Raw genomic sequence first — 288,358 nt, 5'->3', positions numbered from 1 at the left:
GAAACAGAATACAATATGCAGCTGCTATTTTGTGCATGTTTAGCACACACAGCAGAGGATGAATGTATATATATATCTACCGTTTTCATTAAGTCATCAACTTAGTTAAACAAAGGGTTCATTCCTCTGTTACAATAGCAAAAAAAAAGTTTCAGGAAAATGCAATAAATGTTTAAATCTTTGTATTCCACAAAGTCATTCCTGTATTCAAAGACTTCCTGAAATTTTACCAGAGGGAACAGAGGGAATAAGTATAGAATTCAAATTTATCATTTTATGTCAAAGTTATCAGCTGTGAAATAATTTTCTTCTTTTAACATAGGAACATGCACATTCTGCATTGTCCATCACAATGCAAAACTTTTGTAAATTGTATAATCATAAAGTAAAAGAACACTATCTAGATTACATGCTTCCATGTTCTCCTAATAATTTTAGGACTATACTTACTGAACCATGCTGGTTAAGAGACAGAATTAGGGCTGTAGACTCTGGCAAGGAGAAGGTTAATAATCCTCCAGCGCCTTGCCTAGGATGTGAAATTTGATGCAGTTAACACCACCAGGTGGGACTGTACAAGAGGCCCAACTCTGGGGCCCTTGCATTACTGTTGTGTGGGATGTTAACAGTAACTCCAACCTATCCCTGGAGAGATGGTGAGAAACCCACTGTGCGCAGATGGCTATGATTCGTTACATCACCAGCACAATTAGTAAAGAACTGAAATGTGTAATTTGATCCAATCAGTCTGTAGTCTGACAGTAAACACTGAAATTTTCTACTGAAGTTTACTTCCTGGCTATTTGCAGAATGTACGATACCTCCACAGAACCCCTCCAACACTCTGGCTAGGCTTGAACAACTGAGCGATGCCATCGTGCCATCTATAGTCTCAATAATAATCTTTGCTTTTAGTCATATTGATAGTTTGAAATTATCTTTTGATTTTTGAGCAAGCTTCTTAGTGCTAAAGTGTTTAATTTGCCAATAATTGCCTTGTAACAATGCAAATGACTTTTAGTTAACTAACCTGACCCAGGGTTCTGCTGCTGATCCTTATTCAGTGAAACCCAAAGGATGTTAATGTGTGAACACTGAGTGAGGTCAGGATATGGTGAGGACACTTGGCCCAGAGTATTCGTGTCTAGAGTTCTTAAAGAATGTTTGCTTGGCTAAGGAAAGAGAAGGCTGCTGTCAATCACAAAATAGTGTATCATTATGAACCATTACTTTCTGAAAAAAAGAAGGCCATTACAAAAGAAAATGTACAAGCATGTTAACAGATGTGATCCAAAAGAACAGATATCGCTTATTCGTGGAAGTCTAAATGGTCTTTCAGAATTTAAGGTGTTGCGTACTGGGAACTATGATCTTGCTCTTCAGCATACGAGATATTGTCTAACAGAAAAAAGGATTCCAAATGGCCATATAAAAGGAATGACAAAAGTATAGTGGGACTTAATATTGCCATGAATTCGTAACTTGATTTATTCTTAATACAGTTAATAAGTTGACTTGCATTGGCAGTTGCTGTGGTTCGTTAAGGAACCATGGCATTCAGCTGTTCTCGGATAAGTCCCACATTTACACGGACACACTGTAACTGTAGGTCATGCTGAATGACAGATGCCAGCACATGTGTGACTTTGCTCTGCCAAGGGACCCCTTATAGAGTCCAATAATGGAACCAGATCAGCGTAATTCCTCAACATGATGCTGAGGAATCCAGGCTCAGCATTGAATTGGAATTTCCATTCATTTGAATGGGGAATCCTACCCTGATTAGATATTTAGTTTTATGTTAAATGTTTTTCATTATTACATAGTAATATATGTTTTCATTTTTGATAAACATTTAATTATTTTTTTTGAATTACTTAAAGTGTAGCGGTTGCTACCGCGGAATAAAACAAGACTCTACTCGGAGGATTGCCAAACAGAACTGGTTTATTTTCCTGCCTTGTGCGGGCCCTTTAAGGGAGAAAAACTCCCGCCCAAAAAAACCGGCAATGACGTAAGTCCTACGTCATCAGGACTTTCCCGCGCGCGGGTTCTCCCTGTCGCTCGGAAAGACGAGGCCCGCCGCCATCTTGGGCCTCGTCGCTCCGACGCCGCGCGACCCGACTGCCGAGCCAGTTCGCCCGACTAGACGGTGAGTCGCCACACAACCCCCCCCAGAACCGGCGAGACAGTCCCCAAGGTCCGTGGGCTGTGCCAGCTGCCGCTTAGGGGGGCGGCCTCTGCGTCGTGGCGTGGCAACCTCGACAGGCTGTTGCAGATCCAAATGGGCCGGTTTGAGGCGGTCCGCCGTGAAAACCTGTTCCCTGCCTCCAATGTCCAAAATAAAAGTGGATCCGTTATTCCGTATGACTCGGAACGGTCCCTCATATGGTCGTTGCAATGGCGCCTGAGGTGTGCCCCTGCGAACGAAAACAAACTTACAGTCCCGTAGTTCCTTGGGCTGGCAGGATGGGGCTTGACCGTGCCATGAGGTGGGAATCGGGGCCAAGGCGCCGAGCTTCTCGCGCAGTCTTTGTAGAACTGCTGGGGGTTGTTCCCCTTGGTCCTGAAGGGCAGGTATGAAATCCCCGGGGACAACTAGTGGCGCCCCGTATACAAGCTCAGCTGACGAAGTGCGGAGGTCTTCTTTGGGGGCAGTGCGTATGCCGAGCAGGACCCAAGGCAGCTCGTCAACCCAGTTAGGACCCTTCAGGCGGGCCATCAAGGCCGATTTTAGATGGCGGTGAAAACGTTCCACCAACCCGTTTGATTGAGGATGGTAGGCCGTGGTGGTGATGTGGTGTCGTACCCCATGTGTGGGCCGAGAATTTGTAAACGAAGGTGCCAAAATTGATGGGAATTCGGCTAGGAGCTTGGCGAAATCGTCGCCAGAAAGGGTAATGGAGTCCAGGCGCGGGGCTGGTGGGCTGATTTCTCCCAGGGGATAGGTCCGGAGAGTGCTAGATTGGACTAACCGCTTCCTTCGCAGGTCGACTAACAGGTTGTGGGCCCGAAGGAAATCGGCGCCTAGGAGTGGTCGGGCGACGGTGGCAAGGGTAAAGGTCCAGGTAAAACGGCTGCCGCCAAAGTGTAATTGAAGCGTACGGGTGCCGAAAGACCGTATCGTTGTACCGTTGGCGGCATTGAGTAGAGGACCTGGTGGCCTGTCACGAGTGTCGCGGCCTGTCGGGGGCAAAATACTGACCTCCGCTCCAGTATCAACGAGGAAATGCCGTCCAGATTTCTTGTCCTGAACGAAGAGGAGGCTCTGTCGGCGGCCAGCCACCGTAGCCATCAGCGGCGGCTGGCCCTGGCGTTTCCCTGAAACTTGCAGGGTGGGCGGCATCGACGGGCCTCCGCACCCCACCTCTGATGGTAGAAGCACAGCTGGTCACCCGTGTCGTCGTCTGCGTTCCTGGGGCGTGGCTGCTCGGTTGCTGGGGCCGGGCGAGGCAGGCGTTGGGCTCGCGGCCTGGTGATTTGACTGACGGACGAACCGCTCTCGCGCTTGGCCCTCCACAGGACATCTGCCCGGGCGGCCACCTCACAGGGGTTGCTGAAGTCGGCATCAGCTAACAACAAGTGGATGTCATCGGGGAGCTGTTCGAGGAAGGCCTGTTCGAACATCAGGCATGGCTTGTGTCCCTCGGCCAATGCCAGCATCTCATTCATTAGGGCGGATGGGGATCTGTCCCCCAGGCCATCCAGATGAAGCAGGCGGGCGGCGCGCTCACGACGGGAGAGGCCGAAGGTCCGGATCAAAAGATCTTTGAAAGCCGGGTACTTATCTTCCTCCGGAGGCAACTGGATGAAGTCTCCAACCTGGGCGGCTGTCTCCATTTCGCGGGTCCAAAAGCCGTTTGGACCGTCGGGGTCACCAATGTAGCGGTTGCTACCGCGGAATAAAACAAGACTCTACTCGGAGGATTGCCAAACAGAACTGGTTTATTTTCCCGCCTTGTGCGGGCCCTTTAAGGGAGAAAAACTCCCGCCCAAAAAAACCGGCAATGACGTAAGTCCTACGTCATCAGGACTTTCCCGCGCGCGGGTTCTCCCCGTCGCTCGGAAAGACGAGGCCCGCCGCCATCTTGGGCCTCGTCGCTCCGACGCCGCGCGACCCAACTGCCGAGCCGGTTCGCCCGACTAGACGGTGAGTCGCCACAAAAGCAATTTTAATAACTTTTACATGTTTCTGCTCATCTGAGAAATCTAAGAGTTGTTACAAACCCATTTCAGTTTTGTTAGATTTAACTCCACCCTGCCTCAAACTTGTCTCCTGTCAAAGGTAGGCAAGGCATGCCCAGGAACAGGGCTTCGGTAGTACACTCACAGGGGTTAACTTACCACTGAGAAAACCACACCTTTTAGGTGTGGAGGGTCATCTAATTCAACCCCAAGCATCTAAGCCAGGTAAGTATAAATAAACAGAACCCTAGACAAGTCCATCCAGAGGACTAAATCCAACGTAATTTGCTTTACTTAACACGATACTCTCAGGTAGAAATTAACCCTCAGTCAGTAGTATGAAATGCACAATATAGTGGCAACTGTGTATTGTAATTCATTTCTCAAATTTAGCTACATTAACCAGTGGAACCAAATTTCATAAGTAGCTGTTACAATACTGATCATTTAGCAATACAGCTAGAATGAATTTCAAGGTGAAACTTGCTTATATTTGTGCTGTTTGTAATTTATTTAGTCATAGTAAATCATTTTTGACAATCTAAGGTTAATTCCATTTTATGAGATTGATTCATGAAAAGAGATCTAAATATTTCTCATACATTTTAGGTTAGATATATGGAGGAAAATGAGCAGGAACATATGTTATACATTAAAGTCATATTAAGCTATGAGTTGCCTCATCCTGATTGACAATTCTGTTTATCCAAAGAAAGTGACTAAAACGTTGGTACTTTTACTGTTTTAGTTGGAATTCTGCTCTTTTATTTTCAATGGAATCAATTCAATTTCAGTCTGGAGATTTAATTCTGGAGAGACATGACAGTAATCAGCACATTCTCCACAAACCATTATAAGTCATGTAGGATATTGCTCAGTTTCAAGGGATCTCATGGAAAATACTGGTGCTATTTCAACAAACCACTTACAGGTTATAAACTTCTATTGTTCCTTACAGGACACATCAAACCAGGTTTATGAACATACAAAGCCTTTAATGGGAAGAACTGTACAGAATGTATTATACACGTACACTCGCCTGATGTGTGGAAAGATCAATATATTTTACCGGGAAATGGCAGAAGAATATTGCAAACGAAGAAAAAGGTGACAATAACCAGATTCCTGCATGTGGGTGCACTTTGTGGAGTTCAGCACTGAAATTTTGACTATTGTGTGCAATTCAAGAGAAAGAAAATGCAAGTTCTAAATTTAGGACAAGTTATCAAATGCATGTTGCAATGCCAACAAATTCAGAGGTCTCACTTGGATGCACAAGGATGTGGCTACGGTACAAAACATGGAGAATATGTTACCCAATTTACTTTGGCAGTCTTCATTTTTATAGTTTGTAGCCCTAATAACTTGTTACTGTATTTTGTTACAAAAATAAGTGAACTTGCTTCAACCTCAACCATAATAACAGTATTGCAATTTATCAATCAGAGTAATCTTTGTTGCATCAGATTGAGCATTATATTATACATAAAGCATTATTAATGAATGGTAGAAAGAACTGTTGGGTTATTAATGATATACATACAACTTATGAACACAATGATGTTTGACAAGTGTTGTAATGGAATCAATGCACATTTTATAAAACAAAGTACACTAAGATATAGGATTTCAAACTGATCGCATTCAATAAAAGTGGTGATAATTGGTTAGAAAGTGGATGGAAACCATCACAGCTGATTTATGTACTTTTAGCCCCCATTCAAATTTTTAGTCAAATTATCATTTCACGACCCAAAGCACATTTTACAAATTGAGAACACTAAAATATGAATTTTCAAACTTATTAACGGGGATAACTGATGAAAGCTGTCCACCTGAAATGTTAACTCTGTTTCTCCTTCACAGATGTTGTCTAACTGGCTGAGTATTTCCAGCATTTTCTGCTTTTTGCTTCAGATTTTCAGCATTCATAGTATCAGCTTCTGACTTCAAGGGTGTGCTTTTTTTTCTTGTATCACTTCTATTTTGGTCAATCATGGTAAAGAGGCCTTGTGCCATGTGTTCTGGAACATAATTATTTTGGTAGATCCATAGTATTCAGTTTGCCTTTACAAATGTTTTTGGTGAAAGTAAAGGAAAAGCAATAGAGAGACCTAGGTAGGTCAGGTTGCACCAGAGAAGACTGCATTCAGCTGGCAACCTCCCTCCAACTAGCCTTTGGCATACAGAGGCATATCATCTAGAATCTGTGGAGAGACAAATAGAATTAACATTTCAGGTCAATGGCCTTTCATCAGAATTGATAATAGTTGGAAATAAACAGATTTTTTAGATGCAAAGAATTGGGGAGGAGAGAACAAAAGGCAAGGTTTATGATAAAGTGGAAAACAGAAGTATCAAAAGGGTGAGAGTGCAAGATAATAAAAACCTAAAAGAGGTGCAAATGTGAAACATTCATCCAAAGTCATCAAGGGAATTTGGAAGAAATGCCATTTCTATTCAAGTTTTTCAACATCTGTAGTAATTTTTTTATATGCTGCATTTGGCTGACATTTTTATTACAGACCTTAAAAAGGCTCCAAACTGTTAGGAATATGAGCAGTCTTTGCAAAATGTATCATCATTATTATTATTCCTTAACCAGGCACATTACTTCAAATTTATCCATCTTTTTAAAGAATTTTGTGTCTTTCTCATCAGCTTCCATTCATTGCCTGTCCCAGAATAGGCTGGGGGATCACTCCAAATGCAAACAAAGCCAAGGCTTCAAAATTACATACACCCCCAATGGATGGACAATCAGAAGCTGTATCAAAAACTGGGTGAATGGGCACATAGTTAGAATTGTCCTGGAGATTTGCTCACAAACAAGTCTGGTTCCTCCTACAATCTTTGTTTTGATCTCTTCTTCTGACTAAATAGGATGATATTTACTGAAACCATTTGAGGTGTTACATAACTATGAAGGTTGAACTACGATGACATCATTGGGAGCCCAAATTGTATTCTGACCTGTGGTGTGACAGGAAACCATTGAGGCTTTTCCATCAAGTAAAGCAAGCACGAAATGGAAATGGAGTGACAAGAGGCCCAAAGTGGTCAATTTTTAAAAGCTTTTTAAAAAATTTCCTCGTGGGCCTAGAACGACAGGAGTGCCCTCCATGCCCCGCAAGGAAAATTTACTATGCCTCTGGCTTCAGGCTCCTCCTCTCTATCATTTTATAGTGTCAAAGACCATTCCTTAAGTTCCCATGAAGAGCGTTCTGTTGCCTGCCATTACACTCCAGCCCATGGTCAGCTGCCGCCTGCTACTTTTGGGCAGGCAACTGACTGGGCCAAGCAAATTAACCCTTAGGTTAAAATCACACAAGCGTTATATGGAAGAGCTCAGGGTGGTTTATTGTTCATCTCAAGCCTCACTTATCTGATACCCATCCCGAGTTAAAATCAGAAGTAAAGTGCTTCTTCTCAGTCTCCTGGTGGGAAGAGATAAGATGACTTCCAGACAGAAACAATTGTCTCAAATTCAGTGCTCAGTCTCAACAATTTTTATTTGAATGTAACATTAATCAATATGTAAAATAAAAAGATGTTAAAGTTAAGAATAAGACTATGTTTTTAAATATAGGGTGCACTGTTTTGAAATAAACCATATTTGTTGTAAATTGGGCACAAGTACTCAGGAAGGAAACTGACTCCTACTGTTCACCCAGAATTCTGGCAATCATAATACTTATGTGGGTAACAGTACTCTCCTCGTTCCTAGGTTTTTTAAAATCTCGCACAGTCCTATGGGACAAAAGCAGTGAGATCCAACATTTCTGTGGTCTTTTAGTCCCTTTGCTGTGCTCAAATGAGAAAATAATCTTCCATTGAAGTGCATGCTTTTTTTTAAAAGAGTAAATCCATCCAGAAAAGAGTTACTATTGAAACTCAATCCTGCCAGTTCCTATGGAAAGTTTAATTTACATCCAGCAAAATTATGTTTCAGTTTCATATATCTTCAACTAATTATGCAGTTGAAATCTTTAATTTCCATGTCTTTGATACAACATTATTCCTTTTGCACTGCAAATACCTTGAAGGTAAAAACTGAGTTATGAACAACACAAATTATTTCAAGTGCACAGCAGTGGAAAATAAGCAATTCATTAAATGAAATGTATTACACAGTCCTTTTTTAAAGATTGTTAAATAAAATTCTAAGAAAATATGCTTATAATTATGTTGTTTATGGGAAATTAAGATTGAGCCATCCCCATTGCTTCCAGCTACTAGAACTGTGTCACAGAGCAAAGCACAAAGAGACAGTCTTGAAAGAACCCACATGGAATTTATACTTTATAGTGTAATAAAATGCAAACCTCTTTCACCATTGTTCTGTTCTGCATCTTATCTCAACAGTCTACAAATTGAATCTGCTACTGTGGAGCAAAATAATGCTAGAAATGCTGAGATGTAACAATTAGTTTTGCTAATTGGACCTGCTCTAATGTCCCTTTTCAGAACTCCCCAGAGACTTTACAGCCACTGACATACTTCTGAAACCTAGTCACTGTTGGAGATATGGCAGCTACAGCATGATTCTGCAAACTACAATACGACAATGACCAGATAATTGCTTAGAAATCAGTAGTGCCAGTAAATATGCTATATATGCTATGAATGGTCAGCATGCAGAGGCTCAACCAATCTTTTTTTCTTTGAGGGCCCACTGCTGCAAAATTTAACAATAAAATGGTCTAAGGCGATGCATTCTCCTGAACATGGCTTACCCTAGGAAAAGCAATCCAGAGCTCAGGAGGAAGATAACGGGGCTGTAAGAGATCAATGACCAGGGCCAGGAAGGGTGTTGGCAGTTGGGGACAGAATCTGAGGTAAGTCTGGGAGGATGGTGGGGAAGGTCACTGGTCTGTAATTGGTAGTCAGCTGTAGGCGGAGCAGGAAGAAGAGGGGCAGAATGGCGTGGTTGATATATTGGCACTCAGAAGAGACAGTCAACTTATCAGTGGTTATGACAGGGCTGTTAGATTGTTAGTGGCATATCAATTGGAAGGGGCAAGGGTAATAACCAATATTGATCAAGTCACCTCGGATAAATTTCGTACTTTCTTTCAAAGAAACTTGGTGTGATGATGGAAACTTTTTCCCCTACCTGAGCAAGTGCATAAGGATTCAGATTTACATCATGTCCAAAAGACAGTACCCCAGCTATGCAGAATTACCTTAGATTTTTTACGCTCAACTCTGCAGAACATGGCCTTAAATCCAGAACTTTGTAATTCAGTGCTAGGATGAGTCACAATGAATGCATGTTGCCAGAAATAATGCACCAAAATATTTTTCAGCCAAATTAATGGTATCCATTAGTGGTGAGATATACAAGCTCTGTGCTCCAATGAATCTCAAGCACAATGGACATAATCAGGATTATTCATAATATTCATTCTTAAAATTTAACTATTTACAGTTTTTCAATGCAATTGTTCTTGGTAAATGATCCAACCTAATATAGATTTTATAAGCACGAAATAGCAATTTTGGTACATTGTGCTAAGCCAGCAAACTCAATTAAAATTTTACCATAGAAAATATGACAATAGTCAGTTGCTTCATCAAGCCTTTGATAGATTTAGGATCTTTATACATTTTATCTCTCAAGCAGCATCACCAAAACAAAGATTACCTGATCATTATCACATTGTTTTTTTGTGGGAGCTCACTGTGCATCAGCTGACCACTGCAACTGTAATATTACATCAGTGATCTCACTTCAGAAATACTACATTGGCTGTAAAATGCTCTGGGAAGTCCTGAAAGATAGTCACACGATCTCCTCTAAATGCAAGCCTTACTTTCTTGCTTCCTTTTCCAGCTGCTCTATAAATAAGGTGGTCAGCAATTTAAAAATGCACTCGCACTCACCCGTACGGCATTCATCACCACCAGAGTAACAACTGTGATTCTGTGATTTGCATAATAGATCGCAGTGGACTAAACCAATTACAAACAGAGTTTCTACCCTTTCCTTGACATTGGCCTTCAGCATGACATTGAAAAATGAAAGGAATCAGAGAGGGTTGTAAGGAGTCAGAAGATAATGAAAGGCTCAGCAGAACAGAGGAGCCAACTAATGCATTTTGAAACTCAGCTGGGAGTATTATTGGACGCAGGCCAGAAAAGCTGGCGGCTGACCATTTAGGGCTCAGCAGTAAGCATTTTTGCAAAATTTTATTCCACACAAATCCTCTTCCTGTCCTTCAGCCCTGAAGTTTGAGAGTGTCCGAGCTTTTATTTTTGCAGGTGTCATAGTTAAACATAAGTGAATGGGTCAGGACATGTCAGGTGGAATATAATATGGAAAATTGCGAAGTCATCCATTTTGATGAAAAAAATGGAAAATGCAATGAGATTGCAAGGTGTTAACATTGATATCTGGGTGTTCTTGTACATGAATCACCAGAAGTTAACATACTGGTATGGCAAGTAATTATGAAGTCAAATGAGTAGACCTTTCACTCTCACCTTGCCAGTCAAAAAGATTATAGCTGATCTTTTACCTCAGCATCACTTTCCATATTCCTTTAATATCCAAAACTCTATTGATTCTTATCTTGAAAAGACTCAGCAACTGAACTTCCATTGCCCGTTGGATTCAATACCCTCTGGCTGAAGAAATTTCTTCCTATCTTGGTCCTGACTGGCCAACCCCTGACTCAGTGTGACCCTCAAAGATATCATCACACATTCTTCTCAAATTTTCTTGCAATAAAGGACTGCATATCATTTGACCTTCCAGTTTATTGCTGCACCTGCATTTTATCTTTCCAGCTATTCATGTACGTGCACACATAGGTCTCTCTGAAACACCTTTCAATCTCACACCATTTTCTATTTTTCTACCTAAGTGGACAACCTCAAATATTCCACATTATATTCTATCTGATATGTCCTCAGCCATTCAGGAGTGCCAACCTCTTTAACCTTTCTCATGGACAACCCCTCAATAGCCAGGATCATCCCAGTGAACCTTCTCTGAAAAACCTCCATTAAATAGAATCTTTCTTTAGATAGGGAAACCAAAGTTGCAAACAATATTCTGGATGTAGTCTCACAAATTCCTTGTACAATTGCAGTAAGATTTTATTACTTTTATATTCTAACCCCCTTGAAATAAGATCCAATATTCCACAAGCATTCCATAATACCTGCTGTGCATGTATACTGGCTTTCTCTGTTGCTGCAGCTTTTTTTCATTTTTTTTCCTATTTAAATAAAATTCTGTTTAATTATAATTAATGCATCCACTACCTTGATAGCCCCTTTTTATAGGATTCTAGGATACAATCCAGTTGGGTCAGGGACTTTACACTCATTGGTTTACCTATCACTAAATCTCTAGTCATGCCTTGTCTTTAGCACTTCATCATATGCCAGCCTTGCCATCATTGAGGACGGGGATAGTGTAGTGGCCAGCGACCCAGGTTCGATTCTGCCACTGTAAGGAGTTTGTATGTTCTCCCCGTGTCTGTGGGTTTCCTCCAGGTGCTCCAGTTTCCTCCCACATTCCAAAGATGTACAGGTTAGGAGCTGCGGGCATGCTATATTGGCACCGGAAGAGTGGCGACGCTTGCAGGGCTGCCCCCAGAACACTATGCAAAAGATGCATTTCACTGTGTGTTTCGATGTACATGTGACTAATAAATAAATATCTATCTATATCTATCTATCCTTATCATTCTGTTAACAAGTTAATTGTCCACACCTTTCAAGACTAGTTGTGATGTTTGTAGTATCTCCTTCCATAAAGAATGATGCAAAATATCTGTTTAACTCCACTGTCATTTGCCTGTTCCTCATAACTATTTCTCCAGCCTCATTCTCTCGCGGGAACAGTGTTCACTCATACCTTTCTCTTCTTTTTTATATAATTAAATAAACTCTTACTGTCCATTTTTATTTTCTTCATTTGTTTGACCTTATATTTTATTTTCTCTCCCTTTATCATCTTTTTTTGTTCCCTTTCTCCGGATTCTGAATTTATCCGAATCTTTGGACCTACCCTTAATTTTTGCTCCCCCATAATCTTTATCTTTCAACTTAATACCCTCCTTAACTTCCTTGGTTGGTTATGGTCATTTGTCCAATACTTTTAACTGGTTTACAAATTTTGTCATGAAGGGTGGGAACAACTAAACAGTTAACCAGATGACAAGGTGCCAAGAATATCCCTATCCTCAGTGATGGCAGGGCTGGCAATGTGAGTGCTAAAGACAAGGATGACAATAGGATTCACAACTACCTTCAGCCAAGCCTGCCAATTGATGACCCATCTCAGCTTCCTCCTGAGATCATCACAGAAGTCAGCTTTCAACCAATTTGTTTCACTCCACATGCCATCACAGAACAACTGAGAGCACTGGATACAGCAAAGGCTGTTGGACCAGACAACATCACAGCTATAGTATTGAAGACCAGCACTCCTGGAGAAGTTGCACCTCCAGTCAAGCACTTACAGTATACTTGCAACAGCAGCAGCTACCTGACAATGTCCTGTTCAATAAAACCAGTCAAATCCAATCCAGGAAATTACTGCCCAAACAGGAGCCTTGTGATGCTGTTACCAATTTAATCACCCATCACTTTTCATGAATGAATATGTAATCTCATGAAAAACAGACTGCCCAATCTACTTTCAATCATCAGGATTTTGGAAGGTATCATCAAAAGTGCTGGGTTTCATCAAGACCATTCTGCTCCACCAAAGTCAATTCAATCCTCATAGTTTACTTCGCTTAGATTTAAGTCCCTGGTTTCAAATTGAAACAAATCACAAATTCTATCACATTATGATTATTCATTTTCTACCAGATTCTTAAATAATTCTTTCTCACTGCACAAAAGTAAATCTGAAATAGCCAGTCCCCTTGTTGGATCCTCGACATACTGATCTAGAAAACTGATCTCTTAAACACTCCATGAATTTGCCTTCTACAATTAAGTATGCCACTCTGAATATAGATTAAAGTCCCCAGTGATTGCTGTTAATACCCTTGTTTTGTGCATCACTCTTTTCAGCTCTATTCTATGCTTTACATTACAATCACTGTTTGGGGACCTATAGACAATTCCCAAAAATGTGTTTTAGCCCTTGCTGTTTCTTAGCTCCATCTAAACTAATTCTCCTTCTCGACTTAAGATCCTTTCTCTCTCCTGCCTTTATACAATTAACTGTTATAAAGGCTTCCCCTCTTCCTTTTCCACTTTGCCTATCTCTTTTTAAAGTTAAGTACCCTGGAATATTTAATTCCCACTCATGATCACTTTGTAACCATGTCTCTGTAATGACTACTAGATCATATCCATTTATTTACATTTGTGCCATTAATTCACCCACCTTGTTGCCAACTCTCTGTGCATTCAGATAAAGTATTCAAATTGTGCTTTTACCATATTTCTTCTGATTGAATTGGAGATGGATGCTTATAGGCTCTGGAGGTACAAGAGACTTCAGGTGCTTTAATCTGGAGCAAAGAACTTACTACTGGAGGTCCTGATGCAGGATTTATTCATTTATAGGCCTCTTCCTTTCAGAAAACTCAAAATACCAAGGAGAGAAAGAGATCAGGTAACCTTCCAGCAGTCTCATAGTTAACACATGCAGGGGACCAGCATGTTGAATCGCCTGGCCAACAAAGACAGTGAGATGGATACAACTACCTAGTGACAGAATTTAATCATAGAGGCAAACAAAACTCACGAATGGGGACCTGGAATCAACACGACATTTTTTTTTAAATTTCATGATGAAAACCTTGAAATTTGTTGTCTGACAGTTCCACTTTATGGGCATATCATCTCACATGGCCTTCATCCAATGGGCTGGACATGGAGTAACACATTAATAAGTCACTCACTCTGAGGGTGCATCATCACAGGAGTTGTGAACTCACAATTCAGTGTGATAATTGGGTTTTCACCTTACTGTTTGCAAGAGTGGATGGTGGAGACAGGGATAGCAGCCTGCCTCGGTGTGCAGGGCTCTGAGCTCTCATCAACTGGACATAGATGCTGCATCTTCAGGGAACAGGACACCTTTAGAGCATCCCAACTACACTGTGAACATTGTAGAGAGATTGGAAGAATGCAACTTCAGTTTGAGAGGCATGCTGTTGAAAATCTTTGTGATAATAACTTCTTCCATGAAAAGTCAACACCGCTGTGATGATTTTTTTATATTTTCTTCCTCCTGTTCTTCCTACCCCTCACCTGAAGGAGCTCTCTCCACTCTCGCTTGTGTATAGAACTTAATTCCCCCATTATATAGTGTGCTTGGCACAGTTGGCTGGGGTGAGATGTTTACAGATTTTCCCTTACATTTTCATATTCATTATTTTAATCACCTTGCTAAACCAGACATGTCTCAAGATTTAGTGACATATTTTCAATCATCTAATAATTGAATAAATTTTGTTGAACTTAATAGTCAAAGAGTGCCATCTAGTGTCATTTCTGGTGAATAAGTGCTGAATATTTTCTGAAAGCATTTGCATTTTTACATCGAATATAGAAAAATTACAGCACAATTCAGGCCCTTCGGCCCACAAAGCTGTGCCAAACATGTCCCTACCCTAGAAATTACTAGGCTTTCCAGAATATTTTGAAAAATGAATTGAGCATTATAGACAAGGTGAGTTCTTTTGACATGTTTTTCTTTCTCATTTATAATGGCATACAGTAAAAAATGAAATCAGAAAACAGCACTGAAAGGAAAATCCAAGCTCTAACCCACAGCATGCATACCAGGGCAATGGACTTGTATTCACTCACGATGACGCATCCTAACTTTGTCTCATTTCCTTCCCATCCCTCCTCATTTATGTTCCCCACTTCCTTTCCCATATTTTCTGTCCTCCTCTATCTCCGCCATCTTCCTCATTCTCATCCTTTGCCATCCACTCGTATTCTTTCCTTCCCTTGTTCTTAAAGCATTTGGTAAAATATCACACATAAGTTTCAAAGTTAAGGCTAATGGAATAAAAAGATCAGTGGCAACATGGATTAGAAATTGGTTTAAGGAAAGAAAGCAGAGATCTATGGTAAATGAAAATTCTAGTAGTTTTAATGAAGTGTCATTGACACAAAACGTTAACTCTGTTTCCTTCTCCACAGATGCTGCTTACCCTACTGAGTATGTCCAGCATTCTCTGCTTTCATTTCAGATATCTGGCAGCTTCAGTTTTTTGCAATGCAATGGAAAATGAATGCTTATCAGATTGGAGGATGTTGGATGGTCTGTTCACCAGAGTCAGCATTGGAACCATTGTTTCCTTTCTATACATGTTATTGACTTCGACATGGTTGTTCAGAATAGAAATTTAAAATTTGTAAATGACACCAAAACTTGGAGGTATGGTTAACAATAAGGAGAATTTAAAATACTTCAAGACTATAGTTAGACTGGCAAATGGGCCAACAAGTTGAAATGAATCTTAATACAAAGAAGTGTGAGTGATATATTTTGGTAGGAAGAATGAGGAGAGACAATATAGACCAGATGACAACACAAGAGACTACAGATGCTGTAATCTGGAGCAAAATACAAACTACTGGAGGAAATCAGCGGGTCGGGCAGCATCTGTGGCTCCATCTGCCCATCATCCCTCTCCTAACCTGTTCCTACCTATTGCCTGCAAGTGCCCGGCTCACCCCTCCCTCTCACCTCTTTACACTGGCTATCTCACCATTACACTCTCTGTCTTGATGCAGAGTCTCAACCCGATACATCAACAGATTCTCTCCACAGATGCTGCCTGGTCTGCTGAGTTCTTCCAGTTTGTTTTGTTACTCATAGACCAGATGACCATACTTTAGGATGAGTTTAAAGGTCGTAGAGAGGGTGCAGAACGCCATGGTTCTCAGGATGTTAGACTTGAGCTACAAAGATAGGATAGATAAGATAGATACTAGTCACATGTACATCAAAACACACAGTGAAATGCATCTTTTTGCATTACTAAGAATGTGCTGGGGGCAGACTGCAAGGGTCGCCACTCTTCTGGCGCCAACATAGCATGCCCTCAGTTCCTAACCTGTATGTCTTTGGAATGTGAGAGGAAACCGGAGCACCCAGAGGAAACCCACGCAGACATGGGGAGAACATACAAACTCCTTACAGACAGCAGCAGAATTAAACCTGGGTCGCTGGCGCTGTAATAGTATCACGCTAACCGCTACACTACCGTGCCACCGCGGAGATAGGAGAAGTTAGGATTATTCTCCTTAAGGCAAAGAGGGTGAAAGGAGATTTGATAGAGATGTTGAGATCATGATAGATTTAGAAAGGGTAAATAGAGAGAAGCTGTAAATAGTTAACCAAGGCCCATCAGCTCCACAACACACGCCAGCCAAGATCTTGCAGAATAATTTTGATAAATCTATTAGCATTTGCCAATGTTACCCCATGGCACTATAAGCAACTTCAGGATTTCCATATATACGTATGCTAACATGAAAGCCCAGAGGTTTCTGCCAGCAGTTTGCTGGAAACCAGCAGGTTGCAATGGTGGGAATTTGAGCTACAACTGTGCAACACTTATGAACTTATAATAAAAGCTTGCCAGGAAATTCTGTGCCAAGGCAGCGCATGGGGTATTCTCCTGTTCACAAGATTTATGGAATGGAACAGCTGTGAGACCCATAGGTAAGAACTTAGTAACCGAGAAAGATTTATAGATAGGTTAGAAATAATCCTTTAAATCTTTCCAAGGATTATTTTTATAATATCTAATAGCTTTCTAAGTTTGCTTTTCAAAAGCGGTAATGGTGTTTATAAATCACAGAATGTCTGTGTTTGTTTTTGATATTTTGTTTTATGACTCAAATTTTACTTCTGGGTTTTTTGTTCGGAAGTGTGTTAAAAATGCTTGGATATCTTAGAAACATGCAGAGTGCTTTTAGAAAATTTCAGAATTTAACCATTTAAGGATGTGACAACCATTTAAGGATGATTAACATTTAAGAAAGTTAATTTTTTCTTCTCATTTTGTGGCTGGAGCATTAAGCTTAATTTTACTCTATGAGGCATAAAACCATGCTGTAGGGAATCCTTTCAGTGTTTTCTGCTTGGAGTCCAGTGGTGGAGCAGGAGTTTTCAAGAATTTACAGTACCAGCACTTACACTGGGAATCTGCTCTTCGATCTAGTAATAGTGAAACATGACACAGGATTTAGGAGCCCATTCATTAGAATGGAGATTTTAACACTTGCAAGAAAGAAGGATAATAATAGGTTACATTTTACAATTGTGTTTTCAGGTGATTTTTTTTCTAAAATTTTATATCTTCCAACTATTGTTGGCAAGATGCTAGAGTCAATAATCAAAGAGGAAATAGTTAATGAGTTATGAAAGCTGTATAGAATCAATATGGTTTTATGAAGGTAAACCACATTTGACAAATTTGCTTTAATTCTTTGAGGATGTGACAAAAAAAAAGTTGATAGAGGAGAACATGTAGGTATAGTGCATTTAGATTTTAGAAGGGCATTTGGCAAGGTGCCACATAAGAGGCTGGTACATAAATTAGAGAAATGGTATTTGCAAGGATGGAAAATGGGCTGTCACACAGAAAACAAAGAGTTGGAATAAATTGGTCCAGTGGAGTGCCCAGGAATCATTTCTTGGCCATCTATTGTTTACTACTTACATTAATGACCTGGAACAGGAAACGAAATGTTAAGGTTTCCAAGTTTGTCAATGATACAGGAATGAGGGGAAGGGCATGTTGTGATGAGGACATTGTGATTCTACAATGGGATATCTATACATTGAGTGATTGGGTGAAAATCTGGCAAATGGAATTAATATGAGGAAGTGTAAGGTCATGCACTTCAGCAAGAGGAATCAGCAAAAGACAGATTATTGTCTAAATAGAGAGAAACTATAAATGAGTGAGGATCTAGGTTTTCTAGTGCACGAATCACAGGAAGTTAGCAGGCAAGTCCAAAAGGAAAACAGCACATTGGCCTTTATTGTGAAGGGTTGGAGTTTAAGAATAGGAAAGTTTTGTTACAGTTGTGAAGCCACACCTGGAATACTGTGAACAGTTTTGGCTCCCTTACCTAAAAAAGGGATATTGTAGCATTGGAGGCAGTCCAAAGGAGATTCACTATTCTAGTTCCTGGGAAGACAGGTTGACCTAACAAGAGAGGTGAGACAATTTGGGTCTATATTCCTCGGAGTTTACTAGAATGAGAGGAGACCTTACTTAAAGATATACAATCTAAGGGAGCTTGACAGGGTAGATGTTGAGATGTTTTCACTAGTGGAAGAGTCATGAACAAGGGGATGTGGCTACAAAATAAGATGCCAGTCATTCAAAACTGAGGTGTGGAGAAATTTCTTCTCTCAGAGGGTTGTGAATCACTGGAATTCTCTGCCTCCAAGGGTGGTGAAGGCCAGATCATTAGCTATATCTAAGATGGATATATTGGAGGCAGTCCAAAGGAGATTCACTATTCTAGTTCCTGGGAAGACAGGTTGACCTAACAAGAGAGGTGAGACAATTTGGGTCTATATTCCTCGGAGTTTACTAGAATGAGAGGAGACCTTACTTAAAGATATACAATCTAAGGGAGCTTGACAGGGTAGATGTTGAGATGTTTTCACTAGTGGAAGAGTCATGAACAAGGGGATGTGGCTACAAAATAAGATGCCAGTCATTCAAAACTGAGGTGTGGAGAAATTTCTTCTCTCAGAGGGTTGTGAATCACTGGAATTCTCTGCCTCCAAGGGTGGTGAAGGCCAGATCATTAGCTATATCTAAGATGGATATAGCTAAATATTTCAAATATTAAGAAAATGAAGATTTGGGGGAACTTGCACAGAAGAGGAGTTGAAACCAGCCTAAATCCAGCCATGGTCATATTGAAAGCAGGGCAGGCTTGAGGGGCTTTGTGGCTTCTTCTTGCTCCTATTTTCTTGTGTCCTTCTGTTTATTTAATGAATTGTATTATTAATTGTTCTGAATGCTTCTGTGTGCCGCTATTATTTGGTGCCAATCATTTGAGCTGCATTACAAGAGTTCTTCAGAGAAGAAATCCAGACAAATGACTTTCAACTGCTTCATCAATGAACTTCCCTCCATAACAAGATCAGAAATGGTGCTGAAAGTTGCATAGTCTTCAGTTACATAAACTACTCTTCAAATAATGATGTCGTCTGTAACTACACCCATTATGATCTGGTTAAAATTCAGTCTTGGGTTAATAACTGGCAAGCAATATGCAAGTGCATTCAATGACCATATACAACAGGTTAAGAATCTAATCAACTATCCTTGACTTCAACATTATCTTCATTAAATCTCCACATCAACATTCCACAATTTACCATTGACCAGAAACTGACTAGTCTGATAAATACAGTAGCTATAACATCAGGTCCAAGACTCCAAACTCTGTAGAAGGATACTCCCACTCTTCTATAGGATAGTGGCATGTACATTTACCTGAGAAATCAGAAAGAGCCTTGAGAGTCAACACCCCAAACACTCCAGCACATCCTTAGTACACCCATAGAATATCAGCATAGAATTTCTGTACTCAGGTCTCCAGAAAAAAATCTGAAGCCACAAACTTTTGGCTCAAAGGTGATAGTGTTACCAACTGAGCAACAACTGACATATGATTTTAACTGTTTCAGGATGTATTTGAATATTATAATGTTAAAAACAAGACTGCACTTTGAGAAAAATCAGGAAAATTGAAGAATGAAGATTACTTAAAAATCCTTAAGTCAATGGGAAGACAACAAAAAGATTTAGAGAAGCACTGGCTGAACAATGGTTTGTTTTTTTTCAGCAAATATTCTACTCCCATCATTCCTGTATTTAACACAATAGAAGTGCAAATTGATTGATAAGGGAGTTTAAGGTCTATATATATTTTTGGTTTGAGACTTTCAATGAGCACTGCAGACCTTAATGATCCTAAAGTTATACTTTATTTAAAAATGTGTACTCCATGGTAATAAAGCTAAAACTCTAAAACACAAACCAAGAGATACTACAGGTATATTTTCCTCGGTGTAAAATTCATATAGTGAGACAACTTGTAAATTTCTTTATCTAACAAATTGACTGTAGTTGTTAGAGCAAGACCACCCACTCTACCAGACAATTAATTATCCCTCCATTTACAGTTAGAAGCTATCTTCTATATAGTTCTTTGACACAGCAGCCATTCATTTCGTTATACAGATGACCAGGGAAATGCCACAACAAACAATTTCACAAGTAAAATTAATGGCCAAAGTCCTAAATATCCGAAGCACTATAGTTCTCATCAATTAATGCATTCTTTTCATGGGTGTGGCCTTATAGATTTGTTTTAGCAGCAAACAGTTTATTTCCTTTCCACAATTAAATGCTGGCTTCTGGAAATAATTGAAACTGTGAGTTCCTGAACATCAAGTGTTATGGACAGCTGCAATATGGATGTCATGACGTCTCCTAAATCCTTGCGAAGCTGGGAGATTTAATGGACTGAAAGTAGCCACTGTTTTGTAGCAACATTTCAATAAATGTTTTCAAACCCTACAAGCCTTGTATGTTTAACAGAGGATCTTAACACCAAAAGAATAATTAAATAATTATGTTACACAGTTAGTTATAATCATCACTACATCTTACCTTTAATTCATTGTATTTGACCTTAGAAAAGCTTGCACATAATACAACAATGAGTACATTTATACAGCATCTTTAATATAGCAAGACATCCCAAGGCATCTCACCATATTATTACTGAGTAAAATTTGGAATTGAGTCACGAGAGAAGAAATTAGGGCAGGAGTTTGGTTAATAAAGTAAATTTTACAATATGTCTGAAGGAAAAAAAGAGAGATTTATAGGTTCAGAGATTTAAGAGGAGCTTTGCTCCACCATTGACAGCTGTGCTTTCAGCTTGCAATGCTAAGCAGAATGCCAGAATTGTAGTAGTATGCTTTCTCAAAGCATTATAGAACTGAAAGAGATTCGAGATAGTGGGGCAAGGCCACAAAAGAATTTGAAAACAAGGATAAGAATTTTAAAACTGTGATGTTGGTTAACCAGGAGCTAATGTAGGTCAGCAGGCAAAAGCAAAGTACTGCAAGAACCCTAAAACCTCAATTACAAACAAGAAGACATTTTGTAAATCAAATTTTAATCAGAGTTAAAATTTAAAGTTGACAAGCTTTCATCAGAACTACCAGATGATCAATTCAACAACTTTCAAGAAGGTGCAACATGAGATAATGGTGACAGATAGTTATATATCCAATGGACCAACACTTGTAATGGGAGGTCATTAGAATCTATATTTTAAGAACAAAGTAAGCAACCACTTGGAGAAATTCAAGCTGAATACAGAGAGCCAACAGGAATTTGAAAAAGGTATTGAACCTAATTTTTTTGAGGATGGGCTGTCTTTAGTCAATATGGACGTCCAGATGGCATTCAGTTAAGTTTCACATAAGTGGCTGTTAACTAAAATTAAAATTCAAAGAATTCAAAGCAAGTTAAAAGGTTGGTTAAGCAGTAGAAGGCAGAGTAGGGAATAATAAATGTGTACTGAAATTGTAAGGAAATGACTAGTGGTGTACCAGGAGGATCTATTCTGGAGCCTCAACCATTCAATGTATTTATGCAAGAATTAGATAACACAACCATAAGTCAATATTTTATGATGCCAAAAAACTGGTAGCATTGTAAGTAGTGTAGATGAGAGCATAAAAACATAAGGACAGATTAATAAATTAAGCGATTGTAAAACTCCTACAATCCCCACATTCTTAACGTCCCCACATTCTCTTTAAACTCACCTGATTCAATAAAGAATTCATTATACTACAGTGTAACATCTAAAAATTGTGAATTATAAGTGTGTTTGCATATTAATAGGAGTACATCCAATAGTCTGGAAGATCTGCCAGTCCAGCACCACTAAAGTCTCAATAGTTCCAGATTATAAGAGTTTACTGTATAGAGATTATTAAAATATATTGGTCCAGTACAAATTAATTTTAATTCCAGGACTGATAATTTTTTTATCAGCCAACAATATCAAGGAAACACAGCCATAATGAGTGAGTGATGTTGGAGAAGGTATCCATGATCTCATTGAATGGAGAGATAGATTTTCAAGATCAGGGGAATGGTTTCTTTGTTCCGAGAACAAAAACGGAAAGGACAGGAGTGGTCAAATCTCTAAACTGATGAAAGCACAAGTAGAAGGTAATGAGATAAAGCAGCTGTCCAGACGAAGTGTGAATGGGATGTAGCAGAATCGGAGACACCGTTGCTTGAGTTTAGAATGGTACAGCATACTATGTTATTGGCTTCAATAGGGCAACATAGGAGGCAGAGTGAGACTGAGATGGAGAATTCAAATGGTAACTGACTGGAAACTCAGGATCATACATGGGAACTTACTGGAGCTGTTCAGAAAAATGTTCAACCAACATACACTTCATCTCCCTAACATATATGAGACTGTGAGCATCAAAAAGAATACACTCAGTTAGAAGCTTGAGTAACTTGCTGCTACACCCAAAAGAAGTGTTGAAGACCCTAGACAATTTCAGAAAACCGTTTTTTCCAGTTTGTATCAGAACTGACCAGCAAAAGTTTTTCTCTTTTCACATGCTATCTGACCACTAGATATTTCTAGTATTGTTTATTCCAGATTTCCACCAACTGCAGTGTTCTGCACTTCACATTTACAGCAACCACCCCCCCCCACCAATTCCCACCTACATACCTTTTTATTTGTTCTTCCACGAGACAGATTAGCAACAATTAACAAGCTTTTATCATTCTCTCATAGCTGGCACCACCATAATTTGCATCATTCAATCTCTCTTGGTCTCTACCATATCACATGGACATTTTGTTTGCTCTCTCCAACACTCCCTTTCCCATTTTATTTCTAACTTTTCTCATTTCTGATGAAAAGTCATTGAGCTGAAATGTTAGTTCTAGCATTGCGCTTGACTAGCACCCTATCCAAACATTCATTCTAGCCACACTGTGTCTACAGTTTGCGCCATGTGCAAATGGCACAACAATTACATAGGCTACTGTGACAGCACCTCCTTTACTAGCAACCTCCACCTCTAAGAAGGTCAAGAGCAATGGGTGATTGGAACACCACCACTTGCAGGTTTCCTCCAAGTCAAACAGCAACCTGACTTGGAATTATAATGCCGATGTTTCATCATCACAAGTTCCAAATCCTGGAATTCCATACCGAACAGTTTTGTGGGAGTCCTTTCACCAAAAAGCAGTTTAAGAAGGTGGTTCACAACTATCTTACTGTCTGCTTCAATATTTCTTGCTAGTTTACACACATTATCAACATTCTGGCTGTTCATGAATTTTTTGCAGAACACAAGAAACAGAAGCAGAAGTAAATCATTAGTCCTTCCTTGACATTCAGTGAAATCATGGCTAATCTTTCACCTCAATGCAACTTTCTTACTCTGTCACGAATCCCTTGATTCCCTTAACACCCAAAAATCTACTTATCTCTGTGTTGAATATACTGAGTCTCCACATCACACGAGCAGAGAATTCTAAATAGTCATTATCCTCTGGGTAAGAAAATTCCTTTCTCATCTCAGTTCTGGGTGGCCAATTCTTTATTTTGAGACTATGACCCCTAGTTCCAGGGAAGACACCGCACCTTTATCTATCCTCTCAAGCCTTATTAGAAATTTGCATGCTTCAATAAGATCACCTCTCATTCTTCTCTCAAGAGATTACAGACCCGATCTGTTTAGTCTGTTTTCATAGGACAATTCTTCAAACCTAAGAATGAATCTGGTGAACCTTGGTTGCACTAACCCTATCCCAAGTAAATCCTTTATTAGATGGGGCGAACAGATTTGTTCCCAATGTTCCAGGTGTGGTCACACGAGAGTCAATATAATTGCAGTAAGTCTCTTTTACCCTTGTAATTAAATCTTCTCGCAATAAAGGCAAAGAAAACATTTGCCTGTGTAATTGCTTGCTGTACCTGCATGTTAACTTTTAGCAACTGGTGTACACCTAGATCCTTTTGAAGACTACAGCTTTCAACTTTGCACAATTTTAGAAAATACCCTGCTTTTCTATTTTCCTACAAGGAATGCCTTATCTTTTTCCACATTTTAATTCCATCTATTATGTCCTCACCCATTCTCTAAGCCTGTCTGTACTCCTTTGAACTTTCTCTGCATCACAAGCATGCCGCCACTCAGCTTAGAATTATCAGCAAACATGGATACATTACACTTGGTCCCTTCATCCAAATCATTGATATAGTGTTACGGACTCAGTGAATGTCCCTTTAAGATAGAGTGTGTGTGTGTGTGTGTGTGTGTGTGTGTGTGTGTGTGTGTGTGTGTGTGTGTGTGTGTGTGTGTGTGTGTGTGTGTGTGTGTGGCGTGCTTACGTCAATAGAAGATAAAGGATGTAATGACGTGGTTGAAGAAGCAGAAGAAGAGGAAAGAGGGAGAGAGAGAGAGAGAAGGGAGAGAGACACCAGCCTGCTAGTTTTCTCTATCTATGGATCAGAAACAATAACTGTGTCTGCCACTGAAATCCATGTATGGAAATTGGAAGTAATCCAGTGGAGTTCACTTTGTTGCTGACCTGTAGAAGGAAACAGGTATTTGTGTGGACGACCACGATTTGGATGCTTTTCGGGGTGAGGAAGTCACTACCGAGTAAACACTGAAGTGTTGCTTGGGTTCCATCGTGGAACATTTGGATTTCGTAATTACTCTCCCTATGTTCTCTACATCTACGTCTTATCTTCAGACAACGGTGGTTGTTGAAGAAGCCTTTGCTCATGTTTCACCTTATGGCTTGCGGAACTGAACTTTAAGAACCATTCCTGAACTTGGAGTTTGGGACTTTGCCACACACACATGAAGAGTTTAGTTTTTGGGGTTAACGTTCAAGGTTTAACATTTTTTTTGAATTCTAACGTACTAACATTTTTATTTTTATTTTACGTATTATCATAAGTAGTGATTAATAAAATAGTTTTTAACACTGAATCATGCTCAGTGTGTTTCTTTTGTTGCTGGTTTGTGACAATAGGGTGTGCATAACAGGTAACCCAACACTGATCTCTGTAGCACAACACTAGTCACAGCTTCTCAACCCAATAGTGACCTGTTTATTCCCACTGTCTGATTTCTATCCATTAACCAATCTTCAATCTATACCAGCTACTACCCCCAATCTCATGTGCTCTGACTTTGCTGAATAAAGTCTTGTACAGCATCTTATCAAAGGCCTTCTGAAAGTCCAAATATACCACATGCACAGTTGTCCCTTATTTATTCCACTTGTTACAATCACAAAAAACTCAAACAGATTTGTCAAACATGACTTCCCTTTCATAAATCAATGTTGACTCTGCCCAATCTTATTATATTTTCCACACTCAGAAAGCACATCCTTGATAATAATTTCTATTACTTGTTTATTTTTTCTGCCATAGCTTATTCCCAATAAAATTTCTCCTCTTTCAACCTGCCATACATTTTAATGTAGTTTCCCACAACAGCCACAGACCTTTGTGATTTCCCTTGTTCAGATTTAAGATTTTGATTTTAGATTGAACTAAATCACTTTCAATCTATTTCTTGTATGATTTATATGTAATTTATGCTTTTCTTGTGAATGTTGTGTCTCTATTGCTACGTGCTGTGATGCTGCTGCAAGTAAGTTTTGCATTCCACTTGTGCATACGTGTACTTGTGCATATGACAATAAACTCCACTTGACTTGACTGGAGTATAAAGTTCTTCCATTCAGGAAACAACGTATTTTTAAAACAATACATTGTGGAAACAATCTAGGATCTGCTTGCGTGTAATGAGACAGGATTAATCAGTGTTTCCTGGATGGTTGTTCCAAGACAATAAAAGGCTTTGGACCCAATATGGGTAAATGGGATTAATACAGGTGGTATATATGTGCAACGGTCAGCACAGACGTGGTGGGCTGAAGAGCCTGTTTCCGTGCTGTAGAACTCTATGAAACTGTCTTGAATATATATTTGGTATCAGATCATATCCATTCATTTCCATTTGTGCTTCATTGACTATACTCAATGAACTCATCCTCAAGACTAAAAAAATTGCCTTTTTCAATTTGAAATATTAATTCATGGGATACAGATGCTGCTGGCAACACCACCATGTATTGTCCATCCTGATTACCCCTGAACTGTGGCGGCAGATAGTAATGGATATGGGGTCTTAAGTCTTAGAGAAGATATTCTTAAGGGAATCATCCAGTTAGGCCTTACAGAGTCATAGAGCAATACAGCAGGGATACAGGCCCTTCGGCCCAACTCGTCCATGCTAACCACAGCACCCACCCAGCTAGTCCCAATTTCCTGAATTCGACCCATATCCCTCTAAGCCTCGCCCCTCCATGCACCTATCCAAGTGCTCCTCAAGTGATACTACTGTACCTGCCTCAACCACTTCCTCTGACAGCTAGTTCCATATACTCACCGTCCTCTGCGTGAAAAAGTTGCCTCCCAGGTCCCTTTTAAATTTTTCCCCCTCACCCCAAATCTATGCCCCCTAGTTTTGGACTCCCCTACCCTGGGGAAAAGACTGTTACCATACACCTTATCGATGACTCTCATAATTTTAAACATTTCTATAAGGTCATCCCTCATTCTCCTACATTCCAAGGAATATAGACCTAGACTGGACAACCTCTCCCTACAACTCAGGCCCTATAGACCTGGCAACATCTACGTAAATCTTTTCTGCACTCTTTCCAGTTTAACCATGTCTTTTCCATAACAGAGTGACCAAAACTGTACACAGTATTCCAAATGCGGCCTCACCAACTACTTATAGAACTGCAACATAATGTCCCAACTCCTGTACTCAATGACCTGACCGATGAAGGCCAGCATGCTAAACACCTTTTTCACCACCCTGTCTACCTATGACGCCGATTTCAACTCTGCACTTATAGTCCAAGGTCCCTCTGTTCCATTACACTCCCTAGTACCCTACCATTCATAGAATAAGTCCTACTCTGGTTTGATTTGCCAAAATGCATCACCTCACACTTATCTGTATTGAAATCCATTTGCTACTCTTTGGCTCACTGTATGCTGTACTCCTGGATCCAAAAAGTAATCCAATCAGTGAAGAATGTGGCCTTTGAATTTGTTAAATTGTTATCTGCTGACAAATGTAGGTCCATTAAGAGAGTTTCAAAGGATGCTCCCAGCTCCTGGTTGAGTAAAGAACTATTTTTTTGATGGATTACATTGTACATGAAATGCATCCTTCTGGGTCTCAGTTGAAGGCTTTATGGTACAGATCTCATCCCACATTCAAATTTTTGTCTATTCTGATTCATCTGTCATAGCCAATTCAATACAGGGTGTAAAGTTTGCTCTTCACTGTTTCCATTATCCAATAACTTGGGGTTTCTTTTCCATAATGTGCTACCATGAAACACACATCTCCCCGTTCCTTGGCACACATCCAATCTGTTTTGTAAATTGAGAGGGATGATGTCCAGCACTGGTAATTGGATTCAGGCAAGGAGTCTACTTTCTCAGAGTTTCAGAAATCAGCATTTCTGACACCATGTCTCAGTATTCCTTACACATACAAAATAATTAGTGATTCAGAATAACAAAAAAGTATTTTATTAGTCAAAATAAAAGCTTACAATAAAAGTGCAACAATGGCTTACTTCCAGGCAGGTAAATTGATTCTGCCCAGTTATACAATGAAATATTTGTACCAACAATATATAGAGCAGATCATCACATGCTACATTTCTTAAAAGGGAACACAGCCAATTATACATAAGCCATATATTACATCAACTATTCATTTATCACATTATTTCTCCAGCCAATGATCTGCTCAATCAAACCCCTGCAATCCCTTGATGCCCCAGTTCCAATTCAAACCTTACTTCTTCACCCTGGCCATGTCCTTGTCCCTTAAAGCCCCTCCCTTAGGTCCAAAGGACACAGATTTTCTTGGATGTGACAGTCAACTGGATTAGCCGAACTACATAAACATTTTCAGGCCTTCCTCTCATCTGAGAAAATTGCTGAACATCATACCAAAATACTATAATAACTCCAGCTTTTCTCTACTCCAAGCCCTCTCCTTTCACGGTTAGGACATGAGCTCGAGGACTTAGATTGAGACTATCTATTCAGTTGTCTCTGTTGTTTCCTCCTTGTTTCACAAAAAACTCCATCCTGATACACTCCATCTCCAACTGCCCATTCATCTCTAATATGCTTGGTGGAGTTTACCAAGTTATTTTGTCTTTCTTGGAACTCCATGTTTAATTCACTTTTTCCCCTCCCCTTCCAATCCTCCTCCAGTCCTCCCATCTTTGTCCCCTTTCCCTCATTCCTCCTCAACTCCCCTTCATCCACCTCCACCTCCTGGTTCCATCCACCCACTACACACATACAATTCAACCACAGATTCCATCCACCTGGCTGATTCTGGTTCCAGTTCCAACTGCCATTCACCTCTCCCCTAGTGGTTCCAATTCTCAGCTCCTTGACTTAAAGTCCAGCACTGGTAGCCCCGTGTTCCTGCTTATCTCCCTCCAGCAGTTACCTCCAATCTTCACACCCTCCTCCCACCACCTTTCTCCAGCTGTTTTTTCTTCCCTTTTTCCTCTCATTCTTTGTTCACCTCCATTTATCATTCACCTGCCACTGTATCCCAACTCAACCCCTGTTCCCATCCCCTATCTGGTACCACCTGCCCCTCCTCAGTCCACTAGTCACCTTAGACTCCTTTCTCACCACTCCCCTTCTCCTCTTTATACTGGCCATCTCGCCTCTCCACTCTTAGTTCTGACACAGGGTTTTGACCTGAAACATCAGCAATTCCTTTCCTCCCAGAGATGCTACTCGACCCACTGAGTTCCTCCAGTAGATTGTTTGTTGCTCCAGATTCCAGAATCTGCAGTCACTTGTATCTCCACGTTTAAGTCTATTTTAATTGGATTTCTACTCAAATCAAAGCTGGAATGTTCCAAAGGTAATATAGGATAAGCACCCAGCAGCAAAATGTTTGAGATAAGTTGGAGATGAATCAGGTCTGTCAAAGGAGTGGATAGCTTTAGAAGAATGAAGACACTGCCCGCACACTTTGACACGCACAATTCACTTTTAACCTCTCACCATCATGGTGCTGCTGGCTGCCTGTCTATCAACAGTAGTCAAGGAATCATCTGAAAGAGGTTCCTTTTGTACACTCAGAGGGTTGACTCTTGCTACATTTTTGTTTATTGTCCACAGGCTTCCACTCAGCATCATCATCCAAAATAACAGCTTCAGGTTTTACCTTTTTTTGCATTTCCAATTCTGGATGCATAAGATGCTGGAATTTGGAGCAACAAATCTGCTGGAGGAAATCGGTGGATCAAGTAGCATCTGTGGGTGGGGGTTGGAATCGTCAATATTTCAGGTCAAAACCCCACATCAGGACAGAGTGGCGAGGAAAGGTAGCCACTACAGAGGAGAGGGTGAGTGGTGGGACAAGAGCCAGAGGTGATTGGTGGGCTAAGGAGGGTGGGTGTAGGATAATGAGCAGATCGAGCCAGATAGGGAAAGGTGGAGTTGGGAGACAGAGGCAGGTGGATGATCGATGGAAGCGAACAAGAATAAAGAGGAAGATGGTTTGCTGGTGTTCAGTTCTGATCGCCGCATTATAGGAAGGATGTGGAGGCGTTGGAGAGGGTGCAGAGGAGATTTACCAGGATGCTGCCTAGATTAGAGCGTATGGAATATGAGGAAAGGCTTAAGGTGCTAGGGCTTTATTCACTGGAAAGGAGGAGGATAGCCACAATAGAGGTATATAAAATATTGAGAGGAATAGATAGACAGCCAGCGCCTCCTTCCCAGGGCACCAATGCTGAAGACGAGAGGGCATGGCTTTAAGGTTATGGGTGGGAGGTTCAGGGGAGATGTCAGGGGGAGGTTTTTCACCCAGAGAATGGTTGGTGCATGGAATGCACTGCCTGGGGTGGTGGTGGAGGCAGATACATTGGACAGGTTCAAGAGTTTGTTGGATAGGCATATGGAGGAATGTGAGATAGAGGGATATGCGGGAGGAAAGGGTTAGATAGTGTGAGGGTGGTTTGATGGAAGGCACAACAAGGTGGGCCGAAGGGCCTGTTTTGTGCTGTATGGTTCTATGGTTCTATGGTACTCGGAAGGGTTTCAACTAGTTTGGCAGGAGGATGGGAACCAGAGCACCAGGTCAGAAAGTGGAGGAATTGAGAGGAAAGTAAATGTCATGACTAGTAAGTCTGTATGGAAGGAGAATGGAAATAGACATGATGGGACAGATGGGTTGAAGTGTCTTTATTTTAATGCTAGGAGTATTAGGGGTAAGAACTTAGAGCATGGATCAGTACATGGAACTATGATGTTATGGCCATGACAGAAACTTGGTTGAAGGGGGGACAGGACTGGATGCTTAATGTTCCCGGGTTTCGATGTTTTAGAAAGGATAGAGAGGGAGGTAAAAGAGTGGGCGGGGGGGGGGGGAAATGAGGGGAAGGGTTGCAAAATTAATCAGGGACAATATCACAGCTACACTCAGTGGGGACCATAATGAAGGGCTCATCCACTGAGTCTATATGGGTAGAACTCAAAAATAAAAAAGGTGCAATCACTCTGATGGGATTAAACATCAGACCACCCCAATAGCCACCAGGACATCAAGCAACAGATTTGCAGGCATATTAGGGAAAGGTTAAAAAAAAACAGGCCTGTTGTCATGGGCAACTTCAACTTGCCCAATAGAGACCTGGGACCTCCTTAGTGCAGGAGGTTTAGACGGGGCAGAATTTGTTAGGTGCATCTAGGAGGGTTTCTTAAATTGGTATGTAGATAGTCCAACAAGAGGAGGGGCCATACTGGACCTGATATTGGGAAATGAGCCTAGCCAAGTGACTAACTTTTCATTGCAAGAACACTTAAGGAAAAATTATCACAACTCCTTAAGTTTTAAGATAGCTATGAATAAAAATAAATATGGACCTTGCGGGAAAGTGTTAAACTAGGGCAGGGCAAATTATGAGAGTATTAGGCTGGAACTAGGTAGAGTTAATTGGGAACAGCTGTTTTTGATCACATCCATTTCTGACACGTGCAGGGTATTTAAAGACCAACTGCACAGAGCACAGGACAGGTATCTTCTAGTAAGAAAGAAGGACAAGGACGGCAAGGTAAGGGACCCTTGAATGATGAGATAGGTGATGAATTCAGTCAAGAAGGACAAGGAAGCATATGTAAGGTTTAGGAAGCTAAAATCAAACAGAGCCCTTGAGGATTATAAAGAAGCTAGAAAAGAACTTAAGAAGGGAATTAGGAGCCAGGAAAACCTTGCCATGAAAAGTTCTTGGCAAATAGGATTAAAGAGAATCCCAAGGCATTCCATACGTATGTTGAGAACAAGGGGACAACAAGGGATGGCATAGAACCACTCAAGAATAAAGCAGGGAATATTGGCTTGGAGATGAAGGATGTTACCAAGGTCCTAAATGAGTACTTTGCATCTGTATTTACCAAGGAAAAAGATGTGGAGGATAGTGTGATCAGTGTAGAATGTGCTAGTGTGCTAAGGCACTTTGTGATAAAGAAAGAGATGGTGTCTCTTGAAGAATGTTAAGGTGGATAGGTCCTGAGAGGCTATACCTCAAGTTATTGAGAAAGGCAAGAGATGAGATTCTTGGGGCCTTGACCAAGATCTTTGTCCTCTCTAGCCAAGGCTCTCATTTAGCTATTCACATTATTCCCTTTCATCCCCCACACACCCACCTACCTTCCCCCTCTCTCCTGGACTCGCCTATCACCTGCCAGCTTGTGCTTCACCCATTTCCCCCTACCTTTTTATTCTGGCATCTGCCCTCTTCCTTTCCATGAGACATAGGAGCAAAATTAGGCCATTCGGCCCATGAGTCTGCTCTACCATTCGATCATGGCTGATTTATTTCTCCCTCTCAACCTCATTCTCCTGCCTTCTCCCTGCAACTTTTGATGGCCTTGCTAATCAAGAACCTATCAACCTCTGTCTTAAATATACCCAATGACATGGCCTCCACAGCTGTCTGTGGCAATAAATTCCACAGATTCACCACCTTCTGGCTAAAGAAATTCCTCCACATCTGTTCTAAAGGGACATCCTTCTATTCTGAGGCTGTGCCCTCTGGTCCTACTCTCCCACTACTGGAAACATCCACTCTATTCCAGGCCTTTCAATATTCGGTAGGTTTCAATGAGATTCCACCCTCATCCTTTAAACTCCAGTGAGTACAGGCCCAGAACCATCAAATGCTCCTTATTTGTTAACCCTTTTATTCCCGGGGTCATTCTTGCCAACATCCACTGGATCCTCCAATGCCAGCACATCCTTCCTTAGATATGGGACCCAAAACTGCTCGCAGTACTCCAAATGTGGTCTGACCAATGCCTTATAAAGCCTCAGCATTACATCCTTGCTTTTCTATTCTAGTCCTCTTGAAATGAATGCTAACATTTCATTTGCCTTCCTTACTACTGAGTCAACCTGCAAGTTAACCCTTTAGGGAATCCTGCACTCAGACACTCAAGTCCCTTTGCACCTCTGATTTCTAAATTTTCTCCATTTAGAAAATAGTCTATGCCTTTATTCCTTCTACCAAAGTGCATGACTGTACACTTCCTTATGCTGTATTCCATCTGCCACCTCTTTGCCCATTCTTTCAACCTGTTCCAAGACGACCTGCAGACTCCCTGCTTCCTCAACACTACCTGCCCCTCCACCTATCTTTGTATCATCTGCGAACCTAGTCACAGTGCTCAATTTCATGATCCAGATCATTAACATAACGTGAAAAGTAGTGGAATCAATCCCAAGCCCTGTGGAACACCACTCGTCACCAGCAGCCAACCAGAAAAGGCCCCCTTGCCAGTCAGCCTATCTTCTATCCATGCTAGTACCTTTCCTGTAATACCATGGGCTCCTATCTTTAGCATTTAGCAGCTGCACATTGTCAAAGGCCTTCTGAAAATCCAAGTAAACAACATCCACTGACTCTCCTTTGTCTATCCTGCTTGTTACTTCCTCAAAGAATTCCAACAGATTTGTCAGGCAAGGTCTCCCCTTAAAGAAACCATGTTAACCTTAGACTATTCTATCATGTGCTTCCAAGTACCCCAAAACCTCATCCTTAATAATGGACTCTAACATCTTACCAACCACTGAAGTCAGGCTAACTGGCCTATAATTTCCTGTCTCTTGCCTCCCTCCCTTCTTGAAAAATGCAGTGACATTTGTGATTTTTTTTTTCCCTCAGTCCTCTGGAACCGTTCCTGAATCTAGTGATTCTTGAAAGATCACTACTAATACCACCTTAATCTCTTCAGCTACCTCTTTCAGAACCCTGAGATGTAGTCTATCTGGTCCAGGTGACTTATTTACTTTTAGACCTTTGTTTCCCCAAGCACCTTCTCAGTAATAATGACTACTCACTTCTGCCCCGACTCTCAAATTTCTTGCATGTTGATGTCTTCCACAGTGAAGACTGATGTAAAATACTTATTCAGTTTGTCTGCCATTTCTTTATTCCCCATTACTACCTCTCCAGCATCATTTTCCAGCAATCTGATGTCCACTCTTGCCTCTCTTACTCTACTATTGGTATCCTCATTTATATTCTTGGCTAGCTTACCTTCATATTTTCTCCCCTTCTATCGGTTTTAAAAGCTTCGCAATCCTCTAGCTTCACACTAACTTTTGCAATATTGTACGCCTTTTTTGCTTTTATGTTGTCTTTGATTTTCCTTGTCAGTCACGGTTGCCTCATCCTCCTTTTAGAATGCTGCTGCTTCTTTGGGGTGAACTGATCCTACATCTTCCAAAGTACTCCCAGAAACTCCTGCCAATTGTCATCCCTGCTAGGGCCCCCTTCCAATCAACTTTGGCCGCCACCTCTCTCGTGCATCTGTAGTTGCCTTTACTCAACTGTAATACTGTTACATCTAATTTTAGCTTCTCCCTCTCACACTGAAGTGTGAATTCTATCATATTATGATCACTGCCTCCCAAAGGGATCCCTTACCTTAAGCTCCCTAATCAAATCTGGTTCGTTGCACAACACCAAATCCAGAATTGCCTTTTCACTAGAGGGCTTGACCACAAGCTGCTCTTAAAAAGCCATCTTGTAGGCATTCTACAAATTCCTTCTCTTGGAATCCAGTCCAAACTTGATTTTCCCAATCTACCTGCATATTGAAATTCCCCCATGACCACTGTAGTATTGCCCTTTTTACATACCTCTTCTATTTTCTGTTGTAATTTGTACCCCATATCCTGGCAACTATTCAGGCCTGTATATAATTCCCATCAGGGTCTTTTTACCCTCTGTTTCTTCTATACCCACAAGGATTCTACATCTTCTGTTCCTATGTCACTTGCTAAGGATTTGATTTCATTTTTTTACCAACAGAGCCACCCCAACCCCTCTGCCCACTTGCCTGTCTTTTTGATAGGATGTGTATCCTTAGATGTTTAGACGCCAGCTGTGATCTTCTTTCAAGCATGACTCTGATGCCCACAATGTCATATCTGCCAATTACTAACTGCACTATGAGCTCATCTGCTTTATTTTGTATACTGAATGCATTCAAATACAACACTTTCAGTCCTGTATTCACCACCCTTTTTCTCAAATTTGTCTCCATGTTGCCTGAAGTTAAATTCTTATCCCTTTCTATACTTTGTCTTAGTCTTTATTCTGGAGACTTCAGTAACTGCTCCTGCACTCTTACTTTATCCATACTTTTTCAATTTGTTGAATCCACCCCCTACTTAGTTTAAAGCCCTATCCACAGCCCTAGTTTTGCAATTCACCAGGACCCTGGTCCCAGCATGGTTCAGGTGGAGCCCATCCCATCAGAACAGCTCCCTCCTTCCCCAATACTGGTGCCAATGTCCCACAAATTCAAACCCACTTCTCCCACACCAATCTTTGAGCCACGCATTTAACTCTAATCTGCATGTGGCTCAGGTAGCAATCCAGAGATTACCTTTTCGGTTCTGCTTTTAATTTAGTCCCTAGCTGCTCAAATTCCCTTAGCAGAACCTCTGTTCTTCCAATGTCGTTGGTACCCACATGGACCATGACAACTGGATCTTTCCCCTCCCATTCTAAATTCCTCCACAGGTCAGATGAAATGTCCCAAACCCAAGCACCAGGCAGGTGACATAACCTTCAGGTCTCTTGATCCTTGTGACAGAATTGTCTATTCCCCTGACTATAGTATCCCCAATCACGACAACATTTCTCTTCTCTGACCCCTCTTGAATGGCTCCATGAACCACAATCCAGTTACTCATCCTTCATATAGCTCCCACTCATCCACACAGAGCAAGAATCTCAGACCTGTTGGACAAGCTCAAGGGCTGAGGCTCCTCCAGTACTACCTCTTGGATTCCCCCTACCTGCCTCACTCAGTCACACCCTCTTGTCCCTGACCACAGACTGAATTTGAAGACTAATGGGTGTGACTGCCTCCTGAAAGTGTCCAGGTAACTCTTCCCCCTCCCTGATGTGTCGCAGTGTTTGAAGGTCAGATTCCAGGTCATCAACTTTGAGTCAGAGTTCCCCAAGCAACCAACACTTGCTGCAGATGTGGTCACCAAGAACCATAAAAGGGTCCACCAGTTCCCACATCATGCAGCTACAACACATCACCTGATCCTGCATCCCTACTTTATTTAATTAGTTATAATTTGATGTCTTTTCATTTAACAACAATTTTTTTTCCAAAGCCTCAGATTCCTACTCCTACACTGGCCCACTTTCACAATGACAACTCTGCTTTTACCCTACCTTCCTTTTATTGGCTGAGTTGCCACATACTTAGCCAATCACACAACTTTAAAATAAAACTGCAAGCTCTTCCCCTCTGTTACTCTGGCTGCTGTAACTGGAGAAATCTAGTCCAGTCCTGATGAAGGGTCTCTACCTGAAACGTCAACTTGTTTATTTCCCTCCATAGATGCTGCTCGACCTGCTGAGTTCCTCCAGCATTTCGTCTGAGGTTGAGGCGCAACCTGATAGAAGCTTGTAAGATTGAGAGGCATAGATAGATAACCAGCATCTTTTTCCCCAGGGTCAAAATGTCTATAACTAGAGGGCGTACATTTAAGGTGGGGTGGGGTGGTAAATTCAAAGAAAATGTGCAAAGACAAGTGGTGGATGCCTGGAATGCGCTGCCAGGGGTGGTGGTGGAGGCAAATATATTTAAAAGGCTCTTAAATAGTCACATGAATAGGATGAAGATTATTGTATCAAACGTGATAAAGTCTTGGGGATACTTCCCAACGTCCAATTTTAGATACAATACGACTTCTCAAATATCCGGCAACATTTTCAAGATGTGCAACGCCCGCAAGAATCACAAAAGGAGTTCGAGAAAATAGTTTCCTGCTCCTCCCACAACTGAGAGCCATTTTACATTCGTGACCCAAGAATACTTCACGTGGGGAAAAACTCCATGATTAAAAAAAATTACTGACGCGTCACATGACAACTTTCAAGAGATCAGTAGAATTTACACTACGCGATGACTCTCTTTCACGTTCTCGGAAAAAAACAAGCTAGTTACTGGCTTTCAGTGAACCGCTCCCCGTCCGGCGCCCTGATCAGCCATTTTAAAAGTCCACCTTCGTCACTCAGGCCGTAGAGTTAATGCTGATTTGCTGCCCGTCACAGATGGCAACGCTAATTGGTCAGTGCCACTAACAAATGGTGGAATTGCATTGCTCCGTAACTTGAGCAGTGACTGGTGAAGAGAAGGGCTGATTCATAAACCAGCGTGTGATTGGATCGACGGGTTTAAAGGGGCGGTTCCAAACGGAAGCCGCTGGTGGGGTAAAAGGCGGATCACGTGGCGGAGGAGGCCTTTCAGAACGGTGACGTTGCCCGTGGCTTTCTCTTTGCTGCGCAGGTCGCTCTCGCTGTAACACGTGGGTTGCCGTTCGCCAGCGTCGAGTGATCGGTTTGTGAGGGGATTTAAAAAAAATCCCAACGATTCTGTCACAAAATGGTGAAACTAGTCAAGGTAACTTACGAGTGAACAAGCCGCGTGACCGTCCGTCGGGGGGTGGTTGGGGTTGGGGTTGGGGTTGGGGCGGGAAAGCTCCTCATGAACGCCGATGTGTCGCGGTGCTGGCGCGGCGCCGACGACGAGGCCTCGACTCGATCCGTGCTCCGTGAGCGCGGCGCTCGACCGCGTAGTGCTCGGTCGCGGCGGCCCCGAAGTTTGGGGTGCTCCACGCCGCCGCTTCCCTCCCAACTTCGCCGCTTCCTTTAAAGTTGTGTCTTAAGTGTTCTAAGTACTTCTAAATTGCCATTTTAAACCTCCCCTTCCCTCCCCGCGGACACCACCGTCCCATTTCAAACCTCCCCGCCCCGCAGACACCGTCCGTTCCCGGGCCGGGCCGGGCCTGGTTTGTGCTAGGAGGGGGGTTTTTGTTCACGCCATCCGGGCTCCTGCTCCACATCTCGCGAGCGGACGGGCGGCGCGCGCGTGTCCCGCGTGGCGCTGGTGGCGGCACCGAGCGGCTTCGCGCGCTCTCCCTCAACCCTCCCTCTCCCTCTTTCCTTGCCCCGCCCGCCGTCCTTCGGTCGCCGCCGGCGCGCCGCTTAGGGGCACGTTGCACCTGGCCTTTGCTTCGAGCCGGATCGGGGAAGGTGGAGAGGACGGGCCCAAGCCGCGCGGCCCTCTGGGAAGTCGCCCACGTTCAGAAAACACGTGCGGCTGCAAACGTGTTTGGGGATTGAAGCTGCTTTTACTTAATGGGATTCTTTTTCAGAGGGAGGTTTGCTTAAATAATATTGCTAATAATTGTATAATAAGCATAAAGTGATGGAAATGTTATGGAAGAACCATAAGATTGGAAATAGTTGTGCGTTACAATCCAATGACTGCAGTCATAGACATAGAGCGTAGGAAAAGGCCCTTGAGGGTCGATCACGTCCATGCTCACCATCGTGTACCCATTTGTACTAAACATATTGACTTGTATGTCTTGATGATTCAAGTGTTAGATGCTTGTTAAATGTGAGAGTTTCTGTCACACTGGATTAAAAAGAAATCCCCAGCTCCCCTTAAATCATTTTTACCTCTTATCCCAAATTTCTAGTTTTGTTCACCTTTGGGTAAACGTTTCTTGCCATTTTTATGCCCCCGAGTTTAATCTGCTTCACGGGAAACCAACTTCAGCCTTTACAGTCTCACCTCATTAGTGAAATGCTTCTTCCCAGGAATCATTCCTGGTGAATCTTCTCTGCACCTGTTACACCACCATCACATTCTTCTGATTCTGTGGTGACCAGAACTGTGTGCAGTACTTAAGCTATGGCCAACTATTGTTTTATGAAATTGTACCATAACTTCACTGCTGTTGTGTTCAATGTCCAGGCAAATGAAGGACATTTGTTTGAAGAAGAATATGCCTTCTGTAATGCAAGGGTCTTCAACCTGAAATATTAGCCCTGCTTTTCTTCCCACAGCCCTGCCCTGCTGAGTATTTCCAGTATTTTCTGTTTTTATTTCAGATTTCCAGCATCTGCAATTTATTTATTTTCGCTAAACTTGTATTTCTATACTATCACCTTCAGGGGTCCCTTGTCTTGTACAGCAAGGTCCCCATGTTCATCAAGCTCTCGCATTTATTGTGTATGATAGCTTTGCCCATCTTATCAACTTGTCAATATTCTAGAACATGTGTTCCTTGCTATGAATACACCAACAATTTTTGTCATCTGTGAACTTAAAGCTCCTATTCAAATAATTGTTGTATATGACAAATGTTAGTAGAGCAGAAATGCTTCATACAGCTGAAAGTTATGAACTTGAGTTTGGGGAAAATCAAATTAATAGATTGTTCTTTATAGGTGTTGAATCAAGGCTTTAATTGTACTGCAGTCAAAAAATGTTACAGCCAATAAGATACTTTTGTATGAAAGGGGAGTCTTGGGTGTTTATTTTAAAAAAGAACAATTTTGTTGAGGGAGGGGAAATTAAATGATGGTTAAAAGAAGCAAATTTTTTCTTCACAATTTTACCTTGCTACCTAGGTAGTGACAACCACTAAAATTTGGGAATCTTCACCAGACCCATTTCAATGAAATTATTCCTCCTTGGAAGGAGAGGATTTGTACTCTGAATGTAATGCAGAGTTCTAATCCTGACTTTTTTGACCAGGCAGGTAAAAAGCAAGCAAAACCCAAAAAAGCAGCACCACCTCCACCCCCGGAGGATTTTGAAGAGTCCACTTCTGAAGAGGAAAGTGAAGAAGAGGTAATGTAATGCTGGGTTCATTATGGATCAGTTTTTTGCAAGATTAATGTGGGTATTCATGACTGGTCTCTTGATTTGTTATCTAGTCCCACTAGCTTCTCTGGAATTTGTGGGTTCAAGCCCCCCTCCATGAAAATATGGACAAAAGAACATTGAAGAGGATCAGGGCAATTAAACCTAGTATTCTGTTTTCAGGGATAAAGGACCCATTACGTGGATTGATGCCAATCACTGCAATTGTTCTCTTTAGAACACAAGTTGAGGGCATCTGAGAGAGAATTAAAATAATGAAGGTTCTAGATGGGAAGAAACTTCCCAAAGGCAAGAGACTCAGGAACTGGAGGGCATGAAATAAAGATGTTTGCCAAAAGACTCAAAGCTAACACGAGGAATACCTTTTCTATGGCATTTAGTTAGGATCAGTATGCATTGCCAGAGGGGGTAGTTGTCAAAGGGGCTCTGATTAAGTACTTGAAAGGAAAATTGCAGGGTTAGCAGGAAAGGGAAGGAGTGCAGCTTGCTATGCTTGCATACAGCCAGTGTAGTCTTTGGGCCAATATGTATCTGATGTGCAATATCACCAGCTTCTTGCCTCATTTTGTTTCTTTTTGTGGCAGTTTAAAAAAAAGGTAATTGTCAACTGGTTCTTTTAGGATCTATGAAAAGAGCCATGAGAATGAAGCCTTTGTATAGAAAATGGATGGCTTTATCAGTTTAGTGTTAATAAAGGCTGAGAATGTTTGTGCGTCAATTTGAGGTTCAATAGCAAGCATATTATTCAGTTTTGTACAAGGGGCTGCAAAATAAGTATGAATTTGGTAGTTTTTGGGATCAAGTTTTTATGTGATTGTATGTTTATTAGGTTTTGGTAGTTTTACTGCTTGTTCTGGTGACTTTATAAGATTTAATGTCACCCATTAACTTTACAGTGGAAATATTACTAATTTCCATGAATTTTTCATTTAAATTACATTAATTTAGGAATTACCAGCACCTCCTGTTAAAAAGACTGCCACTCCAACTGCTAAAGCAACCCCACAGTCCATCAACAAAAAGAATGGCAAAGCTGTAAAAAAAGAGAGCAGTGAAGATGAGGAAGATGATGAAGAGGACGATGAATCTGGTGAGTATGGAATGTCAGTGCTTGTTATCTTATTTGGTAGTGCAGCAGTGTGCATTTGTATAACATCTCTGTAGTAAAAATCCTCTTTCTAAGCACTGCTATGACAAGCCAGTTGGAGTATTTTTAGGGCTGATGATCAAATGCTTAGTCATGTTTTAAGAGGAGTTCAATGGGGGAGAAAAGTTTAAGATCTTAAGGAAGTATCTCTTGAATTTGGGGCCTCAGTAGCTGATAGTGTGGTCTACTTTGGAGGTATTCAGTCCAAATATGGATGTGAAACAAAGGACTGCAGATGCTGGAATCTAGATGAAAAACACTGATATTGGAGGCCAGGCAACATCTGTGGAGAAAAGCAGGTGGTCAACGTTTCGGGTCAGGACGCTGAAGAACCAAATATGGATGAGTTCAAATCTCTGAATGTAAGCTGGAAAAAATTAGAGACAGGAAGCCTAAAATGACCTGGGATCTGTAACACTTGCTGCTCCTGCACCCCACCTCACCTACCCACCCAAACTAAATAGCAATGTAGGCTGGTGAGCACATGGCTAATGTACGGCTGACACATCTGAAAATGATGTCTGTTAGCATTGTACCTGGAGTCTTGCCCCATACAATTTGTCATTGTTCACTCTCTCCTAACCCACATTTAAAATTTCAAAGGATGTTGCAATATCTGTATAAAATCAGATTTCCTGGAGGAAGCAAATATATGGAGAGGTTTATATAGTAAATGCTCTTTTTTTTTTCAGAAGAAGAATCTGAAGAAGAAAAACCTGTGACCAAGAAAGCTACTAATTTGGTTGAAGAAGAAGCTGAAGAGGATGATGAGGATGATGAGGAGGATGATGATGATGAGGAGGAAGATGGTAAATCATGTATAATTGGTTGCGATCATGCATTAATTGTCACCATGTTTTTGACGCACATATTTCCCATTAGAAATGGCTGAAACCAGCCTGTTTAAAACTTAGTTCATGGGCTTCTGGGTTTTTTTAGGTCAGTTTTACTCTAACTTGTACATGCAGTCCCTGGTCACTTCGGGTTTTCTTCCCTGAGAACTATCCTGAAGTCAATTTTTCTGCAAGTCAGAAACTTATCTATTTTTAATAATTACCCACATTGTATCATTCTGTATACACTTGCTATTTTTCATTGAATAACCACCCTAACACTACCCATAATGGAAGTAATAGAGTATGAACTGTGTCCAGTCATTAATGAATACAGTGAAATGTATGATTAGTAACTTTAAAAATGTATGGGAGAGTTTGGATTCAGATTTCTGTACGTTGGGTCATTGGCAACCAAGGGGAGCCCCTGTACAACTGTGTCTCTAGTGCCAATGTCTTTTGGTGGAGGGAATGTTAGGGTTATGGTGATTATAATATAGTTAGATTCATAGCAATTACAGGTGGTGGTTGTGAGAAACGTTTGACTGGAGGGGAACCATCTTGAATAGCATTTGAAAATCAGACTGAACAGAATGGAGGGAGAAATGTTTCTCTGCCAAGTAACTCATTAATTTAAAATTAAATTGCACTTGGTGATGACAGTAATGCTTGAATGAGAGAGTGACTGGTTAATCCTACTAAGTGAGCAATATTAAAATACGAACTGTCCACTGCTGCTTGTATTTTTTTGGTGAAAGTACCCTCCTTACACAGAGTAGCTGCTGTTGTATCTTTCATAAATTCTGATTTCTTTGTTGTTCAGTTTTCCAAATACTTGGTTTTTAGTTGTACAACAATTACTATTTGCTGCATGCCCAGATGTAGATCCTGTTGTGAATCTTAAATGAGCTCCACAAATTGAAGCATTAGATATAATAGATCTTTAAACAGTATAAGTGGACATTGTGGAAGAATGTCACTTAACCTCGGTCATTGAGATCTTTAAAGCACCAGGATGATGGCAGATTGATTTAAATACAGTTCAATGTCAACATTGTGGGTGGAGGCAAATGGCTTCATAGGATTGCATATTTACAATGCGAGCACATTTCGACTGACAAGAACACCTTTATATTTTCAAACACCTTGTTAGGAATCCAGAAACACTGAACACTATTGAAAGATGGCTCCCTCTGCAAACAATGGTGTGTATTCATTGCAGCTATCTTTGTCCTAGATTGAAGGACTGGTTCTTGGTTGTATTAACTGGCTTCTACTGCTTAAGGATGTCAATTGACCAACAATCTCTAACAGAGCCAGTATCCAAAGGCCTGTCAATAGAAATGTGGAGGGTTATTGGTTTTTGTATTGGGTTGTTGATCATGAGCATACTACCTGAAGTGATGGGATCAGTTGTGGTGGAAAGATTTGGCTGAACGATGAAATTCCATGGTGTGTGTAGAGCCAGCATAGATGCAACCAACCAGAAGTTGACTTCCTGTGATTTTTTTTATTATTTATTTTATTTACAGCGTGGTAACAGGCCCTTCTGGTCCAACGAGTCCACACCGCCCATTTTAAACCCAATTGATTCTGTTCACTGTGGAAGATTGTTGGGTACACATACTTTTATACGTCATGGTTATTCTCCATAATTATTTGACTCTTGCTTGATTGTTTCCCATTTTGGTTTCCATGAATTGTTGTTTCAGGTAAACTTGGACAGGACCAGGCCATTACTTGTTTGCTTTCTCCCCCCCCCCCCCCCATTTATTAGAATCTGAAGAGGAAGAGGCAATGGATACAGCACAGCACCCAAAGTGAAAAAAGCTGGGTTGGTAAAAGTTGAGGAGCAGGAGGAGGAGGAGGATGATGATGATGAAGAGGAGGAGGAGGAGGATGATGAAGATGATGAGGAGGAGGAAGAGGAAGCTGAGGGTAAGTTAATAGCATCTAAGGTGATTTATAAATGTGTTAAATGTGATTTGTGTGGTGAGAATTTAAAATTTCACGTGTTACTTATAATTTCTTGTATTTTGTTCACTCGTATTTATAAGCCTAAATATGTAGCTGAGATGGGTATGTAACTGGTATATGTGTATTTTCATAAACTTTTCCTATTCCTAGTAAAATTCCATTTGTTGGTAATAGATACTCATGGGGTATGTAATGCTCACTATACCGATTGATTACAAATTTTTCCTGTCATTAAATGCAAGTTAAAGGAACCAGCTTTACAGCAGGCATTCAGACGTTGAATGTCTCCTGCAATTGCACACACACATTTTAGAATTACTATTCTAAAATTTAAGTAGGATTCCCCCTCTTATTACTGATTCCACAACTAGATTGTAATAGAAATAAGGTTGTCCGCCTACCATGTTTTGTGAATAGACTGCGCAGTGCATGATACTTGGGTTACTTTCTGAATGGCTGCCACTGAAAATCCTTGCAGTTGTAGTGGTTTCATAGAACCACAGCAACGGGTCCTTTTGGTTCATCTCATCCATGCTGACAATGATGCCTTTTTACGCTAATCCTATTTGCCTATATTAAGGCCCATATCTCTCCAAGCCTTTTCTATCCTGTTTGAATGCTCATTCAGTTTAAAATGCCTGTTGCTGAGGGCCAAGCACGAGTTCCATCTTTTTGTCACTTGTTCCATCTTGATGGATAATCTTTTGTTGACCGGATTTTCTTACAGAGGTAGCTGTGCCAGTGAAAGCAGGAAAGAGAAAAAAAGAAGAGCAGAAGCCAGTGACACCAGCTAAGAAACAGAAGACTGGCAGTTGCGGTGAGTGCAAGGAAACTTGTTAAATTATTTTAAATTAAAGCAATCTGCTGAAATTACCACAAGATTTTATAGGTCAGGAAGAGAATCAACTGATTTAGAATAGCATAGTAAAATGATAATAACTCAAAAGATATTAGTGACCTGATGGTGCTTAAGGACTGTTGTAGGAAAGGTAGAAGTTAGATTTGGGAAGGGATTAAGCTATAGAACATTTACACTTATTTATTGGAGGCTCATGGAATGTACTGAAATTGGAAGATGGCTGGTCATTTTATGAGCATTTGTGCTGAGAACAATGGAAATGGCAGTCTTAAAAATGGATGCCATTGAGTTAAAACTTAAATAAGAAACCGAGTTGCCACGGGTGCAAACCTTGTGGTTTCACGTCAGCATTAGAGAAAAATTGTTTGATCCCTTTAAATATTGCAGGGAATACAGTTGGCACACTGAAGGTAAGTCTTGCTATAATCCTTAAATGGAAATAGGAGTAGGCTTTTTATTCTCCACCATTTGAAAAGGGCATAACTGATAATTTATCTCTGCCTCTTTCCTGTACTAACCCATATCTCTGGATTCCAGTATCAATCCTTGTTATGAAACACTCGGAGGAGACCAGATCTGCACAAACTATTCCTAGTGCAGTATCACCATGGCTCTAATTGCCATAGGACACACAAACTCCTCTTGAAATTAAGACAAACTAAAAGTCTTCCTTCCTAATTGTAAACTAACTTTAAGTTATTTGTGTACAAGGACACTCTGGCCCCTGTGAACACGAGTCTTCAATCTATACCAGTGTATCAAATACAATGCTGTGTTTATCAAAAGCATTCCGTAAATCCAAAAAAATGCCACGTTCACTAGTGTTCCCTTTTTCTCTACTCTGCTGCGATGTCAAAAGTGAGTGGCTTTGTTAAGTAATTTCTTTCCTCAACCTGTGACCCATTTCTTAGTAATAGATTTTAAGCACTTTGCTATAATTGGTCTGTAGTTCCTGATTTTTTTTTTTCTCTCAATCCCTGTTGAGCCCATGGGGTCAAATTTTCTACCTTCTATTTTCTGCAAGCCAAGCCATTCCAGAATCTGGAATTTTAGAAAATGACAATTAATAATCCAATATCTCCAAAACTGCCCTTTTTCAAATCCTTGGGATTCAGGCCATGGAAATTTATTGGGCTATCAGTTGCATTAATTTTACAAGGATTTTTTTTTGTCAACTAATGCTACTTTCAGCTTCTCGGTCCCTAGACCTGCTGTTCTATATCTGGAAGGTTTTCTTGCATGAAGATGCTCTTAAATTAGTGTGTCCTACTTCAATCTGTAATGGGCCCATATTAACTTTGGCTAGTTTTTTTTTCTTTTACGTACCTATTGGAGACTTTTGTAATCTTGCTGGATTACAGTTGTGTTGCATTTACCTTTCTTTGACAGGATGATCAAGGCTTTGAATTCTGACAATCTTCTAGTCCTCATGTTTACAGCTATTTGACAACATTACAAGCACTGCCCTTGTATTTAGTGGTGCTTTAACTTCTTTGGTGGCCCTGGATGGGTCACTTTTCTTGGTCAGTTTTTGGAGTAAACTGTATTTGGACATTCTGCATTGCCTTCAATGCAGACTCCAAAGTACCACAGCCAATTTGCACCTCATGTCTTTGTAGTTTACTTTGTGTAGATTTAAGATCTTGGCTTTGATTATTTGATTAAACTTTTCGCATTGTACAGTACTAGATCTAATGTAGCCTGTTCGTTAGTAACTCACATCTGATTTAGGAAAACAGTTCTTGTGTACCCCACAGATTCATTTGTAGCTGGTGGTATTCATGAATAGAAACAAAAATGGTGTAAACACTTGGGTTGGGTGGGGGGAAAAGCGATCAATGTTTTAAATCCATATCCTTGAGCAGAAGGGAAAGGTGCCATCAGATCTGGGAAAGTTCTGGTGAAGGCCCTGGAATGAAAATATTAACTGTTGCCTTTTCCAGAGATACTGCCTGACCTGAAAGTTTTCAGTATTTTGCCTTTATTTCAGATTTTTTGCATCTGTTTTGTATTTTTGTGCCTGAATTTGACTCCAAGCTGGTTTTGTGCTCTACAGTTAATGCACGTTACTGTGGATTTGGTTTTCATCAAAGTACCTGTCAATCGTTACCACAGGATAATTTTGTATATGAAGCTTACCTTTGCACTTGCCTTCCCTGAGTACACCCAAAGCCCATGCACTGTGGCAGTGCACACCATGGTAAAATTTTCAGTGCTTTAGCAGAACCCACAGATTTGCTTTATTCTGACAAGTTTTAGAGTTAGCTGGTAGTAACTTCAATTATACAGTTCTTAGAGGTTATGTAATTAAATGGGCAATTGGTAGGCTACTTGCTTACCAGTATCTTGAATTGAAATAAACTTGGGTAGGCTACTATTTCTTGTTTCCTGGATGCAATCTGAATTTTGGTTTGAACGATATTATTTAATTTACCATGAAGAGTTAGAATATTTCGGGTGGCTTGCTCAGCTTTTCAAAAGTGGAATCAGTTGATAGCCGCACAACATGAGTATATAAAAAAATAAAAAAGCATCTTGGTTGGCATTTGTAAAGACTTGAATGTATATATGCGAGCCAATTCAATTCAAATTATTGAGTCCTACCTGCACATATGATGATCATTAGAAGGGACTTAATACTGAAATATGTGATGCCGTTTTTTTCTGATGTGTTGGTAGTGTACCACCTTGATTATTGAAGCAAAAAGAGTGGTGCATTTTTTTAAAATTTCCTTTTGCATGTCTTCAAAGCAGCCTTTTCACTTTTTGTTGGAAACCTGAACTCTGAAAGAACTTTTGAAGAATTGAAGAAAGCACTCTGAACGACTTCTTCACTAAAAAGAAACTTACAGTTTGCAGCTGTCCGAATTGGATCTAGCAGGTAATTTTTCCACATTGAGAGCAGAGTGGAAAAACCCCTTCTGACGCCTAGCTGGGTTAATGATGGCTGTTTGTGTATGCTTAGATGACTGATTTACTGTGGGAGTGGATTTGGAACCCTGCCCCCAAAAATCAGTTTCATGGTCTCCCTCCAGCCAAGGAGGGTAAAATTAAATCTTTTGATATGTTGTTTAGGAATGGCACTTTTTGACAATTTTAATTCTAGCAGGATCTAATGTGAAATTCCCAGTCTATAATATTTTTAAGTGGCCATATTTATGTTCTGGGTACTATTTTGGTTCTGTATTTTCAGTCAGTCCTATAGAGAATTTCTTAATACTTTTGAGCATTGTTGTGAATTTGAAATTTCTTGATTTAGGAAATTTGGTTATGTGGATTTTGAGACTGAAGAACAACTGGAAAAGGCATTGGAGTTCAATGGCAACAAAGTGCTGGGGCAGGTAGTCAAACTCGATAAAGCACGCAGCAAGGAAAACAGTCAAGGTAAATTTACATTTAATTTGCATTATTCTCTAGCCCTGGCTTTTCTTACCACTATCTAGCAAAATTGATGGGTTCAACCTGATCAATTCTGGTGGACACTGGCAAAGAGCACACCATCTGTACTTGGTATGGCACCTTTTGTCACTGTAATGGGTGGTGTATCTCACACCTAATGTTATCTTGCTCATTTTCTTTTTCTTCAACTATGACCCCATCAGCCCTCAAAAAATGAAGTTTTTAAGTTTGTGGACATTGGTTCATGTGGTGTGGTCATAGCAATGAAATGCTTAAGAAAAGTAATGAAGATCCCTTTCCTACAGACAGGGATTGCAGAACATATTTGTAAAGAACCTTCCATTCAAGATAACTCAGGATGATCTCAGGGAGATCTTTGAAGATGCTATTTGACATTAGGATTCCTGCTGCTCGTGATGGTTCAGGAACTCGTGGGTATGTTTAATGTCGGTGGCTGATCTTTTTTCCCCCCTTGTTAATCATCACTGCTTTACAAAGATGGTTTCTAAACAACTATTTCTCTTTTCTCATTAGCATTGCATATATTGAATTTGAAACTGAAGCTACTGCAGAAATGGTGTTGAAACAGAAACAAGGCATTGATGTTGAGGGTCGGTCCATCATTGTTGACTACGCTGGCACTAAGAGCACATTTAATGCAAAAGTGGGCAAGCGCGGCAAGGTAGAATGCTTTAATCTAAAATCTTGTATTTTAGTGTTTTCCTACTCAAATTCTGGAATTTGATTAGGAAAAGCTGTTTTTAAATGATTGTCCTGAATTTTGTGTAGAAATCTGATAGCTGGGAAATGATGAATTACCATCTGATAATTGTGATGATTTTTGAAAATTCCTCCAGATAGTCAAGTACTGATCCAGCTCGGTGGGAGAGAAATTGAATCAAGAACAAGTTAAATAAATGCTGAAATCCTTAACAGGAGGATTGCATTGGCAAAGGGAAATGGTTAATTTTTTAATGAATGCTGCCCTGTCTTCTGAGAATTTGCAGTATTTTCAAATTTCCAGTGTCTCTTTGTATCAGGAGTTTTACAAATTAAGTTTCAATTTAGGTTCTGATACACTCATGGTAAATAATTTGGCATATTCTGCCACTGAAATGACCCTTCAGAATATTTTTGAAAAAAGCATCATTAATCAAAATACCAGAGAAGAATGGCAAACCAAGAGGGTAAGATTATTTTTTTTATTCTAACTGGTATACTATTAGTAGTCTGCCTATTCTCCACATTGTAACATTAACATTTAAGGGGAAGTTCTTTTCTAAATGAAACTATGTTCAAGGCATGCTTGCTCTAAAACTTCGACTCATTTTTTTTCAACTAATTTTGAAAAGCAGAGTAATATTCACAGTTGTAGGTAAGATATCTGTTGTGGTTTCATTTCACAACACTTAAATGTTTTCATGCTTTTCAATTTCTAGATTTGCAATTGTAAAGTTTGAATCAATTGAGGATGCCAAAGAAGCCCTTGAAAGTCACAACAATACAGAAATTGAAGGCGAGAACGGTGAGATTAGAATTCAACCAAGGACAAAGAGGTGGTGATGGTAAGCAAAATGCATAATATGTATCCCATCAATTTTCAAATTTTCTCTAATTGGTAGCCTTACCATGAAACATGCCTGCTAATTGTATCATTTAACAGTCAGCAAGACCTTATTTATTCGTGGCCTTTCTGATGACACAACTGAAGAAACATTAAAAGAAGCCTTTGAAGGAGCTGCAAGTGCAAGAATTGTGACAGACAGAGATTCTGGAAAATCAAAAGGGTACTACATTTTAAATTCTTTCATTCCTTCTCATTGAGCTCCTTGCTGTCTTAATTGATGACAGTATATGGATTCGCAAGAGAAGAAGATTGAAACACAGCCTATCTTTATCTAGTTATCTATCTTACCTAGTTATAGATAAGGGGTCGGTTGTGTTACAGATTTAAGATTTTTCCCATAGTGATACATTCATGGATTATGTGAACTTTGGTAATCACTTTTGCATTACTAGAGCAAATTGTATCTTTACCCATAATAAAATTAATGCCATTGCTATTTGTTTTAGTTTTGGCTTTGTGGACTTCACGTCAGAAGAAGATGCAAAATCAGCTAAGGAAATGATGGAAGATGGAGAAATCGATGGATGCAAAATTACACTAGACTTCGCTCGACCCAAGAATGAAAGCCAGCGAGGTGGTGGTGGTGGTGGTGGTGGTCGAGGTTTTGGAAGAGGTGGAAGAGGTCGAGGTGGATTGGTGGCAGAGGTCGGGGTGGCCGAGGTGGTGGTCGGGGTGGATTTGGAGGTATGAGAAGTAATCACCGTAAAAGGTCACAATATGAAAAATTGTTATTTCCTTGAATTTGGGCACTAATATAGTTTTGAATGGTCCCACTTTTTATTGCAAAAACTACATTGGCATTAATCTGGATATCAATGCAGAGGCAGTTTGCGTATGATTGTTAATAAATTGTCAGAATGTTAAGATGGAAAAATGTAATGCTAGTTTCTACAGATTTGGCTAGTCTGTCCTGTATTAATTTCTTGCTGTGTTTGTTCCCCATTTCTACCTGAAATGAGACTTGTATTATTTGAGCTCTGTGTCACATGCCAGAGGAAATTATTAAATATTTTGATTTTTTTTCTCTCTAGCTGTTTGTAAAGGGTGATAAATCTGCAAAGTAGAGCAAATTAGAACCTAAATTTGTATTTTCTTTTGCAGGATTCAGAGGTGGAAAGATGGGTAGTCCTCAAGGAAAGAAAATAAAATTTGATTAGAGGCTGATAAGACTGTTCTACCATGTTCAGACAGAGCCTCTGATTGCCTCAATCGGACATTCCAGAGTTCTGCATGGTGTGGTTAGCTGTGCAGTTTGGAGTGTGGTGGGAGCTCCAAGTTTCTGAATGGACTTGCAATTAAGATACAAATTGTTGGTACACCTTTGTGGATTTTTGTCAAATTTATTAAGTATTCTGTTTCACCAATGTGTAAATGTACTGTTCCTGATTTTTTTTTTAGTAAATGCAAAATAATGTTTTAGAATGTTGTGCTTGGCATACTGTCTAATGGATTTAAAAGATACCTTATTTCATGTTTTGGGTATTCAATAGTGTGCATTAACCTGGTCACTAAACTTGTTTACAATACTGTGGCACTTCTAAATACTTCACCTAAAGCACCACCAAAATTTTGAAGCTGGCACTTCCATTTTCATATTGTTAATAGCAATGTTTAAAGTAGATAACTGTTTTGCAATTCAATTTTGGGCATCTTGCCTATTGAAATTAGAAAAAAAACTGGAAAACTGGTTTAATTTTTCTTTTTTAATATAGCCCCTAGGCTCTGAGTTTGGGGCCAGTGCATAGCTGTGCCAGGGATTAATTGATAGGCACAACTACAGATTAAATTTGTAGCCTTGCTCACTCAGATTTTATTACTTTTGTTGAAGTTTTTCCTGGAAAATCAAAAGTAGTTTAGCCCAATGTGTGCCAACTTAGCCTGGTTTTGTCAAATTCCAACATGTGCTTTCAAGTCAACTAAGGTTTGGGTAAGCAAGTACCTTGATTAAATTAAATCTATCAAGGTAATCAATCAGGACCATTCTTTTAATTGCACATTTGGTATCCTGAAACTGAAAGTTGGAATTGAAGGTTAACCAAGATTTAGCTTGGATCATTGGTTTTTAAAGGCATTTTTCATGCATTGTCCAACACACCACAGTTAAAATAACAGCTACTTATTCCAGTAATGCTAATATGGTCCTTTCAAACAGTGACTGCTTTATAAAGATTTCACTGTGTGGGGTGTTTTAAGTATTTATAGTTCAATAGGGTTATATTTCTGGATGATAACCAAGAGCAGCTTTAGCTTGCTGTCTTTAAATTGATCATGTATTGGACTGAGCCTGTATGCTCCATTTAGTAAATGGATAACTTGACATTGGGACTTCTTGTAACTTTGATTTGCCTGACTTTTCCAATCCTACTCCAGTACTTGTTTCATATCTACACTCTGGGATTGTAGATTTGGGAGTGCTGAAGCATTAGTCAACTGTATATACAGAAGTTTTTTTAAATTTAATTTTTACAAAATAAAAGTATCCAAGGTGCAAGATTGTAGAAAATATTTTTTTGAAAAGTGGAATAAATGGACTTGCTTCCCTGTTGAATGTGCATTAGTCTTTTGTAAGCTGTGATAAAAAGCCCTTGAGGTTTGCCAGTTTCAGACTAATGTTAAGTTTTTAAGTGCTGTTCAACTGACCTTGGGTACAATTTGTGATTTTTTTTTTGTTGTGTTCTGCTTTGCCAGAATTCTCAGCCATTGCTGGTAGATTCTGGGGAATATAAGCTTCAGCAGTGATTCTGTAAAAGACTACAGGTGGTATAAACTAACACCATCTGAATTAACGTGTTGCATCACATGAATGACTGCAGTTTACTTAGTTTCATTTACTTCATCATATCCTGTCCTTTACAGAAGCTATGTTTACTCATTATGTTATTCAAATGATTAAAGTCTGAGAATTAAATGCCCTTTTAACACCTATCTGAAAATGGTGCAGGGTTAAGATGTTTGATATGCAAAACAGAAACATAAGGCAGCTTCTGGGGAAAGAAAGATGGTTTATGTTTTTGGTTGAAGACCAGACCTGGAGTTGGATAGCTGGAAGGGTAATTTCTTTAAAAAAAAATGAGGCCAGGATTGCCATGGTGAAGCCATCTGGTTGATAGATTAATGAGGGATTTGAAGGGACATACAAATGAGCTGCTGGAAATTCCTTGTCACACAGGCTGTACAAGTAGAAACAAGGGAACCTGAGCTATACTGTCCAATACTGATACAAAAAGGAATTATTGTGAATTTGTAGAATTTAACATGGTACATGGACAGAAGATGGAATGCTGTTCATCCATGTGGCCTGTTGCAGGAAGCCATGGATAGGCCAGAATGGGATGAAAATTAATGCAGCAGCCAACAGGAAGCTCAGTCACTCTTATGGACTGAGTAGAGATGTTTGCACTGTGGCCACCCAATCTGTGTTTGGTTTTCCAATATAGAAGATGCTGTGGCATACAGTACATTAGACTGGAAGTGCAAGTGAATCGCTGCTTCACCTGGAAGGACTGTTTGTACCCTGCATGGTGGAAGATGTAAAAGGAAAGGTTTCATTGCACCTCCTGCAGTTGTGTGACAAGGTGCTGTAAAGATGGAAGAGCAGACCAAAGTCAGGAAGGGAATGGTGCCTTCAGCATACTGAAAAGGGAAGGGAGGATGGAACATCTTCAGAGAGGGTGGGAGCAATGAACAAAAGGAGAAGAAAACTGGACAAGTGAGTGTGGGAGGAGAGCACTGGGGGTGTGGGTAACCTGAAATTGGGAAGTTCAATATTTGTACCATTTGGATTGTTGTAACCCAAGCAAAATGAGATATTCTTCCAATTTGTGTTTGACAGATCAAGTGTGTGATTGGGAAGGAGAGAATGACATGCAACTGGTAACTGGAGTTGCAGACTTGAGTGCAGGTGCTCTGCAAAATGGTCACCTCATCTGCTTGGTTTCACCAAAGCCTCTGTGAGAACCAAATGCAACAGACTAGGTTGGAAGAGGTACAGGTCCCTGGATGGCTGTCATGATACTAAAAGTTTCCCATGATTAAATGTTTTCAAGAAAAAAGAATACTGCTACTTCAGTACACACAGTGCACTGGTCTGAACTTGCTTCAAATAGTTCTGAGGTTGTTAAAGCCTTCTGCAAAATTAGTTAATTCGTAAAGAATACTGTAACTGCATGAAATAGTTAACAATGTAGCAACAATGTACCCTTAACAATGTATTCAACACAGAGCAAGGCCCACAATGACTGCTGTGGAGAGGAAGGAACATCCTATAATTGCTCATTGAGATGCATGCTGAGAGAAAGCAAACTATCCAAACTATTTAGAGCAAAGATTCATTCATTCATATTCAGTATAGGTGAACTTCCGTAGCAGGACACGAGGAATGGATTCATCTAGCTGATTACTGTGTTAAGTGTTTGAAGGGTCCACTTGGTTTGCACCTGGGAATTTTTACTTCACAGGCTTCTTGTGTGTGTCATATCCTCTGTGACCAATGCGTATCTCCTTCATTAACATGAAAGGGAAATTGTGAATGTTGAGCAGGGACATGCATCTAAAGCCACCTTATTCCTCCTCCTGCCCTTCAAACTCCCTTCTCACGGATTTTTGGGCTGTGGGTCTCCTTGACTGCTCTTTCCTCTGGCAACAGGTGCTGCTTATAGTTACATAAATTGTGTCGTCTATGCTGTATAATCTTTTTGGCAATAATGCAAATATCCCTGAGCTAAAGATCTGGCCTAGGTTAGATTGAAATTGGATGACATAGCGTCTAATAAGCAGATGGCACGTGATCTAATTTCAAAATGAACTCATTTTCTGGCAAACATTTTAAGTAAAATTGATTTTTAATTTAAATTTACTAACTACATTTAATATTCTAACTCCACATGATTAAGAACAAGGTAACACCCCCCCCCCCCCACCTCCTCCAGTTAGTCCAATTGTGACTGATTTAATTTTAATGTCTTCTGAAATAGCTTGAAGCTACCCACTATAAGAATCAAACATTAAGATATTGAATGTTCCTATCAGTTGTAATAAATGTGAACTTGTCTCTGTTAATGATGTAATAGCTATTCCACAGATTAGTCAATTAACAGCCTGACATTCATACTCATGTCATGTCATCAATTGGCCAACACTACAGATGCCATTACCAGCCTTGGGTAGTATTCTGTTCAAGCAGCTGAATTGTCCCAAGAGAGAACATGATGAAAAATCATTGACCTGAAGCATTAACTTTTTTCTCACCACAGATGCTGTCTGAGCTGCTGAGTATTTCCAGCATTTTATGGTTTTATACTATCTTGAATCAACTGGATGCATCCTGTGGTGATCTGAATAAATCAGGCCTGCAATGAGATCTCTGATACAATCATGCCAGCTTTAGAGCAAGTATTTTTCCAGAGGTGTTTGAAAATGAAGCAAGATGGTGATCCTGCTATAATTATGAAAATGACAACATGTAAATGTACAAATGTGCTGGGTTTCCCACATTCAAAATGCCATGGAGCTAATGTGGCATACCTGTGCACTGAGATTGTTACCCACAGAATTAAACTTGAAATCTACTTAGCTTGATTTGAAGGGTGCCTGTGTAGGATTCCCCGCCTCTTGGTTAGATATGGAAATAAAGGCTTTTTTAAAGGAGGTTGTGGATTTCATCATTCATGCCAGTGCTTTATTCAAACTAGCATGGGAGTAAGAGCAAGCCCACTGCAAGTTGCAGTATCCCTTATCAGATGCTTGTTGAGGAAAGGTGTATTTCATTTGCCACAGATAACATCATCCTTCTGATCTAAAACAATGTCTATACATATGAGGTTTTTCTGCCATAGTTGGAGGACAGATGCCTTTCAATAAAAATTTGAAGAAGACTTGTAATTGAGGTCCTGAAACCTGTATTCTGTGACCTGTGTGAACACCCTATGGTTCAACAAGTTGAAATGCTTGAAAGCATTTTTTAAATCTCTCCCCATTCAATGTTTAGCAGCTAGCAGGCAAATAATGGGGTATTTAGGCATAGCATTGCAATATCAGGGGAAGATTCATCTTCAGTTAATGTGAAAGTCATTGACCCACTGTATAAGAAACAATTTTTCCAAAGCTTGGAAGATTGCAGTTTAACCTTGAACTGTTCATGGAATACATGCTTAGTCCAGCCCCAACCAATTCCGATGTTGCAGTAATCTGGAGCAGAATGCATATTATTCAGGATGAGCCAACATGTTGGTAGTGGCTATAGCCAGTCTAAATGTGGAACACTCTTACTCTCAGATTTGTGTCATTGAACCCAGAAAGAAAGACTATCAACATCTGCAGAAACTTTATAAATGTACACTATGGACATAAATGTATATTACTGCAATGGACTTTCTGAACCTTCATTTTAAGCAGGCACTTCAACTCTTGTTTTTAATATACACGTCCATCTGTAAATATTTATTATCAAGCAGTTTTTTGAGAGAACACTACCAGAGCATAAGCAATCAACAAAGTAAAGTTAATATGACTTGGGTGCACCAAAGTTGATGCAACTCTTAAATTAGCTTTTTTTAAAAATTGAAATTAACCAATATTGCCAACACTAGAAAAATGAAAAATGCATCCTAATTTTTCAGGGTTCATAACTCCAATTTTATGAATGATTTATATTGTTGAGTAGTATTTCAGAAATGTTTTAGGCATTTTTAAAAAATGTGTAAGACAGATACCTCAATGTCATACAACTTCTGCACTGCAGATGGCAGCCTAACTATTAAAACACTCATAATTCAAAACTACCTTTTGTACAGAACTGTGAGACCTGAAACAGGAAATAAAATTTAGAATAAAAGTATATTACATTCCTAAATAAATATTCATATTACTAACTCTGATATTAAATATTCTAAACCAAAACACTTGATGAGCTTCCCCTACTCTGCAAAATGTAATGTTTTGAAATTAATAGACATGCAAAATTGAATGTTAAAACTGAGTACATTGCCCCAGGATTCTGGCTCACTTTTGTTCTTCCTAATCTTGGGACACTGAGGCTAATAGCAACACTTTAACTGCCAGTCCAGCCAAAGTGTGAAGAACTATGTGGTATAAAACCTGGCAATTCAAAGGCTAGGCCATTCCATTCAGAGAAAGCCTTACTATTGTATAATATACTTAATATTAATTATGCTTGGTAATGGAGAATTTCTGATACCCAAAGGTATCTTTCTCTTATTTAAATCAATATTTCTTCATTTAATTTCTGATTTGTGTGCATTTAAGAATTTGGTATAGCTCCTTAAAATCAGCTATCAGATGTCCCCTTTCCAAATATTTCTCTGGACTTTACTCCTAATTTAGCACTCTCAGACTGGGCCCTCAGCCTTGGGTCCACTTGCTCCTGCCATGCTCCCATGTATAGCATCAAATCTATCAGAAGGTATTGGTTTTTGCAATTTCAACTATTTCAACATTATTCACAGAATCCATGTGATAATATTTTCTTCCCATGTGTGACATTTTACCAGTTCCCTACATTAAAAGTTTTATCTGCCATTGTTCTTTCCACTCATTTATTCTGTTTGACCTATACTAAGGTTGCTTTACTGCTTTCAGAACTCCTCTTAGTTTGACATTAACTGCAGAATTAATCACTATTGGACATCAGGAGCCAGAAGGTTCAAAGTCCTAATAATTGGCTAGAAAAGAGGGGATATTAATGTACACTTCAAATCAAAATCCAACACGTCCTCAGTGTTTCAATTTCCCGCAGACTCTTGTGTACCAGCTTGTACCAGTGAAAGGCACAAAGGTTCAGGGAGGGAAGTCCAAAGCAGAGGGCTTTGGTGCTTGAAAGCAGAGTTTGGTGCATGTTAGGACACACACAGTTCACAGGATTTTGCATGAGCTGGAAGAAAAGGCCGGACAATGGAGCATTGTAATAATTGTTTAAAGATAACAAAGGGATAGATAGGTGGAGAGCAATAAGATCTAAGTATTGATTTAGGAAAAGTAAGAGTAAGATGAGATGGGATCACTGAATGAAGTAATACGAATCACATGATTCTTTGAAGTCGCTGGCCTCGATAACTTTATAGCTTTATAACTTTATGTGGTGATCTTAGCCACTGGGAAGTAGTGGAACTACACCACAACTATACCTAAGAACATAAAATTCCAATTTCAGAGTGCACAAGTGGGGCCAGTGGTTGAGGGTGAAGTGGGCTCTGGCAGTTGCCCCCACCCAAACCCCCACCACCCCCTATGGCTTAACAGTATGATTGGTGGGCCCCTCACAATTGCTTGATTAAGTTTAAAACCACTGTTATAACAGTGGGCCCCAGGACTAACTTTCACCGCCTTGGCATGAGAAACTAAATCTGCCATTGGTAGAGTGTTGGGGAAAAAGTAGTTTCAACATCTAAATATGTGAATCAGTTATACAATCAGTAGCTGCAAAGAGCATTTGAGCAGCCTCAGTTAGTGCTAAATTACAAGGCAGCATCAATTTCAAGATCTAATGTTCACGTTGAATGAACAGATGGTGGGTGAATAGTTGTAAATATTACACACAAGCTCAAGAAGTCAGTACACTAACTAAGACAACAATGTGTATTTGTCTTTCAAATACAGATGCCAAGCGTTAAGGGAAATTACAGAGCATTAATCCTTCAGAATTCAACATTTCTGGGAAAAATCATGATTGTCCTCAATCACCTGAAACATAAGCTCCCCAGCCACAAAAAAAATTGGTTCTGATATTTGAATAATTTCAGATAAAACTTCTTTCCACACAATGTTCAAATAAGTTGCTGTTCATTTTTCACTTTTACCTTTCAGTTCAAAGTTGCTTCCCTGTTCTGAAGCAGTTCATCTCCATATTGATATAATTTCAAGATCACAATTCAACTCGATCTGCATTAATTTTTTTCTATCTTGATGCAAAGACTGGCTTCATTTAATGTCATTCCTTCCTCATAAAGTGACTCAGAATTAAAGTGTGCAGTTTAAAGTTGAGAAGCATAAGCTTGCTGGAACTGATTTTAAACCTCCTTACCAGTCAGGAAACAAAAACCACATGGGATATGAACTGGGATATCAACCATTTCCAGTCCAATGGGATTTTAGAATTTCTAATGTGAACATATTAGGAAGAGAGTTTGACCTACATGCAACAATACACTGAAGAACTCAGCAGGTCAAGCAGCATCTGTGGGAGGAAAGGAATTGTCGATGTTTTGGGTTGAAATCCTGCATCAGGACCTACATATTTTGATCTATGTGGTGCTTTAATACCCATGTTCTGGAGATTGCTCTAAAGGGCTGGTAGCAAGCTCCAACTGCGCACTTCTAGTCATGAAGAAGGAAGAATAACTGCGTATGGAAGTGAGGAGAATAAAGCAGCAGATACATTTCTGAGGCATGTGGGAGTCTTGCTTTGAGCCAAACCTCAATGCTGAGGATTATTGCTCATTCAAAATCTTAGATTAAATGTGGAAACTTAGAACTTCACTTAATGAACTAATAACATGTGATTTTTAGACTTATTTAACAGAAAACCAAAAGAAGTACAGAGATATTCAAGCTTAATTAACCGTTTCAAAATTGACTTTGTAAATTATCTTGGATTTCATCAAGAGAAAATTTATAATTTATAAAAATTGAAATGGTTGTATTGGGGATATTTTTATTATTTTGTTATTGATTGAAGATTTGGAAAAATGATTGAGATGATATTTTTAATTTGTTTTGCCTTTGTCATGTCTCTACTTGCATCTTTCCCTCCATACCTTTATTTTACCTTTTCTACAAGGCCTTGTATTGAATTAAATTTCCAGCTTACACTTTCTGATTTAGACCCTTCTTGTCTCAGTAAGAATTCTTCAGTTTGAAGAGACATCCTGCTGCTTAAGCTGCTCCCACATATCCCTGTTCCCTCACAGGGGGGTGCAAAGCCAGAAAGGATCTTGAATTATCACATTGTGTATAAAAGATGTTCACGGCTGTAGGCACAGGAATAGTGTCTGATATTCATTAATGACTGCAAAATCAAAACCAGCATATTTATTTAAATTCTCCACAAATATTTTCTTTGCCATTATAAACTGTTGTGTCCAGCTCTCCTCTTGAAGATGAGGAGCCACCTTCTTGAACTGCTGCAATTCATGTAATAGTTTCATGAACTCAGTGGGCATTTAAAAGTCCAGATCTTTCATCCAGGCCTCCGATTTGTATCACACAGTTCCAACATGTCTTTTTTTCCCTTTTTCATTCTCCTCTGTTTTCAATTGTTTTCTTCTATTTACATCTTCTCTGACAGATCTACCATGGGTTACAAACCTTCAACACATTCTCACCACCACCAATTGCATCATTCAATCTCTTGTGGTCTCCACTTTATCACAAAAATTTCTCCCTTCTATCCATCCCTCCCTTTTGTTGCAGCCAAACATGTCAGATTTATAATTTTTCTCAGTTTTGATAAAACATTGTCAACCTGAAAGATTAACTCATTTCCTCTCTCTCCACTGCTACTGCCTGCCTGAGTGTTTCCATCATTCTCTGTTTTCACTATAGATTATCAGTACAGTAATTTAAATACCACGTTACTGTTTCCAAAGGTCCCATTCTCCAATTAAGTGAGGTTGATAGACCACCTATAAGAAACAAGTTTCCTCTGCACAGATATTCAGATTCATTAAACAAAGGCCAAAGCAAGGAAACAGCTTCAACTCTGTGCCAACTTTATCAGATAAGGCAATTCATGCTGTTCCCTCATGGTTTACACCTTATAGAAGAACTGACCCCAGGGTATTCTGTTCTCAGTTCTGTATTGTATAACCTGTTTATTAGTCTAAGCAAATAAAAAAGGCATTCATTTAACAATTAGTAACATATTCAGATTAAGTTGTAAAAAATACAATGTCTCAATTCTAGAAAAGAAATGCTTCAGACAATGTTTCTGCTTGAACAAACTATCCATTTTCTTGCTTAAATATTTGAAGTGAAATTAATACAGTTAAGTTGGAATGATGGACAATGGTTGGTGTTGTTGCTCCCAAGTCAATGACAAATGTGATGAAGATTAGGTGAAACGTAATAGTTGCTCAAAACTAAGGCCATGTTGTCCTTACAGCCAGCAACCTGCAGGGACCCAAAGGATAGGATAAAAATTGCAAGTGAGCCAACTCTGCAAAAACCTATTAACATAAATAGCAATCTAAAGAATCTCTGGAACAAGGAGGCTATACAGGAAAAGCTAAGCAGCCATTGCTACCACTAGTTTTATTGTATCACTTTGTTATCACAATCAGCCCAGTCCACTAGAGCTCTCAGTGCTTTGTCCACTTGAAGATATCACCAAAGGAAGAACAAAAGCATTTTTGATTGGAAAAGCTCAACCCCTTCAATGTTCATATTTTCCTATAACAGAGAAGGAGGCCATTTAGCCCATCGAGCCTATGCCAGCTCTCAGAGCAATCCCATCAATAGTTCAATAGTTCTCACAAACCAAGCTGAAATGGATACCAGGTGAGCACTGAAAACAACTCAGAAGCAATCTATGGTTTCCATTCTACTTCTGAAAGTTGATTGCAGTGGTTCTGAATTTCAGAGTTAGAGTAGGAAGCACAGCAACTATTAAACACAACTAGGGATGACTTTCTAGGTATATGTTTTCAATAATAAACACATAGATTCTATATGCTCTTCAACAGTTTTTCCAACTTGCCTTGAAACCTATCTACAGACATCTACACATCTCTCTGTTTCCACATTCAATTTAAAATTGCTTCTCCTCATCCTTGCTACCAAAATGTATCACTTCACTCTTCTCTGCTTTAAATTACATCTGCCATACCTATACCCATTTCACCAGTCTATGTCCAGGGAGTCTATTACAATCTCTTCATTACTCACTGACTACCTCCGCAACCCAATTCCTGGCTCCACAGGGGACCTTCAAAACTATGGCTCAATTTTTAACTTGAGTCTCTTGGCTCCATCCCTCAGCAGCCTGATTAGTCCAGCCACGCCACCACTTCTGACTGACAAGAAGTTGAAAAAGCCACATCCCAACTAAAGGGCAACAACCCTCAGGCAAAGATGGAAACCCTGCTGAACTTCCAGAGCATGGCAGTGGGGAGTTACATTCACAAATCCACAACCTCATCATCCACATCTGGGAAGGAGAGGATATACCAAGAGACCTCAAGGTTCCATTATCATGGCCATCTTAAAGGAAGGAGACAAATCCAACCATGGCAACTACAGAGGGGACGCCCTGCTGTAAGCCACATGGAAAGTCATTGCTACAGACCACCCAGTGGTTGAAGAACTACTCCCCAAATTGCAGTGTGGATTCCATCCATTGAGAATCATGGTGGACATCATCTTCACCATGCAACATCTCCAAGAGAAATATAGGGAGCAGCATCATCCACTTTACAAGGCCTTTTTTGACCAAATTCTTTGGCTTCATTAACTGGGAGGATATATGGAGGACTGTCCTCAAATATGGCTGATGCAGACATTCACGTCAGTCTCACGTTGGTGTCATGGCAGCATGCAAATCATGATCACAACCTACAGGTCAACAACAGAGTCAATCTTAGCGACAACCAGCCTCAAGCAGGGTTCCATTACTGCATTGACACTCATTTCAATATTTCTTGCACAATGTTGTGCCTTATCTTCATTAAGCTTCCTGCAGGAGAAGAGTTAATCTCTAGGACTAATAGGAAATTGTTCAATCTACAGTGTTTACACTCCAGAAGCAATGTTATGTCAACCTCAGTAGTTGAGCTTCAGTGTTCAAATGTCACTTGCATTTGCATGTTTGGAGGTTGAGCCCCTAGTCACCATCTGCTCATTCACTGAAGCACATGAAAGGATGGGCCTTATTCAATGCCTGTAATATAATGCTTCTCTATCAATCTGCACCAGCTGTACAACACTTCCATCCAACAATGAAGGTTCATAGCAAGATCCTGGAGAACAGGGGCCATTTCCCATATCTCAGGACCCTCCTCTCAGCAAAGGCAGACATTAATAATGAAACTCACCACCACCTTCAGTGCACCAACTTAGCCCATGGCTGACTGAGAAAAAGTTTGTTTGAGGATCAAAAGCTCAAATCTATCACTATACTCATGGCCAATTATCCCTGCCCTCTTATATTCTTCTAAGGCTTAGACTACCAACGGCAGGCACTGGAAAGCTACCACTGATCTGTGCAAAATCCTCCAAATCTGGATGGGCAGCACAATGATGCAGTTAGTAGATGTTCTACCTCACAGTTCCAGCAACCCAGGTTCAATCCTGACCTTGGGTGCTGTCAATGTAGAGTACGCATATTCTCCCTGTAATGACATGAGTTTCCTCCACGTGCTTCCATTTCCTCCCATATCTTTAAGACATGCAGGTTGGTAGGTTAATTGGCCACTGTAAATTTCCCTTTGTGTAGTTGGGTGGTACAATTGGTGGGAATGTGGGGAAAATTGATTACAGTGAAAATTGGATTCCTTTTTGAGCCAGCATGGACTCAAAGGCTGAATGGCTTCCTTCCCTGATGGAAGGAAACATGGAATAAAAAGTCCACCAGAAGGACAAGTGAACTAACAACCACATTCTCTCCCAAGCCAACGTTCTTTATATTGAGTTGGTTCATCATTCCCATCTCAAGCAGTCACCTGATACAGACACATTATTTCAAACTGCCGCAGGAAGGGAATACCAAAGCAGATGGAGGCAAGGATTTAAGCATGTTCTCAAAGCCTCCTCGACAAAGTGCAGCATCCCGACAGAATCCTGGGAAATCCTGGCACATTTCTACTCCAATGGGGAAGGAGATTCCAGCAGGAGACTGAAATCTCGAGTTTATTCATCTAAAGCACCGGGAAGCCAAGGGTAAATGATGGAAGGAGAGCACCACCACACAGACCACTCAACCACCTGTTCCATTAGGTATGTCCTGCTCTTTTTTGTGGATGCATCTATGGTTCCCACATCGGCTTCATCGGTCACCTTAATCACAAAGGACTACCTAAAATGACTCACTACATCTGAGCTTCATGTCATCTACAAACTTGAAATAATGTTCTATATACTCAAATCTGAGTTACTAACAAATACTAAAACAACCTGGGGATACCACTGTTTATCTCACTCCAGTCTGAAAAACTACAGTCACTGAAAAATCCACTGAAAAATCTATCACTACTTTCGGCCTCTTGGTCAATTTTGTATCCACATTAACCCTGCAATCAATTTTGTGAACAGATCACATTACAATAACTAATGAATCTTGCAATAGATACTTATTACTGCAGAAATCATTTTGTTTTAGCATATTATTTCAGTTAAAAATTAAAAGAAAATGTTGGAAATCTTCAGCAGGCCAGGGAGCAGCAGCAGAAATAGGAGCAGAATTACAGAGCAGAGGATGAACCTTAAAATGATTATTGCAGTTACTTCCTTCATTCTTTTATTTTTCACAAACATTTGATTTTTTAAAATTTAACTTGCAAAGTCTTATTGACCCTTTCTAAATTTTGTTATCCAGAAATTATAACTTTTGCATAACCTGGTTTTCTGAATCTTGACAGAGAATGAGTAGAACCTCACTAAGTTAATTCACACTCTATCCATGATTGTACAAATCACCTTTGGTGGTTTCTATAAAGATGCTTTCATGCTCTTTAAAGCAGTCTTTTGAGCCTTCAGTCTCAAACATCTCAAGCAAAGCACCTCTCCCAGAACATAAAATGAGTCAGCTGCAAGGATGTGCACAGAGATCATATTTGATTGTTTTAGGAGTGGCACTTTTTAAAAATGCACATTATGTACATCGGTGTATCCTTAAAGTGCCTACTGATAATGGTAGAAAATCCACCACCTACCATCTTATGTCTCCATCACTCCCAGCCCTACATAAGCCTCCTAAATAATTGCCTACTCCAAGGTCCCTACAAAACTGAGGGAATCTACTACAAAAATAGCTCAAGCCTACCCATATTTTCTTCCTTTTCTCTCTAGGAAACCACATTGCTTGAAACTGCTTAGTACTTCCACAGTTGCCCAATCTGATATGTGAAAATGTAATTCTCAAAGATACAGTCATACTTGACTTTAAATGTACATACTATTATTCTACTGAAACCATTTTTTGTGTGTTGCCCATAACAGTTTTGTGCCAGCTATGAATGTGATCACTATTTTTCAGATAGTGGATATAGTGTTTTACTAAATGCTGCTGTTCCAAGCTACCACAACAGGATATCTCTTTAGAAAGCATATCAAACAATAAGGTACTATTGCAGTATAATCATCCTTTCACACTTGCAAACTGATGCCAAGTTACTGTCTAAGGATTTTTGTAGGTCAACAAAAAGAGAACATTGTGCAGCACAGGTCTGGCCTTTACATGTGATGTACAGAACAACTCTTTTCGACAAAACTGAAAATGCTGGGATACTCAGCAAGTCAGGTAGCATCTTTGGAGAGAGAGACAGATTCATGTTTCAGATCACTGACTCTTCATGAAAATTTTTCTAGATCTGATGAAGGATTTTCATTTCAGATTTCCAGCATTTGCAAGATTTTTTTTATTTTCAAACTCTACATATTTGCTCTATCCATTAATAATAGTAAGCCAGATACATTGTTAAGAGGGGAAATTGAATTATTCCATCACTAATTTTATACGTCATCTGTTACTGCAACTGAGTAATAAAATTTAGTAAATTCTTATTTCAATAGTGCACTACACTATTGCAATGGCAGGAGTTTCTGGGTGTAATTCGGAAGAAGCAGGATCAGTTCATCCCAAAGAAGCAGCAGCATTCTAAAGGGAAGATGAGGCAACCGTGGCTGACAAGGGAAGTCAAAGACAGCATAAAAGCAAAAGAGAGGGCATACAGTATTGGAAAAAATTAGTGGGAAGCTGGAGGATTGTAAACTTTTAAAAACCAACAGAAGGCGACTGAAAAAACAATAAAAGGAGAAAAGATAAAATATGAAGGTAAGCTATCCAATAATATAGAAGAGGATACCAAAAGTATTTTCAGATATATAAAGAGTAAAAGAGAGGCAAGAGTGGACATCGGACTGCTGGAAAATGACGCTGGAGAGGTAGTAATGGGGAACAAAGAAATGGCGAACGAACTGAATAAGTACTTTGTGTCAGTCTTCACTGTGGAGGACATCAGCAATATGCCAGAAATTCAAGAGTGTCAGGGGGCAGAATTGAGTGTAGTCGCTATTACTAAAGAGAGGGTGCTTGGGAAAGTGAAAGGTCTGAAAGTAGATAAGTCACCTGGACTGGATGGACTACACTCTGTGATTCTGAAAGAGGTAGCTGAAGAGATTGTGGAGGCATTAGTAGAGATTTTTCAAGAATCACTAGATTCAGGAATGGTTCCGGAGGACTAGTAAAACACAAATTTCACTCCACTCTTTAAGAAGAGAGGGAGGTAAAAGACAAGAAATTATAGGCCAGTTAGCCTGACTTCAGTGGTTGGTAAAATGTTAGAGTCCATCATTAAGGATGCAGTTTCTGGATACTTGGAAGCACATGATAAAATAGGCCAAAGTCAGCATGGTTTCCTTAAGAGGAGATCTTGCCTGAAAAATCTGTTGGAATTCTTTGAGGAAGTAACAAGCAGGATAGACAAAGGGGACTCAGTGGATGTTGTTTACTTGGATTTTCAGAAGGCCTTTGACAAGGTGCCGCACATGCTTCTGCTAAACAAGATAGGAGCCCATGGTATTACAGGAAAGGTATGAGCATTGACAGAAGATTGGCTGACCAGCAGAAGGCAAAAAGTGGTAATAAAAGGGGCCTTTTCTGGTTGACTGCCAGTGACTAGTGGTATTTCCCAGGGGTCCTTGTTGGGTACGCTACTTTTCACGTTATATGTTAATGATCTGGATGACGGAATTGTTGGCTTTGTGGCCAAATTTGTGGATGATACAAAGACAGGTGGAGGGGCAGGTGGTGTTGACGAAGCAGGGAGTCTGCAGAAGGACTTGGACAGATTGGGAGAATGGGCAAAGAAGTGGCAGATGGAATACAGCGTAGGGAAGTGTACTGTCGTGCACTTCGGAAGACGGAATAAAGGCATAGACTATTTTCTAAACTGGGATAGAATTCAGAAATCGGAGGTGCAAAGGGACTTGGGAGTCCTAGTGCAGGATTCCCTAAAGTTTAACTTGCAGGTTGAGTCGGTAGTAAGGAAGGCAAATGCAATGTTGGCATTCATTTCAAGAGGACTAGAATATGAAAGCAAGGATGTAATGCTGAGGCTTTATAAGGCATTGGTCAGACCACATGTGGAGTATTGTGAGCAGTTTTGGGTCCCATATCTAAGGAAGGATGTGCTGGCGTTGGAGAGGGTCCAGATGAGGTTTACAAGAATGATCCTGGGAATGAAAGGGTTAACACATGAGGATCGTTTGATGGCTCTGGGTCTGTACTTACTGGAGTTTAGAAGAATGAAGGGGGATCTCATTGAAACCTACTGAATATTGAAAGGCCTGGATAGAGTGGACATGGAGAGGATGTTTCCAGTAGTGGGAGAGTCTAGGACCAGAGGACACAGCAGAATAGAAGGACGTCCCTTTAGAACAGGTGTGAGAAGGAATTTTTTTAACCAAAGGGTAGTGAATTTGTGGAATTCATTGTGCTGTGGAGGCCAAGTCATTGGGTATATTTAAAGCAGAGGTTGATAGGTTCTTGATTAGTAAAGGTGTCAAAGGTTATTGGGAGAAGGCAGGAGAATGGGGTTGAGAGGGAAAAATAAATCAACCATGATCGAATGGTGGAGCAGACTCGATGGGTCAAATGGCCTCATTCTGCTCCTATGTCTTATGGTCTCCCACTGCATTCAGTGTTACCTCTCTTATCTGCTTATATGCCCTAAGTTCCTCCATACTTTACCGTGCTCTCCTGCTTTAGGTTTTCTTTATTACTATTACACTTCATCAAACCTTTTGCCACGCTCTTGGCTTGGTATGGCAACTGCTCTGCCCAGGACTCCAAGAAACTGCAAACAGTTGTGGACACAGCCCAGCACGTCACAGAAACCAGCCTCCCCTCCATGGACTCTGTCTACACTTCTCGCAGCCAGCAGAAACAAAGATCTCACCCACCCCAGACATTCTCTCTTCTCCCCTCTCCCCTCAGGTAGAAGATACAAAAGCCTGAAAGCACATAACACCAGGCTCAAGGACAGCTTCTATCCCACTGTTATAAGACTATTGAATGACTCCCTAGCACGATAAGATGAACTCTTGACCTCACCATCTACCTCATTATGACCTTGTACCTTATTGTTTACCTGGACTGCACTTTCTCTGTAGCTATGACGCTTTATTCTGTAGTCTGTTATTGTTTTACCTTGTACTACCTGAATGCACTGTGTAATAAATTGATCTGTATGAACAGTACGCAAGACAAGTTTTTCACTGTACCTCGGTACAAGTGACAATAATAAAGCAATTCCAATTCCCCTATCTCAGCATCCATTATTGCCACTTAACCTCTGTAAAACTTGCTGAGATCCCTTTGTTACACTAAAGGAGAAAATAAAATTAAAATAATAGTGATACTCCATTAATCAGGCACAGTTGAAACCTTGGTGATGTGGGAATGAAAGATTTTCTGGACTTCTGGACATTTTAATTAATACTCCAAAACACTTTAAATTCACTTTATTTTTGATCTTACACAGCAGTACAATAAATTTTCCAGTGAATCCAGTAGGTTTAAAGTGAATATGGAAATAGTGCCCCTGTGAATTCCTAAGGAGTGTGGTAACTGGAGCTTTATTGAGTTTACAGGGAGCACAAGAACAGGGCCCCATTGAGTTTCAAGAGGACAAGGGAACTTGGGCCCTGGTGTGTTAAAGGAAGTAGGGGAACAGGGGCCCTAGTGTGCTAAAGGGAGTGCAGGAACTGAGGCCCAGTTTATCAGAGTGTGCACGGGAATCTGTCAGGATGCCAACATTGGGATTTCTGAGCAATCATCTAGCAGATTATCAGAATGTATCTGTGTTAGTAACATTGACCTATGTGAAGCATTAATGCTTGCTGTGATCCCTGTGTAACAAAACTCTATGCCGCAGAAATCTGAACAGCTCTTTGGATACATACATAAATGACAACTCTCACAAAATCTTGGTGTAACCTTGATATCACCTTAAAGTCCTAGAGGCAAGGGAGTCAGCCTTCACCAGGCACAATAAGGGCATTGAAAGGTCTACCAACTCATTAATGACTGAGTTAATTATTTTCTTTTGGTTGGACGCATCTTTAAACAAAGTACTTTGCTTCTGTATCATGGAGGGGTACAATCCATGACCTTGTTCCTCCACAGCATCAGAGAGTCAGCTTACACTAAGGACCTAGGTTGTGTGTCACAACCTGAACTCAGAAACTAATTAGTTGAAGACTTGGTTAGTGGTGGTAGAGTGGTTGGCAATGTTTTCTGTTTCCTCACTTTTAAGCCTCTGATTTTCTCTCCATTAGAGGCAACTGGGGCTTAAGAGGAAAACTCTGTCTCTTTGACAAGTAGGATGCCAGCTTGAAGGACCTGACCAATCCCTTATCTCCACAGGCAGTAATACCCTCCAGTACCACCACTGACAGTTTCTGGGATCAGTACCAAGCACATTAGTTGCATGTTGTCAGCTGAAATGACACTTTGGGCATCTCACGTCTGTTTATCTGCCCTTGTACTTGGAAACTGGTACAATCACCCACAACAGGGTGCCACAGTGATGCCCAGACCTCATCACCCAACTCCATCACTACACCTAAAGAAATACCAGCAAGTGAACCAATTTAGAACGCTAATTTTAAATGGCTCTTTTTTTTTAGCAACTCCAAATGCAAGCTCCGAGACCTCCGACAGAGGAGGTCACATTTTTCTCAGCATTGCAGATACTCAGCTTTGAGATTCCCACTTCTCAGCTGCTTTTTGTTGTGTACAAGGTCCACAGCAGCACCTGATTTTACAAAGCAAACTCAAAATGGGCAGAAATCAAACAAACCCAACTTTGGAGGCAGGATTTGTTGGCCATCCCCAATTGCCTTTGTGAATGTGCTGGTGAGCTGCTTTTTTTTAAATTGTACAACCTTTCCAGTGAAGGTGGAGATATCTCTGCCCAATGCCACAAGGAATTGCAGAGAGTTGTGAACGCAGCCCAGTCCATCACACAAATCAGCCTCCCCTCCATTCTGCACTTCCCACTGCCTTGGGAAAGCAGCCAACATAATCAAGGTCCCCTCCCACCCCAGTCATTCTCTCTTCTCCCCTCTCCTGTCAGGAGGAAGATATAAAAGCTTGAGAGCACATACCACCAGGCTCAAGGACAGCTTTTATCCCACTGTTATCAGACTCTTTAACAGACCTCTCATACACTTAAAGATGAATGCTCGATCTCCCAATCTACCTCGTCATGGCCCTTGCACTTTATTTGTCTACCCGCACTTTACTTTCTCAGTAACTGTCACACTATATTCTGCATTTTGTTGTCCTTTTTACTACCTCAATGTACTTATGTATGGAACGATTTATCTGGATGGCATGCAAGCAAAAGCTTTTCACTATATCTCGGTACATGTAACAATAATAAGCCAATTCTCACAGTGGTGTTGGTTAAGGAGTTCCAGGATTTAGACCCAGCAAGAAAGAAGGAAATGCAATATGTTTCCAAGTCAGGATTATCTGTGACTTGGAAGGAGCTTGAAGCTGGTGGTGTTGCTATGTGATGACTGACCTTGCTTTTCTTGGTGGTAGAGTTCATGAGTTTGCAAAGTACTGCTGGAGACTTGCTCTCATGCATTTTGCAGATGGCACACATCTACCAAGGATGATGCTGAAGTTATTGAATATTGTTGAACTTATCCAGGGAAACGTTAGAGTATTCCATCACACACCTACCTTGTGTCTGATAGATATGAAAAGCAGGAGGCAAGTCATTCATCACAAGGTACACAGCCTCTGATTTTCGGTGGCCACAGTATGTATGTGGCTTGTTCAATTAAGCTTCTGGTGTGCAAACTATGGCTGATGGACCATCAGCTTTAACAAGAGTGCTATTATGTACAAAAATGGTCCTGTGTCCAGATAATCACAAGACAAGGGAGCAGAAGTAGGCCATTTGGCCCATTGAGTCTGCTCCAAAGAAGAGGGAAAAGAAAAAAATGAGAAGTTGGAAAAAAAACTATTCTAACACCAATTTCCACCCTTATCCCCATATCCCTTGATACCCAGACTAATTAGATATCTAACTATCTCTTCCTTAAACACCTCCAATGATCTGGCCTCCACGGCTGTACGTGGCAAGAAATTCCACAAATTCACCACCCTCTGGCTAAAGAAATTTCTCCTCATCTCAATTTTAAACCTGTACCCTCTAATTCTAAGATTGTGCCCTCTGGTCCTGGACTCACGCACCAAGGGAAACAGCTTGGCCACATCTATTCTGTCCAGTCCTTTCAACATTTTAAATGTTTCTATGAGGTCCCCTCTCATTCTTCTGTACTCCAGTGAGTACAGTCCGAGAGCCGACAAATGCTCATCGTATGTAAGCCTTTTCATTCCGGGAATCATCCTCGTAAATCTCCTCTGAACCCTGTCCAACATCAGCACATCCTTCCTAAGATATGGGGCCCAAAACTGTGCACAGTATTCCAAATGAGGCCTCACTAGTGCCCCGTAGTGCCTCATCAACACTTCCTTACTTTTATACACTATACCTCTCGAAATGTATTCCAACATAGCATTTGCTTTCTTTACCACCAATCTGACCTGGTGGTTAACCTTTAAGGTATCCTGCACGAGTACCCCCAAGTCCCTTTGTACTTCTGTACTTTGGATTTTCTCTCCTTCTAGATAATAATCTACCCATTTATTTCTGTTTCCAAAGTGTACAACGGCACATTTCTCAACATTGAATCTCATCTGCCATTTCCTTGCCCAATCTCCTAAACTATCTAGGTCTCTCTGCAACCTTCCAGTCTCCTCAATACTCCCTACTCCTCCACCTATCTTGGTGTCATCTGCAAACTTAGCCACAAAACCATTTACTCCATCATCCAAATCGTTAATGTACAAGATAAAAAGAAGCGGCCACAACACCGACTCCTGCGGAACACCACTAGTAACTAGTAGCCAACCGGAACAAAATCCTTTTATTCCCATTTTGAGGAGGAGATTTCTGGAATATGAAGTTACTTGAACTTTCCTTGCCATTGAGCTTTGGAATGCTGATGAGCTCAGAGGTCAAATGAACATTTGCTTTGTGTTCCCCAGGCAAAGAGCAATTTATCATTTCATTAACAAGTGCAAGATCACAGAGTGCCCACCTTTTAAAAAAAAACAAGAATAAATATATAGATGGCCTTTAAAATCAAATATGTGCTGCTGGTTTACATCAAAGACCAGAGGTTGAAGATTTGCAAAGGGCACTTTGTACTTATGCCTGTATCTGATTTTTTTTAAATGTTGAAACCCAGCAAATCTCCTGTAGAGCTGCTCACTGTGGTTCAGATAAATTATTAAAGAACACCCACAATGTTTATGATGGATACACCGAAATATCAAATGCCATCTTTAATAAATGATATTTCATGACTTTGATGCTCTCTGGGGATTTAATTCTACAATTTGCTCTACTTTCTTTGAAAAAATATTTGTGCTTTTGCTCTTATATATTACTGTACAAAATAGGTACAGTAATGTACCAGTTAAATGCATTCAGAGTGCAGTAAGTCTGGGCTTCAACTGATATATTGGATTTAGGAGAAAATCAAGGCTTAGAAGTGTTACGTATAATCCCATGTATAAGAAAACAAAATAAACATTTAACAAAAACCATAAAGGAAGAAGAGATTATAAATGGATAGGTAAACAGGAGAGAGGCAGCAAATTTATCTGTAACCATCAAGTAGTAAAATGAAGGTAGAAAATACTGGGATGGCTTAAAGATGAGACCTTCAAAACCGGATTGCATTTCCCTTGTTGACGTCTAATTTCAACTATACATGGAATAGTTGATTGTTGTAGAGATAATTTCAGGGTAACTGTGCCAAAATGAATTTGCAACCAGCATATCTATGTGCTCTTCAAGTTAGCAGGCCAGAGTTTACCAGCATCAGATGTGTACCAATAACATAATAATTCATGCAATGCCCATTTCTACCTTTACTGGCATAAACATTACTGTGGACTCTACAGTGGAGAGTATGAAGAGATGGGTGAAATTAGATGAGGCTCTGACAGGAACTCAGCAGTCCCATTCTAACCACTCACTCTATGTGTAAACCAGGCAGTGGTCTAGGGGTATGATTCTTGCTTTGGGTGCAAGAGGTCCTGGGTTCAGATCCCAGATGAGCCCCCAATTTTGTCACGAACCAGCAACAAAAGAAACACCTTAGACGTTCTGGTGACTTTTATTTTTGAAAGAGTTAATTGGGCAAGGCATTAAATACAGCAATGTTTTACAGCATCAAAAGTGGGTGTAATCCAAGAATGACCACGATATTTTATAATATTCTGCCTTCCTGCTTACATAGCAAGAAGAAAATGGAAATGAGGAGCTACCCAAGACATTGAATTCAGTTGCCCAAAGGTAATAATTTTAATAAATGGGATATTTTCTCAGGTACATAATCATAGCATATTGCAAAGTGTTCCATTCATTTATTCATTTAAGTACAATACCTTAAATCAGTTAAATACTGGCTTTTTCATTGCTTTAGATTTTAATTGTTACATTTCAACATTTTCCTAAACAGCATCCTTTACCTGCCATATTAACAAATATAAAACCTGCTATATTCATAACATTCACACGAGTAACACTATTTACAAATCAAAGGTTTAAGCTTTATAGTTCTATACCATACATTTACATTTTCTTGCCAGCATGGGTGTAACCAAGAATTAAGCAATGAAGTATTAGCTTTTGATCAATGAGCCTTTGATTCCAGTGCATGCACCAATAAAATGTTCCCATGTGAATAATCTCCATAAGCAAAGGATTTGTCTACATTGGGTTTCAATTTATCCATGTTGGAATAACTTAATGTAAGGATTGGGAGATCAGTAGAAATCCTGTCATTGGAATCACATACAGATGAACATTGGCCAATAAATGAGGTGGGCCTGTTATTGGTGTTTGATACAAAGTTAACCGTGGGCAAATTTGATGGGTTAATTTTTCCCTCCTGTAAATACATATCAGAATATAGAGATACGCTTTCAATTGAATGGATCGACATTTTAAACATAACTGTCTTCTTTAAATATGGGCTAAATCTGTGAGGGTAAAATAGATCAAGAAGACATTTGATAAAGTTGATACAAGATTTAAAATAATTAAATAGTGGGATCAAAAGCTCAGAATTGCATTGAAACTAGTTTAATAATAGACATCTAACACATCTGTTAGGGCTTTGTTTTGAACATGAGCATAATATGTGTATAATGAACAGGGCTATGTTGCAAATATAGCAGAAAAATGGACTACTCATTGTTCTATCCTAATTAACAATCTCCCATGTCATCTACTCCTGTTTACATAAATTTAATTGTACATAACTGAATTTAAGCAGAAGTACAAAACAAAACTGACAAATAAGTTCAAGTAAACAATTCTGAATAATTCAGTTAAAGCAATTTAATAAAGCATTAAATTAGTCTTGTGATCTTGTTTGTTGGCAGTCTTTCTAAGAACCACTAATGTGTGAGACAAAGTTCAGAGAAGAACATTAGGGATGAACTGGGGAGAGATGTTGAGATTTATAGACATGTAAAACTGAAACACTTTTGCTATAAAACTGAATAGAAGAGTTGCTAATCCCAAATCTTTCTAAAGTACAGCAGAGAAGGACAAAAAAAATTATCTGGGAACCCAAGTGTGACCAATTTTTTAAGCTCTAATTTCATCCAACTGACCCCCAAATGCACCACTTACATAAGAAACAGCAGTGGAAGGAGGCCAATGACCCCTTGACCTGCTCTGCCTTTCAGATGAAGGCTGATCCAACCTTGGCTTTATCACCACTTACCCACTCTCTCCCAATACTTTTGTATCCTGTCATATCTGTCAATCTTCACCTTGAATATATCCCATGACTCCACCTCCACAGCTCTCTGGAGAATTCCAAAGAGCTTTGACCCTCTGAGAAGAAATTCATCCTTAACACTGCCCAAAATGGATAATCCCTTATTCTGAAACTAGGCCCTCTATTTCGACATTACCACAATTAGAGGAAACATCCTTTCAGCGTCCATCCTGTCAATCCTCCAGAAGCTTGGGTGTTTCAATGAGATCACCTCTCATTGGAATCAAAGAGCCACACTGCATGGAAACTTGACCTTTGAGCCATTGAATCCATTGCCAACCACCAAACACCCATCTACACTAATCCCATTTAATTCTCCTCATGTTCCCATCAACTTCCACTAGATTCTACAATTCATCTACTCCATACAAATTATGTGAGGCATAGAGCTTGTTTTCCATGGTATGGGTGTCTAAAACTAGAAGACATAGGGTTAAGGTGAGTGGGAGGGGGTTGAAAGGGGATCTGAAGGGTAAATTTCTCACACAAGGAATAGTTGGTATCTGAGCTGCCAGAGGTGGAGGTGGAGCCAGGAACAATAACAACATTTAAGAGACATCTGGACAGGTACTTGAATGAGCAAGGCATAGAGTCTTATGGAATTAATGCAGGCGAGTGGGATTAGTATTGATGATGGCCAGCACAGACACAATGAGCAGAAGAGTCTGTTTCTCTGATGTACAACTCTATGAACTGCACCAGTGGTTAGGATTGAACCCTGGTCACCTGAGCGGTGTGACAGCAACCAGTGCGCCACGTCAATGTGTATTGGCCCAGCCTGTTCAACCTCTCCTCATTTATCAACTGTTTCAACCCAGGAATCAACCTAATGAACCTTACTATCTCTAATGCAAGTCTATCCTTCTCAAATATAGAGAGAAAATTTGTATACAGTACTTCAGGTGCAGCCTCACCAGCACTCTGTCGAGTTGCATCAAAACTTCCCTACTTTTGTGCTTCATATCCTTTGCAATAAAGACCAGCTTCTCAATTTCTTGTTGCATCTGCATGCCAACTTTGTGTTTCATGCACTCTGACCTCCAGATCCTTTTGTATTGGAATGATTTATAGTCTTACTCCATTTCAACTATAATTAGATTTTTCCATTCTTCCTTCTGTAAACAATATCACTTTACGAGTTCTTTGTGTCCTCGTCACAACTGCTAACCCATCTATCTTTGTATCATTAACAAACTTAGCTACAGCATACTCAGTCCTTACATGCAAATCAGTAACAGTGATTATTGATAGGCGAGGTCCTAGCACTGATCCCTGTGGCACTTGCCTTGTCAATTCAACAATTGCCAAGTTATATTGACAGTGTTTTCTGTTAGTTACCAGTACCCCACCTCCACCCCAAACTGATGCACTTTTATCTTGTGAAGTAACATTGGGCAAATCATATTGGCAATCTAAATGTTGATTAAGATCACAGGTTATTGCAGAATCTTTCATAAGTCCCCATTATTTCTTGGTTTATAATCTGATCTACAGTATAGCTACTGTCAGCGGGCCAATGCACTATTGTGCACTTTACAATGCACTATGATAAACTTCTTACACTATTTATTATCTGCACCCACAGTGATTCCACATCTTGAGCTACTGAGGCAGTATCATTCCTCACTGTAGTGATCTCATTCTTCATTGGACCGATCCACCTCCTTTTCCTGTCTATCCTTCCAAAATTTCAAATGCCTGCTAGTATTCAATTCCTTTCTGTGCAGAAGTCCTAGTGCAGAATTCACTAAAGCTAACTTGCAGGTTGAGTCGGTAATAAGGAAGGCAAATGCAATTTTAGCATTCATTTCAAGAAGACTAGAATATAAAGGCAAGGATGTAGTGCTGAGGCTTTATAAGGCATTGATCAGACCACATTTGAAGTATTGCAAGCAGTTTTGAGCCCCATACCAAAGGGAGGGGTGGGGGGGTGGAATGTGCTGGTATTGGAGATGGTCCAGAGGAGGTTTACAAGAATGATCCTGGGAATGAAAGGGTTAACACATGAGGAGCATTTCATGGTTCTGGGCTTGTACTCACTGGAGTTTTTATGGGGTGGCGAGGAAACCTCATTGAAGCCTACCAAGTATTGAAAGGCCTGCCTAGAGTGGATGTGGAGAGGATGTTTCCAGTGGTAGGAGAGACTAGGACCAGAGGCCACCCCAGAATAGAAGGGCATCCCTTCAGAACAGAGAGGAGGAGGAATTTCTTTAGCCAAAGGGTGGTGAATCTGTGGAATTCATTGTCACAGACAGCTGTGGAGGCCAAGTCATTGGGTATATTTAAGGCAGAGGTTGATAGGTTCTTGATTAGTAACAGCAAAGGTTACAGGAAAAAGACAGGAAAACGGGGTTGAGAGGGAAAAATAAATCTGCCATGATTGAATGGCAGAGTAGACTCGAAGGGCTGAATGTCCTAATTCTGTTCCCATGTCTTATGGTCTTAAAACAAGCCATAGTTTATGGTGTGGGCAGGGATCATGACATGGAGCCCAAGAAGTTGCTTTACTCTCGTAACATTTGTAAACCTACTGCTTGTTTTGAGTTAAACAGAGGACAGCATTGCTTTCCAGAAGCCACATGGTACTTCACATGCTGATATGCATTCTTCCCCTGACACCATTCTCACGTTAACAGAACAGCTCCATGCATATTTGAGTGGAAATCCATAACTGTCCTGCGTTACTTCAGAATCAGACATCCGCATTTACAAAATTTTCCAATGAATTTTAATTTCAGAACTCAACAAATTGTGAACCATATTTCTCAAAACTTGAGTAATCCTTATTTGGTCCCAGTGATTCCAGATATGAAGCACCACTTCCCCACCAGATGAACACTCCTCAGTCATTGCATTAAATTCAACAATCAGAACAATATTACAATATGCAGCAGTTTATAGAATCTGCCCTGCAGAACTGACTTGGAACTGAAGATCCACAAACTGAACAGAATTCTTTGACGAGGTGACGGTTTTGGTTGGGAAGTGAAATGGATCTGGTGTACAGGAGCTTTCTGGAAACTATTGACAAGGTATCACACCAGTGGAAAGATGGATCAATTACTGGGTTCTGAGGGAGGAAAAGCAAGAAATTTAGAGCAATTTTTCAGGTGGCATAAAGACAACCACAGAATTCCGCTGGGTTCTTGGGGAAAACCACAGTTCACTCTATTGAATAATAGGTCAGAGGAATTAAAGCATAAATTTGAAGACAGTTTTAAAATAGGAAGTCTGATTAATAAGGAACAAGGTTTCCCCAATATAGCAAAATTATACAAAGAAACAAAAACAATAGCAGATTGATTTCAATCTCAGTAAAGTATATTCTGGATTTAGTCAGGATTAACAGCAGCTTCAGGATTCCCACAAACACACAGAAACAGAAACCGTTAATTACTTCACCACTGGGCCACAGGGTGCGCTCATCATTCAACTCCTCATGGAGTTCCACACCAGAGAGAACATTTGGGCTAAATGCTACAATTTATGGCTTGCACCCACTACAGAAATCTGAACTGTGTTCAAAAGAGACACAGGGAATTTTCTCCCATTGATTTCAAAAGGGAGGAAATGTACAAGAGCATTGTGCAAACTATAGTAAATGGAAGTATTAATAATGATTTTAGAAAGATTAAGATTTTTTTTTCAAATTTAAGACTAAAGTTTGAAAGAAATAAAACGAAGTACCGAAGATTTTTTTCAAATTCCTGAAGACCCCAGATGCATGTGTTTGATTGACAGTTACTAACTATTTACTTTTCCTGCCTGTGACTGGTCTTGGTGCACATGTTCCCGTGAGAAAGAACATTTTTGTGTGGCTGGCATGGCCTTGTCATGGAGATTTCACTCAGTGGTCATAATTTCCTACTAGATTTTTGTTTTAGAAACCAGAGTCAACAGTAGTCACTGCTGACTATAAAATTTTCCTACTACTATCTCAAAAAAAATTTCCTACTACTGTCTCTTAACAATTAGTTGATGTCTCTAGATTATGAGCCAAGTCACATTGCCACTGCTGCTATTGTGAATCATAAACTGCAGCAGGATTTAGGAACTCCACTTCAGAAAGCAACACCTTAAGTGATTAAGCCACAAGAACATCCAATGGAATATTGGGCTTTAAAGTAACAGGCTCAGACTTGGAATTCTAAAAAGGTCTAGCTTAGCTGGCATGTAACATAGCTAAATGCTACTGGATTTCTTTCTAAGGCCAAGTACCCCATCTCAAATTCCAGGGACGTGGTCATTTGCATGGTTGGGAAGGGCACACCACTGGTCGCCATTCCAACCCAAGCCAATCCAACCACTTTAGGAGGACCAGAGTTTGACTGTTGAAGTCTAGCACCATGGAAATGTTTAGTTCCCATTTGAAGCCACTTTGCTAAGAAAATCAGTTCCTCTCCTGGTTTTGTGTATTATTCCTTTTAAAGGCCCCAACGAGAGATTTGCACCAAGTACCCACTGGCCTGAATTGCAATGAGTGTTTTGTGGAGAGGGCTTGTTTAGAGAAACTCAGGATCTCCCAACACATTATTTTAATGGTGTAGATGTGGGGAGGTCTATCTGGAATTTAAAAAGGTCCAATCAAACTGGGATCATGCTCGTCTTACAGAATAAGCTACTTCTCTTCAATCCCAGAAATTGTTTAGAAGAACTACAAAAGGTGTAATGAGTATTTTAAAAAAATCACAAATTAATAATTATACCATGTCACTCCACAGTATAAAGAATGGATTTAAAGCCCAGAGGGAAATTTGCATAGAGCCTCCACAGGGAATGGCTTTGTTGGGACAAATTTTGTTTTCTTTTATAAACACAATTACAATGGTATTCATATTTAACCACATCCCCTCAAAAAAAAATCAGAGATTCAAGTAATAATCACAGAAGCAGAAGTTGGGTCCACAATGCAACTCAAAGCTGTGCTGCCAATAGTCAGATCTCTTGTAATTGTTTTTTTTATTAATCATAGTGAAATTACTTTCTCATCAAAATTTATATCACTACATATTTTGATGAAAATACATTTTCTATCATTCCATTCAGATTTTTAGACAATGAATAATACATAAATATAAATCCATTTTGGAACCATTTTAATTCCATATAACAAGTCAAAAATTCAGGTGAAAAACATAAAAAATTGAGATTGTTGATGGAAAATAAGTTAAATGTACATTCTTTTCAAAAGAAGAATCAGGATTTTGCTTTCACATTACAAATTGCACTCCTCCAGAATTGCTTTGGTAACATTTCTATGGTACTTTCAGTTTCTTAGAACAACTAATGTTGCTATGAACTAATTTCCACATTTCTAGAAGCTCTGCTGGCAAAAGTTTGTGCACCACCAGCATGCTTTTATAAAGACAAGGCTCTTTATTCATCTTACTGTTTTTGTTTCTCACTAGCCCAAAGGTCTTAAAACCACAGTGACCCATAGGGGTTATTCTCAACAGTTCTAGGCACATCCCCAAGAAAACATCATCAATTGGGTAGAGCTCCAAGCTTTCTGACACACTGTATAACCTTTTTGCCAGTGAACCAGCCATCAAAAATCCACCACCTCCTACATAAGGTGGATAGTAAGTTTTATTGTACAAGCTTTCAGGTATGTAATATTTATTTTCCTTCTTTCTAATTGGTTTGGCCTTGTACAATACATCACCCACAAAAAGATTCTGGAAATAGCGTGCATTAAGAAACTCAAGAACATTCTCTGTGCTCACAAACACATCATCATCTCCTTTAAAAATGTACTTAACATTCTCACAGTAAGTGGAAAACCATCTGAGAAAGTTAACCTCTTTTAAGGTGAGATTGAAGAAAGTGTCCATGAAGTCCCACTGGAGAATATCCCTGTAAATTATATTTTCATATTCCAAGAGCTTTTGATGGTGGTACCTTTCATGTTCAATGGATGAAGTCCCCAAAAGAAACAACGTTTTAATTTGCTTCCCACCCAGCTCCATTTCTTTGCCCCATGTTTTCCTGATCACCTCTCTTCGGTCATACTGTGTTATGATGGATTTAACAATCACCAAAAGGTAGATGTCACCACTGCATTTCTCAGGATGATTGAGAATCATTGGAAAATACCTACAGTGTCTGTATTGTAAGAACTGTTCAAAGTTTGGTTCCAAGCCAGTCAACAATTCAGTGTGAGTAAAGTTGGTGGGAGCACAATTGGCAGCTGTCACATCCCATTGTTTGGCCTCCCTCCTTGCTATTGTTCCCATCTCTGTGGCAGTAGTCTCGGTTTTACTGGGACTCCAGAAGTTGTCCAAGGGAGTGAAGAAGTTCAGAAAATTGACAACTAGTCTGTCCTTTGAAGAACTGGATCTCCAAGAGATACTCTGGGACTCCTGATTCGTATAGCTGCTTTTCTCCAGCACAGTCAACATTATCACAAGCACGAAGGAGATGATACAGCAACGTTTTAATTGTTTCTTCCCTCTAAAATACATCTTCATCAGAAATGGTTCTAAGTGATGAAACAGAAACATTAATTCAGTAATTACACAGATAATTCAGTGAAATAATTAAATTCAACTAAAAATCTAAGAACAATGAATCTTTACTAAGGCACTTCACATTTCTGCCATTCTGTGTAAATACAATAGGGGCTTCCCTTCTTCATTCCAATGTTATTGAAAGAGGCAAATACATGTGTAGCAGTAATCAACATTTCATACTAACAGTCAAGCTTGTCACTTAAATGTTTCTGACATATGTCAGCAAATCCAGGCCCTTCAACCCAAGTACAAAACCAATTAATTCAAAATTCTCAAACTACTCGTGCGATTTGAACCCTCAGCTGGATCTATGAACCTTGTCTGGTAGCATAACTATTATGGTCACATCTCCACCTGCTCTTGCACCAATTTTACAACTACTGTTTCTGCTAAGGGCAAGAATCAATGATGTCACAGTTCTCATTGTTTTGATGCATTTCTGTAGTTTGGAAATATTATTGCACTCAGCAGGCTGTTATTGCCCAGTTTCCCTTGCTCATTGAACATGCGTGCAAAGCTTTACATGAACCTGGGGAAACAGGGCCTTGGGAAGTTTAAAGAAGCATTTGGTCCAGAGCAAGTAAAACAGTAAGTAATTTATTGTAATTGTATCTTGTATATTCTTTGCATTACTCATCTTAATCTAATAAATAGAGGCTTCAAACCACTTCAGACCAATGGAATGCACCTTTTGCACCATCTAGGAACTCCAAGCTTCCTACGTGCTGGCCAACCAAAGATGCAGGACATGTTGTCAACTGGAGGAGCTCAAGCTCTGTGCTTTGGAGCTTAAGTGACACCTGATGCCATGATGATCAAATGGTCTGTGGATAGCATGTTTGAGGAGATGGTCACTGTGCTGTTTAATGGAATGGTGACAGAGGGGAAGTTAATGACCACTTGATGGACAAAAATCAGCAGGCACTTAATTCAGGAGAGTTTTGAGGGCATCTTGCTCTCCAACTGGCATTCAGTTCCAAGTACTGATGGGGGAAAGAGGGTTCCCTGGAGAGAGCTGTCAGGCCAAAACAATTGCATGATGGGTGGCTCAACTATACAGGGAAGGAGGAGAAAAATCAAGCAGTTAATATTTGTAGGGGTATAGCCCAGGGACAGTCCCTTTGGCCCATGATGTTGTGCTGAACTAAATTAGTAATCAAATGCCCATCTAAGCTAATCCGGTCTGCCTACGCAACATCCACATCCCTCCATTTCCTGCACATTCATGTGCCGAAGAGCCTCTTAAATGCCTCTACAGTATTTGCATCCACTACCACCCCTGCCAGCACATTCCAGGCACCCATCACTCTGCGTAAAAAAAGAACTTGCCCCGCACAGCTCCACTGAACTTGCCCCCTCTCACCTTAACTGCATGCCCTCTGGTATTAGATAACCTTGGAAATAAAGATGTCAGCTGTCTACTCTATCTATGCCTCTCATAATCTTAAGAGCCTTGAACAGATCTCCCCTCAGCTGCTCTAGAGAAAACAACCTAAGTTTGTCCAACCTCTCCTCATAGCATGTGCTCTCTAATCCAGGCAGCATCCTGGTAAACCTCCTCTTCACCCTCTCCAAAGCCCCCACATCCTTCCTGTAACGGCGCAACCAGAAATGAATGCAATACTCCAGATGCAGCCTAACTAGAGGTTTATAAAGCAGCGACATAACTTGCCAGCTCTTGAACTCAATTCCTCAACTAATAAATGCAAGCATGCCATATGCCTTCTTTACCACCCTATCAACCTCTGTAGCCACTTTCAGGGAGCTATGGACTGAGACCCCAAGATCCCTCTGTATATCAACACTATTAAGGGTCCAGCCATTAACTGTGTACTTTCCCTTTACATTTCATCTCTCAAAGTGCAACACCTTACATTTGGCTGGGTTAAACTCCATCTGCCATTTCTCTGCCCATATCTGTAACTGATCTATACCCCGCTGTATCCTTTGGCAATCTTCTACACTATCCACAATGCCACCAATCTTCATATCGTCTGCAAACTTACTAACCCACCCATCTACATTTTTATCCAAAAGAAAAAACAACAAGATGCTGGAGAAACTCAGCAGGCCAGGCAACATCTGTGGAGAAAAACAGACAGTCAATGTTTTGGGTCAGGACCCTTTTTCAGGACTGAAGATAGGAAAAGGGGAAGTCCAATATATAGGAGAGAAGAAACAGAGCAGTGATAGGTGGCCAAAAGAGGGAAGGTGGGGTGGGCACAAGGTAGTGATAGGTGATGCAGGTAAGAGACAGTGACAGGCAGAAAGGCAGATTATTTTTCTCCTCCCCTCCCCCCATGGGGCACCTGCCTCCATACCTTTGACCCATCCCCCGGTCGATCTACTCTCCCCCGAACGTGCCTATCAAAGTGCAGGTAGACAATAAGGTGCAAGGTCATAACAAGGTAGATTACGAGGTCAAGACTCCACCTTATCATGCTAGGGAACCATTCAATAGTCTTATCACTGTAGGATAGAAACTGTCCTTGAGCCTGGTGGCATGTGCTTTCAGGCTTTTGCATCTTCTGCACGATGGGAGAGGGGAGAAGAGAGAAGAGAGAATATCCAGAGTGGGTGGGGTCTTTGATTATGCTGGCTGCTTTACCGAGGCAGTGAGAAGTATAGTCAGAGTCCATGGAGGGGAGGCTGGTTTCCCTGATGCGCTGGGCTGTGTCCACAACTCTGTATTTTCTTGCAGTCATGGGCAGAGCAGTTGCCATACCAAGCTGTGATGCATCCAGATAGGATGCTTTCTATGTGCAACGATAAAAACTGGTGAGGGTCAAAGGAGACATGCCAAGTTTCTTTAGCCTCCTGAGGAAGTAGAGGCGCTGGTGAGCTTCCTTAGCTGTGGCATCAGGCTATTGGTGATGTTCACTCCTAGGAACTTGAAGCTCTCAACCCTCGCAACCTCCACATCTCCCCCCTTCCTGAAGTTAACGACCAGCTCTTTTGTTTTGCCGACATTGAGGGAAAGGTTGTTGTCAAGAGACCATGTCACTAGGCTCTCCATCTTCTTCCTGTACTCCGACTCATCATTTTTTGAGATTCAGCCCACTATGGTGGTATTATCTGCAAACTTGTAGATGGAATTAGAGCAGTCACGCAGTCATGAGGATATAAGGAGCAGAGTAGGGGGCTGAGGATGCAGCCTTGTGGGGCACCAGTGTGGAGTCGGGGGTTGAGGAGGCAGTTCATGGCGTGCCAGTGTTGAGAATAATTGTGGCAGAGGCGTTGCTGTCTATCCTCACTGATCGCGGTCTGTTGGTCAGGAAGATGAAGATCCAGTTGCAGAGGGAGGTGTTGAGTCCCCAGGTCTCGGAGTTTGCGTGGAACTTTTGTATTGAAGGTGGAGCTGTAGTTAATAAGCAATCGTCTAACATTGATGCCTTTACTGTCCAGATGCTCCAGAGATGAGTGTAGGGCCAGGGACCCCTCCACCTCTAACTTTGCTCGAGGATGCCTTACGGTCCATCCCATGAATTGAGAAGCCCTCAGGTTGTATGGCGCAGTCAGGTGAAAGCCATGTTTCGGTGAGACACAGCACACATCAGTCCCTCAGTTCTCTTTGGTAGGTCAGTCTCGCCCTTAGTTCATCAACTTTGTTCTCAATGGCCTGGATGTTAGTTGGCAGTATGCTGGGGAGGGGGGTCTTGAACTTGTGCTGTTCCAGTCTCTTCAGCATTGATTAGAGAAAGCCAGCATTCATTTGTCAAAGGAAAATTAATGTCCAACCAACCTGGCAATGTTTTGATGAAGAAACAGAGGGTTGTTAAGGGAAACATAATTGATATGGAATTGGCTTTCCACAGATCATTTGATAAGGTGCCAAATTATAGACCTGTCATCAAGATTGAAGGCAAAGAGAAAATTAGTTAAGCAACAGGAATTTGAAATAGTTGCAAAGGCAGAGAAGATTCCTGATAAGCAAGAGGTGAAAGTTACTGCAGTACATGGGGAACACAGTTGAGACTATAATCAAATCAGCCATGACCTTATGGAATAGTGGAGCAGGCCAAATGGCCTACTCTGGTTCCAATTTGTTAGCTTGTATGCTTACATGAAACATTTGTGGTGAACGTTGGTTTGTAGGACTGAAGGGGAGTGTACATTGAGGTTCCCTGGGGTCAGTACTGGGAGCACTGCCCTTCTTTATGTGTATATTAATGATTTGGACTTGGTTGTGCAGGGCATAATTTCCAAATGTTTTGATGATAAAACCAAGAGGTGTATTGAACAGTAAAGAGTCTGGCAATAGATTTCAACAAGATAAAGGCAGAATTGCAGGATGGGCAGCAAATTAAAACTAATGCAGTGAAATGCAAAACATTCTGTTTTTCAGTTGGATGAATGAGAAGAAAAAATGCAAACTAGACAACATAATTCTAAAAATGGTGCAAGAACAGATCTTGGGATAGGTGCATAGCTAATTGAAATTGGTGGAGAAGGTTGAAAAAGTGGTTGTAAAAACCCATAGGATCCTGGTCTTTATGAACAGAGCCACTGAGTGCAAGAGTTAGGGAGTTATGATGAGCCTTTATAAAACTCTGGTTCAGTCACAATTGGAGTACAGTGCCTATTTCTTTAAGGCAGGTGCAGCAGATATTTATCAAAATAGTTTCAGGGTCTTCAGTCAGTTATGTGGATAGAATGGAGAAACTAGTAGTTGTTCTCCTTGGAACAGAGGAGATTGCAAGGAGATCTGATAGAGCTTTGAGAAGGGTCTAGTCAAGAGTAAATACAGAGAAATTGTTCCGAATGACAGAATGCCAAAGAAGAAAAGCGGCTACAGAAAGAAAGCGACTGGAAAAAGAACCCAAAAAAGTTTCATGTAGTGAACATTCAGAGTCTGGAATGCACTGCCAGGGTTGTAATGGAGATTGAATTGAATCTATCATTCACATTGGAGTTAGATAAGTACCTGAAAGGATAGAATTTGCACAGCTATGGAGAGAGGGAAGGGGACTGGTTCCATGATCCACAAAAACTTCAGAAGAAATCCAACCAAACTCAAAAAAATTTCACTGAAGCACCAACTGGAGAGCTTGGATTACAAAAGACAGATGTTTTCAGGTGATGTGCTAAGAAATCCCAGCGACAAGACAACTTTATTATATGCACGTTCCTACACCTTAAAATCAATTACAAATAGTAGATCAGTGTTAATGTTCCATCCATACTTATTCCCTTTAAACAAACCTTAAAAAGTGATATGAAACAAATGTCATTGCTGTTCCTTGATGCTCAGATTTACAACATAGTCAATAAGTACCAAGCTGCCTGGAACCTGCTCATTTTCCCATCAGATGTGGAAATCCATCTTTTGGGATAAAAAAGAAAGCCAATTAACAACTCACCCATGTTGCCAAGCCTTTATAAACAATTGGAACCCACCAAAAACACACTACTGACAAGGGCAGGACTGTTCTTGTTGACCTCCGAACCCCAGCTCTCTGAAAAATCCTCATACTTCCCTCTTAACCATCAGGTCACCGTCTCCCAGGCAAACACTGACCTTACTTCTTCAGGAGATCTTCCCTTCACAGCCTTCTGTCTCATAGTCCCACAAGCACACACAGCTACCTCAACCTCTTCCCCATGACCCACGAGCAGGAATGTCCTGGTATATCCATTCTTCAGCCTGTTCTTGTCCCACAGAGCACATTCCTCCTTGCCTTGACTCTATCTTTTCTGCCACATTCAATGTCTTTCCACTTAGTCCATGACCCTTCAGATGCCCTGCACCACTTTAACAATTTCCATTTTCCTGGTCCCATCTGACCCAGTTTCACCAGGGACACTCATTTCCTCTGCACTTCCATCCTACATCTAGCCAACCAGTTCCCTTCCAACTCCTCCTTCATCTGGCTGAACTATTCAGACAAAACTTCTCCGTTTACTTCCTCCATGTTATAGGTGAAGTTATGGGAACCTGCATTGATTGGGTGCAGGCAGGTTCCCGTAACTACACCTATACCTGTTACAACAGGATATGGATCAACTGGGAAAGTTGGGGGGGGGGGGGGGGGAAACAGCAGATGGAATTTAACTCAGATAAAAGTGAAGCGATACATTTTGGGAAGTTAAACCAGGGCAGGACTTGCATAGTGAACGGCAGGGCCCTGGGGAGTGCTGTTGAACAGAGACTGATCTTGGGGTACAAGTATATAGTTCCCTGAAAGTGGCAGCATGGGTAGACAGAGTGGTGAAGAAGATGTATGGAATGCTTGCCTTCATCAGCCATGGCATTGAGTACAAGTTGGGATGTCCTGATACAACGCCAGAAAATGTTAGTTAGACCATAATCAGAGAAGTGCATGCAGTTCTGGTCACCATGCTATAGGAAGGATGTGATTAAGCTTGAGAGGCTGCAGAAAAGATTTAAGGATTTTGTCTGAACTGAAGGACTCAAATTATAAGGAAAGACTGGATAGGCTAGGACTCCTTTCCCTGGAGCAAAGGAGGCTGTGGGGTGACTTTATGAGGTTTATAAAGTCATGAGGGGCACAGATAGGGTAGATAGTCACAGATTTTTCCCTAGTGTAGGGGAGTCTAAGACTAGAGGGAATAGGTTTAATTTGAGAGGGGAAAGATTTAAAGGGGATCTAAGCAGCAAGATTTTCCACACAGAGGGTGGTGGGTATACAGAATGAATTGCCAGAGAAAGTGGGAGAGGCAGGTATAATTACAATACTTAAAAGATATTTGGACAGGTACATGGATAGGAAAGGTTTATTAGGGACCCAGACCAAACACATGGGACTGGCTCAGGAAAGCACTTTGTTCAGCACAGACGAGTTCAACCTGTTTCTGTGCTGCAGAGATCCAAAAACAAAGGGTTACCACAAGTCTGACCAAGACTGATCAACTCACGTACTGAGTAGCATACCGTACAAGCTCGTACATTGTCTTTGAAGTTCTGAGTAAAATTAACTGTGCCTTTCACTGGTTGTCAGCAGTGTGTCTCTAATACAAGCGGAAATTCAGCAAAAGTTACTCAATTTGAAGTTCTGATCACACATATTGCACATCCGTAATTAAAAGTCGAACTAGATACATAAACTACTATGCAACAGTAATGACTTGGTGTTATTTGAACAATATTGGGAATTTCTTAGTGGACTAGCATTTGATACTGCAATAGAGAAAAACATTTACTTTATGGATAAAGGAGATTATGTAGGATTACTGACTAACAATCATAGTAGTTACAGCTTCCAAACATTCTGCAGCCAAATGAATTCATTAAACTTACTAGAAATCTCTGCACTTGAAATTAATAAACTACTTGTCATTAAAACAATTCTCATAACTATATTAAATATTGTAAAAATACCATATCGATGCCATTATCTTTGAATGAGTCCAATTGTTTTTCTAAACTGTAAGAGAGCATAAATTTATCAGGTCAATAGGAACCTTCAAAAGTACCCTAAAGGCACCTCAAAGTATAAGAAATCATACTCAAGAATATTAGTTTTCCAGCAATCAATCATAAATTAAATTGTGATGATATGATAATGGGGTCACCAATATCTGGTATCATCCATTCATTATCAGGTTCCCTCATTAAACTTTCATCAAGGAAACGCCTGCCTGTATCACACAGCTTAACAGCAACACAGTCCACTAAATTCTGAATAATGATATCAATACATCTTTCTCATTTACTGCAAATGCTTCAAGGCATGCTCCAGAATAAGACCAAATCACCAGCTACCTAAAGGCCAGACCAATTGTGGTTAAGGAACTGGATGGGTGATATGCTCAGAGGCTCATGTGGATAGTGCTTTGAACTTGCCACTACTAAAAACAACTGCAAAATAACCCTGAGCAGTCTGAGCTGCACAGATGACCCTTTCTGCTGTTTAGCATCCTCTGCATTTATAACCAGACTGAACACTAGACTCAATTCTGCTTTCCACATTAGACGATTGATTTTTTTAAAAATAACCCCAAACACAGCCCCTGAAACTTGATTGGGCCACTAACTTTTTCTACTTGATTCTCCATCTCAAGGAGAGCTGGGACTCAGAACAACATTTTTACTTTCCAACCTTAGCTTCGAAACAGAATCCACAGCCTTGCCAATGGTAATGTTACATCCAGGTGTAGGTGTGAGCGGTAAAAATTTGGGGTACAAAATTTGTCCACATGCCCACGCATATAAATGAAAGTGCTATTTGAATTTGTGGTGGTGTCATTGCTCCTTAGATTGAATCTGTAGAAAAATCTGGACACTATGACAAAGTACTTGCTCCAAATTTCCTATAAATTTTGCTCTTTGATTGCAAATAACAACGTTCTATTTAGAAAGTCACCTTTATGTTTCCAAAGTGAGAATGCACACAGTCTGGGACTCTGCCCCACTCATCTTTCAACTTCTAACTTCAGGGCACCTCAGACAAACCTTTGGTCTGAACTCAGGACTCCTCATGCACAAATTTAGCAGACAGTTGACTATATTAAAAGCAGCTACCTGCAGTTTTCATGGAATCACAGAATGACAACTGAACAGGAGGCCACTTGATCCATCATGTCCGCACTGAACCAGAGCAAATTCCCAGTTCCATCCCTCAGCCCTTTCTCCATAGCCTTGGAATTTTTTTTTCACCATGTTTATCCAATTCCTTGTTGAAGGCCTGGAACCTATCTCCACCACATCTGCAAACAGTACATTCCACATTCCAACCAGACACTGAATAAAAATTTTTTTCCCTTGTCACTCATGATATCAGAGGTAAAGTTTTTTTTACATACATACACACACACATACACACACACACAGCGGTGGGTGCGTGGAATGCACTGCCAGGGGTGCTGGTAGAGGCAGATACATTAGGGACATTTAAGAGACTATAGATAGGCACATGGATGAAAGAAAAATGGAAGGCTACGTGGGAGGGAATGGTTAGATTGATCTTAAAAGGTTAAAAGGCTGAAAGGTCAGCACAACATCGTGGGGCAAAGGGCCTTACTGCGCTGTAATGTTCTGTGTTCTAATATGTAGGGAATGGAGGGACATGGCTCATGTGCAGGCAGAAGAGACTCATTTTAATTTGGCATTGTGTTCAGTGCGGACATTGTGTGTCGAAGGACTTGTTCCTGTGCTGTACTGTTCTATGTTTTATGCTCTTTATTTTATACCTGTGACCTCTTGTCCTCAACCCATCCACGAGTGGGAACAGCCTGTCACTATCCATTTTGCTGGCCCCTCATTTTATATACTTCAATCAAATTCTCCCTCAGCCTTCTCTGAAGAAAACAGTCGCAACTTCTCTATCCAATCCTTGTAATTGTAGTCCCTCATCTCAGGAACTTTTCTCATAAATCTCCTGGACTTCCTTCAATGGCTTCATATTCTTCCTCTAATGTGATGACCACACTTGAACACAATACTCCTGTTGAGGACAGGCCTATGACTTATAAAGGTTCAGCACAACTTCCCTGCTTTTATAATCCGTGCTTCTATTGATAAAGCCCAGATCTGTGTATGCATTTATTAATCACTTTCTCAATCTGTCCTGTCACTTTCAATGATTTGTGCACCTATACCCCAGGTCCCCTACTCCCCACACTCCTTTCATGTTATATATTGCCCCTCTACGAGCATACATCACTATTAAACCTCACTCTGCTCTGCATCTACCTATTCCACCAGCAAGTTTATATCCTGCACCAACCTCTACCCTTATGACATAGGAGACAGCCATTTGGCCCATCAAATCTGTGGTGCCTCAAAAAGTGATCCCATCACCCCGCTGATTTTGCCTGCAATCCCTCTTCACAATACTCCCAGAATTTGTGTCAGCCTCAAATTTACAAATTGTGCCTTGCACCCCCAAATCTGAGTATTGGTTTATTATTGTCACTTGTACCGAGGTACAGTGAAAAACTTGTCTTGCATACCAATCATGCAGGTCAATTCATTACACAGTGCAGTTACATTGAGTTAGTACAGAGTCCATTTTGATGTAGTACAGGTAAAAACAATAACAGTACAGAGTAAAGTGTCACAGCTAGAGAGAAAGTGCAGTGCAATAAGGTGCAAGGTCACAACAAGGTAGATCGTGAGGTCATAGTCCTTCGTCTATCGCCAAAACAGGTCTACAGCAGATGCTATCTCCCTGGCCCTACACTTAGTCTGGAGCATCTGGACAGTAAAGATACCCAAGTTAGACTATTGTTTATTGACTACAGCTCTGCCTTCAAAACAATAATCCCAAGCAAGCTTGTCACCAAACTCCAAGACTAGGACTCAACACCTCCCTCTGTAACTGGATCATTGACTTCCTAACAAACAGACTGCAATCAGTGAGGATAGGCAGCAATACCTCCGGCACGATTATTCTCAACACTGGTGCCCCACAAGGCTGCGTCCTCAGCTCTCTACTCTACTCCCTATACACTCATGACTGTGTGGCCAGGTTCTGCTCTAACTCCATCTACAAGTTTGCAGATGATACCACCATTGTAGGCTGTATCTCAAACAGCGATGAGTCGGAGTACAGGAAGGAGATAGAGAGCTTAGTGGCATGGTGTCATGACAATAACCTTGCCCTCAATGTCAACAAAACAAAAGAGCTGGGCATTAACTTCAGGAAAGGGGGTGGTGTACATGCACCTGTCTACATCAATGGTGCTGAGGTCAAGAGGGTTGAGAGCTTCAAGCTCCTGGAAATGAACATCACCAACAGCCTATCCTGGTCAGATCACATAGACCCCACGGCCAAGAAGGCTCACCAGCGCCTCTACTTCCTCAGGAGGCTAAAGAAATTCGGTTTGTCCCCTTTGACTCTCACCAACTTTTACCGATGCACCACAGAAAGGATCCAATCTGGATGTATCACGGCTTGGTACAGCAACTGCTCTGCCCAGGACTGCAAGAAACTGCAGAGTTGTGGACACAGCCCAGTGCATCACAGACACCAGTCTCCCCTCCTTGGACTCTGTCTTTACCTCTCGGTGTCTTAGTGAAGCAGCCAGCATAATGAAAGACCCCACCCACCCGGGACATTCTCTCTTCTCTCCTCTTCCTTCAGGTAGAAGATACAGGAGCCTGAGGGCACATACCACCAGACTTAAGGACAGCTTCTACCCCACTGTGATAAGACTATTGAATGGTTCCCTTATACAACAGGATGCATTAATATTGATTTAAGAAAAAACAATGGCCCTAACACCAAACTCTGAAGAATTCTATCGTTCACCTTTCAATCCAAATATCAACCAGTCACCAGGACCTTCTGTTGTCTGTTACTTAACCAAGTTTACATCCACGTGTTTCAATGTTGCTGATATACCCATTATGTGGCACCTTATCAAAAGCCTTCTGGAAATCCATATACACTACATCAACTCAAACTGCTACTGCATAAAAAAAGTACTATCAAATTGGTTAAATACTATTTGCCTTCAATAAATCAGAACCAGTTTGCCATTTTCCTCCAGGGGACTATTAATCCTTTCCTAGGATAATGTCTCGAAATGCTTTCCAAACAGCAAGTGTTACGGACTCAGTGAAAGTCCCTTTAAGATAGAGAGTGTGTATGTGTGTGTGGGGCGTGCTTACGTCAATAGAAGATAAAGGACGTAATGACGTTGTTGAAGAAGTTAGAAGAAGAAGAAGGAGAGAGAGAGAGAAGGGAGAGAGACACCAGCCTGCTTGTTTTCTCTACCGATGGATGAGAAACTATAACTGTGTCTGCCACTGAAACCCATGTATGGAAGTTGGAAGTAATCCGGTGGAGTTCACTTTGTTGCTGACCTGTAGAAGGAAACAGGTATTTGTGTGTGGACAACCACAATTCGGATGCTTTTCGGGGTGAGGAAGTCACTACCGAGTAAACACTGAAGTGTCGTTTGGGTTCCATCGTGGAACATTTGGATTTCATATGTACTCTCTCTATGTTTCTCTACGTCTACGTCTTATCTTCAGACAATGGTGGTTGTTGAAGAAGCCCTTGCTCATGTTTCACCTTATGGCTTGCGGAACTGAACTTTAAGAACCATTCCGGAACTGGGAGTTTTGGACTTTGCCACACCCACACACACGAAGAGTTTAGTTTTGGGGTTAACGTTCGAGGTTTAACATTTTTGAATTCTAACATACTAACATTTTTACTTTTACTTTACGTATTATCATAAGTAGTAATTAATAAAATAGTTTTTAACACTGAATCATGCTCAGTGTGTTTCTTTTGTTGCTGGTTCGTGACACAAGATTAAACTGATTGGCTTGTAGTTGCTGGACTTGTGTTTACTCCTTTTTCTTTTAAAAGATGGAGCAACGGATTCTTTTCTTAAACAACAGGAAAACATTTGTTACTTTCCAGTCCTTTGCATCACCCTGGTATCCACAAAGCATTGGAAGATTAAAGTCAATGCCCCCATGATTTCCTCCCATACTTCTCTCACAAGTCCAAGGATGTATCCCTCTCCCCTCCAAAGTAAACATTCGATGCACTTGACCCAGCTCGTTTCTTGCAACCACATCCAGCAACGCCTCTTGGTCCAGAAACATCCTCCTCCAGAGAAATCATTCGAGACAATTTATTAATTCTTCGCCCTCTCGACCCTTAATAATATTACTATCCCGGTTTAAACAGAGTTAATGGAAGCACCCCCATTATAACTACACTGTAATGCCTGCACTTCATTGTAATGTCACCTCATAATAGCCCAAGTCTATCCCTCTAGGTTGGTCACCTATCGAAACATCCAGCAATGTGATCAAGTTCTCGCTACCATTACTCAGTTCCGTTCCTCTCTTCCGCGCTGCAATAAAACTGACACTTCTTCCTTTCACTCGCCCTTGATAAAGTTAATACTACTAACTTAAAAATTCTGCACTTAAATCAATTCGAAAATGTTGTCGTGCATTAGCGACATAGGCGTTAGGGTGCTTTATACTCAACGATTTCAGAGCAAACGCAATATATTGTAACAAACCCCATGCGGCTGCACAGCACAACATGGTCACACATTTCCCCTAAAATAGTCACCTTCACCGAACGGGGTAGGGGTTAGGTGGGACGGGGCTTGGAAAGTTTAGTGACTTTTTAAGAAAGTGTTTGATTTCCCAGCCACATTTTATTTAGTAATCGGTTTACTCACCGCCTGAATATTAAACCACAGAAAAATACACTCGTGTTTGTTATTTGTTCAGTACATTGTGTTGTAAGTGATCCCCGAATCATGTCCCCGTTGCGATACGACACGTTAATCTCGAATTCAATCTCTTTCATAAACGCTGCTAGTAGACATTAATGTTTAATTTACCTTAATGTGATGGGCTTTCCACCAGATAACTGTAAAAGCGTGCGCACTGCTCACAAGGCAATTCGGACCTGATTCAGTTGTGAACACCCGCCCCTTCCGCGTTTTGCAATACAGCTGTGGAAAATCAGTCAATGAGTAACTGAGAGCAAGCATCCTGTTTGCTCTTCAAACCACAATGTGCTTTGAATCTCTGGCTGAGAGAGGGTGCTGAGAGCTGAGTGGTTATCTGTTCTTCTATCAGGCTGCGGATTGGATTTCGCTCCCAACGTAGAGACAGATCTTCATGCTGATCGGGGAGCGATGGCATGCGTTTTTCCAACTCTGGAAGACTGGGAGTAATGCAGTGTCCCACACACCCCAGCACCAGGAGACCTGGAGTAATGCAGTGTCCATCACACCCCAGCACCAGGAGACCTGGATTAGTGCAGTGTCGGACACACCCCAGCACCAGGAGTAATGCAGTGTCCAACACACCCCAGCTCTAGGACACCAGGAGTAATACAGTGTCCAACGCACCCCAGCTCTGGGAGACTGGGAGTAATGCAGTGTCTGACACACCCCAGCCCAAGAGACCCGGAGTAATGCAATGTCCATCACACCCCAGCTCCTTGAGACTGGGAGTAATGCAGTGTCCAACTCACCCCAGCTCAGGAGGCCTGGAGTAACGCAGTGTCCAACACATCCCAGCTCTAGGAGATTGGGAGTAATGCAGTGTCCAACTCACCCCAGCTCAGGAAACCAGGAGTAATGCAGTGTCCAACACGCCCCAGCTCCAGGAGACTGGGAGTAATGCAGTGCCCAACACACCCCAGCTCTAGGACACCAGGAGTAATACAGTGTCCAACACACCCCAGCCCAAGAGACCCGGAGTAATGCAATGTCCATCACACCCCAGCTCCTTGAGACTGGGAGTAATGCAGTGTCCAACTCACCCCAGCTCAGGAAACCAGGAGTAACGCAGTGTCCAACACACCCCAGCACCAGGAGACCGGTAGTAATGCAGTGTCCCACACAGCCCAGCTCCAGGAGATTGGGAGTAATGCAGTGTCCAACACATTCACTCTGGGAGACCAGGAACAACACTGTGCCCAATACACCCCAGCTCTAGGATACTGGGAGCACCAACTCAGAAGACCAGAAGCAAAGAAGTGACAACTTTGGGATACCTTGCCAAACTCAGGGCAGACCTACTGACTTAGCACATCATTTGGCAGAATGCCTCATCAACAGAACTCTCAAACACCAAGACTTCATTTGGTTAGTGGTGAGCAGGGCACACCCTTTCAGATCCTTCATGTACTGTTCAACTCTCAATCACTTTCACACTGTTCTCGAGGTGGTTGTGGTGCAGATTAGCTGGTCATCCACCTCCTTGTGGTCTGTTTGTTTGCCTTGCAGGTCTGAAAGGAGTGCAGTGTTTGAAATTCATCCTGAAGGGCAGTTTGACATGGGATTCTCTGCTCCACAGCTGTTCCCAAGGACAGGTACTGAGACAAACATCAACTACTTCTGGAATATCATCAACTCAGTGGAAGATGTTCTTTGGGCTGCCCAAAACTTGTTGGAATCTCAGTGTGGGGAGTGAATGCTACTGACTGACACATTCCAAGGTGCAGGAGTACGCACTAGGGATCACACTGAAGCTTGGTGCAGAAGAAAAGAATTGCAAAAAAAAAGCACTCCAATTAGTAACTGCATGAAGCTTAACAACGAGTAAACTGCAGAATAAAATAATAAAGGGTTGTAACAATGAAATGCTTTCCCCATTAGGAGTTTTACTTTGTTATCAAACAGTTTGCTGATTTAATGTTGCTACTAGCAATGTAATGACTGAAGAAACAGTGTTCAAGTTCAGTTTTGAGGTGCTTCACATTTCTGGATGAATACCAGAGCTGTACTGTTCATCCAAGAATCTATTGAAGCATAAATAAATAAAAGACTATTTGAGGGAATAGCCATATTATCATAAAGTAGTTTTTCTTCTATCATAAAAAAGACATTCTGAGACAGTTGAGCAATCAATGTAAGACTTAGAAGAAGTAAAATGTACATACTTCCCTATTTTAGGTCAATGACCTTTAATCAGTTTTGTGTACCAACTTTCAAATTATGATGAGAAAGTAAACTATTGTTTTTTATATATTGTAGTAAATATAAAAAGTGACTATTTCAAGCAATAGGTCATAGCTCGGGGTGGGGAGAATGGGAACAAGTTTAAAGACACATAATACTGGCTAAGCAGAAATGCCAAAACAAAAACAAGTGGCTGGATTTTTGTGGCAGTCCATAGAATATAGAACAGTACAGCACAGAACAGGCCCTTCGGCCCACAATGTTGATCAGTCCAGCAGATCATTACAATTTTACAAAGATCAGTAATGAGAATTTTCTGTCACAGGACCTTCTTTAGCATCCTTTCTTTTGTTGTCTATGTTCACTTTCACAAAGTGATTTTGGCGATGTAATGTACAGAATTCACCTTGAAGAAATGACTAGTTGGCCTGAATGATGCATATGAATTATATACAGTATGTCTTAAGCATATTTAAAACCCTGCACAGAATTTACACAGATCATCTTTCAATTTGCACAAAGATGCTTTTTGAGTTCAAGCTTTTGCGCGTCTTATGTGTACTCAAGTCATGCCAGTAGGAATGATCCTATTGGTCAGAAAATCAACCTTTTGATTGTAAACATGAGATTATGAAGGAGTCAAAGGGGATTCAGCTTCTTTTTCTGTACTGGCATCTCCAAATAAATTTTACACATTCACTGCTGTTCCCCTTTTAAAAAGGAAATGTGCTAAACTGCCTGTTCATTGAAAACTTTAAAACAGTTGAAGATTCTGGAAATTATTCAGAATAGCAAATACAAAAATAAATTGATTTATTTCCTCATAATATTGCTCCTTTGAGCATTGAAAAGAAATTCCTTTAACTTCCCCATAGATCATTGCTAGAATTTCACTAAGAATGTGGCCGCAAATTTGATGATCACCTTTGAGGAAATTGAATCTTTTGAGGGTGTCTTCTCACAATGTGTAAAATATTTAATGTTCTGCAAAAACTGAAACAATTTGGATTTAAAATTTAGTTCTCCACTGTAATGAAATTATTGTAACAGAATAGCTGAAAATAATTTATTACCACTTTAAATCCAATGTAACCCTGATGAATTTCTGAGACAGCAACCTCCAACCTGATGGCCTCAACATCGATTTCTCCAACTTCAGGTAACCCCCCCCCCCACACTTCTTTTTCTTCCCCCCACTCCTTTGTCTTCCCTTATTCCTGTGGCTCCCTTCCCCTGCCTTGCTGACCTGCCCACCTCCTCTCCTCCCCTCCTCCATCCTTTATCCCATGGTCCACTGCCCTCTCCTACTGGATTCCTTCTTCTTCAGCCCTTGGCCTCTTCTACCTATCACCTCTCAGCTTCTTACATCTTCTCCCCCTCCCCCCACCCTCTCACCAGGACTCACCTATCCCCTGCCTGTGTGTGCTCCTCCCCCTCCCTCCACCTTCTTATTCTGGCTTCTGCCCTCTTCCTTTCCAGTCCTGATGAAGGGTCTCAGCCCAAAACGACGACTGTTTATTTCCCTCCATAGATGCTGCCTGACCTGCTGAGTTCCTCCAGCACTTTTTGTGTATTGCTCCAGATTCCAGCATCCGCAGAATTTTTTGTGTCTCTGAGACAGCAACTAATGTTCAATGAGAAACTTAAATAGTTATTCTAAGAGCAAGTGACTTTTTCAAATGCCTCCCTGAGGTATTCAAAATCGGGTCATTTTTTCCCATCTTTATAAAGGGCTGAATACCTCTACATATTCTGACTTCCCCATGAATTCCCAAAGAAGACAATACGGGTGTTCCCAAACAGGAAACCATGGATGAACTGGGAGATCCACTCCCTACTGAAGGAGAGGACTGCTGCACACAAATCTGGTGATCCTGATCTGTACAAGAAATTGAGGTATGACCTTCGGAAAGCTATCAGGGATGCCGAGGCAATACCGACTCAAAATAGAGTCCCTGACCAACTGTCAGTTATGGCAGGGCTTACATGCCATAACAGGCTAGAAGACGAAGTCGGGCTGCATAGCTAACAACAGCGCATCCCTTCCTGATGAACTTAACACATTCTATGTGCATTTTGAACAAAAGGGAAGTGGATTGTCACCATCCACCCTGACAGCCACCAACGCAGCTGAACCTGTGATCACAGCGGAGGATGTAAGATCAGTATTCCGGAGAGTGAACACGAGGAAAGCACTTGGCCCAGATGGTGTCCCGGGCCACGTGCTCAGCTGGCAGAAGTATTTGCAGACATATTCAGCCTCTCCCTGCTTCAATCTCAGGTTCCCTCCTGTTTTAAGAAGACCACTATCATCCCGGTACCAAAGATAAGCAAGGTAACATGCCTCAATGACTACCTACTGGTGGCTCTGACACCCACCATCATGAAGTGCTTTGAGAGGTTGGTCATGGCTCACATCAACTCCAGCCTACCAGACAACCGGGACCCATTGCAATTTGCCTGTCGCCAAAACAGTTCTAGAGTGGATGCCATCTCCCTGGCCCTACACTCAGCTCTGGAGCATCTACACAGTAAAGACACCTACGTTAGACTATTGTTTATTGAGTACAGCTCTGCCTTCAACACAATAATCCCAAGCAAGCTTGTCACCAAACTCCGAGACCTAGGACTCAACACCTCCCAATGTAACTGGATCCTTGACTTTCTAACGAACAGACCGCAATCAGTGAGGATAGGCAGCAATACCTCCCGCATGATTATTCTCAACACTGGTGCCCCACAAGGCTGCGTCCTCAGCTCTCTACTCTACTCCCTATACACTCATGACTGTGTGGCCAGATTCTGCTCTAACTCCATCTACAAGTTTGCAGATGATGCCACCGTTGTAGGCCGTATCTCAAACAGTGATGAGTCGGAGTACAGGAAGGAGAGAGAGAGCTTAGTGGAATGGTGTCATGACAACAACCTTTCCCTCAATGTCAACAAAACAAAAGAGCTGGTCATTGACTTCAGGAAAGGGGGCAGTGTACATGCACCTGTCTACATCAATGGTGCTGAGGTCAAGGGGGTTGAGAGCTTCAAGTTCCTGGAAGTGAACATCACCAACAGTCTGTTCCGGTCAAATCACGTAGATGCCACGGCCAAGAAAGCTCACCAGCGCCTCCACTTCCTCAGGAGGCTAAAGAAATTTGGTTTGTCCCCTTTGACTCTCACCAACTTTTACAGATGCACCATAGAAAGCATCCTATCTGGATGTATCACGGCTTGGTACGGCAACTGCTCTGCCCAGGACCACAAGAAACTGCAGAGAGTTGTGGACACAGCCCAGCGCATCACGGACACCAGCCTCCCCTCCTTGGACTCTGTCTTTACCTCTCGTTGTCTTGGTGAAGCAGCCAGCATAATGAAAGACCCCACCCACCCGGGACATTCTCTCTTCTCTCCTCTTCCATTGGGTAGAAGATACAGGTGCCTGAGAGCATGTATCACCAGACTTAAGGACAGCTTCTACCCTACCGTGATAAGACTATTAAATGGTTCCTTTATACAATGAGATGGACTATGACCTCACGATCTACCTTGTTGTGACCTTGCACCTTATTGCACTGCACTTTCTCTGTAGCTGTGACACTTCACTCTGTACTGTTATTGTTCTTACCTGTACTACCTCAATGCACTCTGTACTGACTCAATGTAACTGAACTGTGTAATGAATTGACCTGTACGATCGGTTTGTAAGACAAGCTTTTCACTGTACCTCGGTACAAGTGACAATAATAAACCAATACCAATACCAATTTAAAGGTTAGTTTTGCTTGCTAAAGTTGCAAGCACCATGTGGGCATTCTTAGCTGTAGGGGAACTAGCATCTCAATGTCAGTTGAGTTTTTTATCTTTTGTTCATTTGATGTATTTCATTTGTCAAAATGAATGAACAACACATCCAGAATATATGAAAAGTCAATTAGTTTATAATACCTTGGTGTGCTTGTGATATTTGCATAGTGTGTGATTTGTTCCACAATAAACAACTTAAATATTTATTTAAAGAGCAAATTGCTTGTTTTTCAAATGTGTCCCTAAGGTTTTGAAGGTTGGGCAGATTAGCCCTTTTAATATTTTTAATAAGATTGCTTTGTGTTTGTTGCTCATGTCTCCGACAAAGTCCTCCCCAAGTGAGGGAAAAGGATTAATGAGTTGATAGAGGTGTACAAGATGATGAGGCATAGATCGAGTGGACAGTTAGAGACTTTTTCCCAGGGCGACAACGGCTAACACGAGGGGACATAATTTTAAGGTGATTGGAGGAAGGTATAAGGGGTATGTCAGGGGTAAGTTTTTTACACAGGGAGTGGTGGGTGCGTGGAACGCACTGCCTGCAGAGGTGGTGGGGGGCAGATACATTAGGGACATTTAAGAGATTCTTAGATAGACACATGAATGATAGAGAAATGGAGGGCTATGTGGGAGGGAAGGGTTAGATAGATGTTAGAGCAGGATAAAATGTCGGCACAACATCATGGGCCTAAGGGCCTGTACTGTGCTGCAATGCTCTATGTTCTATGTTCTATAACTGTATGGCCAATCTGTAATCTTATGAAAATGAAGGCTCGCTTCTTGTATTTGTGATTAACTTTAATGCGTTAGCATCAGTGGCAGTTTCTATAAAAGATACCTTTTGTGCATTGGTGTGACACGCCCTCCCTCTTCCTCTTCAAGGCTTCTGCATGACCAGATAACTTGACGTGTGAGTGACGACAAGGATAAGTAAATTTCTTTAATTGTTGCATTCTTGTGGTTAAGCTATTTGCGTGGTTTATAACAGTTCCGTACATTGGGTATCTGGTCAAACCGTTTCAGAAAATGGATACTCAAGAGACAGCAGATGCTGGAATCTGGAGCAAAAAACAAGCTGCTGGAGGAACTCGGTTGGTCAGGCAGCACCTGTGGAGGCAAAGGGATAGTTGATGTTTTTTTTCCATTTCATGAAATGGTTATGTGCCAACCACATTGCTGTGGGTTTTGAGTAGGACTATGTGATACTCTAATACTACACAATGACTAGCAGCATTCTTTTGTCTGCTTGTTCACAGGGTAACTGTAATTGACTGTATTCTCACAACACTGAGAACAGAAGAACTGAGACAATCTTCTTTATTTGAACAGAATCTGTAATTGTCATTGAATTGTGTGATTTGGATATTTCTATGTACCATTTAGCTGCATATCCTAGCGGAAGGACATTTCAGCAAATTATCCACTGATTTGACCTAGGAGAGAATAATGGCAGGAAAACCTATTTATCATATGTCTGAAATTATTCTCATAGTTTGTCCTGTTCATATCTGAATTCTCGGCATTGCCACTGAAGTATTTGCGAGAGATGCTGATTCTGCCATGGTCTTTGAATATCGTATCCACTGCACGCACCACTGACAACTGCACGCATCTTGGCAGCCAACAGCAGAAAGAACTTTACCACATGTCGTCAATTAGACGGAAGCTGGTGTTGCAGATCTTGTTGTTTGCCACTTCCTGTGTTACCAAGGTTACCTTCTGCTGTCAAAGGCATGTCACTCTTCAAGGTCTCAATCAGCATCTGTTTGAATCAGCCATCAATGTTCGTGTTGATTTCAGAAGAAGCACTAAGCCTATTAGACCGTCACCTGCTACTTCTGCCTTGGTGACATTCTTTAACTCACTCTGTGATTCTCCTTCTTTATCACCATGCACATCCCATCGTGTGGGGATCTTGGTGATCTTGGTTCTTGCACAATTAGTATTTAAGTAAATGGTCTGTTCTTCAGATACACCATTTAGATCACAAAGTTGCCTGATCACGATACATTATGATTACAAATATAATTTGTTCCATTTGGGATTGCATGGCGCTTATGTAGCATTGTGGTTAATGTATTATTTATCCATAGTCAATGGTGTTGAAGAATTTTAATATGATTTAAAAGAGCTTACGCCATCAGCCTATATGTGACTTTAGACCTACTGATGTGGTTTCTTCTCAGTTCAGGGGGAATTAGGGAAGGATCAGAAATATGAAAATATTATTTAAAAAAATACAGTTGTTTGCTTCCCTAATCTTTGTTCACCAGTGCCTTCCCGATTCTCTCACTTGAGTAAATCAAAAATGGTTTTTCTCACATGGACTGAGATACTTTATGTCCAGGAGACAATTACTAATTGGTGCAGGCACTGTAGTGTAGCGGTTAGCGTAATGCTATTATAGCGCCAGCGACCCGGTTCAATTCCCACCGCTGTCTGTAAGGAGTTAGTACGTTCTCCCCGTGACTGTGTGGATTTCCTCCAGGTGCTCCGGTTTCCTCCCACATTCCAAAGACGTACGGGTTAGGAAGTTGTGGGCATGCTATGTTGGTGCCGGAAGTGTGTTGACATTTGTGGGCTGCCCCCAGAACACTCTACACAAAAGATGCATTTCACTGTGTGTTTTGATGTACATGAGACTAATAAAGATATCTTATCTCTAATTACACATAAGTTTGCTCTAAAATATAAAAATACAGATTGAGACAGACAGAATAATTTCAACTTTGCTGCCTAATGCTGCAGATTGGACCCTGGTGTAGAACCTCAAATTCTGGGACATAGGAATTATGGTCAAGATTTGTGCAAAGAAATTGATCCTCACTGTTACTTGAAGAAAATAAGATGTACTAACAGAATGCAAACAAAGGAAGTACATAAGCAGCAAAAATTCCTGAAATTGTAGCAAAGAAACGAAATACAATCTGCAAGATTCATGAAGGAATGCTTTCATTTGCCAAGGTCTTGCTCAATGAAAAAACTTGAGCCATATTAACAGTTAGCATCGTTTTATAGATATTCTTACTGAAATCCAATAAACAAATATTGGAAATGATTATTACACAAATGTACCAGCAAATGCCCTAATTTAAAAAAAATCTATGCTTTCAGTAGGAAAGCTCAGACAAGGTGCAGGAAGGCTTTATCATTCACTGCAAAAGTATTGTTTTGGTCATAAGGATTTATACGTAGTTGATTTCCTTTGATTATCACAGACTATTGCCAAAAAAAACCTGTCCCTGAAAAAATTCCATAACGTCTCCTGTTGACCCCTTGCAATAAAAAAAACATTGGTGTGTTCAGGAAAGAAAACTATTAACTATTGGACACAAGAGCAATTAGGGAAGGCTTGTTTCTAACTTTGTCGAAAGCAGATATTAATACTGTTTCCCAGTAAAATGACACTTTTTTTTTGTTTTCAATAAACACCACAGTGACAATGAAGTTCATTACCTTGATCTGGGCTCTGTTAAAAAAAAGCCCCTTTGGGTAATTTGAATTGAAATATTATTAAGTTTTAATAAATGGGGAAAACAAATTGCATTTGTTACTTCAATGACAACTGGTTGTGGAAACAAGGATCCTTTCATTAAAAAGTCTGATGGCTAGAATAGACTTTCCATAATCCAAAGCATCTCAACAGAAATTCGCATTTAGGTGACACCTTTAAACTGGTAACGAGCCACAAATTGCTTCACAGGATTGTTATCAAACAAAATTGGATGGTGAACGATATTTTAGAACAGATGTTCAAAAACTTGGTCTAGGAGAGATTTATAACGTATGTTAAAGGAGGATGGATGGTAAGAAAGGTGCCCAGCAATGGCTCAGTGATGACAACTGAGGTCAGAAGTGAAGGGATGCAAGGAGCTTGTTGAATTTAGGGAGCTGGAGGAAGTTCCAAAGATAGGGAGAGACCAGGCTTTGTGGAGATTTGAGAACAAGGATAGGAATTTTGCAGTTGAGCTTTTGCTGGACCAAGAGTTAACTAAGCAAGGAGTGATGGGTGTCAGTTAACACATGACTAGCAGAGTTTGGGTGATTTCACGTTTGAGGATGGAGGTGGCAGGTAGAGCAGGAATTATCAAATTTCATCCAACAAAGGCATGGTTGAAGGATTCATGAGCAAATGACCTGAGGCAGGAACTGAGACCAATGGTGTTGGAGAATTTTAATATGGTATAAAAGAGCTTACCCCATATAACCTATTAACTTCAGATCTACCAATGTAGTTTCTTCTCAGCTCAGGAGGAATCAGGGAAGGGCCAGACATATGCAAATGATTTTTTAAAAATTGCCATTTTTTGCAGTCTGCTTGCCAAATTTTTGTTCACAACTGCCTTTCAGATTCTCTCTCTTGAATTAATCAAAATTGGCTTATCTCACATGGACTAAGATATTTTCTGTCCAGGAGGCCATTACTAATAAAGTGTAAGTTTGCTCTAAAATATGAAAATACAGGATTGAGCCATGCAGAGTCATTTCAACTTTTGAACCATTAAACATTAATGCTCCAATTTGGCCGACTATGTCTCTTATTTATTCTAACCTACTTGCCTGCATGAATTCTATATCCCTCTATGCCGTGAATGGAGCTTGGTATGAGTTGACTCTGACGTCAGTTTAATTCAGTATCCCATTCCCCTTCTGACATATCTATCCATGGCTTTCGGTACTGCTCCAATGAGGACTAATGTTAGCTTGAGATGTGGCATCTCAGTTTCCATTTGGGCACATTACAGCTTTGGGAATCAGTATCGATTACAAAAATTTCATATAACTTTTCGTTTTCTGAACTTAGTTCTGCTGTGAGATTACTCATAAGTGTAATATTAGCAGGGGTTTTTCTTTCCACACACTCCCTGACCTGATTGACTTTTCCACCATTCTGCTTTTGGTCTCATATTTCACAGCTCTGACCTGCATTTCACAGCTTTTAATGTTCCTTTATTTGTCTTTATCTAACTTCCCCCATGAATCTACCAACTAAGATAAGATATCTTTATTAGTCACATATACATCGAAACACACTGCGAAATGCACCTTTTGCGTAGAGTGTTCTGGGGGCAGCCCACAAGTGTCGTCACACTTCTGGTGCCAACATAGCATGCCCTCAACTTCCTAACCTGTAGGTCTTTGGAATGTGGGAGGAAACCGGAGCATCCGGAGGAAACCCACGCAGACGTGGGGAGAACTTACAAACTCCTTACAGGCAGCAGCCGGAATTGAACCCGGGTCGCTGGCGCTGTAAAGCGTTACGCTAACCGCTACACTACCAAACTAGATGGTTTTGTTAACGGCAGAATCACCTTGGCAAACCTAACATCGTCCCTTTTATCCTATCCATTGCTGTCTGGCCCACTGCAACTTGAAAATAACTTATTTTCTATTTCTTTTATCTCTCGTTTCCAGTTCTGATGAAGGGTCTTCCACCTGATAAGTCAACTCTATTTCTCTTTCCATCAATGCTGCCTGACCCACATAGTGTTTCTAGCTTTTTCTTTTCTTGATCCATGTCTTTGTAATTACTATCAGGTCATATACATTTGTATCTATCTTGTAATGAATGCTGCGTGCATTTTGGTAAAGGACCTTTAATTTTATCTTCTTATTTTTCCATACTGACCTTGCTTGTTAGTGCACTCTTATGCTTTCCCAATACACTCTGGTTATTGTTAACTGCGTCTTTACCCTGCACTATTGCTTTTTCCTTTCTCTTTGTCTTCCTAAATATGCCCTCCCTTAAACCCCCAGCTTTTATTTCCACTTTAGCTTTTCTCCATTCCATCCTCAGGTTCCCATCTTGCTGCCAAACTAATTTACTTCCTCAACAGTGAAAGACACATATAAAAGTATAAAGTGGAGAGAGAGGAGAAAGGAGCAGGAGCAAGAGAAAGCAAGCTGTTTGCAATACTGATATTGGAGAATAAAGACTAGTTTACTGGGGCTTGATAAGATGAATGTCAATATGCCCAGCTTCTACTTTAAAAAAAATCCAGGAGTAAGAAATAGAAAGTATTTACACAATAGAAAAATTCCCTCAATTATTCATGCTAAATTGCCCTTGGAACAGAATCAAACAGATTTCATCTCGGCCAACACCATCCATCACCCTGTCGCTGAGATAACATACCACAGTGGTACGGTTGATAGAACTGCTGCCTCACAGCTCCTTCAGCCTTGGTTCAATCCTTATCCCCCCTGTTGTCAGAGGAAGAGTGGAGTTTGCACGTTCTCCCTGCGACCATGTAGATTTCCCCTGCGTGCTCCAGTTACCTCCCACGTCCCAGATTGGAAGGTTAATTAGTTACTGTAAATTGCCTCTAGTCTGTGGGTGACGGAGAAGGATCAATGAGAAGAAATTTCTTTAGCCAGAGGGTCGTGGATTTATGGAATTCATTGCCACATACAGCTGTGGAGGCCTGATCATTGGGGGTTGTTTAAGGAGGAGATAGATAGGTATCTAATTAGTCAGGGTATCAAGGGATATGGGGAAAACGCTGGAAATTGGGGCTAGATGGGAATAGTTTAGCTCATGGTGAGGTAGTGGACAGACCCGATGGGCCGAATGGCCTACTTCTGCTCCTTTGTCTTGTGATGAACAGTAGAATTTGAGGGGTGGGGGTGATGGGAACATGGCGAGAATAGGTTACAGAGTCAATGGGGGAAATGGGATTAGTCTGTGAGCTGGCATATACTTGATGGCCTGAAATAGCATTCTATGTCACATGGAGAATTGGCCAGGGTTTGACAAGTAGTCACCAAATAACCTGTGCTGTCAAGAGAAAATGTAGGGAATTTGGGCCGTATATTTGAAGCCTATATTCATGTGAAAAATAGAAATGCGATCAAACTACTGCAGGGTGAGCCATACTATTGTAGCCATTAATGAAACTCCATTGCCTGGCACATTATTTTTAGCAATGGAAAGTCGATTGTTGAAAGGGACAAGGCTTTCTCTTTTGCATAACCTGCACTGGCAAATTCTATCATATCTCTCCATGTAATGAAAGGAAGAGGGGCTAACCGAATCTATCCTTATCCATGCTGCTGTTGAGGAGTTCACAGTGAAACTGGCCATGGAATCCTCACCAAAGGTCCTGATCATTAGTCAAGACTGTTGTTCCCAAATATTCCAATCCTTCCTCTTGACACCCAACTTCAGAAGTTAATTGACCCATCATCTGTCAGGGAAGTGCGATACCTGCTTTCATCAATCAAAGGCAAAGCTGCCCCAAATCAGCCCTCAACTTGAAGTGATGACTTCCAGTGAGAACCAGTGCTTCAGGAATTCCTGTGAGAGACTGCATTTTAGGGGGCGTTGTACTTTTTGCATGGCCTGACTTGCATGATACTTTCAAGCGTGGCACATTGTACATCATGTGCTTAATAAAAATTGTTCCACTACAGACCTCAACGAAAAATAGACACGTCTGGATGCCAAGTTCTTCACTTAGTGCTTTGATAATCTCATAGCAACAATTATTGAGTAACAGCTCTCCGTAATTTAACATTTTATGAAAAGTAATAGGGTTGCCTATTGTGAAATTTATTGGCACAGAATTTGCAGTTAGTGAAGGGATAACAAGTAATCTTCCCCACAAAGTTTTTGTGATTTCCACTTCCCTATTGGCAATGGGAGTCAGGTCAAAGTGATCTCTAGCAAATGTAATGTCCTGAGGTTTATCAAGAATATAATCACTGAGAGTTCTCAGAGCAAAAATTTGTTTAAAATAGAGTGCTAAATAAGGATAGGAACACTTAAATATAAATTAGAAACTGAAATAGCAAATACACTTTTAAAATATATTTGGAAAAACTCTTATGTTTTGGAATAGTCATGTAAACAAATGAAAATGCATATACAATGTTTTTCAATGCCTAAATATTTACCAGACTCTAATCACGACTTGGGGCATCCTTTAAAAACTTGAAAAGCTCAAGTACTTTAGCAGAAGATTGAGGGTGATTTCTGCTTAATTGCTTTGGAGAAATCTGTGTGGTCCATGAAAGTGTGTTGAATAACTAACAGTGATCAATACATTGCCACATGAAGCTGGACTTGTGATAACTATAAGTTGTTGCGAGTTCCATGGAGTATTGACAGCAAATGGTCATTTCAGCCTCATGGTTAATACAAAATCCACACCATCAAATTTTCATATTGGTAGAATAAAGTGTGGTTTCTTCTGTGTTTGGGATTAATATCCCTAGATAAGTACACAGAAGTTTTACATAGAACAGTACAGCACAATACAGGCCTTTCGGCCCACAATGTCATGCCGACCTTTAAACCTCACCTAAGACTATCTAACCCCTTCCTCCCACATATCCCTCCATTTTAAATTCCTCCATATGCCTATAATCTCTTGAATTTGACCAATGTACCTGCCTCCACCACCGCCCCAGGCAGCGCATTCCATGCCCCAACCACTCTCTGCGTCAAAAAACCTTCCTCTGATAGCTCCCTTGAACTTCCCACCCATTACTTTAAAGCCATGCCCTCTTGTATTGAGTATATACAGAAACTGTGATAATTGAGTACATTTTCTATTAATATCCTTAACAAGACAAAACTTGAAAACTTGTCAGATTTTATTTCTCTTTGATAAAACACAGTTCATACAAACGCAATGCAAACACCGTAGATACACAAGCACACTTTTCAAAACCAAGACCTGCACTAACATAGCTGTTATTTCAGACAAGTACATATTATTTTGTTATATTTTCAGAGTAATCTTTTATTTATTTCATTATCAAAGCAATATGGCAAAGTACAAGTAGATTTCTTAAAAGTATTACAGTTATAAATGGGCAATATACAAGTTTTTAAGCTATCAAAAGAGGCTGACGTTTATATAAAAAAAACCAGCACATGAAAGTGCAATAAAAACAAAAGAATAAATTATTCTTATTTACATTTCTGAAATTATTTCCAAAGTATTCTGTTAGTCATGTTGTACAAAAAGCACATGCAGGGTTTGGTAGCACAATCCCTTCATTGTGTTACATTATCTAACTTGAGCTCTGCAGGTGGTATTTGATAAGCAGGATCATTACAGGAAGTTGGCTAAGTTTGAAACTTCAAGCAGATGATTCCGCAGGAAAGATTTGTTGTCATTTCCTGTACGACTGGCTGCCTACAAAAGGAACAGACAAGTTGAATTTAACTGCAAGCAGCTTAACCCTTTTATCCAAAATCTGGCCTTTGATTATTTGTGAGAACTGATGTATGTTGCAAATAAATCCAAAGAGAGTGAAATGCATGTTAAGGATTTTTTAAAAATCATGCAAGAAAGAAAAAGCAGAGGCAGAGGACTAGCAATAAGGCCACAAGACAACCATCTGTTGGACAGTAGGCGCGGCCTCCCAATCCTCCAATACAGTAGGCAGGAAGTGGATCCACATTACAAGAGACGGGGGACTGCCTGTCATAATGGTAAGGACCAAAAGGTTGGCATGCAGGAACTGCAGGCATTACACCTGTTTTATCAATGCTCTCCAAGACTGCTTGGTCCATGTCGGCCGAAGCCGAAGGTTACAAACCAAAACATAGATAAATTAGGTTCTTCGAATCTGAGGTATATTAGGGCAGGTGTGAGTGATGAGTTGGCCATATAGAATGCTTTTGTTCAAAACTCTGGGACTTCAATTAATCATTCATTTTTAGGTGAAAAAGTGTGGATACACATTGTGTCCCAAAGATCACTGATGGTTCATTGGAAATACTACAGAAGATTATTCCCTTTTCAAATAATTATATTCAGCCCGGTTCTTATTTAAATTATTCACCCAACATTCATCATACATCCCTTACTTTTGTCTCAATCTCCTTTGTCATCCACAAAGCTCTAACTTAAAACCCACTAAAGCTCCCCTCACTAAAGTTACAGACACAGCTGAAGCCCTGAACCACCTTGCACTGTATCTCACAATTACTCAGCTGAGTTCACTCATTAAGTCTGTGGATCAGACACAGCTATTTTGTCACACTGCTATCCTCGATTGGGCTTGAATGTACCATTTTATGACTCAGATTCATGAATGCTGCCAAATGAACCATGAAGAGACGTAACCAAAAATATAAACAAGCATTGGAGAAGAAAATAACGTACAAAAACTAAGTCTAACTGACAACTTTTGTGTTTTAGTGAAATTGCATTTTTTTTTTCGCAGTATCAGTGCCACCAATTACCTGATGCAATAATTAGGCCTTCAAATGTTATTCAATATGATTTTACTGCTGCTTAGGAATAAAATTCATTCTTTAATCAAACTGAATGACCTTGAACACAGCTTTTTGTTATTCAAGATATTTCAACACAGGACCAAAAAATAGAAAATATAACAGAAACTTATTGAAGCTGATGGGGATATTTTGTTCCAATTACAGTGTTAATTTTTTTTTATAGTATCACATTTCCCTCTTCAAAGTTTCAATTAGCCAATGGAAACATTAAATAGGAAACACCACAGATATAAAAAATTGGATATATGATATAAACATATACCTTAAGTCAATAGTTCACAATGAAAAACAGAACACAGAAGTCTGGAACTAAGCAATATTAGATATGTTGTTTGCAAATGTTGCTTTTGCTAACACAGCATGGAAATTTATTGTAGTTAATTAATCTGCCAAATGGTTATCTATAGCAGAAATTAAAAGCTGCATTTTTTGATGTATTTCTGAGATAAAGGGATTTGTATGATTCCTTTATATGGCCAAGAAAAAGGGGCTCTCCATAACATCCCAACAGAAATCAGGCATGAACAAAAAGATTGTTAATAGATAAAAGTATATCAAAAAGCAATTAATCAAAAACAGAACCATTGGTCTGAAAATGAGAAGGAAAGAAAAGAACTTGGTTTTATTTAGTGTCTTTCATTTTGTCAGGATATCTCAAAGCAGTGCAAGGCCAATTAAATGCCTTTGAAGTGTCCTCACTTTTAATTTACAAAACAATGAAGACAAATATTGCATATTTCTCAAAATACAGCACTACTCTATGAAATGTTAAGGGGCTCTGCTAAACTTCAGACTTAAGCTTTGGTCTGTAAAAATGTATATATCTGTACCTAGTGAACAGTACCCTGCTCGCAAACTGTCTTTGCCTGTTTAGCAGCAATAAAAACAAACAGAAAAGTATCATCTATATCCAGCCACCTAGCGAACTGTGAACAAAGGAAGAAAGAAAAGGAAACTTGAGAGGGGGGCAGAGGGAAACCACAAAAAGAGGACATTGAGGGCAACTTATGAAAGGAAACGGAAAGTGAACTAAGTTACTATTTTCAGCCTATTTAAAGTTAGACACAGTGGCAAGGCTGTTCAAATGACATGTGCATTATAAGTGAATCTTGTGTGCACTTATCTATCTTGACCTTACACCTTGAAGTGTGTACTTTCTAACAGGCAACACTAGTAATCAGGAAATAGAAGCAAACTGTTTCTTTTCCTTCCCTGGGCCAAGAACATGGCAACTGACTGTGGTGTCTTAATTACTACTCCATTTCAGTTCTGCTAACTCAATAGGCTGAAATTGAACCTGCAGTTCTTCAGATTTCTGCAGGGCACTGCATTTAATGCTGATTACCAGGTCTGCTCGTCATGAAGGAATCAGTGACTCTAATCTATATCTCAGCATTTTGCGATGCCCCTGTCTTACAGAACCTTTTAGATAGGAAAATGTGAGAATACATGGAATCCTTAAGCTTCTCTGCTTTTGATCACTTACTCTGTCTGCTTCTGTTAGAGGACCCAGCAGAAGTTGGACGACTTGTTTGTTGAGGGCCAGACTGAGAAAACTGAGGGACAATTGTCGGAGTTTTGACTTTCAGTGGACCTGTAGATATATCTGGAGTCCTTGGAATCTTGGGCCTACTGTTGAATGCAGCCATGTAATCATTTTGCCTACATGGGAAGATATAATATTATGGATTAATAAAAGACAAAACATCTTATGTAACAAATTTTAGGGTTAAGTAACACCTGACAATTAAACCACCATTTAACTTTCTTGACATGAAGCTTGCTTTTTCACGACTGCAATGCTGCTCTCAAGCATTAGCAAAATTCATCTGAAGTTGTATGACTAAAAATTTGAAAATATTCACAACATAATCGATCTTTATAAAATGTATTAATCCAACTTTTTCAATGACACAAAGGCAAAATATTGTAGACACTGAAATAGAAATGATAATCAAAATATTTTAAATATTAAATGCAACAATGTTAAGAAATTAAACAAAAATAAACAATAATAGAGATTTTTCTCCAAAACTTCCAGAAGAAAGTGAAATGGAACATAGCCGTAAATTTAGTGACAACTTGTGCTGCACTACAAAGCAATAAAACTTGCCATAACTAAGGTATTTTTTCATCTTTACCGTCCAGGCAGAGTGGATGGAGAAAATATGAGTAGGAAGGAACAGTTACCAGGTTTTCCTTACATTATACATTCTACAAGGGATTGATGGAGTAGATGCCAACAGATGTTTCCTCTAGTTGCAAAGTATAGAATGGGAACAGCACAGTCCAAGGATGAGGAGACAGCCATTTAGAATTTAGATGAGGAAAAGTTTATTTATTCAAAGGGTTGCAAATTTTCTGCCTCAGAGGACTTCTCTGCATGAAAATGATAGCTTTTTGGATACTGAAGGAATCAGAGATTATGTGGATTGAGCAGAGAAGCCTTGTGCTTCTCTTTCTTATATTTCTCATGTTCTTAATTTAGATAGAAAGAAAATCAGGAATGGTGATGCTTGGGACACAAAATCCTTTCCTTGTCCCTTCATAATTTCCTTTGGGTCCACCTGGGGAATGCTTAACATGCATGTGGCAAAAACAAAAATCTATTGTGCTGGATTATAAGCACTGATTATAGACCATTAGAGAAACATTTGAAGGCTGCATTTAAAACAAATGCAGAGATGTGAGATAAAGCTCATTCCCTATCAAATCAAAAAGCAAAATGTTGTACAATGTACTTTATTAAAATATAAATATGAGTGTAATGTTAAGTGGAATGATTAACTCCCTGGAGGAGACACACAAAATGATCAGTTGAAATACAAGTACTTATATAAGATAAGATCCTTATTAGTCACATGTACATCAAAACACACAGTGAAATGCATCTTTGCGTAGTGTTCTGGGGCAGCCTGCAAGTGGTGCCACGCTTCCGGCACCAACATAGCATGCCCACAACTTCCTAACCTGTATGTCTTTTGGAATGTGGGAGGAAACTGGAGCACCCGGAGGAAACCCACGCAGACACAGGGAGAATGTACAAACTCCTTACAGACAGTGGCCGGAATTGAACCCGGGTCGCTGGCACTGTAAAGCATTACGCTAACTGCTACACTACCGTCTTAATCATCTTTGACAAATGTTCATGAAGTTTATTAGACAGTATGTTTTCACATTTTATTATTTGCAATGTCTTCTTACCTGATAGATTCTCTGTTCAAATTTTCAGATGTCCCCATATCGAATGAACTTGAAGCTGCTATAGGCTCATGATCATAATTACCAATTGATGAATTGTGATTAAAATCTACAGAAGAAAATAACATTTTCATAAAAAACTGACTTTTTGTGATATTTTAGGTTTAGCAAAAAACTGACTTTTTGTGATATTTTAGGTTTAGCGAAATGCTCTCCAATTTTCAGCATCCTAATTGCAACTTGACATTGATTTATTGAAGAACTTAAGGAATGATAATAGTAGAGCAAACAAAATGGTCCCCATGTTGATGGGAGGACATAAATATCAATCACAGTGCAGTCAACAATATTCAGTGCACAAAACTGAATTAATAACCTGGAGTTTTACTTGATTTTTTTCAGTATTAATGAGAAATTTCAAGTTTGTTGAGCAGTAATTATGGCTTAATATAGGCACTAAAATAATCACATAGACTTATGCAACAAAGCATAATGTTTCCTGAGCATTTTACAGTAAAACATAGTTTATACTCGGAGAGAAATTTGGTGCATTTCAAAGCTCAACCACAGGCTCAGATGCTCAATGTTGTCCTTCATCTCATCTACAACCTTTCGATAACTAATCAGCTCTGTTCTTCCACTTGGGCAGTCCTTCAGGATTGAGTACGACTTACTGATGAAGCCAAAATGGGATTTACAGACTCTGCTACATGTTGGGCAGGAGAAGCTTAACAAAGCAGGCAGGTTGGGTTTGGCAGGTGGAGTGTTCCTTCCACTTGTTACATTGGTATTCTGGTGGTGGGGGCAGGGGGAGAGGGCAAAGGGAACTCTCTACTGACTTGACTATAGTAGCTGGAGAAGCACTGTGTGGAAACGGCAAGTCTGGTAAAGAACAGGCATGAAGGATTAGCAAAGGGTAACTATTGCTTATTTTTGCCATGGAAGTATGGTTTGAAATGTTGCTTTGGCTGGGTCTTCTATTCATGGCATATAGTAAAGTCAAGAGGATGCTGGAATGACCAGCTAAAGAGGGAAAGTGAGATGGGAACTGTAATGCAAAAGGGATATCACTCCCTCTGCTTTTGTTTATGGGATATCAGTGTTACAGACAGTTCAGCATTTAACAATTGCCCTTGAGAAGATGGTGAGAAGCCACAGCAATTAAATGCCTGTTATAAGATATTCCCAACAGTGCTGTTTGGAGTGTATTCCAAGATTTCTACCAAGATAAAATTGAGAAACAGTCATATCTATAACTTGGAATGGTGTACAAATTGGAGACTATCTTATAGATGGTACAGTAACCTGCTGATTGCTGCTCTTATCCATCCTCTACTGGTAGTGGCACGGAGTTTCCCAGGTTCTGCTAATGAAACCTTAGTGATTTGCTGTTAATTATTCTGCAGATGTTACACAGAGAGATCACGTTGTGTCAGAGGTGAATAGCAGTGAATGTTCTGCATGACTGATTACAGTGCCAGTCAAGCAGACTTCCTTATCCTGAGTGAAGCTATGATGTTTTTCTGTGGCTGGAGCTGCACGCATTCAGATAAGTGTGGCTGGAAGTCAGAGTTCAGTTCCTAGCTGCACAAAACCCAGTCTCTGTCGTGCTCTTGCAGATATGTTTACTAAGTGCCGGTTCTAAGTCGAGTATCTGGTCCATAGTGATGCCCAGGATATTAATTTGGGTGGGGGTGTGGTGGAATTCCAGTGGTAATGTTTATTTCCTATTATGAAGATGGTTACTGCCTTGCACATATGTGGTGCAACTGTAACTTATAAACCCAAGCTGGAATGTTGCCTTGCACTTGCTGCATGCAGTTATGCACTGGCCTCATTCCTTGAGCCATAAATATGGAACAGTATCATCTGAAATGAAAAGCAAATAACTATGGCCTGACTGCACTGGCTAGTGAGGGTATCATATTGCTGACTGGTGTCCTGATCTTCTTTCTGTCATTCTTCCTCCTCCTCCTGTTGTAGTTCTGTGAGTTGCATCCCACAGAACTACAGGGTTCTGCTAACGAAGCCTTAGTGATTTGCTCTTAATTATTCTGTGGATGTGACACGTAACTCTGTGTAATGACAGAGGAAGAAACTCTCTCTGGATAGTACTGTAACCCAGGCAACTCCAGCTATTTAAGCAGTTATCTAAAACTTTATGAATTAAAAAGATGTAATAACACTTCAAGGACTCCAATGGCTGTCCCCTAAATTTTCCTTGAAACTCATGGGACACCATTCTAGGACAGATTTTTATTCTTGTTTACATGCCCCTACCCGATGTGAGAAGAAAGGGATTCAGGGAATAGTCCATCTCCCTAACTGGTCTGCTGTTGGTTTAGGTTACTAACCAAAATATGGCAGACATAGCTGATCACCTTAGAATAAATGAGTCTAACTCTGGTGTTTGACAGTTTAGCAACTAATGGGAGCTGGAGGTTCCATGAACATTCCTATCTTCAGTAATGTTGGAGTCCAGAAAATGAATGTGGAATACCAGACAGTGGCACTTTCAATCCCATTCAGTCAGAAGTATCAACTGGACAATCCATCTTGACCTCCTCTGGGGGTCACTATCATCACAGAATCCAACGTTCAGTGAATTTGATTCAGTTCACAAGAAATGGCTGAATTCAATGACAACAGCACAGGCTATGGGCCCAAACTACATCCAGCTGTAGTACTGAAAAGGTGCTCCAGAATTAGCTGTGATTTCAGCCAAGCAATTTCAATGTAGCACAATAGTAGCATTCAGCTGATGAAAAAGAAGATTACTCTGGTATATCTTTTCCACAAAGTGCAGGACAATTCGGCTATTCATGATCCTTGTGGCCTTCTATCAATCATCAACAAAATGACAGAGGTACCATTACTAGTGCTATCAAGCAGCTCTCAGCAATTATCTGGTCATTGATGCTTAGTTTGGCTTCTGTCAAGGCAACATGGCTCCATACCTCCTTACAACCTTGGACCAAACATGAACAAGAGATCTAAGTTCCAAACAAGAAGTGAGAGTAAATGCCCTTGACATTGTGGCAGCGACTGGATGTGTGGCATTAAGAAGTCTGAGTAAAGCAACAATTAATGGGGATTGTCAGAATCAGCACAAAAAAAGGTGGCTGTTGTTTAAGGCCATAGGATACTGAGCCAAGAGTTCCTCAGGGCAACTACCTACAGGTGTTCAATAATGGTACCTTTCCTTCATCATAAGATCATGGCATATTCACCAATGATTAGTGTATTCAGCCCTATATGTAGCTGCACAGAAAACAAAATAGTCTTTATTTGCAAACAACAAAAATAGAAATTTACATGTGTGCCACTGTAGCACTGAACATTGACTATCACTGACAGCACCATCCCATGGCATTCAATGGCATTACCATTTGACAAACTGCCTTCTATCAATAAGGGTCACCACTGACCAGAAATATCACCATTGACCAGATTAACTACATAGATAGCTTGGCTACAGGAACTGATCAGAGGCTGGATATTCTGCAGCTAGTGATTCAACTCCTGAAGCTTTGTCAGTGTTTCAGCAGCAGCATTAGATGAGTGTGTAGCTCCAACAATAATCAAGCTCAGTACCATCCAGGACAACCAGGACAAAGCAGCCCGACTGATTATCGCCTCGTCCTCCATCTGTGCACGTGTACAAGATGCCCTTAAACAACTCGTCAAGTCTTCACAACACCACTTCATTAACCGTGACCTCCATTGCCCAGAAAGACCAGGCAAGTAGGCATGAGGGGGAGATGGGAGGCTAGGGAAGGAGAGATAGGAGCATGGTGGGGCAGATATAGATGGGAGGTTTGAGAAGAGGAGATGGGAGGTTGAGAGAGGTGATGGGAGGCTTGGGAAGGGGAAAGGGGAGGTGAGATGCTGGGGGAGGAGATACTGGGGGAAGGGGGGAGACAGGATATGGAGTTTTGGTGTTTATAGGGGAGAAGAGCTCATTATCGTCTTCTTGCAGGAAACTAGAAATGGGAAGTAATTAATAATGGCTAGATCTGGTGTGTGAATAAACAATATTCTAAATAATCAATATGGTTTTTCAACTTACTAACAGGTGAAGCTCCAAACTCAGAATCACTTGTTCTGGTCCCACTTCGAGTAGGTGGCCGAGAGTTTTGCTGTGAATACAGGTTGCTCTCTGTACTGGGACTTCTACTTTCGTGTTTTTCCAGAGCAGTTCCCAACCTACAAATTCAGGAACAAATATATCTGGCTGAATGAATAAAAATTAATACTCATCAAAACAATTTAAAAAAACAATGTAACACAAAGTACACAACTCTTCTGTTCATATATAGCTCTGCATGTTTCTTTACATTTTACTTCATTCCTTTCTTTTTTAATATAATTTTGAGTTCTCTTTCTTTGATTTCCCTCTCTATTTATTTTCTTCAGTAACCGATAGTTCTTGTTTCATTCTATATATACAATATTTGTCAAAGGTCACATACTGCAAATCAAGTAGTTGCATAATTGAAAGGACTATAATTATTTATCCAGCGTCTGTTATTGATATCTATTGAAAAAAATCACAAAATAGCAACAGTTACATATTCAAACTTAAAACTGACACAGGACATTTATTACACATTATGAATTATAAATTTGCAAATAGTTTTCCAATGAAAGTCTAACCTGAAACAAAAACAAAGTATAGACAGTCCCCAGGTTATGGGGGTTCCTTTCCTTAGAAAGGTTTGTAACCAGAATTGTTACGTTAGCAATGAACAAAAACAGTGAGTAGGAGAGGGTCTCAGAAACAGCGGTGATGGGAGAGTGAGCAGGCACGGTCAGCAGTCAGCCTCACTGACTCAGTGAGTGAGTGAGTCTGCTCAGTGCTCCCAGCTTTGCTTGGCTCGATCTAGCCCCCAACTGTTGTGACTCTGGGGAGGGAGGGAGGGGTGGGGAGAGAAGGCACACAGAAAGGCCCTGCTCCCACCCGGGAGAAGATGCCTGCAGTCCTAGTGCAACTGGCAGATCCATCCTGCCGGTTTCCCAAATGCTCGTTTGTATGTACGGTGTGTCCATGACCTGGGGAGGACCAGTATAAGCTTTTCTTCCTAACTTTAGTAAATTCAGTCATTTTCAGATTACTTACGGTATATAACCTAACCTGTGCATGCTCGGTGTGACTGGTCGCTGGAGGGGCTCATCAACACTTTCTTTCAAAGATGGTACTAGCTTTCTTCTAGCCTTCAATGTGTTCGTCATTATCTGTTAAATAATTAAAAAAAATACGCTGTTGAAAAAAAAGCCTGAATGTGCACATTTTCCCTACTATAACTGCCAATGTTCATGACATTTCTTTGGAAGGACACACATACGTAACTTCTTACACTTCTCAAGTACAGACAAGAAATCAGGAGATCTTCTGCACTTATCCAGTAATAAAAGCACATTCAATGATTTTAAACATTCAGAAGATATTTGCTATACCAAAATATTTCAACATATAGTATCTTCAGATTCAGATCCAAAAAAGGCCTTGATGGTCCATTTCTCAACTGTTAGAACTAATCAGCTAAAAGTACCTTTGCAGCATTAAATATGTTGCCAAACTATTGCATATTGTCTTGAAGAAGTAAAAAAGTTATTATGAGTGTGTCTTCTTAGCAAAGGTCCAGACACTTTACCATTAATTTTTTTTTAAATGTATAGATTTTTCAGAATGTGGGCGTCACTGGCAAGCCAGCATTTATTGCCCATTTCTAGTCGCCTTTTAGAAGGTGGTGGTGATCTTGATCCATGCAGTCCTACTGCTGAAGGTACTTCCATAAAGCTATCACGGAGATAGTTCCAGAATTTGGTCCGAGCAATAATGAAGAAATGGCAACGTACTACCGAGTCAGCATGGTGTGCAGTTTAGTAGAGAATATCCAGCGGGTGGTGTTCCCATGCATCTTTTGTCTTTGTCCTTGATTGCTGAGGTTGCAGGTTTTGGAGGTACTTTCACAGAATCCAAAGCTGATAAATGTGGTGCATTTTGTACATGGTACAAATGCAGCTGCTGTGTGCCATGGATTGAGGAAATAAGGTTAGGGCAGTGGATGGGGTAAAGTCAGGTGGTCTATGTTGTCCTGGCAGATGCTGAGCCTAGTGAGTGTTGCTGGCAAGCAGAGAGTATTCTTTCACTCTCTTGTGCCTTGTAGATGGCAGAATGTCTTTGGGGTCTCAGGAGGCGAGTCATTTGCCAGAATACTCAGCCTCTGACTTGACCTTACAGCTGAGTTTCCAGTCAATGGCAACCTCTGGGTTAAAGGAATAGCTGGGACTCGGTCTATGACCCTAAACAAAGCAGTGTGTTCTATTTAGCAAGATAGAAGTATTGATTACTTTCCTAGCATATGCAGTGTTACATAAATCATTAGTCACCCAAAACCATCCACTGTTCTCAACAACTTCTCACTACAGAGCATTAATTATCACATAGGCCTGTGATTCTCCAGAAATAGATTGAAAAAAAGTGGAATTTCTGGAAATGTAATTTGTTTTTGTTTCGAAAGGCTGTTCAATGAATAATTGCCATCATCTATGGCAAACTGTAACTGAGGAATGTTATCAACTTAGCTTAAAATGCTACAAGATCCATATTCCATTATGCCTGTACATAGTGCATGGCACTATTGAAAATCCTCAAGGAACCTGATGACCTAGGTACTCCAGGCAACCTTTCTATATCACTTGATGTTGTTCAACATGACTACTGAGAAGAGAAAAGATCATGGACAGACACCCCTTCCTCAGAACAGAGATACTAGGTCATTGTTCATTGCCTGGGTGCTGCTCAACATCCACCAGCATAGACCCAACGAAGGCAGTGATATGGTCTGGAGCTATCTGATCCTTGTGAAACTCCAATTATGCAAGGCCAAAGAAGTAATTGATGACTATGACTGTTTGAAACTACTGTCAAAAATGCCTTCTATCATGTGAATTACTAAAAGTGGCAAGAATTCAATGCAACAGAGCATATTATGCAATGAATTCCCTAAACATCCATTAGAGAAAAATGGTGCTATGTTTCTTGATTTAATAGCAGTCCTTGATACGGCTGAGCATACTTCTGAGGAAAACATCGAGAGTGTTGCAATATTGAGCTATCTGATTAGGAACATGGGAAGGGTAGATCATTTCACAGTCAAGCCTATCTGGGATTCAGTATCATGGCTGACCTCACATAGTTACCTTTGATGGATTTAACTAACAAAAGTCCATCAATCTCAGACCTTAATTCCGGTCACTGCATTACAGGATGCCATAGCAATAGAGAGAGAAAGTGCAGGAGAGATTCAGCAGGATGTGACCTGGAATGGAGGGCAGTACTTATGAGATTCGATAGGCAGGGTTTATTCTCACAGGAATGAAAGAGGCTGAGGGATGATCTTGCCGAGGTTTATAAAATTATGAGGGGCATAGAAAGGATAGATAATCACAATATTTTTCCCCAAACAGGGGAGTTGAGAATGAGATGGCATAGGTTTAAGGTGAGAGGGGAGAAATCTAAAGGAGATCTGAAAGGTAGGTTTTTCACAGAGCATGGTGAATATCTGGAACTAGCAGCCACAGGAGGTACTGGAGGCAGATACAACAACAATTTTTAAAAGGCTTTGGGATAAGTATTTGGATTGAAAAGCATAGAGGGATGTCAGCCTAATGCGGGTAAATGTGATTAGCAAAGACAGGCGTCACAGTCGGCAAGGACGAGGAAGGCCGAAGAGGCCCATTTCTGCGCTGTATGCTTCTATGATTCAATGAAAGTTAACAGTTGACCTATCATCAAATGCCTTTTGCAGAAAGGAATTCCAAATTTCAATCTTGTGTGAGAAGAATTTCCTAACTGCATTTGTGAAAAACCTGGCTGAGACTTTTGATTCTAACCCAAGTCATTGACAATCCTCTCAAACGGCAGAAATAGTTACTCTATAGCTACACTTCAAGTTCCTTATAACAGTTTGAATAATTTGATTAAGTCTCCCCTTTAAGCTCTGAAATATTAAATATTTTCCACTCGGACACAAAAGATTGCATGAAGAGGAAAGGATGGCAGGTGCAGGCCCATGATCAATGAGATAAACAATCAATATAACTGAGGTAGATCATCTGGTCATTATCTTTCTGGCACCCTACTGGACAAGGATTCTCACTGTTTTTCCTGCCTTACAACACTAACCGCACGCCAAAAGTACGTCACTGAGTGTAATATGCTTTAGGATACCCAGAGGTTGTGAAAGCTACTATAGAAATGCAAGTCTTCCTTTCTTTTAAATGTTTTTATTGATTATGTAATTACCTACACCTTAGATATTTCACAGTAATCTTCAATATTCAACTTACAATGTTTCCAGATGTCTGATAATGAACACCCACCCCAAGGTACTCAGCCGTCAGTAGTTTTTCTCCTGATAACTCTCCAGGCTGAGGTTTTAATATCTCAGCCTTGTCCAGGTCAGCTTCCATTGCGTCTGGGTCATCCTGTTGTTGAGATTTTAATAAATTACATAAATAAACCATGTTATCCACATTTTCCTGCTTCTTCATTCATTACACCAGTTGAAAACTGCAACTTGTAAGAGATTAAAAATAAATAAATGTAAAGTGTTGAACTGCCTTTATACTATCATCATGAATTAATGAATGACAATAAGGTCAGGTACATGGTAATTGCCTATTCTGATATTGGACACAGACAGGCCATTTGGCCCATGATGCTGTGCCAATCTTGATGCCAATTTATACTAAAATGTCCTCCCCCTGTGGGACATACCAAATGTCCTCCCCCTCATCCATATCCTTCCATTCCCTTCATAATCATGTGTTGAGCTAAAAGCCTCTTAAACTCCACCAAACTGCCTGCTTCCAATACTACTCCTGGTAACCTAATCCAGGCTCTGTGTAAAAAAAAAACTTGTCCCTCACATCGCCTTTAGACTTCACCCCCTAACCTTAAAAGCATGTCCTCTGCTGTTTGACATTTCTACCCTGGGGAAAAGATTCCGATTGTCTACCCTATCTATGCCTCTCATAATTTTAAAAACCTCTATCAGGTCCCCCCTCAGCCTCCGATGCTCCAGGGAGAACAACCCACCTTTTTCCAACCTTTCCTTATAGCTCATACCCTCTAATCCAGACAGCATTCTGGTAAACCTCTTCTGCACCCTCTCCAAAGTCTCCGCATACTTCCTGTAATGGGGTGACCAGAACTGCATACAATACTCCAAATGCAGTCTAACTAAAGTTTTATACAGCTGCAGCAAGACTTCCTCACTCTTATACTCAAGATTGCTACCAGTGAAGGCAACCATGCCATATGCCTTCTTTACTACCTTATCCACTTGCGTAGCTACTTTCAGTGAACTATGAACCTGGACCCCAAGATCCCTCTGTACCTCAATGCTATTAGGGGGCCTACCATTAACTGTGTACTTTCTCCTTTCATTTAACCTCCCAAAGTGCAAGACCTCACACTTGCCCAGATTAAACTCCATCTGCCACTTCTCTGCCCATATCTGTAATTGATTTATATCCCGCATTTTTTGATAGTCCTTTACACTGTCCAAACTCCACCAAACTTGGTGTCCTCTGCAAACTTGCTAATCCATCCACCTACATTTTCATCCATATCATTGATATATATCACAAACAACAAAGGTCCCAGCACTGATCCTTGCAGAACATCATTGGTCAAGGACCTCCAGCCAGAAGAAGCCTTCCACCGCTACCCTCTGTCTTCTATGAGCAAGCCAGTTCTGAATCCAACCTTGCAATTCACCCTGGATCCCATGTATTTTTATCTTCTGAATCAACCTACCAAGAGGGGCCTTATCAAATGCCTTACTAAAGTCCATGTAGATAACGTCCACTGCCCTAACCTCATCATGCTCCTTTGTCACGTCCTCAAAACACTCAATCAAGTTTGTAAGGCACGACCTGCCTGTACAAAGCCATGCTGTCTGTCCTAAGCAGGGCATGCCTTTCCAAATCCCATCCCTCAGTATCCTCTCCAATAGCTTCCCTACCACTGATGCAAGGCTCACTGGCCTATAGTTACCTGGATTATCGCAATTTCCCTTCTTGAACAAAAGCACAATATTTGCTACTCTCCAGTCCTCTGGGACCTTGCCTGTTGCTAGTTTAGACACAAAGATCTTTGTCAAAGCCCTAGCGATCTCCTCACTTGCTTCTTTCAGTATTCTGGGATATATGCCATCAGGATCCACCTTAATGCTTTTCAGAAGACCCAGCACTACCTCCTCCTTAATCTCAAAATGTTCCGGCACATTAGCGTGCACTGTTCTGCCTTCACTATCCTCCAAATCCATCTCCTCAGTAAATACAGACACAAAGTACTCATTTAGTACCTCAGCCACATGCTCTGACTCCAAGCACAAATTCCCTCCTTTATCATTGAGTGGACCTACCCTCTCCTTAGTTATCCCCTTTTTCTTAAGTATAAAATGCCTTGGGGTTACCCTTGATCCTGCTCGCCAAAGACATTTCGTGGCCCTTTATAGTCTTCCTAATCACCTGCTTGAGCACTTTCCTGCTGTCTTTATAATCTACAAGGGCCCAGTCTGATTTTAGCTTCCTAAACCTTACTTATGTTTCCTTTTCCTTTCTGACTAAATTTAGGACCTCTCAGGTCATCCAAGGTTCCCTTACCTTACCATCCTTGTCCTTACTCCTTACCAGAACATGCCGACCCTGAACTCTGATCAGCTGGTCTTTAAGCAACTCCTACATTCAGACGTGGACTTGTCCAACAGCAGCTGCTCCCGATCAATGCCTCTTAGCTCCTGTCGTAATTTGCCCTCCCCCAGTTTAGTACCTTCCCGCAAGATCCAATTTTATCCTGACTCATAACTATCCTAAAACATAATGAGCTGTAGTCACTATTCCCAAAATGTTCATCCACTATCAGGTCTGCCACTTGGCCTGGCCCATTTTCCAAAACCAGGTCCAGTGCGTTTTCGCCTCCAGTTGGACTCTCCACATACTGTTTCAAGAACCCCTCTTGGATGCACTGAAGAAATCCCACCCCACCTGAACCTCTTGTATTTTGGAAGTTCCAATCAATACTGGGGGAGTTAAAGTCCCCCACTACGGCAACCCTGTTGTTTCTGCACCTTACCAGAGGCTGTCCACATATCTGTTCCTCTACCTGTCGGTGGCTCTTGGGGGACCTGTAGTATAATCCCATCAGTGTAATTGCACTTTTCTTATTTTGGAGCTCCACCCAAATTGCCTCTGTGGATGAGCCCTCCAGCGTGTCCTCTCTGAGTACTGCTGGACATGCTCCCTTATCAGTAATGCAACTCCACCTCTTTTACCACTCCCATCTCCCCAATCACATCTAAGACAACAAAACTCAGGAATCTTGAGCTGCCAGTCCTGTCCCTCACACAACCAGATGTCTGTAATGGCAACAACATCGTAATTCCATGTACTGATCCAGGCTCTAAGTTCATCCTTCGTACCCATTAATACTCCTAGCACTGAAATAAACACATTTCAGCCCATAAGTCCCAACATGTTTATTAGCCTGTGCCTTGCTGTCCTTCCTTTCAGTCTTATTTGTCATTCCATCTGTCTTGCCTTCAACCTTACCACCTCTTGCCCTGCTGCTGTGGTCCCCACCCCCCTGCCACTCCAGTTTCAACCCCTCTGCGTGGCACCAGTAAACCACCCAGTGAGGATATTAGTTCAGATGCAAATTATTTTGTTTGCGCAGGTCCCACCTGCTGCCCCGGAAGACAGCCCAATGATCAATAAATCTGAAGCCCTCCTTCCTGCACCAGCTACTTAGCCACGTATTGAACTGCACTATGTATCTATTTCTCACCTCACTAGCATGTGGCATGGGTAGCAATCCTGAGATTACAACCCTGGAAGTCCTGCTTTTTAACCTCCTGCCTAGCTCCCTAAAATCTCTTTACAGGACCTCATCACTGCTCCTGCCTATGTCATTGGTACCTATATGGACCACGACCTCTGGCTGTTCATCCTCCCCTGTACCCGCTGTGAGACATCCTTGACCCTGGCACCAGGAAGGCAACACACCATCCTGGAGTCTCTATTGTGGGCACAGAAATGTCTATCTGCGCCGCTTACTATCGCGTCCTCTATCACTATCGCTCTGCCTGACTTCACCCTTCCCTTCTTTGCCTCAGAGCCAGGCACGGTGCCACTAACCTGGCTACTGCTGCTGGCCTCGGAAATCTTTTGACATCTTTCGCTAATTTCTTTTAAGAGCATTAAATGAGGGATAGTTCAAAAAGTAGCCACATTAATTATATTTTTAATTCCATCTTTATAAAACAAACCCTTAAAATAACTACTATGCCCCTTACGATTAAAGTCTAAATGGCAGAATGAAGTTTAAAGCTAATTTTCCACTTACACATAATCCAGAAAATTTTGCATACATTGATACATCCAGATTGCAGGAAAAATCAACATCTGTCTTTGTCTATGCCATTTAAAATTCACTATATCTTGATTTTAAGCCAGTTTAATCAAACTGATACTTTTTATGTAAACAGTTTGGATTTTGTGAAGATAAAGCCTTGCACCCACATGATCCCATTACAATGTGGAAACTTTGTTGGTGTGTCTGGGCTCCGAGTTCCCACTGGGGAGGGGAACCAGGCAGATCAAATTTCATTCAGTCGCCAACAGTGAGTGCAGGTAGCTCAATATTAACAGTAAATTCACATCTGCTTCTTCTAGCCTTGAACATTTCGTGATTTAAGATGGTAAAAAAACTCAATTTTAAGATTTTTTAAAGATTATATGCACATAAAACACTTTAACAACCGAAAAACCATGCAGGCTGCAGCAGGATGTGAATATTCATTTTAAAAAATTAAGTCAGAGTTTTTAAGTTTTACTAATTTCCAGTGAAAGTTTGCACCTACTTCATCATCATCATCATCATCTTCCTCTTCATCATCAGAATCTGAATCTTCAAGCATTTCCTCTGCCAGATCACAGAGTCAAAGACTGGTTACAACACAGAAGATATTATTTGGTTCAATGAATCTGTACTAGCTCCATTTAGGAGCAATTCAACTAGTCTCACTCCCGTTCTCTTGCTTCATAGCCCTGCAAATTCTTATTATACAATCTGCCTCTTTTACTACACTGGACACATCCCAGACCCTAACCAGTCGCTGTGTGAAATAAGCATTCCTCATATCATTTTTGGTTCTGCTAATCAACTTTATTCTATGTCCCCTGGTTCCCTCTATCTGTACTGTTCATGACTTTAAAATACCTTCATCAGATCCCTCACCATCTCTTCTGTTCCATGGAGAAAAACCTAAGCTTCTCCAGTCTATCTCCATCTATGAACTTCCTCATATCTGGAATCATTTTGGTAAATCTCTTCTGCATCTTTTGCAAAGACTTCACACCTTTCCTCAAGTGTGATGGTCAGAACCAGACACAATATTCCAGTTGTGGCCAAACCTGTGGTTTAGAAAAGTTCATTATGACTTCCTTACTCTTTTAAGTTTAGCCTCTAATTACAAAACCCAGGGTTCTGTATTCTTTTTTAATTACTTGCCCTATCATGCTCATCAAACATGGACCCCTAGAATCTCTTTTCTTCTTGTACCCCTTGAAAGATGTGCCTTCTAGTTTGCATTGCCATTTCACATTCTCCCTACACATGTAACACTTCACATTTCTCCACTTTTATCTGTTTTATCTGTCACTTAACTGTCCATTCCATCAGTCTGTCTCTATCTCCTTGAAGTCTGTTACTATCCTCCTCATAGTTCAATATACCTCAAAGTTTTGTGTCGTCTGCAAATTTGGTAGAAGTGCCCTGTACAATAATATAAAAAGCAGTGGGAGTAGTACTGAGCACTAGGGAACATTCCACCCCCTCCCCCCCCCACCCCTCCCCAAGTCTGGAAAAAACCTTACACGACCACTCTGTGTTTCTAATTTCTGAGCCACTTTTTTTTGCTCGAGGTTACAGCCCCTTTTATTCCATTTATTGAAAACAAGCCTGTTATTTGGCACATTATTAAATGCCTTTTGAGATTCTATATGTTCCGAACAACCATATTTCCCTCTATTACTTCACTGTAAAACACTAACTAGTTAGATAGACATGATTTGCCATACACAAAACCATGATGGCTTTCTCTAACCAGTCTACATTTGTCGAAGTGACCTCTAACATGGTTCTTGATTATTGTTCAGCAAGGTTAACCAGACTGATCAGTTAGTCAGTTTATCCCTCAGCTGATTTTTGAACATGGGTATAACATGTGTAGTCTTCTAGTCTATCCTGAATCTATAGATTTTTGGAAGCGAGTGACCAAGATCCTTTCTATTTCCTCCTTTGCTACCCTTAGTAACCTAAGATGCATCCAATCTGGAGTGATTTATGCATTTTAAATATAGCTAGCCTTTCTACCTCTCCTTTATTAACTTTTAGCTCAGCCAAAATCTCAACTACACCTTCCTATGATGAGATTTCAACTGCATCTTCTTCCTCAGTAAAGAAAAATGTAATGTACTCATTTGTACTTCAGCCATGCCCTTTGCCTCCAATGAATAGATTTCCTCTTGAGCCTCCAATCGGCCCCACTTCTCTTTTTATAACCTTTCCCTGTTCATATACCTACAGAATATTTTTGGATTCCTTTTCGTGTTTGCTGTCATTTTGAGAAATTAAATTGAATAAAATAGTTTGCCAATTTACATAAATATAGGGGCTCCTTGGATTACGGAAGACCTGATTTACAGAAATCCGACTTCATGCAAATTCTCACTTAAATTTTTAAAGCAATTTTCAAGACAGGAAAGTTAGTTACAGAAATGCAAACATCTTCAGTAGTTATGGAATTGAGCTAGCAGCTAGTTAATTCAAAAGACAACCAATCTTAAAAAAAACTGTTTATATGTAATCTCCCTGCAGTAATTAAAACAGATACACTGTCTTTAAGAATACAGCTGCCAGTTCACAGCAGGGGGTCACTTAAAAAATTTGGTTTGGAAATGGACAAGGCAAATCTATTGACACTTGTAAAATACTTTACCAAACAATGGAACATCCATTGATGCTTTAAGGCCATCACAACTAGCCACTGGATACGGGAAATTCTGATTCTGTACCATTGTAACTACACAGAGGAAGACAACAAATAAATGGGCATGTTAATTGACCCTTATTGGAATCGTTCGATTCTGACTTATGTAAATATCGGTTTATGAACAGTTCTCAGGAATAGAACCTTTACCTAATCTGGGGACTGCCTGTGTTATCTGAATATATACTATTGATTACCAAGTGCATTGAGTAGAAGAATTCATCTGCATGCCTTCTTTTGTATACTAACCTGAATTAAGTTGCTTTATAATAAACTCAAGCTGTCTGTTCATCTCAGTATTCCCCTCTTTGATAAAACACCGTAGAATTTCTTCCATGCCCTATAAATGTTTTGGAAAAGATGCATGGTGAAATCAAAACAAAAAATCTTAATAGACAGATTTCTACTCCTCCTCATTCCCTCCGTTACTGCACTTACCATTGCTTTTGCCTCCTCACGTAATGAAGGGATGGCAAGAATGCTGTACAAGGCCCCATTCACATATGGCCTTATCTGAAAGAAGCAAATTGCAGTCAGTAAAGCTGGACATGGTTTTCAAAAAACGCAAAACTTAATCTTTTCATAACTAATTGACAATTTCATGTTATCAAGTTGAGTTTATTGTCATATGCACAGTACGGTGAGGTACAGGTAACAATGAAAAACTTGCTTGCAGCAGCATCACAGGCATGTAGAATTAACAAAACTTCATGTGTTTTTTAAATCAAGGTAGATTTACAATGAAAAAGAAACTAAAAAAAGGAAGCTGTCTTTAAACATTAAGAATAATAGGTAATTAATGGAACATATAATTTGCTGGCATCTACTTAAGTAGTCCAGATAAGAGCTGCAACAAATATTTCACAGGATGCATCCTTCAACAGAGAAAGGGCTTTTCTCCTCCAGTTATTCTGATCTTGATAATCTTGCCTCCCTACAAGGGCAACGTTGGGGAATTTATGAGGAGCTGCCAATCTACAAAAACTTTCTATAACAATTAGCCCGTTTAGGCCACTTCTTTACAGGGAATATGCTTGCAACGGTTTCAAAGAGAAAGCAACCAAACATCAGGATTACCAATAAACAGTCTCAGGACAAGCACATATCAGCTATATTTCCAGAATCAAAGTAGACACTAAGATTTGCATCATATAGTTGGACCTATTACCTCATAATTATCATGACCCAAAAGATCAGATAACACTTTCAACACTCGCTTGCCATCTTCTACACATTTCCGTTTACCTAAAAAGCAGTAGAAAATAAATTTTGTTTAGACTTTAGCTGGCTAAAGTATGGAAATATTTATGAACAATGTTCCAATATTTGCTTAATAAGTAGGTTGTCCAATCATGCCTCTATTAACATGCTGAAAATTTTAACCTGGGTCAAATGTAGATTTTGACATTTCATTTTATTTATGTCATAGAGAAGCAGAAATATTGCCAAGTGATCAAAAGGATAAAATTACTTCAGAATCTTTAAAACTAATAATGGTTGTCATCTAAGCCGGTGGTCTAACAGCACAGCTATCTGAATTCTGGAGTTGTCCTATACCATTTTGAATAGAAATCTTTCTTCATTGAAAATCAACTGTGAACAGAACTGCAAACTGACTGCCAACATAAAGAATTCATGGTCTTCCTGACCAAACTCCCTTGGCCTGAGCTAAAATATGAAAGAAAACATTGAGCAAAGTTATTAAGCTTTTACTAGCATGACAATTTTGAAGAAGTTTGAGGGGTGATAAAGAGATTGCATTACAAGTATCAGATCTGTGTTAGATATTTACTCAGGTTCATCAAACCATTGTCTAAAAGTTGAATTCCTAGGACTTATGATCTTTACTGCCTAATATCTGGTTATGTAAAAAACTGAGAGAATGGGAGTCATTACAATATTATGTTACATTGTTACATTAACTAAATACTATAAACTTTCATGCAGCCTATATGTTTCTCCAATCTTTCAAAAGATAGATTGATGAATATTTTAGTGAGAATAGACTAGTTATTATTTATTATTTTTTGTTTGAAAAATAAATGTGAACAGATAATAAAGAAACAAAAGACTGCAGATGCTGGAATCTAGATGAAAAACATGATGATACTGGAGGAACTCAGCAGGCCAGGCAGCATCCGTGGAGAAAAGCAGGCAGTCAATGTTTTGGGTCAGGATCTTCTTCAGGACTGAAGAGAGGAAAAGGGGAAGCCCAATAAATAGGAGGGAAAAGCAGAGCAGTGATAGGTGGATAAAAGAGGGGAGGTGGGGGTGGGCACAAGGTGGTGATAGGTAAATGCAAGTAAGAGATAGTGATAGGCAGGTGCGGGGGAGAAGGGGAGAGGAGATCCACCGGGGGATGGGTCAAAGGTAAGGAGAAAAAGGAAAAAAGGTAGAAAAAAAGAGGCTAGGAAAGGGAAGAAGAGAAGAAGCAAGGTTGGGGAGGGGGGGGGGGAAGGGGTGGTATGTGACCATTTCGCAGAACACCTGCGCTCTGTCTGCAACCGCGATCTACATCTCCCTGTTGCCAGTCACTTCAACTCCTCCTCCCACACTATGTCCAGTCCTCGGCCTCCTCCAATGCCAGGAGAATTCCAAGCGCAAACTGGAGGAATAGCACCTCATTTTCCGTCTTGGAACCTTGTAGCCTAAGGGCATGAACACTGAATTCTCCCACTTCAAGTAATATCCACCCTTTTCCCCACAAACCACCCCCCCCCACCTTGCTTCTTCTCTCCTTCCCTTTCCTAGCCTCTTTTTTCTACCTTTTTTGTTCCTTTCCCTCCTTACCTTTGACCCATCCCCAGGTGGATCTGCTCTTCCCTCCTCCCCCACACCTGCCTATCACTATCTCTTACCTACATCTACCTATCACCACCTTGTGCCCACCCCGCTTCCCCCCTTTTATCCACCTATCATTGCTCTGTTTTTTTCCCTCCTACATATTGGGCTTCCCCTTTCCCTCTCTTCAATCCTGAAGAAAGATCCTGACCCAAAACATTGACTGCCTGGTTTTCTCCACGGATGCTGCCTGGCCTGCTGAGTTCCTCCAGCATCATAGTGTTTTTCATTTGAACAGATAATATTTGGTGTGCATTCTCCTTTTTATCAAGGCACTCCCACAATGAGGAAAATTGAGACCAAGCTGCACAAAGAAGTATTAAGATAGATCATCAAAAGTATGATCAAGGGGGAGGTTAATATTGTGCACCATTTTTTTAAACTCATATCTATCAAAACTGGTCAGTTGTAAGATGAGAGTTCCTCACTCTCTGAGTCTGACCTCCTGACCAGATCTTGAACTTGTGGGTACTTTGAGGTGAACAGGATTTTGCATGTTTGACCTCTAATTCTCTACACCATTCCACAACCAGGATTTGCACAATCAGGCTGCCTACCAAACCTATTACCACCCTCCCAGATGCATTTTTACCCCACAGGCCTTGCTGCTAGGTTCACATGAATGAAGTGACTGTATCACTCAGTATTAATAAATCTCAGAATATCAAAAATTTTTGCTTAAAAAACTGGATAGATTCTTTAACTGGACCTAATTTTTTCTGTGTTGAATCCTAATCTGTATCTCCAGATACTGGTGTTAACTAGTTCAGCTCAATGCAGATTAAATGCTTAATCCTTATTAGAAAAGTCCTCCTATGTTAGCGTTAGGGATCCTGAAACATGGCATATCATACTTTGTACAAAAATGGAGACTGCTGGAAATATTCAGTAGGTCAGACCACATCCATGGAGAGAGAAACAGAGTTAACTTTTCAGGAGGAAGAACTTTCATCAGAAAATAGATCTTATAAAGCATTTGGAAAATTGCAAACACAAATGGCTAGGAAAGAGGAGTATTTAGAAACAAAGCATTTGCATAGCTTATAGAAAGGTTTCTTCACTGTAGTCCAAATGTGGCAGAGTCATTTATAAGTACCTCATCAATAGGACCATTATTTTGCTACACCTGGTTCACTTGAAACTTTTTCTTATATCTTTTAATTTATCAGTATACAATAACAATGAGAGTCCTATCCAATGAGTATTTTTTTAAATTACAAAGTGGTGCTGCTAGGAAAGTTCATTATCACGTTATGGCTGTTACACCATACCTTGGGTCCGAAGGCAGAGGTTCATGAACAGTGCAACAGAATATTCCAAAGTGTAATCCGACAAGGAATCAGAATCCTCTAGAACTCTTGTCAGCCAGAAAATAATGTCATCCCTAATCATAGCTGATTGCAGTTTTCGTCTTAAAAGAAAAACATTTTTATAGCAATATTGTAAAAATTTAGAGGAACATCTCAGTTGCAAAATTTGTTTTTTCACAGGGATACCAGAAAACAACCAACAAAGATATGAAACACTACAACAGCTTTATTCCTTATTGCACCTCTAGGTAATTTACCTGGTTCAAAAAAAAATCCAGCAGCACTTAATGTCTTACAAATAAATATGATCCAAATGCTAAGGAAATTCCAATTCTGGCTTCTTGATCATCACCAATTTTAATCGTCAAACCATTGGGAGCCTGCTTTCAGCTGCCAAGGGACCAGACTCTGAATTTCCTCACTAAACCTTTCAACCATACTCACTTTCAACCAACGTCATTTAAAACCTGACTTTGACCACAATTTAGCTCATCCATTGTAATACAGGCGACCGCATTTGTGTTCCAAGAAAATGGGCCATATCATGATTTTTCTTAATACCTTTACCTCTTCAATCTGCTATATTGCACTATTTTAATGAACATTGTTACTACCTGAGGCTAAGTTTCTGCAGAGCTCCTAATACATTTTCTCTAGTTATGGAATCCTCCTCCTCAGTCTCCAGTGTTTCCTCAAGTATCTTCAATAATGCCATGTTCTGAGCCAAATAGGTTCGGCCTGAGAGACAAAAGATAAAATTAAAGAGAACTGGTCAATAATGTCACTAAAAATTAATGCTTTGGTTGTACAAGAGTAAAAACAAAAACATGTAAGCAAGAAAAAATTTCAACATTCAAGTAAAATTTTGTATAAATAAAGACTTACCATGTGACAGTGAAGCAAAACCATTGATTAGTCGTGCTGTATACTGTCGGACAATTTCACTCTTTGAATTTAATAAATTTATTAGACTTCTCTGCAAAAAGGAAAACATTTGTCTTCAATATCTTACTGAAAGTAAGTTTGAAACAATATTCGAGTCATATATTTTTCAAAACATAGATATTAAAGAACATGCGCCAGTCTACATTGGAGGATCAGTGGTGGAGAGAGTCAGCAGCTTTAAATTTCTGGGCGTTAACATATTGGATGACCTATCCTGGGCCCAGCACATAGATGCAATCATAAGGAAAGCGTGCCAGCGTCTTTACTTTCTTAGAAGGTCAAGGAGGTTCAACTCGTTACCAATCACTCTAACAAACTTTTACAGATGTACTGTTCAAAAATATCCTGACTGGTTGCATCATAGTCTGGTACAGAAAATCAAATGCACAGGAATGTAAGAAGCAGCAGAAAGTAGTGGACTCTGCCCAATACATCACAGGCACATCCCACCCCACCATTGGTAGTATCTACAGGTGGTGCTGCCTCAAAGAGGCAACATCCATCATATAAGATCCCCACCATCCAAGCCATGCCATCTTCTCACAGCTACCATTGGACAGGAGGTACAGAAGCCTTAAGTCCCACACCACCAGGTTCAAGAACAGCTCCTTCCCTTCAACCATTCAGTTCTTGAACCAACCGGCAAAACCCATCACTACAGTTTAGCAACATTATGACCACTTTGATCACTTTACACTAAAATAGACTTTGTTTTTTTTCTTTTCTAATTGTGTTCTTTTTTGTAAAAATTGTGTATAATTTATGTTTTTCCTGCGAATGCTGCTTATATGATTCTATGTGCTTGTGTTGCTGCTGCAAGTAAGTTTTTCATTGCACCATACATGCACTTGGGCAAATGACAATAAAATCGACTTTGACTTTGAAACCTCATCACTGATCATCTTAGTCATACAACATGGAAACTGTTCCATCAGCCCAGTGAATCCACACTGATCATTAAGTATTTATTTTACACTAATCCAGCACTAATCCCATTTTATTCTCCCATCATTCTCATCAACCCCTGTTACGGACTCAGTGAAAGTCCCTTTAAGATAGAGAGTGTGTGTGTATGTGTGTGTGGGGCATGCTTACGTCAATAGAAGATAAAGGATGTAATGACGTGGTTGAAGAAGCAGAAGAAGAAGAGGAAAGAGGGAGAGAGAGAGAGAGAAGGGAGAGAGACACCAGCCTGCTTGTTTTCTCTATCGATGGATGAGAAACAGTAACTGTGTTTGCCACTGAAATCCATGTATGGAAGTTGGAAGTAATCCAGTGGAGTTCACTTTGTTGCTGACCTGTAGAAGGAAACAGGTATTTGTGTGTGGACGACCACGATTCGGATGCTTTTCGGGGTGAGGAAGTCACTACCGAGTAAACACTGAAGTGTTGCTTGGGTTCCATCGTGGAACATTTGGATTTCATAATTACTCTCCCTATGTTCTCTACATCTACGTCTTATCTTCAGACAACGGTGGTTGTTGAAGAAACCCTTGCTCATGTTTCACCTTATGGCTTGCGGAACTGAACTTTAAGAACCATTCCGGAACTTGGAGTTTGGGACTTTGTCACACACACACACAAAGAGTTTAGTTTTGGGGTTAACGTTCAAAGTTTAACATTTTTGAATTCTAACATACTAACATTTTTACTTTTATTTTATGTATTATCATAAGTAGTGATTAATAAAATAGTTTTTAACACTGAATCATGCTCAGTGTGTTTCTTTTGTTGCTGGTTCGTGACAAAATTGGGGGCTCGTCCGGGACTTGAAGCCGGGACCTCTCGCACCCCAAGCGAGAATCATACCCCTAGACCAATTCCCCTGTGACCCCTCAACCAGTCAGTGGCCAATTAACCAAATTGCACATCTTTGGGGTGTGGGAAGAAACCCCATGCAAACTCCCCAGGAAAAACATGCAAACACCACAGCTTTGGCTATTAACACAACAATTTTTATACTGGGACAACTAAAATGTAAATATAAATTCTGTAGGCAGATGCTGGTGGTTCTGGATAGAACTGCTGCGCAAAAGACCGCCATGGAGGTGAGAGAAAACATAGGGAAGGGTGGGATGCAGTGACTTTTTTATGTGTGTGAGCACCCACCCATGTGATTGCCCTGACTTTCAGTCCCATGCCATGACGTAACTGGCAAGGTGTGGGCTGTTCAGTGATGTGCATAGTATAAACAAAAAGCTGCAATTAGTGATAAGGTTTCAAATAACTGGCGCATTGTAAACAAAAATTGGGATTCAGCTATTTGAGCTGCAGGAAGTCTGGTGACTCTATGTACAGTATGTCAAACATAGAAGTCTGGGACTGGACCACATGCTAGCTTATTCCAAGTGCAAGATCCAAGGCCTCCAATGAACATTGTAGTGCAAAGGACTAGCGAAAATAACAATGAGTTCAGAAATATGGAGTTGCTGAGTTAAACTTAAAAACTTAGGTCATTGTCAGTGATTACCTTTTTTTTTCACAGGGAGCAATGTTTTGCAATCTTCCCAAGAATAATCTTCAGAAATAAGTGAACTGAACAGAACAGGTATAATGAATTTTTCTTGCTATACAAAACCACAAAACATTATGCTTTGTTTAATTGAGGTGGTAAATGATTCTCTGATGTCATAATTAGGAACTGAAAATACCCCTGGCCCGACATAGCTAGTATTATATGTGTAGGTACAGTGATCATTCCCCCTTCCATTACTTCCACACTCAACAAATTTTAAATACTTGTAAACTTTTAAAACTTTGTTATAATTCAGCTTTTACTTTAATCTTAATTTTATACACCTATCTTTGTGTGGGAGTTGCATGAAATCTTTAGTCTGTTAAAAATAAGGCTTTCCACTTCCTGGTTTTCTGTGTATAACAATTTTTCAATGTGACGGACTACTCATCCACTTGTGCTTAACACCAGAGATCTCCTTGAACTGATAGCTGACAGTGACAATCATGGGGTAGGGCAAAATCCATACCAAAGAATTTTCCATGTTTGGTATAATGTTGAAGTCAGAGGTGAGCACCATTGCTTTGCAGCTGATTACAAAATTTCAGGCATTCAGATTGTAATACATAAATAGTTAAAGGGTGACACAACAGGTAAAATGATTCAGGAAGAAAAACTGAAATAAAGGTACAATCCAACTGGTATAAGATCCAAACTGGTATAAGACAGCAAACTGCCTTCCCTTTCCCTCCCCTCCCCTCCAAGCCATCAGCAATCAGTTCAGTGACCCAAGGGCCGCAAAAACCTCAGTAAAGGTAAATGTAGGAAGAAAAAATAAAATCAATAAAAGATAAAGCTCTTCTGGAACTATGGCTACCTTCCAGCTCAGGAAGCATGAATAAGCAACACTCACAATTCCTGTAAGATCCATTTTGTATATCGGTGAGAAAGAGGGCTGAATATACCACGGCATTTGAAGTTTTGAAATGAATACTTGGTAACAATAAAAACTGAGGTTAATTGTCAGGTATATTACTACCTTTAGCTATTTGAATCTCCAAGGACTAAAAAAAGTAATTTGTACAATACAGTTCCACGAGTAAACTGGCTAGATTTTTACAACAATCATGATCACCTTATAATAGCAAGTTTTCATTTTCAGATTAGCATTTTGTAAAACTGAATTTAAATTCTTAAACTATTATGGGGGATCTGAATTCACACTCTGGATTATAAATCCAGGCATTTGGATTACTAGTCTGGTAATATAACTGAACTACCGTTCCTTGAATCACCTTTTCAATGTAAACCCACCAAAAATAGAATAAACATTTCAACGTTATGTATAGGGACATCGAAAACTATAGAAATATCTGCTTTGCTGAGCTACAGCTATTACCTATCAGAATCGTAAAAGCTATTCATGCAGTTGAACTGGCGAGTAACAATTAATCCAGGCACTCTGTGCATGCATTGCGTCCAACAATAAAGAAACACAAACATAACCTAACTAAAGAATCTTAAATTTTGTGTAACAAAATTTCTCCATGGCAAATACTTCTCTACTACAAGCTGAGTGTTCCATTCTTTCATAAGGCCTTTATGGAAGTACATGACCATCCAAAGAGATAGCTGACCTTTAAGTACCAAATTACAGAGTCATAGACTGATACAGCACGGAAACAGGGACTTCACCCCACTGAGTCTGTGCTGACCATCAAACTTGTACTTTTGCATTAATCCCATGCTAACCCATTTTATTCTGCCCAGATTCACTTGTCTACACACTTAGGGGCAACTTACAGTGGCCAATTAACTACAAACCCACATATTTTTGGGATGTGGAAGAAAACTTGAGCACTTGAAGAAGTCCACGTTGTCTTAGGGAGAAGGTGCAAACTCCATACAGACAGCACAGGAGGTCAGGATCAAACCTGAATGACTGGAGCTGTGAGGGAGCAGCTCTACCACTTTGCCGTCTATGCACCGATAATATCCTGATCTCACACTTCTTCATAACTGAATTGGAATTGGGTAACCCATTATTAAAAATAGTTGGATTTGAAACTAGGACTAAAAGAAAAATGAATTCTTTATTAAAACAGTGCAAGTAAGCTTTGTATTTTTATTCATCTCCTTTCACCAAAAACACATACTCTGAACTAATTTTTCACTCATAATGAACTAGGTAGCTAAAACAGGAGAGTTATTTTTAAATTGATTTGGTGCCATCTGCAACATTAATATATTTCCAATTCCCCTTGCAGTGACACAAGAGATGGGTTGCTGGAAATGAGAAAAGACAAAGCAATTTAGATGCACTATATGAACTGGCAGCACTGTATTCCCACAGTCAAAATAGTTTTGATTCAAAAGACATCTGTTCGATTCAACAGGCTGAGGGGAAACTGATAGAGAGAGGCATAGACAGAGTCTTTATCCCAGGGTGGAGATGTCAAATAATGGAGAGGTAAAAAGGGGAAAATTTGAAGCAGAAGTGCGAGGCAAGTGTTTTTATTTTTAAAACCACACACACACACACACACACACACACACACACACACACACACACACACACACACACACACACACACACACACACACACACACACACACACACACACACACACACACACACACACACACACACACACACACAGTGGTAGGTGTCTGGAATGGACTGCCAGGGCAGGTGGTAGAAGCAACCATAAAAGACACCTAGACATGAACAACAGGGATTAGAGGGACCAGGTACAGGCAGATGGGATTAGTTAGATCAACATCATGGTCTACAAATACACTGTTGCCCAAAAGGCCTGTTCCTGTGCTGTACTGTTCCATTTTTTAAAGTTAAAATCAGCTAACCTGGTTCTTTTTGTGACATTCCAGCAGATCATTGCTGATATAAGCCTGAAGGACTGTATCTCTTTGTTCTCCAGGTTGAGATCGTGTCAGTCTCTACAAGAGAAAAAGAAAATATCATAGTGATTTCTAATACAGTATCAAATCAATTAATAAAACTTAATATCCTTTAATCTATCAGAATACCAGTTACATCACTTTAGCTTTCCAATTCACTTTCAAATTGATAAGAAATGTACATTTAAAATTGCCAGTAAATAAATCAAGTAAAAGCCTCTGTAGAATATCAATGAATTGATGAATTTAGATTTTAGTTATGATAAAAACTAGATCAATCACATGCTTTGCAAATATAAGTGGCCAACTATTCATATAAATTGGGTCTTCTCTGCAACCTCTTTTGCTTTTATGTAGACATATATAAAATTGTAAGAGGCAGAGATAGGGCAGATAGTAAGAATCTTTTCCACATGGTTAGGGTATCAAAAGAGTGCATACATTTAATATGAGAGGAAGGAATTTTTAATAGGATTTGAGGGGAAAGTTTTCTGTTTACACGGAGTGGTTGATATCTGGAACTTGCTGCCACAGGACGTGGTGGAACCTGTGCTCTCTTTAAACTTACCTGGGTCATTGCAAAATTTATTATAGTACTAAACATCTAAAAAAAAGTGAATTGGAAGTATGCTGGTAGAAATAGCATCCAATAATCATGACATTCTGCCTGTCCAGTACCACCAAAGTCCCAAGTGTGCCTGATTATCAGAGTTTTACTGCAACAGGAAACAGAGTAGCAGTGATAGGTAGAATTGGTCAGGGTCAATAGTAGGACCACTACCTTGTTAATAAATATTAAAGATTTGGACTTGAGTACACAGGGCACAAGTTTCAAATTTTCAGATAACACAAAACTTCAAGGGATAGTGAAATGTGAGTGGGAGAGCAATAGATTTCAAGGAGATATAGACAGGTAGGTGAGGGAGCGGAAAGACGGTGGATGAAATGCTGAGATATATGAAGTGTTACATTTTGATGGAATGAATGAAAAGAGGCAATATAAACTTGAGGGTATAACTGTTAAAAAAAAACAAGAGCAGAGGGTATACATATGCTGTTCTTTGAACGTGGCTGAACAAATTGAGAAAGTTGTTAAAAAAAAAAGTCAATGGGGTCCTGCGCATTGTAGAGGCGTAGTATAAAAGAGCAAGGAAGTCATAATGACTCTTGATAAAACAGCTTTGTGTCCATTTCTGGACTTCATACTTTGGAAAGATGTAAAGTTTTTGGGGCATGTGCAGAAGGAATTTACTAAGACGAATCCAGGACTGGGGTTCTTTAGTTACGTGGATAGAGTGGAGAAGCTGTAGCTGTTCTCCTTGGAAATGAGGAAGTTGTGAGAGGATCTGATCAAGGTATCTAAAATGATAAAATCAGGCAAAATAGACAGAAACAGTTCCATTAGCAGGGGGATGAAGAAAGAGGGGAGACAGAACTAAGGTGATTGATAGAGGAACCAGAAGTGACATGAGCAAAGCTTTTTTTAAATACATAGTGAGAGGTTTGTGCCTGAAAAACACTGCATTATTGAGAGAGGTTTATTTATAGCATTCAGAAAGGAGCTGGAGAAGTATCTGAACTGAGCCAGTAAAAAAATCTGCAGAGAGGAGTGAGACTAGCTGGATTGCTCTTACACAGATCTGATACAAACTCAATATGCCAGTTCTATGTAAGAGCAATCCAGCTAGCCTTCTCCGCTGTAACTATCTGCAATACTGTACTTCATCACATCATACCCCTCAATATCTCAGTGGGTAATATGATGTGGTGTACATGCCTTTAAAAAGCCAGACAGTACTCTCAGCCCCACAGGGAGAAGATATTACAGAGCTGCAATCAAACGTCAAATCACCAGTGAGATTAAAAAAAGATGCCAGAAAATTGGGATGGAAACCAAAAATTTTCTAGCAATACATCTAAAAAAGGAAAATTATGGAGCATAACCTACAAGAAGGTAGGCACAAAATTAAATCTCAGCAATTTTTCAGAACTTTAAACGATCGTATGTATTGGACCTGATTATCTACATTCACTATGTACAGTACAAGCGTGAAAACAATCCATCATTACACAGGCTTCAAACAGCAAAAGCATCAAAAATAAGTGAAACTACAAGATATAACTAACATTTCACACATACCCAACGGAGTGCTTGCAGAAGAAGTGCCTTAAGTCGATCATTTCCACAAACTAAATCATTCTTCAACTTTTCATAATCAAGAGATGCTAATAAAGGTACATCATTAGAATTCCTAAAGAATTCAAACATTCATTAGAAACAACATTATTATTTTGATAAAATAGAACATAAAATTTATTAAACATGAGTAAATGAAAATGGTTCCATTTTAATGGTAATTTGCAAGGGTGAGTTGTTAATTAAAAATGAGTAAGAAAACAAGACAATCACATAAGTTTTTTCTCCCCCAAAGTTAACTTTCACAAAGCAGTAAAAATACCAAAAGTGATAATCTCTTTGAACAATTTCATCAGAAGTATCAGTTGCTTTTGTACTTCTTAGTTGAGAATATACAAGAAATGATATATATATAACATAGCACATGATATTTGAAAACATTAAATTTGTCCACAAAATTAATGTTGAGAAATTGTTTTTGGAAGGTCCTCTCTGATAGGCCTATCTTTTTACTGAAACCTGAGATAGAAGCTCTGCCTAAGCCTGGGTGCTGCAATTTTCTGGCTATGCATGTCTGTGAGAGAAATAGAGATGCAATATAATGGGCTAGAAAATATTTCTCATACTCAAAAAAAATGTTATTTTGTTTAAAATCAGCTTAACCGGCAAAAGAGCAATTACGGGCACCTATCTGCGTCTTAGCAAAGGAAATTTGTCTCTTTGCTTCTCGTCAGAGTCTTCATTCCCCTGTGAGTGCTTTATTGTTGGCATGAAACTGTTGAAATGACATCAACCGTAACACAAAATTTATCTGCAATGAAATTTTCAGTCTCAGTAGTCTGAAAACATTTCCCCACAGAACCACAGTTTTACTTATCCTCCTTTGACTGAAACCATGCTTTTTAGTAGCAATGCTCAAACTGCAATATTTGACCTCACCAAGATCTGTAATTTCTTGTAACTTCAAATATAGCCTCACAGGTGTTGATTGCTTTGCCTATGAATGTCAAGGCCATGGTGATTGTCTGCCTCAAGATCATTCAACTATCACTTCACTGCAGTACAGTGGGAGCACTTTACTGCAAACATTTAGATGATAAGTTAAATCAAGGCTTTGTATACTTTCAGATGATTGAAAAAGATTCCATAGTACGATGTGAAGAAAAGAAGAAGGGTTCTCCTGGTTTGCTGGCCAACATTTATTTCTTAACCAACATCAATAGAACAGATAATCCATTCATTTATTTTATTCATTAGTGAGACAAAATATCTGTTATATTTCTACAGTGACTGCGATTTCTACAGTTATTTCAGTGAGATTTATGTACTTAATTTCTCATCTGAAAACTACAATACCCAGGTGGTAACAAATGGGAGACTTGCTTTTAAAAATTTCTCATATTGCAAATGTATTTAAATATTCAAAATATTGTTAATCCAGCCAGAAATTTTACAAACAACTGTGAGGCACAATTAGTGAGAAAAACAAATAAAGTTAACATTTTCTGTTCTTTTTACATTACATATTTCATTAAATAAAAATACTGAATTAATGCTGTATGGGGGGTTTTCTGTTGTTCAGGGACAAATACTTGTTTTGCATTTAGGAATCAAACTTCACAGACCTCTTTTTACTGCAGATATTATGGCAAAAATCAGTTAACCAGCCAAGACTAGGCTGCATAATGCTGCATTAAGTAGCTCCAGCAAACATTTCACTCATGTTCCCTATCAAAGACTATTCCTTTAAGTGACTCCTTACCTAGTAACATGGAGATTGTAAAGAAGCAATAATAATTAAAATTTGGTAATTCAATTGGCACTAGTCTGCTAGTCTTTTGAAAATAGTCTTATTAAAATGAAAGGAGAATTCAGTTAGTTAAAGTAAGCAAACAGCTTGCATAAACTTTGTCACTATTTGCTGAGAATAAAAAAAGGGGAGATCTGACTGAGATGTGCAAATGGTTCAAAGGATTTAATAAAGTCCTGCAAAATGATTTTCCCTAAAAGGTGCTATCAAGTGTAAAGATCTTAACATTGCACCACTTAGGAAGAAAATCAGGGGAGTAGGAATCAATAATTCACTCCTGGCTGTGGATGCTTGGATCGATGAAGTTTTCAAGACAGGGAAAAGTCAATTTTCAGGAGTCTACCCGATATGTTAATTCAGTTTCTGTCTCCATAGATGTTCTATGATCTGTAGATTATTTCCAGTTTTTATTTGATTTCGATCATCTGCAGTATGTTACTTTTACAGATCTTGGTTAGCTAACAGAATAAAAATATATGGAACTAAGGCAGACAAATGGAGTTATGGCTCAGATCAATCATAATCTGAGTGGTGCAACAAACTCAGGTGGCCTGCTTCTACTCTTACTTAAAGTATTTAGCTTGGTCTCTGGAATCTGCAATTTAAAGCACCAGCTGTTCCCAGAAGCATCTATGATTATCAGCTTTGGTTCAGTCTCAGCCATTAATCTGCAAGTCATGGATTTGTGCCATACTTCAGATGCTGGAGCACATAACTTAAACTAACTTTTCAAAATAGTACTGATGGTGTGCTTCACTGCTGGAATGCAAACTTTGAAATTAAATATTGAAATAAAGGCTCCCTATGCCTTTAAGTGTAGGCAAAGGGTCCCACAGAACTTTGTGAAGAAAATCTGAAAGGTTCTCCAAGTTTGCTGTCCAACATTTGTCTCTTAACCATCACATCTCCATTGACCTTTTGCTCATAGTGAAACCTTGCTTTGCACAAAATACTTGTTACATTTCTACCATGACTAAGACTTCTGCAGTTACTTCTGTGAAAAAGGTTTACAAATGCAGCATTGATCGTGAAATGTTTTCAGATGCCTAGAAGTTATGGAAGATACCACTATAGAACATAGAACAGTACAGCACAGGAACAGGCCCTACAGACCACAATATCTGTGCCAAAAATGATGCAGAATTAAATTAATTGTCTTCTGCCTGTACATGATCCATATCTCTCCATTCCCTACATATTCATGTGTCTAACAGCCCCTTAAATACCACTATCATATCTGCTTCCTCCACATCCCCTGGCAGCCCATTCCAGGCCCTTACCATTCTCTACGTAAAAAACTTGCCCCGCACATCTCCTTTGAACTTGCCCCCTCTCACCTTAAATGCATCTCCTCTAGTACTTGATGTTTCTTCCCTAGGAAAAAGATTCTGTCTGTCTACCCTATCGATGTCTCTCATAACCTTATAAATTTCTGTCAGGTCTCCACTCAGCTTCCAACGCTCCACAGAAAGCAACCCAAGACTTGGATCCTAAGATCTCTCAGTACATCAATAGTGTTAAAGGTCCTGCCATTAACTGTATGCTTTCCCTTTTAATTAGACCTCCCCAAAGTGTAATGCCTCAAACTTGCTTGGATTAAACTTCATCTGCCAGTTCTCTGCCCATAAAATATAGAACGGTATAGCACAGGATGATGTTGTGCCAAACTAATTAAACTAATAATAAAATGCCCAACTAAAGTAATCCCTTCTGTCTCCACAATGTCCATATCCCTCCATTCTCTGCACATTAATGTGCCTATCTAAGAGTCTCTTGAATTCTATCATATTTGTCTCCACCACCACCCCTGGCAGCGCATTCCAGGCACCCACCACTCTCTGTATAAAAAACCTGCCCCACACATCTCCTTTGAGTTTATCCCCCTCACCTTAAATGCATGCCCTCTAGTATTAGACATCTCGACCCTGGGAAAAACATACCAGCTGTCTACTCTGTCTGTGGCTCTCTTAATCTTACAATCCTCTATCAGAGACCTCTATCACCTATCACGAATTAGAGGCTTGAGACCTATCAGAGGTCTCTAGCCATATCTGTAACTGATCGATATTCTGCTGTATCCTTTGACAGCCCTCTAAGCTGTCCACAACCACCATCTGTGTCATCTGCAAACTTACTAACCCACCCATCTACATTTTCACCCAAGTCACTTAAATATATCACAAACAGCAGAGGCCCCAGCACTGATACCTGTGGAACACCACTGATCATGGACCTCCAGCCAGAATAACACCCTTCCACCACAACCCTCTGTCTTCTATGGTCAATGAGTCCAAACTATCAAGTCACTGTGGATCCCATGCATCTTAACCTTCTGGATGAGCCTACCATGAGGGACCTTGTCAAATGCCTTACTAAAATCCATGCAGACAACATCCACTGTCCTTCCCTCATCAATCACCTTTGCCACCTCCTCAAAAAACTCAATCAAGTTTGTAAGACATGACCTACCCTGCACAAAGCCATGCTGACTGCCCCCAATCAGACCATGCTTCTCCAAATGCTATCTTCTCCGATACCTTCCCTGCCACCGATGTGAGGCCCACCGGCCTATAATTTCCTGGATTATCTCTATTTCCCTTCTTGAAGAAAGGAACAACATTGGCTCTTTCCAGTCTTCTGAGACCTCGCCTTTTACTAGTGAGGGTACAAGAATCTTTGTCAAGGTTGCAGCAATCTCCTCTCTTGCCTCTTTGAAAAACCTGGGATATATCCCATCAGGCCCTGGGACGTATCCACCTTGATGCTCTTCAAAAGACCCAGCACTATGTCCTTCCTGGTCTCAAAATGCCCAGCACATTAGCATGCCCCACACTCTCACTATCCTCTATAAAAATACAATACAGTTAAATAAATGTAATACAGTTGTGGTCACATTAGTTCATCAATCCACTCACTCTGAGACCTCTCCACCTCTTATACTGTTCCAATGAAGCTTGAGGAACAGTATCTGATCTTCCGAACAGGCATATTACTGCCCTCAGGACTTACCTATGAACTCAACAATTTTAGTAGGTGGTTTGTAGCAGAAGTGGACAGTATTGATAAAAAAAATCATCAAGCTGCAATGTTAACTGTTTTTCTCTCCCCATTGAATGATTTGCTGGGTAGGTGGGGGGGGGGGGGGGGGGGGGGGGGGGGGGGGCCTCAACAGATTGGAAAAGTATGTATAAAGTAAAAGGGAAGGAAGGTGCAGGAGAGGTTACTGAAGTCTCCAGAATAAAAAAGTAAGACAGAAAGTTTAGAAAGGGATAAGAATTTAACTTTAGGCAACATGGAGACAAACTTGAGAAGAAGGATGGTGAATACAGGTGTTGTATTTGAATGCATGCAGTATACAAAATAAGGTAGATGAGCTCATAGCGCAGTGAGAAATTGGCAGGTATGATGTTGTGGGCATCACAGAGTGGTGGTTGAAAGAAGATCACAGCTGGAAGATAAACATCAAAGGATGCACATCCTATCGAAAAGACAGGCAAGTGGGCAGAGGGGCCAGACTTGAAGGGCCAAGTAGTCTAATTCTGCTCCTATGTCTTATGGTATTTCCAGCAACCTCTTCTATTTCAGATTATCAGTAGTGTTTTGTAACTCGAAGTTGCAGCTTTTTTCCTCTCTCTCCTCTGTTCTTATTCATCTCCTTCTAATTACATCTCATCCAGACAGATCAGCAGCAATTAACAAGCTTTCACCACCCTCCTCTCAACTGGCATCACCAGTAATTGTGTCATTCTTCTCTCTAGGGTCTCCATACCACCATGTTCTCTCCACTCCTTTCCCTTCTCTGCAATGGAAAACTTAATTGATTTATAACTTTTTCTAATACTAATGAAAGGTTATTGACTAGAAATGTGAATCACAAAGTAAAAAAATGGAAGATACTGGAAATCTGAAACAAAAACAGAACATGCTGGATATATACAGCATGCCGGGCATGAATTACCATTTCCGGTGCATGACTGACAACCTTTTGATTCTGGGGCAAAAAAACTCCTTCAGAAATTCTTTCACGAACAACTTTCAGAAGAAAAGGAAGAATAAAGGTCTTAAAATTCTCGTGCACCTGAATGGTTTTTGCAGTGATGCATCAATGACTGCTTGTGACCTGGCACTGCAAATTTCAGTGAACTGGATGCTACTGAATGCACACTGCACTTTTTTGTTGTTGAAAGTGTGTTACCTGGACTGAGGCTGGGTCCAGGAAAGGGAGTATGGGTGGTTCACAGCAGAGAGAGAGCTGACAGTTAAGGATCAGTGCCAGGAGTTCCAGTAGGCAGCTAGGTAAATAGCCTGGAGGTGGAACAAGGGTCTGCCAAAGAGATTAGAACTGGAAGTGGTCTAAGAGAGGGTCATTGAGAAAGACTGTGGTTTGGAAGGGGGAGATTTGACAGAAAGACTTGACCAGGAGTGGCTGGTTTTGAACACTGATCAATTAAACAGCTGAAGATCAGTGAAAAAGATCTGATATGTGGGAAGGAAGGTGGTGGGGGAGTAATGGTCAAGGTATAGAAGGGCTAAATGACTGAGAAACAGGAGATGGGTGGAGAGCATGACTGGGAGGGTTGATGGTCAGAACCCCAGAGAGCTAGAGCTGGGGGGGGGGGGGGGGGGGGGGGGGAAATCATAGGCATGGGACCTTCATAAAGTACAGCCATTGAAAAACAGCAGAAAATTGGGGGGTGCGTGCTGAACAATTACCCAGGTACAGGACTTAACTCCCTTGTGCCTCAATCTAATGCTGCATTATTAAAACCCAGTTATGCCAGGATGTGGCCAACAATGGTCACTCCAAGGAGAATTTGGTCTCATTATCCTCATAATGTGTGGAGCACTATGTGGAGAACGTCATCCCTTGTGCAATGGTGAATCACTCCAGGAAGTGCCTGATTAAATTTTTGGAGCGACGCAAAACAATCTGAAGTAATCATTATCACATTTCGCTCCAGGAAGTGAAAATGATTAAATTTCTAGGACAATGTGCTTCATGACCATAAGTAAGAAAAAGAAACTTTGAGGAGTGGATTTAAAGATAAATAAGTAACATTCTTAGCCCTTCAGTGAATACTTGAAGAATCAATTATTGGAAATAAACTGTCTTGGAAGAGAAGAATAAACTTGCACCTTGTAACTTTTGCAATGTGGTAGATAAATATACTACAAACTGCACACCCTGAGGTCCATATATTTCAGTTTCAAAGGATTTCTAAATGTTTTAACTGAATCAGTCATATTTTACAGCAATGGATGAGCAGCAAAAGAGTACTGAAATAAATGTTAAACACCACATCTCAAACCTGTTAAGAAATAAAAATAGCACCACAGTTCATGCAGTAGTACAATTTCAATTTGAAACTTTTTATCCATTTAACATTGACTTACATGGCAGGAACTATGGATGCTCTCAGCATTGATGATGCCTGTTTTGAAAGAAATTAAAGAAAATTGTTAAAATAGATTGGTTTAATTATAATTGAATCAATCGTTACATGCAGTATCAGTGGATGAACTTGTAAGAAAAATATCAGCAGATACCCAACTGCAAGACCTTTGCAGATAATAGTAATTTCTGCATTTCATTAGTGGAGCTCAATTTTTCTTGCAGAGATTACATGCACTGCACTTAATGACAAGCAAGATAAGGCATAACCAAAGCTTCATGCTAGGATCACCTATATTTTATCTGTAAGTAGCCCAGGAAAATTGGCACATCAGCATAAAATCATGTTATAAAATAGAGGAGAATTACAAGCCAAACAGCTTCATCAAAAGGGTAACAGAAAATGTTCTTGAATTTAAGAACTTGTGAGAAAGATGCATTGACATACAAATTCTGCCAGAAATTAATTTTGAATGAAATAATGTTTCCTCTTTCACATATACTGATGGAGTGAACTTAGGTAGGATTTTGTAGTAAAGAGCATTTATCCAAATTTTCTGATAGCTCCAATTGTATTCTATGATTTAAAATTACAAATCTTTTATTTGTAAGAAGTAAGATCTCCAATGTTTTGTAATTGTAGAGAAATCTGCAGAACCACTGTTCAGTGGTATTTGTTTTGATGATCACTGATACTGGGTGAATAGTACTGCTGAAGAGTGAGGACATTTACTGAAGATTAAACAATTGTAACCTTGCTTCTGCACAATGCAGAGCTCAAACTATTAATCCTATAACAAGTTCCTTATTCAATAAATCCATACCAAAACCTGCATTCTGTCAACCACTCAGCCAAATCAAGTGCTAATAAGCTTAGAGAATGACTTAATTTCAATTGGTGTTTCTAGGTTTAGGAAAAAATGAACAAGATAATGACCCTATATTTTTCTTACAGTTATTGCAACAGGAATAAGAAACTGAATGACCATTTATTAGATAGCTGTTTTAATTGTTTGTAGATGCCAAGCACAGTTGCACAACAATTCAATGCAATCCAAAGTGGGATCACATATTAGCTACTTTCAGCTACATTGTTCCAATAGTCATGTCAGCAGTTGAGTTACTGAGGACTATTGATCACTTTTACTAGATCCTACTTCATTTTAGTTAAGCTTCTCAGTACACATGGAGGATGGTTATGTAATTGTTTCTAATTTAAATTTATAATATGTTGTGTATATGGCAAGAAAAATATATAATAGACAGAAAGCAAAAAGGATAGGACAGGAACAGACATTCTGAAGTCTAGAAAGAAATTTAGAAACTCACAGATCCTTCACTGTTACAAGGACTCTTAATGTAAACATCCTTTTTTTTGGATAGATAATCGGACAACAAAATAGAAAACATTCATGTAAGTTAGAAAATTTGCAAAATAACTTCTAAATGCTATTATTAAACATATTAAAGCAAATAAAACACACAGATACAACTCTTTTGCCTCCACCAGCCACAGAACAATATGATTAAAGTGAAAAGCTATACAGTAAAAATGTTGAAGGCAAAAGGCTGATAAATGCAACAGAATTATTAAAACTGTAACTATATTGTTAAAAGTAAATTTATTTCAAAAATTTCCTCATATTAACAAGTCCAATACAACAAATGTAAATGTTACTGACACTTTATCTACCATTGTGATAATTAAGGCAACAAATGTAAGATTTGACAGTAAATTCTTAATAAATAACAAAATCATAATAGCTATAATTCTAACATCTGAAAAACAGAAACACAATTTTTAAAACAGTGAATAGAGGTAAAACTGTGCAAAACTGAGATGCTTTTGTAAAAAAATGATGATTCTATTTGAACAACAAATTTAATCTTGCAGCTATTACATACCAAGGTACTTTGCAGAAGCATCATCAACTAAAATCTGACGCCAGGCCAAATTGGAAGCTATTAGGTATTATGACCAAAAAATTGCTCAAACACATATGTTTCAATTGATGTCTTTAAATAAGAGGTGTACAGAGGAAGAAAGATTTAGAGAAGGAATTCTAGAGCTTATGGTTTTGGATATTGAAGGCAAGGAGTGAATGATGCAGTAATTAAATTCAGTGATGACAGATAGGGACGAGAAAGGTCAAGGAATCTGAAAACAAGGGCTAGAATTTTAATGACAATGCTTAACCAGCAGCTAGCATAGGTCAGCCACCTCAAAAGTGATGGGTAAATGGAACTTGGGACACAAGTAGTTTTAGATGCAGAGGGCTGAACAACAGAGTGGCAGTAGCTATGAATTTATTTAATTAGAAGTAATATAGCCTTTTGGTCCTGTCCTCTTTTGGAAAAATATTGGAAAGACATTTTTAACATTATCTCAAATGTATTGAATATTGATTTACAACCTCATCCTATCACTGCAATTTTTGGATTACCAAGGATAGAGTCTGGCCATTTATCTGCTTCTGCTAACCGTATGATTGCCTTTGCTACATTAATGGCCAAACGATCCATTTTGCTTAAATGGAAGGATCCAATACCCCCTACTACTTTTCAATGGTTTTCTCAAACTATATCATGTTTAAACTTGGAAAAAAATAGGAGTGGTACTGTTGATCCTTCGCTTAAATTTGAAGATATTTGGAGTCCATTTATTCAATATTTTCACATGATATAGATCCCCTTTCAATAACTTTCCAATTTAGAGGAACGGAGTTGACGACATAATATTGCTCTGTTTCTACTGAGAAATTTCAATCCAGTCTTTTTTTTGTTTTGTTTTTGAAATTCTTCTGTTTAGTTTGGTTTGAGATATTGTTTATAATTTCTCTTATTGATTTGGGGATTTTTTTTTCTTTCTTTTCTTTTATATATATAATAAATCTTTTTCTTTCTTTTATATTATATCCATTTACTAAGAGATCGTGGGATCTACAGATTTTTAAAATATTTTATTGTTCTTTATGATTATCTATGCCATGATTGTTCTCCTGATCTCCTTGTATTAAATGTACAAACATTGATGTTATATATTAATCTGTATTAATCTGAAAACTAATAAAAAGATTGAAAAAGAAAGAAGTAATATAGCCTTATTGAACAAAAGCATTAAACAAATATTTAGTCCAGTTCAAAATCATGTTATTCTGTACATTAAATATTTCAACAATTTCATCATAAGATAGAAATGATAGTTATTTTATTAATCCCTGATACAGAAATAAAGTAACAGCAACATCCCAAAACCAGCACAATAAATGACTAAATTCTACAATCAGCAAAAATGTACATATTAAACTAAGGGATAACCATCCTTTTGGGAAAAAAAAGTGACCACATTCCATCTAAAAGAAACTGAACTTCAAAATTAAAGTACAAGTTCAATCAGCCAATGGAGAAATTCTTGTGTAAAACAAAAGTAGTTACATAAAGCATGAGGATATTAAATGATAGACACCTGTTCCTAATTCACATCTTTGTGTTGCAAGTTTATTAATAAATATGCCTTTCTCATCTCTTTCATGTTATGATAAAGAATTATTCAGATAATTAATACCTGTTATTGGTGAAAGAATCTCCAACCATGTTTATATACTCTGTCTAACCAGACTGAGGAGCATTTGCTGAACTTTGCAAGTAAAAAACAAAGCTTCATTGCTACCACTTTCTGGCCTCCGTTCTTCGCTGAAAATCTTCACAGAAAATTATAATTTTATCTACATTGATTTCTTTTGTGCACAGAGCCACAGACCATGCTCAGAAGCACACTTACTTTCATTGAGGCAGAATGTATATTTATAGGACAATACCTCAGTGGAGAGGGGTGGTTGCATCACACTAAAGCTTTTATCAACATACAAAAGGTACTTGGATGGCATTGCAACTCCAGGGAATTCTGAGTCATTATTCCCACATTAACAAAATGCGTTGAAAGGGGGTAAAATCTAAAAACCTGAATTAACTCTTCACTTAATTATACACAGACAACTTCTTGATACATTTAAAAGGGACACTGGGGCAGCTTCTTCACGCAAAGGGTGGTGCATATTTGGAATGAGCTGTCAGAAATAGTGGCTGAGGCGAGCACATTATCAACCGTTACAAGACATTTAGGTATTGGTATTGGTTTATTATTGTCACTTGTACCGAGGTACAGTGAAAAGCTTGTCTTACAAACCGATCTTACAAGTCAATTCATTACACAGTGCAGTTACATCAAGTTAGTACAGAGTGCATTGATGCAGTACAGGTAAAAAAATAACAGTACAGAGTAAAGTGTCACAGCTACAGAGAAAGTGCAGTGCAATAAGGTGCAAGGTCACAACAAGGTAGATCGTGAGGTCATGAGGTCATAGGTCATAATCCATCTCATTGTATAAGGGAACTGTTCAATAGTCTTATCACAGTGGGGTAGAAGCTGTCTTAAGTCTAGTGGTACATGGCCTCAGGCACCTGTATCCTCTACCCGATGGAAGAGTAGAGAAGAGAGAATGTCCCGGGTGGGTGGGGTCTTTGATTATGCTGGCTGTTACACCAAGACAACGAGAGGTAAAGACAGGACAACGAGAGGTAAAGACAGAACAACGAGAGGTAGGAGGGGTTTAGAGGGCTATGGGCCAAATGCAGGCAGATGGGACTAGCCTGCTTGGCAACACAGTCGGCATGGACGAGCAGGGTTGAAGGGCCTGTTTGCATGCTGCATGACTCTACAACTCTATGAAATGAATCCAGTATTTCAAAACAAGCAGAATAATTACACATAATTGCTCACAATTAATGCAAATTTCAAATTTAATTCACTAGATTAATAAACAAATTCAATGCTTTGTACTCACAGTGCCTGGTCTTGTGAAGTCAATGCTTTGGGCCATGTTTTGTCTCATTTGCTTGCTAAACAATCGAACACATACACTCTGAAGGTACTCTGGGGTGATCTGTAAACAGGAAATAGATTTGTAAATATGATAAATACTGTTCTGTTTTCTCACTGCTTTTACCTTTTTTATATGTTCTATGGATGATGCCTCAGCTAAGAGGTCAGGTATAGTTTGCTTTTAGGTCTTTTTGGACGTGTGCTAAATATGATGTGCAATGTTAACTAAACTGATTTGCTTTCAGCACTGATTTTTGTTTACTCGCAGTTTTGATAAGAAAGCATATACTTGCCTTGGAGTGACTGCAGTGACAGTTCATCAGATTGATTCCTGAGATGGCTAGACAGCCATACGAGGAGAGATTGGGTCAATTAGGCTCTGTTTCACTGGAGTTTGGAAGAATTAGGATCTTGTAATATTCAAAATTCTGGCTGGGGGAATTCTAGAACTTGGTGTCACAGTCTTAAGAAAAGGGTTAAGAGTGAGATGACATTTAGGACGGAGATGAAGAGAAATTTCTTCACTCAGAGGATGATAAACCTGTGAGATTCTCAATCACAGAACATTGTGGAGGACATGTCACTTAATGTATTTAAGAAGGAGATACAGTTTGAGATGTAAGATGCCAAGGGGTATGGGAATATGTTATTGAGAGATGGTCCTCCATGATTGTATTTAATGACCAAGATAACCCCTGTGGTGTCAACTAAAATGTGAAAAGCTGATGAACTTATATTAAAATAAATTTTGTATAGACCATTCACATTGAAGTTAAATACATAATGGAAACGGAACAATTCCACTTTGGGCAAGATCACACAAAACCAATACACCACAGACTATTCACCAGATTTTTAGGGCACTGTTGTTCAAAACCAATACACAAATTTAAATATACTAATTATTCAATCACAAAATGATACATCAAAAGTATAAATTGATTAGTTGATAAACCTCACCATTTTCCCATTTACTGTAGCTTCTAGGGAATCTACCAGTTCTGCAGTGACTCCAATCAGGTTATGGTAATCCTCTTGTAACTTGCTGCATCTCTTCATGTATGTTGCTGCTTTTCGCTCAGTCTCTGTTAACTGTTGCTGGAGTTGATGCACCAGCTCTGCCATTGGAATGTCAACACATTACCTTTAATCTGTTTTTGTTTATAAATGAAATGAATTCTTCGCATGCAACAATTTAAAAAACTGTCCCAAGTTCAAACGTTGAACCATTTCTACTTTCTTCAGTCAATATGCTTTTATCATTTGTACATTTGTCAAATCAAAAATCAATTAAAAAGGACTGCCATCCAGCATGTTCCTTCTTCATTTTGGATGGTCGTGGGCCAGGGATTCCTTTGAATTCAAGGGGACAGCACTTTCTCCATTGAAAACATCCTAGAATCATTTCCTTTGTTTGCTTGATAGTCTCTTGCCATGATGAAGCTCAGAACAGATAACCTCTCACTAAACTTATTTCTTTCCTGCTACTTAGCCAATTTTATCCCTATGCTGCAAGGGCCCCTTTGACTCTATGGTGTTCAATCTTGAAGCTATTATGTAGCACCTTGACAAACGTCCTTTGGCAGTTCATCAATGACATTTCTGTCACGGACTCAATATGTTCATCAAAAAACTCTTATCAAATTAGTCTGGCATGATATGCCTTCAACAAATCCATGCTGGTTACAGAGAGATACACTAGAGTAACAAGCCCTTTGGCCTACTCAGTCTGTGCTGACCATTGATATTTACACTAATCCTATCCTAACTCAATTATTTCACTCTCCCCACAATCCCATCAACCAGCACCACCCCCCGCCCCCAAAGATGATTCTCCAACTCATGTACTCACTTGGGACAATTTACCAATTAACCTACCAGCCAGCTCATTTTTCAAATGTAAGAGGAAACTGGAGTGCCTGGTGGAAACCCAGTCACAAGAAGAACATGCAAATTACACACAGAGAGCACCAGAGGTCAGATTTGGATCCCATATTGCTGGAACTATAAAGCAGCAGCTCTAATTAAGCCACAATTGTCCAACTTTCAGCTAATTCTGTTCCCAGCTATTGTTTCTCGGACTTTAAACTAACTGGTCTGTAGTTACTGAAATTACTACTTCCCCATTTTTTGAACATTTGCAATTTTACAGTCCTCAGGCACCATCCTGAATACAAAGACTTTGGAAGATGATAGCCAGGGCCTCTGCAATTTCCTCCATTAATTCCCTCACCAGCGAGAATGCATCCCATCTGCATCAGGGAGGTTGATTTCAGAATCACAGAATGGTCATAACATGGAAGGAGGCATTGATCTCATCAAATCCATACTGGATCCATCAAAAGGTAACCTGCCTTGTCCCTTTCTCCTGCCTTCCCCCAAAAATTCTGCAAATATTTTCCTTCAAGGTAGTTATTTAGCTCCTTTTTGAATGCTACAATTTAATTTGCCTCCACTGTTACCCCCTCACAGGCACTGCAGATCCTGACCATTCTATGTGAAGCAGTTTTTTGTGCCACTAAGAATGTGTCAAGGGCAATGTCAGCCTGATAGTGTCTTGCCAGGATGCCATGTGTTTTCTCGATTATTTCCTCAATCTATTCTAGCACTTTTTTAATGACCTATGCACTTACACCCCAAGATTTATCTGTTCTTTTACCCCTTTTAGAATTGTGCCCTCTAAATTGTATTGTATCTTTTAATTCTTCTTATAAATGTATAATGCTTGACATTTCTCAACATTAAATTTCATCTGTCATCCACCAGCCTGTTTATATCTCCTTGAAGTATACTACTAACCTCCTCACAGGTCACTATGCCTCGAAATTTTATCATCTGCAAATTTGGAAAAAGTGCCCTGCACACCAAAGTTCAAATCATTAATATATATTGAGAAAAGCAGTGGTCCCAGTAACGATCAGTTTATCCACTTTAAATTCAATTTCTATCTCAGCCATAATCACAATTACATCTTCCTTTGCTGGAACTCCAGTGGCATTTTCTTCCATGGTAAAGACTAATGCAAAACACTCATTTAATGCGTCGGCCACGTCCTGATCTCCATGGGTGGATTTCCTGTTTTGTGTCTAATTGACCTCTCCTCTCCTCTTAAAACCCTTTTTCTGTTCACCCTTAGAATACTTTTGGATTCGCTTTTACGTTCCCTGCCAGTCTTTTCTCATGTTCTCTCTTTCCCTCTCATTTTCTCTCTTACTTCCCCTCTGAACTTACTATGATAGACTTAGCTCTACTTGTACATAGAACATTACAGCACAGCACAGGCCCTTCGGCCCACGATGTTGTGCCGACCTTTTAACCCACTCTAAGATCAATCTAACCATTTCCTCCCACATACCCCTCCATCTTTCTAGCATCCATGTGCCTATCTAAGAGTCTCTTAATGTCCATAATGTATCTGCCTCTACTAATACTCTCGGCAGTGTGTTCCACGCACCCACCACTCTGTGTAAACAAAAACTTACCTTTGATATTCCCCTGTACTTTCCTCCAATCACCTTAAAATTATGCCCCCTCGTGTTAGCCATTTCTGCCCTGGGAAAAAGTATCTGGCTCTCCACTCGATCTACGCCTCTTATCATCTTGTACACCTCTATCAGGTCACCTCTCATCCTCCTTCGCTCCAAAGAGAAAAGCCCTAGCTCGCTCAACCTATCCTCATAAGACATGCTCTCCAATCCAGGCAGCATCCTGGTAAATCTCCTCTGCACCCCTTCTAAAGCTTCCACATCCTTCCTATTGTGAGGTAACCAGAACTGAACACAATATTCTAAGTGTGGTTTAACCATGGTTTTATGGAGCTGCAACATTACCTCGTGGCTCTTGAACTCAATCCCGACTGATGAAGACCAACATGCCATGCGTATTCTTAACAACTCTATCAACTTGCACAGCAACTTTGAGGGATCTATGGACTTAGACCCTAAGATCCCTCTGTTCCTCCACAGTGCTAAGAATCCTGCCATTAACCCTGTATTCTGCCTTCAAATTCAACTTTCCAAAGTGAATCACTTCACTCTTTTCCAGGTTGAACTCCATCTGCCAATTCTCAGCCCAGCTTTGCAGCCTATCAATGTCCCATTGTAACCCTTGACAACCTTCGACACCATCCACAACACCACCAACCTTCGTGTCATCTGCAAACTTATTAACCCACACTTCCACTTCCTCATCCAAGTCATTTATGAAAATCACAAATAGCAGGGGTCCCAGAACAGATCCCTGCAGAACACCACTGGTCACTGACCCCCAGGTAGAATATGCTCCATCTGCAACCACCCTCTGCCTTCTATGAGTAAGCCAGTTCTGGATCCACATAGCCAAGTTTCCTTGGATCCCATGCCTCCCGACCTTCTGAATGAGCCTATCATAAGGAACCTTATCAAATGTCTTACTAAAGTCCATATACACCACATCCACTGTTCTACCCTTATCAATATGTTTTGTCACATCCTCAAAGAACTTAATCAGGCTTGTGAGGCATGATCTGCTCCACACAAAGCCATGCTGACTATCCCTAATGAGACTATGCTTCTCCAAATGCTCAGAAATCCTGTCCCTAGGAATGTTTTCCAATAATTTGCCCACCACTGAAGTAAGACTCTCTGGTCTCTGTAATTCCCAGGGCTCCCTACTCCCTTTCTTGAACAAAGCAATAACATTTGCCACCTTCCAATCATCTGGTACTAGTCCTGTGGCCAGTGAGGATGCAAAGATCATTGCCAAGGGCTCAGAAATCTTTTCCCTCTCTTCCTGTAGTATCCTGGGATATATCCCGTCTGGCCTCGGTGACTTACCTATCCTAATGTTTTTCAAAAGTTCCAGCACATCGTCCTTCTTAACATTGACATGTTCTAGCTTATCAGCCTGTTTTACGCTGTCCTCACAAACATCAAGGTCTCTCTCACAGGTAAATACTGAAGCAAAGTATTCATTAAGGACCTCCCCTATCTCCTCCAACTTCAGGTACATGTTTCCTCCTCTATTCCTAATCAGTCCTACCTTCACTCTGGTCATCCTCCTGTTCTTCACATATGAGTAGAACACCTTGGGGTTTTCTTTAATCCTACTTGCCAAAGCCTGCTCATGCCCCCTACTAGCTCTCTTAAGTCCATTCTTAAGCTCCTTCCTGGCTACCTTGTAATGCTCTTGCTTCCTAAACCTTAAGTAAGCTTCTTTCTTCCTCTTCACTAGATAATTCCATATCTCTTGTCAACTGTGGTTCCTTCACCCTACCATCCTTTTCCTACCTCAATCGGACAAACCTATTCAGAACCCCATGCAAGTGATTTCTAAACAACCTCCACATTTCCATTATGCATTTCCCTGAGTACATCTGCTCCCTATTTACACTCCCAAGTTCCTGCCTAATAACATCATAATTCCCCCTCCCCCAATTTCATATTTTCCCATCCTGTCTGCTCCTACCCCTCTCCACGGCAAGAGTAAAGGTCAGGGAGTTGTGGTCACTATCTCCGAAATGCTCACCCAGCGAGAGATCTGACATCTGACTAGGTTCATTGCCTAGTACCAGATCCAGAATGGCCTCTCCTCTCATTGGCCTGTCAACATATTGTGTCAGGAATCCTTCCTGGACACAACTAACAAATTCCACCCCATCCAACCTTTTGCACTGAGGAGGTGCCAATCAACTCAATAATAATACAAATCAATATAATATCTTAACTTGTGTTTTGAATTTTGATGAACAATGTAGGTCCAAGATGGAAATATGGTTGATGGTTGTTAGGTTAATTGGCCAGTGTAAATTGCCCACAAGTGAGGGGTAGAATCTAGGAAGAGCTTATGGAAATGTAGGGTGAATAAAAATGAAGTAAGTGGTAAGAAGATATGAAAATCTCGCATACGTTTTATGCTGTTTATTTTAACCTCCATTATTTCAACCAACCCAAGATCTCTGGAGTTAATTTCCCTACCCTTCTCACTTATGGGCATGTACCTATTTCCACTCAAAAGAAAATTCCTAAATGAAATGGAACCAAAGAAAGTTTTACTTTATTTTAAAGAAGCAAATATAGCCTTAATAAGGATGCTGACTTGCTTGCAGTGTTCAAATGCAGTCTACCCTGTGAAACCTCCTGGTGGTGAAGACGGACAATACCCAAATAATACTGAAGCATGATTGTAACCTGTATCTTACTATTTCAACTATGAATCACATCATGATCATGCCAGATTGGGTCATGGTCTATGTCTCTATGAGCCCCTACTTAGTGGAATAGGGTCCTCATCTGAAACTCACAGAAATTCAGCACACACTAAGACCGACCTATCTTTATCAACAGCACTCTGACAATTTCAGGAGCCCAAACTAGAATGAGCAAAGATGGGAAGTGGCTAGACTGGGTCATTAACATCAGCATAAACTGGTTGGACCAAGTGTGGTCTGTTATCGTTCCATATATACAATGGGATTCTATGTAACACAATAAAAATTTCATGACTTTGGGGGCAGCAATTGAATAATTTTATTTATAGATTTTTTAAAATATAGGTGCACTTTCAAAGACAGTGGTATTTCCCATCATTATTCACAAATAAAATATTCAAGTGAACAAGCAGCTGAAAGTATTGAAAATCATTTGAAAATTGCAGTAAATTGCCAAACATTTGACTTCTCATCTTAAGAAAGAATTAAAAGTTCTCCACAATGTTCTGGCCAATTACAAGTTTACTATCCTTTGTGTAAATAATGAATAGTAACCTTAAAAGTCACAAACTAAACTGAACAGCATTACCTTTGTACTCCTGTCCATTCTCTTTCTTTTAAAGTTGGGTTAAGGATCACTGCTTTTAAATTGAGCACACATGTTTAAGTTTTATAGAATTTGTAAAACAAATTAACAACCTCTGCTACATCAAGTTTGTAACATCAAAGGCTTCAGGGGCTGAATGAATGGATATCAACGTGGCAGATGAAATATAAAGTGAAAAGGTGTGAGGGGAAAAAATAGAAAGGTGGAGAGTAGCGAGAAATTGAATGATGTGGTTCAGAAGGACATGGGTATCCTCACACATGAATTATTAATCATGTACGTGTAGGTACAACATGCAATTAGGAAGGCATATAGTTTGCTGGCCTATATTGCAAGAGAATATACTTGAGATAAAAAGAGTGCAACAAATGTTCATTAGATTGATTCCAGATAAGGGGAAATTATCCATGACTTGTGTCATTCACCCTCTCTTGATCTCCATCCTATAACAGACATTTCTGTTGTTCTCTTTATCCCTCCTCCTTATTTATACAAAATAAGATATTCTATTATACCCATCTCACATGCAATTAAGCTTTGTTCAAGTAAGAAGTCTGAGATTGATCACAAACAGCAGAAATAGAAAATCAAGAGCAGCCAAATAATTGAGAAACTCAGCTTGTTCACTTGTCCATCTATTGTCTCTTTCATCTTTACTTCTCTGAGAAAGAAAGACCAATTATCCATTACTGTCATCAACCTGAAGCTTTAACTCTGTTCCTCTCTCTGCAAATGCTGCCTGAGTATTTTCAGTACTTTGTGTTTTCATTTCAATTTTTCAGCATCTGCGGTGTTTTGCCTGTCCATTATACACGCCCTCTTCTTCACACTTCTCCCACTCCAAATGCCTACCATTTGAAAATTAAACCTCAGTCATAAAAAACAAGTTTCCAAGGAGATTAAGATATAAAGGATACAAATAAAGACAGCAGCCTTGGGGCACTGGGCATTTTTAAACTTGTGGAAAGAAATTTCTGCAGTTTCATCTTCAAATCAGGAGTCCAAGAATCCTGAAGAGCAAAGTTAAATTAACAGGAACTGTCAGAAGAAAATAAGAGCAAGACAAAAATAGCCATTATTCCTGAAGCTTTTAAGGTGGAAATTAAAAAAAAACCTGGAAATCCATAATTTATGAGTGCTAGAATAGTCTAAATTAGCAGGGGTTGTTAGAATATCCCCTTACTCACTTTCACTACATTAGCTAAGTCGGCTCTGGCTAGAGCTGGTAGAAGGTGACAGTCAGATATCATATGTTCACTTTTGACAGTAATAAATCCATTGTTTACTGCGAATCTTAAAATAATAGACATAAATTACTTTACTACCTTCATATGATTAACAAGCAAAACATGAACTTGCTTGTAAATTGCCAAAGACACTTTTGGATAGCTGTAGAAGTGTCTTTCAGAAACACATGAATAAATTTTTCACCATTCAGCATACATAAATTTTGTGCTAATATTTTTCATATCCTCTCAGAATATGTTCATCAATGGCAATGCTCATTGTGAATTGTCCTCAGGAAGCTAGCAGTCACTGTTCTGAATCAATTCCATCATGAAAGTAATCTCAGAGCACAGTTTTGTACCATGGCTCTTCTTCCTTTTCGATAGTTTGTTTTGAATATAGAACCACCTTCCTAGTTAGAAGAGCAATGTAAAATTCCAATATAGACCTTAGCCTTTCACTTTTTTTGACAATTTATTTTTGACGTTTTATTGTTTTCTCTCAGACCACCTAAACATAAGTGGATTGTTTGTTGGTGTTACCATGAACCCTAAAAATTACAAGCTTTCACTCTGTGGGATATCTGCACTGAAAAGAACAGTGTAGCACAATATTTACTCAGGATTGCCAACCAGTGCCAACTACTGTTGACAGATTTGATTCCTGGAGAAACTATGAGAGAAACAAAAACCTAAAGAACTTTGTTTAAATAATGGAAGAATTGATATTTTGGCATCTATGTAATCTAACCTCTGTCTGGAAAGAAGCAGAAGGCCTGATCCCAAACCTTTGTGCTGAGAGGCCCAAAAGGGACAAAGAACTTTTGTTTAGGGAAAAACTAAATGATATAGGAAGTTACAAACTATAGGAGTAGCAGGCTATTTGCCGCATAACAGCAAAAACACTGCAATATATATGCTTACTCTTACAGCACTTGTCACTTTCTCTGGGTGCCCCCAAAACTTGACATTATTATGTCCTTTTGAAGTGTAATCATTGGTTTAACGTATCAAAGGGCAACAAGCCCCTACAAACAACAATGTGGTAATGACCAGATAATCTACATGTTTCATTGTTAATCAAGGGATAAATATTGCCCAGGACGCCAGGTATATCTTCCTTGGACTCACTGTATGCTGTCTTTCTCAATGCCTTGAGAGAATAGATGGAAATTTTTTTTTAATAATATCTCATCTGAAGAGAGCATCTCCTGCATTCCTACTCTCTGTCAGTATTGCACTCTGTCAGCTTAAATGTTTACTTTCAAGTCTCTGAAGTTGAGCTTGAATTCACAGCTTTCTGAATCAAAAGTAACTATGTTGCCAAATGGACCAAAGTTGACAGATGTTTCTTCCATATTATGCACGGGCAGCTATATTACAAATCTATCAAGCTAACTGGGGATCAGGTGGAAAAATGAACTTTACAGGTTCAACGATGATCTTACTAACTGGCGGAACAGCCTTGAGGCTCCTCCTGCTTATTTCTTATGTTAGAGTCAGAGTGTTATACAGCATAGAAACAGGGCCTTCAGCTCAACTCATCCATGCCAACCATCACACTTGCCTGAGTTTGGCCCATATCCTTGTAAACCTTTCCTATCCATGGACCAGTGTACATGGATAGGAAAGTGTATAGAGGCTGAACTGTTTAAAAGAAGCAACAAATTTTATGCAAATCCAAAACCAATTTGAAACGAATTTCCACAGAGGGACACTACTCTCACCGAATGAGGTAATATGAAGAGTTAATGGATAATAAGGACAATTATGTATTTTTGTGGTGGAAATAGTATCTCACCCTGTCATCCCAGTAATACGGCAATTTCAAAATGTTCTTGTGGCCTAAAACTATGTATCTGCCCAAGGGGATAACAAAACTGGAGAACAAGGCAATTCTTTTGCCCCTGCAGCTATTGCTTCGCAACTGACCTTGGAAGAAATCCTGGACTCAAATATTATCCCTGGCACAGTTGTAAGATTTTTAGTTCTGAATGAGAAGGATGAAAGTTCAAAGCCCTATCGAGGACATGAGCACTTAAGAGTTAATAATATTTCAGTGTGGCACTTACAGAATTTTAAACTGATTTTTTAAAAAAATACAGACACAAGAAGGACTGCAGATACTGGAAATCTGGAGCAACACACTACATGCTAGTGGAACTCATCATCCATGGACAGCTGATGTTTCAGGTAGAGACCCTTCATCCCGACTTAACGGTCTCAACCCGAAATGTCAACTGTCCATTTCCCTCCACGGATGCTGCCTGACCTGCTGAGTTCCTCCAGCAATTTGTGTTTTTAAAAATATATTCATTTTCTGAAATATGGGCATTGCTGGCAAGGCCAACAATTACTGCCCATCCATAATGCTTCCTGAGAAGGTGGTAGGAACCACCTTCTTGAACTGCTGCAGTCCTTCTGGTAAAGATATTCCCTTAGTGCTGTTCAGTAGGGAGTTAAACCTAACCACAGTGAAAGACTGGTGATATTTTCCAGACAGCATCATGTACTAATTTGAAGGGGAATCTGTAGGTGGTAGCGTTCCCACATCCCTGCTGCCCTCAACCTTTCTGGTGGCCAAGGTTGACAGCTTGAGAAGAGCAGTTGGAGAACATAGGGAGAAACAGCACTGCATTTTGTAAATAGTACACACTGTGTACTGGTGGTGGATGTGGGGGGTGCCAATCAAACAGGCTGCTTTGCCCTGGATAGTGTCAAATTTCTTAAAAGCTCTCAGAGCTGTGCAAGTGGATAGAATTCCATCACATTCCTGATCTGTGCCTTATGGATGATGGAAAAGCTTTTGGGTGAGGAGATGAGGCACAGCCTGAGGATACCTAATATCTGACCTGCTCTTGCAGCCACAGTATTTACATGGCTGGTCCAATTGAGCTTCTGGTCAATAGTTGCCCATAAAATGTTGACGGTGGGGAATCAACACTGCAATTATCAAGGGTAGGTGGTTACTTTCCTGTTCAAGATGGCCTTCTGTGGTGTGAATGTTACCTGCCACTTATTGCCTGGGTCTTACTGCATGGACTGCTTAATTTGCTGAGGAGTTGCGAATGTAACTGAACATTATGCAATCATCGGCAAGCATTCCCACTTCTGATCTTATGATGGAAGGAAGGTTATTGATGGTGGCTGAAGATGGTTGGGCTTAGGCACTGTCCTGAGGAACTCCTGCAGTGATGTCCTGGGAGTGGGGATGGTTGACCTCCATACCACAAATTATCTTTCCTTGTATGAGCTATAAGTTTGACCACTAGCAATTTTGAAAACTGGGCAACTTTGAAGCACTGTGGACCATTATTAATAGCAGCAAAATTGCCCAATGACTTCAGTTCTATTAGGGCTACTAGGTGCCACTCTCAATCAAATGCTGCCTTGATGTCAAGGGCAGTCATTCTCACCTCACCTCTGCAATTCAGCTGTTTGGTCCATGTTTAGACCAAGGCTGTGGTAACGTCTGGAAAACAGTGGTCCTGGTAAAACATAAAATGGGCATTAGTGAATAGGTTATTGATGTGCAAGTGCTATTTGGTAGCACAGCTGATCATTGCTTCCATCACTTTACTAATGATTGAGAATAGACTGATTGCATGGTAAATAGTTGAACCTGACTTGCCTGATTTTTGTGAACAGGACATACACAGGCAATTTTTCACATTATCAGGTTGTTGCCAGTGTTGTAACTGCAGGAACGGCTTGGCAAAGTTGTAAGTAATTCTGGAGTGTTGGTCTTTGGGAATGCAGTTGGGAAGTTGTCTGGGCCCATCAATTACTATATCGAGTGCTCTCAATCAGCTCGGACCACGTGGTTTTTTTTAAATGGTGGGAGTCTAGAGAGGAAGCCGAGATGGACATCTATTTGGCACTCAGATGCTGGGCGTCATCATCATTGAGACTGCGTATATTCTTGGAACCTCCTCCTCCTCCTGTTAGTTGTGTAATTATCATGATTAGATGTGGCCGGATAGAGGTTCAGTCTAATCCATTGATTGTGAGACAGTTTTTTCCTATTTACAATGTAGTCCTGTTTGCTCGGTTGACACTTTATTTTTACATATGACTGGTGCTGCACCCAGAATTCCCTTCTGCTCTCCTCAATGAACCAGCCTTGGTAGAATGAGAGATATGTTGGGCCATGAGTTTATAGATTATGGTAGTGTACATTTCTGGTGGTCCACAGCACCTCACAGTTGCCCAGTTATCAGCTGCCGGGTCTGTTTTGAATCTATCTCACTTAGTTAAATTGAAGTGCCATACAATATAGTAGACAGTGTCCTCAATGTGAAGATAGGACTCAGTCTCGACAGGGAACTGTCCAGTGATCACTTCTACCAATGCCATCATGGACTGATGTGGACAAGTTCAAGTAGATCTATTCCTTGTGTTGGTTTATTCAGTACCTGCTACAGATCCAATATGACAGCTATGCCCCTTAGGACTCAGTCAGCTCATTCTACGGTGGTGCTTGCAAGCAGCTCTTGGACACAGACACACTCACTGGTGCAATGAGACTTCATGGGGTCTGCAGTCAATGCTGAGAACTCCCCTGCCTGTATGCCACTGTGCTGCCACTTCTGGTGGATCTAACATGCTGATAGCACAGGCATAACCTGGGATTGGGATAGAAGTCTGGAACATTGTCTGCAAGGTATGATTTTATGACCATGTCAGTCTGTTGCTTGACAGCTCTCCCTGATTACATACCAGTCCCTGATGTTTGTGAGAAGCACTGCAGAAGGACAACAGGGCTGAGAGCGACTTTACCTTCCCTAAATTTGGTGCTTCAATGAAACAGCAGGTTTTACTGCTTTTCTCTGTATGAATGTAGCAGTGATGGTACAACTGAGTGGATTGGTCAGCCATTTCAGAGGACATGTAGGAATCAACCACACAGGTGGTCTGGGTTACAAACAGGCCAGGCTGGGTAAGGATGGCAGATGTCTTCCCTTGAACCAGATGGGTTTTTCCTAATTAGTTTTTACTCAGACTAGTGATTGTTTTTACCAAATATTGAATAATTAAATGAAATTAAGCTCCAAAACTGCCATGGTGGGATTTGAACTCAGATTTCTGGATTGTTAGTCCAGATCTCTGCACTACCACATAGGAGGTATAATTAAGAAAAATTGCACCATCCCTTCAGCAGTGGACACTAAAGATCAGCAGCACAATATGAAGAACAGGGCCCTGACTTAAATGTATCCGTCACTCATCACTAGCAAAAATAAATCAACTTACATTCACCTCATTGTTGATTTTGGAAACTTGCAGTATTCAAAATAATGGTAACTATTTTTCCAGTGTAATTCTTTGGTCAAAAAGAACTTTGGCTGTCTTGGGCACATGAAATTACTATCTAGCTACAAGTACTTTCTTTCTTGTGATTATCAGTTAATGCTAAGAATGGGAAAAATATTAAAAGGGCAAAGTCAATGTAAGTTAAAATAAGAAAGTTGATAGGCCTGTTCTTCATACACAGATTGTATTCAGGATCTCAAGAAGGAACTGTCACTGTCACAAATTAATTTGGCTTTCAATTATCATGAAAATGGATGCTGATATATTCTCAGGTTATTTCAATGGACCAGTGAAAAAGACACATCAAAGATATACAAAAAAAATTATTCAAAAAAATTATTGAGAACAGGATAGTACTCTGACATCAGATACATTATTTCTCAGTAGTATCCTAAGGAAAATAATGCTCTTGTCAGCATATGTTTCCCCCAAACGGACATTTCTTTATCTTACAGGCTCCAATGGGAAAATCTCATCTGTAAGATTTAACCCATCAATGAAAGAAAATACTCATAAAAATAATTGTATATCTAAATGTCCCAAGTTACTAAATCATCATCATCCAGTAAACGACAGGATAAAGTGTGTAGCTCATACCTGAAAAAGCTCCTTAAAAGAAGGGTGTACTGTGGGATTGGGGACAAATGGCAGTGCATAAAAGGGCAAAAACTCTGTTGTCTGACTTAACGCTGCACCTCTTGTTTCTAGGTATGTTTTGAAATGAGAGGTTCTTTCTTCAGAATCATCTTTGTCCTGTTGAAACAACATTAGCATTTAAAAGATGAAGTTCAACTAACCATGTTTCAATTTAGTACACACATTTTCTTTATTTAATTCAGACTAATGTTACTTGAGATGTTGTCAGAAATCTTCCATTCATTCAACCATTGCAGTTATACTCTTCTCTACAAATTTCCCTTCTGATTTTCTTTTCTTTCACTACTCAAGGCTGACAAGCTCTATGGATCACTCAAAAGCTATAACTTACCAGACATGAGAAACATGTTCTAAAAAGGTACATTAATTCCTTGTAGGTGACCACTTTTATCAATTTTTATGCATTGTGTTCCAGTACTTCTGCATTTTCCATTAATATGTACATCAATCTGATAAGTAGTTTTAATCTAAATGAATAGTAAAGGTGGTGTTTTCTGCCTCTCAAAAACGAAATGACATGGGTTGAACCATAAGACATAGGAGCAGAATTAGGCCATTCAGTCATTGTGTTTGCTCTACCACTCAATCATGGCTAACATATTTTCCCCTCTCAACTCCATTCTCCTGCCTTCTCCCCGTAACCTTTGATGCCCTTACTAATCATGAACCTATCAAGCTCTACTTTAAATATACCCAATGACTTGGCCTCCACAGCCATCTGTGGCAATAAATTCCACAGATTCACCACCCTCTGGCTAAAGAAATTCCTCCTCATCTCTGTTCCAAAGGAACATCCTTTTATTCTGAGGCTGTGCCCTCTGGTCCTAGACTCTCCCACTACTGGAAACATCCTCTCCATGTCCACTCTATCGAGGCCTTTCAATATTCAGTTGGTTTCAATGAGATCCCCCCTCATCCTTCTAATCTCCAGCGAGTACAGGCCCAGAGCCATCAAATGCTTCTCATAGGTTAATCCTTTCATCCCCGGGACTAAACCTCCTCTGGACCCTCTCCAATGCCAGCACGGCCTTCCTTAGATATTGGGCCCAAAACTGCTCACAATATTCCAAATGTGGTCTGACCAACGCCTTATAAAGCCTCAGTATTACATCCTTGTTTTTATATTCTAGTCCACTCAAAATGAATGCTAACATTGCATTTGCCTTCCTTACTATCTACTCAACCTGCAAGTTAACCTTTAGGGAATCCTGCACTAGAACTCCCAAGTCCCTTTGTATCTCCGACTTCTGAATTCACTCCCTGTTTAAAAATAGTATGGGCCTTTATTCCTTCTACCAAAGTGCATGACCATACACTTCCCAATGCTGTATTCCATCTGCCACTTCTTTGTCCATTCTCCCAACCTGTCCAACTCCTTCTGCAGACTCCGTTTCTTCAACACTACCTGCCCCTCCACCTATCTTTGTATCATCAGTAAACTTGGCCACAAAGTCATCAATTCCATCATCCAGATCATTAACACATAACGCGAAAAGTAGTGGACCCAACACCAACCCGAGGAACACCACTGGTCGCCAGCAGCCAACAAGAAAAGGTCCCCTTTATTTCCACCCTTTGCCTTCTGCCAGTCAGCCAACCTCCTATCCATGCTAGTACCTTTCCTGTAATACCACAGGCTCCTATTTTTGTTTAGCAGCCTCATGTATGGCACCTTGTCAATGGCCTTCTGAAAATCCAAGTAAACAGCATCCACTGACTCTCCTTTTTCTATCCTACAGGCTAACCAGCCTATAATTTCCTGTCTTTTGGCTCCCTCCCTTCTTAAAGAGTGGAATGACATGTGCAATTTTCCAGTCCTCTGGAACCATTCCTGACTCTAGTAATTCTTGAAAGATTACTACTAACGCCTCCACAGTCTCTCTAGCCACCTCTATCAAAACCCTGGGGTGTAGTCCATCCAGTCCAGGTGACTTATCCACCTATGAACTATGATGTATTATGACCACAAGTTAAGGGGAAATTTTCAATACAAAACAGAAAATGCTGAAAATACTTAGCAGGTCAGGCCACATCTGTGGGAAGAGAAGCAGAATCAACATTTCATGTCAGGGATGCTTCATCAGAACTGAAAAGGAGACAAAAGAAGTTCGTAAAGCTGCAGATAGGGTGGGGGAGGGGGATGTCTCTCATAGGGTAAAACTGGGGTGACCATGGGGGGATATGCTGCAAACAGGGTTATGTGGTCAATGAGTGAATGGGAGAACATAGACGGAATAACACACACAAAAGAATGTGAGAGTTGCAAAATGCAGAGCAGGAGAAGCCCAGCAGGTCAAGCTGGGAATGTCCTCTACTCAAATTTTCAATCTTGGGAATGCTATCCCTTTTACATAAACAATCAGCCAGGTTCCATAGAAGTTATTAACACAAAATTAATAAGTGTTGAGAAAAATCTGAACCACAAGTTTCACCTGCAATTTGCCATCAAATTTTTAGTTTGTGCATTTACAAATATAGAAGAATTCAAAAAAATATTCTATTCTATTTCTCTTTTACCACACTCATATTCTGTTGCAGCAACTTTTCAACAAACAAGGCACTGTGACTGCCCTTCACTAAAAGATACAATCAAGAAACACATATAATTTACCCAATACAACTGAAAAACAGATATGTATGGCATATTCTTAGAGCTAAAAGCTGTAAAAAAAAATTAGCCTTCATTATATTAAGTTCGCTGCTCTTATATGATCAGATCCTTCTCATAATCAAGTCTAAATACAGGTGTGTGCTATAAACACACCTTCATTCAACAGAGGTCAAGCTATGCTAGCAAGGTAGCAATGAACCTTCAGTTACCAAACATATTGCAAACACATTACAAACCGTACAATCACCTTCTCCTTTAACTCCATAAAGGGCTTGCAATTAGAATTTAAATATGGACCCTAGTGCTACAATGTTTTTTTGTAGGACTCCTCGTTGAAATAGGGTATAGGTAGAAAAGAATTTACTTGTTCTTTATGGTAATTGAGGATGCTTGTCAAACAATGAATTATCTAGTTGCTGTCTCCATGTGCCATGCATAAAGTAAGGGAAAAAAAATCACCGGGTCAGGTTCATCAAAAGTTCTTTTAAGCTGATAATCATTGGTAGAAGCATGGGACTCTCCTAAAATTTGAATAAATGGGAGATCTCATATGTGATAATGTTTGTGTTTTTGAAAATCTGAGGAAGCATTTCAGTATCCCATTAATTATTTAGTTATCTTGGTTATTTAAGACACAATAAAGCATCAACATAAAACATCTGCCACCTTGTAAGATGGAATTTTTTTTTTTATTTCTTCCTATCCTGGAAAAAAAAGAGATCCTTGGAGCCCAAATTACTTGAACCTTGGAACATTTGTTTGGAAGGTAAAAACTGAGAGCAGGCACAGATTATTTCCCGCAGAAGTATGTCATGTTTAACTGTATCAATACAGTTGAGTAATACCATTATTTTGTCCAAATCAGATAGATGTAATTGAGTTCCAACTGTAGAGTCCTGGGCACAAAACCAAGGCTTACAATGCAGCACAATGCTGAGAGTACCACCACTGGAATTGTTGCCTTCAAATGGGGTGTTAAAATGAGACCCTTTCTCATTCTTCCAGGTAGATATACAAGGAGCCTTAAACTATTCTATAGAACTGCAAGACAGGTCTCCAAGGTGTGTTAGAAAACATTTATCCCCCAACCAATACCTTAAGAGAAAGCTAATCTCATCTTTATCACATTGCTGTTTATGGGAACATCCCAAGGGCATTTTGACTGCCATATTTCTTATAACATGACCACCTCAATGAAGCAACAGTAATTAACAAGCTCTGGTATCGCAGAGGTTGCAAAAAGCATTCTATGAATGCAAGTTATTCTCTCCTTTCAGGACCGGATCAATTTTTATTCATGGGATATAGGCACTGCTGGCAAAACTAGCACTTATTGCCCACCCCCAATTCCACCTATGCATGGCACACATACAAATTTCACAGACATAGGCAGGAATGAATGTTTAAGATGATGGATGATGCACCAATCACATGAGCTTTGTCCCACATGATGTTCAGCTTAAGTGTTGCAAGTAGAGAATATACCATCATGTGTTTAACATTCCTTATTGGTATTGGAAAAACTTTGGTGAATTTCAAAGTTGTCACTTTTGCAGAACATCCAGCCTCTGACCATCAACTGTAGCCACAGTAATTTGTGGCTTGTTACATTTCGTTTCCAATGATCAGAACTCATCAGGAAGTTGACAGTTACTGATTCAGTTGATAATTGATAATTTAATGACAAACAGAGATGCTTCACCTCTTTTATTGCTGATGATCTCTGCCTTTCACCTGAATGGTAGTAATCTTACTGTCCACTTATTAGCCCGAGTGTCATTGTGGTCTTGCAGCAAATGGGCATGAATGACTTCATTAATTGGAATAACAAGTAGGAATGAACACTCTGCAATCATCAATAAAAAAAAAACTACTCCTGATCTCAGGACTAGTGGAACCTGAACAAGTTTAACTCCACCCAGACAGATTTCAGGCTGAACTCAAGAGGATAGGTGTAAGAAACACCTACCTACAAATTTAAAATAAAAAACAAAGTTCTGGAAACACTCAGCAAGTCATGACTCATCTATGGAAAGAGGAACAGGGTTAGCTTTTCAGGTCCAAGACCTTTCATCAGAACTAGGAAAGAGAGATAAAAAGGAAATTTTGTAGCAGAGGAAGTGGTGGAAGGAATAGATAGGACAAAGGGAATATCTGTGATAGGACGAAACCAGACCAAGTGGTTTAATGGGGAAGTTAGATGGTGATTGTGCTTTTTTGTCTATGCCATGTGTTGCTAAGAGCAGTGCTGTGGGATGTGCCCAAATATCAGGATGTACTAATACAGAGAAAAGCTGCGCTAAAGTCACAGATGGATGACTGGTAGAAATGATACAGACAGAAAGAACAAAAATTCAGTGAGGAGTCCAATATTGATATCAATTAACTGTTTTCCTTTCCACATATGCTAATTGACCTGCTGAGAGTTTCCACCATTTTTTGTTTTTTTTCAGATTTTGAGCATCTGCATTTTTTTTCCTGGATTTTCACCTACAGATTTAAATATACTCATTTCTCAGAGTGGGAATTAAACCAAGATCCTTTCAAATCGGCGATGGCGAGGGTGAAGAATGGATGGGTTAGTGTAGATACAGTGTTGCAACTCTATTAAAATGACTCGGCTAGAGATATGGCTACTCCTAAAGCAAATGTCCACAACACTGCAGCCAGAATGTCATTGGGACCAGTGTTGGGATCCAGTATGCTTAGCCATTTCTTCCTTTTATATAAAATAAATTGAACTGACTGAAGGGAGGACAAGATAGAGATGGAGCAATGATGGAGGAATCAGGAGGATGTCAAAGTGGATCATCAACTTGGCAATTGGGGATATTTGCAAACACTGCCACCTTGTGATGTTTTAGCACTGTATTTTTAAAAGGAAATTGTCATCCAATTTTCTCACACTCTCATCACCACCATCATAAATAACTCTCATTAAGATATGGTTCTATGCAATCAGCAGCCTATTAAATTCTCACCCAAGTGATCATTTTCTTTGGTTACCATACACACCAAGATCAACTTAACACAAGACAGTAAAAACTGAACCAGAGACCTTTGCTTGATATGGCATGCCTTGAACCACCAGCAGATCTTACCTGACATATTAAACATTTACAAGCAAAGGCAAGGAAATTTCCTTGAAATTATCAGTGATAATATGAAACTATTAAAACTGACATGGTAAAGATAAAACAGCACCATTTGCTGGATGTAATTTTTTTTAATACTCGCTCACAGGCTGGCCAAATCAGCACACAATACACTAAGAAAAAGCTGAATTTTGTTACCTCAACGTAACCAATTGTTGACAAATGACATACTTATTTGCTTTGGTATTGAGATACAAATGCTCCAGATGTATATGGGAAGCGGCAACTATCAATGGTCCATAGACAAATATAGAGTGATACATCATGGAAATAAAATATGAAGACAAATATTTTTGACTGCTCTGATTGGTGATTTAAGTACATGCACTAAGTACATTTTAAACTGGTGATTTAAGTCTGTCTGTGTTGATAACTACTTTTCAACTTGAGAGTTACTCTGAAAATTTTCCCAATATTAAACACTCCAAAGGTGAAGAATGTACAGATTAGAAATTCCCTTCAAACCCAATAAATATTATTCAACTCAAGCATTAAATCGAAAGAGCGAGCTAAAAGAGAGAAGAAAGCCTTAAATCAATATCTTTATGGTTGCGATAACTTTTAAAATAATATGCTTCCAAAAAGCAATTGTTCAACAAATAACTTAATAAATGCTGGACAAAGTATTGTATTAGCTAATAAAAAGGAATTTGAACATTTCTTTTAAATAAATATTTTTGGTTATATGCATTAGTAGAAGAAAGGTATGGGTAAATTTAAGTACATAATTCATTAAATTTGGGGGAAAATATATTAGCCATATGGAAATTAAGAAAATAATTCAGTATTTCTATTTAACTTACAGGTTTTCCTCCAGTATTCTTCAAAGGATAGATGGCAAAATGAACCTGAAGGTGAAACTCCAGTTTCTGAAGCAGTTGATCATTTTCTCTAACATGAGGCAAAATGTGATGCTCCCAAAGTTTGAAGAATGCCTTTCTATTTCCATCATCAAATGCTTCAAGTAAATTTTTCTGTTGAAAAATGAGAAAAAAAAACTATTTAAAAATACTATGATATTTTGATGATAACGTTTTCCAAAAGAAGTCATTCTTGTACTTTGGAGTCCCTTGCTCATCGCTTAGCTTATTTGTCATTCATTCTTGGCATATGGGTACTATTGATAAAACCAGTATTTATTGATTATGTCTAATTAACCTAGAAGGTGATGGTGAGTTACTTTCTTGAACTGCTGCAAACATTCTGGTGAAAATATTCCCATAATGTTGTTGGGTAGGGAGTTCCAGAATTTAAACCCAGTGGTGATGAAAAAGGGGTGACATTTCCAAAGTCAGCAAGCGTGTGAATTGAAGGGAAGCATAAAGACATGGAGTTCTCATATGCCTGCTGCCCATATCCTTTTTGATAGTAGAAGTTGTGGATTTGGCAGATGCTGTCAAAGTAGCCTTAGCGAGTAAATTCAATGCAGTTTGCAATGGGTGAATACATAGCCTAGTGGATGAAGTGAAAATCAAACTAGCTGGTTTGTCATGTATCAAGCTCGAGTAATGCTGGAGCCTCATTTATCCACTTCATCACATTCTTGACCTCTGTCTTGTAGATAATGCAAAGGGTTTTTGAAGTAAGGAGGTGAGCCACTTGCTGCTAGATACCCAGTCACTTGTCAACATTGTAATTATATGGCTTATCCAGTTAAGTTTCCAGTCAATTGAGATTTATGGTTTTTAATCACTTGTAAACAGTCAGTGGTCATGTGTTAAAATTAACCAAGCAAGCATCAGATATGGCACTGAACTCAACATCCACACATTCCTAATAACATTCACTGCTTTGAAAAGAGATTAGAAAGAAGAAAGAAGTTTTCAAATTCATTAAGCTGATTCATAAAATAACTGGATCCTTTTGTAATCATAGAATTGCTATAATATAGTGGCAGTTATTTGGTCAATTGAGTCCATAGAGCAATCCAGTTAGTTCCATTCCCCTGCTCTTTCCCATAACCCTGCAGACTATTTACCGCCGCCGCCCCCCCCCCACTTCAAGTGTCTATCCAATTTCTTTTCAAAAGCCATGACCGATAACCTTCACCATCCTTACAGACAGAAAGTTTCAAATCACAACTGATTTGACTGATTTCTCGATTAAAAACTGATAAATCCTGAGGATCTGATTCACCCCTTTCAAAACTCTGGAATATGAAGACAGTGGATATTCTGGTTATCATTTTCCAAAATTTTAGAATGGCACTGCAGGTTGGAAGGTAACAAATGTGACCCCACTGGTTAAGAAAAGATGGAGAGAGAAATCTGTTAGCCTGATGATGGTGGTTGGGTAAAATACCTGGAATTCCCAATAAAGAATGTAGTATCAATAAACTAAGAAAATAATATGACTAAGCAAAGTCAAAATGGATCTATGAAAGGGAAATCATGTTTCACTAATCTATTGTGGAGTTTTTTTGAGGATGTATCTAGTACAATAAATGATGAGAAACCAGTAGATGTGACTTGTTGAGATTTCCAGAAGTCTTTTGATCAGGTCCAACACTGGGAGGTTGGTCAACAAAGTAAGAGCACATAGGAAGGATGTGGAAGCTTTGGAGAGGGTGCAAGAGAGATTTACCAGGATGCTGCCTGGATTAGAAGGCAGATGCTTTTAAGGACAGGCTGGACAAACTAGGGTTGTTTACTCTGAAGCAGTGGAGGCTGAAGGGTAACCTGACAGAAGTTTATAAAATTATGGGAGGCATAGACAAAGTAGAAAGCCAGTATCTTTTTCTCCACGGTCAAAATGTCTAATAACAGAGGGCATGCATTTAACCCAAGAGGGGGAAGTGCAAAAGAGAAGTGTGGGGCAAGTTTTGTTTTACACAGAGAGTGGTGGGTGCCCAGAGTGAGCTGCCGGGGTGGTGGTGGAGGCAGATATGATAGAGATGTTTAAGAGGCTCTTAGATAGGTACATGAATATGCAGAGAATGGAGGGATGCTGACCATGTGCAAGCATAAGGGATTAGTGTAACTAGGCATCATTAGCTTAATTAGTTCAGCACAACATCATGGGCCGAAGGGCCTGTTCCTGTGCTGTACTGTTCTATAAAATTGGAAATAAAACACCAATGTGGATCGAGAAAGAGAAAAAAAAGTAGCAAGGACCCCACTGGTCTTTTCTGCTTTGGCATTCTGTGAAGAGTGGGGTACCACATGGATCAGAGCTATGGCTTCAAGGATTCACAAAACATGTCAACATTTTGGTTGAGGCAATCAAATGCAACTTTTCCAAGCTAGTTGATGACATAAATCCAAGGGGGAAATTGAGCAGTGATTTGGAATGCAAAGGGACCTTAAAGAAGAAATAGACAAGCTGAGTTAATGGGTAGCAGCGTGGCAAATGTAATAACAGTGTAGACAAAATTACAAGGTTATCCACTTTGGTCAAAGAAACAGAGTGTTGAGAGGTTGGTGTTGGTGTTCGAAGAGACCTGGGTGTCATTGTACACCAGTCAGTGAAAGCTAACATACAGGTGCAGCAGGCACACATAAAGGCAAAACAGTACTTTGATCATTATGTGTGTGTCAAGAGTTGATGATAGCAGGCCTATGGGACGTGCCCAAAAATCAGGTTGTATGAATAGAGAGAAAAGCTGAGCTAAAGTCACAAATGGATGACTGGTAAAAATGATACAGACAGAAAGAATTATGTTTGAGGACTTGAGCCTAAGGGTAGAGATCTCTTAGTTCAAGAACAAAGAGCTTTAATACCATATCTGGAGTATTCTGCACAGTTTTGGTCTCCTTATAGGAGATATATTATAGGAGATATATAGGAGAAAGGATATATTTGCAATAGAGGTACTGCAAAGAAGAAACACCAAACAGATTCTAGGCATGGCAGGTATTTCGTAAACAGTTTAGAAAAATGAGAAGTGACCTTTTTGAAACATATGAAATTCTACAGAGTTTGACAAGGTAGATATGGGAAGAATATTTCCCCTGACTGTGGAGTCCAGAACTAAGGGTCATAATCTCAAAATAAGAAGGTCATTTGAAACTGTAATGAGGAGAAATTCCTTCAGTCAAATCCTTGGGACTATTTATCCCAGGGTGCTGTGGGGGCCCATTCATTAATTTCATTCAAAGCTGCTATCAATAAATTTTGGGGTATTAGAGGAATCAAGGAATATGAGGGATAGGGCAGAAAATGGTGCTGAACACCATGGATGAACATCCATAATGTTTTTGGATGGCAACACAGACTTAACAAGCACAACAGCCAATTTCTGCTCCTGTATTTTATGTTCTTACTTTTATCAAAGAAAAAAATTCCAAACATTCCCCTGCACGTCTGCAAACTTGGGTTCTGAATCGGGAACTGTTTTTCCTTATTTAAACCCATCATAATTTGCACACCTCCAATAAATTTCCTCTCGATCTTCTTTGCTTCAAGTAAGAACATTCCCAGATTCTCCGTAACTCTACAGCTGAAATCCTTCATCCCTGGAACCATTCTACTCAATTTTTTTTTTACCTGATGTGTGGTCACTAAATTGCACATAATACTTCACACTGATCAGTGTTTAATAAAGATTTAATATAACTTCCTTGCTTATTCCATGCTTCCATCTATAAAGTCCAGGTCTCTCAACAGGTCCTTCCACTTTCAAAGACTTATGCACATAATCATCGAGATTCCTGTACATCCTGTAGATCCACATATTCAAAGATGTTAAAAAAGCCCTTGGATCAGACAGAAAATAAATCACTGTTGTTTCCATACATCTGAAAATCTGCTCTATAAAGTAATCAGCAAAATAATTAATGAAAACTGCAGATGCTGGAAATCTGACATTAAAAACAGAAAATGCTGGAAACATTCAGTAAGTCAGACAGCATCTGTGGCAAGAGAAATAATTTAACATTTCAAGTCTGAGAACCTTTGTTAGAACTGGGAAAGAGAGAAAACGAGTTAGTTTTCAGTTGCAGAGAGGCGGACTAGGGATGGGTAGAACAAAGGGAATATACTGTATCTGATAGTATGAAACCAAATGAGTTAAGATGGCGGTCAGAAGCAGATTTGCAGAAGCTAATGCCAGGGCTGTGGGACATATCCAGCATGCCAAACTATACTGATGGAGAGAGAAAACAAACTTCAACACAGAATTTCTAAGTGATCTCATACAAACTGAAACCATACCAAGAAAAGAGTGATCAAATGTAATACTTTTAACAGGAATGTTATTTCTTTATCAATACCTAAAAGCATGCTTCATGAAGTGATATTTATCACAGTGTAGAATACGTAAAAATTGTCAAGTATAATTCAGAATGTAATATTAATTGCAGTCTAGTTTAATTAAGAAGTCTTTACAAACTTTACCTGAATGCGCAAAGTCTTAAGATTTTGGCCAGCACTCACTGGTGGTTTTGGGATGGTCTTTCCCTTGTTTTTGCATTCCTTATCAAACATATTCAGAGTTTCTTCAAAAGCCGCAAACTTTAAATACTGAGTGAGAAACGGAAACAGTTTAAGGTGTAGTTTTAATAAAAATGTCAACATTCCAATCAAACTTACATTTTATTGTGAGAAAGAAATGATTAACAGTAAATGTCATTATTAGTGACAGCGGGAGAAGACAAAGTTATCTCAGGCTCCAAATGAGAATTTGGTGAAAATTAAGCATCCACTTGTGTGATTTAGTCCATTCACCATTATGTCAATTTAGATTTTGTATTAAAAGTCCCCCTTTCCTCAAACTAATTCCCCAATAATCAGGGAACATAATCTTCTGTTGCAGGGTACCTGCCATTAATTTTTTTATACAATTAGGCCTTCTAATTTTCTTCATGTTCAGTGCCTAAAAGAGCAAGATCCAAAAAGGACACAACAAGTGAAATCAATCATCTCCAATCTCAATGAACTGGGTCAATAATCAAATTTAAGGATTGTGAAATTAAAGTGCAAATACTGAGAAATATAAATTAGAGGGCAGGAATTTAATTTAATTCCAAATTGGAAATGGTAAAAAAGTTATAAACAAAAAAAGACTAAGAATGAGTCAGGAAACAAGAGAGCCAATATGGAAACATGTTTTTTTTATTTTAAAATATTACATTTAAAGATCTGAAACAACAGTTCAAGCTTGTGGAAATGAGACTCCATGCTATATTAGTTAATTTTCAGAAAACAAGGAGGTTGCCCATCAGTAATTATACCCATTCAACGGGTATTTCAACTAACATGGACAAGATTTAGCTTTATGTGACAAGTTTAGTTCACATCTACAATCAAAAGAACAATTTTGCATAATTCAATGCACTTCAACAGTGATATAGACAGCACAAATTTGGCTTATCATCTAGAATTTAGTTTGGAAATCTTTTAATGTGCACAGATGGCATTGGTATTGGTTTATTATTGTCACTTGTACCGAGGCACAGTGAAAAGCTTGTCTTACAAACCGATCGTACAGGTCAATTCATTACACAGTGCAGTTACGTTGAGTCAGTACAGAGTGCATTGATGTAGTACATGTAGTGCAATACTCTTTCCAACCTACCTCCTTTATCAAACCATTTAGTTCAGCTTCATATGTCAAGTTGTCCCCCATGATCCATAAATTGTATTATCACCTCATAGCCAATCTATATTAAAACAAAATCAAAACACAAGGACGTGAGATATTCCTGGCAGATAAGATAAAGGAGAATCCTATGAGATTCTATTAGTATATTAAGAGCAAAGGGGCAACTAGGGAGAGAATAGGTCCCCTACAGAATCAGTGTGGTCATCTATATGTGGAGCCATGGGAGATGGGCAAAGGGCATAAATAAATGCTTCTCATCTATATTGACCATGGAGAAGGTCGAGGAAGCTAGCGAAATCAGGGACGAGAACAGTAATGTCCTAAAACCAACCAATATTACTAAAGAGATTTATAAAATCATGGGGCATAGACAAGGTGGATGGACACAGTCTTTTTCCGTGGGTAGGGGGAACCTAAAGCTAGAGGGCAAAGGTTTAAGGAGAGAGGGGAAAGATGTAAAAGAGATTTAGAGGGGAAGATTTTTCTTACAGAGGATGGTGGGTATATGGAATGAGCTACCAGAGGAAGTGGTAGAGGCAGGTATTATTACAACACTTAAAAGACATTTGAACAAGTTCATGGATAAGAAAGGTTTGGAGGGATACAAGCAGGCACTGTAGTGCAGCGGTTAATGTAACGCCAGCGATCTGGGTTCAATTCCAGCCACTGTCTGTGAGGAGTTTGTACATTCTCCCCATGTCTGCGTGGGTTTCCTCCGGGTGCTCTGGTTTCCTCCCACATTCCAAAGACATACGGGTTAGGAAGTTGTGGGCAGACTATGTTGGCGCTGGAAGCGTGACGGCACTTGCATGCTGCCTCCAGAACATTCTACACAAAAGATGTATATGTGTGTTTCGATGTACATGTGACTAATAAAGATATCTTATTTTATCTCATCAATGCAGGCACATGAGACCAGCTCAGGAAGGCACCTTGGTCAGCATGAACGAGTTGGGCCGAAGTGCCCTTATCCATGCTGGGTACTCTGAGAACAAAGGGAAGCCACTGCAGTACCACCATTCTTGCACATCAGATTCTCTCACATCATTTCAACCTCCCCTCATTTACACATGAATTTATCTTCATTTCTGTTTGTTCCCTCTGTTTCACAACTTGTTCAATAGCCAGCAGCTCCTTACTGTTTGCTTGCTGTACAAACTCATCTCTCTGGCTGCCCCTCTCCTTCTCAATTCTAACTGCCCATTTATTATCTCATCTCTTTTCTCATTCTTTCTCAAAATACATTCATTTTTACCTTCTATCCTGCCTCTCTTGAGTTTAGCCCTCAGCTTATTCTACTGCTCCCTTCCTTGTCAAATAAAGTGAATGTTGCACAGTATCTGAAATATCAGAAAAACAGAAAATGATGGAGACACTCAGCAAGTCAGACAGCATCTAACCAACATTTTCTCTCTTTATCAGTTCTGACAAAGGATCCTAGATCTGAAATATTGTGTTTCTCTTTGAACAAATACTGTCTCAACTGCAATTTTATTCTAATTGAGTCCTTTCTTATAAAAATTGTTTTTCTTGTGAATGCTGCTGCAAGTAATTTTTCATTACACCTGTGCATATATGTACTTGTGCATATGACAATAAACTTGATTTTGACTTTATGTCAGACTTCCAGCATCTGTAGTTTTTTGATTTTTATTTCAAATATCATAAATATTGTTCTTCCCAATTTATATATCTGATCTAGTTAAAATGTCTTAGAAGAGGGGTAACAACAAGAATAATGCAAATATAGTAACAAATTTTGACAAAGTTTACTATATGTAAAAAAAAGTGTCAAGAACAAAATCTGTAGACCAGAATCCCTCCCAAAAAAAAGAGGAAAAGAGAAAACAATGGACAAAAATACAAAATGAATTTATTGCATGTTTGAAGACAAATTGCACAGATCATAAGATTGAATTCCAAAAACAATACTAAAACACTGACAAGTATCTGTCTTCATACGACATGGATTATTTGACACTGTTTTAATTTAAACAGGAAGCAAAGGCCCGCATTTAAATGTATAAAAGGAATGCAGTACATTGCAAACCGATCACCACTTTTGTTTGTTGGTCACTTGACACAGTGCGAACAGAGCAAATCAGATGTACCCTTTCCTTTGCTATGCTCCAGGGTCAGCCAAGGCAACTGGTTGGGTGGGTGAAGAGGTGACTGTCTGTCTCTGTTGTGGCAGAGTGAACATGGTACTGGATATAATCTGCTTTTCATGAACCAGAACACCACAAGGACTAATCAGCATGCTAGGCAATATAAAGAATGTTATTTTTTGACGTTTGATGTTGATGTTGGCATCATTGGCAAGGAAAACAATTTGAGAAGGCGTAGCGAACCTCATTCTTGACCAATGTAATCCTCCTGAAGGGATCTCCCACTGTGCTGTAGCACTGGGAGTCCAAGGATTTGGGTGCAGTAACTTTTTTTTTCAATTCTTGATTTTTCAAAGCCGTACCTCTTTAAAGAGGGAACCACATCTTCCGATACCACGGGAAACAGTGGCTCCTTATAAAGAGCAAGAGAAAAAGCAAACGCATGCAAACCTTCAATATTTAAAACCCAGCTTCCCAGATGATCTGAAGGCGGCGCTGGAAACGTGCGGCCGAGGTAACCGGGCCCACCCTGCTTCAGATTACCAACCCCCAGGCCAGCTCCAGCTCCAGCAACAGTTATTCGGCTACGACACGCTGCTATTAGCTGAGTGACTGCACTTACAACTAAATGCCTTGAGCTCTGCACGCCGGTCAACGAAACACCGCCATCGGCAGCCAGCCGGGCACCGGAAGCAACTCCTTGGCAACGGTCGGCAACGCCAACGGCAAACAATAATAAATAAACCGGTCGCAAAGTGTCGTAAGGCAATGGGTGTTTGCAGGACGTTCCCCACCCACCCACCCGTCTGCCCCCCTCAACCCCGGAGAACGAAGGCGGCGCCACACTGGATGGGGGGGGATCCAGGTCTTGTCGCTCGCCAGCGCTGGCCGAACTCACCTTTGAGTGTTGGGAGATTGGAGCCCCAGATTCCAGCATCTGCAGTCTCTTGTGTCCCCATCTCGGAGGTTAGAGGGGCATGACGTGACCTGTTGAAAAACATGACGACCTGCTGTAATATGCTGCAGCGGGTTTAATTTGTAATACAATACTTCCCGCTCCCAAAACCAACTTTTAATCTTGACCAGTGCCAATGCGGAGGTGGACTGACTCCTACCTTGCAAGAGGCTAGACAGCAGCTCCCGGACACCTCATTCCTACTTCTGGACCATGGCCTCGCCAACGATTATCAGGCCACTGTCTTCCATACCACCACAGATCAGGAGATCTTACGCTTCCATTCCTCGTAAAGAAAGCTTTAGGATTTTCTGTTTCTTTCTGGAATATAGATCTACCCGGTTGCCCTCTACTAACACACTCCTCTGCCTGGCAGAACTTGTCTTTATCCTGAACAACTTCTCTTTTGAGTTCTCTCACTTTCTACGAATCAACGGTGTAGCCATGGGAACTTGCATGGGCCACGTCTTTGTTCCAAACCTACTCTTTCTTTGCTACATCGATGGCTACACTGGCACTGCCTCTTGCACCCTTGCAGAACTCGTCAATTTCATCAATTTCGCTACTAACTTCTACCCTGCCCTCAATTTCACTATTTCCAACACCACTCTCCCCTTTCTTGATCTCTCTGTCCCCATCTTAGGAAACAAACTATACACTGACATTTACTACAAACCCACTGACTCCCACACATCTCTTGGAAGAAAGCCATCCCTTACTCTCAGTTTCTCTGTCTCTGTTTTCAAGATGAGGCGGTCACTCCAGGACACCTGAGATGTCTTCCTTTTGCAGGAAACGTAGCTTCACTGCCCCCCCCCCCCCCCATTACTGTGGTTGATGGACCACTAACTCTTATCTCCTCCATTTCCCACACTTCTGTTCTCATCCCATCTTCCCTCCCCCTCAGACCTTTTACCCCACTAGCCTCCGCATCCAGCACATCATTCTTTGACATTTTGGCCAGCTAACATCAGTCTATCTTCCACTCCCCACCCCTTTCTGCTTTCCCACAGGGACCACTCTCTCCGTGACTCCCCGATTCACTTATCCCTCCCACCCAGCCCTCCCCCTCCCATGGCACTTTCCCCTGCAACCATGGGAGATGTAACATTTGTCCCTGCATCTCCTCCCTTATTTACATGCACCTCCTCCAACCTCGTCTATTGCATTCAGTGCTCTCAATGAGGCCTCTTCTATATTGGTGAGACCAAGCACAAACTAGACAATTGCTTTGGTGATCATCTGTATTGGCCACCTGGAGCTCCCGGTTACTAGCCATTTTAAATCCCCCTTCTCATTACCATAACAATTTGTCTGTCCTCAGCCTCCTCCACTGTTAGGGTGAGGCTAAACGCAAACTAGAAAACAGCAGCTCATATTCCGCTTGGGTAGCCCACCACCCAATGGCGTGAACATTGAATTCTCCAATTTCAGGTAATCAGTTCCCTCTCTCTCTCCTAATCTAGCCAGGTTATCCCACACACCCCCTCCTTTCCAAGACAACCCCCCTTGCCCCCCCCAGCCCCCTATCGTCTAGTTTCTTTACCTTCCCCTATCTACTCCAATTGCCCATCAGCAACACAGTCCTCCCTCTGGGTCCCACATCCCCTAACCTCTCTCCCCACTGTTCCCATCTGCCCATCATCCCTCCCTTATTCGGTTCCACTATCCATCTTACTTTCGTAACAGATTCCATAATCTGCCACCCTTTGTTTTCTCCATTTATCATCTCCCATTCTCTGTCGCTTTCTTCCCTCTTCCCACTTCCCTCCCCCACCTGACTCCATCTGTCAATCAACCATTCCTTACCTGGATCCACCTATCGCTTGCCAGCTCTTGCCACACCCTTCCCCTCTCACCTCTTTTTCTGGCTATCAACCCTCTACTTTTTCAGTCCAGATGTTGACTGTCCATTTTCCTCCACACCTGCTGAGTGCCTCCAGTAGCTCGTTTTTGATACAAGTCATTGGCATTTATAGTAGTCACACAAGAGCGTTTAATTTTTGAATGGAAATAGCTCGGTTTTAACTGAGGGACTGTGGATTGTTTTCTGTCACCTCTGCTAAATTCAAAATTTTATTTGCGGAGTGGAGAAAGCAAATGACAGGAATGCAAGGACTACAATAGTTCAGGAAGATGTTCACCTGCACCCTCTCAAGGGCAATTAGAAATAAATAGTGGTTGTCCCAGTCACACATCCCAGAAAGGACCAGCAGAGGGTAGTGAATGGAATGTTTGTTCTACATCGAGCCTGGTTTAACATATCTGGTGGGCAAAACCTTCAATTTCTGGAGAGTATAAAATGGATAGTATGAATAGTTGAATGAATAGTTTGAATCAAATGAAAAAGAAGAATATATTATGCTAATCAATCCCACCTTGGCAATATGTTGCACCAAAGGAACGGTTGATTTTTTAACTGAATTAGCTCAATTTGCATCGCTAAATGTAAAGAGCAGACTGCTGAAATGTTTATGAATGTTAGAAAATTAATAAGGCTATGACTGAGAGGAGGGCAGGTAGTTCTGCTAGAAAAATACCACAATGGCAAAACAAAAGACAAGCAGTTTAAAAGTTAGACAGACTGAAAGTTTGTTTCACTTTAGTAATGTTGGCATCAACTAGGAATTGTCATTGCTTGTAGTACTAGGCCAAGAGAGCCTTTTATCTTTGTTTCCCATTTAGGTAATGTGTTGTGAGCATAATTTTCATGTTGCTTTCTGTTATCAATAATTGACAAGATTACAGGGGAATGGAGTAACAGCTGCCCTGGCCACCAAACTTGATTTCAGTCCTTGGTTGAAGGAGACTTTGTGTACGTGAATATTCTGTTGCTCACCAAGTTATTGTTTGTGAGTATAAAGACCCTGCAGTAACTGTGCTAAGGTAGCACTCCAAATCCTTAACTAGAGTGGAATCTCACAGTTTGATTGACTAGGATTTTCCTGAGAGCTGGACTTGATTTATTGTTATAACTTTACCAAAGATTGGTAAATTGGTTTATTATTGTCTTGCATGCCATTCGTACAGAACAGTTCATTACACAGTGTATCGGGTTAGTAGAAGGTAAAACAATAACGGAGTGCAGAATAAAGTGTTACAGTTACAGAGAAAGTGCAGTGCAGGTAGGCAATAAGGTGCAAGGTCATAACAAGTTACATTGTGAGGTCAAGAGTCCGGTGGGTTTCCTCCGGGTGCTCCAGTTTCCTCCCACATTCCAAAGACGTACGGGTTAGGAAGTTGTGGGCATGCTATGTTGGCGTCGGAAGTGTGGCGACGCTTGCAGACTGCCCCCAGAACACTACGCAAAAAGATGTATTTCACTGTGTGTTTCGATGTACATGTGACTAACAAAGATATCTTATGGTACTAGGGAACAGTTCAAGTGTCTTATAACAGCGGGATAGAAGCTGTTCTTGAGCCTGGTGGTATGTACTTTCATGCTTTTGTATCTTCTGCTCGATGGGAGGGGGAAGAAGAGAGAATGTCAGGGGTGAGTGGGGTCTTTGATTATGAGGCAGCGAGAAGTATAGACAGAACCCATGGAGGGGAGGTTGGTTTCCATGATGTGCTGAGCTGTGTCCACAACTCTCTGCAGTTTCTTTCGGTCACAAGTACAGCAGAGCAGTTGCCGTACCAAGCCGTGAGGCATCTGGATAGGATGCTTCCAATGGTTCATTGATAAAAGTTGGTGAGGGTCAAAGGGGACATGCCAAATTTCTTAAGCCTTCTGAGGAAGTAGAGGCACTGGTGAGCTTTCTTGGCCGTGGCATCTACGTGGTTGGATCAGGACAGGCTATTGGTGGTGTTCTCTCCAAGGAACTTGAAGCTTTCAGTCTTCTCGACTTCAGCACCATTGATGTAGTCGGGAGCATGTGCACCGCACCCCCCCCCCCCCCTTCCTGAAGTCAATGACCAGCTCTGTTGTTTTGCTGATATTGAGGGAAAGGTTGTCATCATGACACCATGTCACTAGGCTCTCTATCTCCTGTACTCTGACTCATCGCTGTTTGAGATACGGCCTACAACAGTGGCATCATCTGCAAACTTGTAGATGGAGTTAGAGTAGAAACTGGCCACGCAGTCATGAGTGTATAGGGAGTAGAGTAGAGGGCTGAGGACGCAGCTTTGTGGGGCACCAGTGTTGGGAATAATCGTAGTGGAGGTGTTGCTGCCTATCCTCACTGATTGCGGTCTGTTGGTCAGGAAGTCGAGGATCCAGCTGCAAAGGGAGGTGTTGAGTCCCAGTTCTCAGAGTTCGGTGATGAGTTTGCTTGGAATTATAGTATTGAAGGCGGAGCTGTAGTCAATAAACAATAGTCTAACATAGGTGTCTTTACTGTCCAGCTGTTCCAGAGATGAGTGTAGGGCCAGGAAGATGGCATCTGCTGTAGACCTCTTTTGGCAGTAGGCGAACTACAGTGGGTTGAAATTGTGTGGGAGGCTGCAGTTAATGTGTGCCATGACCAGCATCTCGAAGTATTTCATGATGGCGAATGTCAGAGTAACCGGGCAGTAGTTATTAAGGCACGTTACTGTGTTTTTCTTAAGTACTGGGATGATAATGGTCTTCTTAAAGCAGGTGGGAACCTCAGGTTGAAGCAGGGAGAGGTTAAAAATGTCTGCAAATACCCCCGCCAGCTGATCCTCACAGGATCTAAGGTCACGGCCAGGGACACCATTTGGGTCAAGTGCTTTCCGTGGGTTCACTCTCTGGAAGACTGATCTTACGTCTGCAACAGTGACAACAGAGTCCAGGTGCATTGGAGTCTGTAGGGGTGGGTGGTGACATTCCAATCCCTTCTGTTCAAAACGTGCATAGAATGCGTTAAGCTAATCGGGAAGGGATGTTCTGATGTGAATGTCCCAAATGCAGGCAATGAACTAAGTAGCTCTTGCAAGTCAGGTGGAGTATCACCAAGGAAATCACTAACATCTTACTTAATATACATTTTATAAAGGATAGAACAACCGCTGTCAAAAAAAAGCATCTGGAAACTAAAAATATTTTTAAAAAGTACAATTTTCAAAATAGGTGATGCTTGACCAACAATTTTGAATTCTTTAAGAAAAACAAAGAATAAATTAGTAACTGGATTCTGGATTTTTAAAAGACCATTAAGGCATTGCTTAGAAGATTCACAACTGAGGTCAGACAATGTGGAGTCAGGAGAAAGGTAGAAGGATGGATAGTTAGCCAGCTACAAAGCAGAGTAGAGGGGTAAATGGTAGCTAATCAGGCTGATAAAGAGGTCAGTATTCCCAAGTAAATTAATGATTTGGAAGTTGCTATCAAAGGAGGAATTTCTGAATGTAAATGTTGTGAGGTTTCATATTTTGGTATGAAAAATAAGGAGGTTACATATTCCTGGATTAATATGAATTAAAATGGGTTGGGGTGGAAAGGGACTTTGAAGTATATATGCTCAATGTACTACAAATTGTATAGCCTGTTAATAAGACCATTAAGAAAAGCAAATAAAAAAAAACAAAATTTATTTCTGAAGGGATTGAAATGAAAGTGATTGACGGTGTGCTATACTTTAATCAATCATCTGTTAAATTACACATGGAGTACCATGTACAGTTCTAGTTGTCATTTTCCATTAAGTGGGCCACATTATTCGCATGTCTAACAACATACTCTCAAAGTAGACATTTTATTCCCAGCTCTGTCACAGAATGAGATTACTAGACAGAGAGAGGACTAATCAACAAGCTTCAAAACGTGGACCTCTGTACCTCTCTCTGCAACTACATCCTTGACGTCCTTATCGGAAGACACACAGTCAGTGTGGATCGGTAGTAACATCTCCTCGCTGACAATCAACATAGGTGCACCTCAAGGATGCCCACTGCCCTACATTCATGACTGTGTGGCTAGGCACAACTCAAACGCCATCTATACATTTGCCAATGACACCACTGTTGGCAGAATCTCAGATGGCAATGAAGAGGCATACAGGAGTGAGATAGATCAGCTGGTTGAGTGGTGTCACAACAACAACCTCGCACTCAATATCAGCAAGACCAAGGAATTGATTGTGGATTTCAGGAAGGGGAAGTCGGGAGAGCACACACCAGTCTTCATTGAGGGGTCAGCGGTGGAAAGGGTGAGCAGCTTCAAGTTTCTGGGCATCAACATCTTAGAGGATCTATCCTGGGCCCAACACATTGATGCAATTACAAAGAAGGCATACCAGTGGCTTGTTAGGAGTTTGAGGAGATTTGGTACGTCACCAAAGACTCTTGCAAATTTCTATAGATGTACAGTGGAGAGCATTCTGACTGGTTGCACCACCACCACCTGGTATGGAGGCTCCAATGCACAGGATTGAAAGAGGCTGCAGAGGGTTGTAGACTAAGTCATCTCCATCATGGGCACAACCCTCCCCACCATCGAGGACATCTTAAATGGGCAGTGCCTCAAGAAGGCAGCATCCATCATCAAGGACCCTCACCACCCGGGACATGACCTCTTCATATTACTACCATCGAGGAGGAGGTACAGGAGCCTGAAGACCCACTCTCAACGTTTCGGGAATAGCTTCTTCCCCTCCGCCATCAGATTTCTGAATGGTCCATGAACACTACCTCGTTATTCCTCTTTTGCACTATTTATTTATTTTTGTAACTTAAACTAATTTTTACATTACTGTACTGCTGCCACAAGACAACAGATTTCACAACATGTCAGGAATAATAAACTTGATTCAAGAATGTGCTGAAAGTGTCCTTGAAAATATGTGATATCCTCATGGACTCTTGGGAATCCCTGGCCCATGACTGCTCAAAATGGAGAAGAAGCCTTCACACTGGCATTGAGAGCCTCCAGTCCATGCATTAGAAGTGCACAGAAGTCCTGCATAGATAGTGGAAGGAATGCACTCTTACAAACTTGTTTTCCTTCGCACTCAAGCATTTCCTGCCCCATCTGTGTTAGTCTATAGTTCCCACATCAGCTGGAGGAAGGTGAATAGACATTGGGATCCATGATAAAGAACTAGTTTGTTGGTGACATCAAAAGATCTCTATCACTCAGAACTGGTGCCATTACGAAAAAAAGCAGGGAAACAGAGAATTTTTGTCACTATTTTGGTGGGATTACATCATGGAAGATCAGTTTTTCCTTTATTTTATAAAAGTTAGCCACAAACCATATCGGTAACCAATTAACAATTGTATTGATTAGTTAGAGGAACAGCATTAATCTATATTTATGGTTACCAAAAATCTTAATAAACTCTTCACTGTCCAAAAGCAACAAAAGTGCATTTTCTTTGCCACTCCTGAGCACCCTGGCCATTGAAACATTTTGCTTATGTTTTATTTGATAACTTAAAAATGAATTAATGACCTGAATCAAGCACAAACCTGGAACCTATAGCCCAGACTGTTAAGATGTCTTTCAAAGGATTATAAATGATTCTCACAAACTTGATTCCAGCTTTCAACACTGATGAAAATGCTAATCAAAACCCATTGCTATAAAAATATCCTGTGGATATCATATATGTTATTTGAATGCAATGGCTAAACACACTGATCTGATTTAAATAATCCTACCATAGCATAGAATCACAAGTAGATGATGAAAATTACAATTTTCTTCTTAAAACTTTGAAGTTAGCAAACTTTTTTACAATGTGCTTTGCATATTTTAGTTGTCTGTGCAGAATTGATAAACTGAATAATTGCCTTCCCTCAAAATGGGTCTGAAATATTGGGCTTTAGTCTATTGGATGGTGCTTTTTCTTTATGCATACAGATTTGTCCTTCCTTCAGATTGTTGGCCACATTAAAGAATGTGCTATATTTTATTCAGAAAATTAATACAATGCTTTCAAGAGATTTATTGAAGTACCTTGAAAAAGCTTTACATTAAATGCATTAGTCAAGAAAGTAATGCTCTTATATAATGCTTTAACATATCATTTTTAAATATCTCAGTGTGCTTCACAAACAATATATTCCTTTCTGATGCAATGATAATTATTCCAATCACAAACATGTGCAGTGCCATAAAAATCACTAATATGTGAAAGGAACATAGATGTAAAGTACGATGTGGACCAAAAAAAAATTTGAAATTCTGAACCTACAGACATTAATATATAACCATACAATAAAAAATAAGCACTGCAGAGAACATGTATTATATAGATGCATATCCTTGATAGACACACCAGTGGAAGAACTCAGTGGTTCAAGCAGCATCTGTGGAGGAAAAGGGATGGCTGATGTTTTGTGTGAAGACCTTGCATCAGGACTGAGAGTGTAGAGGGAAGATAGCCAGTAAATGTTTTGTTTTGACTAAGTTTGTGAGATTGCTGTCATTGTTAAACTGATACGTTTGGAAGGGTGAATCATCAATCTTTTTCTGTTAGTAAGGCTCTGAAATGCTGGTGTCTGCTTTCTATTCTCATTGACCACAGCCATCATTCAGACTCTCCTTCCTATTACAATTCTAGTAAATCTCTCATAGTACTGCTAAAATAAGGGAAATTACTATTGCTTAGTGAGAGTAAGTGCAATCGTTCACAGTAGTTTTGCCCGTGAATCTCCATGAAAATCTTTTCCCTAAACTAATATCTTAATAAGTGTATTCTAGTTTCTGTTGCCTTGTGATTTCATGTCAGTAAGAACTACATCTCCCATTTATATAGCAATTTTACAGAACATCCCAAGGCAGATACCAGGAGTGTTATCAAGTTAAGCAATGCCAAGACATGCAATGAAATATTAATGCAGATGACTGGAAAATATTACAGAGATGGAGGTGAGGGTTGAGATAGTGGGTGAATCCATTAGCACAAATTGAAAGCAAGGAAGGGAATTTTAAATCAAAACATTTGCTTAACTGGCTCTCAATTTGGGTCAGCAAGCACAGAGGTGAGGTGGTCTTCACATGTTAGGGCATGGGCAACACAATTTTGAATGGTCACAAATTAATGGTGGATAGAATGATAACGTTTGGTTGGGAGTATGATAGAATAGTTAAATCCAAGTCAGATTCTATTAAAATCTACCACAGTTTGACCACATCATCTGGCCTGCAGAATTAGCTAGGGAGATCATGATGGTCAGGAGTTCCGTACCTGCAGCATGCACTGAACTCCTGATGCCAGAGGAGGAGGTCTTGAGGCCCAACTGTGTGCTCTCAGTTTAGCTACTATAAAATGTAGGAATGCTCCATGTGAAATCTGCCATCAAGTGACCCTCCCCTGCTGAACCTCTTCATGGCAGAACTGAGGATTCCTGTAAGTTAGAGTGTAAAGTACCGCAGTGCTTTGGAGAAAACCTACTTCATTCCTGCAGTATACTTCCTTCAAAGTGCTCAACAGGATCCTAAAACTGGGTCATATATCTGTCCACGGATAATGGTAACATGGTGGGTAAGTTACTGGACCAGAATGAAGAAGACTGGACTATAGATCTAGAACATGTTTGAATCCCACCACAGTAGCTGGAGAATTTAAATTCGGGTAGTTCAATAAACCTGGAATTTAAAAAAAAGTATATCCATGAAAAGAATGAATTGTAATGAAAAGCCATCTGCTTCACTGCTGTCATTTAAGGAAAGAAATCTGTCATTCCTAATTGATCTAGCCTATATAGAAATCCACACCCACCAATATGGTTAAATGTTAATTACCTTCTCAGATCAGGGGAGACTACAAATAGACATTAAATGTTGGCTTTGCCAATGACATCCATATCCCTTGAATGAATACATAGGAAAAACTGATGTTGAGGTAGCATTGCTGCATATCCTTTTCCATTCTGTGCATGAAATAAAGAGCTTGAGTTTAAATATTGCCTCTTGCATCATCAAGATGTCCCAAAGTGCTTTACAGCCAATGAATTACAACAAATTGCCACTATTCTTTTGTTGACAATAGCAGGACCTAAATTGCACCCAATATCTTGCTTATAAGGTGAAGTCCAAAACTATACACAGTAGTCCATCTGAAGTCTTGTTAAGGTTTTATTTTGCCTCCTATTACCTTGTGGCTTTTATATTCTGTTCCTCTTCTGACAAAACCTAAAATTCCATTATTTTTGTTAATACAATCTCATCAATTTAAGATGATGCCTCTAATGTTCCGTAAACATGTATCCCCAAATCCCTCTGCTCTTTCTCAGCGGAGTCTGCTTCCACAGACTATACAGTTACTGCTGGTTTCTTATTATCAAAATATATTCCCTCTTGGTCTATTTCTAAATAGTCAATATACACAATGAACAGAAATGGCCCAGTGTTGAAATCTGTGAGATGTCATCACTCCAATGAATATCTGTAATTATTAATTACAATCTCTGTAATCAAAATTTAATATTGTTTGCCTTTTCCTTTCTAATTCCATATCCCTGCTTGAAGAACTCTTTACTTGTTCCAGGAATTCTATTCCCTTTTCCAATTAACTCCCTCTCAGTTCCAATCAATAACTAAAATCTCCCAGAAAGATAATTTTATTGTTTCTGTTCATCTCAAAAACCTAGCTGATGACTTTACACGATTATTTAAAACACACATAATAGAAATAGGGTATTTGGCTCAAACAATTCTTAAGAGCATTTATGCTCCACTTAAGCCTCATTTTACTCCACCAGGATAATGGAGACACAAGAGCCTGCAGGTGCTGGAATCTGGAGCAACAAACAATCTGCTGGAGGAACTCACTGGGTCCTGATGCAGGGTTTCAACCCGAAACACCGAGGTCCTGATGCAGGGTTTCAACCTGAAAAGCTGACACTCCTTTCCTCCTATAGATGCTGCTCCACCTGCTGAGTTCCTCCAGTAGATTGTTTCTTTCAGGATAACCTCCTTTACTCTCCCTCACATTCTTATCAAGCCACCTGACATACATGAATGCTTTTCAGTTCAATAACCCCCTCTCATGATGAGGTGTACATTCTTACCTCACATGGTGAAGCAGTTTCTTCTAGTATCCTCTTCTGAAATCTTGAAAAATATCTTAAATTGATGCCCTCTAGTTTTTCTCTGTAATATACTGTAAACACTCAGCAGGTCAGGTAACGTGAGCAGTGGAAGAACAGATGGATCAGATGTTGCCGGGGAAAGCCAAAAGTTCCATGTCCAAATTCTGGCCTTTATCCATCTTAAGTGCCTGTGAGTTCAAGACTCCAGTACAAATGACAAGTCTCGAACCAGTAATTTTCTGGGTGTCGTCCACCTCGAGGCTCCACAAGGAGTCCTCCTGAGTAGAAACTTCCTGAAATTTACAGATTAGATCTGGTGCAGAAGCAAGGGACCAATTCATTTTAATGTCAATTGTTGAGCTGTTTGAAAGGTTAAAAAGAAAGTAAGATAGATATGTTTTTAAATTATTTGTGTTTGCTTTAATATTTTTTAATTGTTTTCAGTAGTCTTGTTCATGAAACAGTAAATTAGAATGCATGCATAGGAAGGAATTAGGAAAATGGAATGTTGGCCCTTATTGCAAAGTGTATTGAAGGACAAAGTTACAAGAGTTGTAGAGCACAGTGGTGGGAGCACATGTGAAGCACTGCATACAGTCTTGGTCTCCTGAGATGAAAGGGTTGCCTTATGAGGAAAAGTTAGACATTTTCAAAGAGTGAGATGTGATCTCATTGAAACAGAATCTGAAGGATCTTGACAAGGTAGATGCTAAGAGGATGTTTCTCCTCATGGACAACCCAGAACCAAAGAGCATAGTTTCATAATAAGGTGTTAGTCACTTAGGGATGAGATGATAGGAATTTCCTCTCTCAAAGCGTTGTGAATCTTTGGTATTTTCTACCCAAGGCAGTTGTGGAAAATGTATTGTTGAATGTATTCAAGACTGAGATATACATACTTTGGTCTATTAGTGGACTCAAGGGTTATGGGGAACATGCAGGAAAGCAGAGATGAGGCCAAGTTATGATTATATTAAATGGCAAAGCAAGTTCACTTTTTAACCTCTCCCTGCTTCAATATGAGGTTCCCACCTGCTTTAAGAAGACCACTATCATCCTGGTACCCAAGGAAAACAAGGTAAAGTGCCTTAATGTCTGCCATCTGGTGGCTCTGACATCTACCATCATGAAGTGCTTCGAGAGGCTGGTCATGGCACGCACGGTAGTGTAGCGGTTAGCGTAACACTTTATAACGCTAGCGACTGGGGTTCAATTCCGGCCACTGTCTGTAAGGAGTTTGTATGTTCTCCCCATGTCTGTGTGGGTTTCCTCCAGGTGCTCCAGTTTCCTCCCACATTCCAAAGACCTACAGGTTAGGAAGTTGTGGGCATGCTATGTTGGCACCGGAAGCGTGGCGACACTTGTGGGCTGCCCCCAGAACACTACACAAGAAGATGCATTTCACTGTGTGTTTTGATGTACATGTGACTAATAAAGATATCTTAAACCTTAATCTTAATTCCAGCCTCCCAGACAAGCTTGACCCACTGCAATTCGCCTACCACTAAAACAGGTCTGCAGCGGATGCCATCTCCCTGGCCCTACATTCATCTCTGGAGCATCTGGACAGTAAAGACACCGATGTTAGACTTTTGTTTATTGACTACAGCTCCACCTTCAATACTATAATTCCAAGCAAAGTCATCACCAAACTCCAAGACCTGGGACTCAACACCTGCCTTTGCAACTGGATCCTTGACTTCCTGACCAACAGACCACAATCAGTGAGGAAAGGCAGCAACACCTCCGCCATGACTATCCTTAACACTGGTGCCCCACAAGGCTGCGTCCTCAGCCCCCTACTCTATTCCCTATATACTCATGACTGCGTGGCCAATTTCTGCTCTAACTCCATCTACAAATTTGCAGATAATACCAGAGTACAGGAAGGAGATAGTGAGCTTAGTTGCATGGTGGTATGACAACAACCTTTCCCTCAATGTCAGCAAAACAAAAGAGCTGGTTGTTGACTTCAGGAAGTGGGGTGGTGCACATGCTCCTGCCTACATCAATGATGCTGAGGTCAAGAGGGTTGAGAGCTTCAAGTTCCTTGGAGTGAACATCACCAACAGCCTGTCCTGGTCCGACCAAGAAGACGCCAGGGCCAAGAAAGCTCACCAGTGCCTCTACTCTCTCAGGAACTAAAGAAATTTGGCATGTCCCCTTTGACCCTCACCAATTTTTATCAATGCACCATAAATAGCATCCTATCCGGATGCATCACGGCTCGGTATGGCAGCTGCTCTGCCTGTGACTGCAAGAAACTGCAGAAAGTTGTGGATGCAGCTCAGCACGTCATGGAAACCAGCCTCCCCTCCATGGACTCTGTCTATACTTCTCACTGCCTCAGTAAAGGACTGTAGCCAGTATAATCAAAGACCCCACCTACCCCGCACATTCTGTCTTCTCCCCTCTCCCTCTGGGCAGGAGATACAGAAGCCTGAAAACACGTACCACCAGGCTCAAGACAGCTTCTACCCCGCTGTTATAAGACTATTGAATGGTACGATAAGGTGGACTCTTGACTTCACAATCTACCTTGTTATGATCTTGCACTTATTGTCTTCTTGCACTGCACTTCCTCTGTAGCTGTAACACCTCACTCTGCATTGTGTTATTTTTTTTACCTTGTACTACCTCGAAGCACTGTGTAGTAAATTGATCTGTATGAACAGTATGCAAGGCAAGTTTTTCACTGTACCTTGGTACATGTGACAATAATAAACCAATTCCAATTCAAGGAGCCATATGGCCTATTCCTGCCTCCTAACTCTTCAAATACTGGAGATCAATACTCAGTCCATTAAAATCAGCTTTCCTCTAATTTGGTACTTTGGCCCTAATCATGCTTATATCCTTCACAGTTTTTAATTTGAACCAGATTACAGTTAGTTATTACTCACTCAATGTTCTGTTATTTTTACTTCTCTTTTCTACTTCCTTTCATTTCCCATTAATCCAGTATCAAATCTTCCTGTGTTTGGACCTTGAAAATTTATTTATATATCAAACACCAGTTTGGCAACAACTGAAGGAATATGTTCATTTTTGGGTGCCACACTGTGGGAAAGATGTGAATGCTTTGAAGAGGGTGCAGAAGAAATTTAACAAAATCATTCTACTATTGAGGGATTCTGGTTATGTGGATAAGTTGTTCAAAAGGAAGCGAGCAAGGTATCTGAAAAGAGAATCTGCAAGGCTATGGGGAGGGGGCAGTGGAGTAGGACGCTTCCATAGCTTTGGCACAGATCCAATGGCTAATGGCCACCTTCTGTGCTGTAACAAATCTGTCATTCTTGATAACTGTCCCTTCCATTTTGTTTCTAGATGTATAGGTATATTTATGAGGTACTATTTCTTAAGCTTACATTGGGCTTCATAGGAGCAGTAAACAAAGTGCAAGGTAAGTCTGAAGAACAGCATTTCATCTTCCATCGAGGCATGTTGCAACCTGGGACTCCACCTGTAACTTGGGACTCAATATTGAATTCAACAATTTCAGATGACTAGCCTTTCTATTGTAAGGTCATCCACTTGTAACATCAACTCATTTGTTCTTTCTCAATAGATTTCATCTGCCAAATGTCACCAGCATTCCCTTTTATTTCAGAGTTCCAGCAACTGCTGTGTTCTGCATTTCACAGTTCCAGCATGTTGGATTTTTCCACTTTAACTATCCTCTAATTACATGCCTGCATACAGATCAGTTATGATTCATTCCCCGCTCTTCGAAGGCACCAAAAGCAATTGTGTGTTTTGTACAACCTTGCATTCAACCTAAACCTAACTCTAATCCTTTACACTTAACCTTGGTCTCCACCCTATCACAGATATTCTCTTTGTTCACCCCACCATTCCCCTGACCCCTCCCACTCCCTGCAATTTAAAATATGCTTGTATTCTCACGTTTCCAGTCCTGATTAAGGCCATTGACCTGAAGTGTTAACTCTGTTTCTCTCTCCACAGGCACACCTGCCATGCTGAATATCCCAATCCTTTTCTATTTTTCTTGAAGTTAGAAAGCACCTGAAGGAGAATTGACTATAATGACATCCTAATAGAATTAGATAAAGAAGCGTGGAAAGAGGTTCCGGTGAAGCATAAATGTTGGCATTGATCAGTTGGGCCAAGTGATTTATATCTACGATGTAGGTTCTGTAATTTTGAGGCTCGTCTCAATTTTTCTATTATTATCACAAGGAAATAGATAATGTGTATAGTAGAAAACCCATTATGGGCTCTTCACATGGCTCATTTAGTAAAACATTATATGTTCGTGAACCATGCAGTCCACATAGATATTAACTAAAAATGAATTCCAAGTCAGCTATGATACCCTCTTTGAATGAATGGCATCCTGACTCTCATTTCATAGATTCACGGATGAAGAACATGAAGGAGTTATTGAAAGGGTGCAACCATTTGTGGACCAGACTCTAATTCGAGTTAATTTCTTGGAAAAGAGAACATTGGGGGAAAACACACAGTACCCTATAATTATGCAATTATTACAATTATAATATTTGTTTGATTTGGAAAAAAATCAATTTAAAATATATATATAAATCTGTGTGTGAAATGTTTGTAGAAAATCACAAGCATCTTTTTATTAACACATTTAGAATGACCCCAAATCATTAGTATGTACTTGTTAAATTATGCATTAATTACACAGAATGCCATTCATAATGTAATTTGTGACTGTGAATTGTGAATTAACGCCAAACACTGGAAGTTGAAAAATGTTTAAAAGAGGGACCTGGCAGGCCCTATATCATAAACTTCATTCCACAGAAAATGAAATTATGTCATGGTTCTTTATCAGAGAGTAATAAAAAGATTTACCCAGGGTTAAGAGATTTGGAAGACCTTAGGCTTGGAAAGCTGATGCCACTAACTCTGAAATATTCACAAACTTCTTTAGCTGCATAAACTTGGGATTTCAAAATTGCACTAAAATAATTTTACAAAATAAATTTTCAGAAAAATTGCTTTTCACGTCGCTTGGCAAGTCACAACCTTTCTAAAAATATAGTCATAAAGTGCATACTTTTATTACAAAAATGTTACATTACTACAAAGCTAATTCACTTGTTCACATCAAATCTGTTGACTCAGTTTAGAATGTGGATAACAAATACATTGTTTTTACACATGATGTGAAAGCCAGTTTGTGTGTCCACTAGCAAGCAATGTAAGGATTATCTTAAAATACAACAAATGTGTCCCTTCATTGTAAGGTATGTGCTGTAAACTTAATTGTTATTACACAAGAAATGTGCTTTATTATGAGTAGCAGAAATATCCAGGGATTTGATAAAATATATAATAGTACCTGAATACCAGCTTACAGTAAATGCAGGTGAAAAAAACACAATACATGCAGTCCTCAGGTTATGTACAGATTCTATTCCTGAGATCTGTCCATAAGCTGATTCCTCTGTGTCAGAAATGTCAGTTTTCTATTGCTACCCATATTAGATTGCTCCACATGCACTTGCTATAATTCTTTCATTTTACTGAATAATCACCCTAACGCTACCCATTGTTAGCCTAATGGAATACAGACTGTATCCAATCATTAATGAATACCATGAAATATTTTATTATTGTTATACCATTTTGAAAAATGCTTTAAAAATGTATGGGAGAATTTGCATAAAGTCAGATTTCCATAAGTCAGGTCATCCATTATCCAGGAAGCCCCTGTATATTGAAAATACTCAGCATGTCAACAAGCTCCTGTGTAAGGGAAGTTATTATTGCAGGTCAGTGATTCTTTATCAGGACATTTAAATGAAGGGCCATTGACTTGTTCCACTAACTCTTTCTTTGTCATGATATGTGGACTACAGCAAATGTACTTCCAGCATTTTGTTCTTATTCCAGATTCAGAGCATTCGCATTATTTTTGCTTTTGTATTCCTGAATGTTGAGTCTTATTTAAAATGACAACTGGAAAATTCCAGATAAAAACACACCAAATAAAATTATGGAATCACTTTATGCAGCACTTAAAAGGTTTATAATTAAATAGATTCAGCATTAATGTACAAAATGAATCAGGTTCTAAAGAAATATAACAGAGAATTTGACATTGGATTGAAACACGTGGATAAAGGTGAGAATGTAATAGTGACTTTTAGCCTTCAGTGAGAAATTTGATAATATACCACTTACAAACTCAGTAATCTAAAACAATTGCAATATTGTAAACAGAATATCATACTCCATTATGGTGTGATGAGGGAAACATTTATCAATAACATTGCATTGTTAGTTTCAAATAGATGTGACAATCTAAAGACTTATTCTGAACTCTGAGCATTTTACAGCTTCCAGTGTTGCTTTAAGGACCTCTGCAGAAACCTGTGTATTGCACCGGAGAGATGTCCACACTATAGTGTATTGTCTGAAAGTCTTCTCTCATTCCCTCTTAAGACCATCCATTATCTTCCACTTGTGCAGATGATATTTAGATTCACCATGGGCTGTCCTAAATTGGAAATGGTTACCTCCAATGGAAATGGAAGCATGAAAGTTTGCAATCAAATTTTCATTTGAAATGTGGTTCTTAAATATATGCAACCCCTTAATTAACCCAAATTCACACTTTACAAATCACAACAAAAAAATCTGAGATACAGAGTAAAAATTCACTCTCACGGAATTTGTGTCAATGTTTATTTTCAGCTTACATTTCTTGACTCGTGCAGATGATGTGGCTTTGTGTTATGGAAAATCATGATTCAGACAATTTTCTGGGGATGCAACCCATTTCCCCCCTTCAAAAATGCAGGGGGTTGCCTGTATTGCCTCCTCCATTTCTCTCTCACGTTTAAATTTCCCACCTGACCTGACACTGTCTTGGAGAGGACACTTTGTTTCAGCATGTGTGGGTAAGGTTGGGTTTGACACAAATTTAATGTGATCCCAAAGAATTGCAGCCTTGTCTTATTTTTGTGTTGGGGGTGATACTTGCAAGCACTAGTAGCTAAAATTGAGGTCTCCCTTTAAATTTGACGCAAAATGTAATGATTGCATGAGTGTGTTACCAAAGGACTAGGTGAAACTCTGAAGTTCAAACAACATGAAACATGACCAATGTCAGATTAGATCAACATCCCCATTTAGAGGAGTTGGCTTTGTTTCTCCCATGCTAATTTTCATTGAATTTCTTTGCATTTTTTTTCCTGTTCAAATTGGAAATAATAAAAACACTGATGTGGCAGTTTCTTAATTACAGTCTACTCAGGCAATCCCTCGTGATCAAGGATGACTTGCTTCCATTGCAGCTTGTTTGTTCTGAGGTGACTAATGAGGCCAATGTTGATACCTTGACTGTTGGTTACAGCAGGAGGTGCCTGACAGCGTGGGCAGCTTGTGAGGTAGTGCACTCTTTGCATCATTTATTGAGAGCTTCTGTTTGCTTCCAATGCATGGCCCAGCTGCATCAAAAGTATTTCCAGCATTTTGTACTTACCAATACCATAAAAAAATGCTTCTTCTGCACTTTGAGCAGGCATAGGCAAGACATTCCCAGGAGGCAGTGACGATGGTATATTTCCTCTAGGAGGCTTTGAGCACAGGCTTGAATCTTTTCCTCCGTCTGCCTGGTAATCCCTTCCCATAACCAAACTTGGAATGGTATGTCTGTTTTGGGAATCTGGTGTCAGGCATGCAAGCAATATTGCCTGGCCAGTGTAACCAAATGAGAGTAACTAGGACCTAAATGCTGGGGATTTTGGACTGGGAGAATCACTGATGTTGGTTCTCTTATCCTTCCAAAGAATTTGGAGGACTTTACAAGAGGCAATAAAGATTTATAGCAAGACCCTGGAAAACGTGGACCACTTCCTATATCTTGAGAGTTAACTCATGGCAAAGGCAAACAGTGATGGTTAAATTAACTACTGCCCACAATTTGCCAGTATAGGCTTTGGTTGATTGAGTAAAATGCTGTTTGAAAATCAAGAACTCATGGTCCTCAAGGCAGCAGTGATTCGTGCTGCCTTCTGAGCTTCTGAGACCTGGACAACCTTCAGCAGGTACCTCAAGGTACTGGAAGAATACCATCATTCCAGGTCTGCAAAATCCTCCTAACTTACTGGAAGGAGAAGCAAACTAACAGTGTACTCTCTAAGCCAATATCCCCAGTGATAAAGCCCCAATTACAGCTGTAAAATTACCAAATAAACTGTTACGCACAGTAAATTGTAAAATACTTTATTGAGATATCTTTATTAGTCACATGTACATCGAAACACAGTGAAATGTATCTTTGGCGGAGAGCGTTCTGGGGGCAGCCCGCAAGTGTCGCCACGCTTCCAGCGCCAATGTAATATGCCCACAACTTCCTAACCCATACGTCTTTGGAATGTGGGAGGAAACCGGAGCACCCACACAGACATGGGGAGAACGTACAAGCTCCTTACAGACCGTGGCCAGAATTGAACCCGGGTTGCTGGCGCTGTAATAGTGTTACACTAACTGCTGTACTACCGCTGCAGTAGCACAAGGGTATTTAAAGTTCTACTGCAGACATTTTGAGTTGAATGGATCTGCACCTAATTTTTTGGGCTGTACCTGAACACAAATGTTTGCTCATACTGTTACACACTTGGCAGATAAAATGGCCTATTTTTGTCGATTTTAGCAAACACATTTGTATCCAGAACTCATATAGAGACTCCACATGGGCTGTTTTACAGTGGCTTTGCAGTGTAATGAAAAAGTGGTAGCTCTGTGTGACAATCCAAATGCTTTACCTGCATCAGTGGTAAGAATAAAGCATTCACTTGAATTGCGGAACATCACAGTTTGCTTTTCTGAGTAAAAAAAATGGCTTCTCATTGCTTATCCAAGAGTTTAAAACTACAGATGCTATAAAAGTCTGTGGTAAGTTAAGGCAATCTGGACTTCCCCTGTATGGAAGGAAGCGACTCTATAAACTTAACTCAAATGTAAAGTAGTGGATGTCTCACAGTGAATTAATAAATTAAACATTTTGTTTGCTGATGTATAGAGCATAGCTAAAAACTTCATAGGAACTCAAAGAAAAAAAAAGTTTCTGAAGATTGAGTTCCTTGTGGAAGAAGCTGCTAAATCCAGCAGAATGTCTAGAAACATCCAGGATCTAACTATCTTAAATCATCCACAGTGATATCTCTGCATGCTAATAATAGCAAGACCAGAAAGCAGAATTAAATGGAAGGGCTGCAAAAGTCTTCCCAAGGTACTTGGTCATGTATGATAAAGGCTGAAGAGAAGTTTATTTGCACTTCAGAAGTAGAAATGGTTTGCCGATGATTGCACAATCTTAAATTCAGTCATGATTGCAGTTCGCACAATCTAGACAAAGGCAGAGGCTGATAATAGTAACATTTGCTCTCATAAAACTGATAGGAAATAACCATCTCCAGCAAAAGAACATCTAACCACCTCATTTAATGGTATTGCCATCAGTGAGTTGCCTATCATCAATATCCTGAGGTTCACAATTGACCAGATCCTCAACTCCACCAGCCACAAAAATACAGTCGATAGAAGAGCAGGTCAGAGGTGGGGTATCCTGTGCCAAGTGCAAAACCCCTGACACCCCACCCTAAAGCCTCTTCACCATCTAGAAGACACAAGTCAGAAGTGTGATGAAATACTTTCCACTTGCCTGTAAGAGAGCAGTTCCAACAACACTCACAAAACTTGATACCATCCAGTACAAAGAAGCCTGCTTGACTGGCATACTATATCCCTACGTTAAACGTATACCCTGTCTGCCCCCCCCGTGCATCATGGTTGCAGTCTGTCCCGTTCACAAAATTCACTCCATGCTACTCGCCGAGGCTGTTCAACAGCAACCTCCCAAACCATCATCGCAGGTGCACTGAACGAAAAGCGCCGCGTGCAGAGCTGCAGCAAAATCCCCAAACCCGAATCTCTCCCCGCGACATCCTACTTGTTAACTAATTGAAACCCAAAGTGGTTTAGGTGCAGAATTTCTTCTAACAAATTTGAAAGTGTTGCCGTAATAGCCAAAGCTATCAACTTGCGAGGCCAGGTGTTTAAAAATTATGCATTAAGTTGGAAGTAATGGAGTAACAGTGAAAGTGAATGTCGTTGACGTGGCGGTATTTCCCAGTAGTACTTCTGCATGGACGATACCAACAGCCGAAGCCATTCTCTGCGTTCCCGCAGCTGAGACCGGAGCGTCAGAGCAGCTGGGGGCGGGAGGTCATATGACAAATCACGTGAGCCGCGGCAGGAGCCGGGTGGCAGGCGGAGGTCGTGTGAGGTTGCCTGCGGATCGCAGCCATGGCCGAACGGACGCCCCTGCTCAACTACAGGCTGTACGTGGCCCCCGATGCTGGCGGACCCCGCGGACCGCACGGAGGCCAGCAGGTTCCCGCTAAGAAGCTGTCCACCTTTTTCGGGGTGGTGGTACCCACTCTGCTCTCCATGTTCAGCGTGGTGCTTTTTCTGCGGATAGGTAAGTGTTGGTTTGAAAGTGAGCCCGAACTTTCTGCCCGACCCCGAACTTTCTGCCCGACCCCGAACTTTCTGCCCGACCCCGAACTTCCTGCTCCTCCAGTTGATTGTTGTTTGGTTCAGAGTCACAACTGGAAATTCCCTTGACGTCAACTACAGTTGGCCAAGACCCGAGGTTGCACTGTTGCTGCCCGAGTCCCTTATTACTTCCATCACTGTTTTCATTCCCAGTTTAAAGAATACTAATTCAAATGCTCTCTAGCTTTACTTAATACCTCTTTTGGGGTAAAAGTTTACCTTAAAAAAAAACAATTAAAAAACACAATGATGAAGGAGGAACTCAGCAGGCCAGGCGGCATCTGTAGAGAAAAGTAGGTAGTCAATGTTCTGGGTCAGGAGGCTTCTTCAGGACTGAAGATAGGAAAAGGGGAAGCCAAATATATAGGAGTGAAAAGCAGAGCAGTGATAGGTGGACAAAAGAGGGCAGGAGGGATGGGCACAAGGTGGTGATAGATGCAAGTAAGAGATGGTGATAGATGCAGGGGAGGAGGGGAGAGCAGATCCGCCGGGGATGGGTCAAAGGTAAGGAGAGAAAACCCATCCTGCTCCCACCCCCACCCCAGGAACTTCCACTGCCCTGCATAGGTGCAACACCTGCCCCTACACCACCTCCATCCAGGAACCCAAACAGTCCTTTCAGGTGAGAAAGAGATTCGTCTGTACCTCCCTTAATGTCATCTACTGTATTTGGTGCTCCAAATGTGGCCTCCTCTACATTGGTGAGGCTAAACACAGACACCTGCACTCTGTCCCTAACCACGACCTACATCTTCCCATTGCCAGTTACTTTAACTACCCCAACCCCCCAATCACTGATATGTCGGCCTCCTCCCTGCCAGGGGAATTCCAAGTGCAAACTGAGGAACAGCACCTCATTTTCCATCTTGAAACCTTGCAGACTAATGGCACGAACATTGAATTCTCCCACTTTAAGTAATCTCCACATGTCTTTCACCCCCCCATGCTGCTGTTTTCCTTCCCTTTCCTAGTGTCTTTTTCTACCCCCTTTTTTTTCTCTCCTTACCTTTGGACCCATCTCCCCTCCTCCCCTGGATCTGCTCTCCCCTCCTCTTCCCTTGCACCTGCCTATCACTATCTCTTACCTGCATCTACCTATAACCACCTTGTGCCCACCCACCCCGCCTCCCCTTTTTTTTTGTCCACCTATCACTGCTCTGCTTTTCCCTCCTATATATGGGGCTTCCCCTTTTCCTATCTTCAGTCCGAAGGAGGGATCCTGACCCAAAACATTGACCTCCTGCTTTTCTCCACGGATGCTGCCTGCCCTGCTGAGTTCCTCCAGCATCAGTGTTTTTCATCTAGATTCCAGCATCTGCAGTCCTTTGTTTCTGTAAAAAAAAAAGCCCTGTTCATACCTATGGTGGCTGTTTGTGAACGAGTCCTGTTCATACCTGTGGTAGCGCTCAGTCCTGCAATGCTTCACTTTTGTAGGTCTTGTACTGTTTGTCCAGTTCTTTCCTTGTCCTTGCACCCACTACTTTCGTAAGTTCTGTCAGCCTTGCAGAATTCTGGGAATTCATTGTTGCTTCACTCCAAGACCTTTGCATCCCCAGTCTCTTTGACCCATAACTTGCAACAACCTGGAGCTGTACAGGTGATGAGCTTTGAAATTCTCTCCCTAAAATTTTCCACCACTCTCTCCTCTTGTTACTTTTGAACCAAACTTTTAAATTAGCTGCCTTGAAAGTCATGTGACTTGTGATTAGGTTTTGTTGAAAACATTCCTTGGAGTGATGTGGGAAACTTTACAATGTTAGATGATGGTATATAATTGCAGTCTACTGGAGTATCCTTTCAGTAACTCCACTTACAAAAGAACAGTTTATAAAATAGTATTTTCCTGAACTAATTCATTGATATTGAAAAATGTGATGAGAAATAGCTTGTAAGTGTCCCTTAAAACAGAAAGGATAATTCATTCCAAAATGCTTAGTTGGAAGGGAAGGTTTTGCTTACACGTGATTATGACTTTGTTCTTTCTGCTTTAATGACTCCACTCTTTTAAAAATACTGGTCAATGTCCTGATTGATTTCACTCTTTGATTTTGTTGCCTGGGAAATATGCTGATGCTGTTTCTTTGAGTAACTGTGAACCATAACAGACTCTATTATTTTTGGATGTTGTGTCCATTTTGGTAGACCTTGCACACAGGCAGTGTATTAGAATTTTGCTTTGACTTCTTCTCTCAGATAGTTCCCTATTTTCCCCTGAGCAATTGCCTTGCAATGTCAGGCAGGGGTGAATAAAAACTGAAACGATATTACCGAAACACAAGATGTGATTAGTGGCTACTTTTTAACCTCCACAAAGTCACAATCCCAATTTTGCATATGAATTTTTGGGAGGAATAAAAAGGAATTGTGCAGATTTTTATCATTGGCCAAATTTCTGGTAACTATTTTAAAATTCAGCTTTAAGGAGTAGCACTTCTCTTTTTAGTAATAAAGTTGTGGGTTGAATTCCCACACAATATAAGCTAACTTTTCAATGCAGAAGTGTGGGATCATTGCATTATCTTTTTATGCGATATGAAACTGAAGTTGTGTCTGCCCTCAGGAGTATTCCACAAAACAGGACATCCACAAGGGGCTGAATGATCTACTTCTGTTTCTGTACTCCAAAGATGAGTTAAATTAAGTCTCCATGTGATTGTAAAGATCCCAAGACACTTGAGACCAAGGACTTCCCCTCCCTTAAACCCAGCCAAAATTTCCCCATTCAACGAAACTCCCAAATCGGGACATTAATCTAATATGCTGTTTATGGACCTTTTCTGTATTGGCAACATTATTTGATTGTATAGGGATGACTGTTTATGAAAGCAGTGATGTGAAGTTGTGAACAGTTTTGTTTTTCTTCCTCTATTCTGCTCTGGACAATCTCGATAAGCAGCTTCAAACGCACTCCCATTTGTAAAGCAGCCCTTTCTTTCTTGCAGTGAAACTACTTTCATTCCTATTGTTCCTTGTTGTTCTTTATGGACCAGAATAATGAATATCAGAGAGCAATTAATAGCATCAAACATTATAATCAAGACCAGTCTTGCCAACATAAACTGTTTGTTGAAGTTATTGGATAGTAATCTGAATGGAATCATTAATGACTTTTTCCTCTTGTCTCCCAGGGAACATTACTATCCTAGTGGAGATCAGTGGGGTGAATTTAACTCCCTTTTAATGAAAATAACAGTTGAATATTTTTGGGATATGAAATTGTCTGGTTCATCTTTGTTTTCCCCATACTTTATATTACAAACTGGTTAGATTTATCAATGTTTGTAAATAATGTTAATACAGAATTGACATTAATAGATTTCTCCTCTTTATAACTAGGATGTTCATCTTAATGCATAGCAAATGTACTTTCTTGTTTAATAACCCAGCCATTTTTATTTATTGAAGGTTTCGTTGTTGGTCAAGCAGGACTTTACCAAACTATCCTCATGTTCATTGTGGCATATCTCATCATAAGCATGACTGTATTGTCAGTGTGTGCTATCTCCACAAATGGTGCATTGGATGCTGGTGGTGCCTACTGTATCTTTTGGTGTAACATTTATAAATTCATTAATTCTGCATACTGGTGTTTAGTATTTCAACAAAATGACACTCTACCCCATTTAGCTTTAAGAGGTTCAATTGTGTCAATGTTTAAAATGGAGGTTAATACTTAATATGGGGAAGTCTATTTTAATAATCTTTTCAGAATTGTTTAATATGTCTACCAATGACTGTTAAATTTGTACCGGTGACTCTTTTTGTTGCTTCAGGTTAAAGGACGACTTTGGTGAGACTAATGAATTTTTGAGCCCTTTTACTTTCCTGTTTTTTTTTATTTTGCAATCCACTATGCTGTCATCACTCACAACCTTTCTAATGCACTTGGTGAAGTGGGATTGAAACTTTTAGAATTGGTAGACAATTTGGCACCAAAAAGGAGTGATTATTACTGAGATTGGTGTTCATTTGAAGTAGGAACAGGCTGGTCTGTAATTTAAATGTGTACCTGTCTCTGATCTTATCTCATAAAACTCAATTGATCTCTATCTTGAAAACATCAATTTGCCAAAAGTATGTTGTGGAAGAGAATTTTTTATTTTCCCCTATCCTTTCTTGGAAAATGTTCTTTTGATTTTTCCTCTGGAATGGCCTGGCTCCAATTTTGAAATCGTTCCTCAACAGAGAAAATGGCTTCTCTGTGACTACCCAACTGAATCCTTATTGAATGTCTAGCACTGATTTTATGAATGCTTCCAAGAGATTGTGCACTCCATTTAATCCCACTACAATTTAAAAAACTTCAGCTAGTCACCCTCTAAGCTTCTAAGTGGAAAGGAAAACAAGCTTTTGAAAATTATCTGTTTTAACCCTTTAAGCTCATTGTGAATTTGCAATGTCCTAAACAAGGTCAGTGATTTGTAAATAAGCTCATATCTTGGTGAACTTAGTTACTTTCATGCTGCTAATTTGCATAAATCCATTTAGTGCACCATTTTCATTAACACATTAGTCTGTTGATATTTTATGCCAGTATTGAGGCAGAGACCGAAAGAAGTAGGAGAAATAAAATTGTATTTCTCAACAAAAGGTGTATTGACTGACCTTAACCTCCACAAACAAATGAGAATTTTTTTCCCTTCCTCTATATATTTACGTCTTTTGCACTACAATGTGACAGAGTGAACGAAACCTTCTTTTGGCCTGAGCTTGCTAAGTATTGTTTATAAATGTGTTCATAGTGCTATTACTGACCAGGGCCAATAAAAATGTGCATACTTTTAAAACTTCACTTGCATGCTCCTCATTTTCAGATTGTGTCTCTGATGTTTCATTGTTGATTCCAAGCTTCACTTTGTGCAAGCCAGCTTTGTACCTGTGGTCTGTTTTGATTTCCTTCCCTTTGTGCATTCATATCAAGTCAAAACACCAATCCCATGTGGGGCAGAATATAAATGAAATAAATCAGCATTATGTGGAACTGTGCATTGCATGTGCAAGGAGGTAACCACATCCAACTTCATCAGACTAGCCTCGTTTTAATATCAAATGCAGACTGTGTAGAATGTGAATAATTACGTGGTTTTCAAAAGATTTTGCAGTTTTTCCTTCATGAATGCTTGTGGCCAGATATGATCAGTCGAGCATTAGGACCAGAATTTGGAGGCAGCATTGGAGTCATGTTCTTCTTAGCAAATGTATGCGGGAGTGCTCTCTACATCTTGGGACTTGTTGAATCTATTGTTGACATTTTTGGTTTGCCACCAGGTAAACAAATTGGATCAATTCCACATTTTTTTTCATTTCTGCAAATGCTATATTCATTTCTGAGGATGGCTATTCATACACATTCATTTTTCATTTAGCAGAAAGACACAAACTGAAAAAGCACATGGATTGATAAACTGATATAATAGCGTATTGACTTGATGTGTTTATAAATTAAAATGACCATTGCTTCAATCGGACCCACTGGTAGATCTGGAGATCTTGTTTCCTTCTTACTATTGTACTGAAATAAAGTGTTGCATTTATAGAAAGAGTTCAATTGTTTCTGATAATGCTTTTCATGATTTTGCTGGATTGAAGGATGAGCCTTAAGCTGGGAAATCATGGAATCAACACAGAAACAGGCCCTTCAGTCCATCATGACAGTACTGACTATAAAGTACCCGTCTATGCTAATCCCATTTACCAGCATTTGGTCTGGATCTTTGTGATGAAGAAATCAGGTAGCTCATCACATGGAGAGAGCAGTTGTGGGAAGTTTAAGGAAGTGATTAATAATGGAGGAATGTACCTTCTGTGCATTCCAGAAGGGAGGAGTTTTCGTTTTCAGTTTCGTGTTTTTTTTAAAGGAAGTAACAACTGATAAGCATGCAGAAGAGATTTCTAAATTTTCCCTGCATTTTGTGTGCAAGTGGATCCTCACTCTCCTGAAATGCCAAACTGTAATATTTGGTGTGAGCCCTCTCAGAATAGACGCTCAAATCAGTGGATCAGTTGTGAGAATTTTCCTACCTCTTTTTAATATTTGAAAACTGTAATCAAATTACTTTCTGATCTTGAGAATGAATACATAATTTGTGTATGTATGTGTGTTGTTCTGGTGAGTCCAGATAATGTTTTGATAAATCTATGCTATGCTCTGTCCAGGGACTGTATAACTTTCTTAATATGTATAGGACTTTATAACTTTGTTCCTGGTATGACTTTTGTATTATAAAAACAGTTTTTCTTCAATATTTGCAACAAGCTGCTTAAAAATGAGTTTTCCAGTGCCCTTTGTGATTTGAATAAATTGGTCACTGAAGACTGTTTTCAAACACATGGCTTCTTAGTATATGATGGAGTCACCAGTGCTTACTCGGTTTAATTTCCTCCTGTGGGAAGGACAATTGGGTCATTCCCACATTGGAATAAATGAGGTGTGCTTATAAACTCATGCCTATCCACTCCATAATTTACTGCCTTGAAGTCTAGTGACTTTTTCCTGTACAAAAGTGTGAATTACATGACCTACAAGAGATGTCCCATGCATTCATAGCAGATGCCAACAATAACTAGATAGGGACACTTCTGTGGACCTGGCATTGAGATTTACAGTGAAACTATCATATAGAAAAATAGTTAACTGAACTGAGGATTTCTGCTGTTGTCTATATCTTATGTTGAAATATGATTCCTATTATGGGAAGCAGATTGCTAATTAAAACACTTGTTTTTGCAGGGCAAACCACAAGAAGTGGTTTTCAAGTTCTTCCTCATTCCTACTGGTATGAAGTTCTCTATGGCACAGTGATTCTCGTCTTCTGCCTTCTTGTATGTTTGGTTGGAGCTGACATCTATGCCAAAGCCTCCTTCATAATTTTCATCATTGTTATAGTGGTACTCAGCACAATATTTATTAGCTTTTTTGCAGTATCACCTAAATCTATTAATATTACAGTGACATCAGGGAATAACACAGAATTTCGAGAGGGTTTATATACTGGATTTAATCTGACAACTCTAAAGAACAATCTTCCATGTAAGTTAATCCTAAAACTACTTGTAATGTAAATTGATAAATTCTGTAGGCAAATGTCGACTGCTTAACTGCATTTATTCCACTTTATTAATGGCCAAAATTTTTTAATTTATCTTACTTGTAAACATACTCTAATGAAGATAATTAATTTACGTTCAACTTTTGCTCTGAATGAAGAGGTAAATTCAAATGTTTCTGCACTTTGGTAGCATTTTACTCAGAACCTTGATGATTTTAAAGCATAAAAATAACTTGTGACATTTTTTAATTGAGAATGAGGAGTCCCAAAATTTTTGAAGAGAAATGAACTTGTATTCACTTTCTGGATATTGCTTTTCTGTGGTCAGCTGATCTTCAGACAGCTACTGAGCAGCTGTTTTTTTGCATTGTTTTCCATTTTCATTCAAGTTTATCTCCCTAAGATTGGCTGTTAACTGCATAGGAAAGTTAGGGATGCAAACTCATTCCAATTTGCTTATTAACTTGATGTTGATGTACCTGATGATTTTGCTCTTGCTCAGTCATGAAACCACTTAACATAGAATTAGGTCAATTTCTTGAACAGGAAGCATAAGACATTTTCTGTTCATACTCTTGAGAGTTTTTTGGTCATGCCTAATATGTGGGCCAAGATTGCCATGAAATGAAAAGCAGAGACAGCCACTTCTTTTTCCACATACCATAAATTCCAATTGCTCTAAAGAGTTTAGGTTCACACTATCATCAACATTTAAAAAACAACTTAATAGTTTTGGTTTCATTTCTCTGTGCAGCTAAGTATGTAGCAGACTACACAACTGGTGTGTTGATGAATTTTGCTGCTGTATTTGCTGTTATGTTCAATGGATGCACTGGTATTATGGCTGGATCCAATATGTCAGGTAAGGTTCAACCAAATATTTGAAGTATAAATTGTATTCATAAAATTAATAGTAAATTGTTTGCAATCAAATCATTGTATTCAATTTCTAATATGAGAGAACATCCACATGCTTAATACAGTTGCATGATTAACTGAGATTTTCAAAATAACTTGTCTTGCAAGTGCATATATTATGGTATAGCAAGATTTATTGCATGATAGTTAATAAGTATATATTTATAAGTATACTCTAGATTTATCAGTATATGTTCATTGGAATTAACAATGTAGTGAACAAAACGGCACTTCCATTGCTAAATAGTTTGTTAAATATTGTTTGTAAATGTAATTTTGTCTGTGCGTCATGGAGTATCTAATAAAGTTTAGGTTGCAAAAAAAGTTAACAAAATTCATAAATCTTTGTATTGCTGTCATTTACCAGGTGATTTAAAGAACCCCAGCTATTCTATTCCCAGAGGCACTATAACAGCTGTAATTTTTACATACATCATATATAATATTTTATCCCTCATGGTCAGCTGCACATGTGACAGGTGAGTCTGTCTTTATTATGTCCTAATCTTCTTGCTGACTGTAAAACTCCACATGGTCAGCACTGTTTTTTTTAATATGGTTACAAAAGGAATTTGATAATACAATACTCATTCCAGTTTTGCTTCTCAGCAGTTAGGAACTGTATTAATGACACTTCTTAAAGTATTTGTTGAGGAGAAACTATTTTAAGAAAGTAGTATACAGGGTTATATAAATTAACCATGTCATTTTAATTATGTGTTAATTCCCCCACAGCTAAATTAAAATTGCTCCCAGAGAGTTCAGGAACAATCCAGCATTAAATTTAAAAATAAAATATTGCTCAACATAAGAGTTGGGTTTTTGTCATTGAATGGTTGTGTTTAAAAAGTTTCATGATTAGAATACTCAGTAACAAACGTGCTACATTGCCAATTGGTGTAATATGTATTGCGTTACTGAAAGCTGTCTTGTTTGTAAATATATAGTAGTGTCAACTGATGATGCTATTACAATCAGAAACTGCAATGCAAGGAGTATTTATCAATGAATTAAAACGAAAACTCTCCACAACACAGTTCAAAGATGGATTCCACACTCGGACCATAAAGCAATGCAGTTTTGTAACTAATTAGTTTTCATTTGAAGTTTTACTGCTGAGGTGAATGTTGAAAGTATGCCTTATTGTATTAGTTCAGGACTGCAACAATAATTTAGTTTTTTTAATGAGCACTTCTTGATGTAAAGTGCATCCAAAGGCATTTCTCAGAAAATAAATCTGGTGGAACTCAGCAGGTCAAACTGCATATGTTGTGGGGGTGGGGGGGTGGTGGTGGTGGGAAAGAGATTGTCAATGTTTCAGGCTGAGACCCTGCATCAGGATTGACCTCAAACGTCAAGTGTCTTTTTCCCCCTCCCACAGGTGCTGCTTGACCTGCTGAGTTCCTCCATCTGTTTATTTTTTTTTTGCTCCCAGTTTCCAGCATTTTCAGTCTTCTGTGTCTCTAGAAAGAAAACCTTGTTGGTTTTGTATCCAGGAAAGATAGGAGAGTTTGAATCTAAAGGAGAGAAAATTTTTTTTTAAATGAGGAAATTAAGGATGAGGAGAAAAATTATCACCTCTGATAAAAATTGTGCTAACTACATGAGTTCCATTGGATTAAAATTTATTGCAACTAAATTATATTATCGTGGACGAATCTTTGGTGCACATCTGACTTAGATTTGGCTGGGCTTTGACAGCAACTGAGAGCATTAATCCCATAAGTGGCCAAGCTATGATAGAGGTGGAACTAGGTCAGGGAGGGAGTTGTGCTTTTGATGAGGGAGAACTACAGCAGTGCTTAGGCAGGATATTCTTGAGGGGAATCATCCAATGAGGCTATATGGGTGGAACTTCAAAATAAGCCAATGATCACTTCAGTAGGGTTGTATTATAGACCCACCAATAGTCCATGGGAATTAGAGGAGCAAATATGTAAGGAGATCACAGATAGCTGTAAGAATAATAGGGTTGTAATAGTAGGTGATTTTAACTTCCCTTGTATTGACTGGGGCTGCCATAGTGCAAAGGACTTGGATGGAGCAGAATTTGTTAAATGTGTCCAGGAAAGTTTTCCCAAACAATAGCCTGACTAGGGAGGTGGCAACATTAGACCTCCTATTGGGAAGTGAAGCAGGTCAAAGTTACTGAAGTGTACATGGGGGAGCACTTTGGGACCAGTCACCATAACTCTTGGTTTTAAAATAGTTAAGGGCTGTCTACAAGTTAAAGTCCTAGATTGGGGCAAGGCAAATTGGGGCAAAGCATGAGACAGGGTCTTACAAAGGATAACTGGAAGAAGCTGTTTGCAGATAATGGGATGTCTGGCAAGTGGGAAGCTTTGAAAATTGAGATACAGAGAGTTCAGGGCAAGCATGTTCCTATTGGAATTGGTTTATTATTGTCACGTGTACTGAGGTACAGTGGAAAAACTTGTCTTGCGTACTGTTTGTACAGATCAGTTCATTACGCAGTGCATTGAGGTAGTACAAGGTAAAACAATAACAGAATGCAGAATAAAGTGTAACAGCTACAGAGAAAGTGCAGCGCAGGTAGACAATAAGTTGCAAGGTCATAATGAGGTAAATTGTGAGGTCAAGAATTCATCTTATCGTACTAGAGAACCATTCAATAGTCTTATAACAGTGGGATAGAAGCTGTCCTTGAGCCTGGTGGTGTGTGCTTTCAGGCTTTTGTATCTTCTGTCTGATGGGAGTGGGGAGAAGAGAGAATGTCTGGGGTGGGTGGGGGTCTTGGATTATGCTGGCTGCTTTACTGAGTCAGCGAGAAGTATTGTCCATGGAGGGGAGGGTGGTTTCTGTGACGTTGGACACTGCTGTCTGCAGTTTTCTTGCAGTCACGGGCAGAGCAGTTGCTATACCAAGCCGTGATGCGTCTGGGTAGGATGTTTTCTACGGTGCGTCGATTAAAAATTGAGGGTCGACAGGTACATGCCAAATTTCTTTAGCCTCTAGAGGAAGTTGAGGCACTGGTGAGCTTTCTTGGCCGTGGCATCTATGTGGTTGGACCAGGACAAGTCATTGGTGATGTTCATTACTAGGAAGCTCTCAAACTTCTCGACATCAGCACCATTGATGTAGACAGGAACATGTGCACCACTCCCCTTCCTGAAGTCAATGACCAGCTCTTTTGTCTGCTTACATTAAGGGAAAGGTTCTTGTCATGACACCATGTTACTAAGCTCTCTCTCCTTCCTGTAGTCGGACTCATTATTATTTGAAATATGTTGTTAGAGCAAAGGTCAAGACCTACCAGGATTAGGGAACCTTAATTGAAGAAAGATACTAAGGATCTGGTCAGGATAAAGGAGGTGTATAACAGGTATAGGCAGCTGGAATCAACCAAATCCTTTTGCGTATGAGAGATTTAGGAGTTGACTTAAGAGGGAAATCAGGAGGGCAAAAAGAGGACATGAGGTGGCTCTGGCAGATAAGGTAAAGGAGAATCCTAAGAGATTCTACCAGTATATCAAGATCATATGGGTGATTAGGGAGAAAATAGGTCCCCTTAAGGATCAATGGATCAATGTGGTTGTCTATATGTGGAGCCACAAGGAATAGGTGAGATGTTAAATGAATATTTCTCATCTGTTTTTACTGTGGCGAAGGTCATTCAAGCTAAGGAATTGAGGGATATGAATAGTGATGTATTGGGACATATCCACGTTTTTAAAGAGGAAGTGCTGGCAGTCATAAAACATACTAAGTTGGACAAATCCCTGGGGCCTGACCAAGTATATTGGAGGACATTGTGGGAAGTTAAGGAAGAAATTGAAGAGTCCCTGGCAGAGATACTTGTATCTTCCGTAACCACATGTGAGGTACCTGAAGACTGGAATGTGGCTAATGTTGCGCCTTTATTCAAGAAAGGATGCAAGGAAAAGCTGGGGAACTACAGGCCAGTGAGCCTTGCATCAATGGTGGGAAGTTACTGGAGGAGATTCTGAGGGATGGGATTTACTAGCATTTGGAAAGGCAAGGACTGATTAGGGAACAGTCAGCATGGCTTTTGTGTGTGGAAAATTGTGTGTCATGAATTGGACTGAGTTTTTGGAAGAACTGACCAAGCAGATTGACGAGGGTAGGGCGGTAGATGTGGTCTTTACCAAGGTCCTGTATGGTCGGCTGGTCTGGAAGGTTAGATCACATGGAATCCAGAATGTGCCAGCTAATTGGATACAAAATTGGCTTGATGGAAAGAGTCAGAGCATGGCAGTGGAGGGTGGTTTTTCAGATTGGAGGACTGACCAGTGGTGTGCTGCAGGAATTGGTACTGGGTCCATGGTTGTTTGTCATCCAGATCGTTAATATAGACGATAATGTTGTTAATGTGGTTGGTAAATTTGGATGATGCCATAATTGGTGGTGTAGTAGACAGTGAAGAGGGTTATCTAAGTTTACAAGGGGATCTAGACCCACTTGGGAAGTGGACCAGAGAATGGCAAATGGAATTTAACTCTGACAGGTGTGAGATATTGCACTTTGGTAAGTTAAACCAGGGCAGGGCTAGCACAGTAAATGATTGAGCCATGGAAAGTGTTGTAGAACGGAGGCACATGGGGAACTATGTACCTGTACCCCCTGAAAATGCGTGTACAGGTCGACAGGGTAGTGAAGAAGGCATTTGGCACACTCCCCTTCATCGGTCAGGGCATTGAGTACTAGAGTTGGGACATCATGTTACAGCTGTACAAGACATTGGTGAGACCACACTTGGAATACTGTGTGCTGTCCTGGTTGCCTGGGTCCAGGAAGGATTCACGAGGATGTTACCAGAACTGGAGGGCTTGAGCTGCAAGGGGAAGCTGGATAGGCTGGGGCTTTTTTCCCTGGAGTGTAGGAGGCTGAGGGGTGACCTTTGAGGTTTATAAAATCATGATGGGCATAGATAAGGTGAATGGTAAGAGTCTTTTTTTCCCAGGGTAGGAGAAAGATTTTAAGGGGAAAGATTTAAAAGGGATCTGAGGGGGCATCTTTTTCACAGAGGACAGTGGATATGTGGAATGAACTGCCAGAGGAAGTGGTAGAGGTGGGCACAATTACAGTTTTTAAAAGACATTTATGTAAGTACACAGATAGGAAAGGTTCCGAAGGATGTAGGCCAAATGTGGGGAGGTGAGACTAGTTCAAGTAGGCAATTTGGTCAGCATGGACGAGTTGGGCCAAGCGGCCTGTTTCTGTGCTGTATACCTCTGACTCTGGGGATTCTTTGCAATGGTTCTCTGCCATTGGACTCCCTGCTTATGATCTGGCATAGGATCCATTCGCCCATTTGTACTGTAGTCCTGCAGAGAGAAAGGGAAAGAAGGTGCATGTTCTTTAAATTGTTTGTGTTTTTAGTTATTTTAAGTTTAATTTTAAAATTATTTCAGTTTTAATAGTTTTTAAGCTTCTACATGCCCAAGCCAATCAGAAACATTGCCTGCTGTATTTTCCAAGCTGGAACAGTTTTTGTCAAAGGTTTCTGCAGTGCTTTCAATGGCAGGGGTTCCTCTCCTGTCACCTAATCATGTTGCTCGAGGGCCCTCCTCTTAGGGCCTTGCAGCTCAGCTCCTCTGCCATCTGGGCCACCAGCATAATCAGCATTCCAGACCTGGAAAAGGTAAATTTTGCGAGTGGGGCGTGCAGGCAGCAAATGAAAAGAGCTTGGTTTGGCTGAAGTTATTTTCTTTGGAACATTGGCTGAAAAGATTAAATCAAAGTTTGTAAGTAAGTAAGTAAATAAATAGATTATGAAAGAAGACTGAGTGAACTGTAAGGACCTATTTCCTTTGCAAGAGTCAGTAACTAGTGACAGCTTAAAAGTAATTGGATGAGGAATCAGAGGGGTGATGGAAGACTTTTTTTAATCCAAAGAATAATAGTCAATAAGGCATTCTTTGTCATCTCTGGAAGGATAGTTTAGGTAGGAACTCTGTCACATTTTAAACACACCTGGAGCAGCACTGAATACCCTACCTACAGGACTGACAACAGGATCGTGGGTTTAACTTAAATGACTTTTCTGCTAGGCTAGCACTGACAGCATGGGCTCACGGCCGCTCCCCCCCACCCCCGCATAAATCTGGGTTAAGTCGTGCTGCATCTGGCCTGATGTCCGCTCCCTGCCTACATATACTATGTTAGATGTGGAAGGCCAAGTTGACGTGAACCTTCATACCCGGGAGGTATTTGTCATAGTGTAGTGAGATCTTGGAGGCAAGCAGGCCTCAATTGGTGAATTGCTGAGGCCTCACTCTTCTGATCCCTTGGCAACCCACTAAATTTGCTGTGCATTAGTCTTGAAGTAAATTTAATTAAAACACCACAAATAATTAAAAACATTAAAGTAAGTAACTTTGTCCTAATCTTAGGCTGAGAATCCCTATTGAAATGAATGAAGCCTCTGATTCTACATCTGATGTAGGAGCAAAGAGGTGGATTTTCCAGAATAATACTGGGAATGCCAGCAAGCCAAGGGTCTGCTATTGGACTCAATGTTGAGTCCAATGATGGTGCAAAGTGACACTTTGTGATTTGTCACTCAGCGCATCATAGACTTGATTTGATCCATTGATCCTATAATTCTGAAAACTGCTTAGTGTTTTTATTCATTCCTGAAAGCTGGCCAGACAAGTTTGGAAGTAATGATTTCCAATATCTTGCTAAAATGCTCATTCAGGTGTGAGCTTCATTGAATGTTAATAGTCTTTTTGAGGAGTTGGAAGGATCCAGTACTTTGGCCTAACTTGGCTTTGCCTGATGTCAGCAGAGATTTATTTTGAAGAGGTTGGAAGTAATTTCTTGCTGTTGTTTAACACCATCTCCTTTGCTTCCTTTTCCTCCCAACCCAGCATTATTCTAGAATAGCTGATGTCAATTTAGCTAGGATTGACAAATCATTTGGGTAGTGAATAAGTAATCTAATCTATGGTGCTTTCCCCCACTTCCTGTTCTGTAGCCCTGATTACAGGATCCTATTCCAATTATTCTCCCTTTGTTGTTCAAGACTTTCTTGATTACTGTGACATTTAATATATGAAGTATACTGGAAAAATCACTAAATGCAAATTGTTCTTGGAGGTTAGGACCAGAATTTTTTTGGTCAATTTGACTTGATGCTACTGCAAAGTGCACTGAGACAATTGGAGCCAAATCACGCGTATCCAGAAATGAGCAGTCATTTTCACATGATTGCATCAATCCTAATGAGCAAAGTAATAGATGTAACATTGAATGATTTTGCATTATGTGACTTTGTATGTTATTCTTCCAATGAAACTGAATTGAAATGCATTCTTTAAGTTGAATTGCTTTAAAATATGTGACAAATACCATGTAATTTTAGCCAAGCATGTGCCATTAGCGAAGAAACGTTACTCTGGCTGCACATTAGTCATTTTCACACAATGCAGTCAGATCGTTATGCTCCCTGAAAAGAAAACATTTAACCTCCTGTGCTTTTATGCACCACCTTTCAGTGCAATTACATTCTGCTGTAGAAATGCAGCATTCTTGAATTGATGAATGCATTTTGTTTTTATCTAGTGTAACTCACTTAAGTAGGTCACCTTCATTTGTTCTGTGAAAATTCTGCTAAAGCAACGACTGCTCTACATACGGAATTGGATACAAAAACAGAAATAGTGGAAGAAATCAGCCAGTTAAACAGCATCTGTGGAAAGAAATCAGTCAACATTTCAGGTGGTGTTCACATCAAATGATGACTGGTTTCACTTTCCACTGATGCTGCTTGCCTGGCTGAGTTCTTACAGCATTTCTGTTTGTTTCAGATTCCAGCATCTGCATTTTAATTTGTTATCCATTACTGAATTAGATGGTTGGTTTTAAAGAAAAATAATGGAATGTTTGGCCTTAACAAAATTTCATTAACATCCTTAATATTTTGAGAAATGTCTTGTTTTAAATGGGTAATACCTGAATGACTTGTAAGCTCAGTGTTTAAAATCATACCAATAGTGATTCTTGTTGCAAATTTAAAACCACTCTATACTACCTTTGTTTGTAGGGTTATAGATGAAGTGTTAAATAAGTTTTGATTTCAAGTGCTAACTGATCTAAGCTGTAGATTGACTATTGTTCCTCTTGTCTATAATGACAGGGATGTATTATTTCTTATGTAAATGTTCTTAAAACATTGAAGAAAATAATTGCAACATATTTTTCCAGTTCTCCAGTAATATGCTTCAGCCAAATTTAGTGCAACTAGTGTGACAATCCTGATTTCACACTGCATTTTTCTTGCCATGCTGAGTGAATCACCGAATTAGTAGCAAATTTATGGGTGGTTTTGCATGTGAGATGAAGCCAAAAACAAAATCCAGGCTGACATCTTCATAATCCTTGCTAATGACAAGTGGAAGGAGCTAGTGGATTTCTTCATCAAGGTAGAACCCTTTCATTCAGATACTTTCCCTTTCCCCTCTGCCCACCTCAACTTCCTATTCAAACTCTCCATGTTTCTCTAATTTCTTCCCTAACTCAACCTGGCTTGTCATTATTCATCCTGTTGAGAAGTGTACATCTGTTCTCTTGATTCCACTCAAATTCTGACTGGCTTTGTTATTACCTGATGTAGTAACTAGTACCCTCACATCAGCTTCTGTTAAATAGCTTCTCAAATGAAATTTGCTCATAAGCTACATCTAAGCTTACCATCACTACATCAAGATTATTGAAAGTGTTGTAATAAGAAATAGGAACAACAGTAGATCATCAGGCCCTGCCTGGTTTGACATTCATTAAAATCTGATCTGATCTTTTACCTCTTATTTTCCAGCAGCATCCCCATAGCCTTTGATTCCTTCAATGTCCAGGGATCTATTGAACATGCATTCATTACAAGCCAACAGACTCCCACAGTTATCTCAACTATGCTTCCTCCCAATCTGTCCCCTGCAGGCTCTCCATTCCATTTTGAGGTACTTTCTCTCTTGTATTTGAGATTTTCCAGTTGTCTGGCAGATGTCTGTCTTCTTTGAACGGTGGTTTACTTCTTGCCAATTAAATGCAGCACATGATAAAACACAGCAGACAATGACTTTGCTTAATAACTGTACTTTATTAGTTGCCATTAGTTCAAACAACTCAAAGGTTCACTATGTAGTTTCAAACAGGACTCATTAACTCTTTAGTTGCTTAACTCTAGTAGTTAGTTTCTTCCAAACCCCACTACTTGTAGTTGGATATTACCTGCTGTAGATGAACTGGCCAGGGTTCAATCTGACCAGGGGACCTGACTCAGGATCTGCAATTGGTCTCGAGTTATTGCAGCCGATCATCTTGAGGCACCTTTTTACACTTTACCTACCTCCTGGACATTGCTTTGACTTTGCAGCTAGTTGGCCACAAGTTGATCACTTGTTTCTTTTAATTCCTTCAAATTCCTGCTGGCTTCCATAATCACCTTAACCACCTGGTCTGCAATTAGTGTTTACACTTGTACAATTTACCAGACTGGCCCTGGTACAGGGTATCCTAAAGTGTTTGGGCACATCAGAATATGTTTGTTTTCCTATAGCTTCAGGGATGGTGGGATGTTCTCAGGGCTGTAAAGAGTTGTCTCAGCTATGCTCCCACATCATCAGTAACCAGATGTCCAAACATCAGCATGACCCCACTTCAAGCTGACAAGGCCTTTGTTTCCAATTCTTCTGCTTAAATCTCTATCATGCTCTCTCCTGCAGTCCCTCTTGTGCGCCCTCATTTACAATCATCTATTTGTGATATTGGCTCTTTCTCTCTCCATTCACACATTCTAACCTGGGCATGTCCCACAGGTCTCTATTTTGCAGCTTTTTCCTCTCTATAGGATGAGTTCTATGGTGTATACCCATAGCAACCCTGGCCTCACTTGAGCAGAGATACCCCTTTGTCCTATCCATCCACCTCCCATCTTCTCTGCAATTTGAAACTACTTATTTTTCTTCTTTCCCTGTTTTGATAAAAGGTCAGTGACCTGAAACATTAGCTCAGTTCTTCTTTCCACAGGTGCTGCCTGACCTGCTGAGTGAATCCTGCATTCTTTTTATTTAAAGTTTAAAATATGCTCACACAATGCAGTCAACCTACCCATGTATTAGAAGCTGTAAGTTGTTTTATGAAATTCTGCTCATTGTTTTTGTTGAGCATTTGATTTGAGCAGAGGGGCTACAGAGACTTTAACAATTTCCAAGTATTTCAGGAAATCTGGCTTTTGCATGAAATTTTTTACACTTCAGGAAAAAGACAAATAAAACTTGTTTTGCTGGAAGTTATCTTGGCCACAATTGACTCTACCTTGTTTTGAAGGAATTATTTTCAGAATTACTTGGATTGACCAGAAGAGGGCACACAGAATAAGTGTTCCTCCTTCAGCTGTTTTATCCAAGGCAACAAAATTTGTCAAAAAATGTAAAGGACAAATCATAATTACCACTTTTTATTCTCACTCTGTACCCTTGTACATTGGACTACTTTCTCTTCCCGAATAATTGTATCCAACTCTGCCACTCCAGCTTATTTTTTGTGAAATAAATTCCTCCTTGCACTTGGAAGCATCCCCAATAAATTCAGATTGAGGCTCCATTTGCTGGTTTATTTCAACATTCCATGCACAGTACATTGGTATGTCATTAGGTTGCAGCAGCATTAGGATATAATGTTTTAACAAAAACTTTAGCACATAGGTGAGCACCAGGTCCTGTTTCATTTATCATCAGGATCTACTTATTTTAGAAATCTCAAGTACACATTTTGGAAGCTTCAAATGGGATAAATACCAAAAGTAGTAGTATACAAGATAAGCAAGCTGGTGGTTGAGTTAAATTATGTAAGAATCTTAGTTATGACTGAAAACTGGAGTAATGAGTAACTGGATGTCAAGTCAAAATAGAACCATAGAACACTACAGCACAGAAAACAGGCCATTTGGCCCTTCTAGTCTGTGCTGAAACTTTATTCCACTAGTCCCATTGACCTGCACCCAGTCCATAACCCTCCAGACCTCTCCCATCCATGTATCTATCCAATTTATTCTTAAGCCTGCATTTACCACGTCAGACGGCAGCTCGTTCCATACTCCCACCACTGAGTGAAGTTCCCCCTAAATCTTTCCCCTTTCACCCTAAAGCCATGTACTTACCTCTCCTAATCTAGCTGAGAAGAACCTACTCGCATTTACTGTCTATACCCCTCAATTTTGTAAACCTCAAATCTCCCCTCATTCTTCTGTGCTCCAAGGAATAAAGTCCTAACCTGTCCTATCTTTCCCTGTAACTCAGCTCCTGAAGACACAGCAACATTCTAGTAAATCTCTGCACTCTTTCAATCTTACTGATATCCTTCCTATAGTTAGGTGACCAGAACTGCACACAATACTCCAAATTTGGCCTCACCAATGTCTTATACAACCTCACCATAACATCCCAACTCCTATACTCAATACTTTGATTTATGAATGCCAGGATGCCAAAAGCCTTCTTTACAAGTCTGTCTACTTGTGATGCCACTTTCAGGGAATTATGTATCTGAACTCCCAGATCCCTTTGTTCCTCCGCACTCCTCAGTGCCCTACCATTTACTGTGCATGTCCTACCTTGATTTGTTCTTCCAAAATGCAACACCTCACACTTGTCTGTATTAAATTTCTCCTGCCATTTTCTGGCCCATTTTCAGTTGGTTCAGATCCCTCTGCAAACTTTGAAAGCCTTCCTCACTGTCCACAACGCCTCTAATCTTAGTGTCATCAGCAAACTTGCTGATCCAATTTACCACCTTATCACCTAGGTCATTGATACAGACAAACAGCAATGGTCCCAGCACAGATCCCTGAAGCACACCACTAGTCGCAGGCCTCCAGTTTGAAGAGCAATCATCCACTACCACTGTCTTCTCCCACACAGTCAATTTTGAATCCAGTTTACAACCTCTCCATGGATACCTAGTGTCTGAACCTTCTGAACTAACCTCCCATATGGGACCTTGTCAAAGGCCTTACTAAAGTCCATGTAGACAACAGCCACAGCTTTTCCTTCATATACTTTCTTGGTAACCTCCTCTGAAAAAACTCTACAAGATTCATTAAACACTATCTACCACACACAAAGCTATGCTGACTATCCTTAATCAGCCCTTGGCTGTCCAAATACTTGTAAACCCGATCTCAGAACACCTTCCAATAATTTACTCACTACTGATGTCAGGCTCACCAGCCTATAATTACCCGATTTACTTTTTAGAGCCTTTGTTAAACAATGGAACATGAGCTACTCTCCAGTCCTCTGGCACCACACCTGTGACTAAGGATATTTTAAATACATCTGCCAGGGCCCCTGCAATTTCTGCACTAATCTCTCTCAAGGTCCAAGGAAATATCTTGTCAGGCCCGGAGGATTCATCTACCTTTATTCACTGTAAGGCAACGAGCACCTCCTCCTCTTTAATCTGTGTTCCATGACACTACAGCTTGTTTCCCTTCCGTCCATATCCACTATGCCAGTTTCCTGAGTAAATTCTGATACAAAAACTGTTTAAGATCTCCCCCATCTCCTGAGGCTCCACACAAATGACCACTCGTCTTCTAGGGGATGAATTTTGTCCCTTACTAGCCTTTTACTCTTAATATACTTGTAGAAGCCCTTTGGGTTTACCTTCACATTATCTGCCACAGCAACCTCATGTCTTTTTGCCTTCCTGATTTACTTTTTTAGTAGTTTCTTACATTTTCTATACTCTTCAAGTACCTCATTTGTTCCTAGTTGCCTATACCTCCTATACACCTCTTAACCAGATCACCATATCCCTTGAAAACAAAGGTCCCCTATGCCTGTTAACTTTGCCTTTAATCCTGGCAGGAATATGCAAACTCTGCACTCAAAATTTTACCTTTTGAAGGCCTTCCACTTACTGAACACATCCTTGCTAGGAAACAACTTATCCCAATACACTCTTCCTAGATCCTCATTTCCACAAAATTGGCCCTTCTCCAATTTAGAACCTCAACTAGAGGACCAGACCTATCCTTATCCATAATTAACTTGAAACTAATGACATTATGGTCACTGGACCCAAAGTGTTCACCTACACATGCTTCTGTCACCTGACCTGTCTGGTTCCCTAATAGGAGATAAAGTATTGCATTCTCTCTCGTTGGTACCTCTATATATTGATTTAGAAAACTTTCCTGAATGCATTTGATAAACTCCAAGCCATCCAGCCCTTTCAGTGTGGGAGTCCCAGTCAATGTGGAAAGTTAAAATCCCCTACTATTACAACTTTCTTACATCAGTCTGCTATCTCTGTACAGATTTGCTCCTCCAATTTTGACTTTTGGGCAGTCTATAATACAATTCTATTAGTGTGGTCACACCTTTCCTGTTTCTCAGCTCCACCCATATGGAGTCTGAAGATGAGCCCTCCGGGCTGTCCTGTCTACACACAGCTGTGATATTTTCCCTGAATAGTAATGCCACTCCTCCCCCTTTCATTCCTCTCCCTGTCACATCTGAAACAGCAGAACCCTGGAACATTAAGCTGCCAGTCCTGCCCCTCCTGCAATCAAGTCTCACTAATAGCAATAATGTTGTAATCCCACATGCCAATCCACACCCTAAACTCACCTGCCTTACCTACAATACTCCTTGCATTGAAATAGATGCACCTGAGAACATTTCTATCATGTACAAACCTTTGATTTCTGTCTATACCTGCAGTCCTCGCATGACTTTTATCCTCCTCCACCTCACTATCTGCTTTAGCACTCTGGTTCCCCTCCCCCCTGCAAATCTAGTTTAAAGCCCCCCAGAGCAGCACTAGCAAACCTACCCGTGAGTATATTAGTCCCCCTCCAGTTCAGGTGCAAACCATCCCTTCGGAACAGGTCCCACCTTCCCTGGAACAAAGCCCAATTATCCAGAAACATGAAGCCCTCCCTCCTGCACCATCTCCTTAGCCATGTATTTAGCTGCATTATCTTCCCATTTCTAGTCTCACTAGCACATGGCACAGGTAACAATCCTGAGATTGCAACCTTGGAGGTCCTGTCCTTCAACTTTGCACCTAATTCTCTAAACTCTTTGCAGGGCCTCCTCCTTCTTCCTATCCACATCATTGGTCCCTACATGGACCACAACATCTGGCTGCTCACCCTCCCTCCTGAGAATATTGAGAGCTCGATCTGAGATATCGTAGACTCTGGCACTAGGGAGGCAACAGACCATTTGGGATTCTCGATCTCTCCCACAGAACCTCCTATCTGGCCCCCTAACTATCAAATCCCCTGTCACTACTGCTCTCCTCTTTTCCTTCCTTTTGAGCTGAGGGTCCAGTCTTGGTGCCAGAGACGTGACCACTTCAACTTATCCCTGGTAGATCATCCCCACCAGCAGTATCCAAAGTAGTATACTTATTGTTGATGGGAACAGTCACAGGGGTGCTCTGCTCTTTCAGTCTTCCTTTCCTAACAGTCACCCAGCTACTTGCCTCATGACTTTTAGGGGTGACTATCTCCCTGAAACTCCTGTCTATTTTTGCCTCTGCCTCACGAATGATCTGAAGTTCATCCAGCTCCGGTTACCTAACTCAGTTTGTCAGGAGCTGCAGCTGGATGCACCTTTTACAGGTGTAGTCATCAGGGACAAGTGTTCTGTCCCTGACTTCCCACATACTGCATACAGAGCACACAACTACCCTAACTTCTGCCTTCATTACCTACTTGTAAGTTAATTAAATTAATTAAAGGAACTTACCCAGCCTTACCTCACTGGGAGTAAACTCATCCTCTGCTCACCAAAGCCTTAAAGCTCCACTCCTACCCTGAGCCATTCACACTTTGGCTGCTCCTCTACAGTTACCCCTCCTCATATTTGTCCCTGCCAATTATCTCAAGTACTCACTCCCTCTAATCAACCAATCAACACTTTTAAATACTCTGTCCTTACCTGTTAGGGACCCGCTGCTCCAACTCTCCTGGGCCTTAATTAAAATGTTAATTAAGGAATGTGTTTTGTGCTTAAAAATTAGTAACTAAATGATGTGTTGATGAATTTATAAAGCAAATATTGATTCATGATGGAAAATTGTCTTAATACATTTTTGAAATTAAAAATCTTTAGGAGTGCTTGTGCTTTGAGTTGTTTAATAGTGCTCTGAATTGTTTAAAATACTCTGTTCTAGTTCAAAGGCAAAATAAATAGATGTTGGAAATGTGTTGGAACTGCTCAACAGGTTAGGCAGCATGTGAAGAGAAAGGCAGACTTTGCATTTCAGGCCGCTGACTATTCATTGGAGTCAGTTTGTTTATTTTTAAACCTAAAGCACAAGATTATTACAGATGCTGAAAATCTGAAGTAACAACAAATTGATGGAAATACTCAGCAGGTTAGGCAGCATCAGTGGAGAGAGTACTTTAATGTTTGACAATCTTTCATCAGACTGTGAAAATTTAGAAATAATACTGATTTTAAGATGTGGAGGAAGAGTTGGATGGATGGGGGCAATGAAAAGGAAGGCCTGTAATAGGGAGAAGACAAGCAGAGATTGAATAAATGTAATGCTAAACAGCTGAAGGAGAATGCTATGACAGACCTAAGTGAAGCCACAACCACCTATCAGATCAAGCCTTGGGATTCCTGCTGCACGTAGTTGTAGAGTCATAGTTATACAGCACAGAAACAGGCCCTTCAGCCCAACTCGTCCATGCTGACTAAGTTGCCTACCTGAGCTAGTCCCATTTGCCTGTGTCTGGCCCATATCCCTCCAAACCTTTCCTATCCATGTACCTGTCTAAATGTCTTTTAAAGGTTGTAATTGTACTCGCCTTTACCAATTCCTATGGCTGCTTGTTCCACATACCCACCACCCTCTGTGTGGAAGAAGTTGCACCTCGGGTGCCCTTTAAATCTTTCCCCTCTCACCTTTAAAACTGTGCCCTCTAGTTTTAGACTCCCCAACCCTGGGAAAAAGATTCCCCCTATCTATGCCCGTCATGATTTTAAATACCCCTCAGCCTCCTCTGCTCCATGTGGGGAAAAAAAGCCCCAACCTATCCAGTACCTCCTTAGAACTCAAGATCTCCAGTCCCAGTAACATCCTTGTGAATCTTTCCAGCTTAATGACGTCCTTCCTATAGCTAGGCGACCAGAACAGCATACAATACTCCAAGTGCGGTATCGCCAATGTCTTGTACGGCTGTAACAAGACCTTCCAAATCTTGTACTCAATGCCCTAACTGAAGGCAAGCATGACAAACGCCTTCTTCACCATCCTGCCCACCTTTCAGGGAGCTGTGTACTTGTACCCCTAGGTCTTTCTGTTTTACAATACTCTCCAGTGTCCTTCCATTTACTATGTAAATCCTGCCATGATTTAACTTCCCAAAATGAAACACTTCACACTTGTCCTACTTAACTTCTGTCTGCTATTCCTTGGTCCACTTTCCCAGTTGATCTAGATCTTGTTGTAATCTTAGATAATGCACTGTACCACCACTTTTGGTGTCATTCTCAAACTTGCTAACAATGAATACTGGTAGACAATTGAACAATTACTGGGAAGAGGCTCTAGATATTGTTGCATCCTCGATGTCAGTATGAGCCAGAAGTGCAAAGAATGATCCAATTTGGCCCCTCAAACTAACACTGCTATTCAGTCAGATCACAGGTGATCTGACTGTAGCAAGCCCAGTTCCACACACCCATGTACGGTGATAACCTTTCAACCTCTTGCCTAATCAGGAATGTATCTACTCTGCCTTAAAAATATTAACAGATCCTGCTTCCAACCACCTTTGAGGAAGGGGCTTCTGAAAACTCAACCCTCAGAAAATTTCATCTCATTGGTTTTAAGTTTTCCCACAAGAGGAAATGGCCTCTTTGCATTTACCTTGTCAAGCCTCCTACCAGTATTGAAGCTAGGCTTCAGACAATGAATGCATGGCATTTAATTATGATAAATAAGAGAATACAGTGGATACAGCAAAGGCAGTGGAGCCTGACAACATCCTATTGTAGTAATGAAGACCCGTGCTTCAGAACCTGCTGACTTCTGGCCAAGCTGCCCCAGTACAGTTCAACCATACTGGGGTTCAAACAGAAACAGGATAAGGCAGAGGATCAACTATGAACAAACTGAATGATGGAACAGGACTGAAAGCTCGTATAATGATAACTGCTATTTGTTTGATCTTAACAACACTGACACCTACCCAACCAAGGGAAAATTGCCCAATGACGGCCTGTCCCTATTAAGCAAGACACATCCAGTTGGATCTCTTACTTGCCCATTAGCGAGGAACAGAGAAAAGGATTGCAGTGTTACAAGATGTCATTTACTTGGCTACAAATGGAACACTGCGTTCAACTTGGGTTTAGTAATAACCATTCTGTTCCCAATCTCATTCCAAACAACCGAGGCTGAAAGCAGAATTGAGGGAAGATTAATTACTGTTGTGTTGCAAGGTTACTTAACTGTTGCACCCTGTTTCCCACTGTTCAGCATGCATGTATGCCCACAATATTTTCCCCAGATTAGCAGTTCATTATTAGGTAGGCCAGGGCCAGATACTGCTACTGCCATGCTCTTCTGTACTCCTCTTGAACCAAAGTTGGTTCTCTGGCATGATTTAGTAATAATGATGAATTAGCAAGGTGTGGAGTTTGCAAAATGTGATGGGCATAGTTCTGCTATTACTACTGGTCCACAGCACTTATCACCACCCTCTTGGTGGAAATTAGGGATCAGCAATAAATAAGCCTTGACCATAGAGATAAAATTCTTCATGATGAACTTATAGGAAGGCTGGCAGTATTTACCCAGTCCACATGAGTAATATTCTCATTTGCTGAGGTACATGAGTTAGTTCAGGTCAAAATTTCTACACTTATGTTATTGCTTGCCAATTGAAAAAGTACAATTGTACTTGAACATTGTACTGCAGGTGTTTAAATAAGTTAAATAAACAGCAGAAAAGCGATACTTCTGCTTTGCTGCCAGCTCATCTTGTATTCCTTGGCCGTGTAACGTTACAAGGGAAGATACTCTATACTAACCAGCACTGGGAATGGCAGAAAACTATACTTGCAATTGATTTCCATCTGTAATCCACTGCTTGGGATGTGGAATGTGATGTGGTATTTGCTTCTTTGTACCAGTACTACTGTCGGTCAGTGTTTTGTACACCAAGCTACTGTATTCAGTTTTAAGAAAAATAAATTAAAGAAGCAATCAATCCATCTTTGTCAGTTCAGGCAAATGGGTATTGATTTCAATTGCAGAAATAAAATGAGATTTGCCTCACCTTGGACAGTTTGACCAGTGTTTTTTTCCATACAGATGTTTTGTTTTGGACTTGATGGTTTCATGTTAAAATGTAAGTAACATATTTGCTGTAGTTTAACATTTCATTTTGCTGAAAAGCTACTTTGATCCCTGCCTTGCCCTTAAGCCCATCTGTGCCTGCTCTCTCCCCACCACCTCCCCTTGCTCAGCCTCTGCGACAAACTCTGAACGTCTCTTGAACATAATAAATCCCAATTATTAATAGCCATCAGCATTGTTTTTGTTGTTCATTTGCTTTGCAGTGTGATGTTGGTTGGTGATTGTTTTGAGATGCATGCCAATATTTAACTTTGTTTGCATCTACTTTAAGTCACTGGAACAAATGTTGAGAATTTGTTTGCTATTGTTCAGAGTCAAACTGTGAAGAATTAAACTGTCTTCAGATCACCATAGCAGATTCAAAATGTATACAGTGAAACCCAACTCATAAAATCTTGCTTTCTTAACCCATTATTTTGAGTGGTCCTGGAGGAAGAGCTTTTTAAAAAAAATTAATAGTTAAGGTTTAATCTTGATATGATGCTTTTGCTATAAAGAACTGCTGAATCATCACCAAGAATTGTGGTTATTTGTGTGGGTAAATCCATTTGTTTTGGTATGTTTAACTGATTTCTTTTTCTACATTAAATTTAATTTAAGATTACAAGTTAATTCAAATTCTAGCATTGTAGCCAATTTAAATAAAGTTGCTGCTGTGGCAAACAAGTGGTAAAGTGATGCAAATCAGCTTGAACCATTTTCAACTGATTAGCATTAATTATTTTTTAGAAAGCAAAAGCTTGTTGCACCTGATTGAATGACTTTAAAGATTAATTTCCCAAAAAGTTTGCTTTTTTTTCCACAGTTTGAACTGTAGCTGAACAAGCTGTGACAAATCTTGAATGTCAGTGAACCACGAAGAAAAAGTTCATGCCCCCATCTCTAAAATAGTTACAAAAAGGAAGAGTAAGGTTGTTCTGTTGGCATATTACAGGAAGAATATTCTCATTGTAAAGATTTTTTGCCTTGTGGATTTCAACTCAATGTAATTTCACTAGACTTTAATATACAAAGAAAGTCTTTTTGATTGTATTGTTATCAACATTTTTCACCTAAATTCTAGAGTAATTAATGTACGTTACCCATTGATAAGTTTATTGCTGGAAGTCAGTTGGCATGTTCTGAGCATTACTAAACAATCAGCTCTTACCCACATCTATCTTTGCTTGTATTTCGTATCTATCTTATATTTCAGGTAATATTTGATGTAGCCACATTTTCACTAATGATTCTAGAAATTTGGATGATCTCTTTTTTTTTCAAATAGTACAGTTGGACTCTGTTCCTCTTTCCTTGAACAATGTACAGCAAAAATATTAGCAATCTTCTAAAATTTCCTAGACTCTGCAACCATTACAGATTGAAAAGTAGTAAATATAACATTGATATTCATAAGAGAGGGAGGAAAAGTATACTTAGAACTGTTAACCTGACATCTGTTGCAAGCAAAATGCTAGAATCAACCAGTTGTTATAATAATAAAGCTCTTAAAATCATGATGTAACATAGGCAGAGTCAACATGATTTCAGACAAAATTTTGGATTTTCGGAAACTTTGTTTAAAACATAGTGCATAAAAGGTACCTTTTTATAGGCTTCTGGAATTGGGAGGTAGGTGGTGGTAACATAACAAATGAATTATTGATACACAGATAGCTGGGTTAACAAGTTTTGAGAAGGAAACAAGGAGCCTCTAAAGTGATATCAGTAGATTATGAGTGGGCATATGGGGTATAATGTGGGAACTTTGGGAAGAAGAACTAGAAAGCAAATTACAGTAAAACTCTGATAATCTAGCACCCTCGGGACTTTGGTGCTGAACTGGCAGATTTTCTGGACTATTGGATATTACTCTTATTAATATCCTAACCCTCTTTTGATTCACTTGTTTTAAGCTGTTACTGAGAGATCAAATAAATCTTCCAGTGAACCCGGTGAATTTAAAGGGAGCACAGAAACGGGGTTCCAGTGAGTTTGAAGCAAACATGGCAGTACAAGGAAGGTTAAATTGATTGATTCCTAGGATAAAATGGATGAGATATGAAGAAAGGTTGGGCTTGCACTCATCACAGAAAAGAAGATCTCTCTGAAACATACAAGATTCTGAGAGTGATTTGCAGTGTGGATACTGAAAGGATGTTTCTCCTAGTGCTGTTATCTAGAACTTGGGTGCACAGTTTAAGAATATGGGGTTGGACATTTAAGATGGAGGAATTTCATCTATGAGGTCCAGAAATCAACTGAATTCTCTATCCCAGAGAAATGAGTTAAAGAAATGTGGTAACAGGAGCAGGAGTTTAGTGTTTGAGGCCTGCTCTACTGTTGAACATAGTTGTATCCATTAGAGTAACAGATTTGCCATTTCCTGTGTTTTTGATTTTGTTTTTAAGCAGTGGGTTTACATTTATCACTCTCCAATCTGTAGGAACTGCTCTGGAGATTAAATAATTTCAGAAGGTGACCATCAATGCATCTATTATCTCTCAGGCCACTTCCTTTAGTGTTCTCGGATGTAGATTATCAGACACTGGGGGCTGTAAGCCTATGGCCCATTAATTTCCTTAGTAATATTTATTTAATAGTACTGATTTCCTTCAGTTTCTCTATCTCTCTTTTGACACTTGGCTCCCTAATGCATTTGGGAAGTTATTTGTGTCCTCCCTGTCTGAAGACACAACCAAAGTATGTGTTTAATTGTTCTGCCATTTCTTTGTTCCCAATTATAATTTCCTCCTTTTTTGTCTTTAAGGAACCCGCATTTGTCATCTCTCAATGTTTTTATCTTTAACTGTGAAAGTTTCTACAAATATGTAGTTTTTACTCTTCTGTCCATGGTTACTCTCATACCCTGTATTCCTTCTCTTAATCCTTTTGGCCCCTTTTGCTGAATTCTAAACTGTTCCCAAACCTGCTGATTTTTTTTTTCTGACAATTTTGTATGGATTCTCTTATGAATCATTGAATATATTTTTTGAGGAAATTGACAGAATATTTAAACTCTAAGTGAATGGAGGGGTATGGGGAGAGCATGATAAACTGGTGTTGAAGCCAAGATGGGATCTTGCCACTATCTTTTCAAATGACAGAGCAGGGTCAACAGCCCAACTGACCTACCTATGGATCAAAGACACAGTGGATCCAGCCAGGTCATTTTTGGGTTGACAGACTTGCTACTGGGGTGCTACAGGAGTTAGTACTGGACTTTGGCTCTACATATTTTATATCATTGTCATGAAAATACAAGGTGTAAGTCATTCTTGTTTCTCGATATGAACACGATGGGAAAGTGATTTGTGAGGAAAGTGTAGGGAGGCAGCAAAGTGATCCAGATTAAGTGAGTGAGCAAGGAGGTGAAAGATGAAGTATAATGTGGGAAATGTAAAGTTATTCACTTGGATATGAAGAATAGGATTTTTTTTCAGAATGAAAAGCTAAATACTCGTGTATAGGGGGTTGTGCTGGTTGATGAGATGCATCGACTAATTGTGTAGCTACAGCAAGCGTTTGGAAAACACAGTATAATTGCAAGGTGGCAGGAGTACAAAAGTAAGGAAATCTTGCAGAGCCTCATGTGGAGTAATTTATCCTGTTTTGGACATCATAATTAAAGAAGAATATCTTTGCCTTGAAGTTGATTCACTGAACTGACTTCTGGACCGAGTGTGTTGTCCTGTGCAGAAAAAGTAGGAACTTGGGCTTATAAATCAGTGAGGTAAAGGATAGTGAGAGGCAATCACATTGTGATCAGATGATTTGGAGCCCAGCACTTAGATGCTATAAATGGTAGACCCACTTGCCTCGTGATGCTGAGCACTGTAATTTGGTATGAGGTTGTTTTTAAAGTTCTGCACAAAGATCCTACCTTTGATCTCATCTGCTTGCTTCACAATATTTTAAAACAGGAAAGAAGAGTTTACATTTCTGCAGCACCTTTTGTACCACAATGCACCATTGTATATTTTTGAATATGAAATGAAGCAAATGCAATTAATTTGGACAATTCTTCCACCTTTTTCCTGAAAATGAATACTGATTCATAATCAATAATTCCACAAAGTTTGAAAAGCAAATACAAAAATAATGCTTTTATTTTCCCTGCCCAGCAGTAGACAGGTTTAAAGTTAGTGCAAAAGAATCAAGAAATGTTGTTCTGGGTTGTAATCATTATGTCGTCTGCAATACCAATCACAGACATTTATTTTCTGCAGGAAGCATTGCAGCTGAAATGTCGAGCGGAATAAATGAAATCACATTGATGTATAAAATATATTTTGTTAAATCAAAACAAAAGGTGATTGGGATTTTGTCTTTATTATAGCTTGCTTCAAGCAATAGCCCAGTTGCAAAAGCAATTTGCAGGACATGTGCAGCACAAAAGTGTACAGTAATGTTGAGTCATCTCAGATGGCCTGCCATGAAAACCTTTTGTTCATAAGTATGCATGCCACGTGGGAGACTGGATACATGAAGTTTTAGATGCACAAATAGGATAATGAAAATTGAATGGCACACTCCACTCTCCTGGAAATGCCTTGTGTGCCTCATTAGTTTTATTAGCTGCACTTAGAAATGCTGACCTGTAGCATTTTAAAACCGAAGTTGGAAAATGTAATTATTTTAAGTTCTTCTGATAGCTTGTATTCTGATTAAGATTGGTGTGTTTACTTTCCAAAAAATTCATTTAATATGTTTTCCCAGAGTAAAGTTACTGAGCTGAATTTACTAACCTTGTACAGAGTCATTCTATACATTGCATACGTTTATTCTGAGAGGTTTATGTTGCCAAGATGCAAGCATTGTACATACATGGTGTAACTTATTACTGTGTGATTTCAATCTCTCAATTTTTATTACTATTTTAAGGTAATGAGTTGCCTTGATAGTATGGCTGCCAAGTCATGGAAGTCCATGTGTACCAATTTCCTTTCCCCTGAAGCCACAAGATAGTAAAATGGAAAACCAGGGAGCATTGCTGTTTCAGATTGCTGCCTTTTTGGAAAGTGTATGTGTTTATTGGGTGAGGGCAAATTGGCTGTTTTTCTTCACACCTCACATGCAAATGACTTGCTATCCTCTTGCAATTTTTGCAGCAGATCACACATGAGCAGTGTGTGTTTGGGAAGGCAATGAAGATGATTGCTGGGACTCACGGGACTGAGTTATGGAAAGAGGTTGAGCAGGTTGGGACTTTATTCATTGGAGTGTAGGAGAATGTGGGATAATCTTATGGTGGTGTATAAAATTGAGGGGCATAGATAGGGTGAATGCACACAGTCTTTTTCCCAGGGTTAGGGAATCAAGAACTAGAGGGCATAGGTTTAAGATGAGAAGGGAGAGACTTAATAGGAACCTGAGGGACAACTTTTTCTACCCAGAGAGCAGTCAGTATATGGAATGAGCTGCCAGAGGAAGTGGTTGAGGCAGGTACATTAACAACATTTAAAAAGGTACTTGAACAGGTACCTGGACAGGAAAGGTTTAGAGGAATATGGGCCAAACGCAGGCAAGTGGGATTAGTTTAGATGGGAATCTTGGTCAGCATGGACCAGTTGGGCCGAAGGGCCTGTTTCCGTGCTGTATGACTCGATGACTGGTGTTTATGGAGTTGTGCTTAAAAAAAGAGCAGAGGTGAAAATTATTCCTTCTAAGTAATCAGTGAGCAGGAGAACAAAATTTCTCTCGTCATGAACTCTGGCATATTTCTATGTATTCCTTGTCTTCTAGATCTTGTTTAATTATACAACTGCCTATTGAACTACTTCTACAAACTGACCAAATCCAAGCAATGGTGCCAGGTGGTTTAGCAGTTTGCGTTTTGTAGGACAAACTGATTTTTTTTGGTTGGTTTCCTGTATGCATGCTATTTCAAGTGTGATTTTATTTCCTTCTTTTTGAAGATTTCTTCTCCAACATAATTACGGCTTCCTTGAAGATATTAACATCTGGCATCCTTTTGTCATAATTGGAGTCTACTCTTCAACTCTGTCAGCCGCGATGAGCACACTGATTGGAGCATCAAGAATTCTCTATGCTCTTGCCAAGGACAATATATTTGGCAAGTTATTTCAGGTTATTTTCTGTTTATAAAATGAATGTTTGGAATCAAAGTTGTGCCGAGAATTTAGATGATGTTGAAGTTACATTTTTATGCAAGAATTTCTGCTTGTCACAACTACACTAAATTTGCTAAAAGCACGCTGTTCAGGAAACCACTTTGCTTTAAAGCTGAGTACAGCTTTAGGCAGATCGTTGCATATTTGCATTTTCTTTTAAAAGGTGTATGTGGATTGTAAAAGACTAGAAGAGAATATTGAAAGGTGCCAAATTCAGTTGTGTGTAGAAACATGTGATGTAATATATTTTGTTAGAATATGGGAAAAGGAATGTACCGTAAATGTTGAAGTTGTTTACCCCTGGCCTTTTACCTAGGGAAGGATATACTTGTACTGGAAGGAAAGTTCAATGGATTGATTTCCAGCAGAGACGTTGTTGGCTGTGGAGAAATTTACCAGACTAGGCCCGTGCTCTAGAGATTAGGAAAATAGTGTTTAGGGAGCTGATCTCGTTGAAGCATACAAATTATTACAGTCCTTGTTAAGGCTAATATAGGGTTATGATGCTCCTCTGTTTTGGTCTAAGGAAATATAAACTAAAGTATGTAATGAAGGCTCACTGGGTTGATTCCTAGCACAAGAGGATTGTTTGAAATGGGCTGATATTCAAGGGAATTTTGGAGAATATAAGATGGCGTCATAGGGAATATTGAAGAATAGAAGAACGTTCTTGTACGAATCCATGGATCCCTGATGTTAGATAAGGTGGTGAAGAAGGCATATGATGAAAGAATAGAGCGGTTGTGTACCCACTTCATAAAACGTTGGTTAGGCCACAGGTGGAGTACTTATGTTCAATTCGGGTCACCATGCTATAGGAAGGATGTGATTATACTGGAGAGAATGCAGAGGGGATTTACTAGGATATTGCCTGAGATGAAGCATTTCAGTTATGAGGAGAGACTGGAAAGATGAGTTTGTTTTCTGTGGAGCGGAGAGATTAAGGGGCCACCTAACTGAGGTATACTAAATTAAGGGATGTAGAAAGGATAGACAGTTTTTTAAAAAAAAAAATTATCTGCATTAATAGATGTGCCTAAACGAGAGGGCATAGTGGTTGGAATCTGGAACGCACTGCCTCGGGTGGTGGAGGCAAAGACTCGCACAACATTTACGAAGTAACTAGATGAGCACTGACTGTGACTTTGCAATTGGAGAACACATCATAACAGCAATGCAAGCAGAAATGCAATGGATCTATGACTGCTTAGATCATGAACATGTCATCATAATATTGGATGCTGCTGAAGGATTAGGACATTCTGACCAGAATGATTTGAACGTTATTTAAAAACAATGGAATTCATCTTGTTCTTGGAAGTAGTTTGTTTTCTAATTAAAAGAAGTAATCTGTACGGACTTCGGTTCCCCCCACTGAGCCAGCAATGCCACTATGCCCAGATCAAAAGAAATACTAAAATGGTGGACAAACGCTTGGAGAAAGGCTGCCTCTCCTTTGGCTTTTATGCCCTCCTGCCCCTTCGTCTCCTGCTTGCGTAGTTAGTTGTGATCATGTATATTTTTACAGCATGTTTTCTTACCTATTCTGCAAGTCTCCATTCAAATTAAAGCTGCAATTATTTTTGATGCGATGTAAGGAAATACTTGTCAAGCCTTTGTTATCCTTCTTCTATGAAATTGCTTGTTGATTATAAAATGCTGTTTTCAACAAGGAAACAAGTTGTAAAAGTTAAACAATGTTATAAATTTTTGTGATATTTGAAGTGAATATGGCTAACTCTAAATGATGACGCCCCAGATTTGATGTAAGTAATGTAAGATCACTTATTTGGGTGAATTGAATCAAACGTGCAACCTTTCTGCTGGACACAAAGATAGTGAAGAATGAAAAGAATGGAATTTTTTGAGGAATGTCCCAAAAGAGGACAGTAAACAAGGCATTTTTGCTTGGATTGATTCATGGTGCTCCATTAAACCATTACATATGATGACATATTACCTTCCTCTGCACCTGGGGTGAGATTCTGGACCAGCTGTGATCACTTTTGATTTTAATTCCTGTCATTAACTATGATTATTTGACACTGTAACCTTATTCTGAATACTCTTCATTAGCTTTTAGCTTCACAAGGACCGTTGCCTCTCGCAATTAGTGGTTTAATCACTGATAATAAATAACCATGAGCCTTTCAAAAATGCTTTTAACATTTACAGTAATGTTTCTAAATTAAAGAGTGAAACAAACATTGTTAATAACCACTGCAAATTAATTCAGTGGAAGCTACTGTTTCCAAAATTCGCCATTTAATCAATTTAACCCACCTTAATCCAAAGTAAATTCAGAACTCTCATTATTGAACCATATAGACTACTGTCAAACTCCATTAATCCACATGCAAGGTGGTGTCATGTAACAGATTTCCCAGACTATTGGATGTTAATAAAACTCCATGCTTTTCAATTCAGTTTTTAAAGATGTTACACAAAATAAGAAATTTTTAATAAACGGAATCCATCTAGAGGGGTACAACTGTTCTTGTCCAAGAGTAACTTGAGAGAGATTTCAGTTTTTACCACGATAAAGTGAACATCTTGATTGAACTACTGCCTTGTAATTAATATCTCCTGAAACTATGTAATATTAAGCATCTGCAGATAAACAAAGTCTCATTTACTGAAATCCTTTCATTGTATTTTAGCAGAGACTTTATTTTCAGGTTGAGCAAAACAAGGAGAAATCCTCGGGGGGGGGGTGGGGTGGGGGTGGTGGGGGATGGGATCATGATTGATGACTGCAATGTCTTTTGTAACGTGATACATTGTTTAAATGCTGATCTAACAAAACATTTAAATATCAGGGAATTATTGCTAGTCTTTTTCTGATTAATCTGATCAATAGGTTAACATTATTATTTTCCACATTTTAGATAAACTTCTCATGCCTGCAAAGAAAACTTCACGAAGTGGAAATCCCTGGGCTGCTGTTCTGATATCGTGGATGCTAGTGCAGGTACTTTCAGTTTGGTTTGTTTTGATGTAATCAATGTCGCACAGAAATTGAAATATCTACAGAATTGTTTTGCTATCTTCTGAGGGAGAAATATCATTTGATCCACAGATTGTTGAATTGTTTCAAGATTGGCAAACTGTGAAATTTTGTTATGTGGAGCAATTTGTACAAGATTGATTTCGATCAATTTTCCACTTTGATTTTATTATGGACCCTGTTTGAGCAACCAAAAGATAAATTTTACTTAAGCCTAATGGAAGATTTCAGTAACTGTCAGTCCAGTATTTGAAGAGCTAGTTGTCCAAAATTATGTGTACCATGAAACATTTTGGACAAAACGGAAGTAAATTAGACTGCATTGTTACGCATATGTGTGTGTGTATGTATGTGTATATAATATATAAATATACACAAATAGATATATATCTATATATCTATCCTATCTGTTTGCTGCAGAATAAATATTCTTTAATTGGTACATTAGTCTCTCTCGGCTAAACAGAGGAAGTTCAAGGTTGCAATTGATAGGCCCTTGGACACCAGCCCAGAAAACACTTTTTTTCCCCCTGAAGTCTCCCAGTATGCAGTTTTCCACAGTGATGTTTTGAGACATCAGCTTTGTGAGGGCCATGTCTGGATTTAAATCCTGGGAGATAATCTGCAATGATCTCGACATTAAATTTGGATCAATTGTATGAAGATCTAAACAAATTAAACTCTATTGTTTGTATTGGTCATTATTTGAATGTAGCATTTGTGACTTTTTCTCCCCCTTTTCAGAATACTTCTGAATGAAGAAGTAGATGAGTAATAGAAATAAATTTTTGTGAACAGAAGAAACAGGAACCAGATGTAGGCCAGCTGGCCTCTTGAGCTCGCCCTGATCATAGCTAATCTGTCCCTGGCCTCAACTTTCCTTTGCCATTTCCACATAATCCTCTACTCCCTTGTCTTTCAAAAAAAGTATCTGCCATCTCTTGAAATGCCTCCATTTGATTTCACTTCCACATTCTCCTGAGATAAAGAATTCTAGACATTCACCATCCTTTGTGAGAAGAAAATTCCTATGAATCTCTATTTTAAACGACTGCCCCCTTGTATAGTAACCGTAATCCCTCTTTTGAGGCTCCGACCAGTCGCTATCATTCATCATCTACCCCGTCATGCCCTTAGGATCTTGTATGTTTCAATAAGATCACTACTTATTCTTAACTCCAAAGAATAAAGGTCAAACAATTTTACCCTTTTTGTGATAGGACAACCCTCTCATACCATGAATTAGGCTGATTGCCTCCAATGTTAATGTATTGTTCAGGAGCCAAAGTGAACAAGGAAATATTTTGAGTAAAAGGCACTTCATATTATTGGAGGTTTAATGCTGCCAGAAGTCGATAGGATTTTTTAAAAATTGGATTGATAAAGTGGTTAATCTTACATTTAATGAAGTAATTATCACAGAGTGAGTCATTATCATAAAGAACTTGACTCCTTTGTGATCTATGGTAAAAGGATAAAATTAAAAGGTGTTGAATGATTGAAATACTTAAGATCATTTTTAGTTCTGATAGAACAATATTTATCAAATTGAGCAAGTGAATATCAATAACAAATGGATCTTGTACTGATTCCAAATTTAGCTTTTATTGAAGGTTGAATGCAATTGACAGAGTGTCACCAAATATGGGGAGCTATAGTCACGATGGGAGATTTGAGATTTTCACTGGATCAAAGAAAAGGTGGAATAGGGTTTATTGATTAAAGATTGTTGGTAGAATGAATCAAGAAATCTTTTTCCTCACGTTGGGAAACTTGTGACAAGGGATTGTCAATTTAAGCTTCTTGTATGTGGGGCAGGGTGCTGCAGCTGTAGCATTGCTGCCTCGCAGCACCAATAAACCCAGATTCAGTCTTGACCTTGGGTACTGTCTGTTTAGATTTTGCATCTTCTTCTTGTGACCATGTGGTTTCCAGCTGGGGAAATGAGGATGCCCCTGAGAACCTGCAAAGATTTGATAGGCTGAATGGCTGCCTCCTACATTGAAAGGAAATTTGGAGCTTCAGCACACCTTATGTTCAAACTTAACAAGAGTGAGTCTAAGAAAGATCTATTTTCACAGTGGTATTGGAGCATGAAATGCCATTGTCACGGGGAGTGGTTGAAGCAGAGACCATTGCTGCTTGTGGGAAATCTGAATAAGTATTCAAAGTGGGGAAAGATGCAGAATCAGAGGGAGAGAGCAGTGCTGTGGGATTATTCTTGGATTGTTCCAGCAAAAAGCCTTGCACAGACATTGACACTGCTGATTGAGCACCTTCCTGATGTGTAAAATTCTACACCTTAGGTAAAAAAAAAAAACAAATATTACAGGCTGACTATCTAATCAAGCACTTTCACTGTGAAATAGCATTGATAAGAATTGGCTTGTCACAAGATTGCAGAACCACAGCCTTTGTTTCTTGGTGCAGTAATTTAAATGAATGAGAGCTTGTTATTTCCTCACCTGTATTCCCAGGGAGTGCCCCACTCTCCTCTCTACACTCTCCCCTAGTCAGAGCATTTTGCTGTTCCCATGACATGCAACAAAATGACATTATTGCCCATTTGGGGAATTAATTTTCTGATAGAATGAGATGATGTTTTAAACAAAAATTTGAGATCTGCAGCCGTGGAAGAGGAAAAAGAATTTGTGGGTCTAAAGATGAGTTCAGTGATTTCAGTGACAGCCAATAATTATTAGCTGGAGGGAAGCTACCCACTTTCAACAGATCAGAAATAATTCACCAGACCTTGTTGAAAGTGTCAGTCCCCCCGAAGGCCTCCCGAGGTTTCAATTCAAATCTCTTGTTTATCAAGATGAAAGGAAGAATGCTGTGGCAGATTGATAAAAGCTTTTGTGACAGTGCAAATGAAGGCATGAATGGCCCGGCAAAGTGTTTATTTTAATGAGTTTGATCTATTCTGACCCTAAAATGGAAAGGTAGGATCATTTCATGATACAGAGAGCAATGAGATAATTATCTGTTGCTGTATACCGAATTATTCATGTACATAAATCTTTCATGTGGTCAAAAGTTTGAAATAGAGCTCAGCTTTTTTTTCTAGATTCCATTTTAGTCAAGTACAATTTGCATTAATGTAATTGAAAAGCAAATTGCAGTTGTAGGAAATCTGAAATTAAAAAATGCTGGGAGTACTTGAGGCAGGCAGCATCTGTGGAGGAAGAAACCGAGTTGACGTTTCGGGCCAATGCCTTTTTTTCCAGATGTACTTCTTCAGTGATCCATTTTATCTGGAATGTCAGTTTCCATTGTCATAGCATTCTCAGACACAGATAAACAGGGTGGTGCAGAAGACGTATGGCATGCTTGCCGCCTTTGGTCTGGGCATTGAGGACAAGAGTTGGACCATCATGTTCAGCTTTGCAAGATGTTGGTGAGACTGCACTTAGGACTACTGTATGCAGTTCTAGTTGCCTTGATATAGGAAGGGATGTCGTTAAGCTGGAAAGGGTGCAGAAAAGATTCACAAGGATTTTACCAGGACTGGAGGGCTTGAGCTATAAGGAGAGACAGGGGCTTTTTTCCCCTGGAACATAGGAAGCTGAAGGGTGACCTTATAGAGATATACAAAATCATGAGGGGCATAGATAGGGTGGATGTCAGTCTTTTTCCCAGTATAGGGGAGTCTAAAGCTAGCGGGCATAGGTTTAAAGTGAGAGGAGAAAGATATAAAAGGATCTCGTTCTATAGAGAGGGGTGGGTATATGGAATGAGTTGCCAGAGGAAGTGGTACAGACGGGGTATAATTATATCATTTAAAGGACATTTTACGCAGGTGTGTGGATAGGAAAGGTTTAGAAGAATATGGGCCAAATATGGGGGAAAGGCCCGTTTACGTACTGTATAACTCTATGACTCTATAGTTTTGTCACCCCAAAGCTTGTCTTAGCTGGTGATTTGGTTCCCACCCTGAATAAATTCTAGCTCATCAAAAAAAAATCTTAAGTGTCTAATTAACAAGTAATCTGCACCCCTACTACCTTTCTCTCGAACTGCAGATCCCCCCTCCCCAATCTACAAATTAAAAGTCTCATCCATGTGCTTAAATCACTCAATGAAACTACTAATTAAATCACTAATTAAGCACTCAAATTACTCAACAATAACTTGTATTGCCAGTACATTAATATTGAAGAAAGAAAGTAATTCTCTTTGACCATATTCTGGATGTGAAGGAATATTTATCCTATAAGTAACCATAGGGACCACGCCTAATATTATAGTCAGAAAAGCTGCAGCAAAGTAGTGATAAAATTAACCTTGCAAAGCAAATTATACATTAATATGTCCTTTTGCTCTGCAGCCACCTGCAGGGAAAGTATGCTTGAGTTTGGAGTAATTGGAGAAGCATTTTTCTTTGCACTGCCTTCTCCAGAAAAAAAAATTGAGGATTTATTCAATTGTTGAGAAATTTTATGCCAATTTTCCAAATGAGGAAGATGGAAATCAGACAGAATTAAACAAGGTTTTCCAGTATTCATGTTCAATTTCATTCAGCACTTGTCTGGGTAGATGGTCAGTTTTAAAGTGAGCCTCATTTCTGTTGGTGATGGCAATTTAACCTGTTTTGAAGTTGCATAATTGAGATGTCAGTAAGTTGCGCCATGTCTTGAAGGAAAGAATTATTCACTCCACCTCTACCCAGCCTTTGCAACCACTCCCTCTCCAACTGAGCTCTCTCTTCACACCTTCTGCTTCAATCCAGGTGCAAAATATATAGAAATACCAGCAAGATGGCTTGAACCTAAGCTCCCCTACTTTCCAATTTTGTAATGCAACTTTTCTAAGAATGCTCATCTTGTTACATAACCAGAACTTGATTTCTTTTTCATATGTGAAAGAATTTTGGGCTTTGAAAGTCAACAGTTCAAACATTTTTCAATATTACTGATGCCACTTGCGTAGGAGTTGAGGTTATTTTAATTTTGGCTGAAATATGGTTATCACCTTGGTCATCCATTAAACAGTTTCTCATAATTTAACCCTAACAGGTCTAATTTCTTAGTCTCAAGGTTGTTCTGCTCTTGTCCTGATGGTCTGCATAAAACAAGGGCATGCATATATTATTTCTATATTTAATGTGCTGATGAGATACTATTTTGTGCAGCAAAGGAAGACACCTTATTTTCAAAATGATCCAGGTTCATTTATTCAGAGGGGAAAAAGAAAGGCTTCATGTAAATGTTAGAAATGGAGTTCTTCACATGAATGGAGTTCATCTGAGTCTGAAAATCACAGCATGCCAGTAGAAAATTACTCAAGTCCTTATATGAAAAGCGTTAAAAGACAGAAGAGGAATGTGATGCAGGAGTAGTTTTTCTGTAATGTGGAGGTCATAAAATTGATCAAATGGTCCCTTGTTAAAATCTTTGATTCCATGTAAGAACATAATCACTGTTTATTTTCCTGTTAAGGTAACCATAATCACTAAAGGAATAGTGCACACTATTTTGTGTTTCTATTCATAATTCATGACATCCGGTTAAATTAAAGATGAACATATCTTAGGATGATCCATGGACAAATATCTTGCTGGGTTTTATTTTGGTAGGAATTACTATAATTATCACAGTTCTTAAGAAGATGAGAAATCAACTGCATTGGTAATCATGCCCTTTGTTTAAACCAAAATACACGTTCAGAGCTATATTTACAAACTGTATATGGTTTCCATGGGTAGCCTATCTCAAATGCTTTTTAATTGACTCATTGAAAATAGGGCCCCTAGTTGATCTTGCTTTCAAAATATTGGTCTTTTGCTACTTTCATGAGCCAGAGGATACCATGTCAGAATTTAATTATTCACTTCCCATACATTTGGATTAACAAAAATATAGTTTTCTTGAGTTTAGATGTTATATTTATGGAACATGATGTTTATAATTTTTCAAAGTCTGGAGATGTAAATGTATTGCAGCAATATAAATGTGTCAAAGGTTTTAAAATCAAGAGTCTTGGTTTGCTTTGCATTTAAGCATATATTGTGCACTTTGAAGATTAAAATGAACTGAAATTTCCTCTTGCTTAAATGATGGAACAAAAAGCACTATAAGAAATTGCTCTTTGCAGCAGTGAATTGACAATCATTTTCAGAACATAATAAGTTGTTTCTAAGCCACCAGAGATTTGAAAGCCTCATGTCCACTCATTTGCCCCTTTGTCTGCTAGGAAATGCAATTGAATGATAAATGTGGAAGCTGACGTGCAGAAAAAATTATATGGTCCAGTCAAGTAAAGGATAAACCGTTCCAAATGTTACCGTAGGGTCTTGTGTAATTTTCATTATGTTGTACTAATGATTAATGTGTCTAGTAATATTAATTTGTCTCTATTTTGACATCTCCGTATAGTCCTCCTGATTTAACTGCTGCTTGACCAAGAAGTTCTATTTTTTGCCTTTTTCAATACTAACTTCAGTAGTTCAGGTCACAGTATTTTCTTGTAAGATTTCTTTGACTGACTGAATAAATATGGTATGCTCCACTGGCCGGTATTGAAGCTCAGTATATAATTATTTTTCTTTAAACATTCTGTAGACTGAAGTCCTCTGGGATTTGTCATTTAGAATCAGAATTTTCTTTTTGTTTTAGAAGCTTCAAAGGATCATCAGTGCTCTACATTTGTGGTAATCTTGTTCAAATTGTTTTTCTCTTAACATTAGCAATTTTTTCAAGTTGGAGTTTTTTGTTTTAATTTTTCTCTCATTGGAAATGTAATTTCACTGTTGAGATTGTTGCATTCATTGGGGTAGAGCACATCCCACTCAGTGATTTATCAATATTTCTTGATTCCATTCAGCATTCCAAGTTTACCTACTCCTATGTGTTGATCCAATCATTGTTTTTGTGTAAGGCAGGGTGGGGGGGGGGGGGGAAGCTGAGTATTGCTGGCAAAACAAGCACTTATTGCCCTTTACCTCATCCTATATTTGTTCCCAATCTTTGGGTTTCCTGTTTATATTTCAAAGTACCATTGTACTTGTGAGGATGAGCATTAACAATGTTAGATCCTAATTTCTCCACTTTGTCTTTCATCAATTTGCAAGAAATGCAATATTGATCATAAAAGCTTACTGTGCTTTCACTGGACTATCACATTTTCAAAAAGAGGGTAAAATATTGCACTTTAAATGTAGATCTATACTGGTAACTTGTGGACGAAAGAATCAGACAGCTATTTCACTGGGGAGTTGGAGACATCTGGAGGGAAGCTGGAGGGGGCGGAAAACTGAAATGAAGACTTCAAGTCATACCATCCAAGTATATTAAATCATTGAAAAGACGGACTCTAGAGACCATGGTCCAACTTGGTTGTTCAAATGTCAACATTGCTTCAAAAACAGAGTTCACTTAATATCTGAATTTTGATTTGCTTTATAAGAAATTTATTCACTTGTCTTTTCAAACCCATGCTGTTACCTGTTTTGAAAATTGGGAAAATCTTCACTTAATGAGTCAAAATCCAGAACTGGTTTGAAATCTGGTTGCAACTATACTTTCCAACTATGGACTGATGAAAATAAATGCAATTTTTAAACATATTTGAAAATCCTTATGTAAAACTGGAAGAAATTCCATCATCTTCACTGAAAAATCATCACTACTCCTGAATTATAACTCAAAAGGTGTGAAATAGGATCCATACTTTTGAAGTGGCTTGTAAGATCTGGTTGATGACTTTCTTTCATTAATAAACTTAACATGCCATGCCACCATTTCTAGTGATGGCAGTTGAAGAGTTGGAATAGTTCAATCAGGGCGAATAGTTACATCTTGAATTTGAAGTTTTTGGATGATTATGTTGCTAATTGCGTTCTCAGAGTTGTCTACCAATGGTGACACTAATGCTTGCTGAAAACTGTCATCTAGCAGATGGCAGAACTTTATTGGAAAAACTGATGCAAATGCTATAAATATTAATACCTCTGGTCCAGTTGATTAATTGAAGTCCCCAGAATGGATCACAAGGTGGTAGCAGGACTTGTTCCATAATGAAGTTATTTCTGCTGTGAATTCTAATAGCACCCTGTCCAGTTACACCAGCCATGTAATGTCAGAATGCTGTGTCCTTTAATCAATTAAAACAAACCAATCAGATGGAGAACACGGAACATTCAAATCAGTGGTGGAAGTAAATTGGTAATACTGTTCTTGCATTTTTTTAAAAAAAAGTTCTTCATTTTATAATGCTAAACTGGTTTCGGGTCTAGAAGAGGGAGCACACATTATAAAGTAGCATTGTTGAAGTAAATTGTCAGGTTGGGGGAGAGGGAAACCAGCTTGAATTTGTATGTTTTTGATATATAAAATGTCAAGTATTTAATAACACTCCTGTGAGAGGAGATGCAAGAGACTGCAGATGCTGGAATCTGGAGCAAAAGATAAGCTGCTGGGGAAACTCAGCAGGTCAAGCAGCATCTGTGGAAATGAAGGGATAGTTGTTAAGGCCCTACATCAAGCCCCTCTGGTAGAGGGAGTAGCCAGTATAAAGAGATGGGGAGAGGTGTTTGGAATGTTTTTGTATGTTAAGGGTATGGTAAGCATACATGTTCTTGTGGTAGTAAATGATGAAAAATAGATGCTAGCCACGGAAGATGCCAAGGAGAGTGACTAAAGCATGGGTGAAAGAGGTGAATTTTAAGGAGAGTTTTTAAAGAAGGGGAAGTGCCGAGTTTTAAAGATGGAAGGTTTTCTGGAATATTAGGAGTAGATGGCTGAAAGAATTCCTACTAACGCCAAGTTCAGTGGAATTTGGGAAAACTGATTTTCCAGAGTTTCGCTGCAAGGAGTTAGAAGTAGGACTTTTCGCATCACCACCTTCTCCTGTGTGTAAAGTCTAATGTACCTCAAAAGAAGTAGCCATATATATTTTTAGATTTTTAACTAACTCATGCCTTCACAGAGTTTATTTATGAAACCTGCTCATAATTGCATGACTCCCTTTTCATTAAATTTCTGATGGCCAATGTCTTTGTGTGACAACCATTCTAACTGACATTGCACAGTTCTTCACATCCAGCCCCACTGCCCTGACTTCAGTTTAAATCCTGTTAAAGCAGCCATTGATTTGGCAGTATCATTTTGTTCTTCTGAAATTTCATTCAAGGTGCACCATTAGCACAATTGTTTATTTGGTTTTCTGACAGCATCTGAAGGGTTGTCCACACCTTCCATATTTCAGTTCCTCTCCTTTGTTATCCAGTTTTCTCTCTTGATAAAATCCAAGATTGTCTTTCTCTTCACCAAAATATATTGTGCCAAACCTTTCAATATGAGATCATGTAACAAATGATTCTGGGCTAGTCATTTAAAGAAACTGGCACAGGTGACCCCTGCATTACAATCATTCAGGCTATGGAAACCCACCCCTTACAGAATTCACAAACCAAAAATTTGCAACATGGAATAAAATTTGCTCTCTCTGAATTTGTGTGTGTGGGGGGAGGAGAGTAAATAAATCAACCCATATATTTTTGAACTTGTGTTTCGTGATGCATGTGCAGTTGATACAGCTTTGCATTACAGAAAATAGTGAAATGGCCCATATTATAGGAACGCAACCCTCCCTAATGTGGGAATTGCCTGTAAGTTTATATTTTTTCTGCATAAAACATGGTTAAGATTTCAGTATAAAATATTGCCCAATTTCATTTATTTCTTAAAAGCAAGAGAAACAAGAGAATGCTGGAGAAAAATCAGTTATTTAATTTAATTTGATCTCATTTAAATCCATGCCGAAATAACTAAACATCAATTTACATTTATAAGATACAAATTCCTCTGGTCCATTTCTAATCCAGATAAGGGGAGAGCTTGGAAGCACTAATTTAACAGATTGTCATTACGAAGATTACCAAAAGAAAAAAATCAGTTGAGTTGTCCACACTAAAGCTCACCAGGGAATTCAGACATAATGTAGTGAGATTGAAGATTATGCAGTCACACTGTGGGTAAACACCCCATTTTAATTTCCTTGATAAAATCCTGTGCTGAAACAACCTCTAGGAGGTCATTATCATTGATGTTAGAAAAATATTGAATGAAATGATTAGAAGATGAGGAAAAAGAATATGATCTCCACCTACCACTTAAATTTTTAACTCTGGATTTATTTTTATACTAGGTTATCGGTTTAAGTTAAAAGTTTATGGAGACAAGACAACAGATAATATTTTGAAATAAATCTGCAATCAAAATGAAAGCAAACAGAAATCTATTATGTGCACAAACATCCCTCACTAGAACACTTAAAGTACAGACCAGATAATGATCATTTAACACTTTTTTGATAGCTATGTGTATTTAATAGACCTATAAGAGGTTTCCACTGTTGGGCTGCTTACAGTTCCCTTTCAAAACAACAAAACTACATCTTTTTTTAAAGAGGGATTTGTGTCATATTTGCTCTGTTTACACAGGATACTTGTTCATTTAGATTTTTTTCACTAACTTAGTGCAGATATTTGATATTTCCTGTTCTATGCAATTCAATAGTCAGTTTGAATTGGTGCTATTTCACAACATTCTTTAATCTACATTAATTACCACATCAAATTGTTTCAGCACCGAGATTTCAATAAATAGCCTTCATTTTTTAATACAAAATATTCATATTCTTAACAGCCACAAATCAATTGTATCATTCACATAAGCAATTTGGTTCAAGGGAGAAGTACAGTAAGTTTGAAGGGCACGTTTGTATACCTGGCTTTCATGCACAAAGCTACATTGCGACCAAAATTGAAAAGCAGAAAACTGCAAATGTTGAAAATCAGAAATAAAGGCAGAAAGGGCAACTTTTGGAATCAGTGTATTCCAAATAATGAGACTAAGATTTGAGAAGAAATGGAGCAAGAATTAGTTTACTATAGTGAAAACTATTTTAGTAATTTCGTTTAAGAAAAAGGACACTGATTTTTTTCTCTCTCTCTCCCTTTCAACTTTACTCCCCTCGGCATACTGAGCATTTGGTTAGGGGTCATCCTATCTATAATGCCCCCAGCCTGCTTATCATTAGCTAACTCCATTGGCAGGATTGCAAATTGGCTTCATCCTCTGGATAACTGGTGGAGTGACAGATGCTTACAGGTTTACTTTAATGTCATAATGTTAGCAACCAAATTTTTTTTGTTTTGTTTAACCCATTTAAAGCAAACAAAGTAGAGTTTAACTTCCTGTATTTGTTCTAATCACACCTCTTCTTGCTGACCCCTGACTTCTTATTATGTGCAATGTCAATCATTCCAATCTGGAAATAGTAAAACCTAATGAAAATGAGCAATATAGATACAACAGGATATTATCAGAAATGAGCTGGCTATAACTTTCTATATTGGGACTTTTCTAACTGGAGCTGAAAAGGATGAGGGATAATCTGATGAGCTGTAATTAACTCGCTAATTATTGCAAACAGTTGAATATTTATCAACACAAGTGCGTACATTTAAGATGTTCACAAATGGAATTAAAGGGTAAGATAAAGAAAAGTGGGAAGAATTTGGAATTGTCTGATGCAAAGCACATTCATTACTTGTAAAAGGAAATGCCTGGTTGCTCAGAAAGAGTAATGTAAAAAGTGTTTTGTCGAGTTAGTGTTTTGTGGCAAAATAGACTGGAAGTGAATTGGTGAGGAATATTGGTATTTGAAGGTCATGTGTCTGCGCAGATGGTCAATGGTTTTAATATGCATTTTAAAATGCAACTTTTTTTTTGTTGATAATGTAGCTTGAACGTCACAGTAATAGAGAATCTCATTTGTGACAAATGATGTATTTGTATAATATACAATGACTAACAGCAGTACTCTTTCACTCGCATTAATATCAGATGCCCTTGGCAGATGGTGTGTTATTAAGATTACAACAACTGAAAGAAGAATTCTTGACCTTTTTAAAATATCTTCCTTGAATATGCTAGAGGCAAATTGTCTCTGCTGTTTTAGAGAGGAAAACTTTGGCAAATATTGTTATCTGACATTTATTTGGATCCATGATTTCAGTGGAAAAGTTTGTGAATGCTCATCATGTTATTAAAGTATATATTTTGCTTTTATAGCTCGTGTTGGTTTACTGGCAAACTGAATACTATTGCTGGGATAGTGACCATCTTTTTTCTGTTGGTCTATGCTGCTGTGGATCTCGCCTGTCCTGGCATTGGAATGGGCCTCAGCACCAAATTTCAGGTAGGAAAGAGATTTTAGAAATTCAAGATATTGGTCATTAATGAATAAAAGTGTGTGACATTATTACAGCATGTATTGACATTTTTATAGTTCTCAACTTAAAAATAATGTGTGGGAAATAGGAGAATCAGATTTTAAATGCTTTAGTAAAATTGTACAAAAGTGAAGGAAAGAAAAGTGAAATTCAAAATATGCTGCAAATAATCAGCTGGCTACCAGATCTCCATGGAGAAATTTAGACCAGTAACTTTTCATCAGAATAGTCTTACTGTAAATCAGTTATCAGTAGTGCTTTCACCTATTTCCTTTGCTCTTCAAAGTAAATCTTTCCCCTATTTCTTCACTCCTAAATTCCAAGCTCTGCCTAGATTCTCCCCCACCCCTTTCAATACTCTTGTCTCATTCATGAGACTTGCAGCCAGTTCCTTTTACCTCTTTTTCCATTAAACTCTGACCACTAAACTTTATAATCTGATCTTTCCAATGACTGTCACCATGCCTGTAACAAAAACACCTTACTTCTCTAGGTGAAACGTGGCACTGAGGTTAAGCGAGGAAGAGCCACTGTTCAAATTGCACAGTACAGGAAGTCATAATTTTTTTTTAGTTGTTCTTCGTGAGATGCAAGTATCACAGTATTTATGTTGCTGGTTTAGTTAAGTTTCTGGTCAGTGTTAACTTCCATGGTGTGCAATAATAATGCCATTGAAAAAAGGGTAGCTAGTTAGAGATTCTTGTTGGAAAAGTTAATTGCCTGACCCTTGTATGGCACTTGTTTCAACTTGCCACGTACCAGCCCATGCCAATTGTGTATTGATGTGGAAGATCAAACCAAAAACTGCAGATGCTGGAAATCTGATACCAAAACAGAAAAATGCTAGGGAAAAACTCAGCAGGTCAGGCAATGTCTTTTGAAGGAAAACCGGCCAACATTTTGGGTATGCTACCCTTCATCAGAATGTCCTAACCTACTGAGTCTTTTCCAGTGTTTTTCTGTTTTTTGTGTCTTAGTGGCATGCAGGCAAGGACAGCTTCGTTTTCTGAGGAGTTGCAAATAGAATTGAATGTTGGGCAATCCTTAGTAAACATCCCAATTACCAGTTAGGATGGAAGGAAGATCACAGATGAAGCAGTTGGATCTAGGACCCTGCCTTGAAAAACTGTTTCATTTGTATCCACCTCCTGTGACTTGCCATCGTTATCAACCATTTCTCTTTGTGTGAAGTACAACTAGCCAATGGGGAATTATTTGTTTGAATTTGCATTGACTTCAGTTTCACTGGCACTTCTTGATGCTGCTGTTAGTCAAATGCTGCCTTGGTGTCAAGGGTAGTAGTTTTCACCCCTGCTCATTTCTGGAATTCACCTCTTTTGTTTGGGTTTGGACTGAGGCTGCAGTGAGCTTTATTGCCAAGTGGTTAAGGTGAAACCCAGACTTGAGTGAAGGTTTTTGGTGAGTAAACCCCATTTGATAAAACTGTTAATGATCCTTTTGAACACACATGAAAGCAGACTGGGCAGTGAATAGCACAGTTGGATTTGTCTTCTTTTTGTGTGCTTGATGTAACTGGGCAATTTTTCCAAAGCATAGGGCAAGATACTAGTGTTGTAACTCTATCAGAATGGTTAGCCTTGTGGCATTGCTAGTTCAGGAGCACAGTTTTTCAGCATTACAACCAGGATGTTGATTGGTCGCATGGTCGTTGCTGTTTCCAGGGCTAATAACCATTTCTTGATATTGTGTGGAATGAATCAAATCGACTAAAGGCTGACTGCTGAGAAGCTGGAAACATCGAAGCAGAAATGGATCATCTCTTTAGTACTACGAGCTAAATGTGGCTGCAATTGCTTCAGCTATTGCCAGTCTGCCATTGGCGATGGCATCATTGAGGTTGGGCATGTTTCTGAGGCCGCTGCTTTCAATTGGATGTTTAATTATATACCGACTTTCACAAGTGAATGCAGCAAGAGGTGCCAAAGTGACAAAACTGTGCAGACTGAAGTCTTGTACTGCATTGTGCGCATTTCATTCAACCAGAATTGCTCCCTTGCATTGGTAATGAGGACAGTGTGAGCTGTCTGGTGGGCCATGAAGTTCCAGATTGTAATGGAGTGGTGCAGCTAGTCACCCACATTGCTTCGTAGATGTTCAGTTTTGAGCAGCTGGATCTGCTTTGAATTTATCTCATTTAGCACAATGGTGGTGCCTCGCAATATAATGGTGGATCTCTTCAGTGTGAACACAGGATTTTGGCCTCTATAAGGGGTGCATGGTAGTTGTTTTAACAATACAGTTAGGACAGATATATCTGCAGCAGATAGATTGGTGGGGATGAGGTTAATAGCTTTATCTCTGTATTAGGTCATTCACCAGATACAGTTTAGCAGCAATGTCCTTCAGGTCTTGGTCAGACCACTTACTGATGGTGCTAACAAGTTGCTCTTGATGATGGATGTTGAAGTCCTCCACCCGGAGTACATTGTGTCCCTGCTACCTTATGGTCTTCAACATGAATCAACAGTAATTTATCAGCTAAAAGGACAATAGATTGTAATTAGGTGGTTTCCTTGTCCATGTTTGCGAGGTGATGTTTTGGTTCATTGGTTGTGGAGCCCTTACCAGTGTGGAATTATTCTATTTAACACTTCTAGGGTCTGGAGGTTTAAAAAAAACTTCCAAGGTAAAAAATACAGTTGAAAAACATTGTGGAATCTACTTGAAGGGAATTTATAATGCACAAGGGAATGGTGGACTGCTAAACTTGGCCATGGATCAAAGACAAACTATTCACAGCAGTCTAGCAGCCTAGTCCTACGTGACAAGATAGCAAAATAAGTATGACACAGGTAGCTGGTCAATAAGGAGAACATGGCAAAAAGTGGTTGATCAAGTGCCCAGACCAGCAAACTGAGGATCAGGTGAGAGGCATGAGCATTGATACTCAGAATTATGTGGCCCAGGACCAACTGAGGTTTGATTGCATACAGCATCTACCAGCTAAGTAAGAAATCCTTAGTAGAATAGTTGTGATTTGTAATACTGGTGAGATTATTGATGGTGTTTATAGAACACACAATCTCAAAGAAGTTAGTTGATTACAGAATCCTAGTCATCTGTCTTGTAAGTCACAGTGTTGAAGTTCTAAAGGATCAGAAGGATTGGAACAACAATTTTTGCAGTTTTTGACAAATTCAATGGGACTTCATGTTTCAAGCACTCCTAAATCAAGTAAACTGATTTCTGAGTAGATTACAGAATATTTTTCTGGGAAATTAAATGGAGAAGAGGGATAAACACAGATATTTGCAAGGTGATGAGTGCTGCCCAGTGGCTGGGGCCCCTGAGGTAGGAGAAACAGGAGACGAGGGTTGGATTAGATCAACAGACCATGGTTGACAGTGAACAAATGAAAAGGTGAGAAGGGAGGATTGCAGGAAAAATTGCAGCAATTAATCCATTAATAAGGGAATTAGAAGAGGCATTCTAATTCTAATGTCTTTGTTATTTACAGTGTTGTAACAGAGGTTGCCCAAAGGAGCCAGGAATGGCAGAGGGAATGTGATAGATGGAGCACAAGGTCAGGAAGTGCAAAGACATCAAAGGATAATGTGAAGGCAATCTCTAAATGAGCAGGGAGACCATGTAGAGCAAGAGACAAATTGCAAAGGGGAAATCTGCCAACACCCACTGGAATCTCGTGGGATGTGGTATGAATGATGGTTGGGAACCCCTGTTAATCTGTAAAGTGGGCAGACCCTTGAGCAGATGATAGAATAGAATATAGACAGGTCCACATACTACCATAAGCCCTTTACAGCATTATAAATACATTCTGATGACTCAATGAGGTTTAAGCTAAGATAAGATACCTTTATTAGTCACATGTACATCGAAACACACAGTGAAATGCATCTTTGCGTAGAGTGCTCTGGGGCAGCCCGCAAGTGTCGCCACGCTTCTGGCGCCAACGTAGCATCCCCACAACTTCCTAACCCGTACATCTTTGGAATGTGGGAGAAACATCACAGTGTGAGCTTCTGGTGCCATATATGAGGATGAGCAAGAGATTTACTATTTGCCTGAGCCTCCAAGGTGTTTGGGTTTGCCTTCAAAAAGAGGGAATATCCTCAAGGACGAGGTCATAAATTCAGTATGACTGAGCACTACTGGCAGTCTGTGGTAGAAGTGGACGATATCCAGCAGCGTGCAGAGTCCTTGGGAATTTGGATTCCTTCTGGGGTCTGTATGGGAGGGCTTGAGGAGGAATGGATTCTAGCAGGTGCCCTTGAAATCATTGCTTAGAACCTTATTTACTCCATTGTCGCCCAAGGTTCTGGTTGCCACACTATAGGAAAGATGTGATTAAACTAGAAGGTGCAGAAAAAATTCTCAAGGATGTTGCCTGGATTAGCGGGCTTGAGTTATAAGGAGAGATTGGATAGGCTGTGTCTGTTTTCCCTGGAGCACAGGAAGCTGAGGTAACATGATAATAAAATTATGAGAGGCATAGCCAGAATCTGTTTTCATGATAGGGTGGTGTCTGAAACTAGAGGACGTAGGTTTAATGTCAGAGGGAGCAGGTTTAAAGGGGATCTGAGTGGTAACATTTTTCACATGAGGAGTAGTTGGTGTCCTGGAATGAGCTTGCCAGAGGTGATGGTGGAAGCAAGAACAGTAACAACATTTAAGAGGCACCTGGACAGGTACTTGAAAGAATCAGGCATAGAGGGATATGGAATTAATGCAGGCAAGTGGGATTAGTATAGACGGTTGATATAGTATAGATGGTCAGCATAGATATGGTGGGCCGAAAGGCCTGTTTCTAAGCTGTACAACTCTGACTCTGTGATCACGTTTCTCTTGGTAGATTTCCTTTTCCTGAAGAATGTTAGTGAACCAGAAACGTTTTTAATGCTTCTCCAGTGATTTGACTTCTCTTCATTTAAATTCCAAATTACAGGAAGTCCCCAGGTTACGAACAAGTTCCGTTTTTGAGACTGTTCATAACCCGATTTTGTATGTAACTCGGAACAGATGCCCGCGCATTGCGCACTTGGGCCGGGGATCGCAGCTGCATATGGCCCCAGCCGCAAATGCGCACTTGGCCTGGGGTTGGGCCAAAGAAGGTGTACCACCACCGTGGTAGGATCGGGGGCTGGGCCCGCTTACGAACTGACCACGAAGGTCGGTTCGTAAGTCGGGCGTTCGTAAGTCGGGGGCTTCCTGTATTTAAAATACTTCGTAACTATGCTGGGATTTGAACATAATCTCCAGTTGGTTAGCCTGGAATTCTTGGCTATTGTTTGAGTAGCTTAAGCATAATAATGTTTCCTAAGTCATTGGTGACTTTGGTTCACAGAATATTTATGTTGCTGATGGGGCAGATTGGAACTATTGTAAAGAGAACAAGAGGATACTGAGAAGGCACTGCACACCTTCCAGGGAATTAAGAGGAAAATATAGGTTTGAGGTAGAACAAAATTTGGAGAGTGAGAAGTTTAAGATTGGTTTCTGTAGGGAGTGTTAATGGTGGTTTGGAAACAGGTTGATAATGATGCTAAAATATTTTGTGCTAATTTGTGAAGTTAGATTGTCTGGACTGGAGTTGGTTAGCTGCAAGGAAATAACATTTTATGAATGATTCTGGTGGATAGAATGGGAGATGGGGGTTTAACTCCAAAGTGGAGAAAGGGAACATTTAGGTGGAAAACAAATGGGGATCTGGTAGTTTGCAACAGTGCGGCAGTCAATGCAGTATTGGCACAGGAGATATTCCAAAAATCTTGTTTAAGCTTGAGGTAATGAAGGGACTCCAGTGGAACAAGGATTGATGTCAGTTGATGGTTCTGAGAAGAAGTCATCCTTTGCTTAATCCATTTGTATCTTGTTACCGTCATACATTTTCAAGCTTTGCTGCTTTCCTCTTTGTCATTTATAAATTTTGTTCCTGTTTTAAATGTGCTTTGATCAGATATTGACCCTGCTGACCCTGAGGCAACCTTGAATTATTGAGGATTTATATTATATCTGTTTTATCTCTTTCTTCTGCTGCTTCCTGCTGCTTATTTCCAACACTCCTGCTTCTGCTTTTGACTTGCAAATGTTCACAACTTTGAAACCTGGCTAAATGAAATAGCATCCCATTCCAGCTACACATAGTTATTTCTTGAAAAATCCATATTTTTGCTTTGATCCATTTTTGTTTTCCAGCCGTGACTTGAATATAAAGTCAGAGGTTTGTTCTGTTACCTTTCTAGCCAACTCTCTTCCACTAGTTTAATGAGTATGTTGTTGCATTGCTTCAAATTATTGTACTTCTGGTCAGTTTTTGAAATTAGATTTTCTTTCAATTTTAGTGTTTATTTTCCATATGCAAGTATTATTGTTACTCAGATTTTCTCCTGAACATATTTGTGCACTTCCACATATGAGCATAGTTTTGGAGTTGGCTAGTCTCTTGGGCTAGTATCTCCTTGGATTTTGAATTTGATAGCCCGTGGGCCTGAGTTCAAGGAGCCAAGAATGCCAAGTGCAATCTTCAGGTGAAACTGGATTTGAAAATGGGAGATCATTTTAAAATCGTATATTCTACTTGTAGTTTAATATGGAGGCATTAATATTGTAATTTTGAGGTATTTAGACAGACACTTAAATAGGCAAGGCACAGAAGGATACAGTCTTAATGCAGGCAAATGGGATTGTGTCGGTGGGTAAAAAGGTCGGCATGGACGGGGATGCCGAAGGGCCTGTTTCTATGCTGTACGAATCTGTGACTCTATTTTGATCTTTGAAAAATGGGTATGATGAATTATTGGACTTTTGAATTCAAAGTTCTGGATAAATAATTTGATGAATGCAAATTCAAATCCTATTAAAGCAGCTTTAGATTTGAGTTTTGTTCAATGAAGTATTACTATATCAATGAAGCAGTTGCACCTTTTTTTAAAAACATCTGGTTCACTAAATGCCTTTTGATGTAGTCTAGTAAGCTGCTGCAAAGAAAATAAAAACTGGACAGATTATTCAAATAAGGATGGCAAAGGCACAACCTGCAAGAAATGCCTCGGTCACAACTGTTTGCTGGCGCTAAGGCAGATAATGTTATCACCCAGCTGAGTCATGCATCAACCTGACAGCTGTAATCACAGACTCACAACTCATCAATGAACCAGACTACTCAAGACCTCCAGATGTGATTGTCCCAATGGCAGGATAGTCACTGAAATTAGGGACACAGTTATTTATTGTCAGATGGGAATAATCCTGGGAATCCCCCGTATTGACTGTGGACTTCGTGAAGTCTCAAAGCTTCTGGTCGACATGGCAAAAACTTTTGTTTATTACCACCTACCCCACTCCTTTAGTGATGAATAAGGATACCTTTCTGTTGAGCATCACGAGTAGGTTGAAATAATAACCTACTTGTCCTCGTGCTTGTCAATCTATTTGTCACTAATGTGTGCATTCATAAACATTGTGGCAGGAGTAATCACCGTACAATCCAAATGGAAACCAAGTTCTGTCTTCACATAACGTTATTTGGTAATACCGCTGTGGTAAATAGGACAGATTCCAAACAGATGTGGTAGCTGCAAGTTGGGCATCTTTAATGTACAATGCCATTTGCACAAATGCATTTCACCAAAATCTAATCTTGTGGCCTGGCACATCCTTCAATCTATCAATTTCTTATCATGATCAAGCCAGGTGATCTGACTTTGTTCAATCATAAGTGAAGCAGCATGCTAGTTTTGCTCTACATGAAACAGGTGGTAAGCTGATGAAACTACATGCATGCCGAAGAATTATATACTGTATGTATAATTAATGTTGCAAGCTGCAAATCAGACCAAACTTCAGTAGTCCTGCGGCCTGTTGCAAATAATCCTGAGCAATAAGGTACTGACAGGAAAGGAAAGATGTGGAAATCTCCACTCTGTGGGAGTAAAGCCCAACACAAGTGCAGAAAGCAAAGTTAAAACTATTTCCACAATCTTCAGCAAAATGATTTGTGGTCTTTGTCTGAACTCTGCACAATCACAGGTGCCAGTCAGTTACAGATTTGATGTGTTGAGCATTATCATGTAATGACTGACTGCACTGGACACAGAGAAGGACACAGGGCCCGATGCTTTGGAAAAAAAATGATGTGGCAACAATTACTTGTAATAGTAGAAAACTGCACCTCTTGTGAAGTCTTCCAGTGTAGCTGCAACGCTTGCTCACCAGAAATGGAAAATTTCCCAGTTTGGTTTCAGAATCATAGTCAACTTGTCACACAAGAGGAGGCTGCTTAGCCAGTCATTTCTGTGTTGGTCGACTGTACTCTCCAGCCTAATTCTACCTTCCAGTTGTTAGTCCATAGCACTGCAGGTCATGGTTTTTTTCAAATATAATCCAGGTGTTTTAAATGGGATGGAGGTTTCAGTTGGCAGGCAATGTATTCCAGATCCCTACCATCGTCTGTTACCAAAATATTCCATCCAATCTTTTTCTTTATTACTAAACTACTTAAAATCCATGCCCTTGTTTTTGACCCTTCTGATAATAGGAAGAACCTATTTTTCTTATCTTGGCCTTCAGGTGTCACAATTGTGTCCAGAATTAGAAATCACTTGGACAAGTGTGGAATGATTAAGAAAACCCAACATAGACTTGTTTAAAAGCAAATTATGTCTAATTTGATTTTTTTTTGAAGTACCACAGAGGGAAATGCAGTTGATCTGGTATATATGGGCTTCCAAAAAAGCATTTAATAAGATGCCTCACAATAGACTTGTCATCAAGAATGAAGGCCAAAGAGGCTAGAGAAGCATGGAAAAAAATTTGCTAAGTAATAGGAAGCTGTAACAGGAAATGGGTTATCTTTGGGTTCGAGGGAAATGTATTGTTGAGATTCACTGGGACCCGTGCTTTTCTTAAACATACTAATGATTTGGATGGAGTTCACTTCCCAAATTTGCATGAAACAAAATTTGGAGGTGAAATGAATTGTGAGGATAGTAATTGATTTCAAATGGATATACAGCAGCAGATGGAATGAATGAATAGGTATGAGATGAAATTTAATGCTGAGAGATGTGAAGTGTTATATATTGGTTGGAAGAATGAGAATAGGCCGTATAAACGAGAGCACACAATTCTACGAGAACAGAGATGTGGAAGCAAGTTTGTTAGAAAATAGATTCATGGGCTTTATAAATAGTCATAAAGCACAAGGGCAAGGAAGTTCAGAGGATCATAGTGACATACAGCATAGAAACGGGCCCTTACAACCCACGTCACGCGTGCTGACCCTGATGCCCATCTCTGCTAATCCCAGTTGCCTGCATTCGGCCTATATCCCTCTATTCCTTTCCTATCCAAGTTTCTTCCTTGTAAATGTTGTAATAGTATCAGCCTCCACTGCTCTGGCAACTTGTTCCAAATATTCACCACCTTCTGTGTGGAAAAAGTTACCCCTCAGGAGTCCTTTAAATTTCTCCCTCTCACCTTAAATCTGTGCTCTCTAATTCTAGACTCCCTTACCTTGAGAAAAAGATTCTGAATATCTATCCTATCTATACCCCTCATAAGATTATAAACCTCTGTAAGGTTACACCTGAGCTCCTATATTCCAGTGAGAATAAGCCCAGCCTATCCATTCTCTCTTTATTCCAGGCAGCATCCTGGTGATTCTCTTCTGCATTCTCTCTATTGCTGCCACATCCTTCCTGTAGTGTGGCAACCAGAACTGTACACAGTACTCTATAGTGTAGTCTAACCACCATTTTGTACAACTGCAGCATGAATGAATCTTTATAAAACACTGGTTGGGTACAACTGTACTATTATGTCCATTTCTGTGTGCCACACTTTCAGGAGGGTTAGAAAATATTTGTAAAGATGCTTTTGGGGATGGAGAATTGTAATTATGTGGATTGACTGGGGAAGCCACAGTTCTTGGCACAGAGAAGGTGTGAAGGTACCTGATAAAGATATTTAAAATCATGTGGACAGAATAGAGAGAAACTGTTTCCATTGGCAAAGGAATCAAGAACTGGGGACCACAGAATGAAGGTGATTGGGTGCATGGGCAGTGCCACTGGCTGGTACGGTCAGGTGTGCAGCAGGTATCAGGACTCAGGACATGCTCAAGCACATGGCCAGAGTCAACAGGTGTGTGCATCTACATTTGCGTGTGCACTTGCTGGGTGGCACCAACACATGACCACTAATGTTTGAGCACTAATTCCAAGCACTAGAGCCTATGTCATCTTGGGCTCCCTTGCCACTAGATCAAACCCTTACTCTGTGTGAGAGCTGGTGTGCAATGGCAACCCCACATTAAAAGAAGTCATGCACAGGCAGCTTCCACTCCCCAGTGTGAAGATGAGGACATGGAATGTCAGAACCCTCATGGAAAATCCCAACAGTGACAGAGTTGAACACCACTCCACTGTAATAACTCAGGAACTCAAACACTGACGTTGATGTTGCTGCACTAAGACATGGTGGACTGGAGATGGCCATTTTAAAGAACAAGACTGTGGGTACACCTGGACAGTCAACTGCCGGGGTGGGAAGGGAAACAGCTCCATGGCAAGGGCAGAGTAGGGAAGACTAAATCCAACCATGACCTCCTCTTGACAAAATGCTTGGAGCGCAGCCACATCATGACAAATACCCTATTTCGTCAGGGAAGTGAGCACAAACTCCTCTTCTGACCATCGATCACCACTTGCCCCACCTGTGGAAGATTCTGCAGGTTTCACACTGGCCACCTCAGAGCCCACAAAACTGGAATGGAAGGCTGGCATCCTTGGTCCCAAGGAACAGGCTATCAAGATTGCATTAGAGCCAAAAATGGCATGGGGAAAGCAAATTTTTACATATCAGAGACACAAGAAATTCTGCAGATGCTGGAATCTGGAGCAATGCACAAAAAAAAGTGCTGGAAGATCTCCGTAGGTCAGGCAGCATCAATGCCAGCACTTTTTTTGTGTATTTTTACATATCAAGTGGTTAGGGTCTGGAATGCACTTGAAGGGTAGTAGAGTAGGCAGATTCAATTGTAATGTTCAAAATAAAGCTGGATGTGTGTCTGATAGGAAAGAATTTGCTGTGCTGTGGGGAGAGGGTAAGAGAGTATGGACTCGAAGGGTAACCTCCTTTTGATAATCAACGTGGACCAGTTTGTCCAAATGGCCTCTGTCAATGCTCTACATGCTTTATAAGATCACTGATAATTATTTTTTCCGTATCCTTTAGCTGCTATATATGAATTTAATTATAAATCTATCTGGATTTGTGATTCAGTCAGATTTTGTGGTTTGGGAACATGATATTTTTCACCATTGAGGATGGAGAGCATCAAGTGGACAATCCAGCAATAGTTAGCCTGGGCTTCTGTAAATCAAACACAGCTAATGGTATCATTGATCCTGGAGCCAAAGTGAAAGGCTTTCCACATTATGATTGCTTCTCCTTTCAATAGATAGATCCATTTGCAAAGTTACCTTCAGGAGTAAAAGTTGTAGCAGATAATTCCTGGTAAGATAAAAATGTGCAGAATGTGCTGTCCCTACAACACTAAATATGCGATGTATAACTTTAAAGTCATTATTCCAAGCAATCAATTTCGGCAACTCTCAGCTTAAAGTCGTCTTGAAGTATTTTAATGCATGTTTAATGGCTAGATATTGGGAGGAGGGAAGAAAAATAGTAGCAGGAGTAGGCCAAACAGCCCTGGAGCCCTTCAGTAAAATGACTAATCCTGCACCTCAAGTCCACTTTCATGCCAGTATCCCATCATTCACTTCATAGTTTTTTTTTAACTTGTACAGCATGTTTGAACTATTGCTGCATCTTAAAGTATGCTCTATTATCAAGTGGAGTGTTAGAAGCATTGAATAGTCATTTAAGATCAGTACATCTGTTCACTTGGCTCCTGAAGCAGCAGAGGCAAACAACAGGTTGAAATTTAGCAAGTGCTGAAATCCACTTCCATGCACGCAGCATGAAAGAGTTAGAAAAGTTAATCATTTGCAAAGAAGCAGACTGATTTCAACTACACTAAAAATTTTCTAGAGCACAAAATGAAAGAAACTATTTGTTGTTGGAAAATAGCAATAATATAGTCCTGCAATCTTATTAAATAGTAGCATGAAAGCACAATTTTAATTGACAAAACATTAGTCTTGTTTTCACTTGACAGATTAAAACATAATTGAATAATTCCGTGTTAACTGGCAGAGCCTCACAGAAATCTACAACACAAAAAAGGTTTGAAGGGCGAAAATAAAGTTATTATTTCCTTAAAACAAATGCTCTTTGCTTAACCACTTAAGTGTAGAAATCCAACCACTTACATGTATCGAAGAATGTAAAATATTCTTTGCTAAGTGCAAAACAATTCTTTGAAGTAAATCGCTGTATAAAATATGTCTGTTTAATGTGCACATAAATTAACTGTAAATTTAATTTTCCACTTGTCGCACAGATGCAACATAGACACCAAAAGTGTCACAGTTAGGTGATGCTTTAATGGAGGGTGATCCTGTATTGCCACAGGCCAGCACCTTTCATAGTCCATAAAAATAAGAACTGAGCAACCAGCCACTTTAAGTGGCTTTCTAAATAATTGTTTTTGGCCCAGGTATGGATAATATCCTTGAAGAACAAATCATCTGCAAATAACTATTAATTCAGTTTGAATGCACTAAGCATTTTTTTTAAAGCTGGCTGCTGCAAAGGTTCTTAAAAAAACATAAATGATAATGCTGCTTTGTGTGGAAAGGCATCTCTGAGAGGCTTTTTCAGCTTTCCTTTTTACTGCAATTTTCTCGGTTGGATGCTTTGATTATGGCAAGTAGATTGTAAGATAATGACATCAAGCAAGATTTCATTTTGAGGCTGCTCTTGGTTCATCACTGTACATTGGGGGGAAAATAAAGAACTGATTGGATAAAAAACTGAACAAAAATGCCTTTGAATTAAAACTGATTTGATTTTGTTACACAAGTTTTTTTTATATGCTCGCATTGCACAATAAGGTATTTAGGTGACAACCTCAGACTAAATTGTTATCCTTATTATTAGTATGTCAAAACTGCTCAATTAGTTAATATCAGTGTTGAAAGTACACAAGATATTGCCTTAATTTGGCAGTAATTTGATAAGTATTGGCCTTTTTGACAGTATCTGATAAATACAATGGTTAAAAACATCATGGATCCCTTCAGTGTATTATTGCTTTTCTGTATTCCTTGTACATTATAATCTGGGCACTTTAAATTACAAGTGTTTTTTTTTCTAAATGAGTTATTATAAAACTCAGCAAGGAACAACCACATTTTAAAGTCACCAAATTTTAAGGTCCTTTTTTAGGAGGTCTTCCTCATTGAATCATAAGGTTTATAGCACATGAGGAGGCAAGTTGCCAATCAAAAATTTTGTTATCACCAGCAATCTTCTTAAAAATAAGGGCCATGTCATTAATACATATGACATAAAGCAAGGGACTTAATACTGAGCTCTCCTGAATCCTACTGTACAGTCCTCCACTTATTAAAATTCCTGTTGACCATTACCATTTATTGTCTTTCATTGAGCCCGTTTTTAGTCTAACTTGCCACTTTTCCTTGAAACCCATGACCAATGCCATATGCTTTGCTAAAGTTCTAGCTCTACTCTCAGCAACATTTTTCGTTACCACATCAAAATAATTTGATAAAATTAGTCCGTCTCTACCTCCTTTTCTCAAATCCATCAATAATTAACAATTTGCTCTAAACATTGCTTATGCTCCTTCTGAATTCCATCAATTTGTCCATTACTGACAGTGGGCTGACTGACGTAATGAGTCGGTCTACCCCTTTCTCCTTATTTAAATAATAACACATTAGCTGAATTCCAGTCTTCTGGTACAGTGCCAGTAGCCAAGTGGTTTGGAACATGATAGAAACTCTATTTCCCCTCATGATTCTCGCAGGAGCCTGGGATATATTTCATCTGGATCTGAGATTTATGTACTTTCAAAGATTCAAAGCCTCTGAAATATGTCCACTCCTATTGTACATTTATCATTATGATCTTCCACTGTGATGAAATCTGTATCATCCCACTCATGGTGAGGATCAGCTCATTTTGAACTATCCAGGAGTTCAACTTCCATACTGTTTTGGACTTGAATAAGACCTATTCTTTCCTTGTACCACTTTCCTTCCATATATTTATTGGGAGGAAAAACTTTCTTCCCTTGATTTTGCCTGTAAATATTTTTAATGCACCTCTGACTTCCATTTTAATTTTATCCTTGCACTTTTGAGAATGGTAGAACACTTGGAACCTTGGAGGTGGCTTTTCAACCCATCATGTTCATGCCAACTCTCTTTAGAATAATCCCTTCTGCCCCATTCCCTGCTCTTAGCCTGCGGCCCTGCAAGTTACTTTCACCTGAACATGTCTAGAGCTTTGAGTATTTGTCAGAGCCTTTCTTGGTGGTTCACGTTTGGGAGTCTCCCCATCGCACTCCCTCTCAACTCTTTCTCCCCCCCCCTTTCTTTAATTGAGAACATATTTGATGTGAACCCTCATTCTCCCTTGATGTGAAAGGTTCTCTTCAATTCACTTTAACACTCTGCACTTCCTTTTCCCTTTAATCTGCTAGGGTCTGAATTAATGATAAGGTAGTTGAAATCCTTTGCTATTATGGGACTTTTATTTTTGCACATCTCAGAAGGGCAGCATGGGGACACATCAGTTAGTGCTGCTGTCTAGTACTTCTAGAGGAGTTGATCGACCTGCTGAGTTCCTCCCACCAGCAGTTGGTTTTTTTCGCTGTTAAATGAATTGGTTGCTGTAAATTATCACTTAGTGTAGATAAGAAAGAATTGAAAGGGAGTTGATGGAACATGTGAGAGAATAAAGTAGCAGGGTTATCAGGAAATAATGAGAGGGAAAATGGACCTGATGGGCCAAGTGTCCTTTTTCTTGTGATAGTAAGTAAGTGTAAGATTGCTTACATATTTGTTTTCCTTTGACTGTTTGGGGGGTCAACAGTGCCCAATTTATTTTCATTCCTCATTTTCAAACCAAAATGCCTAAATTGTTATTTAAAGCAAGTAATTTTTTTGTCACAGCTGTACTTGATTCTTTAACCAATATTGCAAAATTCCTTCTTCTCTCCCACCACCCCCACCTCCCCCAAGTCTGAAAACTCTATAAATTCTATAACCTGCAATGTTGAGTTGCTATTGTTCCTATCTTTAAATGGTGTGGTGTTATGGCCACCTGTTCAGTTTATTGTCTTTACTACTAAGATTCGTTGCATTAAAGTATACACAATTAAGCATTGCCATATCTTTTTTTCTCCCACTCTTTGTTTCCTGTGCTTTCCAAACTCATTCTGCTGACTTCTAGACATATTTACTAAACCTCTACTTTCCTGCTTCCACGTGCAGTTTTCCATCTCGCCCTGATGAAATAACTCTGATTTCTATCCCTCCTAGTTTAAACTGTAGCAAATCTCCTCTCAGCCTCCTATTGGTTCCAGCCTTGTATTGAGACAAGTCTGATTTACCCAAGAACTAATCTTGATACCCATGGAATTGTAAGACCTGCATCCTGCACCATCTCTTGTGCACTCATATGTACTTGTCCTACTCACTGCATAGTTCCTGGTAATTTGCTTGTTATAGATCATCTTTCCATCTTGTTTTTGATATCATTATGAATCACAACCTCAGACTCTACATCCCCAACCTCCCTCAGAATATTCTGCAGCTGCTTGGTGACATGCTTGATACCAGCAGCAGGGAGACAATATATCAGCCTGGAATCAGGTCTGTAGCTATAGAAACACTCATTTGTCTCCAGCTCCCAACAGTTGAATCCCTTATCACTCTAGCTCTTCTGAAACTTTTACCCTAATTGAATCACACATACTATAATGGACTTGGCTATGGCTATACTCTTCTGAGGGGCTATTATTGTCCAAGGTGATTTTCTGTCAAGACTTCAGTCCTTTCCAGGTCCTCCTAGACTGCCTACTGATCACCCATTCCCCCTCAGCCTGCATTTCCTTAATCAGTAGGGTGACCACAGACATGTAACACTCAGCCTTAAAGGTGCACTGTAATGCTTCTTTTACACAAGGTCTGAAAGCTAAACCCAGACCTCTTCCAGCAGATCATATATCTTGAACATGTGCTGGTTTTAGATCTGTGCAACACATGGTTCCAACATCCACCAACCAATCTGGGTCAGCATTTAACAGCTGGATATTGGTTCATTTGATTAAATTATTATTTTCCTCCTCAGTTTAACCCTTTTTATATTTTCAATACCAAGCTGCACCCTTTTCTCTTCACTGAATTCCCACACTTGCCAAGTTCCCAATCTTTGCACTTTTAAACTGTGCAACCATTATGTTAGAAAAATCTTATTGGTTTATTTACCTTTAACCCACACTTAAATTCCATAAGCAATGATTCTGCCTCTGCTGACAGTAACTATCTTAATTCAATTAACTAGTTATCGACCACATTCCAGAACCAAAGTTGACTGAACCTTGGTATTCAAACTGCAATATGCAGACAATGCCTGCATTTGCACAAGCTCAGAGACTGATCTCCAAGCCTGATGTATGAAAGAGGATGGGCCTTACACTCAACATCTATAAGTCCAAGGTTCTGTACAAACCTGCACAACTCTTTCGTCCGACATCAAGTTTCACAATGAAACCCTGTGGAATGTGCTGTACTTCCAATATCCTGGGAACCTCCCGCTCAGTGAAGTCTGACATCGGTGATGAAGTTCATCACTGCCTTTGTTGCATGAGTATAGTTTTGGTAGACTGAGAAAGTTTGAAGTTAATAGCATGCCACCTAATTAACAGCCTCTTGCAATTGTTTGCCAGCATTGTAAATGGAACTACAGATTTTGGTTAGTTGCCAGTCAAAGTTGAATTCCAAATGCTAATTCTGCAAGAAAATGTAAAAAAAAACTTATTTTTTTTACCTGTTCTCATGTTTACCAAATTCCCAAACTTGACATATTGTTGCATCTATGCTCCTCATCTCAAATGAATAAGGTTGATTCAGCATCAGCACGATCCCTATGAGGACAGCACAGTTGCAATCAGTTTTGTCATGATGCATGCACACTGGTCAAGCAATCTAAATCAATTTTCACTTGCACACTGGTCTAACTATCTAAATGACTCTTCACATGCACATTGTGCCACTCACCCACTTTGGAGCTGGCATGCAAATAAACTGGCTACAGTGTGGGAATAAGATATTTATTTATTAGTCACATGTATATCGAAACGCACAGTGAAATGTGTCTTTTTGCATTACTGAGAATGTGCTGGGGGTAGCCTGCACGTGGCGCCACTCTTCTGGTGCCCTAGCATGCCCACAGTTCCTCACTTATATGTCTTTGCAATGTGGGAGGAAACCGTAGGAAACCAATGCAGACACGGGGAGAACGTACAAACTCCTTACAGACAGCGACAGTATGACAAAAGTACTAATTTGAACCCTGAGCTGTAAAATCAAGATGAAGTTGCTTTTCTGTTTTGGTTATTAGGTATGATCTCACTTTACTCTTCCATCTGGGTAACTGATTCCAAATAATCACAAGCCTGACCAATAACTGCGAAATATTCAGTATTTGATGCAGGGTGTAAATCCACTTTTATACACCCATAATACCTTTGTGCTCATCTCAGTTTTCCCTTACAGGCATATTTCTGATCCATTGTATTTCCTTAATATCAATAACTTCAGTAGTAATTTCCCCCAACACCCCTAATGTTAAACTCTCACTTTCCTTTTGATTTATTAATGAACCCAATCACTACTTCTATAATCTGCTCTGGCTTAACAACACCTGCCTGAACAAATTCTCCATTCTTCAACTCTCACATTTTGTGCATCTTTTCAACACTCTATCCCCACCTTTTCCTGCCTTTCACTCTGCAAGTGCCTGCAGTATTTTTCAGCAGTGGTCCCACTCTGGAGCTTTCTCTCCTTCAGAGGAAAAATTACTACACAGAAGGAGGCCAGATGGCTCCTTGTGACTGTGCCAATCAATAAAATAACCTCACCTGATCCCCCAGCACTGAATCCGCAGCCCAGGAGGGCCAGGCTATTCAAACACACACTCAAATACATTTTAAATGCGTGTTGGGGGTTTCTACCTCCACCACTCTTTTCCCCCAACCAGTCTCTGGATGGGAATATTTTTGTCAGCTTCCCTGTTATCCTTCTTATCAATTACTTAAATTTGTGCCCCATAGTTGTGACCCCTCTGCCAATGTAAACTTAATGTATACTTTCTCTAGTCCCCATTTGAACCTGAATTAATTCTCCCTTTGGTTGTCTCTGTTCCAAAGGAGACAAGCCCATCGTATCCGTAATAAGTAAAATGTTCCAATCCTGGCAGTCTCATCTTAATTCTTCCTTAAGCCATTGCACATCTTTCTGAAGCTTGAGGGGAAAAAAACTGGCCACGGAATGGTTTTGCAAATTTGATTATACATTGCATGAGCAAATATCATCCCTTCTCTTCACTGCTTCCATGAGGAGCCTTGAGATACTTTTATATATTAAAGGATCTTTGTATTCGTAAATTATAGTGGTGAATAGATTTTGCAACAATCCACTGCAATAACTCGATTGTTATTTAAATCTCTGAGTATTTTTTTGTTGGCTTTCTTCAGGTTTTACTAAATGTGCATTTCCTGTCTGGTTGATAAACAACAGGACTCTTAGCTTTTGCTTTTATTATTCACTCTTATTGTAGCATTGCATTTTCTTTGCTGTATCTGGCATCTCTGGTTTTATTGAATTTATTTCTTATGGTGATTTGACTTGGCTGAGAATACTTCACCACAGAGCATTCAGAAAGACAAATGTATGAACCACTTATGACACAACTGTCATTGTTCTGAAGTTGAATTGAGCCCCTACTGGGGGAATAAATTTGTTCATATTTACTTTTTAAAAATTGGTAGCTTTGGGGCACAATATATAACATGATGAAGTCTATTACCTAAATGTCTGACTAAACTATTGACTTTGGAGACAACACATAAAGTTCTTTTTGTTTATAAAGATTAAAATTTACAATCAAAAGTAATGGCTGTATAAATCATGATTTTAATTTTCCTCATTCTAAAAGTGCATAGCCTTTCCTTTATCATATTTTCAGTTCTGGTTTTATGCATTTTTGTGAAGGCTGTTCCTGTTAATTCAAAGTCTGAATAACTTGAAAATTATACAGTAATTTGTATTAACACAATTTAAATCAAACAGCACTTGAGGCTATTTATGCTTGAAAGGAATTCAAATTAATAGATAATTCGAATGAAGTGACTTTGAATTAAAAGAATTAAAAGAATGAACTATCTTGCTGTTACATTTGAAATGTCAGTCAATTACCATTCTCTTCCAGTAATATAGAATAAATTATTTTCTTGCAAAATAGAAGGCTGATATAACTTGTTTTTCCCTTTTCTGAAAAAAAACATATGGCCCCTACCCTTGTATTTCCCGCCCAGTGTTTTGTAACTCAGGAGGCAACCTGCCTCCAGGTATGTACGTATTGATATATTTGAGAAACAAAGCATATTGGAAGGATACTGTTCACACAGTAAAATGTCTGTCCTCTACATGTTTCCTAATGTTATTGCTCTGGAATTGTTAATGTGTTGGGGGTGAGATTGTGGGGGATAGGGCAAGATCCAAAATTTCATGGAGCAGCTTGTTTTTGCTCCAGTCAGTATTATTCTACTGCCCTTGAACAATGCATATTTAATTTGTGGAACACATTACAATAGGTGCTCTTCAGCTAATTTGTTAATTTTCAAATTTATTTTTTCTCTTCTCAGGCCAACCTTCCATTATTTCACTTGGCATACTTGCGTGCTGGGGATCATTGGTTGTGGAATTATGATGTTCTTGATAAGCCCAATATATGCTTCATCTAGTATTGCATTCATGCTGATACTGCTGTTGGTCCTTCACTATGTATCACCCTCTAGCAGCTGGGGTTATATCAGCCAAGCTATAATATTCCATCAGGTAAAGTTAACTGTTATAGGAACTGTTGTGCGATGATGACAATTGTGCATTTTAAGCATTTGTTTAATAGATTTATTAACAAACCATCATCAGTGCAACTGTACCTCTGATCAAATATATTTTTAACAGAGTTAGCTGAAATCTATTGAAATCTGTAAATACAACTATTTTCTTTGCCAAGGTCGATACTCACTTGTTGATGCAAAAATACAGGCAGGTTGCAGCTGTAGTTAGCTCCAAAATATTGCAGATGGTAATAATCTGAATCAAAAACACAATGTTGGAAGCAGGCAGTATTTGCAGAGAAATCTTTCAGATAAAGTTTTATCAAGACTGATATTCTGATAGATTGTTGTTGACCTGGAATATTAATACAGAAATAAACTGAAAATTGGAAAAATTTGCATGATTTCATTACACCAAAATATGCAAAAATATTTGCAAATGTACAACAAGTAAGTTTTCTGCTGAAGTGAAGATAGTTAAGCAAGTGTGCCCTCACTGATAAGGGTTAGACCTTCTTGGTTGTCCATTTGGAGAAAGAATTCTTTTTAGCAGTAACTATTCCAGGCTTCTGTCTCATCATCTAGCTGCTAGATTAACAGCAACATTCAGAGGGATAGACAAAATTAAATGGTGTTTTACAAATGCTAATATAGATATAATAATCCACGTATGCCAGATCATTGGCAGTGTTCACATTGATCGCTCACCAAATAAATGCAAATTTCAGTGAAATCCTCCCATGTGAAGGTCAAGATCTCTAAGGAAATGGCATTTAACTGCAAAATGTAAGTATAAGGTCATCATCAAAGGAATGTAGAAATATCTCATGATAATTAGTCCAAATTTACAAATGTTGAATTCACAATTGGAGTCAGTTTTGATTTGCATTTCACTCAAGAAATAGATTTTTTGCAGTTTATTCTGTGATAAATATATTTATGCAGTACAATTCTGAATCCTGTAACAAATGTTTATGTTTGCAGGTTAGAAAATATCTTCTCATGCTTGATGTCCGTAAAGATCATGTCAAATTTTGGCGCCCACAAGTTCTGCTGATGGTTGCCAACCCTAGAACGAGTACTCAACTAATATGTTTCGCAAATGACCTAAAGAAAAGTGGATTGTATGTGCTTGGTCACGTGCAGAAAGGAAATTTGGGTAGGCAATGTTTCGCTCTTAATTTTTCCAATTGAGTTCTGAATTGAGTCAGTCTTTTGAAAAGTTCATGTTTTCTTCAATGTTTATAGTGCACGTAAAAAAAAATTTCATATAATCTTACCACACAGTCATTTTGCCCATTATCCCTGATTACCCAAAATGCTGTTGATATTTTTTTCAACCATTCTTTTCAGTGCATTCCAGACTATCATAACCCATTGTATGAAGTTGTCAATTTCCCTCTGCTTCTTATGCCAGTTACCTTGAAATTGAATCATCTGGTTCTGTCTTAGTAGAAGCAATTTCTCCTTACTTTGTCATGGCTATTCCTGATTTTGAACACCTGGATTAAGTCTCTGCTCAGCCCTTCCTTGCTTCATGGTGAACAATCCTAACTTTCCTACTCTTTCAAATTATTGCAATGTGAAACACCTTATTTAAGTTATTTTTTGACTGAGGAACTGCAACTTTGGCTTTAATGTAGATTAGCAACAGATAAAAGCTGCAGTTTCTCTATTTTGAGCCCAAGAGAAAATCTCTCCTGTATTTGTGTGATATTTTCTATACCAAATGATCTTGTTCTCTTTGTGATTGAAAACTTTAGGTGTATTCTACACTCATCGCTTAACCTAATGAATTTAGCCTACAAATTGCTTGCTGCAACTTTGATATTTCCTTGCTACTAACATTCTCTAATACACGTATTTCTCTATAACATGTTCAATTATTCATGCCAGGATTTGGCTGAAAGTTTACAAACACATTGAACCATTTAAAGTGACTCATTTTAAACTTGGGCCACGGTTTAATATTTGTGTTACCCAGCTTCCTGATTTTTTTTCTTATCTGTCATTGTATTAATATACTAACAAACAATAGTAATTTGTTTTGCATATGTAGATTCACTTATATTTCAACATTTACAACAGTACCTTTTTCTATCAATTCACGTGCAAGAAATTATATTGTCATAGCATTTTACATCACCAAAGAAAACCATTCAACATTATAGACAAGTCATTTTCTGAAACAGCTGTGAACTTGGGTATAGCTGTGACTATACCTTGTATTTCAAATATTTATCAGGATCCAAAAAAGTTTGAATGAATTTTGCTTCTATCATTAAAAGTGTATAGTAATTACAACAAAATCACAGACCATTAAACACAGACCACTGAGCACATTTAGCTTCACAGTGTTTACTCTCCATTCAAGCAAATAGTTCCAATTACATTTACCCACTGTGTTCTCATATCCCTTCAATTCCTTTTTCAATCATCTATCTGTCCAATTTCACTTAGTTGCTTCTGGGGAAGAACAAAACTGAAAGGAAGTTCCATGTCCTCATTGTTCTGTTGCTGATTCAAAATTCAGAAAAAGTCTTTTTGACTTCAAACGACAGATCAATCAGTGGAAATAATTTTTCCTTATTTACTTCAACAGTTTTGAAAACTGCCACCAGATTTCCATGACTTTATATGTTCATGTGAACTGCCAAAGCCTTCCTGTGCTTCCTTTATAATCAGAGCCTCTCTTCCTGATAGCTTAATTAATTTATTTCTTTACTAACCCTTGGTTTTAGCATTCCTTCTAAAGTGGGGAGTTCAAAACTGAACATAATATTCTATCTGTGGCCAAACCAATAATTTATGTAAATCTGATGTTATCTTTGTCTTGGTACTTTATGTTCTCTTTTAAAAAATAAGATCTATGACATGTTTTTACATAGCCACGTTATTTAGTGCTCCTTTTAAATGTCTGTCATGGGCAAGATTGCCAACAATCCTATATTGTACAGGATTTCTTGCACCTACAAAGAATCTTGGCTGACTATATGATTTTTTTTCCCCTGTATTGCCAGCAGGGAAGCTGGGGTCAGGGTGGGGAATCCCTTGGGGCACAAAATACCACAACAAAAATGTCTGGTGGCTGAGTGACACCAGAGGATAGGGAGGGCGGAGGAGAGGCCGCGGACGGGGAGGGCGGAGGAGAGGCCGCGGACGGGGAGGGCGGAGGAGAGGCCGCGGACGGGGAGGGCGGAGGAGAGGCTGCATCTAATAAAGCAGGGACGTGCCTCTCGAACAAATTGGGGCAATGTATTATGGTGCTGCCTGGATCGAGGCCCATGGTAACTGCCATGCAAGAGCTGGGAGATATCTTTAACTCGTTGAGCTCAGCAAGGCAGTAGGATCCTGTATTAATTTGGCAGAGAGAGGCAGTCAGGCACCTGCTGCATTACAAACAAGGGAAAAGATTCAAGCACTGACAAGTACGGAGTTAACTGCCAATGGGCTCTTGAAAGATCTGGCTCAGGGGAGGAACGAAACAACCAGGTAAAACCTCATCATAACAAGCCCTGTGCACAAGCCTTATTCTTGGGATACTTTGTTGGCAACCCTAGTCTCAACAGTCTTCTCCTTTCAAGGTTGCTATTTAGTGGGTGAAGAAAACATTCTCCAAGTAAATATGATATCTCATTCTGACAACCGATTTAATATTATTTCTACATTTGCACTCAAGGTGCACATGGAACTTTCAGTTAATTGTGTTGCCCGTTTTTAGCACACACACATAGATACTAAGGATAAGCCTCCTTTCATAAGACCAGGTGAGGAAATCACCTATCCCAACTTTGATTTTTTGCAGTCATCTGTTTATGTGTCTCGGCTGAAAAGCATGCGTTAACAATGATTGTTTGAGCCAACTTGTATCCTATTAAAAAATGAAGGTGACACTTCAGAAGATACCTGTTGAAAATCCAAATGCATTACCTGCACTTCCTTAAAGAACTTGGAAATATATCAAATCTCATTTGTATTTTACAAATTGATCTGGTTATTGTTAATTAGCCTTATAAGGACGTCAATTAGTACTAATAAAGTTCCAATTTTATCTCGTTGCCAGCTCTAGAATTTAGGTTGTTTGGTCAAAAGTTACTAAACTTATCCCAAATGTCTGACCAGAGCTGTTACATTGGGATGCTTGTTATCCTCTGTACAAGTTCCATATCCAAGGGAGTTTGTTTATGGTTAACACCTCTACTATTTATTCTATCTTTCCTCCACTCTCTGATTCACACTGTTGAGGTCTGGTAACTTTCGTAGTGTGTTTCTTATTCTCCCCTGCATCTAAGATTGCTTATTGTTTCACCTTTTTGACTTTATCCTTAAACACCCCATTGCCACAAACCTTTGTGAATGGTAAAATACTTATTTAATATCCTTGTGCTTATGCTGTCCAAGATGACTTTTCTGGTCTGCAACAGAACATATTTTTCCCTTGGGCTATTCCATTACTTTTCATAGATTTTTAAAGTCATTTTTCCACAAATATTTATACATATTCCCTTCTTCTGTATTTATGTTCTGTGATACATGCTCCAGATTTGTTTTAAGTATCATTTCTAAATTACTTTTGCATTTTAATGGCTGTTCTCATTCAGGTAAATATAGCTTTGTGGGAATGTGTCTAGTTTTTAAATCCAAACCATTTCCTGTTTGAAAACTGTTAATTCCTCGGCCACTGTCTCATTCCAGTTTTTCTTTCCAGTTCTTCTGCTGGAGGCTCTAATCCTAAATCTAATCTAAATCTCTTTTAGCGTACTTTCTACCTGCAGCTTTGTGCATTTTGTTCTGTCATAAAGATTCATGGACCCTCTGCTTTATGTTAAAATCCAATTCACAGCCAAACGTTGCAGTACCTTTTTGTTGCCAATAGATTCAAATTCATCTGTGGTAAGAACTCCAGTATTTCATAAGCAAAATACATCAGTTGCTGGTAATCAGGTCTTTTTCTCCATAGATGCTGTTTAACCAGTTGAGTATTTTCTTGTTTTCCTCCAATGTATCAAGTCTATTCCAGAGATAACTTGGTGTTGCAGATGTGACCAAGAGACTATGGTTCACAAAACTGTAATGTTTAAGAAAACCAAAATAATTTTCCATTGTAATATATAAACTATAATGATATTTTAAAGATCAAAGTTTGAAATGCCTTCAACTGCAATACACATAATGGAGCACTTACCAGAGGCTTTGAACAGCCACTTTACATTTTTATTAATAATCAACTGACAGAACATTATGACCTTGAAACAGATATATGATACGGGTTTTAGAGTGATTGTGATTGCCTCACTAAGCGTTAGTCTTTTTCTTAACTATAGTATGTTGTTAAGGAAAATCCTTCTTCAGCCGTGAATCATAAAGCAATAAAACATTTTGTTTGCATGATTCTATTTTGTGCGAGTGCCCTGAGATATATGTAGGAGGAGACAAATTTGACATGAGTATGGCCACACATCCAAGTGAATACATAATTCTGAAACAGAGTGAGAGAAATTCACATTTAATTGCTGGCTCTGAAGGTGTGCACAAGTATTAGGCAGCTGCTATTAGACTTGTTAAACACATAATCAGTTTCATAGACTTCAGTGGATCCATGTGTAGCAGACACATGTTTAGCACTCCCAGCCAAAGACACATTTCTCCCACAAAGTATTTCAGATTTTGAGTTGATATTCTGTGAGAAATTTCCAATTTTGAAAATGCCTATTCCTAATCAAAAAGCAGGGTTGGAGATTACTTGGCACTTGTTCCTATCAGCTCATCAAAAGAGAAATGCAGTTCATCCCACTATCCTGCTCTCTCTCTCCACAGCCCAATAAAATTTTTCGATATCTCTGAATTTCCCATTTATCACCTTTTCTCTAAGAAAAACAAGTCCAACTATCAATCTCTATTTTCAAGCATCAGCAAAGTGATGGAAGGTGTTATTGAAAATTATTATTCTCCATTAACTTGCTCATTGATGTTCAATTTGGTGACCAGATACCGGTCACAGTAATGTAGCAGTTAGCATAACGCTATTACAGTGCCAGCAATTGGGGTTCAATTCCCACTGCTGTCTGTAAGGAGTTAGTACATTCTCTCTGTGACTGCGTGGGTTTCCTCCAGGTGCTCCAGTTTCCTCCCGCATTCTAAAGACATACGGGTTAGTAGGTTAACATGGTGTAATTGGGCGGTGCAGGCTTGTTGGGCCGGAAGGGCCTGTTACCATGCTGTATAAATAAAGTTTATAGCCCTAGACCTCATTACAGTCTTGATCCTAACATAGATGAAGAGCTAACTTTGGAAGATGAGGTGCGAGTAACTACCCTTAACATTATAGATCCCTGATTAAAAACTGAAGTCAGTGGCATCAGAGGGAAACTATCTCCCTAGACTACTGTGAGAGTATCCCCCAAATCTGTGACCTCTAATGCCAAGGAGAACAAGGGCACATGAGAATGCCACCACCTGCAAGTGCTCCTCCAACTTGCACACCATCCTGATTAAGAAGTATATTGCTAGTCCTTCTTCATCACTGGATGTCTGTCCTGGAACTCTGCCCAACAGCACTGTGGAAAATATCATTACCAGAAAGTCCACAGTGATTCAAAAAGACTATTCACCATCAACTTCTCAAGGGCAGCTAGGGGTAGGAAATAAATACTGGCCTTGCCATTGAGGCCCAGATCCCAAAAAATAAATAAAATTTTAAAAGCATATTATTTTGTCAAATAGCTTGAAATTTCATCAAGCACTCTTTCTTTTAACAAATTTCTGTAGACTATCAAATTAATATTCATTGAAAATTAATTTTGTCTCTACTCCTGGCTACCTGATTGGAAGCCTTTTGCTTATATTCTTTCAAATTTTCTGAATAAGAATATAATATCTGAATTTCTTCAGTCCTTGGGTACTACCATATATCCAAGAATGATTGTAAGATTCTGGCAAAAACCTTTGCTGCTTCCATAAGAACATATGAAATAGAAGCAGAAATGTGCCATTTGGCCCCTTGTGCTTGCTCTGACGTTCAGTAAGGTCATGACTGATATTTTGACAGTGCCATTTTCCTGTACTAATGTCATTTTCCTTGATTCCCTTAACATCCAAAAATCTCTCAATCTTCCACTTTCGCTTTGCACAGTAACCTCAACCTCAACTGATTAGGGACAGCCAGCATGGCTTTGTGAAGGGAAGATTTTGCCTCACAAGCCTGATAGAGTTCTTTGAGGAGGTGACCAGGAAGATTGATGAGGGCAGTGCGGTGGATGTGGTCTACATGGATTTTAGTAAGGCGTTTGATAAGGTTCCTCATGGTAGGCTTCTTCAGAAGGTCAGAGGCCAAGGGATCCAGGGAAGCTTGGCTGTGTGGATTAGGAATTGGCTTTCATATAGAAAGCAGAGGGTTGTGGTGGAAGGAGTGCCCTCGGATTGGAGGGCAGTGACTAGTGGTGTCCCGCAGGGATCGGTTCTGGGACCTCTACTTTTTGTGATATTTATAGATGACTTAGATGAGGGGGTGGAGGGCTGGGTTAGTAAGTTTGCGGACGACACTAAGATCGGCGGTGTTGTGGATAGTGTGGAGGGCTGTCGGAGCTTACAGAGGGATATTGATAGGATGCAGAGCTGGGCTGACAAGTGGCAGATGGAGTTCAATCCGGAGAAGTGTGAGGTGGTACACTTTGGAAGGACAAACTCCAGGGCAGAGTACTGGGTAAATGGCAAGGTACTTGGCAGTGTGGAGGAGCAGAGGGATCTGGGGGTTCATATTCACAGTTCATTGAAAGTTGCCTCACAGGTGGAAAGAGCAGTTAAGAAGGCGAATGGGATGTTGGCTTTCATAAGCGCGGGATTGAGTTTAAGAGCCGCGAGGTGATGATGCAGCTTTACAAAACTCTAGTTAGGCCACACTTAGAGTACTGTGTTCATTTCTGGTCGCCTCATTATAGGAAGGATGTGGAGGCGTTGGAGAGGGTGCAGAGGAGATTTACCAGGATGCTGCCTGGATTAGAGAGTATTGAATATGAGGAGAGGCTTAAGGTGCTAGGGCTTTATTCACTGGAAAGGAGGAGGATGAGAGGAGACATGATAGAGGTATATAAAATATTGAGAGGAATAGATAGAGTAGACAGTCAGCACCTCCTTCCCAGGGCACCAATGCTCAAGACGAGAGAGCATGGCTTTAAGGTTATGGGTGGGAGGTTCAGGGGAGATGTCAGGGGGAGGTTTTTCACCCAGAGAGTGGTTGGTGCATGGAATGCACTGCCTGGGGTGGTGGTGGAGGCAGATACATTGGACAGGTTCAAGAGCTTGTTGGATAGGCATATGGAGGAATGTGAGATGGAGGGATATGCGGGAGGAAGGAGTTAGGTAGTGTGAGGGTGGTTTGATGGATGGCACAACATGGTGGGCCGAAGGGCCTGTTTTGTGCTGCATGGTTCTATGGTTCTTGTGAACTTATCGTTCTAAAGCATCACTAGTCAGCATGCTGGCTGTCCCAACTGTTGGGTTGCTCACAGTCTCCTGAGTGATGTTATTGGGCATTTATGGTTGGTGGGAGCAGGGAGGAGTAGAGGTGGGAGGGGTATATTTTATTGACTGTGAAAAGTGGTGCTTTCATTCAAAACTGTTGGTAATCACCGGTCTAGGGAGCTCTAACATGGGATGCATTCACTTTCCACATTACTAGGAAGAAGTCTTAAGACAAGATATGGCTGCACTATCTTGTTGAAGGCTTTGCAGTGCTTATTTTCTGTTCCATCTGTCATTATTTCCAGTCCATCAGTCATTTTTCAACCTGCTGAAATTAGTCCTCCAATTAAGTATTTTTACCTTTGATAGTTTATAAACTATCAACTAAATAATATTGTCATTGTTGCTCCCCAAATACTTTCCCAATGAAACTTGCTCCTTCATTGCTTGGAATTATCAAAAACTTTCTCATTGGGTAGATGCAAATTGATCTAGACAATTCTTTTGTGCACATTTCAGGAATTCCTTCTATGTGTCAATTATACTTCTGAATTTCTAAGTGACTATTGAGTTATTTAACCCTCCCACCCTCACCCCCATCACATCTTCAAAAGCAGCACTCTATTTTCTGAAATAAACTTCTGTCTCTTTCCCACTATTTTGGTGCTGTGCAGTCCACATATAACAGTATACTATTTTCTCAGTTCTATCCAAATAGAATCCTTGCTGTTTAAACACATCATTCAGTTCCAGGAGCATAATATTATTTTTGATGAACACCCCCCTTCCATTTTTTCCTCCTCCTCCTCCTGAATGCACCATGCCTTACCAGCCCTCTCAGCGCTATTTGACATTGAATTAATTTGTTCATTTTTTGAAGTAACCCTTAAAAATAAGCATTTGTTTATCTGAAATAACCACAGGGCAAATAATCATTTCAAAAACAAGAAATTTACTTTCATTACCACATTGCAATTTGTGCATAACCTAGCAGCATATGAAACTGTCTGTGCTGATTTATTATGACAGCATGATGTATGCCATTTTTATTGCTGAGCCAGGTTCTACAAAATTGCATTTGTTTAAAATATATTTTATCATGCAGCTGATGCTTGATAACTTGATTTGTGAACAGATATAAATCCAAGTTTGTTGTTATTGGGCATATTTTATCCTATATATTACATAAATGGTGGTCACTCTTATTTGAGAGTTCTCTCAAATGGCAGGTCATAGGTTGTCCAGCTTCAACGGCATCTTTTAGTTGGCAAACATTCAACATCATGACTGGGAGACTGATATGTGTTGACAAGATGGGAATGGGGGTTATGGATCTTGAAGATTAGCAACTCGTCTTCCTTGATTTGGTAACCTGAGTAACAATCATTCAGAGTACCCAAATTCAATTCAGTGTGGAATATTTACCTCAGTAGTATAAAAAAGCAACAGTTTATATTACAAGATTTGCCCAATGTATTGAAGCTCTGCTGTTGTCAATTCAGTGCCTTACAGCAGCCAGTAAATGCAACCATTAATCACCTGAGTAAGACAGATAATTCAGCAGTAGCCAGGAGGAAGCAGCAATTCCCATCACAAGTTTTCTCATTTATTTTAAAAACTTTGCATCATTCCAAAAGTATTTATCAAATTGTCTGTTGTATACATATAAAATGGCTGTATGATTTCAGTTTGCATTTTATTAGTGGTATAAAGATTTCTGTCATTATCAGTATCTGGATAAATATAGGATAAATAAAAGATTCTATATAAAGCAGGTGAAATTAACTTAAATATGCCTATGTTCTGCTTTTTAGATGAGATGCCTTCTGATCCTCTTCAGGCACAGTATGATTCCTGGTTAAGCTTGGTTGATGCACTGAATGTAAAATCATTTGTCAGCCTTACCCTCTCTGACTCAGTACGTCATGGAGTTCAACATCTTTTATTCATCTCTGGTCTAGGTAAATAAAAAAAAAATCAATTCATTTTTAACAAATGTTCATAGCAATTGTATTTATTCTTGGGTAATCAGTTAAGGCAAACCTGCAATGATATTTTCATCATAGTGCAGTAAGATCCTGTCTTTATGTTGTCCTGTTTTGTAGGTGGAATGAGACCCAATACTCTTATCCTTGGTTTCTATGATGACTGTGTTCCTGAGGATGGTTTACAACAAATTCCAGCGTTTTCAGATAATAATCCTTCTATCAACAGTGATGAAGACTCCAGCCTACTGCCTCATTTTCCTCCAACCAGACATGGTTCCTCTCCCAAGGCACTGTCAGGCAGAGAGTATGTGGGCATTATCTCTGATTCCATTAAAATGTTAAAAAATGTTTGCTTAGCCCGATACTTCAACCAGCTGAACAAAGCTGATCTGTTCAATCGCAAGAACTGTGACGTCTCCATAGATGTGTGGCCGCTCAATCCACTCCGTCCTGACAGTGCTAATTATGTAGATACTTGCAGTTTATTTCTGTTACAAATGGCATGCATTCTTAACATGGTACGTTCCTGGAGGACAGCCAAACTACGTATTTTTCTGTGTGTTGAATCCGGGAACAGTGCTGGGGAGCATGAGAAAAAATTAAAACAGCTTTTAGGTCAGCTACGTATTAAAGGTTCAATTAAACTCTGCACTGGGATAGTGTTGCTGCACTACATTGGCACAAGCAGATGCCTCAAGCGAGTTAACGATGAAAGTAGTTTTTGTAATAATTTCCCATCAAATGCAATGAAATCTCAAATGACTATTTGATAGCTGTAATAAGATGATTTTTAGAGCAGGACACCCATCCTGCAATCCGCTTTCTATATCTACCACGGCCTCCTGCAGACATTACTCTACATGAACGGTATCTGGAGCAGCTTGATATCTTGACCAGGGACCTGGGACCCACGTTGTTAATTCATGGAATTAGTGCAGTCACCAGTATTGATCTTTAGATGATGCATTTTAAACCATTGATTGCGATGGTTAAGAACAGAGAAGTTAATATGTCGCTAGTGAAGGTGCAAGATTGGGAAAAGGTTTAGTTGTACTGTAGAACCAAATTTTTGAAACTGAACAGAAGGATTGAGGTCTGTAGCTCTGACATTTTTAGTAGTTTGCTTTTTTCTTCCTGATCTTCCTACTCATCAAAATAAAGCAAAGGTGTTATCCACTGTATCCATCCACACATCCAGCATTTCTAGATTTGATGAAGCCTCATAGGAAATATTCTGAAAAGGGGCTTTTAAACCTTACATCAAATATGAGTTACTTCTACAAAGTTCTATTACGCTTCCATAACATGCAATGAAAATATTCTGAATACTAAAAGTTCACAACCGGCTTCCTCCATCTGATATGAACAACTTAAGTTTTATATATCAGGAGAAATACCTGATCTTAGCAGCAATAATCTCATACTTTTAGTTGGATTATTGTTAAATTTGCAGGTAGCTTCCTGTATTCTGAAACTGGATTTTTTTCCACAAATTGTGATTGAAACATTTTAATATGAGAAATAGGAGGTATGTTGTTGAAAAATAGTCTGAGACAAAGTGCATACTCAAAATGTATGGTTAAAATATTTTGCAGTGAAGGAAACGGATGCTAGATTTAAAGATCATGCCTCTTGGTTTTACATTTTTAACGGCTCTTTGTATGCTATCATTTTTGCCGTGACATTTTGACTTTTTCAATAATCTCTATAAACATTTAAACAGGGTTTTGTTGGTCACTTGTCAACGTATAAATTATACTTTTTGATCTGTTGATACAGTTTTGCCAGTTCTGTATTATCAGAGCAATAGGTTTGCATGTATCACAGTGGAGGTTGTGATTGCAGTATAACTGACAGTAAAATAAAGCTGAAAACACCAATTAGCCTCCACTTCCTATAGTGTTTTTCCAGGATTTTAAGTGTAGTTTAGCTGAGCATCCCGAGTTTTATTATTATAAATGGGTGCACAAGTTTATTGTTCATCCTCATTTTTTTTGATATATCATTGCAAATAATACAAAATAAAAAAACAGAAATCCTGGAAATGCTCAATATGTCAAGCAGCATCTGTGAAGAGAGTAATGAAATTGATGTTTCCATTGTGAAAAGTTAGAAACGGAACAAGATTTAGTTGCAAAGAAAGTGGAGGGGGATGGAGAGAACAAAAGGAAAAACTGAATGGCACAAGTGGTTTTACAAGCCAAAGGAGGGCAGTGAAGGTGAGTTTATAAGGTGTGTCTGGTGGAGGTACCAGAAGAGGGAGGGGAAAAAAATAAATGCTGGAATGTGAGATGCAAGACTGGAATGACTGAGCATCTGGAATTGTTGAATTCAGTGATGAGTCCAGATGGCTCAAAAGATGAGGTGCTGTTCCTCAAGCTTCTGTTGGACTTTAAAACAGTGAAGGAGACCAAAACACAGAGATAAGAGTGCAAGTGGGACAGAGAATTAAAACAGGAAGCTCAGGGTCATGCTTGAGACTGAATGGGGGATTTCTGCAAAGTAGCTATCCTCTCCTCGGCTGCTTTTCCCAATGCAGAGAAGACCAGATCAAATGGAGTATAATAAATGGAAAAGTGTGTTTTGATTTCTGGGCAGCAGGAAGCAAGGAGGTAAAAGAGCTGGTGTTGTATTTGCTGCATTTGAAAAGGGGAGTGGGTATTGGTGGGAAAAATCAGAGAGACCAGAATGCTGAAAGGGGAGGAGAAGTAGTATTCAGAGCCAATGATGTTTAAGAGGTACCAAATCAGAGTATGATTTATGTAGACACAGTTCAGGTGGAAGGTATGCACAAGGGGGAACCCTATCCTTGTTTTGAGTTGGGGGATATTGGATGATGACAGATGTGTGTGAAAGGGACAGATGTGTGGGAAAGGAACAGGAGTGGAGAGAAAGCCACAGCTGAGGAGAAAGGATGACATATCAGAAGCACTGGTTCTCCTGAATGCTTCTAGCATTTTTTGCTTTTCTTTTGATATTTCTGGGTGTGCCAAAATGGTGGTGTTGGAAATAATTATTTTAGGATCAAATAAAAATGCAGGAGGCAGACTTCTGAGGTGGTTGGTATTGTTTCAGTGACCACGTTAAGTTACGATCAGCCATGATCTTATTAAAAGGCAGACCAGGCTAATGGGTCAAGTGACCCACTCTTGCTCCTGATTTTTTTATGTTTGCATCAGCTGTACTTAGCTTTGGGTGTAACCTTGCTATTTTAATTTTTTTGCAACTAGTGTGTGATTTTTTTTATATATATGTATCATGAAGTCATTAGACCAGATAGGTTAAACTGCAGCCAATGAATAACACAGCAGGTTTATGACTATGACATATTAAATTTTTAATTTTTAAGCTTTATGCTTACAGCAGGTTCTGTACCAATTGCAAAAATACACTTTTTATTTACACCTTTCAGTGACTTCTGCACAGCATAAATGTGTGGTTCAGGTTAACCTCCACAAAGCCCTCAGGTGTCCATCACGGAACCAGAGAGCTGACGAATAGAAAAAATCCGTTTCTGGCAGGGGAGTCTATTCTGAAGGGTCATTAATTTAAGATCATCAGTGAGATTTGAAATAAGAGGTCAGGCATGGACTGTTTTGCTAAAGGGAATAATTGAGCTCCAGACCATTGCATATTTTAATATAAGAGTGGATAAATATTTGAAGCAGAGTTAGTTGACTGGAAAGAGCAGAGCAGTGAGTTTAGTTTTGGATTGCTCTGGCAAAAAACTGATACAGACACAGCATGTCTATTGAATGGTATCGAATGCTGCTGTGAATTCTGGTTTATGAATTGAGAAATTACTGCCAACTATATTTCTGGTGCGTCCTTTTACTGTGAGAGCCATGTTACTTGGCTTTGTTTCTTAAGCATTTAGAACCTGAAGAACTTGGTTTGCTTAAACTGACAGGGGTTGTGCGTTGCTAGGTGTTGGATACTCTGGGACTGCATTCTGATAAAGGGAAAATTACAACAGTCATTGTGGTTGCTTGTTGTCATAATCTTTATGACATTGCAAGCTCCCATTGGGGAATCATGGATTTTATCCCAATCCAAAATGAGAGCAATAGAAAAAGAATATATTAATGTAACTGCCAAAATCTCATAACCGGTGTTAAAATATAGACTTTCATAAAATGATCTGAAGTAATAGTCCAGTCTATCAATATATACAACGCTATATTACTCAATAACATATTAAAAATAGCACGTACTGCACAGTCCTGAGAACCCAATGATGAGCAATACAATAAAAACAATGGGTTTTCACAGAAAAACTCTCTGCCTGCACTATTTTTGTTAGTTCCTATTGCCTGCATTTGGCATTTTTAAAAGATTTTTTAATGAACTGCATTTGGAAATCAAAGTTAGGGAGAACTTCAAACATCTAAAGTGACAAAACTTTTCTAAACAAAGTTCAGCTTTACATAAATAACCCGTGCAGTCGTACTTAGTCCAAAATATAACCATATATCCTAGGTTAGAAAAAATGTACACATGTAAATTGAAATGGAATATATATTTAAAATCATCCTACATACCCTATTAAAACATTTGAAGATACGGGTTTCTTGCTGAAGAAAGAATGCATTTAGTATTTATATTCTACCCCATCATTATTAAACAGGGGCCCCTTAACACATTAATTTTAATAAGGTACCAGCAGTGCATGTCATTCTGATACTTTCGTAGAAGACAATTGAGAATTAATGCTAATGTCACTGTACAAGTTATTGATCTTGATCTTTGCCTCGGGTTATCTTGTTTAGTTTCAGAGTTGTGTACATGTTAATAATTCATTTGCTGGGATATTAATACTGAAGCAGGTATTCTGTGGTGAGCATGCAGAAGTATTTTTAATTGACTTTTTTGAAGCATCATAATTCAACTTTTTATTACATTGATATTCTATAACCATCTTTCATATCAAAATCATACCCCTAATTCAAGAAGCATTAAATGACACCTGAAAACTGGCTCTCATATAAAAATCAATGCCCATCTACTCTCAATAATAAGCGACTTAATTAAAAAAAACTATTTCTACAAGTTTGCTTCAGAATGTCTGTTTCATCATTAATATCCCAACAACTGAATTATTGATAGGTGCACATCTCTGAAAATTAAGCAACGTAACCTCATTCTACCTAGAGTCATAGAAAGATACAGCACAGAAACCAGCCCTTTAGCCCACTGAGTCCATATGGACCATCAACCACCTATTTACACTAATTGTACATTAATCCTGTTTTTTTTAAATTCTCATCAACTCTCCCTGGATTCTATCAGTCCACTGGACACAGAGCAATTTACAGTGGCAAATTAACCTACTACACCACATGTCTTTGGAATGTGGAAGAAAACCGGAGCACTTGGGGGGGGGGGCGGGAGGGGGGTGCTGGTGGTGGTGGGGTGAGGGTGGTATGCCATGCAGTCACAGGGAAAGCATGCAACCTCACTCATATAGCACCTGAGGTCAGGATTCTCTGGCACTCAGAGGCAGCAACTCCACTTGCTGTGCCATGGTGCTGCACTCATCAGTTTCTCATCAGTAACTTTAGTTTTCTGCCATTAGCAATTAGAATGCATGAGTCTTTCATGGCTAAGAAATCTATAGATTGAAATCCTGTTCATACTTTGTTAAAGCATTGACTGATATCTTATTGCATCCCTTTCTGGCATGTTAAAGAAAGAGCTCACATTAATACAGTATCTTCAGTAGACATTAAAAACATACCAGCAATGAAGGCAACCTTAACCCAAATGCAAGAGATCAGTTGTATATTGTAAATAGAGAAGTGACTTGAT

The 288,358-nt window shown here is 39.7% G+C and overlaps 4 protein-coding genes and 2 non-coding genes across 14 annotated transcripts; 4 read left to right on the top strand and 2 right to left on the bottom strand.

Moving 5' to 3' along the window:
* The first annotated feature begins 37,152 nt into the window (after nt 1–37,152).
* Nucleotides 37,153–50,910, top strand: ncl (nucleolin). Its single transcript, XM_052017223.1, is given in 19 exon segments — nt 37,153–37,320; nt 39,469–39,564; nt 40,546–40,687; nt 41,437–41,553; nt 43,390–43,515; nt 44,282–44,371; nt 47,165–47,294; nt 47,673–47,797; nt 48,118–48,135; nt 48,138–48,202; nt 48,204–48,247; nt 48,347–48,489; nt 48,881–48,959; nt 48,961–48,999; nt 49,252–49,330; nt 49,332–49,377; nt 49,476–49,599; nt 49,886–50,123; nt 50,541–50,910. Coding segments are annotated over 19 exon segments (1,764 nt in total). The 5' UTR covers nt 37,153–37,302; the 3' UTR covers nt 50,586–50,910.
* Nucleotides 47,019–47,086, top strand: LOC127572155 (small nucleolar RNA SNORD82). Its single transcript, XR_007956585.1, has one exon. It is a non-coding gene; the product is annotated as a small nucleolar RNA SNORD82 (small nucleolar RNA).
* LOC127572156 (small nucleolar RNA SNORD20) lies at nt 48,615–48,689 on the top strand. The gene has a single exon (XR_007956586.1). It is a non-coding gene; the product is annotated as a small nucleolar RNA SNORD20 (small nucleolar RNA).
* A 28,600-nt stretch (nt 50,911–79,510) lies between the features above and the next one.
* b3gnt7 (UDP-GlcNAc:betaGal beta-1,3-N-acetylglucosaminyltransferase 7) lies at nt 79,511–94,482 on the bottom strand. Of its 3 annotated transcripts, none has more exons than XM_052018320.1 (2): nt 94,349–94,482; nt 79,511–81,033 (listed from the first exon to the last, which is right to left on the bottom strand). In XM_052018320.1, the coding sequence occupies exon 2, from the start codon at nt 81,020–81,022 to the stop codon at nt 79,808–79,810; it is 1,215 nt and encodes a 404-aa protein (XP_051874280.1). In that variant the 5' UTR covers nt 81,023–81,033; nt 94,349–94,482; the 3' UTR covers nt 79,511–79,807. The 3 variants fall into 3 exon arrangements, with proteins under 3 accessions (XP_051874280.1, XP_051874281.1, XP_051874282.1); XM_052018321.1 differs by lacking the exon at nt 94,349–94,482 and adding an exon at nt 94,184–94,304; XM_052018322.1 differs by lacking the exon at nt 94,349–94,482 and adding an exon at nt 89,389–89,510.
* Nucleotides 94,483–108,800: 14,318 nt separating this feature from the next.
* LOC127571518 (lisH domain-containing protein ARMC9) lies at nt 108,801–182,648 on the bottom strand. Of its 7 annotated transcripts, XM_052017947.1 has the most exons (27): nt 182,519–182,557; nt 181,044–181,128; nt 179,762–179,846; nt 178,582–178,707; nt 174,051–174,221; nt 167,422–167,577; nt 161,203–161,295; nt 160,268–160,292; nt 154,452–154,609; nt 153,454–153,552; nt 149,939–149,977; nt 148,612–148,649; nt 141,411–141,522; nt 139,217–139,309; nt 133,837–133,927; nt 133,566–133,689; nt 132,913–133,052; nt 129,969–130,045; nt 129,239–129,313; nt 129,050–129,140; nt 126,611–126,672; nt 122,031–122,168; nt 118,795–118,910; nt 117,745–117,881; nt 113,679–113,784; nt 111,961–112,136; nt 108,818–109,365 (listed from the first exon to the last, which is right to left on the bottom strand). In XM_052017947.1, exons 3-27 carry the CDS (start codon nt 179,810–179,812, stop codon nt 109,343–109,345), a joined length of 2,517 nt encoding a protein of 838 aa, XP_051873907.1. In that variant the 5' UTR covers nt 179,813–179,846; nt 181,044–181,128; nt 182,519–182,557; the 3' UTR covers nt 108,818–109,342. The 7 variants fall into 7 exon arrangements, with proteins under 7 accessions (XP_051873912.1, XP_051873907.1, XP_051873906.1 ...); XM_052017946.1 differs by lacking the exon at nt 181,044–181,128 and having other exon boundaries at nt 182,519–182,648; XM_052017948.1 differs by lacking the exon at nt 181,044–181,128 and having other exon boundaries at nt 118,810–118,910; nt 182,519–182,648.
* A 21,408-nt stretch (nt 182,649–204,056) lies between these two features.
* zgc:153039 (uncharacterized protein LOC767698 homolog) lies at nt 204,057–287,913 on the top strand. The gene is given in 15 exon segments (XM_052018532.1): nt 204,057–204,281; nt 207,764–207,898; nt 209,489–209,626; nt 211,089–211,388; nt 212,162–212,269; nt 212,693–212,804; nt 236,598–236,755; nt 239,702–239,780; nt 251,898–251,988; nt 251,990–252,024; nt 271,905–272,097; nt 273,087–273,261; nt 282,377–282,523; nt 282,668–283,294; nt 283,297–287,913. Coding segments are annotated over 15 exon segments (2,685 nt in total). The 5' UTR covers nt 204,057–204,106; the 3' UTR covers nt 283,509–287,913.
* Nucleotides 287,914–288,358: the final 445 nt, after the last annotated feature.

The sequence above is a fragment of the Pristis pectinata genome, chromosome 6, assembly GCF_009764475.1.
Source record: "Pristis pectinata isolate sPriPec2 chromosome 6, sPriPec2.1.pri, whole genome shotgun sequence".
Taxonomy (NCBI): domain Eukaryota; kingdom Metazoa; phylum Chordata; class Chondrichthyes; order Rhinopristiformes; family Pristidae; genus Pristis; species Pristis pectinata.
This window is presented reverse-complemented; position numbering and strand designations above follow the sequence as displayed.

Coding starts and splice junctions, on each gene's coding strand:
- b3gnt7 (XM_052018320.1), bottom strand. CDS start 81,022: ATGAAGATGTATTTTAGAGGGAAGAAACAATTAAAACGTTGCTGTATC.
- LOC127571518 (XM_052017946.1), bottom strand. CDS start 179,812: ATGGGGGACAACTTGACATATGAAGCTGAACTAAATGGTTTGATAAAG. Junction 122,169..126,610: donor ATGATGATGATGATGATGAA/GTAGGTGCAAAC, acceptor TCTCAACAACAG/GATGACCCAGACGCAATGGA. Junction 117,882..118,794: donor CACAGGTTAGGTTATATACC/GTAAGTAATCTG, acceptor CTGAATTTGTAG/GTTGGGAACTGCTCTGGAAA.